This window comes from Bos grunniens, chromosome 1, assembly GCF_055505025.1.
Source record: "Bos grunniens cultivar Pamir isolate PY7600 chromosome 1, Bosgru_T2T1.0, whole genome shotgun sequence".
Classification (NCBI taxonomy): domain Eukaryota; kingdom Metazoa; phylum Chordata; class Mammalia; order Artiodactyla; family Bovidae; genus Bos; species Bos grunniens.
Genome location: NC_141165.1, coordinates 22311602 through 22549500, shown reverse-complemented (window position 1 = coordinate 22549500; position 237899 = coordinate 22311602). Strand labels below are relative to the sequence as shown.

Sequence of the window (237899 nt, the reverse complement as noted above, 5' to 3'; positions counted from 1 at the left end):
ACCAGTAGAAATATTTTTTCCTATAAGGATGGACTCAATGAACCAAGGAAAAAGGAGAGAGGGACTGCAGGTGAGGCCCGAAAAGGGCTGTGTGTACACGCTAAGTCACGTCAGTCATGTCCGACTCTTTGCAACCCCATGTACTGTAGCCGTCCAGGTTCCTCTGTCCATGGGATTCTCCAGGCAAAAAGACAACTGGAGTGAGTTGTCATGCCCTCCACCAGGGGATCTTCCCAACCCAGGGACTGAACCCGAGTCTTTTGTCTCCTGCATTGGCAGGTGGGTTCTTTACCACTAATGCCACCTGGGAAGCCCGAAGAGGGCTGGAGCTTTCATTTTTATACAGTACAGAACTGTTTTGCTTTTTGCAGGACATTTTATTGTGTTATGCTTTTTAAAAATGTTAACTGTGGACTTGCATGGTGGTCCAGTGGTTAAAAATCCACTTTCCAATACAGGGGATGTGGGTTTGCCCTGATCAAGAAATTAAGATCTCACATACCACAGGGCAACTAAGCTCACATGTGGCAACTACTGAGCCTGTGCACCTCAACAAAGACCTGCCAAGTCACTTCAGTCGTGTCCGACCCTGTGTAACCCCATGGACTAAAGCCCACCAGGCTTCTCCATCCATGGGCTTCTCCAGGCAAGAACACTGGAGTGGGTTGCCATTTCCTTCTCCAAACAAAGACCTAGTAAGGCCAAATTTTTTAAATAAATAAATAAATGTTAACTGGAATTATCTTCATGTTGCTATTATTGCCATCTTTGTTTTCCTCATAATATATTTTGGTATTAAACCAAATAAAATGTTTTCTTTTGGATTTGTGTTTTTTTTTTTAAGGGTCCCACTAAGGGCCAATGAAGATGAATAAAGAAATAACATGTTTAATTGCACTTGGGTAAAATTTCAGAACTTAAAGCGTAAAGAGAAAAATCATATACTCTTCCAGAAAGAAAAAAAAAACAGGTTACATATGAAGAAATGAGATTAAGTCTGACATCAGATTTTGCATCAGGTTTTGAAATAAAATTAATTTGAATCTGGAACTCTACAGCCAACCAAAAATACCACCAAAAGGGAAGATAAAAATAAAGACATTTTCTGAAATCCAAGGAGTCAGAAAAGGTAACGTTAAAGAACAGCCAGAGAAAAATATCGTTCAAGAAAATGTCCCACTAAAACAAAATAATTCAAAAAAACAGTGAGATTTTAAAAATAGAAGCTGCATGTTGGAAGAAATATAAACAAAGAAAAAAAATAAACAGATATTCGTTTTGGAATTGGATCTCTGGAACATTCTTCTTTGACCTACAGATGTTTAGAAGCTGAAGGTTATTTTCTTCTTTAGAGCTCCACTCATGCAACCTGACTCTCTGGCACATAATATTTACACAATTGTAACATCAGAATTACATGTTGTAATAATGGTATTTAATATCTTAGATTCACTCTCTAGACAAAACATGTAATGAAATGAACAGAACAGAAACCTTGACAAAGTAAAGGGGAAATTTTACTTCGCTGAAAGCCAGGGAGCTAAATTCCTTAAATTCCTTTAGCTGCAATTAGTATATCAAAGCCAGGCCTGGTTGATTAGGGTTTAGGGTTCTGTTAAAGAGCACAGGCCAGATGTAAAGGAAGTGGCTCCAGGGCTGTACTGAAGGTGTCTTAACTTCCTCAGAGCAGATTGTCTTCATCTCCTCCCAGCTGTCACTGGCATCATGTTGTTAGCTTGAATCAGCCATAGTGTGAATATTTACACCAAAGATATGGCTGATCCTATGCATTTTTACCTCCTAGAGAGGCCTATGGTTAAACATTTACCAGCATATCCCTGAGCAGATGGTGAAGGCCACAAGGGTAGATGAGTTGGGGGAATTAGTGGTGTTCTTAGTGAAATTTTTTAAGATAGGAGTTAGCAAACTTTTCCCTAAAGCTTCCAGTGAGTAGCTGTGCTGAGTCGCTCAGTCATGTCTCACTCCTTGTGACCCCATGGACTGGAACCTGCCAGGCTCCTCTGTCCATGGGGATTCTCCAGGCAAGAACATCGGAGTGGGTTGCCATGTCCTCCTCCAGGGGATCTTCCCAACCCAGGGATCGAATCCTGGTCTCCCACATTGCAGGTGTACTCTTTCTGAGCCACCAGGGAAGCCCATGAATACTGGAGTGGGTAGCATACCCCATCTCCAGGGGATCTTCCCAACCCAGGAATCGAACTGGGGTCTCCTGAATTGCAGGCAGACACTATACCAGCTGAGCTACCAGGGAAGCCCTCCAGTGAATAGAATATTCAGCTTGGCCGTCACAGCTCAAAAGCAGCCATCAGTCAGTTCAGTTCAGTTGCTCAGTCATGTCTGACTCTTTGCGACCCCATGAATCGCAGCATGCCAGGCCTCCCTGTCCATCACCAACTCCCGGAGTTCACTAAGACTCACATCCATCAAGTCAGTGATGCCATCCAGCCATCTCATCCTCTGTAATCCCCTTCTCCTCCTGCCCCCTATTCCTCCCAGCATCAGAGTCTTTTCCAATGAGTCAACTCTTCGCATGAGGTGGCCAAAGTACTGGAGTTTCAGCTTTAGCATCATTCCTTCCAAAGAAATCCCAGGGCTGATCTCCTTCAGAATGGACTGGTTGGATCTCCTTGCAGTCCAAGGGACCTTCAAGAGTCTTCTCCAACACCACAGTTTAAAAGTATCAATTCTTCGGTGCTCAGCCTTCTTCACAGTCCAACTCTCACATCCATACATGATCACAGGAAAAACCATAGCCTTGACTAGACGAACCTTTGTTGGCAAGGTAATGTCTCTGCTTTTCAATATGCTATCTAGGTTGGTCATAACTTGCCTTCCAAGGAGTAAGCGTCTTTTAATTTCATGACTGCAGTCACCATCTGCAGTGTTTTGGAGCCCAAAAAAATAAAGTCTGACACTGTTTCCACTGTTTTCCCATCTATTTCCCATGAAGTTACGGGACCAGATGCCATGATCTTAGTTTTCTGAATGTTGAGCTTTAAGCCAACTTTTTTACTCTCCTCCTTCACTTTCATCAAGAGGCTTTTTAGTTCCTCTTCACTTTCTGCCATAAGGGTGGTGTCATCTGCATATCTGAGGTGATTGATATTTCTCCCAGCAATCTTGATTCCAGCTTGTGCTTCTTCCAGCCCAGCGTTTCTCATGATGTACTCTGCATATAAGTTAAATAAGCAGAGTGACAATATACAGCCTTGATGTACTCCTTTTCCTATTTGGAACCAGTCTGCTGTTCCATGTCCAGTTCTCACTGTTGCTTCTTGACCTGCATACAAATTTCTCAAGAGGCAGGTCAGGTGGTCTGGTATTCCCATCTCCTTCAGAATTTTCCACAGTTTATTGTGATCCACACAGTCGAAGGCTTTGGCATAGTCAATAAAGCAGAAATAGATGTTTTTCTGGAACTCTCTTGCTTTTTCAATGATCCAGTGGATGTTGGCAATTTGATCTCTGGTTCCTCTGCCTTTTCCAAAACCAGCTTGAACATCAGGAAGTTCACGGTTCACGTATTGCTGAAGCCTGGTTTGGAGAATTTTGAGCATTACTTGACTAGCATGTGAGATGCGTGCAATTGTGTGGTAGTTTGAGCATTCTTTGGCATTGCCTTTCTTTGGGATTGGAATGAAAACTGCCCTTTTCCAGTCCTGTGGCCACTGCTGAGTTTTCCAAATTTGCTGGCATATTGAGTGCAGCACTTTCACAGCATCATCTTTCAGGGTTTGAAATAGCTCAACTGGAATTCCATCACCTCCACTAGCTTTGTTCATAGGGATGCTTTCTAAGGCCCACTTGACTTCACATTCCAGGATGTCTGGCTCTAGGTCAGTGATCACACCATCATGATTATCTGGGTCATGAAGATCTTTTTTGTACAGTTCTTCTGTGTATTCTTGCCACCTCTTCTGAATATCTTCTGCTTCTGTTAGGTCCATACCATTTCTGTCCTTTATCGAGCCCATCTTTGCATGAAATGTTCCCTTGGTATCTCTAATTTTCTTGAAGAGATCTCTAGTCTTTCCCATTCTGTTGTTTTCCTCTATTTCTTTGCACTGACCACTGAGGAAGGCTTTCTTATCTCTTCTTGCTATTCTTTGGAACTCTGCATTCAGATGCTTATATTTTTCCTTTTCTCCTTTGCTTTTCACTTCTCTTCTTTTCACAGCTATTTGTAAGGCCTCTCCAGGCAGCCATTTTGCTGTTTTGCATTTCTTTTCCATGGGGATGGTCTTGATTTCTGTCTCCTGTACAATGTCACGAACTTCATTCCATAGTTCATCAAGCACTCTATCTATCAGATCTAGGCCCTTAAATCTATTTCTCACTTCACTGTATAATCATAAGGGATTTGATTTAGGTCATACCTGAATGGTCTGGTGGTTTTACCTACTTTCTTCAATTTAAGTCTGAATTTGGTAATAAGCAGTTCATGATGTGAGCCACAGTCAGCTCCTGGTCTTGTTTTTGTTGACTGTATAGAGCTTCTCCATCTTTGGCTGCAAAGAATATAATCAATCTGATTTCAGTGTTGACCATCTGGTGATGTCCATGTGTAGAGTCTTCTCTTGTGTTGTTGGAAGAACAACACAAGATGGAGAATCTCTATACAGTCAGCAAAAACAAGACCAGGAGCTGACTGTGGCTCAGATCATGAACTCCTTATTACCAAATTCAGACTTAAACTGAAGAAAGTAGGGAAAACCACTAGACCATTCAGGTTATATTCTTTGCAGCCAAAAGCAGCCATAGACTACGTTAATGAGCATGGCTGTGTTGCCATAACACTTTTATTTACAAGTTAACTGGACAACCCCTGAGCCACACATTAATAGTTTGTCAAACCCTGGACTAAGATAAATACCCTAGAAGGGCAATTCAGATTGGCCCAGAAAGTGACACAGCACTCACAACTGTAGGGAGCAGGCTGCTGTCTATGGGGTCACACAGAGTCGGACACGACTGAGGTGACTTAGCAGCAGCAGCAGGTATTTGACCTAGAAGTTCTTTCTCTGGCTCCCCTTGGCCTCCAAGTGGCTTGAAGGATTCAGAAATTCCTGTATCCCAACAGGTGCAGGAACACAAGGGTGCTGTTTCAGATAGGATTAGGTTTGGTTTATAGCAGCTTAAACTGTGGAAAATTCTTAGAGATATGGGAATACCAGACCACCTGACCTGCCTCCTAAGAAACCTGTATGCAGGTCAAGAAGCAACAGTTAGAACCAGACATGGAACAACAGATTGATTCCAAATTGGGAAAGGAGTATGTCAAGGCTGTTTACAGTCACCATGCTTATTTAACTTATATGTCGAGTACATCATGTGAAATGCTGGGCTGGATGAAGCACAAGCTGGAATCAAGATTGCAGGTAGAAAAATCAATAACCTCAATATGCAGATAACATCACCCTAATGGCAGAAAGCAAAGAGGAACTAAAGAGCCTCTTGATGAAGGTTAAAGAACAAAGTGAAAAAGCTGGCTTAAAATTCAACATTCAAAAAACTAAGATCATGGCATCTGGTCCCATCACTTCATGGCAAATAGATGGGGAAAAAATGGAAACAGTGACAGATTTTATTTTCTTGGGCTCCAAAATCACTGCAGATGGTGACGGCAGCCATGAAATTAAAAGACACTTGCTCCTTGGAAGAAAAGCCTTGACTTTTAAACCTTGACTTTGTATTAAAAAGCAGAGACATTACTCTGCCAACAAAGGTCCATGTAGTCAAAGCTATGGCTTTTCCAGTAATCATGTATGGATGTGAGAGTTGGACCATAAGAAAGGGTGAGTGCCAAATAATTGATGTTTTCATACTGTGATGCTGGAGAGACTCTTGAGAGTCCCTTGGACAGCAAGGAGATCAAACCAGTCAATCCTAAAGGAAATCAACCCTGAATATTCATTGGAAGGATTGATGCTGAAGCTGAAGTTCCAATACTGTGGCACCTGATGCAAAGAGTTAACTCATTGGAAAAGACCCTGATGCTGAGAAAGACTGAGAGCAAGAGGAGAAGGGGATCACAGAGGATGAGATGGTTGAATGGGATCAATGGCTCAATGGACATGAGTTTGAGCAAGCTCCAGGAGTCGGTGATAGACAGAGAAGACTGGCCTGCTGCAGTACATGGGGTTGCAAAGAGTCAGACAGGACTGAGTGACTGAACTGAACTGAACTGAAGGAACCCTGGTGTTCGGCAGTCCATGGGGTTGCAAAGAGTCAGACAGGACTGAGTGACTGAACTGAACTGACCTGAACTGAAGGAACCCTGGTGTTCGGCAGTCCATGAGGTCACAAAGAGTCAGACATGAGTGAGCAACTGAACAATAACATAGTAGATTAAAAACACAATTTAACAGTATCTTAGAGCACTTGCAGATTTATTCTCTCATATAAAAGCATTGAGTTTGGCTATTTAGGCTGGTAAAGTGTGAAATACCAGATCCACCTTGATCTTTCCTCACCGCCAGTCCTAGGCACAGCTCTCATGGCCACGATGGCTGCTGAAGCCCTGCCATTATATCCCACATCCATCAGGCAGGAGGAGGAGAGCAGAAGGGGGCAGCCCTCCTCACACTCAGGGGACCCTGCACTCAGAAGGGCCCATACTCAGTTTAACAAGATGGTGGACTGTTACTGTTTTAAAATCTAACTCATGTTCTCTTTGAGCTTAGGTTTTGTAAATGCGATCCAATGGGACCAGGGAAAACGTCCATGAGCAGAGGAGACCGGTGTAATGTGCCATCACCCACTGCAGCCCTCGTTCTCACAAAACATAGATAATGCCTGCCATGTAGCTTCCACGACGCACTTACCTTGTATTCTGACACGCACTCAGAAGGACCTCCATGCAAGCATTAATTTAATGCTCTGTATTCCTATTTTGAATTTGTATTAATTCTACCTGTGAACATGTGCTTTGTGAGTGAAGTCCAGTAGGACAAAGGCTGATGTCTAGTGTGTGTGTGTCTTCCATCTGCACATGCGCCAGGACTCACAACATGTGGGCTTTTAGCAAGACTCAAAGTGAGTACAGGTAAGGGTGTTTCAATCTGTGAGTGAGCGAGTGGAGCCCAGAGCCCTGAGAGGCCATGCTTTCCGTTGGAATTAGAAGTTGCTTCAAATGCAGGAAGAAGGCCGTGGTGTTTTAGGAAACACAAGAAACCGAGGAACCCATCCATATCCTTTCTGACTTGTATTACTTCCCTATATCATTTAGTCACTCACTTTGAAAACGATGACAGATAAATGATAGGGTAACCCAGAGTTCATCTGATGTTCAGTCCTTTAATTATCAGTAAGGTGAAGGCAGAGAATGTTGGTGCCATGTGAGCATACCAAGATGTAAAATTAAAATGTTGTCTTTATGCAACATTTTCACTGTTTGTTATAAGTAAAATACAAGTGCATGCATGATCTATGAAATATAAGTTGCATAATTTCTGTGATTCTTGTATATGAGTTAAATGCTCTTAAATTTTTTATTTAAAACTGGCATTGTACAGTTGGAAGATGAATGGTAAAATTCATAGTAACAGTATAAAATTTTATTTTTTTTACATAAATATGACAGGAAATATTGAATAAAAAACACCATGATGAATCAAGAAAGAGATTGCAGAAAAAAGGAAAAATGATATTTTAGTACTCATGGTGGTACTTTGAAATTTTTTTTCTTTTACTTTTTTATTTTTGTTTGTGCTGGGTCTTTGTTGCTCTGTGCCGGCTTTCTCTTCATTGTGGAACACAGGCTCTAAGTGCTCGGGCTTAGTAACTGTAGTGCATGGGTTTAACTGCTCTGAGGCATGTGGAACCTTCCTGAACCAGGGATGGAACCCCTGCCCCCTGTTTCGGCGGATGGATTCTTATCCACGGCACCACCAGGGAAGTCCTGTAGTAGTACTTTTATTCTAGATTTTTGAACAAGGGGGCACTGGGTCCTGCAAATTCCAGAGCTGCCATGGAGCACATTAGCCCTGGTTGTTATATGGCTTGGTCTCAACTCCATGTCAACTGCCAAGAGCCGATGCCCCTCTCCTCAAAGAGAGTAGCAGAGGTCCAGAGGACCTGGTGTGTTGAGGGCCTCCCTAAACTCGTTATAATAAGGACCCTTAATTACCCAAATTCCCAGACAGCATCTTGAGGAGAGGAAGGGCAGGACAGTGAGTGTTCCAAAAGACTGGAAACCAGCCACACGAGGGATTTCAGCTCCAAATAGACGGAACACTCAGACTGAGAGGAGACTGTTCCATGTGCAGAGCTGATACAATGTTAGAGGAAGCCCAGGCTTCCCCCTGCACAGTCGGGTGGCACTGCCAAGGAAGACCCTCATCTTCTTTGCAGATCTGAAGGGCATGTGCACTTATGCAAGCCTGTTACCCTGGGTCCAAGACATTTTCTGTCTGAAATACACTCCTTCCTGCTCTTCTTCCCTCACTCCACCCCTCGTCCTGTAACCCTGGTCACCTGGCTAATTTCTCACCTTTCTATGCTCAGCTTAGTGTCTCCCCCTGGGAAGTCTTCCCTGACACCCCACCCTCACTGGCCCCTCCAGTGTTGTAACCTGCCCATCTGGGTATCAGAGGAGCAGATTGAATGACATCAGACATAGCACTCGTCTTGGAGCCTTCCTGCTGCTCCCTTATCCTCTTTGGGGCTTCCCTGGTGGCTCAGCTAGTAAAGAAGCCACCTGCAACGTGGGATTGATCCCTGGTTTGGGAAGATCCCCTGAAGAAGGGAACAGCTAACCAATCCAGTATTCTGGCCTGGAGAATTCCATGGACTGTATAGTCCATGGGGTGGCAAAGAGACACGACTCAACAACTTTCACTTTCACTTTACCCTCTTTGAGGCAGTTTCTCCATATGCAAGATGGGGTAATCATACCAGACCCACCCACCTTATTGAATTTTTTAAAATTTAGCTTGTGAATAGGTTCTGCATATGCCTAGAACACAATTCAGAAGGTGTATAAGGACACATAGTAAAAAATCACTCTCCTCCCCACTTCTCTCCTCTTGATTCCCACTTGTCTTCTCCAAAGACAATCCTTGTCACCAGTTTCTTTAGCCTCCTTCCATAGACATGTGTGTTAAGTGTGTTAAGTTGCTTCAGTCGTGTCCGACTCTTGCAACCCCATGGACTGTGGCCCACCAGGCTCCTCTGTCCATGGGTTCTCCAGGCAAGAATACTGGAGTGGGTTGCCATTCCCTTCTCTAGATTCCATAGACATACCATATGTTTTACAGCAAATATATTGTCCACCATCACCTACGTAGCACTCCAGGGTAGGAGAATGCGTAACCTGCCTCTAACTATGAGGAAGCATCAGACAAATGAGGAATATTTTGTCTTTTTAAGCGGCAGTCACAGAGCATCAAAATCACAAAACAAAGAAAGGCTGTGGACATGTTTAAGAATTAAGAGAATGGTAGATTAGATAAAAGCACTGTATTTGTGTTAAATTTACTGAAGTTGGTAAGTGTACATAAGAAGGGGAAGCAAGGCATACATGATAAAGAATATGGGGTAATCGTTAACAATAGGTGAATTCAGGAAAACATTGATGAATATTTTTATTGTATTTTTATTTTTGCAATTTATGTCTACATTTGAGATTATTTCTCCTAAACACTTCATATTCATATTTGTGGGTTCAAGTATTTGCAAATTCTTTTACTCGCTAAACTTTATTTGGAGCCCCAAATCAGCACTTCAGGCACTCGCACAGTCATATGCAGACGTGCAGAGCAGGGACAAATCTGTGTTGTCCAACATGCAAGTCCCCACCTAAGGTCAAACAAAGCAGTCCCCTGCCTCCCTGCTTCAGCTCTCAGCCTGTAAATAAGTGTCCTCTTTGCACTCTATTTAGTGCCATGTCTTGCAAAATTTTGTGTTTTTGGTTGACAATTTGTTGCATAAAACTGCCTCCAATCTTACTGCTGAAGAGCTGTCTAGCATTCCTGAGCACACAAGAGAACTTTGATGTTCCTTAGAGAAGATACAGGTGCTTTTAGATGAGCTTTCTTCAGGCATGAGTTCTAATGCTGTTGGCTATGAGCTCAATGAAAATGAATCAACATTACAAATTACATAAAATGTCTTTAAACAGAAACAGTAAAGTTATATATGTGTTCGTCAGTTGATGAAAATATTGTGAGCAGAGCTTGCAGGAACCTAACCCTGCATCTCCCCTGGGAACCATAGTTCGGTATCTGTTAATTCAGTGTTTGTGGCAACTTTATAGAACATAACTACTGTGAGTAACAAGAATCAGCTGTTTCTATGTCTTGTATTTCCTACACCAAAGATAGAATACAAGATGCACTGTTCTGTACTATGCGAATATATTTAACAATATCCATAGACATCTTGCTATTAGTTTGCATTTGTTCTTTTTTGGGGGACCACAAAAAATCTGTATTTTTATACTGGGGAGAGGGAGTAGAAAAGAAAGTAGCCCCTACACTGGGCCCTATTCAGTGGGAGCGTCTTGTTCCATAGGGCTAAGGAAGACTTTGAGGAAATAAAAGTTGTTTGGAAAAATCCAGGGGTAGTTGCTTTGTCGGAGAGGGCAATGGCACCCCACTCCAGTACTCTTGCCTGGAAAATCCCATGGATGGGGGAGCCTGGTGGGCTGCAGTCCATGGGGTCGCTGGGAGTCGGACACAACTGAGTGACTTCACTTTCACTTTTCACTTTCATGCACTGGAGAAGGAAATGGCAACCCACTCCAGTGTTCTTGCCTGGAGAATCCCAGGGATGGGGGAGCCTGGTGGGCTGCCGTCTATGGGGTCGTACAGAGGCAGACACGACTGAAGCGACTTAGCAGTAGCAGTTGCTTTGTATGTTGTGATGGGTAAAAGGGATGAAGTGTGAAGGCCCCTCACACCCTCCATCTTGCTTCAGACTATGTCCTGGAACCTGGGGGCAGAGAAAGTGCCACTTTCCTTCCTGCTTCTTGGGATTGTTGACGGCCGTGTAGTGATAGAGAACAACAAGCAGGAAGAGAGACACACCCAGCATGTTGGCAAAGATGGGGAGCTGCACATCCGTGAGCATGCATATCAGTGGGGTTCAGCTCCAGACATGGTCTGCACACTAACTGGAGGTAGGAAACCTGGACTGGAAGTTTGCAGTGCCCTGCATTCATTCTTTATCCATTCTTTTTTTTTTTTTCAATCAGGTGAACAAAACATGATCTATGGAGATCAGCCTCTTTTTTCAGCCACCCCAGTGCTCACGCAGTGGGCCCATATAACCAGCTGGCCACAGTAGGGGATTTTGTGGGCGTTTGGGGTTTTTTGGTTGCTTTTTTTTTTTTTTTTTGCTGTTGTTCATTCTTTTGAACAGATGCCTGGGATTCACCATATGAGTGTTTCCTAATTGGTCTGACTAATCTGATGCTGGGAGGGATTGGGGGCAGGAGGAGAAGGGGATGACAGAGGACGAGATGGCTGGATAGCATCAGTGACTCGATGGACGTGAGTCTGGGTGAACTCCGGGAGATGGTGATGGACAGGGAGGCCTGCTGTGCTGCGATTCATGGGGTCACAAAGAGTCGGACACAACTGAGCGACTGAACTGAACTCAATCCTCTAGTGACAAACGTTTGTGTTTCATCTTTTCAAAATGTCACAGTCTTGCATATAGTACTTCCGTGGCATCTCCTTCTTCCTGGGATAAAAATTTAAATCCTTACTTCTCAGTAGTTAAGACCAGGTGTTTCCAATGCAGGGGGCGAGGGTCTGATCCATGGTCAGAAAACTAAATCCCACATGCCACGTGGTGTGGCAAAAAAAAAAAAAAAAATTTAAAGTGCTTATCCATGACCTGCCAGACAGTCTCACACAGCGTGCTGGTATCAGCAGGTCTCCCCTCCAGCCTTCTTTCACCCCTGGTTTTATCCACACTGCCTGCTGCCACAGAGCATGTGCACAAACTTTCCTCATGGGACTATGTCCCTTGGCCTGATTAACTATCCTCTTCCTTGAAACCTCTGTCTCACAGTTTTTGTTCACCAATGTGTTACCATGGGGACCTGGCACAGAATCTGGCATGGAGAATATATTCAATACACTCAAGTTAAACAATGGAAAGAATGAGGTGGGAGGCAGGCCAGGAGGGAAGCCAGCTGGTGAGAATTATGTTTACGTGGCTCTCTTTTGACCAAACACTTGGTCTTAAATGCTTACTAGAATGAAAACTGCACAGCTGACTTATCTCCTGTCAGGCTCTCAGCTCATTAGTGCCGGAGTGATTTCTGTTGAACTAGACAATTAATGATGCTGGGAAGTCAGAAAGCCCTGCAGAGTGACCCTGAGGAGGTCACCATACCTTTCTGTGCCAGTTCCTCCCCATGAGAGGAGGTGATAATGTCTGGATCTGCCTTGTTGTAAGCGAAACACGTAGGCACATCCCAGGGGCTCTCTTCTCTCCCTCTAGCTCCTGCCATCTATTGGATTTTTCCATCATCTTAAGATATGGAAAAACTCCGACAAATTTTAGAGTTTTAGATGTGTTAACTAACGTGATAACGTTAACTGATGTTAATGTCCTAACAATCAGTTCAGTTCAGTCGCTCAGTCGTGTCCGACTCTTTGCAACCCCATGAATCACAGCACGCCAGGCCTCCCTGTCCATCACCAACTCCCGGAGTTCACTCAAACTCACGTCCATCGAGTCAGTGATGCCATCCAGCCATCTCATCCTCTGTCGTCCCCTTTTCCTCCTGCCCCCAATCCCTCCCAGCATCAGAGTCTTTTCCAATGAGTCAACTCTTCACATGAGGTGGCCCAAGTACTGGAGTTTCAGCTTTAGCATCATTCCTTCCAAAGAACACCCAGGGCTGATCTTTAGAATGGACTGGTTGGATTTCCTTGCAGTCCAAGGAACTCTCAAGAATCTTCTCCAACACCACAGTTCAAAAGCATCAATTCTTCAGCGCTCAGCTTTCTTCATAGTGCTAACATTAACTAATAACTAATATGTTAACAACTTTTTCCATAGCATCTTAAGATATTATGGAAAAACTAACAAACTTTTCCACCAACCCAATATAAAGCATTGCCCCTGTCCTTTAAGGACAGGTGGCTCAGATGGTAAAGAATCCACCTGTAATGCGGGAGACCTGGGTTCGATCCGTGGGTTGGGAAGATCCTGGAGGAGAGCATAGCAACCCATTCCAGTATTCTTGCCTGGAGAATCCCCATGGACAGAGGAGCCTGGTGGGCTACAGTCAATGGGGTCGCAAAGAGTCAGACACTGACTGAGCAACTAAGCAAAGCACACTATCTTCAAGGTATCCTCAACATATTGACTCAGAAGAAAAGATTTGAATACAAAGATCCAGTGACAAGTCACCATTCCCCCACAGGCTTTCTCCTACTCTCCCTCCAGCCAAGAGATGCCTGCTGGCATCAAGCAAAAGGGAGGGGTCCAAAGAGGAGGTGTCTTAGCCCAAGTGTTTTTCCACCTCCCCAGGGGCAGATTGCACATCCCTGAGCAGGGAGGGGCAGAGCATTGTCAAGGCCATCGCCAGGCTTTTGGCTCATTTCCACCTTTGAATGACTGATTCTATTCTCGTGGTTTCTCTAAAACTGTGTGAAACTTGTGGTTAAACCCACATCCTTCCCCTCTGCCAAAAGGCCCCCAGTCACATCCTCCCAATGACCACCACCACTTTTCTTGTTTTTGTTTGCAAAATGAATCCAACTAGCTCACTCAGAAGGTCTGAGAGAAAGAGGTAGTAAGTATACACAGGGATCTCACACACCCGGAATCTAACCAACTGCTTGTCCCTACCTACCAGCCCCCTCCCCAGTATGAAGCATTCTCATCTCACCTGGTTTCTTGCAATATCCCTAGCTGATATTCCTACCTTAACCTTTGTGCAGTAAATCTTTCTCCATGTATAGGATTGCCAGATAAAATTTAGGACACTGAGCTAAATTTGCACTTCAGATAAACAAAAAATAATTTTTTTAGTATAAATATGTCACAAATATTATATGTGACACATGAGAGATACACTGCTACTAAAAATATTCATTAATCTGAAACACAAATTTAACTGGACATCATGAAGTTTTATTTGCTAAATCTGGCAACCCTACCCATTTAGCAATTAGAGTCATCCTTTTAAGATGCAAATTAGCTCCTATTATCCCTCCACCCAAAATCCACCAAGAGCTTCCCATCTCTGAGCAAAGTCGTTGCCATGATCTGCCTTCCCCAATACTCCTTTTGTCTCATCCTCTACCACCCACCTCCTTGGCCACCCAACACAGCCACCCTGGCTTTCTTGTTGCTAGCTCCTTCTCCTTCTTAAAGTTTTGCTATCTCAGTGATGCCTTTTCTGACCATCCTTTAGATAAACACTGGAATCACCCTACCTTCTATCACCTCCCTGCTTTCTCTTTATCTTTATACATATATCTTTATACATATCTTTATACATACACAGTTCGCATATGTATTGGTTTGCTCTCTTTCCTCACCAAAAAGCATGGTCCATGAAGGCAGGCCCTGCAGTTTGTTCAAGCTAAGTATCCCACCTCAGTGGGCACTCAGTAAATATTTGTTGAGCCAATGATGAAACCCAAGAACAAGAAGCACGGCCAGGAAAGTCCCAAAACAAGAGGATTTGGTTTTGTTTCCCTTTCTTGGCAGCCTGCTCTAATCTTTTCTCCACTTACTCATCTTGCTCAAGGCCCCCTTTGGACACCTTCCGTGTTTCACCAGGACTTCTCAAGGGTGCCATCACAAGACTGGGGCAATCTGATTGGCTCAGCTCACCTCCCTTTCTCTCTCTCTCTTTTTCTTTCTTTATCCCTTTCCCCCTCTTCCCTATCTCTCTTTGCCACTTATGTTTTTAATATTTTTAATGAATGAGTAATATTTCTAAACATATACTTTATTTTCTTTATGTCAAGGGTGAAAAGGAGTGATTTAGGGGCTCTGTCAGTTGAGAGCAAATGCCACGAAACATCTTCCTTGTGTCCCTACCCAGGCTCAGGTTCCCCACAGAGAGTCACTGGTGCTCTGGTCTGTATTAGCCAGAAAAGGACAGCCTTTACTCTGGTAGCAAACAGCCTCAAAATCTCAGCCATAAAAAGGAGAAATTTACTCCTTACATATGATGTACGTCTACAATGAATTTGCAGGGATTCTGCAGTCCCAAGTCTAGGAACCCAGACTAATAGAGGCTCTTCTGAATTGCAGCAGGGAATTAGAGGTGGAGGAGTCCATACTGGCTCTTCAATGGGTCAGCCCAGAAGTGAGGGCCAGCACTTCAACTTGCAGCCCTTTGTCCAGAATTGGTCATATAATTGTGGAGGGGCTAGGAAATGTGGGCGAGCACAGATATTTGGTAAGAAGCAGATGTCTCTCCCTAGGCACCATTTTGGGAGGGGAAGAGAGGCAAAATAGGTGAGAAGCCTGTTCAGACATAGACGTTCTTCTACTCACCCACTGCAACTCCTGAAGCTCTGGAAACTCAAACGAACCCCAGCCAGTCAAAAGGAATAGACCAAATATGAGCCAACTCTAAGCACTTGAACCAGGCCAGATGGCAGTGAGAAAATAAGATGATTTTTCTGAGTAATGCAGGCTCCATTTTCTGATGCCGTATCTGCTACAAAAAATTATAGGATCATCTTCCATTTTCTCAGCACTGACACTTTTCAAAGAGCTTTCTCTTCCATGTGGGCATCACAAAAAGGTAGAAATTACTACCTTTTTACCAAAGAGAAATTAGAGGCTCAGAAAAAAGGTCAGGAGCTCATAGAGGCATAACTGCAACTTGAACAGTTATATTTGTCTCTGCCTGGTCCAGTGATCATCATCACATTGTACTTCCTTCGAAGGACCAGCATTGGGGAGGGAAGAACACAGCTGGTCCCACACAGGTCTCTGCAGCCACACCACATACATGGGAAACCATCACTACTGCCTCCCTCTCATTCATAAACAGGTTAAGACACAAAAATTAGGTAAAAGTTTAGCTGTGTTCAAGAGACTGAAAGTACGTTACCCTGTGGATGATGAGGAACAAAAGTGTGATGGATTTCCAAAGCAGAAAGATGAAGGAACTTTCCAAAAGCCACACTCTTTCCATGCATCCCAGAGAGTTAAACTTTAGAACTGAACAGGCTGGTTACAAGGAAGGCTGCCCTGGGTTTGAATCCTGGCGCTGCCACTAACCTGCTAAGTAAACTTGAACCAGTGAGAGTCTTCCTGAATCACAGTCTCCACAGCAGTACAGTGATCATCACAGCATCCCCTTTACAGACTCTTGTGTGGACATAATGTAAAGTGAACCTATATGGTTCTCAGCGCACAACTGGCATTTGGTAAAAGTTGTCTGTTTAGGGAACACATAGTTTTCCAGGGCAGGAGCCCATTGTGTCCCCCTTTATCTGGCAAAGCAATAAAGCTATCCTTTTCTACTTCCAAAAAAAACAGTTGTCTGTGTAGAGTTTTTGGGTGGGCTGAGAGGAAGCTCGTGGGGTCCTCATGCTCAGAGAGAACAGAAGGAGCTAGAGGGCAGGTGCATCCCAGTTTCTCTTCCTTTCACCCTCTCTTCTTCCTTATCTCACACTACTTTTAAAGTCAGTAGAGAACAATTTTTTTTTAAGTTTAAGAGTAAAGAAGAAAAAATGCAAAAAAACTCACAAAACCTCATGACAGTAATCCAAATGTCTTGCTTTGTTCATACTTAAGAGTAAGTTTACATTCTCTAAATACTGTGTTTTGAGATTTTTTCTATTTATGTTGTCCCATAGGTTTAGGATAGCTTGTGCTCCAGTATCAACCCCCAAATCTCAAAAGTTTAAAATAATAAATGCTTATTCCTTATTTTGCCATGTCCCCTGTGGACCTGAGTGACTCTTGTGCAACTATCTGCCATGGGGTGACTTAGGGATGGAGACTGTTTCAACCTTATGGCCCCTCCATCTGAACACATGGTCTTCTTCTTGACTGTTATGAAGAATCGTGGAATTTGCTGTATGGCTCAGGAAACTCAAACGGGCTCTGTATCAACCTAGGGGGTAGGATGGAGAGGGAGATGGGAGGGAGGTTCAAAAGCAGGGGATATATGTATACCTATGGCTGATTCATGTTGAGGTTTGACAGAAAACAACGAAGTTCGGTAAAGCAATTCAGTTCAGTTCAGTTCAGTCGCTCAGTCATGTTGGACTCTTTGCAACCCCATGAACTGCAGCACGCCAGGCCTCGCTGTCCATCACCAACTCCCGGAATCCACCCAAACCTATGTCCATTGTGTTGGTGATGGCATCCAACCATCTCATCCTCTGTCATCCCCTTCTCCTGCCCTCAATCTTTCCCAGCATCAGGGTCTTTTCAAATGAGTCAGCTCTCTGCATCAGGTGGCCAAAGTATTGGAGTTTCAACTTCAACATCAGTCCCTCCAATGAACACCAAGGACTGATCTCCTTTAGGATGAACTGGTTGGATCTCCTTGCTGTCCAAGGAACTCTCAAGAGTCTTCTCCAACACCACAGTTCAAAAGGATCAATTCTTTGGCACTCAGCTGTCTTTATAGTCCAACTCTCACATCCATGCATGACTACTGGAAAAACCATAGCCTTGACTAGACAGACCTTTGTTGGCAAAGTAATATCTCTGCTCTTTAATATGCTGTCTAGGTTGGAGAAGGCAACGGCAACCCACTCCAGTACTCTTGCCTGGAAAATCCCATGGACGGAGGAGCCTGGTAGGCTGCAGTCCACGGGGTCGCTAAGAGTCAGCACGACTGAGCGATTTCACTTTCACTTTTCACTTTCATGCATTGGAGAAGGAAATGGCAACCCACTCCAGTATTCTTGCCTGGAGAGTCCCAGGGACAGAGGAGCCTAGTGGGCTGCCATCTATGGGGTCGCACAGAGTTGGACACGACTGAAACGATTTAGCAGCAGCAGCAGCAGGTTGATCATAACTTTCCTTCCAAGGACTAAGCGTCTTTTAATTTCATGGCTGCAATCACCATCCACAGAGATTTTGGAGCCCCCAAAATAAAGTCTCCCACTGTTTCCACTGTTTCTCCATCTATTTGCCATGAAGTGATGGGACCAGATGCCATGATCTTAGTTTTCTGAATGTTGAGCTTTAAGTCAACTTTTTCACTCTCCTCTTTCACTTTCATCAAGAGGCTTTTTAGTTCCTCTTCACTTTCTGCCATAAGGATGGTGTCATTTGCATATCTGAGGTTATTGATATTTCTCTCAACAATCTTGATTCAGGCTTGTGCTTCCTCCAGCCCAGCATTTCTCATGATGTACTCTTATCTTTCAATAAAAAAAAAAAAATCATGTGTGGGATCTTAGATGCTTAAGCCCAGCAGAACACTATCACTTCTAGCCAAAAGACCATATCTTAAGGCAAGGCGGGGTGTGGAGAGGCCTGGGCAATGCAGTCTTCCTTGAGTCCAAGAAGGAAACTGAGGGTATTTGTGAGACATCTTTTCAACTTTGTGTTTGCTTGACTTTTCATTCATTGCACATTCTATCCTTTACAGTTGGACATTTAGATTGCTTGCAATTTTTCAATACTATAAATATAATCAGAGCTTCCCAGTTTCACTATGTTTATGGTTGGGACCACACTGGCACTGAGACTGCCTTTTTGCAGATGACGGCCACCACCCACCCACTCAGGCAGAGCCTCAGCTCTCATCCCCACTCATCTAGATTAGCCCCATGTCCCAAAGTCCGCAGGTGAGTGAAGACCACTCAAATTTGTCTACTCCTTCAGGAATATACACTGAGTGCCTGTTGGAGTTGAGGCACTGTGCCCGACACTCCTGGGTATACAGCAGAAAATCAGGTGAAGCCCCCGCCCTCATACACTCCATTCCTGAGTCCTCTGCGCACATCACCTCTGCTGCTGGGAACCTCGCGGAGCACTGCTGAGAGCTCTGTGCCTTGACAGAGTGGAGTGGGTAGGAGAATGTTTCTCTCTCTGTGGCCCATGGCACTTGACCATGTAGGCCCTGAAGCTGTGTTGTTTGGATGTTGTGAGCTTACATGGCCCTTTGTTAATGCTTCTCTTTCTGTTTCTTCCACAAAGAGTCAAAACCAGTGAGGCAGCCAGTCCCAGGGTGGCAGAGACTCAAACCCTCTTGTCCCTCACGGTCCTTATGTTTATCTCCCTCTTACTCATTCTTCAACCAAAATCCCAAAGCTGCCATATACATCAACTGATGCAAGCACACACTCTGGAGAGGAGGGTCCCCTGATGCCACCCACCATTATGGATTCTGGGACAGGCCATCCAGAACCTTCTGAGATGTCAGTAACACCCAGTGAACATCACCAATAACAGCTTTTTTCTTTGTTGGATTATTTCCCTAAGATAAATTCCCAGATGTGGGATAGCTAGGTCAAAGTATTAAAATATTTTTTGTGGTCTTGATTCAAGTTGACAAATTATTTTCTGAGATTTATGTGGTGATAAACACTGTCTGTGATAATATCAGTTCTTTGCACTATCACCAAGATTAGGAATTATTATTATTATAAAATATTGTTAGTGTGGTGGGAAAAAGCCATACTTTTTCCTTGTTTTAATTTGTATTTCTGTGAATACCCCAGGTTCTAATTTTTGCCACATTTATTTATAGCAGTGTTTATACTTATGTGATTTGTCACTGCAGATGTTGCTTTATTTATTTATTTAAGCCTTAATTTCTTAAACTGATTTTTATGAGTTCTTTATATAACAAAGATGTTATATCTTAGAGCCTCCACCCCATTGTCCTTCTTCTGGTCTTTTTGCTTTCTTATTCTGGTTATTTTATTTTCATTGTTTTTGTTGAAGTTCAGAAATTTTAAATTTTAATTTATTAAAATGTGTCAGTTTTTTCCATTGTGGTTTCTTCTTTTTTCTTTTCACTTCAAAGCTTACAAATATTTCCTATCCAGAAACTTGATCAATATCTGATTCTATTTTCTTCTAATTTGTTTTCTATGGTTTGGTTTTAATTAAATAATTTTTTTCCTGGGCATGTACTTAAAGAAAACAATTAAGAAGCAATAATACACATTTCTTTAATAAACATTAAAGAAAACAATTACGAAGCAATCCATGCTCAAACAATTGTTTTCTTTAACGTTTGTTCAATTTATTTAAACTTAAAAAAAAGTTCCCTCCTTTCTCTTACCCTCCACACCCCACCATATCTTGCAACCACCAGTCTGTTCTTTGACCTTGTTTTTGTTCTGTTTTGTTTTAGATTCTGCATACAGTATAAAAGAGATCATATGGTGTTTGTTTTCTTTTCTGACTTATTTTACTTAGCATAATGCCCTTCAGGGCCATTTCTGTTGCTGCAAATGGCAAAATTTCATTCTTTTTATGGCTGAATAATATGCCATTCTGTATATCCCACAGCTTCTTTATCCATTCAGTTAGGATGTTTCCATAACTTGACTGTTGCAATAAAGCTGCAATGAACTTAGGGTATGTATGCATTTTTGAATTATTGTTTTTATTTTCTTCTCCATTTATTTTTTAACTAGACTTAGAAGGGATAATAAGCCTCTCTGTGAGGTAAGGAAACTTATTTGGGTGTTTAATTCTAAACCCAATCACTGAGTCTTAGATTCTCATTGGTTTGAAGGATTAGCAGTAATTCTGTCCCTTGTTTTAAGCAAACTGAACTATAAAAATATTAATTCTTCCAATCCATAAACATGGAATATCTTTTCATTTATTTGTGTCTTCAACTTCTTTCATTAATGTCTTATAGTTTTCATATATGGATCTTTCAGCTCCTTGGTTAGATTTTATTGACAGGTGTTTTATCCTTTTCAATGCAGTTGTAATGGAATTGTTTTCTTTTTTTTTTTGGAATTGTTTTCTTAATTTCTCTTTCTGATAGTTTGTTGTTAGTGTTTGAAACACAACAAATTCTGTGTATTGATTTTGTATCCTGCAACAGTACTGAATTTGTTTATTATTTTTAACAGTTTTTTGATAGAGTAGTATTTTCTATACACAGTATCATGTAATCTGCAAATGACTTCCCTGGTGGCTCAGATGGTAAAGCATCTGTCCATAATGTGGGAAACCTGGGTTCAGTCCCTGGGTCAGGAAGATCCTCTGGAGAAGGAAATGGCAACCCACTCTAGTACTCTTGCCTGGAAAATTCTACGCATGGAGGAGCCTGGTGGGCTCCATGGGGTCGCAAAGAGTCCGACGTGACTGAGTGACTTCACTTTGACTTTCAGTCTGCAAATAGGGACAGCTTTCCTTTTTCTTTTCCAAGTTGGATGCCTCATCTCTTTTCCTTGCCTAATTGCTCTTCCTATGACTTCCAACACCCTCTTGAATAAAAGTGGTGAGAGTGAACACCCATTTCCTGTTCTTGATCTTGGAGGTAAATATTTCAGTGTTTACTGTTGAGTATGATATTAGGTGTGAGCTTGTCATTTAGAGCCTTTATTATGTCTCCTGGAGGGAAGCTTTACACATGTCTGGTTTATGCAGCTGATGCCCAGGGGACACTCCTTCATCCCCTAACTATGGAGGCTGGAGGAGCTTGTGTTCCTGGGTCCTATGGGAACATGGAAATTGATGGGATAGTCCTTAACAAACTATCATGTCTAGGACACAGTATAGACAGTGGACTGAGACACAGCCACCATTCTTTCTGTGAATGGAGACCATTTTGCTTATCCTAGAGCTTCAAACTGAGGAGAAGCCTTCAGGTTTGCCTCGCATTTAGTGGCCTACTGAGCTGCTCTCAAGGAACATAGGCTGGGGACACCATCTTGGTGCTCTCCCTCTGCTTTGTCTAGCTTTCTGGTATCTCCCAGAAAAGAGCTTAAACACTCATCTGGAGCCCACACAGTGGACACCTCTGAATCATGGCTCTGGTGGCCAATGGGACTTACCCTTGAAGCCCCACAAGACTATATATATTTGCATATTTTAAAAGCTGCTGCCTGAGGGTCCAGCTTCCAGTCAGCCTGAACCTAGGTGCTGAGATCCTCCACATTAGGACTGACAGGTTTTGGCACATCCTCAACTACTGGGAGAAGCAGCAGCAACTACTGGGAACTATTAAAAATATAATAGGCTGCCTGGACAAGCACAGAGGTTTGAGAGATAACCAGGAGCTGAGACAGGATTGAATAACAAGTTCATCTCCTACACAAGCCTACTGCTTTAATATGGGAAGAAGTGGTTGTTTCCTGTACAGAAACCAACAGAGAGTCAAGCAAAATGAAGAAACAGAGGAATATGTTCCAAATGAAAGAATACGATAATGATCATAAAGATACTCATTGAACTGGGGAAAAGAAAAGATGAACACAGTGAGAACTTCAACAAAGAAATGAAAAATATAAGAAAGTACCAAACAGAAGTCACATAGATGAAGAATACATTAAAGTGGTTTAAGCACAGACCAGATGGAGCAGAAGAAAAGATCAGTCAACTCAGGGACAAGGCAGTGGAACTTTCTCAATCAGAATAGCAAAAAAGAAAAAAGAATGAAAATATATGAAGATAGCTTCAGGAGTTTATGGGACAACATCAAACAGACTAACATTTACTTTATAGGATTTCCATAAAGAGAAGAGAGAAAGGGGCAGGCATCTTATTTGAAGAAATAGTGGCTGAAAACTTCTCTAATTTGGAGAAGAAAATAGACATCCAGATCCAGGAAGCCCTGAGAGTTCCCAAAAAAGATGCTACCAAAGAAACCCACACCAAGGCACCTTATGATTAAAAATGTCAAAGTCAAAGACAAGGAAGGAATTTAAAAGAAGCAAGAGAAAGACAGCTAGCTCTATACAAGGGAACCCCCATAAGGTAATCAGCAGATTTTTTTTTAGGATAAATTCTGCAGTCCAGAAAATGCAGAAGAAATCTTCCAACCAAGAGTACTCTTCCCAGCAAAGTTTTCATTCAGAATTGAAGGAGAGGTAGAGTTTTCCAGACAAGCAAAACTTAAAGGAGTTCGTCACCACTAAACTAGACTTATAAGAAAAGTCCCAAACAAACACTTAACTTCACACCATAAGGAAATAGAAAAATAACAAATGAAGCCCAAAGTTAGTGAAAGGAAGAAAAAAAAAGATTAGAGCAAAAACAATTTAAATGAGATTTAAAAGACAACAGAAAAAATTAATGAAACCAATAGCTCGTTCTTTGAAAAGATAAACAAAATGGACAAATCTTCAGGTAGATTCACTGAGAAAAATGAGAGGACTCAAATAAATAAAATCAGAAATGAAAGATATGCTGTTACAACTGATACCACAGAAATACAAAAGACCATAAGAAAATAGAACAATCATAGGCTGACAAATTGAATAACCTATAAAAATGGATAAATTCCTGAACACATACAACCTATCGAGACCAAGTCATAATGAAATGGAAAATTTGAACAGACCAGTTACTAGCAAGGAGTTGAATCAGTAATCAAAAACTTCCCATCAAACATAAATCCAGACCATATGACTTCACTCGTGAATTCTACCAAACATCCAAAGAAGAATTATTAATAATGCAAATCCTTCTCAAACTCTCCCCTCAAATAGAAGAGGGTGGAACTCTTCCACATTTTACGAGGCCAGCAGTACCAATTATCAAAACCAGACAAGTATGCCACAAAAAAGGAAAATTATAGGCCAATATCCCTGATAAGCATAGATGCAAAAGTCATCAACAAACTATTAGCAAATCAATGTCAACAACACATTAAAGGTATCATACACCATGGTCAAGTGGGATTTATTCCAGGGATGCAAGGATATTTCAACATCCACAAATCAATCATGTGACACACCACATTACCAGAATGAAGGATAAAAGCCATACAATCAGCACAGGAGAGGCAGAAAAATCATTTGACAACGTTCAACATCCATTTTTGATAAAATCTCTCAACAAAGTAATTATTGAGAAAATATTTAAATCTTTCATACAAATGAAACTTACTTTTAGTCATTTCTTCTTTCAACAGTAGGAGTTGTTAGACTTTCTACTATTCCTTAAGGCAAATAAATAAGAAGTCTGAACAAAAGTATCTCAGGGAATGTAAGGACTGGGGATGGGCCTGGGAATTGGAATCTTCTTTAGCTTTTCCAGCCATTCCTTTGCATTACTGGTGAATAAACAAGGGTTGGGAATGGCCCATCTGGTCAACCCCTTTTCTATCAGAGTCCCTTCAAAAGAATAGAATAAACACCAATTATTAAAATCCTTTTTTGTTGTTGTTGTTTTTGCATGTAACAACTACCAGACTGAGGGCCAGTGGAGGGAATGGAGGGTTAGAGTAGATGCTTTTATTTCAGGATTTGTGAGATTTTATTCTCAAGTTGTCTATACCAGTAATGGTTTGGGGGGTTTCTGTCACAGACCAATATTGTAATTTAAATCATCATTTACCAGGTCTCTATATTGAGAAGTCTGTGTAGCTGGAACCCCCAGCAAAATCTTTTAAAGTGGAGGTGGAGTAGTGATGAGCCCAAGAAGTTGAGAGAAGGAGGCAAAGATTTAGTTACAAAGAACAAAAACTCACTTTGATTTTTTGTTTCAATTGAAGGTGGAGAAGTGACTTACTGCTAATAGAGAACGCTAATATATCTTTCTAATCACCAATAAAATTTTATTGTAAAAGTCATTGGGATATATAAGGGTAAATAAAGTCCAGGTTGTATAAAGGAACTCACTCTCTTTGCACCTAAATTTCCGTAGTTGAAAAACAGATCAGTTTGGGATCCTATCACCCCTCCATTTCAAGAATAAATGGAAATGATTACATCACATAAAACCCTGGAGTTATATACATTCATTTGAATACTTAACCTTTGTTAAATTAATTAAACCTCTGATCATATTTTTCACATAATTTGTCCTTTGAAAATGCTGTTGCTGAAACAACCCAAATATCCCTCAATAGGGGACTGGGTATATCCCCACAAAGGAATACTATGGCATATGTAAAGCCTAATCATAAATACTGATATATTCTGCTACAAAATGATCTCTAAGATACATTGTTAAGTGGAAAAAGCAACATGTAAAACAGTGTGTAAAGGAATACTATGACACCGTTAATGCAAAAAAGCAAAATGGCTGTCTGGGGAGGCCTTACAAATAGCTGTGAAAAGAAGAGAAGTGAAAAGCAAAGGAGAAAAGGAAAGATATAAACATCTGAATGCAGAGTTCCAAAGAATAGCAAGAAGAGATAAGAAAGCCTTCTTCAGCGATCAATGCAAAGAAATAGAGGAAAACAACAGAATGGGAAAGACTAGAGATTCAATGGCAACCCACTCCAGTACTCTTGCCTGGAAAATCCCATGGACGGAGGAGCCTGGTAGGCTGCAGTCCATGGGGTTGCAATGAGTCGGACATGACTGAGCGACTTCACTTTCACTTTTCACTTTCATGCCTTGGAGAAGGCAATGGCAACCCACTCCAGTGTTCTTGCCTGGAGAATCCCAGGGACGGGGGACCCTGGTGGGCTGCCGTCTATGGGGTCGCACAGAGTCGGACACTACTGAAGCAACTTAGCAGCAACAGCAGCAGAGATCTCTTCAAGAAAATCAGAGATACCAAAGGAACATTTCATGCAAAGATGAGCTTGATAAAGGACAGAAATGGTATGGACCTAAAAGAAGCAGAAGATATTAAGAAAAGATGGCAAGAATACACAGAAGAACTGTACAAAAAAGATCTTCATGACCCAGATAACTACAAAGGAGTGATCACTGACCTAGAGCCAGACATCCTGGAATGTGAAGTCAAGTGGGCCTTAGAAAGCATCACTACGAACAAAGCTAGTGGAGGTGATGGAATTCCAGTTGAGCTATTCCAAACCCTGAAAGATGATGCTGTGAAAGTGCTGCACTCAATATGCCAGCAAATTTGGAAAACTCAGCAGTGGCCACAGGACTGGAAAAGGGCAGTTTTCATTCCAATCCCAAAGAAAGGCAATGCCAAAGAATGCTCAAACTAGCGCACAATTGCACTCATCTCATACGCTAGTGAAGAAATGCTCAAAATTCTCCAAGCCAGGCTTCAGCAGTATGTGAACCGTGAACTTCCTGATGTTCAAGCTGGTTTTAGAAAAGGCAGAGGAACCAGAGATCAAACTGCCAACATCCACTGGATCATAGAAAAAGCAAGAGAGTTCCAGAAAGACATCTATTTCTGCTTTATTGACTATGCCAAAGCCTTTGACTGTGTGGATCATGATAAACTGTGGAAAATTCTGAAACAGATGGGAATACCAGACCACCTGATCTGCCTCTTGAGAAATTTGTATGCAGGTCAGGAAGCAACAGTTAGAACTGGACATGGAACAACAGACTGGTTCCAAATAGGAAAAGGAGTTCGTCAAGGCTGTATATTGTCACTCTGCTTATTTAACTTATATGCAGAGTACATCATGAGAAACGCTGGACTGGAAGAAACACAAACTAGAATCAAGATTTCTGGGAGAAATATCAATAACCTCAGATATGCAGATGACACCACCCTTATGGCAGAAAGTGAAGAGGAACTAAAAAGCCTCTTGATGAAAGTGAAAGTGGAGAGTGGAAAAGTTGGCTTAAAGCTCAACATTCAGAAAACGAAGATCATGGCAACCGGTCCCATCACTTCATGGCAAATAGATGGGGAAACAGTGGAAACAGTGTCAGACTTTATTTTTCTGGGCTCCAAAATCACTGCAGATGGTGACTGCAGCCATGAAATTAAAAGATGCTTACTCCTTGGAAGGCAAGTTATGACCAACCTAGATAGCATGTTCAAAAGCAGAGACATTACTTTACCAACAAAGGTTCGTCTAGTCAAGGCTATGGTTTTTCCAGTGGTCATGTATGGATGTGAGAGTTGGACTGTGAAGAAGGCTGAGTGCCGAAGAACTGATGCTTTTGAACTGTGGTGTTGGAGAAGGCTCTTGAGAGTCCCTTGGACTGCAAGGAGACCCAACCAGTCCATTCTGAAGGAGATCAGCCCTGGGATTTCTTCGGAAGGAATGATGCTAAAGCTGAAACTCCAGTAGTTTGGCCACCACATGAGAAGAGTTGACTCATTGGAAAAGACTCTGATGCTGGGGGGAATTGGGAGCAAGAGGAGAAGGGGACAACAGAGGATGAGATGGCTGGATGGCATCACTGACTCGATGGACATGAGTCTGAGTGAACTCCGGGAGTTGATGATGGACAGGGAGGCCTGGCGTGCTGTGATTCATGGGGTGGCAAAGAGTCGGACATGACTGAGTGACTGATCTGATCTGTTACTTTAAGAAAGAGGCAAGAGAAGTATCAGTTCAGTTGTGTCCAACTCTTTGCGACCCCATGGACTGCAGCAGGCCAGGCCTCTCTGTCCATCACCAACTCCCTGAGCTTGCTCAGACTCAGACTCATGTCCATTGAGTCAGTGATGCCATCCAACCATCTCATCCTCTGTCATCCCCTTCTCCTCCCAAGAAATATGGCCTTGATACTTCTACATATTTGATTATATGTTTTTTTAAAAAGGAAAAAATAGAAGAGGAAACCAAAAAAAAAAAACCTAAAAAGAACCTGTGTTCTTTGGAGAAACTCCTAGGGCAGGAATGTGCAAGATGAGCCTGGAATGTCTTGTGATACCAGACAACGAGGAAGCTGTCAGAGAACCCTGGATTTGTGCCGAAAGGACACAACAGCTAACTGGAAGGACTTCACCACTAACCAAAGACAAAGCAATCTGGATGTAAAAATAAACAAAAAGGAAAAACAAAATATGTCTAAGGAAATAATGATGTGTATGCTTGATTGAAACACAATAAGCACTAATGAGTTCATTACAATATTAAAAATAATTTATTGGTCAGATAAGTGGATGCTAGGGAACCAACTCCTTATTTTGAAAAGTGGTAAAGAAAAGGAAAGAATAGAGAATTTATTTTGCCTTTTTCATACAAAACATCTTTTAGTGTCACAGAGTAGTAGATGAAGGAGAATTTTCCAGCATAAATTTCCAGCTAATATCTGCAAAGCAATGTGGTAACCAGCTTCCACAATGGACCCCAATGATCTGGTCTCAATCATTGTGCAGTCCCCTCCCATATTGCAGCAGGGTTGGTCTGTTTTACCAATAGCTGCTGCTGCTAAGTCGCTTCAGTCATGTCCGGCTCTGTGCGACCCCCTAGACCATAGCACATAGTAGAAATGATAGTGTCACTTCTGAGATTAGATCAGAAACAACTTTGGCTTCCATCTTGTTTCCTCAGTCTCCTTTCTCTCCCTCTCTCTCTCTCTCTCTCATTACTCACTCTGAGGCAGCTGCCATATTGTGAGACATTCAAATAGACTATGAAGAAAAATGCTCGCTAGGTGAGGAACTGAGTTATTCAGTCAAGAGCCAGTAGGAACTAAGCTCTGCCGACAACCATGTTATTGAGCTTGAAGGAGACCTTCCAGCCCCAATTAGTGCAACCCCAACCAGCAGATTGATTGCAATGACATGTTGTTGTTCAGTTGTTAAGTTGTGCTCAACTCTTTGTGACCCTGTGAACTGCAGCGCAGCAGGTTCCCCTGTCCTTCACTGTCTCCCAGAATTCACTCAGATTCCTGTCCATTGAGTCGGTGATTCTATCTAACAATCTCATTCTCTGCCACCCCTTTTTCCATTTGCCTTCTATCTTTCCCAGCGTTGGGATATTTTCCAGTGACATGAGAGACCCTGAACCAGAACCACCCAGCTAAGCCACTTTCAGATTGCTGCCCCATGGAAGCTGTAAAATAATACATGTGTGTTGTTTCAAGCTACTAAATTTGGGGATAATTTGTTATGCAGCAGTAGATAAGGAATCATATATCTGTACTGACTAATGATCAATAACTACTAAAATCACAGCTGCAAAGCTAAGGGGGAGCTTCATAATAGATGGATACGTAGGCAGACAGTATCTGAAGTTAGTAATCTATTTTTTTTAATAACTGGATCTTCTAAAATAAATCCCAAACATTATATCATTTCACCCACTGATCAGTCTTAATGTCACACAAAAAAAGATATGATGCAATTAGAAGTACCCAACACTACCTATGAAATATTATTGCTAAAAAAAGTTAAACCTGAATTTAATTAAGTCCCATCTACAAGTTTACAGGAAATACAGAGGAAATGTAGAAAACTCTACACATAAGTGACTTGATTTCTTAAAAAAAAAACACATCCCTAAAAGAGTGAAAAAAGAGAATCGAGATAACCCTGCAATGCGTAGACTCTATTCGTCAGGGTTCTCCAGAGACACAGAACCAGTAAGACACATATGGGAGGAAATTTATTCTATCATTTGGTTATGGAGGCTGCCAAGACCTGTGTCTGCAAGCTGGCGACCCAGGGAAGCTGGTGATATGGTTCAGTTTGAGTCTGAAGGCCTGAGAACTGGGTGGGGGCAGGCAGTGTGGGGCGGCGGTGTGGGGCAGCGGTGTAAACCCTGATCTGAGTCTGAAGGCCCTGAAGCCAGAGCGACATGTCTAAAGGTATCTCAGTCCAAACAGAGGGTGAATTTGCCCTTCCTCCGCATTTCTGTTCTGATCAGGCCCACGATGGATTGGATGATGTCCACCTGAAATTGGCAAGAGTGATCTTCTTTTCTCAATCTGCTGAATTAACTGCTAATCTCTTCCAGAGACATCTCACAGACACACCCAAAAATAATGCTTTACCAGCTCACCTGGGCACTATTTAACCCAATCAAGTTAACACAAAATTAACCTTCCCATGAACCCTATTTGGAAATCAACTCAAACAAACCATCGGTAAAAGACACTGGAAGACAACAAGGAAAATGGAACATGAACTAGATATACAGTCACGTTAAGGAATTATTCTTGATTCTGTCAGGTGTGATTATGGAACCGTATTTTGTTGTTGTTGTCCTTATCCATAGAGATGTATACTGAAGAATTTATGATAAAATTAAATTGTGTGATGCTGGAATGGGCTTTGTGCATCATGAATTTTTTTGCATTTTGATTTTTTAAGTGTTTCATAAAATATTACTTACTTTGATTGCTGAATTTTTCTGGCATGCCCGTAAGTGCCCAAAGTAGTTGCCTCACTCAGTGACTCTAGTCCTGGTTGCGTAGAGACTGAATGTAAACAAGGCAGTCAGCACGCAAATAACACAGCTGCAGAATGTGGTGGATGCTGTAAAGACAACTGTGTGGAGAGTCATTAGGGAGTGGGAACGAGAGATTGAGAGAGAGACAGTGTGTATGTGTGCATGTGTGTGTGGATGGTGTTGGGTAGTGGGGGCAGAGAGGGAGTCAGGGACAAGCTTTCCAAGGAGATGATAGAGGGAATTCAGGATATATTTTCAGGATGAAAAAGATGGGATTTGCCAATGGCTTAGGAAAAGGAAGGGAGTAATATGTAAGAAAAGGGATTTCAGCTTCAGGAATGTCAAACTGAGGTGAGTGATATTACAGAGGAACAGAACTTAGGGGAAACCAAGCTTGACTTAGAATCCCGTTAAGTGTGAGCTCCTTATAAAAGACAGAAATAGAGTGGGAAAAGGCATTGATAAAGGCAAATCCTGAACTCAAGTGGGAAGAGTAGAGCAAGAGATAGAAATCTGGCTGAGATCACTTGTGGAGATTATGTAAATAGAGGAATGGGAAGGGCACAGATCTGAACCCTCTTTACGCTCCTTACGCTTAAAGGTCAGGTAAGCAGAAAGAGACAGCATATGAGGCTGAGAAGTAGCATCAATGAAGCAGGAGGGAAATAAGGAAAGCCTGTCTCGAGGAAGAGCTGTATGAAATGCCACTGAGAAATGAAGTCAACAGATAAAAGAGAACCAGTCCTTGGCTGTGGAAACAGGTGATTTCTGGTGACCTGGCAGGGGCAGTTTCCGTTGAGTGCAGGGTTAGAAGCTGGACTGAAATGAATTGGCAAGGAAATGAAGGCAGTAAATTTGATAAAGTATTTGCGCAATCCTTCAGGGATGGAGAATAAGAAGTGGCTTGGAAGAATCACGTTGGGACATAACCCACAGCCCCCATGTCTGTTGCCTACCTCCAGTATTTTGCATTGAGTACAGTTCTGGTTCGGGAAGCTGTGGAGGTTTCATGAGTATGGATTCCTTTGTGTGAAGATTATAAAGAGAAAGGAAAAGAAATGTAAACTGTTTTACATTTTGTATATGATTTTTAATACATTATCTTTTAACCAGCCATGACAGTGGCAGAGGAAGATATTAGCTAAAAAATGGTAAGTCTAAATCAGGGCATGAGTATTTTTAAAGTAAGAATCCTCTTAAGGCAGGGGACCAAGTGAGAGGTGAGGGTAATGGAACCCCATACCTGGGCAGAGGTCTGACAGCAGAGCCTGGGGGTTTGCCTTGAAGCACCCAGATGTGGGGCCCTGGCTGAGTGAATATACCCTTGGAGCAGGCTAACCTGAGATGGAGCAGCCTTGGGAATAGTCTCCCCATCTTAATTTTGTGAGCAGTGCCCCATTGTCCTCTCGCCTTCCCACAAGAGCATAGCCAGGACTGTCCCCTGACATTCTAATCACACATGGTGGATGGAGGGCTCCTTCCCTCATCAACAGAATGGAAACTGAGAAGCGAAGTAGGTGGCATCTCTTCTCCCCACTGCATCCCCCCAGTTCTCCAGTAGAGATAGCAGAGAGAGGTGCAACAACAAACATCCATTTGAAAAGCCACCAGCCTCATTTTTCGTCTCTGTGTATTTCGAACTAGCCCTCAAGGGGGAAAATTGCTGCTCTGGGAGGTGAGAAAATGTATTTTGCATTTTAAACCCTAAACCCAAGGTACCAGGCATGACGTTCTTGATATTCTTCGGTTTGAAGTATTCTAAATAACTCTGCTCCTTATCTCAACCAAACTGACCTATAAACATGCCCACTTCTCTGAGCCCTGCTTGTTCTGCTCCTATGGCTTTTAAAACTCTCCCCTGGGACTTGGGCAAGACCTGCTCAGACAGGCCTAAGTTTCTGTCTTTAGACAAGGGAAAGAGACATTCATTTAATCAGCAACTTTGGCCACACTTTACCCAGAGGTATATCTAGAACACACACAAATCCATCTCCAAAAGCTTAATAAGACAGACAGCTTTACTGAATATTTTTCCAAAAAGGGCAATGAGGGGAGATCATGCCACTTACCACAGCAGTCTCTCCTGGTCCTCCTCTTGGAAGAGGGCAAGGCGTCTCTTTCACAAAATGCCCTGTACCCAGTCCACTGAGCCCGGCTCCTCATCCCCCCACCCCACCCCCAACCATGCACACTTTCTCAGTGGAAGGGCCTGGCCTGCTCTCAGCCTCTGTCACTTTCCTCTCCACCTCTCACCCCAGCAGTCCTGACCAGTCCTGACAAGATATTTCCTGCTCTTGAGTGTTTTTGCTCAAAAGGGATGTGTGGGCCCACTGTTTCCAGTGACAGGACTCCATTTTGACCACTGAGGTCCCTTGCATGCCTGGGTGTGAAATCGCTGCTGCCGTGTCTGACTCTGTGCAACCCCATGGACTGTAGCCCACCAGGCTCCTCTGTCCATGGATTGTCCAGGCAAGAATACTGGAGAGGATTGCTATGCCCTTGTCCAGGGAGATCTTCCTAACCCAGGGATCGAACCCTCATCTCTTATGTCTCCTGCATGGGCAGGTGGGTTCCTTACCTCTAGTGCCACCTGGGAAGCCCCATAATATTAGTTTCCTATTGCTGTTATAACAGCTTGCCCAGAACCAATGGCTTAAAACAATGTAGCTTTACTATCTTACAGTGCTCTAGTTCAGAAGTCATAAAAGGGTCTCAGTGGGCTTTAATCAAGGCGTCAGTTGGGCTGTGCCCCTTTCTGGAGGTTCTGAAGGGGAATCTCTATTTGCTTTTTTCAGCTTCTGGAAGCTCCCTCATTCATTGGTTTGTGGGCCCCTGCCATCTTCAAAGCCAACAATTGCATCACATCAACCTCTGCTTTCATCACCTATCTCCTTATCCGATTCTGGCTCTTCTTTTGCCTCCCTGTTCTTCATGTAGATCCTTTCGATTACACTGGGCCAGCTCAATTACCCAGGGCATTTTCCTTATCTTAAAGTCAGCTGACTAGCAACCTTTATGCCATCTGCAAACTGAATTTCCCTTTGCCAAGTAACATAACATAGTCACAGTTCCTGGGAGTTAGACCATGGGCAATTTCAGTCTACCACAGAGCTCACAGGTCGATGTGGCTGGGGGAAGGTTTTGGGAAAAAGTCCCCTCTTTCTTTAGCCAAAGACTTAGACTCAACTCCAGTGAGTGGCTAAGGGACTGAGACCCTCAGAATAAGATCCTCTGGAGAAGGGAATGGCAACCCACTCCAATATTCTTGCCTGGAGAATTCCACAGACATAGGAGCGTGACAGGCTGCAGTCCATGGGATCACAAAGAGTCAGACACGACTGAGTGACTAATATACACTTGGTACTTGAATGTCTCTCCCATCCCCAGCTTAGGGCTAGAATCACACTGAATTCTTCTCACTGACTCAGGGAGGAGGGGAAGCATCGTCTCCCTGGGGCTCTGATAGGCAAATGAGGAAATACTGGATAGTCACTTGTTTTGATATGGTAGTATCTATCACTCCAGATCTCACAATTACGTGGTATGAGATAGTCTCCAAAGATGGCTGTCTTTAATTCTTCATCTCCCTAATGCACATCAGATGTGGAGTCAAATTCCCCTGCTTGCACTGGGAATAGTGACTGGCTTAACCAATAGAATGTGGTGGAAGTGATGTGGTGGGTGTTTTGAGGCTAAGCCACAAGGCTTTTGCATGATCCTCTTGGGCATTGATTCTTGGAATCCAGCTGTAATTACGTGAGAGACCAAGTCATGTGGAGAGGCCAAGTGTAGACTCTCTGGTTACTAGGACCTGCTGAGCTCCCAGCCAACAGTAGCATCAATTACTAGCTACGTGAGTGAGCCCTTTGAACAAGATGCCCAGACAGGCCTTCAGCTGACTCCAGCCCTGGCTGCTATCTGAACACAAGGGTATGCAAGGTCCTAAGTGAGAACCATCCTGTTGACCTCAGTCGACCCCCAGAATTGTGAGCAATAAAAGCACACTGTTCTTTTAATCTGATAAATTTGAAGGTAGGACTGTTACAAATGCAATCGACATACAGGGTATCCTGATATCCCTGCAGAACCTAGACCAAGTCTGAGCAGTGTACCAGATGACAGGGAGGCTACTGAAGCTTGCCAGATATCGGTGAATAAGATATTAAATGTGTGATCAATACATAATAGGGACTAAGTGCCACAACAGATGGTCAAGAAAGGCTTCCCCAGAGAAAATGAGATTTAATCTGAGTCTTGAAGTCTGGGTAGACCTTAATAGATGAAAAGTAGGGATAAAAGAGAATATATCTGAAAGAAGTAAACTGGACAAAAATAGAAGGCGAAAAGAACAAAGGGTACATGAGAAATGTGAGTTTACTGAAAACACTCATCTTTCAAGATTTCAGTTTAAAAGTGCCTCTACCAGGCCCCCTCCTCCTCTTTCTTCTATTTCCCTCCTTCTGTGTGTGTATATTTAGTCGCTCCAGTTGTGTCCAACTCTTTGTAACCCTATGCACTGTAGCCCATCAGGCTCCTCTGTCCATGGGATTTTCCTGGCAAGAATACTGAAATGTGTTGCCATGCCCTCCTCCAGGGAATCCTGCATTGGCAGGTGGATTCTTTACCACCTGGGAAGTACCACTTGGGAAGCTCCTTCCCTCCTTCTACACAAATTGACCTGAGGTTTTCATTTTTATCATAGCACTAGGAATATTTTAAGCTACTCTTTTTTCTTTCAAACATTCCTGTTGTGGTTAGGGTAATTGTCTATATATATAAAAAAAAGTTCCCCAAATAGGGTGGCTTAAATTATGTAGATGTTTATTTTTCTCTGCTGTGTAACAGTTATGAGATGAGACCTGCTCTTCATGATGATTCAAGGACCCAGCTTGTTGCTCTGCTAACCCCGCAAGCAATGTCATTAACTGCACGCTAGAAACTTGGTCACCACCAGATCCAGCTCCAGTGAGTCTGGAAGAGGGAAAAGAGGTGTAGGAGGTGAGCCAGATGTACTGGACCTGGAAGAGGCAAACATCACTTCCCCAACATGCCCTTGTAAAGAACAGGTACATATGGCCTCACCCAAGCCCAAGGCAGGCTTCCCAAGTGGCTCAGTGGTAAAGAATCTGCCTGCCAATGCAGGAGATGCAAGTTTGATCCCTGGGAAGATACCCTGGGAAAGGAAATGGTAACCCACTCCAGTATTCTTGCCTGGAGAAGTCCATGGACAGAGGAGCCTAGCGGGCTACAGTCCACAGGGTTGCAAAAGAGTTGGACATAATGACTAAACAAGAACAAACAAGTCCAAGGCAGGTGGGGAAATGTGGCCTGGCTGGGAAGCCATATAGAGCTGTATAGAGCCGAAATTCTATTACTAGTGGAGAAGGGGATTTGAGGTGGGCAGTGGCAATCGTGCCCCAAGGGCTCATCTTCCCCTGAATCTGGGAGCTCCGTGAGGGCAGGAACCACATTGTCCTCATCTCTAGTCCTACCACTGAGATCACTGCCTGACCCAGAGCAGTGTGTTCTGTCCATGCCTGCTGAATGGATGAAGAGTTGCCATAGCCTAGGCTGGATGTGATGAAGGTGTAAGCCATTGCGGGGAGCCGAGAAAGAGGACAGATGTGGAAGAATGTAATAGGGAAATGCACAGGGCCTGATGAATCTTGCCAGAACAGAGAGCTGTTAATGTTATGATCTTTTGTCATCTAAGTTGACAGTTCTTTGGCCCGAGTTGAAAGGACATGAAGTAAATACCTCACTGAACAGAAATTTATTGAATGCCTTCCAAAGTTAAGAAATTCCTCAATCATTTCAAAATCACTTTAGGACAAAATATAACTCAAGCAGGGTTCTTATTCTACACTTGCCTCTGCTACTGTTCACAGAGTAGAGCAACAGACTGCACATCAGGGCTTTCACGTGGTTGCTCTTACACACCATCAACAACACCTTTCTTTGCTGACAGCGCTCCCCTCACCCCGCCCCTGACAAGCAGATGTGTGCCCACTCACTGATGTCCAGACACCAGCTGCTTTCTAGAAACCAGGCTTTGTGGCTATAGGCACAGTTTGGGTGTGTCATTCTTGAATGTCAGCGCAGGTTTGGATCAGCACAGACTGAGTCTGAATTCAACTCTGTCACTTACTACTGACTGGTCAAGTTCCACCACCTGTTTAAATCCCAGCTCCTTTACGTGTAAAATGGGATTGTAATGGAGCTTCATCACCGGGTGTATGAGGATGAGGTTCCAGGGGTAAAGCACTTGGCCCTTAGTGTACACTCAATGGATATCTCTTAAACTGTTAGGACAATAGGTTTTCAGGCCCCTGTGGCCTCTTGAGTCAGAAGATATTAACAGGATGATGAAAATAATAGCCAAGTGTGGCCATTGCAATAGAACCTTATGAACTTCTTGAACTGGCCTTATTTTCTGATCTGATGACTCTGTCCTGGCCTTTGAAGGATGAGTTAATCCTGACCCATGCAGTCCTAGCCCATGACTTCGAAGCTGCATTTGGGATGACTATCAGGTTGGAGCTCAGAGAGTCCTCTTCCCTTCCTCTGCCTGCTGCTTGTCCAGCAGAATCTGGGAACTTTGCTTATCAGCACAGTCACCATGCAAAGAGAGAGACGAATCCCTTTTTTGGTCTCCTAAGCTTCTTGGACCCAGGATGTTGTCAGCTTCTGATGTCCGATGACCTGTGTGCTTGCTCAGAGACGACATAGTGGCAGTTCTGGTCAGTGGCACATCCGTTCCATTCACAGAGCCCCGCCTCACCCTTCCCTCACTGCTAAGGATAAGGCCTGTCCCTCTCTTATCTCCTGGGAAAGGTTAAGCCCATCCTGGCCCCCAGGGGTAGATGTCTCTTTCTGAAAAGACCGGTTCTCCCCCGCTGTTAACCTGTGACTCAATACAATCTACTAGAAGCCTGCAAGTCACTCTTGGGCCTGCAAAATGTGGGGGCCCACTTATGACTCATTTGTGATGTCATCCTGCTCACTTATCTTTATTAGAAGGCAGAAGCTCCACCTGGGCAACTGCAATTCAGACACTGAGTCCACAAGCCTTCACTTCTTGGAGGTGCCCTGCCCTCCAGGGCAATGCTCCCCTTCCTCTTTCCCTCCCCACATCAGAATCCTGTTGGGAGGAAGACTGTTCCATCACTTATCACCCTTGCTCTCCCTCTATGACTCTGTCTCCCATCACTGTCCTCCTCCAGCACACAGCTCTTTTTGTGGAGGTGGAAGAAATATGTACACACACACACACACATCATGGAAACCAGTTCTCCAAGTCTGTGCAAACTTTCCAGACTGTTTTGTCTCCTGTCCACCAGAGAACAGAACCTCTTTGAAACAATAAGCTAGGGCATCTGCCATTCTTGTGGCTGGCTGGCTTCTGGTGGTGGTTGAGGGGAGTGAACCTGCTATTTGATGTCTGTGTACCACAGATTAAGACTTCATGTTTCATCCTGTCTCATGAGTTACACGGGTTTTTACTACGTAGCTGGAATGAGGTCTGCCGGGCTGCTCAATTCACAGGGTGAGCATAACTGGTTCATCATGTTCCAATTCACTTTTCTTTATCCCATTTCAATCTTTCACTTCAATTTTTTATCAAAAGCCTATATACATATAATTTTAGAAGTCAAGTAATTATCTAAAACTTTAGAAAAACAGCAGTCTTCTGGTCCCCTCTCTTGTCCTCTAGTCTCAGTCTCACTTCACAAAGAACTAATTTAAAAAAATATTTTCCTTCACATTGCTAAACAATCCAACTATATTGCTAATTCTTGACTTTTCAGCATTATTTACTAATTTTGAAGTATGGGAATTAAAAGAATCCTGCACATACTAACTTACCCTCCTTCCATCAATATTTAGGATTTACATGATTTTGACAATACTAGTCACAGGTGAGCCCTATAGTATGCTCTAATTGTTTTTCCTTTCTTTTCTTTCTAAAGTATTTACTTACTTATTGGCTGTGCTGGGTCTTCATTGCTGCGTGAGCTTTTCTCCAGTTGTGGGGAGCGGAGGCTGCTCTCTAGCTGTGGCGCTTGGGCTCCTCATTGCAGTGGCTTCTCTTGTCACAGAGCCAGGCCCTAGGGTGTGTGGGCTCGGTAGTTTTGGTTCCCTGGGCTCTGGGGCACCAGCTCAATGGTTGTTGCACACCAGCTTGGTTGCCCCACAGCATGTGGGATCTTCCTGGATCAGGGATTGAACCCGTGTCTCCTGCATTGGCAGGTGGATTCTTTACCACTGAGCCACGAGGAAAGCCCATCTTTCCTTTCTTGGCTAACATTTTGTCTTCCTTGGATTTAATAATTGCCCCTTTCTTCCTTTGTTTAGTTTTCTATGTACTTACCTCTAAGTCAATGTCCTCTTCTTGCAGACTTTGCTCTCAGACCCTCTATCTCATCTTCTACTGATGCTTGGTTGACAGACGTGTGGGGCACACCTCCGTTCTTGGCTTCCCTGGCAGCATCCAGCAAGCCTGACTCACAGTTTTTACTGGACTGTACTACTACTCTGCCAATTCGCCTCACTCTCTGGTCACTCCTCCTTGTCTGTGGTTTCTCTTCCTCTCCTGTCCCTTACATTAATGTGTCCAGCATTCATTTTACTTCTCTTTCCCCCTCACACTACATAAGCTTCCCAGACTCATCCCATACTAATTGCTCTCGCCTGTCCTGCCACAGTAGGAAAAACCACTAGACCATTCAGGTATGACCTAAATAAAATCCCTTATGATTATACAATGGAAGTGAGAAATAGATTTAAGGGACTAGATCTGATAGATAAGAGTGCCTGAAGAACTATGGACCGAGGTTCATGACATTGTACAGGAGACAGGGATCAAGACCATCTCCATGGAAAAGAAAGGCAAAACAGCAAAATGGCTGTCTGAGGAGACCTTACAAATAGCTGTGAAAAGAAGAGAAGCGAAAAGCAAAGGAGAAAAGGAAAGATATGAGCATCTGAATGCAGAGTTCCAAAGAATAGCAAGGAGAGATAAGAAAGCCTTCCTGAGCTATCAATGCAAAGATATAGAGGAAAACAACAGAATGGGAAAGACTAGAGATCTCTTCAAGAAAATTAGAGATACCAGGGGAACATTTCATGCAAAGATGGGCTCTATAAAGCACAGAAATGGTATGGACCTAACAGAAGATATTAAGAAGAGGTGGCAAGAATACACAGAAGAACTGTACAAAAAAGATCTTCATGACCCAGATAATCATGATGGTGTGATCACTGACCTAGAGCCAGATATCCTGGAATGTGAAGTCAAGTGGGCCTTAGAAAGCATCACTACGAACAAAGCTAGTGGAGGTGATGGAATTCCAGTTGAGCTATTTCAAACCCTGAAAGATGATGCTGTGAAAGTGCTGCACTCAATATGCCAGCCAATTTGGAAAACTCAGCAGTGGCCACAGGACTGGAAAGGGTCAGTTTTCATTCCAATCCCAAAGAAAGGCAATGCCAAAGAATGCTCAAACTACCGCACAATTGCACTCATCTCACATGCTAGTCAAGTAATGCTCAAAATTCTCCAAGCCAAGCTTCAGCAATACATGAACTATGAACTTCCAGATGTTCAAGCTGGTTTTAGAAAAGGCAGAGGAACCAGAGACCAAATCGCCAACATCCGCTGGATCATGGAAAAAGCAAGAGAGTTCCAGAAAAACATCTATTTTTGCTTTATTGACTATGCCAAAGCCTTTGACTGTGTGGATCACAATAAATTGTGGAAAATTCTTCAAGAGATGGGAATACCAGACCACCTGACCTGCCTCTTGAGAAACCTATATGCAGGTCAGGAAGCAACAGTGAGAACTGGACATGGAACAACAGACCGGTTCCAAATGGGAAAAGGAGTTCGTCAAGGCTGTACATTGTCACCCTGCTTATTTAACTTCTATGCGGAGTACATCAAAGAAACCCTGGGCTGGAAGAAGCACAAGCTGGAATCAAGATTGCCGGGAGAGATATCAATAACCTCAGATATGCAGATGACACCACCCTTATGGCAGAAAGTGAAGAGGAACTAAAAAGCCTCTTGATGAAAGTGAAAGAGGAGAGTGAAAAAGTTGGCTTAAAGCTCAACATTCAGAAAACGAAGATCATGGCATCTAGTCCCATTACTTCATGGCAAATAGATGGGGAAACAGTGGAAACAGTGTCAGACTTTATTTTTTTGGGCTCCAAAATCACTGCAGATGGTGACTGCAGCCATGAAATTAAAAGATGCTTACTCATTGGAAGAAAAGTTATGAGCAACCTAGATAGCATATTCAAAAGCAGACACATTACTTTGCCAACAAAAGTCTGTCTAGTCAAGGTTATGGTTTTTCCAGTGGTCATGTATGGATGTGAGAGTTGGACTGTGAAGAAAGCTGAGCACTGAAGAATTGATGCTTTTGAACTGTGGTGTTGGAGAAGACTCTTGAGAGTCCCTTGGACTGCAAGGAGACCCAACCAGTCCATTCTGAAGGAGATCAGCCCTGGGATTTCTTTGGAAGGAATGATGCTGAAGCTGAAACTCCAGTAGTTTGGCCACCTCATGCGAAGAGTTGACTCATTGGAAAAGACTCTGATGCTGGGAGGGATTGGGGGCAAGAGGAGAAGGGGATGACAGAGGATGAGATGGCTGGATGGCATCACTGACTCGATGGACATGAGTCTGAGTGAACTCCGGGAGTTGGTGATGGACAGGGAGGCCTGGCGTGCTGCGATTCATGGTGTTGCAAAGAGTTGGATACGACTGAGCAACTGAACTGAACTGTCCTGCCACCTCTGCATGGGTGGCTGATGGATGGATATGTCTCTTCCTCAGTTTTTCTGCTAAGCTCAGGCCCACATTTCCACTGGCTGATGGGATGTTTCTGCCAGGGTGTCCTGCAGAAACCTCAAACTCAGCATGTCCCAAAACAAAATCACTATTTCAGAACCTAAATGTATTCAAAGCCTATTTTTTATCTGTGAAACTGTGGGAAAGTGACTGCATTCTTACCTGGAAATGGATGATACTGCATTCCTTAGAGGATTAAATGGTCTCATGTATCATGATACATATCAAGCACTCTTCAGGGCATCTGACATGCTGCCCATGCTCAATAAATGGCCCTGATTATTAGTAGAAGCAGAATAAGGAGAGGATGGTGAGGAAGAAGAGTGTTAATATTGCTGTCATCCTCTATCTATCAAAATGGCCCCACCATCACCTGTTCCCAGTCCAAACACAGGATTCATCGTTGGCCTCTGCTTCCTTCCCATGACCTTACTTACTCTATCACAAAGCCAATTGATCATATCCCATAAATATGTCTCACATCAGGTCCCCTGCTCCCATTCTCACAGCCTGGCTCTGTTCAGGCCCAATCATCTCTCACCTGCTCTGCCAGGAAGACCCTGCCACCTGGCTCCCCAGCCTTTGAGCTTACATTTCACTTCTAATCCATCCTCTAAATTTCACCAGAATGATCCATCTGACACTCTAGTCTGATTGTCACGTCTCTCCTAGGCATATTTCAGTAATAATTATAATTATAGCAGAGAGGGCGGAAAGCTAATATTTAAAATCATAACAGGGTGCAGCTGTGTCTTCCCCCAGGCGTGCATTCCTCCTGCATACAAGGCTCTTCATTTGACTAAACACCTGGGTGGATGCAGAAGGTGAACAGTTGAGAATAGAAAACAGAGGCGTAGTTAAACCCCTCTGCAGAGGAAATACGCCAGAATCAGGAATTAAAAGGTATCTCGAGTGGGAAGGGAATTGAGGACAGCTTTTGAGTCAGGGGGAAGCACGATCTCACCAACTCATTGGGTGCCCGGACAAAACTGGACCTTGGTGGGACTGGGGCTGTCACGTAAAGACCAGCAGGGTCTCAGGATTTGGACCATTGTGTGATGGTCTAGAATTCCCATTCCTCCCTCAACCCCACTGCCCTGTACCTCACATCTCTAATAACATTACATAAACACCGTGCCCCAGAATCCTGCTAACGGAGGAAAGGATTGGTGCTGTCTGTATCTGCTTGGAACAGAGAACTGAGAGCAGGGTGGAGAGTGAACATGGAGCCTGCAGATCCTAGGGACACAAGGGCACTTTCTGTGGTGGGGTGTGAACCTGAGTGGAGGCAAAGGTGGGATTTCCAATCAGTGACAATGAATCCGAGACAGCGTCACAGCTGTCCTGTGTGGTATCCTCCCAGCCCTACCCTCTCTGGGCCAGGCAACCAGCTGGGAGCTTTGCATGAACAGCCTCCTTTCCTCTCCCCTGATGCAGAATTGCTGTTACTGATCTATTTGCAACCACAAATCTACCACGAATCTTGCCTGGGAGGTCACAGAGCTGGAGGGAGTCAGAGCCAGATCTGTCTCACCGTCACTCAGTGCTCTCTCCTTGATCTTCGATAAACTCTCCGCTCCTCCCATAGGTCCCAATTTTCTGTGACTCAATAAAAAGACAGGTTCAGTTTCAGGTCTGTATAAAGCAATCAAGTCTATCCATCTTATTTTGCACATTGGAAGAGGTCGTTCTGAGGAAGCATGGTGACCCTGTGAATCAGGACAAAGTTCCTTTTCATTTCAAGCCTGTGGTCCTTCCTCTATACCAGTTTCCCAAACATGGTCTGTAGAACTGATGACGCCAATAGGTGTACTGTGAGAAAGCATCTTGTGATTAAATTGTCTGGAAATTACTGAGTTCAGTAAAGCTCACCAGGACTTCTCACCATTTATTACATTAATGTACATTTTAAAGTTTATTTATTGAAGTATAGTTGATTTACAATGTGTTAATTTCTGCTGTACAATAAAGTGGTTCAGTTATACATATACATGCACATTCTTTTTAATAGCCTTTTCCATTATGATTTAAAGTTTGGTGGGACAACTATAAACCTCTTACCAAGCTGATGTATCATGGGACAGAATTCTGGCTTTCCTTGCAGAAAAGCATGTACATGTCGGAAATGCAGGCACTGCATTAATCAGGGCCTTTAGGTAGTGCTAACTGATCGCCCGGGGAAGGCAATGGCAGCCCACTCCAGTACTCTTGCCTGGAAAATCCCATGGATGGAGGAGCCTGGTGGGCTACAGTCCATCCGGTCGCTAAGAGTCGGACACGACTGAGCGACTTCACTTTCACTTTTCACTTTCATGCATTGGAGAAGGAAATGGCAACCCACTCCAGTGTTCTTGCCTGGAGAATCCTAGGGACCGGGGAGCCTGGTGGCCTGCCGTCTATGGGGTCTCACAGAGTCGGACTCGACTGAAGCGACTTAGCAGCAGCAGCAGCAACTGATCGCCCATTATATTTCCTATAGTAAGAATGAGGAACCTCCATAATCCTTCAGGGTCTTGTATATTTCCTGATAAAACTGGGGAGAGACAGATGCCAAAGAGAGAGGATCTTCTGAGTAAGAGAAGAAACTCCACGGGCTTTGGGAGAAATGCTGTTGCTGCTAAGTTGCTTCAGTCATGTCCAACTCTGTGCAACCCCATAGATGGCAGCCCACCAGGCTCCTCTGTCCCTGGGATTCTCTAGGCAAGAACACTGGAGTGGGTTGCCATTTCCTACTCCAAGGCATGCATGCATGCTAAGTTGCTTCAGTCGTGTCCAACTTTGTGCGACCCTATGGAGAGCAGCCCGCCAGGCTCCTCTGTCCATGGGATTCTCTAGGCAAGAAAGAGGAGTGGGTTGCCATTTCCTTCTCCAGGGAGAAAGGATAGAATCTAAGAAAAAAAATCTGAGTAGAATAAGGCCAGATCTAAAAACCCTATCAGATAAGGACTGCTCCACAGTACTCAAAGTGCAAAGATGAGATTGTATACTTTTATTTTTTTCAAACTTATAATGGTCAGCAAGAAGTCTTGTATTAGTCATGTTCAGCAACTCTGTCCTCTTCCCTCTGGTCATATGAGAAGCCCAGGCTTGTCTAGACCAGAACAATGGGGAGAGATGAGCCTCTGGTCATAGTAAATGCTTATGAGGGTCACTAGTGTTACTCCTGTGTGGTACAGAGTTGGACTTCAGCTTGGACTAGCCCTACAGCTCCAGGCAGGACTAAGATGGGCCTCCCAAGGCCTTCATCACAAACAGGACTCAGTTACAGGGCCCCTGTGGCAATCAGGGTCACCGCTCAGTGGCCAAGACATCCAGCCTCCTCACAAACCCTGAGACACTCCTCCTCCTCTGTTCCAGTGACGTTTCTTGGCAACCAATCCCTTCTTCCCTGGAAGCCCTAATCTAGCCCCCACCTCTACTCCTGATTCATCCAATTTAGCTTCTTTAACCAAGTTCCTGAGAAAATAGGTCTGGTAGCTCTTTGGGGTTCAGGAGAGCTAGGCAAGCCTTAAGCACACTGGAAGAGGTTGTTTAAAGCTATCATGAGCTAAAGATCCTCTTGAACATGGGGGGAAGAAATGCCTTTTCTTTCTTTGGCTGATTGAATCCATAGCAGATACCCCTGACAGCATCATTAAAAGAAGAAGGAGGAGGAGGAAGAGAAGAAGAAGGAAAAGGAGAAGAAGAATAAGACATTTTTCCAGAATAGGTCATGTCATAAATACACTGCTTATTTGTTATGATTACATTTGTGAAAGGGCTAGAGACAGCATCAGTAAATCAATGAAGACAGGGAAGGAAAGTTTACTTCAGTGAAATCTTAGCCCCAGTGGAGCTTCCCTCTAAGTGGAGCTTCCCTCTGCATGGAGCTGGGAGAACCATGGAGTGATTCTGATACTTGAGTGAAAATGACACCCTTCCATTTCTGTGGTGACATGGGTACCTGGAGACTGTCACATGGCAGAGCACAGGAGACAACATGCTGTGACATCAACAACAATGAGTAATCACAGAGGTCTTCGGGCAGAGAAGGGGATAAGAACAGGAAGACTGGCTGCAGTAGCTAATTTTATGTGTTAACCTGGCCCAGCAGTCGTGCCCAGCTCTTTGGTCAGACAGCAATCTAGATGCTGCTGTGAAAGTACTCTTTAGACGTGACTAACATTTGACTGTGTGAACTTGTAATAAAGCCGATGACCTTCCGTCATGTGGGTGGGCCTCAATCTAATCAGCTGAAGGCCTTACGACTTCAGTTCCATGAAGAGGGAATTTGACTGCCAGACGGCAACATAGAAATTCTGCCTGAGTTTCCAACCTGCAGATTTTGGACTCAGGGACTGGATAGCAATTCTTCTCTGAAATTTCAGAATGTGGGCCTGTCCTACAAATTTCAGAATTACCAGCTCCCACAATTACAGGACCAATTCTTTAAAACCAGTCTCTCTCTGTCTCAGTCATAATACACCGGCCTATGCTCTTTTGAACATACTCTACACTGCTGCTGCTGTTGCTGCTGCTGCTCAGTTGCTTCAGTCGTGTCCGACTCTGTGTGACCCCAGAGACTGCAGCCCACCAGGCTCCCCCGTCCCTGGGATTCTCAAGGGAAGAACACTGGAGTGGGTTGCCATTTCCTTCTCCAATGCATGAAAGTGAAAAGTGAAAGTGAAGTCGCTCAGTTGTGTCTGACTCCTAGCGACCCCATGGACTGCAGCCTTCCAGGCTCCTTCGTCCATGGGATTTGCCAGGCAAGAGTACTGGAGTGGGGTGCCATTGCCTTCTCCGATACTCTACACTAGAGAGTAATAATTAGAGATGAGAATGGAAAAAGGCAGTAACTTGGTGCACATATCTTCTGTCCCTTCACACATTCCCAAATCTCATAAAGTCATGGAACAAGATGTAGAGAAGAAGAAAGGGTGGGAAGGGGGGAAATCCATAATGGCACCAGAGAATAAGCATCTAATTATTGAATTACACTCTTTTTTGGGAAGAATTATACAAAATTATTAAGGCAAAGGAGAATATGTTTACCTGGTTTAAAATTCTAAAAATTACCAAAGGATGTACAATAAATTTTCCTTCCATCACTACTCCTGTTCTCCAGGCAATCAATATGGTGGTGTGTGGTGGTGGTGACGGTGGTGGCGGTATGTGTGTAACCTCCCAGATCTATATTATGCATACACAAGCATATAAATTATATTCCATTGCCCTTTTTTTGTACAAATAGTAGCATACTCCACATATTGCTCTGCATCTGGTCTTACTCATATACATAGATAAACAGCCTTCGCATTTTTCTTTATACCCACGTAACCATGGGGACCCACCATAGCCTATTGAACCACTGCCTTGTTAATGAACATGTTTCCTAATTGTTCGCCCTTATGAAATAATGCAGTGAACAACTTCGGCACATATTACTTCCTAAGTGTGCAAATATATCTTTAGGTATCAGATCAGATCAGACCAGTCGCTCAGTCGTGTCCGACTCTTTGTGATCCCATGAATCACAGCACACCAGGCCTCCCTGTCCATCACCAACTCCCAGAGTTCACTCAGACTCACATCCATTGAGTCAGTGATGCCATCCAGCCATCTCATCCTCTGTTGTCCCCTTCTCCTCTTGCCCCCAATCCCTCCCAGCATCAGAGTCTTTTCCAATGAGTCAACTCTTCGCATGAGGTGGCCAAAGTACTGGAGTTTCAGCTTTAGCATCATTCCTTCCAAAGAAATCCCAGGGCTGATCTCCTTCAGAATGGACTGGTTGGATCTCCTTGCAGTCCAAGGGACCTTCAAGAGTCTTCTCCAACACCACAGTTCAAAGCCTCTTTAGGTATAAGTAGTTCCAAAGAAAGAGAAGGCAATGGCACCCCATTCCAGTACTCTTTCCTGGAAAATCTCATGGACGGAAGAGCCTGGTAGGCTGCAGTCCATGGGGTCGCACAGAGTCAGACACGACTGAGCGACTTCACTTTCACTTTTCACTTTCATGCATTGGAGAAGGAAGTGGCAGCCAACTCCAGTGTTCTTGCCTGGAGAATCCCTGGGACAGAGGAGCCTGTTGGGCTGCCACCTATGGGGTCGCGCAGAGTCGGACATGACTGAAGCGACTTAGCAGCAGCAGCAGCAGTTCCAAGGAAAAGCAAACAGAGGTAAGAAAGCCTTCTTAAGTGAACAATGCAAAGAAATAGAGGAAAACAAAGAATGGGAAGGACTAGAGATCTCTTCAAGAAAATATGAGATATCAAGGGAATATTTCATGGAAAGATGGACACAATAAAGGATAGAAATGTTAGGGACCTAACAGATGCATAAGAGATTAAGAAGAGGTGGCAAAATACACAGAACTATACAAATAAGGTCTTAATGACCCAGATAACCACGATGGTGTGGTCACTCACCTAGATCCAGACATGCTGGAGTATGAAGCTGAGTGGGCCTTAGGAAGCATTACTACAGAAAAAGCTAAAAAAAAAAAAAAAAAAAACTAAAAAAAAAAAAGAAAAAGCTAGTGGAGATGATGGAATTCCAGCTGAGCTACTGAAAATCCTTAAGGATGCTGCTGCTAAAGTGCTGCACTCAATATGCCAGCAAATTTGGAAAACTCAGCAGTGGCCATGGGACTGGAAGGTCAGTTTTCATTCCAATCCCAAAGGAGCGTAATGCCAAAGAATGCTCTACTATACAATCATGCTCATTTCACAAGGTAGCAGGGTAATGCTCAGAATTCTTCAAGCTAGGCTTCAACAGCATGTGAAAGAAATTCCATATGTACAAGCTGGATTTAGAAAAGGCAGAGGAACCAGAGATCAAATTGCCAACAAATGCTGGATCATAGAAAAACTAAGAGAATTCCAAAAAGCATCTACTTTTGCTTCACTGACTACACTAAAGCTTTTGACTGTGTGGATCACAAGAAACTGTGGAAAATTCTTCAAGAGATGGGAATACCAGACCACCTTACCTGCCTCCTGAGAAACCTGTAGGCAGGTCAAGAAGCAACAGTTAGAACTGGACATGGCACAATGGACTGGTTCAAAATTGGGAAAGGAGTATGTCAAGTCTGTACATTGTCACTCTGCTTATTTAATTTATATGCATCATGTAAAATCCTGGGCTGGATGAATCACAAGCTGGAATCAAGATTGTCAGGAGAAATATCAACAACCTCAGATATGCAGATGATATCACCCTTATGGCAGAAAGTGAAGAAGAACTAAAAAGTCTTTTGATGAAAGTGAAAGAGGAGAGTAAAAAAGCTGGCTTAAAATTCAACATTCAAAAAACTAAGATCATGGCATCTAGTCCCATCACTTCATGGCAAATAGAAGGGGGAAAAGTGGAAACAGTGACAGACTTTATTTTCTTGGGCTCCATAATCACTGTAGATGGTGACTGCAGCCATGAAATTAAAAGATGCTTGCTCCTTAGAAGAAAAGCTGTGACAAACTTAGACAACATATTAAAAAGCAGAGACATCATTTGGCTGAAAAATTCCATATAATCAAAGCTATGATTTTTCCAGTAGTCATGTATGGATGTAAAAGTTGGACCATCAAGAAGGCTGGGTGCCAAACAACTGATGGTTTTGAACTGTGGTGCTGGAGAAGACTCTTGAGAGTCCCTTGTACTGCAAGGAGATCAAACCAGTGCATCCTAAAGGAAATCAACACTGAATATTAACTGGAAGGACTGATGCTGAAGCTGAAGCTCCAATACTTCGGCTACATAATACGAACAGCCAACTCATTGGAAAAGACCCTGGTGCTAGGAAAGATTGAGGGCAGCAGGGGAAGGGGATGACAGAGGATGAGATGGTTGGATGGCATCACCAACTTAATGGGCATGAGTGTGAGCAAACTCTGGGAGATAGTGAAGACAGAGGAGCCTGGCATGTTGCAGTTCATGGCATTATAAAGAGTCAGACAGAACTTAAGTGACCGAACAACAACAACTAGCTTGTCCAAGAATGTGTGCATTTGTAAACTTGATACACAGCAGTTAAAATGTCTGCCTTGGAGACTTGTGATTTTCTTTCCCATCAACCATGATGAGAGAGTCTGTTTCCCCACGCGGTGAACAGCAGAATGCTATCAAACTGGTAAAGACTAATTAATCTAACAAGTTAAAATATAGTATCTCAGTGTAGTTTTAACTGGCATTTTTCTTATTTATGATTGAGTTTAAGCATTTTAATATACTTCCAAACTATTTCTGTTTTTCTTTGAATTATCCATTTCTTTATCTGCTTTTGTTGAATTGTAGGTATATGTGTCAGTCCTTTACCTGGGATCAGAACTGTAAAGATTTTTCCTCAACTTGTTTTTCACTTTTAAGTTTCACTTATGGTAGTTCTGTTATCTGGAAATACTGATATCTTTTACATGGATCAGAAAAATTGAGAAATTTGAGCAAAGACAGAAAGCAGATGTTATCAGGCTTCCCTGATGGTCCTGTGGTTAAGAATCCACCTGCCAATGCAGGGACGTGAGTTTGATCTCTGCTCCTGGAAGATTTCACATGCTATGTGGCAAATACTGAGCCTGTGTGTAGCAACTACTGAAGCCTGCCTAGAGCCGCTGCCTGGCAAGAAAAGAAGCCACCACAATGAGAAGCCTGGGTACCACAACAAAGAGCGGCCCCCACTCTCTGCCTCTAGAGAAAGCCCACATGCAGCAACGAAGACTCAGCACAGTCAAAAATAAATAATTAAGTAAGTAAGAAAAAAGAAAGCAGATGGTACCAAATCAAGAGAAACAAGATTAGAGAAAACTACAGTGAAAAATCAGAAAAATCCTGTTTTGGGGGTGGGAATGGTTGGTCAACAGATCAAAGTTCAGGGTCAATGGACCCAAGGAATGGGAAACTCTTTGGGTCAGTATCCACAAGGATATTTCATCTGAAGCAACAGGGTTGGTGGAAAGTTCTGTCAGCTCCTCTTGTGCTGAGCAGGGGTTAACACTGGAGCCAAAGAGGCAGAGTGATGTCTAGGCAGCAGGTGACATTCATGGAGACCTCATAGCAAAAGATACTCTCGGCAGAGGCACGCTCTCCTCCCCAGAACCTGGGCCTCAAAAACACAGGTTTACAAGCCCAAGGAAGAGAAAGTTGTCAAGAGTCAGGAGTTATCTGAGGAAAGCCAGTACCCTAAAAGAAAGCAGAAAACTCAACAAGAAGAAAGACTGATGTCGGGGAGAGACTGGGAGCAAAGAGAAGAGCTTAAATGCAGATGAGCAGTTGCTTCAGAATGGCTAAGCACATGAGATCAGGAATCAAACTACCTGAAATCATTTCCTAGCTCTATCACTTTCTAGGTGTGTAGATAGCATTGGCCAAAGTACTTAATCTGTGCCTCAATCTCCTAATCTATGAAATACCAATGTCATAGGAGGGATTCCCAGGTGGCACATTGGTAAAGAATCCACCTGCCAATGCAGGAGACACAAGAGACATGGATTCCATTCCTGGGTTGGGAAGATACCCTGGAAAAGGAAATGGCACCCCACTCCAATATTCTTGCCTGAAAATCCCCATGGACAGAGGAACGTGGTTACAATCCATGGGGTTGCAAAGAGTCGGACACAACTGAGCTATTGAGCATGCATGCAATGTCATAGGATTATTGTGAAAATTAAATGAGATAATCCATGTCAAAACACTCACTTGGTTAAGCAGCTAATAATAAGAGCTCAATAGATGCTAGATGTTCTTTTATTATTGTTATATTATTATTAAACAAAAAAACAAGGACTGGCTGTAGTAGAAAAGCAATCATTTGAGAATTTGTAAATTAAAATCAAATTTATGGTAATTTTTAAATGAAAAAGATGAACTGAAACAGACACAGACACAGATAAAAAGGGAATTAGAGATACACATTCTGGCCAGTATACCCAAGAGGTAAGAGATGGCATATCATGGGCCCAGCCCATGACCTCCCCTCCTATCCCTTCATGGAGGCAGAGCCTTGGCTGGCATGTCTGGGGAGTGAGGAGTCAGGGTGGAGATTGGTGTTTCTGGGGCTAAGCTTTTAGCAAGCAGGGCCAAGAGTTTGCTTACCTGTGGAAGGACTGAACAAATAAACAGATACATTGCAGTTAATGGGAATCAGGATACTTACTGTCAGAGCAGCCTTAGTCGCTCTGTCATGTCCCTCTTTGAAACCCCATGGACTGTTGCCCACCAGGCTCCATGGAATTCTCCAGGCAAGAATACTGGAGTGGGTTGCCATGCCCTTCTCCAGGGGATCTTCCTGACCCAGGGATCGAACCCAGGTCTCCTGCATTTCGGGAAGATTCTTTATCATCTGAGCCACCAGGGAAGCCCAGTGTCAGAGAAGGGAATTACAAATAAAGGATGAGGAAGGAATTGTATAAGAATAGAATCAGAGGTATTGATACAAATTTGTAGATTTACAGATTTTTTGCATGCATACACACATACATAAACATGTTTATTTCCTTACTCTGCCTCCTCAGAGGGCCTAGAACCAATTATACCTCAGTAGCAATAAGCATACCTAGCTCCCCAATTTTGGTTTCTGAATATCATTCTCCACAAAAGGAACTGGGGCTCCTAAGCAAAATGGACTGACTTCAGGATGAGGACAGAAAAGTACAAGAGGAGATAAAAATATTTTGTTGTTCCAAAAAGTAAAAAAAAAAAAAAAAAGCTCAACTGATGCTGGAGACATGCCAAAAGACAAAGGCACCAACTGAATGGGCTTTCATTGGCCAAATCTCAAGTCTCATCAGATATATGAACCCACACTGATATAAATAAAATTTAAAAATAAATAAGAGACAAGGGAAAGGTCTCCATTAGGGCTGAATGCCAACTAAATAAGGAAGGTATAATAAAGTTAGAAAGTCATCAATCATTGGCAGGGTGATCAAACTAGTGAATAAATACTTGATGAAGAGCTAGAGGTTTACACAATCTCAAAGTGTCTCCTCCAAATTTCTTACTAATAACAAAGGAAAAAATAGTAACTTTACAAAAAAGGAAATGTATCAAACAATATATTAACCAAGTGATAAAAGTTAATATGTATATATATGTGTGTGTGTATATATATATACTGTTTATATGTTATATTTATTTCTCATTGGTTCTGTTTCTGACTAATACAATTGATTATAACAGGTTCTGTTTCCTAATAAAATTGGTTATAACAATTGAGAGTGGAACAGTTGGGCTTCCCTGGTGGTTTAGTGGTAAAGAATCCACCTGCCAATGCAGAAGACACTGGTTTGATCTCTGGTCAGGGAAAATGCCATGTGCCGTGGAGCAACTAAGCTCGTGCATCACAACTATTGAGCTTGTGCTCTAGATCCACGGAGCCTCAACTACTGATGGCAGAGAACCCTAGATCCAAGGCTCTGCAACAAGAGAAGCCACCACGATGAGAAGACCTCTCACTGCAACTAGAGACTAGCCCCTGCTCTCTGCAACCAGGTAAAAAAGCCTATCCAGCAATAAAGACCCAGAAGAGGCAAAAAGAATAGTGAAATAGTCAATAAACCAATATCATGTGCCTTCTGATATGATGTACAGAGAATATATTATTTCACTGATATTCCTGCCAAAAATGTGTAACCTGCATCTAATCATGAGGAAATAGCAGGCAACCCCAATTGAGGAACATTAAAATACAAGAAATTCAGGCAAAAGAAAAGTTGAGAAATATTTCAGATTAAGGATACCAAAAAGTTATGACAAGTGAATGCAACATGTGATTCTGGATTGGATCCTAGACCAGGAAAAACAGTTATAAAGATTTTGTTGAGACAGTTGACAAAGTTTAAATATGGACTGTGGATTAGAAAATAACACTGTACAAATGCTTAGTGTCTGTATTTTGAAAACTGTACTGCTACTGCTACTGCTGCTAAGTCACGTCAGTCATGTCCGACTCTGTACGACCCCATAGACGGCAGCCCACCAGGCTCCCCCGACCCTGGGATTCTCCAGGCAAGAACACTGGAGTGGGTTGCCATTTCCTTCTCCAATGCATGAAAGTGAAAAGGGAAAGTGAAGTCACTCAGTCGTGTCTGACTCTTCGAGACCCCATGGACTGTAGCCCACCAGGCTCCTCTGTCCATGGGACCCTCCAGGCAAGAATACTGGAGTGGGGTGCCATTGCCTTCTCCATGGCTATATAAGAGAATATTCTTGTTAGGAAATGCACAATGAAGGACTTAAGGGTAAAGGGGTATGATGTTTCCAACGTATTCTCAAATGATTCAGAAAAAATATATATTTATCTATTAATATCTATCCATCTAGGAATGACAAAGGAAATGGAGCTGAGGATTTCCTGGGATTTTTTAAGGACAGTAGATTCAACAATCACAATAAATTTCAAGCAAGATAAATGGAAAGATATCCACATATACATGTATCCTAGTGAAACTGTGGGCTTCCGAGGTGGCGTTAGTGGTAAAGACCCCACCTGCCAATACAGGAGACAAAAGAGATGTGGATTCGATCCCTGGGTCAGAAAGATCCCCTGGATGAGGGAATAGTAACCCACTCCAGTATTCTTGCCTGGAGAATCCCATGGACACAGGAGCCTGGTGGACTACAGTCCACAGGGTCATAAAGAGTCTGACACAACTGAAGTGACTTAGCAAGCACACACACCCTGAAACTGGAACACCACTTTAAAAAGCTCTTAAACGGCCATAAAGAAAAGACAGATAATGTGTTAAAGTGGCAGTGAGAGTTACAACTGACTTTTCAAAGCAATAACGGAAACAGAAGACAGGTAAGGAAGAATACCAGAATACAGTAGATCCCTGAGGGTCCCCTTAGCCTACTTTGCCCTGTGAACAGGGGCAATGGAAGACTGTGATGGCCCAATCCAACCCAACTGACAACTCAGGCTGGCTTAGTAATGGCCAGTCCTTGAGGAGTGAAGGTTTGGGTCCCCCTACCAGATAAAGAACCATGACCAGCTGAGGTGTTGGCAGAAGGCAAAAGGAACACAGAATGGGCAGTAGAAGAAGGTAGTTATAAATGCCCAGCTACAGTCATGGGACCAGCTATAGAAATGAGGGCTATAATTATCACAAATTTTGTTACATTTAATTTTTCCATATAGAAACCATTTATCCCAGATGCCTACTTTATTATGAAAAGATTTTATTTTGTTATGTATAATATACATATAATATATGTATATATGCATATATTACACAGATATCTTTGTTTTCTTTCCACTTGTATTCCCTTCATCATGTAACATAAGATATGCAATAAGTTCCCAACCTATGAATGAGTCCCATTCTAAGAGTGCATTTGTAAGTCCAATTTGTTCATAAGTCCAACAAAGCTAGCCAACAAATACCCAACTAACACAACCGGTTATATAGTACTGTACTGTAATAGGTTTGTAATACTTTTCACACAAATAATATATTTTAAAAAACACACAAAAAATAAAGAAAACAATTTTAATCTTACAGTACAGTACCTGGAAAAGTGCAACAGTACAGTACAACAATTGGCATCCAAGGACAGGCATCGAGTGAACAGGCAAGAAGAGTTACTGACGGGAGGAGGGAGAGGAGGTAGGAGATGGTAGAGCTGAACAGTCTTCAACCGTAGGAGCTGGACGGCAAGCTGCAATTTCACTCACACCTGACGTTGATGGCACAGCTTCTGGTTCCTTGCTGGCACCTGCACATTTGCATCTTTGAAAGTTCACAACTTGAAGGTTCATACGTAGAGGACTTACTGTATTAACTTTACATCAGTCAGTCAGTCAGTTCAGTCGCTCCCACTCTTTGTGACCCCATGAACCGCAGCACGCCAGGCCTCCCTGTCCATCACCAACTCCCGGAGTTTACTCAAACTCATCGCCATTGAGTCGATGATGCCATCCAATCATCTAATTCTCTGTCCCCTTCTCCTCCTGCCCTCAATCTTTCCCAGTATCAGGGTCTTTTCAAATGAGTCAGCGATTTGCATCAGGTGGCCAGTATTATTAATTTACATCACAGTATTTGAATCATAGGTTATCATGAGAAGAATAAACATCACTGAAGGATTTTATTTCCACTTCTGGGGAAGAAATGAGTGTGTTTTCAGTTGCACGTAGAATAGTTTTATCATGTTGGCAGATTTATGATCTCATTATTGTTTGTATTTAGAGATTAAATATAGTTTAAGGAGATGTATAGGGGTGTCAAGCTTACAAGGAGTGGACTTGTGATGGTCAATTTTATGTGTCAACTCTACTAGGATAAGGGATGCTCAGATAGCTGACCACATATTATTTCTGGATATGTCTGTGGGGGTGTCTCTGGAAGAGATTAGTATCTGAATCTGTAGATTGAGTAAAGAAGATCACCTTCATCAATGAGGGTTCCATCATCCAATTCAGTTAGGACTGGAAAGGAACAGAAAGGTGGAGGAAGGATGAATTCCCCATCTTCTTCTGCCTTTCTGACTGTTTTAGCTCTCCTGGTTCTCAGGCTTTAGCCTGGGATTTAAATTACACTATTGCCCCACTCCTTTCTTGGGCCTTTGGATTCAGAGTGAATTTCACTGAAGGCTTTCTTGGGTCACCAGCTTGCAGAGAGCAGATCCTGGTACTTCTGAGCCTCCATAATCATGTGAACCAATTCCCAAAATAAATCTCCTCTTATCTCTCCCCTCTCTCTTTCTCTCTCTCTCTCTCTATATATATATAATTTTGGGGGGCTCTAAAATCACTGCAGATGGTGATTGCAGCCATGAAATTAAAAGATGCTTACTCCTTGGAAGGAAACTTATGACCAACCTAGATAGCATATTCAAAAGCAGAGACATTACTTTGCCAACAAAGGTCTGTCTAGTCAAGGCTATGGTTTTTCCAGTGGTCATGTATGGATGTGAGAGTTGGACTGTGAAGAAGGCTGAGCGCTGAACAATTGATGCTTTTGAACTGTGGTGCTGGAGAAAACTCTTGAGTCCCTTGGACTGCAAGGAGATCCAACCAGTCCATCCTAAAGGAGATCAGTCCTGGGTGGTCATTGGAAGGACTGATGCTGAAGCTGAAACTCCAATACTTTGGCCACCTCATGCGAAGAGTTGACTCAATGAAAAAGACTCTGATGGTGGGAGGGATTGGGGGCAGGAGGAGAAGGGGATGACAGAGGATGAGACAGCTGGATGGCATCATCGACTTGATGGACATGAGTTTGGGTAAACTCCAGGAGTTGGTGATGGACAGGGAGGCCTGGCGTGCCACAATTCATGGGGTCACAAAGAATCAGACATGACTGAGTGACTGAACTGATTGAACTGAACTGATATATATATTTACTTATTTATTGCTATTTATATCCTATTGGTTCTGTTTCTCTGGAGAACCCTAATACAGATGGATTAAGGGTCTAACTCTTTTGCGGGTACAAAAGCATAAAAAAATACACAAAAATTATTCATTGTGGGGTTTTTCTTAAGCAAGACACAAAAGTAGAAGCCATAAAAGAATACATTGTGAGAGTTATCTAAAATTAAAAATAAAAAATTTAAATCAAGTAAAAGACATCATAAGCAAATTTAAATGACAAGGGATACAGTAAAAGAAAATATGTACAAGTCAACAAAAAAAAGGAAAATCACCCACTAGAAAAACAGGCCAAAGCTGTAAACTGAATGGTCAACAAATACCTATGAGATGATGCTCAGCCTCACTGGTAATGAGGGAAACCCAGAGTAAAGGAGTTATTTTTTCTTTCACCAGCCTGTCAAAAGCAAAACAGGACTTCCCTGATGGCACAGTGGATAAGAACTGGCCTGCCAGTGCAGGGGATACAGGTTTAATCCGTGATCGGGGGAGATTCCACGTGCCTCAGGGCAGCTCAGCCGGTGCACCACAAGTACTGAGCCTGCATGTTGCAACTACTGGGGCTCATGTGCCTTGAGACTGTGCTCCACAAGAGAAGCCACCGCAATGAGAAGCCCGCATGGCACAAGTAAGAGTGGCACCTGCTCCCCGCAACTACAGAAAGCCATTGCAAAGTGACAAAGACCCAGGAAGCCAAAAAGAAACAAACTAATAAATAAATTATAAAAATTCTTTGTTGATCTTGAATAAACTCATTTAAAAAAAAAACTGACATATTGTGTTTTCTCTTTCATTTATGCTACTGGTGGAAGTATACCCTGATAAAGCCTTTTGGAGGGCAATTCAGTGGAATCTATCAACAATAAAAGGTAACTCTCCTTTAACTCAGCACATCCACTTCTGAGACTCTTCCCTTCTGAATATGTGCACAGAGTTGCACATAAAAGGATATATGGTCCATCACCAGAGCTACGAAATCTAGCATGGTCCATCGCATGCTAGACTGCATTCATGGATGGCATCACCAATGCAATGGACATGAACTTGGGCAAACTCCTGCAGATGGTGAGGGACACAGAGGCCTGGCATGCTGCAGCCCACGGGGTCACAAAGAGTCAGACACAAATGGGCAACTGAACAACGACAACCACTGCAACTAAAATGCTTCTGTGTCCTGTCAAGCAAGCACCCTCAAGACCTCAGTCCATCTTGAGCAGGGAAAAAAGCAAATAGTGTCAACAATACTCCATTTCTGTAAAACTGAAAGAAATCACACACACATATAGTTGTGTGTCTAATATATGTAGCTAAGTGTCTAGAGAAAGCGCTCTAAGAACATACACCAAACTGGGAGGTGATGGAGAGAGGTGATGACTTTTGTGTCAAGGAGGATGTTCGTATTTCCTTCTGAGGACCTCAGTGCCACGTGACTTATTCACACCAAAATGGAGGGAGAAGGTTTAAGAAGCCAACTGCTCCACAGTAGGACAGAGCAGCGCTCCCAGCTGCTGATGAGATGTATATACCACTTCCTTCTGTGTTGCTACCCTCTGAAGTTGTTTCTTCAGTTAGTTTGGGGTGGGGCGGAGGGATGAGCACTTTCCCTAGGTCCCAAATGGAAACTACTGGTTTAGGAACCACACTTTGACAACCACTAGCTTTTTCTTCCTTGCGCTGATGAAAATGTGTAATAAATGTTTATCATATTAGGTTGGTGCAAAAGTAATTGGGGTTTTGCATTGTTGAATTTGCCATTTGATACTGGAACACATTCTTAAATAAATGTGGGCTATGTGATACAACATTTTAATGTGCATTTCTCATTTTATGTTTTTTGCTAATGACATCACTTGCTGTTTATTTAATATTTATTTTAGATTATAAAAATGATGTTAAACAAAAAGCAAACTTGACTGCTTTTTTTCATTCAAGTGCAAAATGTGTCATAAGGCAGTGGAGACAACTCACAACATCAACAATGCATTTGGCCTAGGAACTGTTAATGAACTTACAGTACAGTGGTTCAGGAAGTTTTGCAAAGGAGACGAGAGCCTTGAGATTGACCAGCCATCCAAAGTTGACAAAGACTAATTGAGAGCCATCATGGAAGCTGATACTCTTACAACTACAAAGAAGTTGCTGAAAACTCAATGTCGACCATTCTATGGTTATTTGGCATTAGAAGCAAATTGGAAAGCTGAAAAAGCTCCATAAGTGGGTACCTCAGGAGCTGACCCCCTGCCCCCCCAAAAAATCATTGTTTTGAAGTGTTGTTTTCTCTTATCCTATTCAACAACAATGAACCATTTCTCAGTTGGATTGTGATATGTGATGAAAAGTGGATTTTATATGACAACCAGTTATACCAGCTCAGTGGCTGGATTGAGACGAAGCTCCAGAGTACTTCCCAAAGCCTAATTTGCACTGAGAAAAGGTCATGGTCACTGTTTGGTGGTCTGCTGCCCATATCTGACCCACTACAGCTTTCTGAATCCTGGTGAAACCATTACATCTGAGAAATATGCCCAGCAAATCGATGTGATGTACCAAAAACTGCAATGCCTGCAACTGATATTGGTCAAAAGAAAGGGCCCAATTCTTTGCCAGGACAACACCCAACCACGTGTTGCACAGCCAACACTTCAAAAGTTGAACAAACTGGGCTGTGAAGTTTTGCCTCATCTGCCATATTCATCTGACCTCTTGTCATCTGACTACCACTTCTTAAAGAAACTCAGAAACTTTTTGCAGGAAAAATGCTTCCACAACCAGTATGAGGCAGAAAATGCTTTGCAAGAGTTCATCGAATCCTGAAGCACAGATTTTTTACACTGCTGCTGCTGCTGCTGCTAAATTGCTTCAGTCGTGTCCAACTCTGTGCGACCCCATAGACAGCAGCCCACCAGGCTCCCCCGTCCCTGGGATTCTCAAGGCAAGAACACTGGAGTGGGTTGCCATTTCAAGAGATCAAATTGCCAACATCCGATGGATCATCGAAAAAGCAAGAGAGTTTCAGAAAAACATCTATTTCTGCTTTATTGATTATGCCAAAGCCTTTGACTGTGTGGATCATAATAAACTGTGGAAAATTCTGAAAGCGATGGCCATACCAGACCACCTGACCTGCCTCTTGAGAAACCTGTATGCAGGTCAGGAAGCAACAGTTAGAACTGGACATGGTACAACAGAATGGTTCCAAATAGAAAAAGGAGTACATCAAGGTTGTATACTGTCACCCTACTTATTTAACTTATATGAAGAGTACATCATGAGAAACGCTGGGCTGGAGGAAGCACAAGCTGGAATCAAGATTGCCAGGAGAAATATCAATAACCTCAGATATGCAGATGACACCACCCTTATGGCAGAAAGTGAAGAAGAACTAAAGAGCCTCTTGATGAAAGTGAAAGAAGACAGTGAAAAAGTTGGCTTAAAGCTCAACATTCAGAAAATTAAGATCACGGCATCCAGTCCCATTACTTCATGGCACATAGATGGGGAAACAATGGAAACAGTGGCGGAATTTATTATTTTGGGCTCCAAAATCACTGCGGATGGTGATTGTAGTCATGAAGTTAAAAGATGCTTACTCCTTCGAAGGCAAGTTATGACCAACCTAGATAGCATATTGAAAAGCAGAGACATTACTTTGCCAACAAAGGTCCGTCTAGTCAAGGCTATGGTTTTTCCAGTGGTCATGTATGGATGTGAGAGTTGGACTATAAAGAAAGCTGAGTGCCAAAGAATTGATGCTTTTGAACTGTGGTGTTGGAGAAGACTCTTGAGAGTCCCTTGGACAGCAAGGAGATCCAACCAGTCCATCCTAAAGGAGATCAGTCCTGGGTGTTTGTTGGAAGGACTGATGCTGAAGCTGAAAGTCCACTACTTTGGCCACCTGATGGGAAGAGCTGACTCATTGGAAAAGACCCTGATGCTGAGAAAGATTGAGGGCAGGAGGAGAAGGGGACGACAGAGGATGAGATGGTTAGATGGCATCACTGACTAAATGGACATGGCTTTGAGTGAACTCTGGGAGTTGGTGATGGACAGGGAGGCCTGGCGTGCTTCGGTTCATGGGGTTGCAAAGAGTCGGACACAACTGACTGAACCGAACTGAACTGAGGAATAAAAAACTTATTTCTCATTGGCAATAATGTGTTGATTGTGATGGTTCCTGTTTTGATTAATAAAGCTATGCTTGAGTCTAGTAATAATGATTTATAATTCACCATCCAAAACCACAACTACTTTTGCATCAACCTAATACATCCTCAAGGAAGCTCCTTCTCACCCTGGTGTCCTAGGGCCAAGCGTGATGCCTGGCATTAATGTCTTGAACTTGGCTCTGGGGTAGGTGTGGTGTTACACTGAATGGTCTTGAGGATCCCTGGTTTGAATAGCTGAAGGTAACTGTTGATGAAACTTTCCAGGAAGTGGTCATTAGAGCAAAGAGATTAATTATAATAACACTAACAATGGATGTGACACCCACCGACTCCAGTGTCTGCTTAAGTGTTTTATTGACATCTTGGCCAATTAAATCGTGTAAAAGCCCTGTGAGTGTGGCATTATCACTTCTATTTTATGAATGAGGAAACCAGAGGCTCAGCGAATTTAAGTAATTTTCCCAAGGTCAAGTACCAGAATCCAACCAAGCCTGACTGCCAGAGAGTTCTGTGCTTTGTTTACATCACACCCCACCTCAAGAAGTCACTGATAAGAGGAGTCTGTTTTGAGAACTGGAGCTTCCTTACTTGGGGACTGTGAATCATTTTCAAAAATGCTGGGAAGACGCCATCCTTTAAGAAAACTTTGCCTATCTGATTTGAGAGCCTGTTCACACAAAACATTCCCAGCCCCAAACCATTCTTGACACAGCCCTGGTGCCTTAACAGGTAGCGGTGGCTGCCCCAAGAGAAGTATTTTTTCTGACCTTTGTGGCTTTATTGTTTCCTGGTGGAGCGCTCTTCCTCAACCCCCACCCTCTGCCCAGCCTCCTCGGGCACAGTATTCTGTGCTGGGGAGCTGAGGCTCGACAAATTGAGGCCACGCGTGTACGTGCGTGCTAAAGTCACTTGAGTGGTGCCCAACTCTGTGCGACTCCATGGACTGTAGCCTGCACAGCTCCTCTGTCCATGGGATTCTCCAGGAAAGAGTATTGGAGGGAGTTGCCATGCCCTCTTCCAGGGGACCTTCCCAACCCAGGAATTGAACCTATGTCTCTCCCATCTCCTGCATTGGTAGGTGGGTTCTTTACCACTAGGGCCATCTGGGAAACCCTTTATCAAGGCCAGTTTAATTGGAATCCATCCCTCTCCATAGAGAAGAATACCAAGTTCCAGGACTTCCCCCACCCTCCCCAGAGGATAAAAATAGCAGCTTCTCAGGGGTCACCACTGATGCAGCAACTGCTCATTGAAGCTGGGCCTGGCAGGGAGCAGCTGTTTGTTAGGGGCACAGGCCTGGTGGGAAGCATGAGGGGTCAAGGCAGAGACCTGCCTACAAGGACTAGGTGACCCAGACCGGCATGTATGCTTGGAAGCCTCCAGAAGAGAGGCAGCATGTGGAGCAGATTTCACTGCGACATGTCAGTACATCACAAGGTGCACCAGCTCGCTGGATCGCCTTTAAAAAGAGACCAGGTGTATCTGTGATTCTTAACCTCTTTGAGGGACAGGGACTCCCTACAACAATTGAGATGTCCCTATCACTTCTGTGTATGCTCAAGCCTACACGCAGAACACACTTTTGCACACAATTTCATACGGGGCGGTGTGGGCGGGGGGGTGGGGGGGAGGCGGGCGGAGAGCTGTCAAAGTCCAGCATGGACCATATATTAACGACCCCAAATGCACGTTGATTATAGAGATGCAGAACGATTATAAAAAATAAAAATTTGTCACATGTAGAAATAAGGTTAAAAAGTTTGCTGAACAAGATCTCGGAAAATAAAAGTATATAGTATATACCCATGAAGACAGACACAGAAATGTTAATGTTGACCTCTGTTGGTAGGATAAAAGGTGATTTCTATTTGTCTCCATCTTCTCTCCAAACGAAAAGCATGTTTCTCTTTTGCAATTCGCGGCTGCATCCACGCAATTTCCTGGATTTGGGAGCCCGGTCTGCTGCAGGAGCGGCCTGGGCCTGCCTGCCACGACCCTCCATCCTGGGCGGGTGTGTGTGTGTTACAGACAATAGGCAAGCAAACATCAGGCTGGTAACAACGTGGGACGACGGCTGGCTCCTTTAGAGGGTGACCGGAGAGTCCTAGGCCAGCAATGCTACTCGAAAAGCAAAGGGCTCCTCGCGAGGTTCGGGGTCCGTACAGAGGAGGCGGTGCGTGCGTGCGCGCTCTCAGGGCGGCGGCGGCGGCGCGCGCGCGCGCTACCGCGACCCGCTCCCCGCAGCGGACGATGCCGCCGAGGAGGAGGCGGCGGCGGCGGCGGCGCGCTCCGGCGGTCTGAAGCGGCGGCCGGCTGCCACGGGCCGGCGGCGCGATGAGCTGGGCGGCCGCCCCCGGCTCGGGGCTGTGAGGGGCTCGGGGCCGGGGGTGGGCGGCGGCGGCGCAGCGGGCGGCCCACGCTTCTCTTCAGCGGCGGCGGCGGTGGCCATGCGCGGGACGGCGGGACCGAGGCCGCCGGGCCAGGGCCGCCTCCCGGGGACCCGCGGCCTGAAGGCCCCGCCGCCGCCGCTGCTGCTCCTGCTCGCGCTATTGCCGCTGCTGCCCACGCCTGGCGCCGCTGCCGCCCCGGCCTCGCGGCCCCCGGCGCTGCCGCCCGCGGCGGCGGGGCCCAGCGTGAGCCTCTACCTGAGCGAGGATGAGGTGCGCCGGCTCATCGGTGAGTGGGGACGCCTGCGCCAGGGCGGGCAGGTCCGCCCGGGCCCGGGTGCTTCCGGCCCAGTCCGCGCGCGCTGGACCGCCGGCGGGTCGGTCCCAGCTCCAGGGTCGCCTCCGGGCCCCGGCGTTTGCTTGCTGTGTTGGCCGGGAGGTGTGGTCCCTGCCCGCCTCCCCCCAACGCCGGGCCAGCCTTCCGGCCTACTCCCCAAGCCGCCTAAAGACCCGGGGACCCCTCGGCCGCCGGCGAGCTTCTCCATTCCGGCTTGCTTACAGCCTCTTCGGCCTTTCGCCTTATTCCCTAGAGGCACTCTTCCCCGCCGCTCCAAGTTTCTTTGACCCTTCCTCTATACGTGTCGCTCTAGGGCCCTGGACTTCGGGTACTCGAAATCCACGTTTTATTTAGGAACTGCAGTGATTCTGATGCCCTGGTAGAGGCAACACTACTGTGCTGATACTTTGCTGCTATCATAGGTTTATATTTTCTTTAAATGAAAGAAGTTGGTTATAAGGGCGCTACTGTTCGAGGCAGTCTCCAGATCAGGGACGATAAGCGTATTTTATAATAGTGAATGAATCTCCAGGTACCAGACCTTTTAGCTTCTTCAGTACCTTGGTTTTTGTCTTGGATATGTTGGAGTTTGGACTGGTCCTGTATTTCAGGGCCCCTCTTCTACGTTGATACCTTCTAAGGAAAGGAGAACTTGGCTTTGGGTCAGCTGGTGGTTCTGTTCTACCTAATTAGTTTTGTTATTGGGGAATTAATTCGAAAAATAGGACTTTGTGGATTCTGGAAGTAACTCCTTAGAGGAAGGTCTAATAGAAATGGCCCCAAATAGGAAGTCTTTGGTACTTGCAGATACCTAGACATTCACTTTCTTTTGTGTATTATGGGCCAAAGAGCCACAGTTTGTTTTTCCGTCTTTATTTCATCTCAGATTTGTGGTACATCTGAGTGTTTGATGGGAAAAATTACTTTTATCTATCATTTTATCCTGTTCTTTAAAAGTCATAAGACTTTCTTGAAGCCTGTTGAAGTCGACTTAGTGTTAAAGTGGAATTGCTTTTAAGCAGACTATTTAGACATTGTTACATATATGGGCTTGTAGTTTTTAACCAAAGAAGAATGCTGTGTTTTTGTAATGTCCTGCCATTCTAAATCCTCTTTGCACTCTAGCAGAATTAGCGGAATTTAGTTTAGCTGAATGAAAATTGCAAATTGGATTAGTGCTTGAAACAAGACTAAAGTTTAGGAAAAATATTGTTTATAAATTAACCCATCACATTAATTAAAAAATAATATTTTAAAAATAGTAATTTACTCATTTTAAAAATACTATGTATTGTGCATGATTTTGTAAAGATTTTTTGGTTAAAAATGTGTATATAATTTGTGGCTTTGTTTATATGTAAGAAATCATCTCCAGGAGAAGGACAGGGAAGCTTGGCATGCTGCAGTCATGGGGACCCAAAGAGTTGGACTCGACTGAGCAACTGAACTGGATTGAGGGAAGGGACAGGGGACAACCAGAGGCTGACATGGAGTGCCTGCCATATACTTGCTCCTCCATGTTTTATACATGTTATTTTCTTTAATTTTCTTGTGACCCAGTGAGGTGAATATTATTATTCCCATTTTAAAGATGAAGAAAGTGAGACTTCTAAGTAACTTGTTCAAGGCTACACATGTAATAATCTTTTTTTAAAAAATCAAACGTAGTGTTGACATAGACCACAAAGTTTCATTGAATGAAATGAAGATATTTATAATAGAAGTTTGATCATGGTGTGGTGGAAAAGAATAATTGCTATTTAATACTTGAAATGTTGTATTTGTTACCTGATTGATAAACATCCAATTTATGCCCAGGAATGAGCCATTGGGAAGAAGGGAGAGAATTTCCTTGCTGATCAAAACCTCAGTCACCTCTGGGACAGGGGAGACCTGTAGTATTTTCTTTAATACAGAAAGAGTTGACCTGTTAGAGTGGGTCTCTTGACTCTCCATCCTGCTCAGATCCAGGCCCTCTTCTTCCTTTATCTATTCTTCTAACTTGAAAGTATTCCTTGGCTACTCCTGGCTGGGAAAGAGCAAGTGGGTGGGGCTGATGTGTACCAGGCGTACTGGGTTCTCAGAATGCAGTTTCCCATAGGAACTCTTATTAAGACTGCTTGTGTCGTGTTTTTGTATCTTTATGGTTTTTTAAGTGCCTTCTAAAAGCTAATTTGAGAAACTAACCATCACTATAATATTTCTAAGACAACGAATTTGCATTGCCAAGTGCAAAACTTATAAGTGAAGTTGGTAGTGACTTCATAAATTGAACTAATTGTTTTTGACATGAGAATAATTTTTTTTAATGCAGTTCATACATGCACATATTTTTTAAAAAATCAATAACGCTAAAAGACTTAAAAAGCAATAGTCTTCTGCTTTTGGCCTTTCATCTTCCAGGCCCTACTTTCCAGTGGAAGCTGCTTTCCCAAGCTAGCTCTTTTTTTCCTCCCTGTTTTTTTACTTTTCATATTTTGAAATCAGTGTAGATATCCTAGTATAATAACTGAGCAGTTGCCCTCTTCTCATGCCCAAACCCCCCTGTTTAGTTACATCATTTTTAGTAAAACCAGCAGTCTGTATTTACATTATTGTGCATATATTTATATTATAAATTTTTATTATACATTATTGTATGTATACATGTATGTATACAGACACACACATAAATATAAATTCACTTCTGAGTTAAATGGTGACCCATAAATGGTTATGTTTTCTTTTCCAAAACGCTTTTGTTTTTCCTGGAGCAAATAAGAGACTTAAACTTTTTGATAAGTCTATTCTGTATCTATGGCTACATTCTCTCATACACTCCAAGAAATATATTAAATGCCTTTTGATATTTTTTTTTCAAGTAACGCATCAAATCATCTATCAGTTCCACTTGTTTTCCTCTTAGAGCCTCCTTGTTTTGGAGGGAGAAAACGGTAGGCTTGTTTTCTCTGCAGATTCTGTACCCTTCTCTTCTGTCCCCTTTTCCTCTGATCCTGGATCTCCTGCCTTCTTTTTTTTGGTTTGCGTCATGTTACTGAAGTGTATCCTCAGTAGCCTCCTGAGAAGAGTTGCATGGGAGGTAAATTATTTCAGGCCTTGTATGTCTGGAGATGTCTATCCTATCCTCATGCTTTTAGGTGATTTGACAGAATTTACATATTAGAAAAAAATACATATATTTTTGCTACTTTTGGTGGCATTTTTCACAGTTACCTGGCTTTAAGGGTTTCTGATGAAAAATCCAAAGGCATTCTGATGCTTTTTTTCCTTGTTGTTTGAGCTTAAGGTCTTTAAGAAATCTGTAATTTTATAAGCTGCTCTGTGGCCCCTTCTCCTGTCTGTGGTTCCTCTTGTCTTAGTGAGGCCTTTCAATCTAGAGACTCATATCCTTCAGTTTTAAAGAATGCCTGTTACTTCTGATAATTTCCTGTCCATCACTTTTTGTTTGCTTCCGAAATGTCTATTGGTTTGGTTGTTGAATCTCCTGTAATTGATCTTCAGATACCCTTAACTTATGTTGCCTCTTATTTATATCTTCATATTTGGAGGTGGAAGGAGGGGGAAATTTTCTCAATTTTGTCTTCTAAGCTCTTGTATTTTTAAAATTTTAATGATTATTTTAAATTTTAGAACTCCTTCTGTTCCCTGTTTAAATTTCATTTTATTCTAATTTTATGGATATATTATCTTCATTTATCTTTCAGGCGTATGTTGTTTTTAATTTTTTCTGTATGTTTAATATTTTAAAAATACTTCTTCTGCTTCCTTCAATGTGCCTGTTTATTTCAGAGTTCTTTTTCTGTTCATTTAAATTATATCTGTTGATCCTCCCGTGTCTGTAATTAATTAAGAATGAGATTCTGAAAAGTTGATTAGGGGAGAGCAAGCCTGTGTGTATGTGTGTGAGAGGTCTCCTGGCCTCGCGTGGGGTGCGAGTGGACTTTTCATTGGGAGCCTCCTCCCATATATCAGCGCCTTCACCTCTTCTTTAGGACTGGTCAGCATCTGTGGAGAAGACACCTCCACTCTGCTGCCTCAGATGTGCTTGGTGATACATCAGCTGCCTGGGTTTGAATTATCTGGTTGGGGAGAGATGGAGGGTGCCGTTATTCAGGCTGTAGACTTTGACTTCTGTTTACAACTCTCTTGTTTTTGTGGTTCAGTTTCTTCAGAGAAAAACTTTGGGTTAACTGCCAGACCTGGGGGCCCAACAGCTCTGAATGCCCCTCACCAGTGGCTCCCCCTTTGGCAGGCTAGAGCCTCAGGCTGGTGGCTCTTGGTGCATCCAGGGCTGAGTCCCTCCAGGGGTCCTGAGAAGCACTGACCACTCCTTCAGCCGTGTCCCATCTTGCATATAGAGTCACAAAGAGTTGGACACGACTAAGCACACACGAGCACATCATGCAAAAATTTGTTGAAATATCTGATGTGGTGTTGTCTACTTTCCCTTTGTTTGTAGTTTAGTATCTTTGTGATTTCATTACTGTCATTTTAGAGGAGTCCTAGGAAGATGGGGTTAAAGGCTAGTGATCACTTCACAGTGTGTAAATGGCACACTGTGAAGTGGGTTGGGCTTTGACTGTTGAAGAGCTGGTGACGTGTAGTTTTTTGGTAATAACAATATTAGGAAGAGTAGTGGTGGTGGTCACAGTAATCGTTGACACTTTATAGAGTGCTGCTGACATGTTGCAATCTTTTCCCTATGTCAGGTACAAAATAATCCCTGTTTTGGGTGCATATTGTTATAGATTTGAAGGAAGTATGTAACCAGCTCCTTCCCTGGTAGTAGGGCATGCAGTCTTGATTTAAGTCTATCGGTATAGAGACTCCAAAAGCCTCAGAAGCTTTATGTGGAATCCCTTTGTTTACTCCAGGCCCTGCTTAGGCTGCAGTGTTGGCATTCGATTCCCCATTTTACTAATGAGGACTCTGATTTGGGGCCCTTTGGGCAGTGAGTAGAGGGCCAGGTCTTAACTCAGTCCAGAATCCATATTGCCTCTGTGTCAGCTCTGGGGGAGCTGTGATTAACTGAAATTCTTAAGGAGTAGAATTGACAAGCGTGCTGCCACATGTGTTCATCTGTCTTCACTATTATCCACGTTCTCTCCTGTTCACTGTCTAATTGGTAATTCTGATAGTTGAGTTCCCTGGAAGTCCAGAGCTGGTGAAAATTGTCTGTGGCTGGGGCAGAGCTAGGGTGTGGGGAAAAGTTGCTGATGGACGGTGGGTATGGTATGAACTGTTCATGATAGCAGAGTTGCTGGCGCTAGGGCATCTGTAGGAGTCTAGGGAACTTCCGAGAATAGACTCCGCCTTCCACCAATTAGGAATTCACTCTGGATAACCGCCTCTCCATTAAAACAAAGTACCCTCTGGAAGAGTTAAGCATTGTTAACATCTTATTTAAAATCAGTTTAACACTAGTTGAGATCATTGCTTCTCGAATGAGTCCAGTAAAAATTTTTGAAGCCCAACCAAGTACCACATACTGTGGTAGAAAATGGCAATTCAAAGTTACTAAAGTCCTTCTCTTAAGGAACTCAAAATTTCATAAGAGAGACTAACAGTTGTAGCTACAACTCTCACATTAAGATAAGAGTTATACTTCTGATTGATGTAAGTTATTGTGGGAATGATTGCTTTTGACTGTAGAAGGGTGGAGGGTCTTGGGTTTAGGGAAGGTTTTTCTAGGAAAGGGGACATTTGAGTCTCATCTCCAAAGGTGAGCTTGAAAGACAGTAAAGAGGAGCGTTTCATGTTAGGCAAAAAAAAAAAATAGTACAAAGCCATAGGCGTATGGAAGCAGGTATGTGTGAAATCAAGGAGTAGGAACAATGTAATGTGGCTAAGATGAGAAAATTTGGCAAAACCAGGGAGTGGCAGAATATAAAGCTGAGAGGTAGGTTGAAATTAGATTAGGAATTTGAATTTTATTTTATAGGTAATGCGAAACTGTTGAATTTAGGAAAGGAGAGTACACAGAGGGGTTATAGAGAAGACAGCTTCGGCTCCAGTGAAAGGGTGGCTTGCAGACTGGAAAGATGGATTGGGGAATGGAAGAGAGTTAGCCTTGTTGTGCTGTGCTTAGTCGCTCAGTCGTGTCTGACTCTGCCACCCCGTGGACTGTAGCCTGCCAGGCTCCTCTGTCCATGGGGATTCTCCAGGCAAGAATACTGGAGTGGGTTGCCATGCCCTCCTCCAGGGGATCTTCCCAACCTAGGGATTGAACCCAGGTTTCCTATGTTGGAGGCAAATTCTTTACCATCTCAGCCACTAGGGGATCAGCTAGGGCAGTTGAGGGTGTGGCATGGGTTTATGAGGAATTTGCAGGGAGTTTGGAGAAGACTTAGTGGGGAGAACCGAGGGCTAAAGAAAAGGGAGGAGGCAGAGAGGAATCAAAGTTTCAGATTTGAGCAGCTTTTTCTTATTGAAAATGGTTGAAGGAAAAGAAAAATGAGATGAGCCATTTTTCTCCCAGCACCTCTCTTCCTTTTCAACCTCAAGCCAAGTGTTTGGGGGTGGGGGAGCAGTGAGCGTGTTCTTTCTGCTGCTGCGGGGCCTGTCCTCCCGCTGCTCAGACTCTGAGGAGGTGGTGCTGGTGGAGGTGGGTTAGCACGCTGCAGCATGCTCCGAAGCCTGGATGTTTTGGGTGGGGTTGGTGGTATTGATACAATGTTAATTTGAATCCATGTGTTCTTCATTGGGACAGCTAGACTGAGACATTGTGCAGTTGTGGGTTTTGAATTTTTTTTTTTTTTTCCGGTCTTCATTCTACACACGTGGGAGAACTGTCCAGTTATGGCTAAACCTGTCTCCTGTGAGTCACATCCTGAGTGACTCGTCTGTTCTGAAGGTGCTGCCTGAAATACTGTTTGGACTTTAAGGGTCACTTTAGAAACAAATGAAATGTGGGTATTTTTTTTTTTTTTTTTTTAGCATCCTGAATTGAGAAATTCCACATGACTACTTTTGGGGTTTTAACACAATTATGCCAGTGTTCTGAAAAGACTTGCCAGCTATATATACTAAAACAAAACAAAAACTTGACATGAAATAGAGCCATTACCTACTCTGAAATTGTATTATGCTTAAAAGTATGTTTTTTCCTGTGTTATTGTTGATGTATACCAAGTATAATATTTTCTAATCAAGATGTTATTAAACAACTTTGATTTATGTAGGACCTCTAAAAATGTGATGTGCCAAAACAAATGTGTGTATTGCTGAATTACATAATAAACCATTTACTGAAAATTCTCAATTGTGTTCAGCAAGTAATAGTGCTGAGTGGCAGACTATTTTTGAAAAGAAATTTCAGACGTCCCATTCTTGTTCTTAAGACGAATATGTTGTATCTTGTTCATAAATAATGAACATGTTCTTTTATAAATATGTCTTGCTCTAGGTCATCAGTTTCACTTAATTTCTTTTATTTATCAACCGTTGGCAGTAGATGGCATTGGCATTTTTTAATAGATAAAGCTGAGACTCTGGGAAATTACACAGTTTGCTGGAGGTCACAGAGATGTCTGGGGCTGTATGACTCTAAAGTGCGTGCTTTCTCTACTGTGCTGCCTCTGAAAGTTAACAGTTTACATAGTCTTTATCTAACGAGAGTCATCTGAGGGGCTTAAACAAAATACAGATTCAAAGACCTACTCTGAGCAATTTGTTTAGGAGATCTGAGATGGGGTCCAGCCAATGGGGTTTTTGAACAGTATGTCTCATGAATTATCAGATGTACGGCTTTTTCACATTTGAACATCTCTGAAATTGGAATCATTTTACAATCAGTGGTGAGTCATCAGGTAATTGACAGCCTTTTTTCTTTCTTAATGGCACAAGAAATAACGGTGCATTTAGACTAAATGAAATACAGTATTTTAACAAGATGAAATTGTAAAGGAGACTTAGATATAATTTGCCACCTTTCTTGTTTTTTGGGTATCTGTCACAACTTTCTTTCAGAATTGTAAAATTCACTGGTGATAACATATTTGTGGTAATGGCTGTGTAGTAATGTCCTTGCAGGGAAGGCCAAAATGGCATTAGGTTTAAAAGCAATGGAAACGTGCTTTTCGGCTGGGAAGTTGCTGTCAAGAGAATTATCAGTGGTTCTCAACTTATTTTGTGAAAGCCTTAGAGCCTTTCCCTAGACAAGGGTATGGATCCCACATACACTAAGTTTTGTGTACTCTGATGGGGGTTCTTAGACTTTGAGGGTTTTGCAGGGCCTCTTGATGAAAGCTTATGGATACATCTGAACCCCTTGAAAGCTGCTTCTGGAAGGAAGCATCTATTACATTCCGTATATCATCAGGTCAGATTCTCTGACCTCCTACGTGATTTTTTTTCTTCCAGTTTTATTCAGATATAATTGACATACAGCACTGTGTAAGTTTAACATGGCCAGCATAATGATTTGACTTACATACATCATGAAATAACTACCATAGTAGGTTTAGTGAACACTATTATCTCATGTAGATGCAATATTAAAGAAATAGAAACAGAGTTTTTTTCCTTGTGGTGAGAATTCTTCGATTTACTCACTTAACAGCATTCATATAGAGCATATAGCAGTGTTAATTATCGTGTTATACATTATACCCCTAGTACTTATTTATCTTATAACTGCAAGTTTGTGCTTTTTGACTACCTTCATCAACTCCTCCTGCCCCCTGAATTTGTAAAAAGTTTGCAGACATTAAGGCTTATTCTGTTGTAATTACGTGGCTTTTGACAAATGCATCCCCTCTAGTATCACACAGAATAATTTTGCAGCCCTGAAAATTCCCCTGTGAAGGGGGCATTTATGTTTATTAATACCATTACTTATATTTTAAGTAAGTTTGCTTTTAAAAAATGTATTTATTATGGAGAATTTCAAACATTCAGGAGTAGACAGACTAGTATAGTGAAATTCTATGTATCCATTATCCAGTTTCAACAGTTATCATCTCAGAGCCAGTTTTCTTTGGTCTGTACTTCTCCACTCGCAATCCACTCCCTTGTTATCACTTCCCCCCGTCTTCTGCTTGGATTATTTTGAAGCAAACTCAGAAAATTGCATAAAATATTTTTTGGTGTGTGTGTCTAAAAGATAAGGACTCTTAAAAATTTATAATAACCAAGATCACACCTAAGAAATTAACAGTGATTCATAAATATCATATATCTGGGCTTCCGTCGTCCTGCTTTATAAATTAATGTTTATATGGAGACTCTTGCCTGCCACCTGTTTCTTCTCTTGTCGCTGCTCCCCACCACACCACGGTTTAGTTCCTTTGGTGCCAAGCTCTTCTCACCCTAGGGTCTGCAGTCAACTCTTGCTCTGCCTTATGTACTTATCGCAGATCTTTTTGGGGCTGGAGCCTTCTGTATCTCAGCTTAGTGTTCCTTCCTCAGAGAGCTTTGCCTCTCTAGGGCTGACCCTCAGTGCTACTCGGTTCTGTCACTTTGTTTTCTTTTAGGTGGGATTCTCTGGTGGCTCAGATGGTGAAGAGTCTGCTTGCAGTGCCAGAGACCTGGGTTGAATCCCTGGGTCAGGAAGATCCTCTAGAGAAGGGACTACCCATTCCAGTATTCTTGCCTGGAGAATTCCATGGACAGAGGAGCCTGCGAGCTACAGCCCAGGGGGTCCCAAAGACTCAGACACGACTGAGAGGCTAACACTTTGACTTTTGTTGTTTCTATCTCCCTCTGTAGGAAACTTAATTCTGTTTGAATAGCTGCTGCTGCCTCTGCTGAGTCGCTTCAGTCGTATCCGACTCTGTGCGACCCCATAGACGGCAGCCCACCAGGCGACCCTTTTATACTGTTTTACTCTATATCCCCAGCACCTGAAACAGTACCTGGCACATAGTCAGGTACTGTTCAGTTAAAATTCAGTGAATGAGTTAGTGAATGAATCATACTTTTTTTTTTTTACTTCACCATCTTGTGCCTTACTGGAGTTCTCATTCTTTTGATCATTTCCCTTTGCCCACTTAGTTATTATCCAAAAGGATATTGGAGTCAACTTGCAAATGGACGTTTAAATAAATTAGTTATAATGGCTTCCTTTGAAGTCGCCTAATTTTCCCAACTCTCTCTCCCCTGAACCCCGCTCCCTGGGTGAGATGTCCCCGCCTTGGCTTCCATAGCTCCATGCCATGTATAAACCATGTGGTCACTGTGCCCATCACATTCTCTAGTGCCCTGCTTCACTAAGGCTACCTTGTGGCTTGGCACGCAGCTGTCTTTCAGCAGACTGCTGGTCCACACTACAGCTGAAGGATATAAAATATTCAACAGAGATTCTGGCAAAATAATTAAAAGCTGGAAAACAGATTTCTAATCTTCTGAAATGCTAATCTGCTGTTAACCCTAGCCAGTGTATTTTTTCATCTCTAGAAATTTGATTTGGGTCTTTTCATGTCTTCCATGTCTCTTCTTGACTTTTTGTGGGGGCACAGTTACAGTCGTTTTCATGTCAGCTGATTCTAACATCTGTCAGTTCTGCATTGGTTTCAGTTGATCTATTTTGCTTTTTTGCATGCCTGATAGTTTATGAATAGACACAGGCATTATGAATTTTATCCTGTTGGGTCCTGGATATTTTTATATTTCTGTAAATATTTTTAGGTTTTATTCTGGTACTCAGTTAAGTTACTTGGAAACAGTTTGATCTTTTCAGGTCTAGGTATTTAGACTTGTTAGATAGGACAGGAGCAGGCTCAGTGTAGGTCCAAGTATTTCTGAGTCAAGACCTTTCTTTGTACTTGCTCCTGTGACTCTGGCAGATGTGAGTAGGTGATATTCCAGAACCTGTGAAGTGTTACCCTCTGTTAACCTTTTATTTTTGCTCTGTTCTGTGTAGCTTCTTTATGCATGCTCTGAGCAGTACTCAGCCAAAGGCTGGAGGGGCAGCCCTCTGCAGATCTTGGAAGTTCTCTCTCCATGCAGCTCTCTCTTCTCTGGAAATTTGTCCTACATACTCTAGCTGTCTTTGCCTTTCTGAACTCATGTATTTTGTCTGGTTTTGGTTATTTCAGACAAGAGAGTTTATCTGGTCCTGTTACTTGGTCTCGCCCAGAAGTGGAAATGTCCGAGGATTATCTTTTTGATTGTTTGCGTTTTTTCAAAAATTGTTTAACTCCTTAGATTATTTGTTAAGATAATTCAGTCCAATTTCAAGAAAAATTCTAAAGTTTGTGTATGTGTGCATGTATGCACATGTGCAAAAATGTGGGTTTATAGTAGATAATATGGTGTGGGATAATATTGGATTTGAAATCTGCATATTTGAGTTTTAAATCTATCTCCTCCTTCTGTTATATGTGGGCAGGCAAGTAATTAATGTTTCTGAGTGTTGGTTTCCTCATATATGAGATGCTTTTCAGTGTATAACAGGATGTCTGTTGCATAGTTGCTGTATATGAAAGTGCCATATAATCCTCAGAATAATTTATTTTGGTTATTGGTGGGGGATTTGTATGTTTTTGGATAAAAACTCAAATCATAGAATGTTAAAGGGGTTATTTAGATATCACCTGCTTGATTGATTGCCTTCGGTAGCAACATTTATCACTCATTGAATAATTACTGAGTTTACACTAGACGTTATTTTAGAAGCTTGACATGTTTTGGTGAGATAAAACAGCTAAAGATCCCTGTCCTCATACAACTAACTTTTAGCAGAGAGACGAGTGACTTGCCTGGGGCAAAAAAAATTCAGGCAACTTTGGGACAGGGCTCCAAATTTGCACTTGGAGTTGCTTGCAGGGAGGAATAATGTTTGTGAATTCTCTGTTGTGTCTTTGATTTCCTGGCTGTAACAGCCAACTCTGAGCTACTAATGGCTGCACAGCTGACTGAAAGAGTGTGTGTGCTCCTGTTAGGGATTGGCTTGAAAGAGAGTGAAAGGTGGTTATGTCAGACTGTGAGTGAATTACTTCACCTCTACTGTAGAGCTGTGCTCGCAATACATGCATGAGCTTGGTAAGATAATTTTCTTCTTTAAATAGTGCAGGAGTCAATGATAAATTGTTTTTCAGAGTATCATTTTACCAGATAGAACGTTCTGGCACTATGGCAGGGCATGCTTCGTATTTTATGTTACAGTGCTAGAGATTATGGGTTATGTTTTTGTTACTCACTATCCTTAGATAGGAGCTGAAGAAAAGATGCCCCTTTCCTACAGTGTAACATTTGTAAATTCTCTTCTTATGATGTAGTTAAATATTAGGCCTCAGCTAATTTTCTAGGTATAATTTGACTATAGCTAGATTTATGAGCTTCTGGTGGACAAATTATTACTTTATTGTATCCATTTCAGTTTGTTAGTTTCCATAAACTGGGAAAATTTGAAACAAGAGCTCTGTATTTATTTAATTTGAACATTGATTAAAATACAGACTATTTAGTGGCTTCAGACATAGTAAACGATTTAGCCTTTTTTTCCTCTGGCTCGCATACCATACTGTCCTCAGAACCTAGAAGGGTATCTTGACTAAATTTTCAACTTTAGTTTGACTAACATTTGGAAACCATGGATGATATCATAGAATAATAGAGTTTTGGCTGACTTTTTGAAACCATCATGATATCATAGAATAATAGAATTTTGTGGCTGAGGAGGGACTTTAACTTTGTCTGGTTTAACTCCCTTGTTTTATAGTTGAGGAAATTGATGCCTGGAGAAGGTGGTTAAGTAATGGATTGCCAAAGGTCACTCAGCTACTCATTAGCAAAAACTCCACTTTAGTTCTGTTCCTACATTACTTTTGCTTTTTGCCTTAACTGATTCCTCATGTTCGTCTTTGATGTAGTTGATTTCTATCAATAGCCAGCCATTCATGCATCTAACATTTGAGTGCCTACAAGCACACTAACACTCCGGCCTTGCTTGAGAGGTGTGCGAGGTAGCAGGGAAGACAGATGGTTTGGTCACTGGCACTAATGTTCGACCATTGTTGTGGTCTTAGGAAACCAATAGTTAACTTTTAAAATCATTTAGAATAATTTTTAAACTGTTATGTTATTTGAACTTAAGCTGCACAGGCCAGGTCATGTAGAACATAAGCCTTGAACTAAGCTTGAGCTTAAAATTGTTTAGGGGAAAGTGAATTTTCCTTGATGGATGTTGAGCGTTTTGCAGAAATAACTTTGGTTTTTCAGCTTGGAATTTGGGTTATCTAAAAATAACTTACGAATAAATGTCATATTTTCTAACAAGAGAGTAACATTCCTAGTGTGCTAGAATTGGCGGTGAGAAATTTAAGTCTGGTTATGATAGTTGAAGAACTGAAATGTTCTTCAGCTTAGAGGAGAACAGTCCTGTACATTTTAAGAATAGCATGCTCCCTGTTCAGTCCATGACTGTCCCCCCTTGTTCCTGTCAGCCTTCCGGCAGTCTCTTTCCACTTTCCATCTGCTTGTTGGCCTGCTCTGTCCTCTTTTCTGTTGGCCCTTTCATTTTTACCTTGTGGAACTCAAGTTTTGTTTTGAGGTCTCCTCTGACTCTTTCATAGTGCTGCTTTTTCTCTTCAGCCTAACTGAAACCTAATTGTGAGTGAAATTTTCCTCAGAATCCTTTCCAGTTGCTGGAAAACAGTTTTAGTACATTCCCTTTGCATTTATGGGGTAAGGGTCAGCTTTTTTTCTTTTCTTTTTTAAAAATAATAATTTATTGGGTGACGTTCACATGACATAAAATTCACCTTTGTAAAGTGAAGAAAGAATTCAGTGACATTTAGTTTATATGTCATATTGTGCAACCACCAACCTGTCTAGTTTCTAAACATTCCCATTGCTCCAGAGTAAAACTCCTTACCCATTAAGCAGTCTTTTCCCATCTTCCTCTCTCTTCAGCCTCTTGCAGCCACCAATTTGTGTTCCATTTATCTATGTGGATTTATCTATGCTGGGTGTTTCATATAAATGGACTAATAAAACACGAGGCATTTCTCTCTGGCTTCTTTTTGGCACTGTGTTTTGGGAGTTCATTCACATTGTAGCATGTGTGAGTCCTTCATTCGTTTCCACGACCAAATAGTATCCCATTCTGTGTCTATACCAAAATTTGTTTATTCATTCATATTTTGATGGACATTTGGGCTGTCGCCACATCTTTACTTTTGTGAACAGTGCTGCTATGAACGTGTGTGTTAAGTACTTGATTATCTGTTTTCAATTTTGGGTGTATACCTGAGAGTGGGTCATGTGGTAATTCTCTGTTTTAACTTTTGGAAGAACCACCAAACTTTTTTTTTTTTACAGTGACTGAGCCTTTTTGTGGTCCCATCACAGTGTACAAAAGTTCCAACTTCTCCATATCCTTGCTAACGCTTGCAGTTTTCTGTTTGTTTTGTAATTAAAGCTATCCTAGTGAGTGTAAAGGGATACCTCATTGTAGTTTTGATCTGTATTTCCCTCATGACAAATGATATTCATATGTTTGTTGGCTGTTTGTGTGTTTTCTCTGGAGAAATGTCTATTCAGGTCCTCTGCCCATTAAAAAAAAATATTTATTTATTTGGCTTCATGGAGTCTCAGTTGCAGCACACAGGATCTGTGTTGCGGGGCACGGGATCTTCGTTGTGGCATGCAGGCTTCTCTCTAGTTGTGGTGTGTGGGCTTAGTTGTCCCACCCCATGAATTGAAGTTGCTCAGTCGTGTCCGACTCTTTGCGACCCCGTGGACTGTAGCCTACCAGGCTTCTCAGTCTATGGGATTTTCCAGGCAAGAGTACTGGAGTGGGGTGCCATCTCCTTCTCCAGGGGATCTTCCCAACCCAGGGATCGAGCGCGGTTCTCCTGCATTGTAGGCAGACGCTTCACCCTCTGAGCCACCAGGGAAGCCTGTTCCACCCTATCTTAATTCACCGACTGGGAATCGACCCAGCGTCCTCTGGTTAGAAGGTGGATTCTCAACCACTGGACTACCAGGGAAGTCCCCCTTGCCCATTTTTAAATTGTCTTTTTGTTGTTGGGTTGTAAGAGTTCTTTATATATTGTGGACACTAGACCCTTATCAGATATATGATTTGCAACATTTTCCTCCATTTTCTAGGTTGTCTTCACCTTGATAATGGCTTTGGATGTACAGAGGGTTTTATGAAGTCCAATTTATCTATTTTTCTTCTGTTAATCTTGCTTTTAGTGCCATATTTAAGAATCCATTGCTAAATCCAAGGTCATAAAATTTTATCCCTATATTTTTTTCTAAGAGTTTTATAGTTTTCAGTTCAGTTCAGTTCAGTCACTCAGTCATGTCCAAGACTCTTTGCGACCCCATGAATCACAGCACACCAGGCCTCCCTATCCATCACCAATTCCTGGAATTCACTCAGACTCACATCCATTGAGTCCGTGGTGCCATCTAGCCATCTCATCCTCTGTCGTCCCCTTCTCCTCCTGCCCCCAATCCCTCCCAGCATCAGAGTCTTTTCCAGTGAGTCAACTCTTCGCATGAGGTGGCCAAAGTACTGGAGTTTCAGCTTTAGCATCATTCCTTCCAAAGAAATCCCAGGGCTGATCTCCTTCAGAATGGACTGGTTGGATCTCCTTGCAGTCCAAGGGACTCTCAAGAGTCTTCTCCAACACCACAGTTCAAAAGCATCAATTCTTCGGCGCTCAGCCTTCTTCACAGTCCAACTCACATCCATACATGACCACAGGAAAAACCATAGCCTTAACTAGACGGACCTTTGTTGGCAAAGTAATGTGTCTGCTTTTGAATATGCTATCTAGGTTGGTCATAACTTTCCTTCCAAGGAGTAAGTGTCTTTTAATTTCATGGCTGCAGTCACCATCTGCAGTGATTTTGGAGCCCAGAAAAATAAAGTCTGACACTGTTTCCACTGTTTCCCCATCTATTTCCCATGAAGTGATGGGACCGGATGCCATGATCTTCTTTTTCTGAATGTTGAGCTTTAAGCCAACTTGTTCACTCTCCACTTTCACTTTCATCAAGAGGCTTTTTAGTTCCTCTTCACTTTCTGCCATAAGGGTGGTGTCATCTGCATATCTGAGGTTATTGATATTTCTCCTGGCAATCTTGATTCCAGCTTGTGCTTCTTCCAGTCCAGCGTTTCTCATGATGTACTCTGTATATAAGTTAAATAAGCAGGGTGACAGTATACAGCCTTGACGTACTCCTTTTCCTATTTGGAACCAGTCTGTTGTTCCATGTCCAGTTCTAACTGTTGCTTCCTGACCTGCATACAGACCTCAAGAGGCAGGTCAGGTGGTCTGGTAGTCCCATCTCTTGAAGAATTTTCCACAATTTATTGTGATCCACACAGTCAAAGGCTTTGGCATAGTCAATAAAGCAGAAATAGATGTTTTTCTGGAACTCTCTTGCTTTTTCCATGATCCAGCGGTTAGGTGTTATATTTAGGTTGTTGATTTATTTTGAGTTAGTCTTTATATATGGATGAGGTAATTTCATTCTTTTTGCATATGGATATCCAGTTGTCGCAGCAGCATCTGTTAAAGAGGCTCTTCTTTCCCCATTAAGTGGTCTTGGCACACTTAACAATAATCAGTAGGCTAGATGTCTACTTGGACATCAGGTGGATGTTGAGGTCATGAACAGCCTTGGCCTCGCAAGGTTTCCCAGGTCTGCCCTTGTGCCCCACTCCCTCCTGTCTATTGTTTCTTTGCCATGCATCATAACACATCCTTTACCATATAGTTCCTGAGGAACTGAGTACCACTTTTGATGATGGTTAAAATAACTATGGGTTTTGTTCTGTTCTAGTACTAGCTAATGGAGCCAGTGTTTATACATGATTGAAACACTGCGCCAAGAAACCTAAATTTACCCTACAGAACACATTTTCCCTTTTAAAAGTTGCATAGAGAAACATTGCCAATTTCATTGGAAGATATTTTTGTAGTTTGTTTAAAATTAGTGTTTTACTGGTTCCTTAAATTCTACATTAATTGGCTAAGTCTTTTATGCTGATTGGGAAGAAGCAATAACTGCTAAGTGACTGATATCTCTGGTTGCACAATATTTTGTATCAAAGGCCTGATTATACCTGCATCAATTGTGTAAAACTTTAAAACTTTATTTATTTATTTATTTTTTCTCCAACTACAATTTTATTTTATTTTTAAACTTTACAAAATTGTATTAGTTTTGCCAAATATCAAAATGAATCCGCCACAGGTATATATGTGTTCCCCATCCTGAACCCTCTTCCCTCCTCCCTCCCCATACCATCCCTCTGGGTCGTCCCAGTGCACTAGCCCCAAGCATCCAGTATCGTGCATTGAACCTGGACTGGAAACTCGTTTCATACATGATATTTTACATGTTTCAATGCCATTCTCCCAAATCTTCCCACCCTCTCCCTCTCCCACAGAGTCCATAAGACTGTTCTATACATCAGTGTCTCTTTTGCTGTCTCGTACACAGGGTTATTGTTACCATCTTTCTAAATTCCATACATATGCGTTAGTATACTGTTGTGGTGTTTTTCTTTCTGGCTTACTTCACTCTGTATAATAGGCTCCAGTTTCATCCACCTCATTAGAACTGATTCAAATGTATTCTTTTTAATGGCTGAGTAATACTCCATTGTGTAAAACTTTAAACATTTTAACTATTGCACTTAAGCTGTGTAAAAATTAATCAAAAAGATAGATAAGCAACAAGGACCTACTGTATAGCACAGGGAATTCTACTCAATATTCTCAGATAATCTATATGAGAAAAGAATCTAAAAAAGAATGAATGTATAACTGAATTACTGCCATATACCTGAAACTAACAAAGCATTGTAAGTCAACTATAATCCATTAAAAAAAAAAAAAAAAACTAAGGAAAAAAGTCAATTGGCTAGAAATATATAGGCTTATTTCTGGACTCTCAGCTTTCTTCCATCAGTCTAGATATCTGTCATTACGTTATTACCACACTGTTTAGGTTTCTCTGGCTTTGTTGTAAGTTTTGCAGTTGGAAAACGTAACTCAACTGTGTTCTTTTTCAAGACTCTTTTGGCTGTTTGAGGCCACTTACATTTCCATATTAATTGAGAATCTGCTTTTCTGTTTTCTGCAAAAAGGGCAGTTACAACTTTGATAGGGATTGCACTGATATATCCCTTTGGGTAGTATTGCTACCTTAAAAATAGTAATAATAAGTCTTTCAGTGCATGAAGATGGGATGTCTTTCCATTTATTTAGGTCTTCTTTAATTTCAGTAGTTTTGTAGTTTTCAGTGTATAAAACTTTCATCTCCTAATTTAATTGATTGGAGTTGTTTTCTTAGTTTCCTTTCTGGGTTGTCCATTAGGGGACCAGCTTTTATCATGCATTATATCCTTCATTTGTTACTTTGATTTTTGATTGTTTTGCCCTAGGACAGTGACTCAGCATCCTCTTCTCTTTTTATATCAATGAGATTTACTTATAGGACCTTTGACCCGTTAGGGTTGTTGGAGTCACTGAGTTGTAAGATGATCCTCAGTGACTTATTTTCATTACTTCCCTCCCTTTATCCCAGAGGATATTAACATTACTATGATTTTTTTTTTCTCTCACTTGTTACTTGTGACTGTGCTGGTGCTTTTCTAAATAGGCACTCATTGAAATGGCCAATTTGGACTTGGTTCTTTTCTCAGCCCTTGGAGCATCCTTGCTGTGATCAGGGTGTTGAAGGGATTGCTGTAGTCAATCCCTTCTACTGGAACCAGGCTGTTTCCTGGTCTCTTAAAGTTGCCCTTTCCCTGGCTTGTGCACAGCTGGCTGAGTAAAGCATCACTGAATAAATGGTTTCCTTCACTGCCTCTCTAACCATTCTTCACTGCCCACTTCTCTGCAGAACCTACAGCACCACTCCCAGATAATGATAAATCCTGCCATCTGCTGGCCCTGCTTTGAGACTGCATTTAATTGTTATGTCATACTTGAAACACTAGCGATTAGCAGTAGCAATTAGAAAGGAGTAGATTATCTAGATCCTGTCTTCAATTGTCTATTACTTTTCTCTTTCTTAAAAATTGTTTTGAGCATGATGGGGAAGGAAGGAATAAAGATTACATTCAGGAATACATGTATGATAGTCTTTACAGATTTCATCTTTTTCTAAAAATCAGTTTGTTTAAAATTCTTTTTATTTTTCTAACCATTGCCTGATTATCTGAATAAAAACATACGCCATTTGGAAAGTATACAGAACTATAAAAAAGAAGAAAAGTACACATTATTTAACTATGCATTGGGAGTCTTTGGTAAATATCTTTCCAGCATTTTTCCATGTTCTCATTTTTCTTTATGCAGTTGAAATCTTAGAATATAGGTAACTCTTTGAGATAGATGGTACATCAGAATCTATAATGTTATATTTTCCCTTCCTCTCTGTGTCCTTGCCTGTAGTCAGGTTGTGGACTATATGTTTTCTACTTTACAAACTGTGCTTTTCCTTATAGCTGATCACTTTTTTCTAAATCTCCTATGGTTGCTTTGGAAGAATTGAATTTCCTTTAAAAGTATGGTCTTGATGTGTCTATGTGTCCACTCCCCCATATTAATTGTGGATGGAGATACACATATCTACATGCTAAGATCAGTCATAGGCTGATAGTTTCGTAACATGATTAAACATATATTGGATTCTCCTCATATTTCTGTTATTTTGGGGAAATTGATTACATTGGGTTCTTTTTGAATTTCTAATATTTAGGGATTTTTTGGATTCTACATTTTGATTTAGAGCTATATTCATAATTATTATACTAGAATTATTACTCATGATAAACCTTTTCTCAGTATAAAATGATTATCTTATGTTAAAAATAAAAGTGTTATTAACTTTTCAGTATGTTTTGGAGTGACTTTTATGGAGAAGGATACGTAATTGGTATTTTTTTGAGAATCTGTTGTCTTTGCACACGATGAGAATTTCTCTGGGAATATAATTCTTGGCGCATTTCTGATTCCCCTGAAACCTATCATCTTGGGATTTCCTGGGTTACCCTTATTCAGACAGTGAGCCTGGGTGGTTCAAGGATTTTCTTCTCATTTCAGGCTCATTGTCACTGTTGAATGGTGAAATTCTGAGCTTTGATATTTTTCAGTTTGTAATGCTTTTCCAAATTTTACCTTTTGGTTGGGGCTTCGCTGGTGGCTCAATGGTAAAGAATCTGCCTGCCAATGCAGGAGATGTGGGTTTGATCCCTGAGTTGGGAGATCCCTTGGAGAAGGAAATGGCAACCCACTTCAGTATTCTTGCCTGGGAAATCCCATGGACAGGGGAGCCTGGTGGGCTACAGTCTATGGGTCACAAAGAGTTAGACACGACTTAGTGACTAAACAACAACAATGACAACCTTTTGGTTGGGTATTTTAAGGGAAAGTTGACAGAAAGGTGTTTTAGTCATTAGTAATTTGTTATTGGAGAAGGCAATGGCAACCCACTCCAGTACTCTTGCCTGGAGAATCCCATGGATGGAGGAGCCTGGTGGGCTGCCGTCTCTGGGGTCGCACAGAGTCGGACACGACTGAAGTGACTTAGCAGCAGCAGCAGCAATTTGTTATTACTATGTTAATCTTAATATATCAAAGATATTATCTCTACGAATGTGATTTTTTAATTGAATTTTGTCGTTTGAGGGCTTTTTCCTCTAGCTTTTACTGGCCTTCATATATTATTTTAGACAGTAATTGGGTTTTTGTTTAGTGAATTGCTGCAGCTGAATGAATATTTCTTTAAACCTGATTTTGAAAACTAATTTTTAATTTTCCCAGTTTAACTCTTATGAAAAATAAAAGAAAAAGGATAAAAGCATAACCCATAATTTACCATTTAAAATCAATTACTGTTCATATTTTTTGGTATTTATTTTCTTTTTTGAGAAAATGGAACACACATAATGGAGACCCATTATAAATGACAGACATATTTAAAATTTACTATGTATAGTAAATCATAGTCCTGTCCTTATTTAATGTGATTATAAGCAAAACTCAATTTGTTAAAATTTATTTATATAGTCTTATTGATGGCTTCATAGTCCTTTCCAGTAATTTTTTTAGTCGTTAAAACCTGTCTTCAAAGGGGAATTTCAGTATGTCTCGTGGGTGAGCAGGGAGAGATTTGACTAAAGGGTACAGTGGCTTGGAACACCATCTCTCTCCTCCAAAGAAAGAGAAATTGTTGAAAACTGTTGTTCTCTGTTAGGGATGGATTATAGTTTATTGATCATTGCTCTGTTAGTGGTAATTTATATTGTTACTTTTCTTCAGTTTTAAATATAATTTTGATTAATATATGTGCATAAATGTTTGTGTCTATATTTGGCCTTCTAAGGATGAGTTTTTAGAATTGGATTTACTGGGTTAAAGTATAAACATTTATAAATCATTGATAAATGTTCACAAATTGCTTGCTTGCCACACCCTATCTAACATTCAGTATTGTATTGAAAGAATATAAGCATTTCTCTTCCAACATCAAATGCATTCCTAACAAACAAACAAAAACCTTTAAGATTTTGAAATCATTAAAAATAACAGGAATTATGGGAAAAATAAGGTTAAGGGTAAACCATTCAAGACCTCTGCAATTTTCAAACCAAGTACTAATAAAAGCATAATTGGTACCTTATGGGATAACTTGAACAGCTTGGTCAAACCACTTAGGGTGGCTGAGGCAGTTTCAGAAGAGAGTTAAAGATGATAAAAAATAATAGGATGGAAATCACTGGCTTGCATGGTTTTGAGGTAGTGCAGATGAGAGCTGCTTTCTAAGCTGGTGGTGCTGCCATCAAGTTGGGCCTAAGAGAGCGTGCAGCTTCTTGGGTCTAGGAACCACACAGAGACTGCTGGTGCTCCTCTGAGGAGAGAACCTTTTGTGCGGATGCTTATTTTTAGTTTCCTTTTTCACTGTTTTAGCTTTCTTAAAATAGGGCCGAGCGGGACTCCTGCCTGGCAGTAGCTGAACTGAGTGAGGGTCTTTTCCTTTTCCACTGAAAGTTATAGTTCTTTACCTGCTATTCTAGTTCCCCATGTCTGGGAAGATACAAATGTTAACTGACACAGTTTCTATTAATATGTTGTACTGGTATTTTAATTTCCTAACCACTGATATGCTAATTGATGTTTAGGAATATGTTTTATGACAGAATTAGATTTACTAATTTGATGGGTGAAAATTTGAACTTCATTTTAATGGCTTCTTTGAAGAAATTCAAATCCTTTCAAACTAGGAATAACTACCTTAGTAAAGAATGGCTATTTCAAAACAAATTGTCAAAATCGAATCAGGAAACAGCAACTCTGTTTGCAGTTGTATTACAGTTTTACAGTATTAGTGTATTACAGTTTCAGTACCTAAATCTAGGGTAGTGAATTTTAACATTTCAGTTTTTATTTTGATGGCCATTGTTTATAGATATGGATCACAGGGCTCCAAACTGTCAACAGCTTATAAATATTTATTTGTTGAACATAGAAGCATGGTTTTATAGTGACTCTCATTGGTGGGCATTCCTTCATCCAGGATTTTGCAGCATTCAGTTATAGCACCAGAGAAGACAAGGGACAGGGGAGTCAAAACAGTTCAGGATTGGGTGTTTGCAAGATGGGGTATGCATGTCTTAGCTGTGGGAGAAAGTTGAGGGTACTGGTAAGAAAGTAATGGCAGTAATTGGGGTTGAGGTCAGTAAGAAAAAAACAAGGAAATGATTGCTATAATCAAGTGGGAGAAACAAGAGGATTATGGACCCTGGAGGTATTATGAGCCCAGAGAACAGCTGTTGTAACAATAAAGGGAAGGAACTGAAGAGCTACTGAAGTATTGAGATAATTACAGTTCAAGATTTTGGAGGTAAAGCAATTTATGTATTTCCACTGTCCATAGAGATGGGTTACTTTGGTATGGATAAAGGTTATTGGAGTTGGGGAATAAAAGGAACATTGAAGAACACGTTGAGAGTGGGTTAGTCTCACGTACATTGGGAATCTGGCATTATAAGTCACAGGAGAAGGGTGTTTAGAAATTTCATTAACTGGTTCCAGTATCTCAGTGAATGAGGTAGCTAAGATACTGGGAAGGAGCTTTGTGTGGAGTTGAATTTACTAGATGCTCTTAACATTTTAAACTGTGTCTGGAAAACGCAAATATTTACGCATCATTGTTATTATTACCAGTAATTATAACTGTTATTTGTTAGGAACAGATTTCTTTATTTCCCTGTGAATGATGTTTGGAATTTAAATTTGGAAGTTGTTGATCACTTATGATTATTTTTTTCTAAAACTTTATGTTGGTGCTAGTAACTTTCTATGGTATGAAGACTTTTTGAGATTAGAAAAGAGAGGTAAAAACTATTGTTGAGTCTTTTTTTCTCCGTCTTTAAGAAAGTTTAGATGAACTTTATATATAATGAAACATGCAGATCTTAAATGTACCGTTGGTTGAGTTTTGAAAAATACATACACCTATGTAATCATAACCCTAGTTAGATACAGAACATTTCCATCACCCCAGGAAATTCCCTTAATAACACAGTGATTTGATTTCTATCATCACAAATTAGTTTTGCCTGCTCCTAAATGGCACCCCGCTCCAGTACTCTTGCCTGGAAAATCCCATGGACAGAGGAGCTTGGTAGGCTGCAGTCCATGGGGTCACTGAGGGTCGGACACAACTGAGCGACTTCACTTTCACTTTTCACTTACATGCGTTGGAGAAGGAAATGGCAACCCACTCCAGTGTTCTTGCCTGGAGAATCCCAGGGACGGAGGAGCCTGGTGGCCTGCCGTCTCTGGGGTCGCAAAGAGTCGGACACGACTGAAGCGATTTAGCAGCAGCAACAGAACGTTTTATAGTAATAATTAATATAGGATGTACAGCTTCTTTGATTCGTGGTCTGTTAGAGTCACCCCTTGTTACAAAGTCTCAACAGTTTGTTCTCATTGCTGAGTAGTATTCCATTGTGTGAATGAATATAACACAATTGGTTATTTATCTATCTGCCGAGGGATATTTCTGTTGTTTTCAGTTTTTGCTGTTCTGAATAAGAGTGCTCTCAATGTTAACATACGAGTTTTTTTGTGGAATCATATGTTTTAATTTCTTTTGGTTAATTATCTAGGAGTGGAATGACTGAATCTGAGTAGACGTACACTTTGCTTTATAAGAAAACTGCCAGTTTTCCAAAGTTGTCCCATTCTTAGCAGTGTGTGAGAGCTGCATTTGCTCCACATCCTTGCCAACATTTAGTCATTCTTCTGAGTGGAAATGATATCTCATTGTGGTTTTAATGTGTATTTCACTGATGACTAATAATGTTTAGCACCTTTTTATACGCATATAAAAAGGTACGCACCTTTTTATATGCGTATTGTCTATTTACATATCTTTTCTTACAAAATGTATGTTCACATCTTTTGCCCTTTTTATTTAATTGTGTTGTCTTTTAATTTTTGGTTCATAAGAGATCTTGACATATTCTAAAAATAAGTCCTTTTGGTAGATGTGTTGTGAATATTTTCTCCCAGTTTGTGACTTGAATTTTATTTTCTTAATATCTTTTGAGGAGCAAAGTTTTTAATTTTAATGATGACCACTTCATCAGTTTTTCTCTTTGGATTCATGGTTTGCGTGGCCAGTCCAAGAGATGTTTGTTTAACCTAGGTTGTGAAAAGTGAAAGTGTTAGTTGCTCAGTCATGTCAGACTCTTTGACCGCATGGACTGTAGCTGCCAGGCTTCTTTGTCCATGGGGTTTCCCAGGCAAGAATCCGGAGTGGGTATCTTAGGAGGTATGAGAGCCCCACCTGGACCTCTCTGCACACCACAAGGTGTTTTAAACTCATGGTATGAGGCCCAGTCAGTAGGGAACTTACATTCCGGTTGGCCTTCCCTGTAGGAGGCCGTGGGATTTTCCTCCCATGTGTGGGCTGTGTCGTCCGTTACTGGAGGGACACCTAGCCACAACTATAAATAATAGTAAATCAACTGAGAGCTCTGATTCCCTGCTTTTATTCTTTCAGTTCTTTTGGATTATATCGTGGAGAAAACCGCTAATATGTTGACCCCTCTCAAGCACGTGCTGTACCCTCTTCTTCCCTTTGTGTAAACAGTGAGCTGCGCTTAGGCTCCCTGCCTTGGTGTAGGCAACCGTGTTTAGCTAGCATCTAGTAGGTAGGTTTTTTCCCCTTTTAATTGATATTTGTTTTTGGTTACGTTGTATTTTGTTCTCAGTAATTACTGGGTTTCTACTTAAGATGGTGATTAAATCTTTATTTTAAATTTTTATTTAAAAGTTGAATTAATTTTAAAGAAAATATTTAATACAAGTAGGATGAAGGGGTTATCACAAAATTGAGTAATGTGATATATGTTAGAGGTTGGATGTAACCTTGGCCAAGAAAGTGGTGTGGAAATGATTGAAATTTGAAATCTCTAGCATTTCTTAGGCATCTTGATATTTTCTCCTTTTATCTATGGTGCTAACTTGTCTAACAGGAGTTTACCGAGCATCTGCTTTGTGTAGAGGACTGTCCTGAGAATATGAAAAGTGTAGTGTTTTCTGCTTTGCAGTTTAGATTTGGAAGAGGATGTGTGTCTCTGTGGCAGTGGGGTGAGTGTACCTTGGTAACATGCTGTTCAAGTGGCCAGCACGTCATACTGAAGGAAGCCAAGATCATCTCTGGCTAGGGTCTTGACTCACACTCATGTTTCCCCCCAGGTGCCTGTCTCTTTTCCTAAATCCTCATCAGTTTTGCAGGGTAAAGGGGCTTTTGTCTGTAGGCACTTATCTGAGAAGTCTTTGTCCAAAAGGAAATGTGTCGCATTGGTGGTTCTCAGAACCAGGGTTCTGGCTCCAGCACCCCTGTGCTTAATTGTCCCGAGTCTCAGTTTCTTCATCTTTGTTGGCAATGATAAATTCCAGTCTTCTTCCTGCTTCACAGCAGCAGGTGGGATGTGCTTTTACTCTGTTAGGATCAGTATTTCAAGTATTGATGGTTAATGCTTTTGAGGGTATTTGGGGCATTTAATTTTTTTCTCTTTTTTTTCCCCTAGGTCTTGATGCAGAACTTTATTATGTGAGAAATGACCTAATTAGTCACTACGCTCTATCCTTTAACCTGTTAGTACCCAGCGAGACAAATTTCCTGCACTTCACTTGGCATGCAAAGTCCAAGGTAAGAGAGCGGTCCACCAAAGAGGCCAAGACAGGACCACCCAGGCCCAGAGGCTGAGGCAGAGGCTGGATCTGAGGGGTGGGCTGCCAGCTGCACAAGAGGGTCAGTGGCGGGTGGGCTGTAGCAGTACTGGGTCTTTTCAGATTGTGTTTTAAATCTTGAGCCCATTCCTCTAGACTTTCAAATCCTTGAAAATGAAAGTAGCCTTTCATTTGAAAATGAAAAGAAAGCTAGTCATATATGTGACTAGCTTATGACCGAACACTTATTTTCAGGCTTTTCAAACAAGGATGTAGCTCTAGCTGGAAGAGGGGACAGGTGGACCTGCTGATGACTGTGCTGTTATGATGAAGAGATATGAGTGAGGGGTTGGGAATTGGTAAGATAGGTGGTTTAGACATGTTTGAGGTCTTGGATACAGTTCTCCCAGTTATGGAGAAGCAGTGAAAGTAAAGTGCAGGAGGTGTAAGCGCTCGTGTTGGCGCTGGCTAAGCTTCTTTAACTGTAACAAACTTCTTGCCTGGTTTACATGTTGCTGAATTCTTCAGATTTCCTCTGTTTGGGCTCCTCTATCATGGTAAGTTTTCTCTTAAGTCAAAGAGTGAGAGGCTGAGTGTAGAGTCCACCTTCCCCAGTCAACTTCAGTTTCTTTTGTCAGCCTCATGTATAAGCTTCTGAGTAGGATTTTATTTGGGAAAGAAAAATAGTTTTTGCTATACTAAAATAAGAATACCTATTGTAGAGTTTATTTTTTAAAAATTATTACAAAGTGGTGTTTGTTCTTAAGCAAGTCATTTAAATCTGACCCCTTTAATATAGATCTTTTTATCTTCTTAGAAAACAATAATGGTTATTGGGAAAATTCAACTATTACAGAGTTGTTTTAAGAACCGTTCAGACTTTGTACATCTGAACCAAGAAAAATAATTATTGTTTATAATTTGGTATACTTGAAACCGTACTTCTTTTTCCTTTTTAAACAAAAAGGGGATTATTTGATACATGTGTTGTACAGTATTTTTTCCCTACCTGATACTATGTCTTGGCAACTTTCCACTTCTCTAATTACAGATTTAACTCAGTCTCTTTAATGGCTTTATAATATGATATTGTATGGATGTATGATATATGGTTAAGTGCTTCATTGACGTATGGATTTTTAGTAACATTTCTCTTCCCTGTTACAAATAGTTTCATTCATTTGGCAGAAAAATTTTATGGTAAAGGGATGGTAAAAACAATTGGTAGTCATCTTTTGTTGCTGTTTCTAGCATTATTATTAATGAATATAGAATCATAGAAAAAATATGTGTGTGAATGTGTATGTATGTATATAGGTATATGTGTGTGTGTATATAAAGAATGTCTAAATTTGTTCAGAAATTTTTGTGTACTTTTGGCATTATTTCTGAATGGTACATTGTGATCAGAAAGTGAAATGACTGGGTCAGAGAATGTTCTTGATTAAAATTTTGACTGCTGTTGCCAAATTCTTTCTCCCATCCCTCTCCCAAGATGGTACCAATAAGCCAACACTCCTTACAAAGTGAATAAGGTGCTTATTTCAGTTCATTGCTTAATGCTAAATATTTTAAGTATATTTGTTTGTCAGTTAGGTAAGTAGAAATGATTATGTAAATATGCATATATCCACATTTTTATATATGCTCACACGTATATTAGAGAAACGTACACATATACGTGCATTAAAATACACCTGCAGGAATGTTTGGATTACAGTTAAATTAGCTTGGGTCCTGGGTGAAGTGTATGTGCCTTGCTGTCTAGAACACCTAAGTCCAACATTATTGCCTTGGGGTATCCAAAGAGGGGATGTTCTTTTAGGAGTGGTTAGATCTCTTTAGGATGAAATCTGCAAAAACAGAGGGAGAAGATTCATGTGATCTAACAACATTTAGTAGATGATAACTTGGATATGCTGAATGCCAGCATAAATGACATAGGTCACTCAGAAAAGGTTCACTTGAGACATTTTAATCTGAGGTCTTGTTAGTTTGAATGAGTAGGCACCTGGACTCTTCAAGGAGACAAACCTAATCCATTTTTCAGTAATGTGTGACTTTATTATTACTTGGGTGACCTTATCATTATTTGGGGGAGTAACCTTTAATTTTTATGTAATTTCAGACAGAAAATTACAAAAACAGTGCAAAGAATTTTCTCATTTATCCTTCACCTAGATTCACAAATTGTTACTGTTCTGCCCCATTTATTTTATGATTCATTCTCTCATTCTCCCTACTCTCATGCACACAGACTTTTTTCCTCTTGAACTGTGTGCAAGTGATGGCATGTTTCATGCCCTTTTACCTCTGAGTACATCGGTGTATATTTTCTAAGGATAGGAGTGTTCTTTACATAACCAAAGTACAGCGGTCAAAATCAGGAAACTTAACACTGACACAAGACTGTTATCTAATCTCCAGAACTCACACTTCACCAGTTAATCACAATCATGTCTTTTGTGGCCTTTTTTCCCCCTCCTGTGGCCTTTCTCTGTGTTTCTTGACTTTGACATTTAGGAACATATAGGCCGGTGGACTGCCGCCTCAGTTTGAGTCGCCTGAGGCTTCCTTGTGACTGGGCTCACGAGTGTCTCGGTGGTGGTAGCACCGAAGCAGAGCTGTCCTCCCCTCTGCACGTGATGTCAGCTTGTCCTTTTACTGTGGATGTTACTGTGATCGCTCAGTTCACCAGGTTTCTCCACTGTAAGGTTCTCTCCTTTATAATGAACAAGTAATTGTGGGGAAATAATTTGAAATTAGGGCTTCCTAGGTGGTGCCAGTGGTTAAAAAAAATACTCACCTGCTAATGCAGGAGACATAAGAGATGCAGATTTGATCCCTGGGTTGGGAAGATCCCCTGTAGGAGGGCATGGCAACCCACTCCAGTATTCTTGCCTGGAGAATCCCTGGGACAGAGGAGCCTGGTGGGCAATAGTCCATAGGGTTGCAAATAGTCAGACATGACTGAAGTGACTTAGCATGCACAATTTGAAGTTATATATTAAAATTCTGTAACTCAACAGCCTTTCAAACACTAGTTTTTGCACCTGTGTTTAAAACTCGGTTTCAGTTTTAGCCATTGTGATTGTTCCTCTCACTGAAAGAGGTCAGATCTGCACTGGGTAACCATTTGGTGGGCGTGTTGTAGAAGGAATTTAAACATTTGTGGAATGGTGGTCTTGAATTTTAGGTTCCCTTGCAACTCTGAGATCCATTGTTTCAAGTAGAGAAGCTTTTTATATTCTCCAAAAAATTGACAGTTAGTCCTTTGTTACTTTTCCCATCTGTAATGTTGATGAATATAAAAACAAATAATACATATATTTTAAAGTTGTGAAAAATCTAATGAAATAGTAGAGATTCTATTCTGAGTGAACTACTGACTTTGAACAGGATGTGATTGTTTTGGGGCCCACTTGGGAAAAAAGTTATATACATATATATATCCACCATGAGAATATTTTTCAGGCAAGAGTATGGATAGTGATTTAGGAATAAAAAGGCAATGTGGGATGTGGCCGTTAGAATTGAGCAGAATTAAACCTCTTATTCATTTGTTTTTAAAAATATACATACACTAATTTTTTTTTTTTTTTAGTGAGTTTCAGGGATCTGGCTGCTTATGGGTACCTGAGGAGTTTTAGAAACCTGTAGACAAGGAGGAAATTGGAGTGGGAGAGAATAGATAGAAGGGGCTCAGGTGAATGTATATGTTTGAATGGGAAGCAATGTTGGTCTGGGTACATGTTGGGTGAGGAGGAGCCTTGGTATAGCTCTGCTGTACTTCTGCATTCTTCACATTATCTTGTAGAGCATAATTTCTAAGATACTTCTGTGGCAGGTGTTAAACACCATCCTTAGTGTACATTTGGGCTGCCCTTACTGGTGTGATGGTCATTGTAAGTCAGAAGTTCCCTGACTTGCCGGAGGCCATCACCATTTATTTACTCGTCACGGGCAGAAGCCTAGGAAGGATCCTAGACGCCTCCTACACCTTCCAAGTCCAGATGATACAGATGATTCTCTCTTATAACTATACCTTAAATTCGTTTCTTATCTCTCTTGAGATCTAATGCCTCCTCCTTAACTTAGGCTTTCATGTTTCTTAACTCGATTATGGAAAAATAGCAGCCTTCTAACTGGTGGGCTGCCGTCTGTGGGTCGCACAGAGTCGGACACGACTGAAGCGACTTAGTAGTAGTAGTAGTAGTAACTGGTCTCCTGGCCTCTGGACTGACTTCTTGCTGCACCCCCTTCAAAACTGCTCTAAGGCTCTCGGTTGCCACCAGAATAAAATTCTGTTTCATAGGGAGCCTTCATAATCTCGTCCTCGTTTTCTGCCCGCCCTCCAGCTAATTGTTTAATGTCTTTTTTTATTTCTTGAATGCCCTGGACTCTGTTACTGTGCTGGCTGTGCTAGAAATACCCTTTCCCCATTCTTTACTTCATTAACTCTTGTTTAGCTAATGAAACTTAGACCTGGTGTCACCTCTTTTTCATCTGTGTCAGGTGCCCTTTCCTTTCACACCCTTATCATGCTCTTAAGGATATTTTTGTAGTTGATCTTCTTCTCTCTCCCTTTGAGGCGCTGAGCATGTCAAGGGTAGGGACCTCTTTTCATCTTTCTCTGGGTCCCTCATGCCTGGTATAGCACCTGCTACTTAGATACAGGTGTGCTCCTTAACTGACTATGGAAGAGAGGCACAAGGCGCAGCTCCGCAAAGGGGCAACTTCTGAGCAGTTGGAGCTTTTCAGAGTTCGGATGTGCTGCTTTAGAGGCAGTGGATTCCTGTATCTAGAAGTGTGAAAACATGGGTTGGCTATACTTGACAAACTGTTTGGCAAACTAGTTGCACACCTGGGATGTTGCAGATATTTTACTGTGAATAAAGTAAATTTGAAAAAATATAGTTTTAAATTTGAAAAAAATGAATGTAACTCATTCATTTTTGAATGAGTTGAATTCAGTTTGAACATATAGCTAAGCCTATTTCACAGTTCATCTGTAGAAGGTATAAGAGTTTAGAGGAAAGTGCTAGTCATGCTATGTCTTAAAATGTTTTATAGTAAAAAAGTGAAGGAATGTGTATATGTTAAATCTAATGTCAGGTTTGACCTCCATTGCAACTCCTAGTTCCAGTTTTAGGTCATAATTTCTTTTGTGATTTTAGCACAGTTGTTTAATTGAAGTTTGTCTATTTTAAAAGTTAATCTTTTGAGTATTTTGTTTATGCATATGGTACAAAATGCGAAAGGCATAGGGGTATAGTGAAAAATAAATCCCCTAGCCCTTTCTAGTTATCATCCCCAAGCAATCTAGCCACCTAACTCCCCTTCCATTGGCAACCACTGTTACCTGATTCTGATCTCCCCTTCTAAAGATAGTCTGTACATGGATAAGCATCTAGATATGTGAATGTGTGTGTGTGTGTGTATATATATGTGTATATATATATATATATATATATATTTGAAATGATAGTCATCAAGGGGGCAGGAGAGACATGATGAAGAGTTCTTCACCTGATCTTGTTAGCTCTGGGATGCAGTTAGGAACTTTCAGAAGGAGGGTCATGGCTCCTCGGCTCCAACACTTTGCAATTATTGCTTTTTAAGAATTACCAGAGGATGAGATACTTGCTTCCAAAGATCTTCAGTCTTCTTGGTATGTCACTTCATTGTAGATATTTTAACATTATCAAAGCTTCTGATAATAGTGTTCTGCAGTGACTGTTTTATCTTGCCAAATAGGTTTGTGGTCTTCTCAGAGACTGGAGCTGTGTCTTACTCTTGACATTGTATCACACTGCCTTAGACAGTGGTTGGTAAATATAATGGGTTAATTGCATTTCCAGATGGGGTAAGAACTCTGGTGTTGCTTTTCTTTCACAGTCCCCTTACTGGTGGTTTTAACAGATAATAAGTTTCTTCTGCATTCCAGAACATTCTCCAGTATCCAGGAAAAAACTTGCAGTTGCATCTGTTAAGTGTCAGATATTTTAGATAGCTGAAAGGCAAAAATATACCAAAAGGTAGCAGAATACTTACACTACTCAGTCCCATCCTATAAGCTGTTCTCTGGTTTCAGGAATTCATCATTGTCAGGAGGGTCTGCAGGGAACTTGTCCAGAGTTCCTACAGCAGCCCTGGGGGCCAGCCTGCTGTATCCCCTGCAGGGTGGGATTTCTGTGAGAAAGGCAGCACTTCTGATAATTTCAGAGAAATTGAAAGGCTGTTGGGCTTCAGGCAAAGTGCACTCACTTTAAATCTGTACTGGGTTCCAAGAGGAAGTGGCTTTACTCAGCAGCTGCCTATATGCAATTACCATTTGTTTCCAAGTAAGGGAAGATTACCAAAAATGTTTATTTCTTAGCTTATTCAAATATTTATATTTTTTTCTCATTTCTTTTCTGAAGTATTTTGGCTCATTCTTTGTTCTGATAAACAACTGATTTTCAGATTTTCTTTGTTCCAGTAGATTATAAATGTTAGCTTTAGAGCAGATCTGTTTCTTCAAAGGATTATTGGCTAGTGAGAGTCCATATAGATTGATGGCATGCCAAAATAGAAAAAACTGCCCTTTAATAATAAGCAGTTTCTAACCCCAGAAACTACAATTTAAAATTTTATATTCTGAAGATTCCTGAGGGAGAAGAGAACTGCTTTGGAATGCCTTTCATGTTTAGGCAGTCCCTCAAAAAGGGAGGCAGCAGAGGGCAGGCGTCGTGCCTTCACACTTTTTAGTGTTCCAGGCTGCTGCTGGCCAAAGGGTTGGGCTTCTCAGAAATCCTGCTCAACCCCTTCACCACATGCCTCTGATGCTACCCAGCTCCATTCACAAGCCCATTTCTCTACCTTCTGCCCTCACCCCCTGCCACACTGAGGCTCTCCAGTGCTGGTCTGGTCCCTGCCCTCAGACTACAATTAGGGCCTTTAACCTTGTTTGCAGTTCGCTCTGTCTACTGCCCCAGGGGTTCTGGTCCCTGGCTGGCTGTGCCTCTGCTTGCAATTATTGAGACCTAGAGTAAAGGAGACAGCAAGTGTGGGGAAGCATAGTAAATTTGGCTTTGAATCTACTATGTTTGAGAGCTGTAAGATTATTAGGCACATATGTCTAGTAAGTTATTGGGCATATGGGAGAGAATGAAGATGTAGGAGAGTGAGAGAGACGAGTTGATGATACAGGATCCCATTAGTGGTCTAGTGGGCTAAGGCTAGTATGCTGAGAGAAGGGTTTATCATTTGGAGAGGAGAATAAATCTCTCCTTGGGAGTGGAGTGCAAAGGAAGAGTGCTCTAACAGATCTGCCTGGAAAGTGAAAAGTGAAGTCGCTCAGTCGTGTCTGATGTTTTTCGACCCCATGGACTGTGGCCTACCAGGTTCCTCCGTCCATGGGATTTTCCAGGCAAGAATACTGGAGTGGGTTGCCAATGCCTTCTCCAGGAGATCTTCCTACATTGTAGGCAGACGCTTTACCATCTGAGCCACCAAATCTGCCTGGAGCTGAAAAGAAAGGGAGAAAGTTGGGGGGGGGTGCAGGTTCTTGTGTGCCAGGTGAAGGGGACAGGAGCATTGTCTGAGAGTAGGAAAGTAGGGTGGGCAGCAGGTGGTGAAGCTGTGAATCCCATGAGGTTTGGAGTGAGAAGACTAGGGAGAAGGGGCTGAGTAGGGAAGGGACTGCTGACCAGGATTAACGGCTTACCCTGAACATGGGGATCATCATTGTGTAAGAGCAGCTTTCTCTTCTGGTCTGTGGTTTCCCCCGGTTGTGCTGGGCAGCAGGGGTGGCGTGAGAGGTGGTCAGCGTTCTGATGGCAAAAAGACGGTGTTGGTAGCTAGTCTTCTCTGGGGCACAGTGTGGAAAGTGAAACCAGGTCCCTGGATGGATAGGCTGGAGAGAATGGAAATAACGTCACTGGCCATTACATCCCAGCTATGAGCACAGCCCTTGGTTTACAAATGTGCTTCATAAATGGTGGTTGAATCAAAGTGTTGGAAACAAAGAACTGGTTTTGTAGGAATCAGAGGTGGTAATGGGATCTTTGATAGAGTGGGATTTTTACATTTGTTTTGGTTATGAAGTAATTCTTCAGTACATAGGAATGCTGAATATTAATATCAAAGCCACCAGGAAGATGGCAGGAGACAAAGCGAGCCGAGTGCCACGGGCTCTGTAAAGTCCTTGTGTGACACTGATGATGATGGCGTGAGAAATAGCTCTTGTGAGTAGAAGCTGTGAGCTTCAGAGTACAGGGGCTTTTGCATGAGGAGGGGAAGAAGAGAAAGGACCTGAAGATCCTGAAGGAATGCTGACCCTGCTGTGCCCTGAGGGTTGAGGGTTACAGGGACCAAATGATAAAAAAGCCGGGCTGGAGGAAAAGGCAGGGAAGACACTTGGGAAGAGGCCGACAGTGTGAGAGTCTATTTAGTCTAGTGGGGTTCCCAATAGGGGACAATACAGAGGGCTGCAGGATTGTCTTGGCAGGGCACAGGAAGGCTTGTGTCAGAATCTTGGAGGTCAGGAGCAGGCTGGCCAATATGGGGAAGTGCAGTGGGGCATAGTGTGGCGACCCTGGAATGACTGCTGATGCTACTGGGGTCGGCGTTTATCAGAGGGGACCTGTACCCAACTGACAGTTAGGTGTGTCAGTTAATTATTTTACTTGATCCTCAGCAGTAGCAGCATTTTATAAAAACTGAAACTTGGGAAAAGTTAGTAAATTATCTGATGGTCACACAGTCTCATGGTTCCAGTCCAGTTCTTGCTGACTGTGCTGAATTTTTTTTTCAGGCAGTTGCCTTTCATGTATTGCTTTGTTTAGAGATAGCATGGATATAGGAATATAGTCAATGCATTTTCTTAATATTAGTAAGTATTGCTGGAAAGCCTGCTCATTCTTGGCCCACAGTTGCTGGGCTGTGGCTCTCTCACACCCCCTGGTGGCAGTGACTAAGTATTGCAGCATGCTAAGGTGAGAGGGAACACTTCTAGCCAAGGAACCACCAAGTCACTGATGTGCAGCAGCGAGAGCATTTCCTTTGTTATGAACATGGCACTTAACAAATACAACTTTTAACAATTGTTTGTATATCTATCTTAACTGTAAAGCAGTGCTTTAATACTTGCATATCCCTATAGCGTTCTGGGTACACCTGAATGGCCCAGTACCCTGATGCTGGGAAAGAAGGCAGGAGGAGAAGGGGACAGCAGAGGACAAGATGGTCGGATGGCATCACTAACTCAGTGGACATGAGTTTGAGCAAGCTCTGGGAGATGGTGAAGGATAGGGAAGCTTGGCATGCTGCAGTCCATGGGGTCACAAAGAGCTGGACACGACTGAGCAGCTGAACAACAGCAACAATAGTGTTCTGGAACTTTCAAGTAAAGTGTGAAAAGGGGAACCGAGAGAGGGAGCTATAGTCATTGGATTGATCCCTTCTCATCTGTGGGTTAAACACCTCCTGACTCAGTCAGTGCCCAGGTGTCCACCCTTTCTCTCACACTCTGGGATGCTCCTCTGTCCCTGTTTTCTTTCATCTTTGTTATGTCCTATTTGTTGGTTTTTTCCATTAGCATGTACCACATTTGAGTATCTCCCATTGAAAAAAGAAGAAAGATAGGCTTTGAAGTCTATTCTGCCATTACCTAGTTACATTCTTTCTAGTTAAGTTTCTTGAAGAATGGTTTCTTGAACCTCTTTCCCACTACTGTTTTCCTAACCCTCTGCCCTTTGGCTTCTGCCAATCCCAGCCTTCGCTGGAAGGCCTTGTGACCACTGAATGGGAGAGGGGTGCCCTTCTCATTGAGTCCCAAGGACAGGACAAAGAATACCGGGAAATATAAGGCCTTGTTGAGGGTCTTGAAGATGGCATCCATTCTGAATTTCAGATATTACTTTGCAGGTTGAGCTGTTTCTTTCATGAACATCTTGCTAGCAAAAGGGGTGTGTTTGATGTTTGATATTGATTGATGCTGATTGGTTCTATTAAGCCACCTATAGAGGCCAGGTGTTGATAGAGAATATTGGTGTTCCAGGGACATTTTTCTAGTCATCTTTCTTCCTTTCTGGATTCTGAATCACTTGAGATCCAGAGATTAGATGGACATCCAAACATTAACTCTGTTAGTGGTGAAAGCTGGACCAGAGAATGTAGCATAGATATTTTATGAGAAATTTGTACTTTGGAATCTACTTGTGAGGTGAGTGGATCTGATGTAGATCAGACCTTCATCTGCCAGCACATACAGGCCCTCAGAGCTTGGCTTTTATCAGCTAGAGAAGACATTGGTGACTAGTCATGGTCTGTAAATAATACATCTCAACTCCTTGGCTCTTCATATCTATCTGCCTCTCTAGGGCTTCTCTGTCAGTGACTGTGATCCTCAGCAGAATTCTGAATCCTAGATGGCAGGTTGTATAGGAGTGGTGGTACTGTTCTGGGCATGAAATAGAGGGTGGCTTACTGGACTGAATGTTTATTCAATTGAAAATTCCCAGGAACAAATGAACAAGCATAACAAAACAGAAACAGAGTCATAAATATAGAGAACAAGCAGGTGCGTACCAGAGGAGGGGATGGGGAAAGAGATAGGTGAGGGAAATTAAGAGGTGCAAACTTCAGTAGCAAAATTAAAGAGTCAAGGGTATGAAATTTACAGGGTGGAGGGTATAATCAATAACTAAATAATATGATCTTTGTGATGACATATCATAACTACTTATTGTGATCATTTTGAAATGTATAGAAAAAAAATCACTGTTGTATAACAGGAACTAACATAGTGTTGTAGGTCAGTTATACTTCAAAAACAAACAAACGTACAAACAAACTCATAGAAAAAGAGATGAGATCAGATTTGGTTACCAGAGGGGGAGGAGGGGAATTGGATGAAAATAATGAAAAGATACTACAGATTTCCAGTTATAAGGTAGGAATACAATGTACAAGCTGATAAATATAATCAACTGCTGTATGCTATGTATGAATGTTGTTAAGAGAGTAAATCCTGAGTTCTCATCACAAGGAAAAATTTTTTTCTATTTCTTTAATTTTGTATCTATATGAGATGATAGATGTTCACTAAACTTGAAGCATTTCATCATGTATGTAAGTCATTATGCTGAAACCATTTTATACAGTGATACATGTCAATTATATCTCAATAAAACTGGAATAAACAAATAAAACACATCCCCTCGGCAGTCATCTAATAAGTCATTTAAGAAGCAGCACAGTTTGGTGGGGAAAAGTCTTAGACCCAGCAGATCTGGATTCTCACTCTGGCTGCTTTGTGTATATTAGACTTCCCTGGCTTGGTGTCTTTGACTGTTAAAATAAAGGAACATTCCTAAGACTGTTTCTGACAACTTGGACTTTTAAAAATATAGCTAGATTATTTGTTAATGACCAAAATCAGTGTGGTCAAGCTATACTAAGCCCTGTCTGTTATCACAGGTCCAGTTTGTTTATTTCCCCATATTATAGGTTGAATATAAGCTGGGATTCCAAGTAGACAATTTTGTGGCTATGGACATGCCCCAGGTCAACATTTCTGCTCAGGGGGAAGTTCCACGCACTTTATCAGGTGAGTCTCAGTGACAGAGTTTAATATGCTGTTTTTAACTGTATCCCCTGTACCTGGAGAAGGGCGTGGCAATCCACTCCAGCATTCTTGCTTGGAGAATGTCATGAACAGAGGAGCCTAGCAGGCTACAGTCCATGGGGTCACACAAGAATTGGATACGACTGAAGCAACCTAGCACGAACGCACACACCCATACCTTTAAAGAACATAGGTATAAGATGCAGAAGTTCTTTAACAAGTGATTTTTGTAAATAAGGATTATTTGGACTTTTTAAACAGTTTCTTCTTTCCCATCCCCTCTAGAATGATGCGCACTCAGCTCTTTTGTCTCCTTTTATGCATTGTTGGCCCTGACTCGAGTCCCTTTGTCTGATCCTGTTTTTCTTCCATTAGTTCCCACACTGCAGCCTGGATGATCGCTTCCTCAGTGCCCCACCCTCATCTGTGGAGTACCTTCCGGATTCCCCAGCTGGTGTGCTGTGTTTAGCGTCTGCCCCTGCCTATCTGTCTAGCCTGTTGCTAGATCTGCCCCTGTGCTCCAGCAGTGCCAGGCTGCATGTGATTCTGAGCCAAGCCTTGCCCATGCTGATCTCTGTGTTTAAACCATCTTTTCATCTTTCCTGCATCTGAATTTCTGTTCATATTAAATATTCTGCAAGACTCAAAGTCTTTACTCTTTTTTTTCTGCCTCCTCTCCCTCCATGTGTTATCTCTTTCTATTCTTCCTGCCCTGTAAGATCTTTTATTTAACCGTTTAAAATTGATCACATTATTTTGTAATTCTTTGTCCTTGTCTGTACTGCTAGCCTGTGGCCACCTGAGGGCAGGAGCTGTCTGTTTCAGCTGTCTACCCTTGGTGCCTAGTAACGTCTGAATAGGTTGGGCTCTCAGGACACGTCTGAGTAAATGATATGTATCATGTTTATACCAGTTTGTTTTGAGCCAGTCTTTTGAGAAGGCCTCCTGAAGATGTGAGATATAAAGAAAGTGAAAAGTTTTAAAACTTGAAAGTATAAGCCCCAGTGTTATGAAACTTTCTTAACTCACTGTTACTAGTAGCATACGTTAATCTAAGCTTTAAGAAAATATGAGAAGGCTGATTACTTTTTATGGGCTAGTAAAGAAATTCAGAAATGCCCATATTGTTCATACGCTGATACCGATGGTAGAATGATGCATTCTAAATTTGTAGAAAGAGTCTTAAACTGAAAGATTGAAAAAAAAAATGCATGAAAGTCTGTTATCCCATTGCTGCAGTAATTAATTAAAACAGTTTTTGCTTGGAAAGGTTTTTTTTTTTTTTAATGCATAGGTGAGAATTTATCAGTTTCCTTTACAGCTTTATATTTAATCTCTTCCTTAACAACAATACACAATTGCTTTTTGATGGTGAAATTGTCTTTCGTTTTTATCAAGTAATTTTTGTTGTTACTGTTGGTGATTGTGCCTGGTAAGATAGTGGAGTTTGCCTTATGGTTTTGTATCTTTACTATATAGTAATAAGAGAATTTAGGAGACAGATTGGTGTATTAAAAATCATACATTAAAAATGTATTAAAAATTCATTTTGATATTTGGCAAAACTAATACAATTATGTAAAGTTTAAAAATAAAATAAAATTTAAAAAAATTAAAAAAAAAAATGAAACAAGAAAAAAAAATCATGAGCAAATTTGAAAATAATTCTCTTCCTTTGTCTTGATTTGTTCTTTAATGCTGACTTTTATAGTACTTTATATTTAAAGCTGTGTAGTCTAAAAATAAATTCTCTGAAAGTTTTTGCTTAGTATTTTATGTAAATGTATTATTTTTTAGTTTTATTGCAATAGAAATAAATTCTAAATTATGGGACATTAATGTTGATTTTTAGAACATTTACATATTTTTTCTTATTTATTTTTTTTTAACAGTGTTTCGGGTCGAGCTTTCCTGTACTGGCAAAGTAGATTCTGAGGTTATGATACTCATGCAGCTCAACTTGACAGTAAATTCTTCAAAAAACTTTACAGTCTTAAATTTTAAACGAAGGAAAATGTGCTATAAAAGTAAGAAATTTATTTACTAAAGTATGTATTTTATATAGATGTGAGAAGATCAAAAATAGATTTTGTCATCTTTTTACAGATTTGTGTTCCAATCTTGACTATAGTTGCAAGTATGAAAAGAGCACTAACTGATGAAATTCTGAAATAATCACCATGATAGCTTCTAGCTAGGAATCTTATTTAGGCCCCACTCAGTCCCTGCTTTCTCAAAATTTTTGTCAGAATTGGTAAGAATGTTTTCCCTTAGAATGTGAAATAGCACTGATGGCCGATCAGGCCGAAGAGGTAAAGAAATCACGGACTTTAGATAGGGGCCCCTGAGTAATGGGGTGTTAACTATGTTTCCTTTATGAATTACTTTTATATAGAAACATTGCCCTGGGCCCAGAAAAATGTGTTATAACTCTACCCTTGGTGGGGTATTGGAATAGGTTTCCTTTTATTAACCTAAGTTTCAGGTGTTTTTTTTTTTTTTTTTCATCTATAAAATGGTCTAATAACCTGTTTTAAGAGGTAGGTGGGTTGATTTTAGATTAATCTACTATCATGAAACTTAAAATACTATATGTGGATACTTACTAATATTTGGTAGTTTTGGCTTTGAATAATCTGTTACTCAAGAAATTGCAGCAGATGTGAAAGAGCTTCAGCACACGAGTTCATAGAGCAAGAATTTTAGAATTCTTCTTAAAGGTTATCTAATCCAACCCACTCACTTTAAGTTCCGTAGAGATTAAAGTGGCCGGAATTTACCCATCACAGTGGTGGAGCTGGTTAGTATGTAAGGTAGAAAAAAAAAATACTAAAGAAAACTTGCTGAGTTTGGGTTTTGCTGAGTGACAGCCATGTTCCAAGTGCTTTACAAACACATTTAAACCCATTTAATGCTTATAGCAGCCTGAGGCAGTAGCTTCTCTCATTATCTCCAGTTTCTAAGGAGGAAGCTGAGGCTCAGAGAGTTCAACCAACTTGCCAAGGCCGGATAACTAAGTGGTGGAGCTGGGTTGCAAACCTGTGCTTTTGCTTCATTGTCAAACTGTCTCTTAACACATTTCCTAGTCAGGGTTACTGCTGAGTGTTATGAGAACACCTGAGGCCAGCATTAAAATGGCTAATGTCCAGATATGTGCCAGCAAAAAAGTGGTACTGCATTAGAATGGGCATTTTTTTTAGCTCTCATTTAATCTTTTAATTCAGAGTAAACAATTGCTCTCTCTCTATATTTTCCCCAGTTTTATTGAGATATAAATGACACATATCACTGTATAAGTTTAAGGTGACAGTGTAATGGTTTGATTTTCATACATTGTGAAATGATTATCACAGTAAGTTTACTTAGCAGCCATCATTTCATGTGGGCTTCCCCAGTGGCTCAGATGGTAAAGAATCTGCCTGCAGTACAGGAGACCCAGGTTCGATCCCTGGGTCAGGAGGATCCTTGGAGAAGGAAATGGCAACCCACTCCAGTATCCTTGCTTGGAAAATCCCATGGACGGAGGAACCTGGCAGGCTATAGTCCATGGGGTTGCAAACACAACTGAGCGACTTTACTTCATCATTTCATGTAGTTAACAACAGATCGAGAAAGCAAAAAAAGAAATTTTTTCCATGAGATGAGAATTTAATAAATTAGGATTTACTCTCTCAACAACTCTCACATAATCATACAGTTAACATATAGTGTTGAATAACACATAATGTATGCCATGCATACATTATATCTGTAGTAATTATCTTGTAACTGGAAGTTTGTACCATTTGACTACCTCCTCTGGGTCCTCCTCTTTCCTCATACCCGGCCTCTGATAATATCAAATCTAATCTCTTCTCTTATGATTAAAAAAGAAATTAATTCTTGGATTCTGAAAACATAAGTGAGATCATGGAGTATCTCATAGTCTTTCTCTGTCTGACGTATTTCACTTAGCATAAGGCCCCAAAGTCTACCTGGTTGCTACAAATGGTAGGATTTTCTTATTTTTTTATTTTATTGTGTGTGTGTGTGTATTTTCACCACTTCTTTATCCAGAATAGACATTTTTGTAATGAAAAGTTAGCCCCATTTTAGCTTTAGTGTTTTGGTACATTTGTCAGTTCTTGCATATCCAGTTACACACTTACTTTCATGTAATTTTAAAGCCAAAGTGGACTTTAGATACAGAGTGCAGAGCAGGTGGCTCCTGGTCCCTAAGGAGGTGGCGCTGCCTGTACAATGGCGCTTCAACTGTTAGTGCTTAAAGGCGGAATGACGGCCAAGTGTGATGGAGTCTGCGGAGCACACCAGTGCTAGTGCCCACTGAGGTTTAATGCTCAGCTGATGTTCAGAATGATCTCATACCCTCTCCATTTGCTTTATTATGTACATGAAAACTGACCATTGATGTAGTTTTCTATTCTGTTTTAGACTTAATATTGAACCAGTCTCTTTTTTTGGTGGTTGTACTTCTGGCCACCCTAATCTTCCAGTTCACATTCATGATTCTTTAGTATGTGATCTTAATATATTTATTTATATGGTTTTCAAGCTTAGTACTGTTTGAAAAGTGTCTGCAACAGAAAACATGCATGTACTGTATTGAATATTAATTGGTGGTACGGGCAAGAAAAGTGTCCTTTATCATACGAGGATGGAAACTATTGGTTCAGTCAAGTTTCATCAGTCTGAAACTCCTCAGTGCCTTTATACTCTGCTAATGTGTACTGTTAGCCTCCACAGAGGTTATAGTATGTAGGTTTTCCTAGACTTCTTGACCACAGAAACCCTTTTTGAGTGAGTAACTGTAATTGGCTAATATAGGCATAGACTGTTGATTGATGAGTATAGTGATGATTATCAGAATAGTAATGTAGCATTTACCATTTTGCAACACATACCTTGTTACTTAGTTTAGGCAGTGTTCTTTTAGAATATAAAACTGTTAGAAAAAATTCAGAAAATTTAATTACAATATATAAGGATTTTCATGGAAAATAATTTTTAAAGCATCTTTTATCTCCTTTTAAATTCAGAACTTGAAGAAGTAAAAACTTCAGCCTTGGACAAAAACACTAGCAGAACTATTTGTAAGTGTTACTGTATTATCTTTTTCCATCATTAGGGATGAAAAATAATTGATTGCAAATAGACTTGATTTCATGAAGCTTAGAGGTTTTGTGGTTTCCAATTTTCCAAAAGATTAAGTGATGCCATGCTACTTAACTGATGTTTTGTAGAATGGTATATTTAGATGAAACTATTTGAATATTGAAAATTTTATAAAGTAAAATTCTAAAAAACTTTTATAAGCAAGAATTTATATTATCATTTCAAGTGGCCATAATTAAAGTATAAATGTGAAATATGTGTAAGATCTTCATCTGTTTAACAGAAAGTTAGAAAATCTAATTCATGGCCTGGATGCAGCTCTTGGCTAGTTTCATTCAGCTGAAAATACAAGCTGAAAGATCCACAGCTTTGTTGTTTTCTGTTGTTTAAACCTACAGAGCAGAAACTCAACATAGGTTTTTATTTTTTGGTAATGGTTCTGTAAGATTGTATAACTTAGACTTCTTTTTCCTTTTCTGATACGGATGCATCATTAAGTCTTACTCTTCCTGAAGCCGTTTTAATGGCAGCATCTTAAAATGTTATTAGATTCTCTTTATGGAAGTAAACTAAAAAAAAATTGGGGAAGAGAAATTCAGAAATAGAGAAATCAAGGGAATGTTTTGATCAACCCCCATGTGACCATCACCCTCCTTAGGAATCATCAACATTTACCAGTCCTGTACTGTTGATGCCTTCCTCTTTCAGACAGGTGGTAGGTAGGGAAGGGTAGAATTTTTTAAAGCACATCCTAGGCATCATGCCATTTCACCTATAAATGTTTCAGTGTAAAGAACTTTTTAGAAGTCATTAGTAAACAAGCCACAATCATCCAACACCTCTTTACTTGTATTTGATTTATCACATGTAACAAAACTAACTCCTTAATGTCTTCTAATAGCGAATCCATGTTCCCATTAACCTGATTGTCTCAAAGCTGTCTGTGTATAGTTTCTTCCCTGAATCAGGATCCAAATGAAGCAAACTTACACTGTATGTGGTTGGCATGTATTAATCAGAAACCACCCCTTTCCCTTCACTGTCATTTATTTGTTGAAGAAATTGACTCATTTGTCTCATAGAATTTTCCACATCTGCATTTTAATGGTGCCATTTAACATGTTTTTCTCTCTTCTAAACTGGTAGTTAGATTTTGTACTTGGTTAAATTGAATAGTTCTGGGTATTTCAAAGTATACCTTTTTTAAAGAGAAAATAATATGAGATTTATCTGCCTTTTAAAAATATTTCATTTGAATTTGTCTTTGAGAAGAAATTAAACTATTTTTTAAAATATCACTGCTCCCCAAGCTTACTTTTAAAATTCTGGTGATTTTATCCATTCCTTTTATGCTTAGGATTATTATTTCTGACAAGGAGAATAGAGTGTTGATTATCCTTGGTCTCTTCCTTGCTCCCTCTCTCCTCCCTTCCCTTTCTTTGTTTTCACCTACCTAACATTTACACTATGACACGCGAGGTGGTATGATTGAGGCAGAAGATTAAACCTTGAATGAAACAGACTTTGTAAGCCCCCTGGGGCTTCTAATGCACCAGAGGAAATGGATAGGCATAAGCAGTGATAACAATATCCTGTGGCAAGCTGTGGCATGGCAAGCACAGGTGCTTTGGGACCCTGAGGAGAAGGGTGTGTAACCTCCTGTGAGGAAATGCGGGCAGCTTCCTGAGGAAAAGTGGCATCTCATCTGAGACCGAAGGGTAACCAGGTGGTAGCAGATGACATGTCAATGAGGGAATGGGCACAGTGCATACACTAGTCTGGAATTAAAGGTAATCAGGCAGGGTGCATCTGGGCATGTGCCCAGCAGAGTGGTGTCCTCTCCTCTGCCCTGGAATGTGCTGAGATGGATGCTGCCAACATCAACCTTTGGGACCTTCCTTTCCCAGCCCTTGAAGTTGAATGACCCCTAGCATTCTTAAGGAAAGTCCTGCTTTCATTCAGGCTGCAGGTCAAGTATAGCTGTTCTAAAAGCCATTTGGTCTGTCTACATCAGTCTGTGCTGGTTCATTATTTGTTGATTCAAAGTTTAAATTTTAGAAAGCAATCTTAAAAAAAGTTTTTGAAAGCTGTCGCTTTTATATCTTTTGTCGTGATGTATTCCCATAACTCTGCATTTGCATATCTGTCAGTTTGACATCTCCACATAGACATGTACAGGTGCTCTTGGACAAAACAAAACTCTTAATTCTCTCTTTCCCCAACCTGCTTCTTTTTCCTCTTTATAAAGGTACCTTTTCCACCTAATTCTTTAAGCCAAAGCTTTGATTCCTCTTTTTCTTCCTATTCTGGCATAATCCCTTTAGCAAACTCTGTTGACTCTGCTTCCCAGTCCATGAACTTCTTACCTTCCCCATAACATCCTTGTCCAAGCCATGGCTGTTTCTTTCTTGGCGTGTTCTTACTTCTGCTCTTGCTCCTCCCCACAGTGTTCTTTATAGCATGCAGAGTCATCTTTGGTGTTTTTTTTTTGGAGTATCGTTATGTGTGCCATTCCTTTGCTTGAAGGCTTGCAGTGACTTCCCGTATCATTAGGATAAAACTCAGATTCTTCAGTAGAATGCTGATGTGAGTACTCATTAATCTTCAGTTACCCAGTTCCAGTTACATCGTTTGTATTTCTGTTTCTCTGTCTTCCATTCTGCTTGCTCTTATCGTGTGGATCTTTGGTTCTGTGTCTTTCTCTGTTGCTCCTGTGTGTATGTGTGCACATGTATCTCTGTGTCTTTAAATTATTTCTCTGTTGCTGAGGCTTTCTTTTTGAGTAACATTAAGATGAATATTATTTCATGAGTAGAGTCTTGTTTTCCTGCTTTTATTTTTAAAAACAGATAAGCAAAATGATTTCTTTTAACTCTCAAGAGAAAACGATGAAAAATGTTTGTTTTACCTCATGGGTTGCTCTGCTGTATATTCCTCCCCCTTTGGGGAGTGGTGATTGGCAAAATAGATGTCTTATCTCTCACACCAGAAGCCACTGTTGAGGAAGGGTCTGTAGAGCTTGCTGTCCAGTATGGTAATTACTAGCCATATGTGACTATTTAAATTAATGAAAATGAAATAGAATTAAAACTTCAGTTCTTTCATTGTACTAGCTACGTTTCAAGTGCTTAATAGCCACAGGTGGCCAGTGGCTACTGTACTGCATGGCATGCTGCAGAGCATTTCCCTGTTGGACAGCATGACTATAGATAGATGGTTTATTATGTGTATGCCACTTGTGAATTGTACTAATTAACCAAAAGTTCTATTTAAAGACACTTTTTTAAACTACACAAAAACCCTTCTTAAATTGTATGAATTTATAGCAACACACTACTGGTAACCGATCTTATCAAAAAAAGGACACGTGAAATGAAGATCTCTTTTACAAAGAACAGGATACTCATTGTGTATATTGGGTTACAAAACAATTGATGACATTTGTTTCAAAAGCTTAATGTGCTATTCATTTTTATTTCAGATGATCCTGTACATGCAGCTCCAACCACTTCTACGCGTGTGTTTTATATCAGCGTAGGGGTTTGCTGTGCAGTAATATTTCTTGTAGCAATAATATTAGCTGTTTTGCACCTTCATAGTATGAAAAGGATTGAACTGGATGACAGGTATCGTACATCTTTGGGGAAAGGAAAAAAATAAAAGCAGTTATTTGCATATACATGGGAGCCTACCCACACCCATGCTCAGCGGTGCACAGTGGTGCAGGGGAAGAAGGGGAGAGTGATTAAGCCCTGGCCAAATGAAAAATACCATCTTTGTGTTTCTCTGTAGTTTTTTTAAAAAAATTTGTGAAGTCATAAATTACAGTTTTATTATTTGGTGAAAAAGTAGAGATCAGTTTTTTTTCTATCCCCTTTGACATGACTGTCTTCTAGACTTCTAGTGCCTTTTTGAAATAGCCCTGCTTTTTCCTCCTCTCTTGTCCCTCCATCGTTATCGGTCCATTCATCCATTCATCAATCCAGTTTATTAACATTTATTGAGAACCTGCTATGATTTAAATAATTAGTTCTCAACCTGGTTGCCTATTAGAGTCATGGGTAAACTTTTAAAATATATCAATACCCCTTCCAAAAATTCTGATGTTATTGGTCTAGGGTGGTGTTTGGGCATTCAGTATTTTTTTTTATTAAAGCTTCCCTGGTGACTCTAATGTGTAGCGTTTGAGATACACTGGTAGATATTATGCTAAGTGCTAGGAATAAAAAAATAATGATGTACTATCATGGCTTCGTATTTAATCTTTGACATTAACCATATTTATAAAAGTTTATAAATTTGATGATATGTATTATAGTGTGGGAATATAGCAGCTTGTCCCAGCCTGGGTGAGTCAGGATGACTAGAAGTACATTGTAGACAGGATAGGGTGAGAGGTAGAGATGAAATGATAGATGAGTTTGTTTTCCTAGCCCACAGTTCTCGTTTCCCTCCTTAGTGATTCCCGCTTGCTGACTGAAGACAGTCTCAGCTTCGTGACTTGGCTTTCAAGGTGTCTTCCTTTCAAGTGTAGAGATAAGCACCCCTTCCTCTTTGAACTTGCCTCTTATGCTCCAGTCAAATAATTACTTGTTCCTCACCTTTGCTCTACTCTTTGCCCTCCAGGACTTTTGTTCATGCCTTCTTTTGTTCCCTATATTTGCCATGGATTCAAACCCTCTCCATTCTTCACATCTCAACTCCGTTGCCATCTCTTTCATGAAGTCTTTTTTAAGCCCCCCAGCCATCAGTTTCTCCCTCCTCTTTTTGTCTCTCTTTCCTTCCCTGTTTCTCATTTCTCTCTGTTTGGTAGCAATTACTGTACCTTTTCTTATGTACTTGTCTTTCCTGCTCGAATGTAAGCTTTTTCCAGTTGGGAAGCATTGCATTTTACTGCTGACTGCCCAGTCCTATGTGGTGTCACACATATAGTGGGTAAGCATATGTCCGGCAGAAACAGCACAAGGGAATGGGGGAGGCTGGTTGGATTAATTCCTGCCCCTAAGTATTCTCTGTCCCCTCTGTTACACTTTTTTTATCTGAGCAGAGAAAGAAGAGAAAGGAGGTCAGAGTAAGAAAAGAAACACATGGGTGAGGTGTTTCAGAATATGTTTTGTGTGTATGATTGTGTTCATTAGATTTGGGTTTTGTAGAGAAGAGCTAAGGAGGTCGTGAGGTAACAGGAACATTTTGATGGAACTCTCTCGAGAGGATATGGCAGAGTTAAAGGTGACTGGGAGGCATAGCATTTCAGAGTTAGTCTTGACAAACACATTGTTTTTGAGGGTTTGCTTGTGTGTGAGGGCTCTGAACCATGTACAATCAGGTCAGAGTTGTACAAAAACTTAAGAATTTGTGGGGCGTATACCTTTGCTGCTGAAATAATTCATTACCACCCATTAATTGGTGTTCCAGTTCTCTCTAGTTTTTTGACAAAGATTTCCAAACGATGCCTGATGAGAAGCATCTTTCATCATCACTTGTTTTCAGGGGATAGCCTAGTGGTTAAGAGCACGGACTGGAGCTAGCGCACCTCTGAATTCTGGTTGTGCTGCTTGCTAACTTTGTGGCCCAGAGGAGGTTTTGTAGCCTCTTTATGTCTTGGTTCTCCTTATCTCTAAAGCAGAGATGATCATGGCACATACTTAGTAAGCATGTTGTTAAGTTCTAGTGAAATAAAACTGTAGGCTCTTAGAACAAGCCCTGCATTATGGTAAGTGCCATTATTAGGCTTTTTCTTTTCAGAAAGTTGCAGTGCTGGTAGTAATGGATTGATTTCTTCTTCAACTCTTGCCTGTTCTACTGCTGCTGCTAAGTTGCTTCAGTCGTGTCCGACTCTGTGCGACCCCATAGACGGCAGCCCACCAGGCTCCCCCATCCCTGGGATTCTCCAGGCAAGAATACTGGAGTGGGTTGCCATTTCCTTCTCCAATGCATGAAAGTGAAGTTGCTCAGTCGTGTCCAACTCCTAGCGACCCCATGGACTGCGGCCTACCAGGCTCCTCCATCCATGGGATTTTCCAGGCAAGAGTACTGGAGTGGGGTGCCATTGCCTTCTCTGCCTTTTCTACTAGCTTTTACTTACTACTTGACAGCAAGCTAATAGTGGGGACTAGAAAGTTCCCATGTAATAATCTAATAGTGTTTGAGGCGCTTGCTTCTTCTCTTTGCACTGGGGCCTGTGAGATAACAGTGACTACCGCTTCATCAGGGGCTGTCTGCTAGTACTGCACCAGGCTCTGTATGTGTAGTATTTTATTTGATGCTCACAGCCACTTAATGGATATGATGCTGTCCTTGTTTTAAAGATGAAGAAACAGACTTGAAGAGATTAAATAACTTCTTCAGGGTTGTGCTGCTAGAACCAGAGCAGAGCAACAGGAAGGACTCGTTGTCGTAATGAAAGTGAAAGTGTTAGTCGCTCAGCCGTGTCTGAGTCTTTGCGACCCCATGGCTGCAGCCCTCCAGGCTCCTCTGTCCATGGAATTCTCCAGGCAAGAATACTGGAGTGAGTTGCCATTTCCTCCTCCAGGGGATCTTCCCAACCTGGGGATCAAACTCTGGTCTCCTGCATTGCAGGCAGATTCTTCACTGTCTGAGCCATAAGGGAAGGCCAATTGTTGTAATAGATGTATTGTAATAACTCAGTATTGTAATTGTATAAAGCACTTATATTTGGTTTCCCTGATGGCTCAGATGGTAAAGAAACTGCCTGCAATGCAGGAGATCTGGGTTCAATCCCCGGGTTGGGAAGATTCCCTGGAGAAGGGAATGGCTACCCACTCCAGTATTCTTGCCTGGAGAACTGCATGAACAGAGGAGCCTGGCAGACTACAGTCTGTGGGATCACAAAGGGTCAGACACAACTGAGCAATTAACACTTTCACTTCTTTTTTCACTTGCTACATGCCAGGCACTGTTCCACGTGCTTTATATCCATTAATTCCCTTAGTCTTGACAACAGCCTTGTGAGGTTTGATGGAACCCATGGCTCCACAGAATTCCTTGCACAGAGATGATAGGGAGTTCTTCCATACCTGACACTCAGGAGCCAGAGTCCTGTTCTACACAGCTTATTTAGAGGCAGCGACCAAAACTGCCTAAGGGGGTGCTCATGCCAGGGGCAGTTGGAGCCCACGTGTGTGACTTGCCCTGTCGTGACAGTACAAGCTCATCTTTTCCGTCTCTGCTGTGCTGGGGGAGTGTGTTCTGGAAAATCAGAGCTTCTGTGAAGTCTTTGCACAGAGGGACTGGCCTCTGCCCTGTCTGCCCCATAGTCTGTCTCTGTTGGCTCTTGAATATAGGAGAACTCATTCCTTTGTGGGGTGCTTGAACTTGTTTGACAATATCTTCATTTTCCATTGTCTCATTACTGGCGACAAGGCCGTTTTATTTCCCTGTATTCATTTCTGTGTCTGGTGTCTAATAGCTATCGTTGAATGAATATTGCATGAAGAATTTCTTGAAGAAAGAATGACTGGAGAGAGGCAGGAAGCCATTCTGTTAGAGCGATAGTAGTTCTTTGCCTCTTTTGATACATATCAATAGCTCATATCAGAAGCAACCATTCTGTGTGCTTTATATAGCCTTCTATATGAAGAAAGTGTGTTTTTCTCTGTTTATTTATTGATTGATCCAATAAGTGTTAATTGAGCTCTCACTGAGGCTCAGTTGGGCCCACTTGAGGCCTCTTGGGCCAGGCCCTGGCTTTAGTGTTGGGGAGGAAGGAGTGGTGGGAGGCTCTCATAAAAAATATATAAAAAAACATGTATTTTTCCTGCTTTCGTGGAGTTTATAGTCTGCTGTAACAGATATTAAACCAAATATTAAACCAGAAACCCCTGCTAGAATGTAGGCTTCATGAAAGTAGGGACCTTTGTTTATTGTGTTCACTGCTGTATCGCTAGCACTTGGCACAGTATCTGGCATTTAATATACGCTTAGTAAATAGTGTTGAATGAATAAATGAATTAGATATATAAATATAAATTATAACAAGCGCTCTGAAGGAAAATGATGATCTTTGCCCTAAATTCTAACTTTAACTCTATAGCAGAGTTAATATCTGCTAATCTTACTGGCTTATGAAAGTTAAATGAGATAATTAATTTAGACTGGTATTAAACTATTAAGTGTAAGCAAGTGTACAATTTTTATCTCACTTTTTACCTCATGTGCTATAGCTATGTAAATATTGATTTTAATAGGTAACAAGGGTTGATCCTCAAATGCTCTATCTTTCTCTCATAAATCTGGGATTTCAAAGGTTTGTTCTGACCCCTTGACATAGTGCTTTGCTCATTATTCAGTTCAGTTCAGTCGCTCAGTCGTGTCCGACTCTTTGCGACCCCGTGAATCGCAGCACGCCAGGCCTCCCTGTCCATCACCATCTCCCAGAGTTCACTCAAACTCATGTGCATCGAGTCAGTGATGCCATCCAGCCATCTCAGCCTCTGTCGTCCCCTTCTCCTCCTGCCCCCAATCCCTCCCACCATCAGGGTCTTTACAATGAGTCAGCTCTTCGCATGAGGTGGTCAAAGTACTGGAGTTTCAGCTTTAGCATCATTCCTTCCAAAAAACACCCAGGACTGATCTCCTTCAGAATGGACTGGTTGGATCTCCTTGTAGTCCAAGGGACTCTCAAGAGTCTTCTCCAACACCACAGTTCAAAAGCATCAATTCTTCGGTGCTTAGCTTTCTTTACAGTCCAACTCTCACATCCATACGTGACCACTGGAAAAACCATAGCCTTGACTAGACCGACCTTTGTGGGCAAAGTAATGTCTCTGCTTTTGAATATGCTATCTAGGTTGGTCATAACTTTCAGCCACTAAATACGTACATGCTCATAATGTTGCATGCCCAGGCTTTTCAAGAATTCTGAGGTGGTACAAGAGTGCCACCTACTGTTGAATTGCTGAAGAGAAACACAGTAACTGGGATCTGTGCATATTTATTCAGTCATCGGTGCTGATTGCAGGGAATATTTAAATTGTACTTTCCACATATATTATGTAACTTGAGCCTCCCCTAGATCCTGGGATGTGGGTTTTCTTAATCCCATTTTATGGGTAAGTATTTGTATTCTATTATTTTCTCCATCTTTGAGAATGATAATGCTTCTTTTCCCTCCCCATTATTGAATCCTGGACTTCTACAGTTTTAATTTCTGATGTGATCTTTGAGTTGTGCTCAGAACTCCAAAAACGGGTGCTCTGTGGTACTAAGGATTAGGGATGGTAATATTAGTAATAATGAACATAAATAGTAATAATAATTTATAAATGTATATTTGAGGAGAGGGCACTGACCTAAAAGGATTATATTTTTCATGTAATTATTTTAGCAACCTTTTCAGGAGGTAGTATTATAGTCATTTTATCCATCAGGAATTTGAGGCTCCAAAAGCACTATTTTGCCTAAGGTCGTGCAGCTAGTTAATAAATGGTGGTGCTGGCAGTTTGGATTCAGGGTTATACTTTCCATCTCTTCACTGTGCTATCCTGTACCTACTATACATGTAGACCTATATAGATCAATGTTTGAGTAGCAGCTTTTTGTCATGTGTACTTTTAATCACTGGGTTTTGAAAATACAGAACTATTGTGTGGGGTGTGGTCATTCAAAAGATTTTCATATTTAGGAAAGTTTGGAGTCTCTGATTGGACTCTGCTGATTCTGCAGCTAAGGGAGACATGGAAGGTAGCCCTTTCTTCTTGAGGGTATGACATCTTGCCTTTGATTTCACACTTCATGCTGAATTTCTATGCTTTACTTTTCCACTGCTTCAGAATTACTAGACTTGAGGCAGTGTAATTAGAATGTGGTCGAGGGTGACCTGGGATAAGGTGGTTGTGCACTGACAAAATGAAAGGACATTGACTTGTAGTTATCTTGAGTATGAAGTTATTTGAGCCTAGCATCTTCTGGGTCTCTTGATTACTTAAAAAATGTGGGATAATAAAATGCTTCAAGTGCTAACAATTTCTAATAAATTCTATAAATTCCCAAAAGGTGGGATTAGGGATGTAGAAGAAGCAAAATGTATTCGATTAAACAGACTTGAACCAGGTAGGATATCCCTTCCCAAGCTTTGAGCATGTTTGATTTGCTTTCATATGCCGTCATCTGTAGGCCATGTGGTTATGGACCATCATTAAAAGAATCCTGTCTTTATACTCCTTTTCTTAAAAGCAATCTAAATTGAGTGGCATGAGTTCTTGACTAAATGTTGGTCCACAGTTCCCTAACATATTGTATGAGGTTCAAGACTGCTATCTATGGTATTTGAAGAATGCTACATTTTGTGAGTGACTTTGATATGATGAATCACCTGATAATTGTGGAGATAGGAAAGAAAAAGAATAGAGCTCTGCATTATGAGATAGAGTAAAATTTCGGTATGAAACATTTGTGATGGAGATCCATGCATTATTGTGATCTCTGTTAAGGTTTTAAGCTGGTTATAATGGCTCCATGCATTTTGTAGGTATTGAAAAAGGAAATTTCTCATTGAAGCTGACTTGCCAAGTATTTCTCTTTTAAAAATTATTTGCAGCATCAGTGCCAGCAGTAGTTCCCAAGGGCTGTCTCAGCCATCTACCCAGACGACTCAGTATCTGAGAGCCGACACACCCAACAATGCAACTCCTATTACCAGTAAGAGTTAATTTAATTCTAAAAGTTAAAATGATTTACTAAAATTGTTTATGGTCTGTCTGTCCTTGGTCCTGTCTGTCTTGTCCTTGGTTAATTACGTATGGGACATATGCCATGCTATATTCATAGAATCTAACATGTATGAATTAGGCTTAAACTTTTATTTTCTAGAACATTGAATGAAACATTCCAAAATTAAAGTATTAAAATTTTAGGTTTAGTTGTTAGAATTAGTTTTAGGGAGGTTTCTATAGATTATGTTAAAAGGGCTACTGAATCACTTCTGTACAAATTCAAAAGGAGGATTTTCAAGTAGTTAGAATAAGCTCCTGAGCTGTATGAAGACAGAGACTTGGATTTTAATGAATTATTTGATGGTCTCATGGGCTGTGGTAAGGACTTTACATTGTTTTCTGATCATGATGGTAAACTAGCTGCCATTGGAGATCTAATTTCCTTTATTTTGAACAGGATTTTAATTAAAGTTTTTATACTGTAGCTGTTCAGGGGAAAATAAACATTCTTGGAGTATAATTTAGACATAATGAGGATTGAGAAACGTCATTCACCAAACAAGAAACAACACAATCATCAGGATACACAGTGGGCCACAAGTCAGGACTCAACTCATTGGTGCCATTGATTAATTAGGTTCTTGTAGGCAAGATACCTTTATCTCCCTTGGACTGACATTTACTTTCTAGTAAACTAAAATTAAGAATATCTGTTTTTGGACTTCCCTTGTGGTCCAGTGGTTAAGAATCTGCCTGCCAGTACAGGGGACACAGGTTAGATCCCTGGACTGGGAAGATCCTACAGGCTACAAAGCGACTAAGCCGGTGGACCACAGCTACTGAATCTGCATGCTGCAAAATACTGAAGCCTGAGTGCCTTAGAGCCTGTGCTCCGCAACCAGAGAAGCCCCCACAGTGAGAAGCCATGCACTGCATCTAGAGAGCAGCTCCCACACACCACAACTAGAGACAAGGCCAGGCACAGCAATCAAGACCCAGCACAGCCCCCAAATAAACACATGATCCTAGGAGGGAATGCAAAATGTACAGTCAATTTAAAAAAATGATAAACAACATTATTTAAAAAATAAGAATATCTGTTCTTCACCCAGTGCCCTCCTATGGTCTTTCAGTATTGTTTCTCATTAAGAAGAATGAGGATTCTTTGGAGAAATGGATGATATCAGGACTGGGTCAGGAATAAGTAAGATAACCTGGGACATTTGTTGAGCCAAAAATCAAGGAAACTACTAAAGACAAGAGCTTTCCAAATTGGAACCATTGAGCATCAAAAAGAATAATGACTGCAATAGATTGAAGTGATATAAAAGTGAAATGTAGAAATGTGTAAAAATCCACAAATTTGTAGTGATACTTTTTTTAAAAAAAGTTTATTATGGGAGTTAACTGAGGCACCAATAATACCTTACTGTGACAGCTGAGCATGAACTATTTTGCAGTAACCAGATAGTGCTGGCTTACGAAGGGAACATTTTTTTTTTTTTAACAGAAAAATCCCAGCTAATAAATGCAGAAGGAATAGTAGAATCAGAATATCATACTTGTATCCCCTAATAAAATACTTGATTCAGGAAAGGATTGTCCATGTTTTAAACTATACGAACAAAGAGAGGTAGGGAGCTTTACCATTTGAGGGATCATAGTGTTACTGCCTGAATCCACTCCTGGAACTTAGCATCATTAAAAGTAGGATAGCTAGGTAGTTTGTATTCCCAGGTGGAATATTCTTGTCTTCTTCCCCCACAGAGAGTTAACCTGGATCTAATTGAGGCTATAAGGCTGACTCAGTTTACAGGGATAGAGGAATGAGTTAGATGACACTGGAAGAGTCAGATGCTGGACTTTCTCCAGGATAGTTGATCTAGTGTCTTTAGTAAGATGTGGCAAGAAAAACGAAAGGGGAAAGAAGTGGGCATTGTAGCTTAATCTGAGAGAAATCTGAGAGAAATCATAGCAGCAGTTAACATCTCCACCAAGGAAAGAAAGATGTATGTCCCTCAGGATATAAAATGATAGATGTGAGGGTAGTTCAGACTATTCCTAAGAAACACATCATTGCTTTAAATGTTTAGCTTTGCTCATTAGAGTCATTCTTGATTGTGGATATAACCTTAAAGAGGTAGATAAGCAAATTATGATATATGCTAAAAGCAAAATGCATTTTAAAAAGTCAGTGGAAGTACAATTATTTTTTGACAGATTTATAAGTTTACCACCAATAAGTTTACTTGTTTTTGTAGACATTACCTTAAGGAGATAGATACTTCGTATGATACAAAATAAATAGTGTTTTTTAAAAAAACCAACAGAAATGTATTTGCCTGTAAATAAAAAAAAGTGAAAGGAGCAGAAAAAAACACTTGAAGATAAAGGAGTCAAGAGTTTTCAAAAATAACAAACCACAGCAGTATACAAATGGAAGAAACTCAGAGAGCTCCAGGAAGGATGAAACCCTCATGTATACTAGGCACACACACCCAGACGTATCGTGGTCAAGCTGCTCATCAGTGCGGTCGGGTTTTGTCATCCTAGTGCATCCTTTTATAATCAAGTTTTTCAAAGCTTTTCATGTAGTTCTTCCAGCAGCCACCAATAATCATTGTCTGAGTCCACCCTTTCTTTCGGGATTTTTCTCCCCTAAAATAACCATTCCAATTTCTGCTTGCTAATAACACTAGATCTTCCTTTTATTCTAACTTTTTTTTGTTGCAATGAGAATTTTAATTTATGGCCAGAAATTTTGTTTTGCTATCATCATATTAAGAATGAATATGAATCAAGGGAACTGAAAAACGAATATGAATCTCACAAAGGTATGACTGGCTGTATGGATGCTAGAATGATTAAACCAATTATATATATATATATATATATTTTTTTTTTTTTTTTAAGAAAAGCTATTTTTACAAACATCTCTTCATTTGAAGTTTTTTTGTTAGGAGACTATATTAGAAAATCTTTGGAGAAAAAAGCAGTTCATTCAAGGGATTAGATTAATTCCATGAGTCAAAGCTTGTTTCATTTGGCAGAAAAGCAATTGAAGTGGTATTAATAAAATAATATTTTTAGTATTTCTTGTTTTAATTCTGCATTTAAAGGTTTTGGGGTAGGTGGGAAAGTGTTTCTTTAAAATTTAGTATGGCCTTCATAAATAATTCTCCCTGTATGTGCCTTTTTCCTTTTTGATTCTTACCTTCATTTGTTCCTATGACTTGACTCCTGGGGTTCTAACTGAACTAGTTGATCCTGATGCCATAAGAAGGTATTTATATTTCTTGGTTTGGCTTTGTTGGCTCCTCAGGTTATCCTACCTTGCGGATAGAGAAGAATGACCTGAGAAGTGTCACTCTTTTGGAGGCGAAAGCTAAGGTGAAGGATATCGCAATATCCAGGGAGAGGATAACTCTAAAAGATGTACTCCAAGAAGGTACCTATTCTCTCAAAATCAGGTTTTCAAGGAAGATTTACTGTTAGTATAAATATTTTTTTGTTTCACATTTTAAGAATTTCATCTCATTTCATCCCTAAGGATAGAAAGCAGTTCAGTTCAGTTCAGTTCAGTTCAGTCGCTTAGTCATGTCCGACTCTTAGAGACCCCATGAACTTCAGCATTCCAGGCCTCCCTGTCCATCACCAACTCCCGGAGTCTACCCAAACCCATGTCCATCGAGTCAGTGATGCTATCCAACCATTTCATCCTCTGTCATCCCCTTCTCTTCCTGCCCTCAATCTTTCCCAGCATCAGGGTCTTTTCAAATGAGTCAGCTCTTCACATCAGATGGCCAAAGTATTGGAGTTTCAGCTTCAACATCAGACCCTCCGATGAACACCCAGGACTGATCTCCTTTAGGATGGACTGGTTGGATCTCCTTGCAGTCCAAGGGACTCTCCAGAGTCTTCTACAACACCACAGTTCAAAAGTATCAATTCTTTGGCACTCAGCTTTCTTTATAGTCCAACTCTCACATCCATACATGACCACTGGAAAAACCATAGCCTTGACGAGACGGACCTTTGTTGGCAAAGTAATGTCTCTGCTTTTTAATATGCTGTCTAGGTTGGTCATAACTTTCCTTCCAAGGAGAAAGTGTCTTTTAATTTCATGGCTGCAGTCACCATCTGCAGGGATTTTGGAGCCCCCCAAAATAAAGTCAGCCACTATTTCCCCATCTATTTCCCATGAAGTGATGGGACCAGATGCCATGATCTTAGTTTTCTGAATGTTGAGTTGTAAGCCAGCTTTTTCACTCTCCTTTCACTTTCATCAAGAAGCTCTTTAGTCCTTCTTTACTTTCTGCCATAAGGATGGTGTCATCTGCATATCTTAGGTTATTGATATTTCTCCCGGCAATCTTGATTCCAGCTTGTGCTTCTTCCAGCCCAGCGTTTCTTAGGATGTACTCTGCATATAAGTTAAATAAGCAGCCTTGACGTACTCCTTTTCCTATTTGGAACCAGTCTGTTGTTCCATGTCCAGTTCTAACTGTTGCTTCCTGACCTGCATACAGGTTTCGCAAGGGACAGGTCAGGTAGAAAGCAGTGCACAATTTATTTCCTGTATAAAACTGATCTTTATTTTCCCTTTCTTTAGATTTTTAACTTGCCTTATTAAGCTTTGAAACGATTTTGATATTCAAGTATATTAAAGCATGATTATTAGTGTTTATCACCTTTAAAAGGATATTTCCTGTTTAGTTCTTGTCCAAAGATGATCACTTGCTCACAGGCCTTTTTGAAACAGTCTAAGTAATTTTCTCTGTGATGGAAAGTACAGGGGTTCCAGCAGAAGGAGATGCATCGGTATTGGAGTTATGCCCAAATTCCAGTCTCAGTCCCACAGTTTATTACCTAGATGACCTTAGAGAAATCATTTCCTGTCTTCCATAGCCAGTTTCCTTGTCTGTAAATATGGGCTTATGTTTTCTACTTTAGACACGAAGATTAGATGAACTGATGTACATTACATGAAGTAACACATGATAAGTGTTTGAGAGATAAGACCCTGCCCTTCCCTGTTCGCTGGTCCTTGCTTTCTTTTTTGAGTTTCAGGGTATTGACTGGGGACAATGCTGAAAGAAGAGGACAGAAATTAATAATAAAATGCTTTACTGAACTCTTCAAGTTGTTCAATAGACAGTAACTTTCCCCTTCCATAACTCAGTTTGAAGTGTTTTAGATGCCTGTGAGTCATTCTGAATTCATCTGTCAGTTAGAGATGCTTGTTTGTCAGTCACAGCTAAGGGAGGGGCTTGAACTGTCCCAGAGGCAAATAGTCATTAACGGAAGCAGGTTTTTATTGTGTGTTTTTGAATGTATAAGGAGAGTCCATTTTTCTCCTTTGTCATTGCTCTGAGGCTCAAAACTCATAAATGTCTCTGTGGATAGCCCATTACTGAGCTCCAGTGCTCCTAGCTGTATCGTTAGTTTGTTTAGGCTATTTCAGAATGAATTCTCATAGACAGTTTAAATACATCTTTTCTAAAAGCAAGTTAAGATGTTTTGTAGTTTAAAAAGAAGAAAAATAAAGATTTGAGTCTTTCTATGCTAGGGCTGGAGTAATGTTGATCACATTTGGCCTTGTTATATTTAAGTTGTATTGTGCCAGAAAATTTTGTACTTATAATTTTATAAGCATTATCATATGATCTCAGTAATTATTGTTTTTCCTTCTAGGTACTTTTGGGCGTATTTTCCATGGGATTTTAGTAGATGAAAAAGATCCAAATAAAGAAAAACAAGCATTTGTGAAAACAGTTAAAGGTAGGATTTGTTCCCATCCTGTCTCCATAATACTTTTCTGTCTAAGGTGGCTTTTATGCCAGTGAAATTGTTTCAGATTTTCAAAGTGTGACATACCTTTCAATCAGTCCATGTTAATTTAGCTCATACAGGCTAACTTTTAGGAGATTTGTGTTGTTCTTATTAAGGTATAGAAAATAGAAGCTAATAGTTGAGACATTATGCATTTGTTAGATGGTACTCAGAAGTAAAAGTCATTCAGTCATGTCCGACTCTTTGAGACCCCATGGACTATAGAGTCCATGGAATTCTCCAGGCCAGAATACTGGAGTGGGTAGCCTTTCCCTTCTCCAGGGGATCTTCCCAATCCCGGGATCTAACCCAGGTCTCCCGCATTGCAGGCGGATTCTTTACCAGCTGAATCACAAGGGGAACCCCAGATAGTACTCAGGCTTCCAGTTAAACTGCATCCAATTAACTTCTTTTTTCCTATATCTAATATTATGTTTTTCCTAGGTTCCAATTATTTGGTTTTTCCTTCTTAAAAAACATCTCAGCACCCCCTATCCTCAGTACTGAGGAATTGTAAAGAAAAAGATGAACCACTGTACCTTATGTGAAGAGCTGTTATTTGCCTTCCTCTCACTCCTGGTACCCCCTTTTTTTGCTATTACATATAATTTGCAGAAAGTATACATTTGTGTGTGTTCTTTCTTGGTAGAGTTTTACAGATACAGCCATAGTTAGAATTGCTGCCCCATGAGGTATTTACATTGAAAATTTTGATAGTTGCCAGATTGTTTTCTAAAAGGTAGTGCTTAGTTTATATTTTCATAAACAGAATACCTATTTTCATATGTTCACCTTTTGGAGAAATATATTGCTTAGATTTTCACTTACTGATTTATATAAAATTTTCAGTTAGAGATTCCCTATAAAAATGTACTAGAATATTTTTAATATGGTTTATTGCCTAATACTGGTAAATTAGCAAACCTTTTTATGATATTAAAATTTTAATGTTTTATGATTGGTATTTATAAAAGCTTAAAAGTCCCTTGGACTGCAAGGAGATCCAACCAGTCCATCCTAAAGGAGATCAGTCCTGGATGTTCATTGGAAGGACTGATGTTGAAGCTGAAACTCCAATACTTTGGCCACCTGATGCAAAGAGCTGACTCATTTGAAAAGACCCTGATGCTGGGAAAGATTGAGGGCAGGAGAAGAAGGGGACGGCAGAGGATGAGATGGTTAGATGGCATCACCGACTTGCTGGACATGAGTTTGGGTAAACTCGAGTTGGTGATGGACAGGGCGGCCTGGCGTGCTGCAGTCCATGTGGTCTCAAAGAGTCAGACACGACTGAGCAACTGAACTGAACTAATAATGCTTAATTGAGTCTATTTGTTAATTTTAAGAGAAGGAAAAAATGTGGTAATTTAAAGAGTGCTTAATGCCTGACAGTGTCTGATCTAAGGTGAGATAACTAGAATATTTTAGAAAAACAAATTTAGCATTTCAAATGCATAAATTGAAGGTAAAACTAAATTCAGTTTCATGAGTAGGAAGTGACAATTTTATGAAGTTGACAACGTTAACTTATAAGAACTTATGTTTAATGTTAATTTATAAGAATTTATGTTTCTAAATTTACTTAAAGGAATTCTTGGAAAGTATGAAGGGCTTATTATGTTTATCATTTCTAAAAAGTTGGATTGTACTAATCTAACCAAAAAAATCTTAGGAATTTACTTTCTTTTAATTTAGCAAAATTGTTTAAGGATGCTACAAGCACAAACATACGCTTTTCTTTTCTAAATAAATGATTTAACTTACTGCGTTCGATATTTATTCATTCACTTCTCCTAACCGAAAAACACTTTTAAAAATGGGTATTTAAATTTGGTCCCACTAGGTTTTCTGACTAGTGTTGAAGGATACTTTACATATTACTCTTTGTAAATGTAAAATTTGAGCCCTAATTTTAATAACATCTGTCTTTTGTTACACTTTCTCCACTTTTTAAAGGAAACATTTCCCCTTAATTCTAATATTTCTTCTGAGGTTTGTAAATATTCTATGGATAATTTAGAACTGAGCTAATATTAATTTGTTCTGAATAAATGTAGAATTAACTAAAGAGGTTTCTATATAGAATTGGGTTGATTTAGGATTGGAATAGGGGAGAGAAGGAAATAATAGTGATAAGAAAACACAATGCAGATACTGGGACTGTTTCACAAGATAAGATTTCTCTGTCTGTATACATTTGCATTGTAGTCACTTGCTTGTTTCTGTATCTTACCACTGTAATTATAATGTTCTCTCTGAGTTATACGGAAACCAGAGAAAGCACAGTGAGTCCTTAGCCAAGATATGGTCATGGTTTGTGTGGGAAACACAGAGGAAGTGTACTGACCACAGTATTTGCTTTAAAATTGTTTTATAGCTCCACATGATTGTCTCTGAGATTTATTCTTTTGGAATGTTATTTTTATTTTTTAATTGAAGCCGCATAGAGCTGACAAAGTTCTCTCACAAATCTGTGTGCTTTATTACATGCTGTATAATTAGAAGTACAGCTAAAAATACAAAAATAAGTTTTTAAAAGATCAGTGACCTTTCCTTTAGGCATAAGCACAAAATTGGAGTTTGGCTTCTTAAAAAGTTCATAGTTTTTCACAGAAACTTAATGGATATGCTAATATAAATTTCCAGAGATTGAAATTAGGAATCTGAATTTCACACATTGAATATTGTGAAATTGAATTCCATAAAATAAATTAATTAATTTGAGGTTAATTAAGTTCTTATTTTCTTTTGTAACTTCTTAGAAATAAGTAGGCTTTTTAAAAATCATTTTGTTCTTTCTTGAAACTTTTAGAATGTAAATTATTGTGTAGTCTTCTTTTCAAATACATTCATTTTGAGTTAGACCTTTCAGTATTTAAAGTTAAAAGGCTAGGGCCAAACTAGGTAAAGAATCCAGGAAAGTGGTTTTTCCTTACTAAATGTATAAAATTATTTTCCCTCAAAGTTTTCTTAGCTCATTATCCAGCTCAAGTGTCCCTTGCTTAATAGAATGCTTATCAAAGTTAAGAACTTGAAAAATTATGCAAAACATGACACTGTGAAATTTACTTCTTATTTTACTTGGATCTCTGTACTAGCTGGCAGGAAGATAAACTCTTACCAATTCGGTGCAGACCTCCAACTATTACTAGTTTTAAATTCTAAAAAATCCTTCCAGCCCCTAAATACTGATAGTTCTGACCATAATTTCATTAAAAATTATTTATATTACAAAAAGAGTAAAAAAGACATATCCTGCCATTTACTGAATGATCCTAAATTTTAAACAGTTTCTAAACAACTAAAATTTATTTCAACAGACATTGGGGTAAAGTGATTTTTCCAAAGTAGCAAGTGTTTCAGGTCCTTGGGTTTGTGTCTACCCATTTTGTATACCTACAAAAGTTTTAAGTGAAGCCATCTGGAGTGATTCCATGGATTAGTCTTGGAAGTAAGTGAAATTAATAATTTCTCAGCTTTGCCAGCTCCACTTTAAGGAATGTGTATGTAATCACGGTGCTTGTGTTTAGTGGTCTGGATTTTACTGATGGTTCAACATTTTCCTAGGTAGGACTGGGAGCTGGATGTTGGCTTTTCCAGTCTTTGTATCTTCTTCTCCCTCGTACTGGATTGATCATAAGATGTGTAAATTATTTTTTTTTTTTTACTGTTGACATACATTATTGGTTTCTTTGAAATTATTTTTAAAGATATACTCTTGACTTTGTTTTTAGTATCTAAAAACCATTTTAAAAAATTAAAATTCATTTTCAGTTACATAATGAAAATATACTATTCACTTAATGGAAATGTTCTTTTCAAACAGGAAAGAACATCCTCTATTCTATTAAGATAGAGGAATCCTTATAGATTTTTACAAATATTTGATGGCTTTGGATTCTTTTGAAGGTGAAAGGTATTAATAAATTGCATTATTGTGTTTTATTTCTAAAACATTGAACTAAAAGCCAATTTTAGTTCTTTTTGTTACCTGGAGAGAAAACCATGAGTTCAGAAGCTAAAAATAAAATGGAATAATCCTACTAATTTTGACTAGTATATGAAAATTAAATCTTTTTCTACTAATGTAGTGGTAGTTCTTTTTGTTTGTCTAGCTACATAGAGGTAAGAAGGAAACAATAAAATGCACCACAGTCTCTTGTGGGCATTCTTTTCTAGTTTGTTTGTAAAGTTAGAAAATTTAAACGGCACAGAAAAGTACAAAATATAGCTCTCCTACCTCTAAAAGTAGCCACCCTAAAGAATTTCTTATGACTCTTTACCAGTAAGAAGAAAAACATCCAAATATATCTAATTTTCAAAAACCATTTTTTACAATAATTTTTATTGGAGTATAGATGATTCACAGTGTTGTGTTAGTTTCTGCTGTGTAGCAGAGTGAGTTAGTTATACATACACATACGTCCACCGTTTTCGCTTCTTTTCCCATATATGTAGGTCATTACACAGTACTGATTTGAGTTCCCTGTGCTATACAGTAAGTTTCTGTTAGTTATTTTATATATAATAGTGTGTGTAAGTCAATGGTTTATCCCTCTTTCCCTTCCCCCCTTAGTAACCATAAGTTTGTTTTCTACGTCTGTGACTCTATTTCTGTTTTGTAAAGAGGTTTATTTGTATGATTTTTTTTAGATTCCACCTTAGCATGTGATATTAGCCTTTCTCTGTCTGACTTAATTCACTCTGTATGACTGTCTCTAGGTCCGTCTTCATTGCTGCAAATGGTGTTATTTCATACTTTTTTATGGCTGAGTAATATTCCATGTATATATGTACCACATCTTTATCCATTCCTCTGTTGATGGACATCCAGATAAATTTGATTTTGTAATATAGCTGATCCCATAAACATAGTTTTTTACCTTGCTTTTAAAATTTAATGTATCTTGTAAATATTCCTGTGTCAGTGCATGTAAGTCTGATTTTTAAAATTAAGATATCTGCCTAATGTTCTTGCATGCTAACATTTAACTAGGTCTCTGTTGATGGGCACTTTGGTTTTTGGTTGTTTTGAGTTTTTTGCTGTTACAACTGAACAGTATTCTTGTTAAGTTATGTATAGATGAGTTTTTGTGAGTAGACTTTTAGCAGTGGGATTGATGATGGTACATAGTATATGTATTTAAAAATTTTGTTAGATGTTGCTTCCTCTACCTAACCAAGATGCTGTTCATCTTGAGCCTGTTTCCTTACACTCTTGCCCAAACTGGCAGGTAGCTGACTTTTTTGTCTCTTCCAATCTTAAGAGGAAAATGGCATCTCCTAGTTTAATTTGCTGATGACTCAGACAGTAAAGAATCCCCCTGCAATACAGGAGACCCGGGTTCAATCCCTAGGTTGGGCAGATCCCCTGGAGAAGGGAATGGCTACCCACTCCCTTGAGAATTCTTGCCTTGAGAATTTCCATGGACAGAGGAGCCTGGCGGGCTACAGTCTGTGGGATCGCAAAGAGTCACACAACTGAGCGACTTTCACAGTTTAATTTGCATTTCTTTATTTAGGAATGAGGCACAAAATCCTTTTTTAATTTTGCTGATTCTTTATGTTTCTTTTTTAAGTAAACTGTTTATATCCTTTGCCTATTTTTCAATTTTTTTTTTCCTGTTGTATGAACTCTAAGGGGAGGAAATTGGCACAGAGTCAGACACGACTGGAGTGATTTAGCAGCAGCAGCAGCAGCATGCCTTATGTGTTACAGATATTTATCCAGCCTATTACTTTCTCTACTTTGTTTGTGAAACCTTATTTAATTTCAGCTTTATGTAGTCAAGCTTATCCTTACTGGCGTTTGTAAATATTAACCTTGTCAGTGAGATTCTATGTACTACAATAGAATTTTAGGCTAGACCTGTTTAGATTTACCTAAAACTTTTAATGGAAATTTACCATATAGTCTGTTATTCAGTCACTAAGTCACGTCTGACTTTTTGTGACCCCATGGACTATAGCGCTCCAGGCTCCTCTGTGTACCACTCTCTCCTGGAGTTGGCTCAAATTCATCTTGATCAAAATTCCAGCAGGTTTTTCTCATAGAAATAGAAAAACTGATGCTAAAATTAATGTGGAAATGTTAAAGATAAAAAAACAGCCAGAATAATCTTGAAAGAAAACAAATTTGGAGAATTTACACTATACTTGATTTTCAGATATAGTAGAAAGCTACAGTAATCAAGAGAAGTGTTATATAGACAAGATCAATGGAACAGATTCAGTTCAGTTCAGTTGCTCTGTTGTGTCTGACACTCTGCAACACCATGAAATGCAGCATGACAGGCTTCCCTGTCCTTCATTATCTCCCAGAGTTTGCTCAAATTCATGTCCATTGGGTCAGTGATGCCATCCAACCGTCTCATCTTCTGCAGCCCCCTTCTTCTCTTGCCTTTAATCTTTCCCAGCATCAAGATCTTTTCCAGTCAGTCAGCTCTTCATATCAGGTGGCCAAAGTATTGGAGCTTCAGCTTCAGCAACAGTCCTTCCAGTGATTATTCAGAGTTAATTTCCTTTAGGATTGACTGGTTTGATCTCCTTGAAGTCCAAGGGACTCTCAAGAGTCCTCTTTAGCACCACAATTCAAAAGCATCAGTTCTTTGGCTCTCAGCCTTCTTTGAGATAGTTCCTTATTAATATCAGAAAATATTGGTGTCATAAGTGTAATATTATCATACCATATATGACAATATTTTTTTCTTTATATACAGATCAAGCTTCTGAAATTCAGGTGACAATGATGCTCACCGAAAGTTGTAAGCTCCGAGGTCTTCATCACAGGTGAGAGGAGAAACCACTCAGCATTTAAGTATTAAATACACTTAATATATTATAACATAGTATGCTGCGTTTTTAAAAAATGTTGTAATGTTTTCTTAATTGAAAGCCTTTTTGGAATAGCTTAATTTTATTCCTAAATATAAAAATGAAATGCATGCTCATTGCACAAAATTTAAAAACATAATAAAATGTAAAGAAAAGTATATAAGCCCACATCTAGATAATTATAGCTGAGCTTTCAGGAAAAGGCTTATATTTATGTGTATATCTACCTTTAAAAAGTAGGATAATGATATACGTATGCTAAAAAAATATTTGTTAGGAAATTTTGCGCATATAGAGCAGGGGTCCCCAGGCCTGTTAGGAACTGGGCTGCACAGCAGGAAGTGAATGGTGGGTGATCTAGCAAAGCTTCATCTCCCGCTCCCCGTTGCTCGGTTTACCACCTGAATCCCCCCGCCCCTGCCGCATCTGTGGATAAATTGTCTTTTACAAATCCAGTCCCTGGTACCAAACAGGTTGGGGACCTCCAATGTAGAGTACCAAAGACCAGAATATAAACACCAGTAAGCCCGCAGCTTACATTCATTGATAGTTTACATTTTGCCGTTTGTGCTGTGCATGTGTATGTATCATTCATTTATTTAGACACATATAGCTAGATAGGTAGTTGTGATTGTGGAAATATTTTAAACTAAATTGGATATCTCAGCACTTCTAATGCATTTCCAGCATGCATTTTTCCAAAATGTTGAGAATATTTTCCTACAAAATCACAATACTATTATCTTTAATAAGGTTAGCATCCTTCTTTATAGCAAAACAATGTGTCTAACTTTTCATGTAAGTAACTATAGGTTCATATCCATATTTAAAAAGACTACTTAAAGTTCATTAAATGGTGCATCAAATTTTATTTAACCAGACTCTTATCATTAGTTTTCAGTATGATTTTTTTAAAAGATACATATAGTTCTATTATATGAAGAACTTTTTTTAAAAGCTTGATAGCAGTCCTTTTCAAGAGCTATAACAAGATATTCTAACTTCTGAGCCAAAAAGGACATAATTATAGTATCACATTATGTAGCGGTATCAGTGTTTGGGCAAGGTGTTTGTTGTTTTAAAGCACTGTACAGAGTCAGTTTAATTTGTGTGCCTACTGGAAGTTTGGTCACATATGTTTGAAAAATGGGAGGGTGACCATCCTTATTGGAAGATATTTATAGACTTCTAGGAAAAAATAAAGTAATATATGCAAAAGGCATTATACAGTGTAATTTTTGTGTACTTTGAGCAGTTACTTGAGTTCTGCAAAAAAAATGACTGTGCAGTTTTATTTTTGAATTTTATTTATACTTCAGTTCATATTCAAAAGAATTTGAGGACCTAAAAAGGCAGCTATAGTAAGATCAAAAAAATGGTAATGAAAACGAAACTGAGGTTTTTGGCATTGTGATGCTGGAAAAGCCAACAATAAGGAGACAAAGCAACTCTTAGCTTCTGGGCAAGCAAGGCTGAAGGAAGTATTAAAATTTGTTAAATCTCAGTATTAGAAGAGAAGGAAATGTATATGTTTCCTAGTGGAGAAAAGATTTTCTGGCTTCATACTCTGAGACAAATGTCTCATTAGGTTTATCATATATGTTGGATATTGATTAAGTTAATGAACATTGAAAATAAAGCAGCCAGAGACTTTTGAAAAAAATTGACCACACAGTAATGGAGGGCTAAAAATGTCCTTTTGAAGGATTAAAAGTCGTGTACTTTTAAGAATATTAACTTCCATTGGCCTGATTCACTGATTTAGTCTAAGTATAGAACTCATTTGAAGAGGAATGGATAGATAACTCATTCCTTAGATTATATTTTCTGAAAAAAGCTACATTTTATTTCCTCTGAGTAACAAGATAAGAACTGGGTAATGATGACCTGGGAAATGTTCTTGTTGACAGTGTTGGGAGTACTTGATTTATCATGCTGACCCTCGGAGGAAGAAGCAAAATGTTAAATACTAGTGTATAATATTAACCTAATACTTAGGTGCTTAGCTAGTATTCTTACCCTGATGAAAGATCTACACCACATCAGCACAAAAGTGGGTGGCAGGGATAAAAATAGACAAAGCTAGAATTTTCTCATGAAGCAGTTTTATATCCATGGTAGCCCAAAGATGCTTTGGCTGAAAAATGTTCAGAGCAAGCATTTGTAGCATTTTCTCAGGCAGCTTTATGCTACAGGATTTTCCAGCATCCAACTAGGATGAATTAGTAGCCACAAGATACCCTCTGGAGAAGGAAGTGGCACCCCATTCCAGTATTCTTGCCTGGAGAATCCTGTGGACAGAGGAGCCTGGTGGGCTGCTGTTCATGGGGTCACACAGAGTCGGACACAATTGAAGTGACTTAGCAAGATACCCTTAGATGGTGGAATGGGATGACTTACTGAATTAGTGATATTTGTTACTGAACATTCAGTGATTAGGAACAGTCTTCTAAAGATAGGTTATGGTTTGATCCTGATTAATTTTTCTTTCCAGTCATAAAGTGATACCAGGACTCCTAGGTTTTAAATTAGCAAAACTCATTGTTAATATGTAGAATGTATATGGTTCTTTCTACTCATTGTAGGAATTTATTTCATTTATAAGGGGACTAGGGTCTACATTTCTTTTTGACCCCTAAATTAGAGGTACCAAGGGAACATTTCATGCAAAGATGGGCACAATAAAGGACAGAAATGTCATGGACCTAACAGAAGCAGAAGATATTAAGAGGTGGCAAGAATACATAGAAGAACTATACAAAAAAGATCTTCATGACTCAGATAACCACAAAGGTGTGATCACTCACCTAGAGCCAGACATCTTGGAATGTGAAGTCAAATGCTGAGAATGCTGAGAAAACTCAGCAGTGGCCACAGGACTGGGTAAGGTCAGTTTTCATTCTGGTCACAAAGAACGGCAATGCCAAAGAATGTTCAAACTACTGCACGATTGCACTCATCTCACATGCTAGCAAAGTAATGCTCAAAATTCTCCAAGCCAGTCATCAACAGTACATGAACCGTAAACTTCCAGATGTTCAGGCTGGATTTAGAAAAGTCAGAGGAACTAGAGATCAAATTGCCAAGATCCATTGGATCATCGAAAAAGCAAGAGGGTTCCAGAAAAACATCTACTTTTGCTTCATTGATTAAACCAAAGCCTTTGACTGTGTAGATCACAACAAGCTTGGGAGAATTCTTCAAGAGATGGGAATACCAGACCACCTGACCTGCCTCCTGAGAAATCTGTATGCAGGTAAAGAAGCAACAGTTAGAACCAGACATGGAACAATAGACTGGTTCCAAATAGGAAAAGGAGTACGTCAAGGCTGTATATTGTCACCCTGCTTATTTAACTTATACGCAGAGTACATCATGCGAAATGCTGGGCTGAATGAAGCACAAGCTGGAATCAAGATTGCTGGGAGAAATATCAATAACCTCAGATATAGAAATGACACCACCCTTATGGCAGAAAGTGAAGAAGAACTAAAGAGCCTCTTGATGAAAGTGAAAGAGGAGAGTGGAAAAGCTGGCTTGAAACTCAACATTCAGAAAACGAAGATCATGGCATCTGGTCCCATCACTTCATGGCAAATAGATGGAGAAACAATGGAAACAGCGGCAGACTTTATTTTCTTGGGCTCCAATATCATTGCAGATGGTGACTGCAGCCATGAAATTAAAAGACTTGCTCCTTGGGAGAAGCTATCACCAACCTAGACAGCATATTAAAAAGCAGAGACATTACCTTGCTGACAAAGGTCTGTCTAGCAAAGCTATGGTTTTTCTAGCAGTCATGTATGGATGTGAGAGTTGGACTATAAAGAAAGCTGAGCACCGAAGAATTGTTGCTTTTAAACTATGGTGTTGTAGAAGACTCTTGAGAGTCCCTTGGACTGCAAGAAGATCAAACCAGTCCATCCTGAAGGAGATCAGTCCTGTCCATCCTGAAGAAGATCAGTCCTGGTTGTTCATTGGAAGGACTGATGCTGAGGCTGAAGCTCCAATACTTTGGCCACCTGATGTGAAGGACTGACTCATTGGAAAAGACCCTGATGCTGGGAAAGGTTGAAGGCAGGAGGAGAAGGGGATGACAGAGGATGAGATGGTTGGATGGCATCACCAACTTGATGGACATGAGTTTGAGCACTCCAGGAGTTGGTGATGGACAGGGAATCTTGGTGTGCTGCAGTCCATAGCGTTGCAAAGAGTCAGACACAACTGAGCGACTGAACTGAACTGTCTAGACTGCTCGTGGCTATGTGTGTGCATTTGTTTATTCATTGTTTTGTTCTCCTTTATTAAGTGCCCATTTTGCACTTGGAACACTGCCAGGCATGAGGGTTAAAAATGAGATAATGATCTTCAGTAATCAGATTATAGAATTTATCAAGCAAATTCAATATACTCAGCAACAAATGACGCCTGGTTTCTGATTTTACCTTTTTTAAAAAACTAGATGTGTAATTCATCATATTTACTTCATTATTTACCTTCTATGATTAAGAGTTGTAAAGGACTGAAATATTTTAAAGCATTTTGAAATTCTGTTCACTCCTTTTTCCAGTGGAATTTTTGAGAATAATTTTTATTGTAAGTTAAAATAGCTGTATAAATAAAAGATAGCTATCAGTTTACTTAAATTCCATTAGGACTGCTTCATAAAAAGTACTTGAGCTATTTTTCTTGTGGTTTGACCCTCCATTGGCCCAAGAGTGCCTGATGGTAGGCACTTTGCTGAATGCCTCTCAAATCACGCTGCAGGCCCACTCGGCAAGACGGAGAATTGTACTAGTTCTTGTCTCTACTCTCCCCGGAACCTACCTTTCCGTTATACACCTGCTTCTGCTCCCATCCACTCTTTTTATAGATCCCAGACCTTCCTCTTTATCATCCTTCCCTTTATAAACTGGGAAAAATGAAGAGCAGCCATCTGTTCTTTGAAAGAATTTTGTGCAGCGTGTTATTTCTCCTGGAGGGCTTTTAAATAAAGAATAAATGCTTTGATCTCATCCAGCAAACTTACTGTGCTTGAGTCAGATTCCTTTAACTCTGCTTAGTGAATTTCAGTCATGAGGAAAGGAGCAGAAAAATAATTTTGAAAGTTAAAGAGATTGAACAGCTCTTCACATACCTCTGAAGTCATAGTAGGTTCACTTAAACCTGAGTGCACACCTGTTCATCATTTTTTCCACTTTTATTGATAAATAATTGACATATCACTGTATAAGTTTCAAACATAAAGCATGATAGTTTGATTTATATATATTGTGAAATGATTACTGCAGTACATTCAGCTAACATTATCTTCTTATATAGATACAATAAAAGGGAAAGTAAGAATAAAGGAAAAAAGTTTCCTCCTTGTGATGAGAGCTCTTAGGTTTACTCTCTTAACCACTTTCCTGTACATTTCTACAGCAGTGTTAGCTGTAGTCATCAGGTTGGCTCAGAGGGTAAAGTGTCTGCCTGCAATGCAGGAGACCCGAGTTCGATCCCTGGGTTGGGAAGATCCCCTGGAGAAGGAAATGGTAACCCACTCCAGTATTCTTGCCTGGAGAATCCCATGGACAGAGGAGCCTAGTGGGATACAGTCCACGGGGTCGCAAAGAGTCGGACACGACTGAGTGACTTCACTTCAGTACTTATAATGAGAAGTCCTTGCCTTTGGATCACCTCTCTCCAATCCTCCTGCTGCAGTTATTTTAGGATGTATGGGACTTGGTGTGAAAAGAATCTCTGCCTTGCTTCCCTGGTAGGGAATATCCAGTGATCCAGGGGAAAACAGGGTTTTAGAATCAGATGAAGACTTGACTTTTTCCTTCATGTGCTTGCAGTTGTTCTTGGCAGATAACCTTATCACTTACCCCTGCATGGATTACCTCCTCTGTGAAGTGGAACTAATCATCGCTGCCACTCCCAGGCTGTAATACAAGCAAGAAGCCTTACAGAGAGGTTACCACATACAAGTTTACTGATCTAGTCTTCATTTTCCTGGTTCCTCAGGATCAGTGCTTTCTGTCTTAGTAGCTCCTGCACAGCAGAAGGGGGGCCCATAGCTTTCACTTGTGCACTGTTAGGCCAAAATTGTGTGACTGCGGTTTTAATAAATATATACTCAATTGAAACAACTTAGGAAATACAGAAAAGCAAGGTAGGAATAATCTAAAGTCCCACAACTCAGACAACAACTCTTGGCACATTTTTGTGCAGAGTTTTGTTATTTCTCTACTATATTTGTAATTATCCTGCAAACGTGTGAATTTTGTATCTTGCTTTCCTATAATGTAAGCTTTTACTCATATTCTCGTAGCATCTCTTTGTGACTACTTGTTTTGTATACTAGCCTATTATTTGGCTGTACTTTCTTACTTTCGGACAGTCATGTTGTTTGCAACTTTTTAGTAATAATCCTGCATTAACAATCCTTGTTCATATAGCTTTATGTTAAATAATGTTTCCTTATTTATATGCTTAGAGACAATTTTCTAAGTTAAGGAGGAGAAGTGTTTTTAAGGTTGTCGTTTGGTGTTATTTTTTAGATATTTATTAAATGCTTATTTCTGTGACACAGAATACAAAGCATTGGGTATTTTAAAAAATTCACTTTAGTTTTTGCCATCTAGGAATTTTCAGCTTAGTGGGGGAAATGAAGTATTAATAATTATGTAAAAAGTTATGTAACTTTGGGAAAAATTATTTCCAGTACCAGTGGAAGAGATGTCACTAGGCATAGGATGTATGTATTTATGTCTGCCCTGGAGATTTTAAAAGGAACAAGTTTTTTGTTTTTTTTTTAAATTACATGCTTGGCTTTTTGCATATCACAGCAACTTTGTATGGTTGGGGGTGTCCCTATGTTAGAGATGTGGAAACTAAGGCCAAGAAAGATGGTCACACAGACAGTAAATGGTAAATTTAGGATTTAGAAATCTCATGTGAACTGCTAAGAACTCTTTGGCTTTGTGAGATAGTTTTAGGCTCTTGATTATCATATTCTTTTCTGTAGACTGCATTGGGGCCCTTTTTTTTTTAAGTGTTGCTAATGAACCAAGTAAGCTATTATCATATGCTCATGATCAAGTCATTTTTTGGGTCTCTCTCTGATTACCCTTTAGAGTAACGATTTAGTCTGGCTAGAGTAGTATCTTAGAAGAATCTAGTCCACAGGAAATAGCTTTTGAGTTTTTTCCCTATCAAGAAAGTGGATACATGGGAAGCATTAAAGTCTATTCCAAAAGAGCTTTATAATTTTACAATTTAAATGGTTATATATTTTTAAATAAGTTTGAGATTTTCTTGTTTTCTTTTAGGTTATCTTTATTTTACTACTTTTAATTAAAAATAGCCCCCTGAAGTTTCAGATTTCACTTGTGTTCTCCTGATTTCTTATTATTTTATAGAAATCTTCTTCCTATTACCAATGTGTGTATAGAAGAAGGAGAAAAGCCCATGGTGATATTGCCTTACATGAATTGGGGGAATCTTAAATTGTTTTTACGGCAGTGCAAATTAGTAGAGGCCAATAATCCGCAGGTGAGAAAAATTTGCCCAAATACCAATTATTTGCCAGTAGCTTCTAAATAATATCTTTGAAAGTAGATGTTAACATACAAACTGTTTAGAAGACTGCAAAAAGAAACTCACACTGAACCAGAAGGTGTTGCTAACCTGTTGATTTAGAGGAAGATGGTTTGTGATTCTTGTCTTGAGGCTGGTGCTGAAGGTTTCCCATTGTGTGTTATTCATAACCACCTCAGACCCTCTGTAACACCATCTCAGTCATTTTCCTGATAATTCTTTGAAGGTACTTGCACTAGATCTTCCTTCTAGAAATGAAAATAGACCTTACAGAGGTCGTACTCCCCCCAAAATCTGGTGATAGCCAGAGGTATACATTGTGGGGAATAAGGTGATAACCAGGATTTCCAACAAGTTGTTGGAGGCTGTGTCCCTCAGCATCATCTGGGGAAAAATTTCATTCCTTAACCTACAATTCAGGCACACTGGCTTCAGAGAGCACATCAGAGTTAGCTGTAAACTTGCGTTAGTTTGAAAATGGTCTCTAGGGGATAACCTCCTATAAAATAACAAGTTATTGAATTATAAACATTAGAAATATGGAGAATTCAGCATTCATTGATCAGTTGTTTATTGAGCCACTACTGTATATTCTGGATTTTGGGGTGATATGCCTAACAAATGAGAGATAGTAAACTAAATGGTCAACTATAAGGACTATAGTAGATATAAGAAGCTATGGGAACATATTCTTAGTCAAGAAGTAGCTTTTTAAAACTCAGTGTGCAGGTATAAAGAAAGTATTTGGGGATGGAGTAAGATGTGGGATAAAATAAACAACTACCATTAATGTTTTTGTGCTAACCACAAGCATTGTCATTTTCTGTTACCTCAGGCAATTTCTCAACAAGACCTGGTCCACATGGCTATTCAGATTGCCTGTGGAATGAGCTATCTGGCCAGAAGGGAAGTCATCCACAAAGACCTGGCTGCTAGGAACTGCGTGTAGGTGCCATGACTTGTCACTGTGGTTTGATGTTCAGCGCTCCCTGGATTTGGGGTTCTCTCGAGGAGTCACAGTGGGGATTGTGTTGTATTTAAGAGTGACTGTGCTCCTTATTTTTTTTCAGTATGCTGATTGTATTTGATGTTCATGTCTTTCTTTTCAGCATTGATGACACACTTCAAGTTAAGATCACAGACAATGCCCTCTCTAGAGACTTGTTCCCCATGGACTATCATTGTTTGGGAGACAATGAAAACAGGCCGGTTAGGTGGATGGCTCTTGAAAGTCTGGTTAATAATGAGTTCTCCAGCGCTAGTGATGTGGTAAGTGCTGAGACGCCCATATAGCAACAAAATGTAGAATAGGCTCCGAACACTTTGAGTGTTTTCCACTTTTTTTAATCTAGTATCTGTTCCCCCAAATTTTTTACTCAGAAACAAGTGTAGTTAGCTCCCTGTCAGCTAATTTGTGGAGACGAGCTGCAGCCCAAACCATGGACCATCACTGTGTGTAATCTCATTCCATCCTCACAATAACCAGTGAGAGAGAGGTAGACACCATCCCAGTTTTAAAGGTAATGATATTGAAGATAGGCTATTTAAGTCTCAGAGTGAGCAAGTGGCTGTCAGATAGTAAAGATTTATTGTTTTCTTTTTTTTTCAAATGACCTCTTCCAGGTTTTATGGCCTGTATAATTTATAATTCCCCAGATGCCACTCTCTTCCCCCTTGTCAGTGTCTAGGTGGTTCTGTTTATTCAAGGAGATCATATAGTGGGATCCTTTAAACTTAGCAATGTATAGTTTCAGAAGCCACATTTATTGGTGTGTATTTTGCAGATATTTTAATTGTTTTTAATTTCTGTCACATTTTAGTTTGATTTAGAAAATTATTTTTCTGTCTCTCGCTTACTGTGCTTTATTATTATAGCTGAATATTTAGAGATTAGGTAAAACTTCTGCTTCCAAGTCCCCTGTATCAACCAGGATCTGTTAGTGTTGCATGTAAAATTTTGTAGGGTAACTTGCTTCAAAGTTTCAGCTGTACAAATCGGACTTACCATATCATTGTATCCTGGGTCTCAGCGATTTATTTATAATATAGGGTTACCCTTTTACTAAGTTTGTGTTGTTTAAGGACTTCTCATTTAATACACACTTTTTTTCAGTGTATTAGTATCCTGTGATTGCTGTTGTTTACACCCTTGGTGGTAAAACAGCAGAGATTTATTCTCTCACAATTGAATTCTGGAAGTCACAGGTTTGAAATCAGGGTGTAGGCAGGACCATGCTCCCTCCAGAGCTCCTAAGGGAGAAACTTTCCTTGCCTCTTCCAGCTTCTGGTGGCTGTTGGCATTCCTTGGCTTGTGGTTACATCTCTCTGCTCCATGTTCATATCATCTTATCCTCCATGTGCTTATCTCTCAAAACTCCCTCTACCTCTCTTACAGTGATACGTATGATTGCATTTAGGACTCACCTCAAAATCCAGAAGTTACTACTCTCAAGGTCCTTAATTTAATCACAGCTTTTGTCATATAAGGTGATATTTATATATTTCAGGGATTAGAATGTGGACATATCTTTGTTGCCACCATTCAATCCACCCCTCAGTAATTGAAGTTATTTAATATTTCCTTGTTGAAAGCAGGTATTCCAGTTTAAACCCTTTGAAATGAGAATAATTTATTTGGGGAGAAACCCTCTCTTGTTATTATAATCTTTTACTTAAAATTTGTTTTTTCTTTGTCAGAAGTTAGGTTGGCTATTTGATACATTGTGCCTTTCTGCAAACCAGGTGTCTTGATAAAATGTACTCACTCGATGTGAATGAACAATTTACATATGTACTTTTTAAAGGTTTTTTTTTTTTTCCTGTAAATGAAAATTTACATATGAATGAAAATTATGCATATCTACAAAATTCTGTTTTAATTTAATTTAAAGTCAGCTACTCTCTGTAAAAATAAAGTAAAACAGCTTATCTGACACTTGTCAGATGGGCAGAGTAAATATTGATGATGGGGACTTCCCTGGTTGTCCAGTGGCTAAGACTCTGTGCTCCCAATGCAGGGGCCCAGTTTCGATCCCTGGTTAGGGAGCTAGATCCCACATGGCGAAACTAACAGTTCGCAGGCTACAACTCAAGATCCCACATGATGCAACTAAGACCCAGTACAGCCAAATAAAAATAAATATTAAAAAAATATATGGATGATGATAAGAAGGATGTTTTCTGCTTCTTGGAGCAGCTGCTAAGGTTAATAGTGGATAGAAACTAGCTTCATGTTGCGACAGTCTTTGCCAGCCAGAGGCGTGGGTTCTGCTGGAGAATGGGTGGAAGTGGGAGAAATAAATGTTGATTCTTAGATACAGAGCCCTGAGGGTTCAGCTTGTATGCAGCGGGGAACTAGGTCTAGTCTGTTCTTCCAGAGCTGTGATAATAAAACTTCTCTAACATTAATGTCACAAAGTTAAAATTCCAAGTAAAGCAGTACAGATACACAAAGCAGCTTACATAATTCCATAGTTACGTAAAGAGAACCTGGACTTCTTTGCAGGGAAGGAGGGGTGGCTTTTTTGTTTTTTATGTTTATGTTTCTCAAATGATATTTTTAAAAAGGAAGGCAGAATTTAGGCCAGCACACAGCTGCTACCTTGAATGACAGTAAAGACCGGTTATATTCAAGTGCTTGTTTTTCAGGTTGCCAAACCCATGTTCAGAAGTTCTGAATAGTAGATGAAATACCAGTTTCTACACCAAGCAAAACTGTTCTCATGGGGGCGAAAATTGAGTTTAACTTTGGTATTAGAATATAATTCTAAAACATAATATCGGTTGAATTAGAGCTGTATGGTTTTCAAATTCACCCCTGTAGTAGGAAAGCCTACATATGAACACTTTGAATGTAGAAAAGTAAAAGAAACTTTCCTTAAATTTTCTTTGAAAATATCATTCCATAGTTAATTTAAAAGATTAATTTATTCATCTCTTCGGATGTTAATATTCTTTTCAGTGGTTGATGTTAAAATTTTATGATTTTATTACTCATTGAAATATAGCATAGTTGCCTTAGCAGACATGAGGTGGCAGTCATGGTGAACTCAAAACTAGTCTAACAGGCAGGAAACCTGGACGTATTTCTGAGATTACAGTCTTCAGGAATGCCAGATAACTTCAAGGGATTGGGGATTGTTTGATTATTCTCTTAGAAAAATTTTCAGAGGGTATGCATGATGGTACTGTTTGGTTGCACAATGAAAATCCCCAAATATGCATGCTTAACTTAATGCATCTGCTTATTTCTGTGTAAGTATTCCATTGTATATTTAAGCCGTATTAAGAAATTTTTTAAGGAGATATTTTTAGTAACATTTATCACATATTTCACAGGAACTCCAGAGCAAAAATTAGATGATACACTTCAACTAATGAGGTTTCAGTTAATAATATATTTCTAAGCAATATGATCTACATCTTTTTTTTTTTTTTAATTTTATTTTTAAACTTTACATAATTGTATTAGTTTTGCCAAATATCAAAATGAATCCATCACAGGTATACATGTGCTCCCCATCCTGAACCCTCCTCCCTCCTCCCTCCCCATGATCTACATCTCTTCAGCTTGGTAGACTGTGCTGTATTAGCTGGCAGGGTCCATGTAGAGCATACATTGCTTAGTTAAGCAAATATTTCAAAATCATAGTTCAGTTAAGTTCAGTTCAATTCAGTCACTCAGTCGTGTCCAATTCTTTGCGACCCCGTGAATCGCAGCACACTAGGCCTCCCTGTCCATCACCAACTCTCAGAGTTCACTCAGACTCACGTCCATCGAGTCATTGATGCCATCCAGCCATCTCATCCTCTGTTGTCCCCTTCTCCTCCTGCCCCCAATCCCTCCCAGCATCAGAGTCTTTTCCAATGAGTCAGCTCTTTGCATGAGGTAGCCAAAGTACTGGAGTTTCAGCTTCAGCATCATTCCCTCCAAAGAAATCCCAGGGCTGATCTCCTTCAGAATGGACTGGTTGGATCTCCTTGCAGTCATAGTTAGGATCAGTTATTCTTACTGTTACTATATTTTACAAATTTTACAAGAGTTCATATATAAGAACTTGCCTTCCGTCAGGATATAGTCATACCAAATACCCTGTTACTTGATCACTTGATGGCTTTATTTTTAAAAATCACCACAGTCTTACTGGTAAGAAGCTTAACAGGAAGATTACTTTAAAATCATCTCTACTTTTAGTGTGTCAGCATAAACTTGAAATATCTGTGTGACCCAAGTTCTTCGGAGCAGTATTTAGAACATGATAGTGAACATACCTGTCGATTTACATTTAACATGGTCAGATCCTAAAAGGTTCAGATTTGTCTTCTTTAGGTTCTTATAATGTCATTTCTTTTAAGATAGATATATTTTTCCCTTAAGTATCTTTTGTCTTGGATAATTGAGATTGAAAGGAATGAAAATACCTTTCCGTTTCCTGTGACTCTGATGGGACTTATTTAGTGTAAAAATCCAGCCTTTCAGTTTGGTGAGATTGAATATTTTTTGAATTCTTATATTAAAGCACACGTATTAAATTGCCTTTTAACTTTGGTATTGAAAATGTATAATCATGTATTCTGATCCCACTTTTCCTTTAAGGACGGAGTTGGTTGTTTTTTTTTTTTTTTTTAATTTTGAAATTTTTTATTTTATATTGGCATATGGCCATTTAATAATGTTGTGATAATTTCAGGTGGACAGCAAAAGGACTCAGCCATACATATACATGTGTCCATTTTCCTGGAGTTGGGATTTTAAAAAACTACATTTAACAGTCTACTTTTGGGCTGTAAAACTTCATTCAGAGTCAAATGCAAAATAAGTAGTGTAACCTCCATTCCCACCAGAATATCTATGCGTGTAAAATACCTGTTTTAGCTATTAATGTAACATCAAACAAATGATATTACTGCCTTGGAAGGGACATTTTCTCTGCCCTTTGAAAGACCCTTAATATTTTTGCGTTCCTTTATATTTAAAAGTTCTCCTTGTAAATACATTAATGTTTTCCATCTTAAAAATAATACATTGCATTTCTGGCTTGTGTTTTAACAGTTTTTACTGGAAGGATTCAATATTTCACTATGTCGACATTCTTAGAATGTTAATATAAGCTTTTAACTGTTGAATGTAGGAAATATGCACAATTAGATTTGACTAGTTATAAATCTCTAATATTATTCTAAGATATGATGTCATCCTAACCATTCTTAAGAATTTCTGGATATTGTTTTTATTCTGTTTTCATCAGATGTGGTACTGCCATAGATTTTTTTTTTTTTTGGTGACTTTCTTTTCCTTTATTTGAAAACAGATTTCTTGATTTATATCTTCTTTGAATTATTTAGCTAATTATAGTAGCTAACATAATTCTTCTAAGAGGCTACCTTCTATTAAGAGACAAATGCAATTAGAAATGCACAATTAAGAGTTTTTCATGGTAGTTTTCTTGTCTTTGTGGTATTACATAGTGTTTAAAAAGCATTTTCTTGGAAAAAAACAAATCAAGGAAATGATTTCCTTGCTAGTCTTAGCAATGTAGTTTGTGGCAATGAGGAGATCCTTTAAGGTATTTGAACAGTTTTTAGGGTGCAGGGCATATGAAAAGTGGGCTTCCCTGGTGGCTCAGATGGTAAATAATCTGCCTGTAGTATGAGACCTGACTTTGATCCCTGGGTTGGGAAGATCCTCTGGAGAAGGGAACAGTATTCTTGCCAGGAAAATCCCATGGCCAGAGGAGCCTGGCAGACTACAGTCCATGGGGTTGCAAAGAGCTGGACACGACTGAGTGACTAACACTTTCACTTTTTACACATGAAAATGTATTCATTGACATAATTTTTTTTGTGAACGTTAGAGATTATTTCTAGAAGAAGAAGAGAAATCTGTTAAGTTATCCAGATATTCTGTTTGGTGCAGAGTGCTTCTTATTACTCCTATTTGCCCAGTGCCATGGAAAGTCACTGCCACAATCCTGAACAGACTCAAGCAGGAGAAACTCATGTTTGTAATATGCCCAGGAAGAGTGGTCTTCTGAACTGCTGTGATACTGTGGTATCAGAGAGAGAGCTGTAGTTTTCAGAGAAGGCTTATTATTTTTAAAACAACAGAAAATGTTCCATTTTATGCTATTCCTTCATTATTAATTTTCAAATAATACTTAAGAGTCCCATTACTTATTTTGTTTCCATTATGGTTGACATTTTATACATCAGCAATCTTACAGACGTGTTTTTCATTTATTTTTGGTTGCACTGGATCTTCATTGCTCTGCACAGGTTTTCTTTAGTTGCAGTGAGTGGGGGCTGTTCTCTAGTCACACCATGTAAGCTTCTCATGGAGGTGGCTTTTCTTGTTGCAGACAACAGGCTCTAGGATGCATGGTCTTCAGCAGTTGCAGCACACGGGCTCAGTAGTTGTGGCGCACGAGTTTAGTTGCTCTGTGGCACGTGAAATCTTTCCAGACCAGGGATGGCAGCTGTGTCCTCTGCATTGGCAGGTGGATTCTTAACCACTGTACCACCAGGGAAATCCTGGACTTATTATTTAAATATTAAATTTATATTAAGATGAATTGGTTAAAAGATGTTAGGAAAAAGCTGGAGAAATGAAAAGATCTTTGAGACAGTAGGAAATAAGGATTTAAAGTTTAATATTAACATTAAGAAAAATATTGTTTAGTTTTATGAAATAGTTCTAATATTTCCTGAGAAAGAGGAATAAGTGGATTTACTTTTGGAACAGTTAATATAGTTTTAAAGTGACCAGTTCTTGTCTTGTGATCAAGTAGTTACCCTCGATACATTTTTTGTATTTGGTTCTCCTTGAGACTAGATTTGATTTAGGTCATACCTGAATGGTTTAGTGGTTTTCCCCACTTTCTTCAATTTAAGGCTGAATTTGGCAATAAGGAGTTCATGATCTGATCCACAGTCAGCTCCTGGTCTTGTTTTTGCTGACTGTATAGAGCTTCTCCATCTTTGGCTGAAAAGAATACAATCAATCTGATTTCGATGTTGGCCATCTGGTGATGTCCATGTGTAGAGTCTTCTCTTGTGTTGTTGGAGGAGGGTGTTTGCTATGATAAGTGCATTCTTTTGGCAAAACTCTATTAGCCTTTGCCCTGCTTCATTCTGTACTCCAAGGCCGAATTTGCCTGTTACTCCAGTTGTTTCCTGACTTCCTACTTTGGCATTCCAGTCCCCTATAATGAAAAGGACATCTTTTTGGGGTGTTAGTTCTAAAAGGTTTTGTAGGTCTTCATAGAACCATTCAACTTCAGCTTCTTCAGCGTTACTGGTCAGGGCATAGACTTGGATTACTGTGATATTGAATGGTTTGCCTTGGAAACGAACAGAGATCATTCTGTCATTTTTGAGATTGCATCCAAGTACTGCATTTCAGACTCTTTTGTTGACTATAATGGCTACTCTATTTCTTCTAAGGGATTCCTGCCCACAATAGTAGATAAAATGGTCATCTGAGTTAAATTCACCCATTCCAGTCCATTTCAGTTTGCTGATTCCTAGAATGTCCACTTTCACTCTTGCCATTACCTGTTTGACCACTTCCAATTTGCCTTGATTCATGGACCTAACATTCCAGGTTCCTATGCAATATTGCTCTTTACAGCATCAGACCTTGCTTCTATCACCAGTCACATCCACAATCGGGTGTTGTTTTTGCTTTGGCACCATCCCTTCATTCTTTCTTAAGTTATTTCTCCACTGATCCATTCAGGTATGACCTAAATCAAATCCCTTATGATTATACAGTGAAAGTGACAAATAGACTTAAAGGACTAGATCTGATAGACGGAGTGCCTGATGAACTATGAACAGAGGTTCGTGACATTGTACAGGAGACAGGGATCAAAACCATCCCCAGGAAAAAGAAATACAAAAAAGCAAAATGGCTGTCTGAGGAGGCCTTACAAATAGCTGTGAAAAGAAGAGAAGTGAAAAGCAAAGGAGAAAAGGAAAGATATAAGCATCTGAATGCAGAGTTCCAAAGAATAGCAAGGAGAGATAAGAAAGCCTATCTCAGCGATCAATGCAAAGAAATCAAGGAAAAGAATAGAATGGAAAAGACTAGATCTGTCTTCAAGAAAATTAGAGATACCAAGGGAACATTTCATGCAAAGATGGGCTTAATAAAGGACAGAAATGATATGGACCTAACAGAAGCAGAAGATATTAAGAAGAGGTGGCAAGAAAACACAAAAGAACTATACAAAAAAGATCTTCACGACCCAGTTAATCACGATGGTGTGATCATCACCTAGAGCCAGACATCCTGGAATGTGAAGTCAAGTGGGCCTTAGGAAGCATCTCTACGAACAAAGCTAGTGGAGGTGATGGAATTCCAGTTGAGCTATTTCAAATCCTGAAAGATGATGCTGTGAAAGTGCTGCACTCAATATGCCAGCAAATTTGGAAAACTCAGCAGTGGCCACAGGACTGGAAAAGGTCAGTTTTCATTCCAATCCCAAAGAAAGGCAATGCCAAAGAATGCTCAAACTACCACACAATTGCACTCATCTCACATGCTAGTCAAGTAGTGCTCAAAATTCTCCAAGCCAGGCTTCAGCAATATGTGAACCATGAGCTCCAGATGTTCAAGCTGGTTTTAGAAAAGGCAGAGGATCCAGAGATCAAATTGCCAACATCCGCTGGATCATTGAAAAAGCAGGAGAGTTCCAGAAAAGCATCTATTTCTGCTTTATTGACTATGCCAAAGCCTTTGACTGTGTGGATCACAATAAACTGTGGAAAATTCTGAAAGAGATGGGAATACCAGACCACCTGACCTGCCTCTTGAGAAACCTATATGCAGGTCTGGAAGCAACAGTTAGAACTGGACATGGAACAACAGCCTCGTTCCAAATAGGAAAAGGAGTACATCAGGGCTGTATATTGTCACCCTGTTTATTTAACTTATTTGCAGAGTACATCATGAGAAACTCTGGGCTGGAGGAAGCACAAGCTGGAATCAAAATTGCTGGGAGAAATATCAATAAGCTCAGATATGTAGATGACACCACCCTCATGGCAGAAAGTGAAGAGGAACTAAAGAGCCTCTTGATGAAAGTGAAAGAAGAGAGTGAAAAAGTTGGCTTAAAGCTCAATATTCAGTAAACTAAGATCATGGCATCTGGTCCCATCACCTCATGGCAAATAGATGGGGAAACAGTGGAAACAGTGAGAGACTTTATTTTTCTGGGCTCCAAAATCACTGCAGATGGTGATTGCAGCCATGAAATTAAAAGATGCTTACTCCTTGGAAGGAAAGTTATGACCAACCTAGACAGCATATTAAAAAGCAGAGACATTACTTTGCCAACAAAGGTCAATCTAGTCAATGCTATGGTTTTTCCAGTGGTTATATATGAATGTGAGAGTTGGACTGTGAAGAAAGCTGAGCACCGAAGAATTAATGCTTTTGAACTGTGGTATTGGAGAAGACTCTTGAGAGTCCCTTGGACTGCAAGGAGATCCAACCAGTCCATCCTAAAGGAGATCAGTCCTGGGTGTTCATTGGAGGGTCTGATGTTGAAGCTGAAACTCCAGTACTTTGGCCACCTGATGCGAAGAGCTGACTCATTGGAAAAGACTCTGATGCTGGGAAAGATTGACGGCAGGAGGAGAAGGGGACGACGGAGGATGAGATGGTTGGATGGCATCACCGACTTGATGGACATGAGTTTGGGTAGGCTCTGGGAGTAGGTGTTGGGCAGGGCGGCCTGGCGTGCTGCAGCTCATGGTGTCACAAAGAGTCAGACATGACTGAACGACTGAACTGAGCTGAGAATAGATATTTTCCTTAAGAGATCTTGTGAACGTCTGTTTCCTCTCCTGCCTTATCCTTATTGTTCTATTTAATATTCCCTTCAAATGGCCCCATTGTTCTGATGGAGCAATGTCAAAGCATCTGATTCCATGGAGGAAAGTACTGTCTATAGCAGATATATGTGATGGCTTGGTAGGCATCCAATATTAGATCTGAGGACAGATTTATGGTAGACTTGGTCTCTTTTCAGTCATGTTGACACTGTGTGCCCAAAGATTGCTGACTTTTGAAGCTGAGTTAACGACATGTACTAAATGTGATTTGTTGCAGTCAGTGTGTATTTTTTGTCAGTGCATTATATATACGGTCATTGTACACTTGGGGACATTTTTTTTTAACTGTGGTAGAATAATATTGCCATAATATAAAATATCGTGGCATTAATATAAAGATTATTAAAATTTTTAGGTGATAGTTTACACTGAAGAGTTATTAAAAAGACCCCTTTAAAGCTCACTTGTATAAATTTATTAATCAGATCCCTGCCTCTGTCCTTTGCCTCTCTCTCTCTGTTCAACATACCACCACTGTGCATCCAGTAAAGCTTTTTTATTTTATTTTTTGTTTTAACAGTGATGGATATGATTTATTGATAAACTGATCACTAATAAAAGTAAGTTTTATACTAACTTCCTTACAATTCAAGTAGGTCACAGAATGAAGAAAGCAAAGCAAAGCAAAGCAAATCCCCAGTCCTTAACCTCTAAATGTTACATTTCCTTCCAGCTTACCTGAATATACAAATATACGAATGACTGTGTATGGAGCTATACCATTAAATTTACTTGAGTAGTTTTATTTTTTTCTTACTTAAATGTTTACTTATCTAATTAGAAAAAATTAAAGAACCATCAGTTTGAATTAGAGCAGTTAACACAAAGGGGCAACAAACTAAAAAAAAAATCAAATGGCTAAAAATAACTCAGTTATAAAAGTACAATTTACAGTATCATTTATCTCAGTACAAGAAACAAAACCACTAAATGTCTTCTAGATAAGACTGTTTTCTCTGCAGAAAGGAAAAAAAAAAAGCAACTAATGATTTGCAACTATAATCCAATATAACTATTATTTACCCCAGCAGCATCTAAAAATACATGAACCACACAGCACAAAAATCTCCCTTTAGAAAATTATTGTATTAGTTAAGCTGTTTATTCTTGCTGTGAAGTTAGTTTCATTTGTATAGGCCACAAAAGTTTAATTGGCACATTTTACATAAGAATAAGACAAAGTAAGTCATTCTTCTTTTTAAAAATTATGGGATATTCCATTTTCAAAGAACAATCCCAGATACTTTGTTCATTGTATCAGTGTTCTACCATAAGCAGTCAGGCTTTTTAAATGATCACTAAGTATTCAAATACCTGAAGTTTATCAATGCTGTGTAAGCTGTTAACTTCTTTTGAAGATTTGTGTACATTTTTAATATGATACAATTTTGTACTGAAGAATTTTTTTAAAAAAGATAACCTACAGTACATATAGTTAATTTGCCTCACAGAATTTAGAGATACAGTATAAACATTTAAGAACCACAGCAGAGTCCACTGTGGTTCAAACTTGAATGGAGATTTTCTTGAACCTAGTAGAGAGGTTACTGGTTCAAGACCAGATTCCAGAGTGACATCAGCACAAGATTCTGTTGTAAGACTCTACTTCTTTAAAAAAGAGCACACTTGGTTATGTTGTTACTCAGTTGCTAACTCATGTCCAACTCTTCTGCGACCCTTTGGACTGTTGCCCACCAGGCTTCTCTGTCCATGGGATTTCCCAGGCAAGAATACTGGAGTGGGTTATCGTTTCCTTCTCCAACAGATCTGCCCAACCTGGGAATTGAAAGTGCATCTCTTGCAATGGCAGGTGGATTCCTTACCACTGAGCCACCAGGGAAGCCCTACACTTGGTTATACATGGCTTTTAGCCTTGAGCTACAGTTATGCTACAAATCCTTCCTACCCTCCCAATCGAAGCTAGTCATGTGGAGATGTGTACCTTCTCTGAGCACTGTTCCCCAATCAGAGTTAGTCATGTGGAGATGTGTACATTCTCTGAGCACTGTTCCCCAATCAGAGTTAGTCATGTGGAGATGTGTACATTCTCTGAGCACTGTTCCCCAGTCAAAGTGAATCATGTAGAGATGTGTACCTTCTCTGAGCACTGTTCCCCAGAGTTAGTCATGTGGAGATGTGTACATTCTCTGAGAACTGTTTCCCAGTCAAAGTTAGTCATGTGGAGATGTGTACATTCTCTGAGCACTGTTCCCCAAACAGAGTTAGTCATGTGGAGATGTGTACATTCTCTGAGCACTGTTCCCCAGAGTTAGTCATGTGGAGATGTGTACATTCTCTGAGAACTGTTTCCCAGTCAAAGTTAGTCATGTGGAGATGTGTACATTCTCTGAGCACTGTTCCCCAAACAGAGTTAGTCATGTGGAGATGTGTACATTCTCTGAGAACTGTTTCCCAAAGTTAGTCATGTGGAGATGTGTACATTCTCTGAGCACTGTTTCCCAATCAGAGTTAGTCATGTGGAGATGTGTACATTCTCTGAGCACTGTTCCCCAGAGTTAGTCATGTGGAGATGTGTACATTCTCTGAGAACTGTTTCCCAGTCAAAGTTAGTCATGTGGAGATGTGTACATTCTCTGAGCACTGTTCCCCAAACAGAGTTAGTCATGTGGAGATGTGTACATTCTCTGAGAACTGTTTCCCAGTCAAAGTTAGTCATGTGGAGATGTGTACATTCTCTGAGCACTGTTCCCCAAACAGAGTTAGTCATGTGGAGATGTGTACATTCTCTGAGAACTGTTTCCCAAAGTTAGTCATGTGGAGATGTGTACATTCTCTGAGCACTGTTTCCCAATCAGAGTTAATCATGTGGAGATGTGTACATTCTCTGAGCACTGTTCCCCAAACAGAGTTAGTCATGTGGAGATGTGTACATTCTCTGAGAACTGTTTCCCAATCAAAGTTAGTCATGTGGAGATGTGTACATTGTCTGAGCGCTGTTCCCCAATCAGAGTTAATCATGTGGAGGTGTGTACATTCTCTGAGCACTGTTTCACAAAGTTAGTCATGTGGAAATGTGTACATTCTCTGAGCAGTTTCCCAATCAAAGTTAGTCATGTGGAGATGTGTACATTCTCTGAGCAATTTCCCAATCAAAGTTAGTCAAGTGGAGATGTGTACATTCTCTGAGCACTGTTCAGACAGTCCTTGGTTTTCTAGCTCTGATGGAGATCTCAAAGGCGCTCAGAAGTCCGTGTGCTTACATTCAGACCAGGATGAACTTTATGAATGCCACTTTCCTCCATTAGTGACAGGCCACAGATTCCAAAGTGTACATGCAAAGCATCTAAATGATTATCTGGCCACTTGACAAATCCCCCTATGAGTCAATCTTGAGTTGATGAGATGTAATTTTTGTTTACCTCAAAGTTAGAATACTGGAAATTTAGAGTTGAGTTGCTCCCACTCAAAAAAAAAAAAAGGTATCTTTTGGCTTATTAGGTCTTTCATGATAACCATTTTGTTGTCTCATTATACACCACCTCTTCATGCTGTTCAGTGCTATTTCTGGAAAAGCTTCTAGTTTACCCATCAGGCACAGTGATGCAGTGCCACAAAAAGTTGACCCTCCATGAGATTTAAGTCCGGCTCCCTGTGCAAGCTCATTGCATAGGACATACTTTCAGTATAGTTGATGGCTTTTTTCATATCCATGCCAGACCAGTTGTTGAGTATATGGCAAATACAAGAAGCACAGTTAAGTTCAGTTACTCAGTTGTGTCTGACACTTTGTGACCTCATGGACTACAGCACACCAGGCCTCCCTGTCCGTCACCATCTCCTGGAGTTTGCTCAAACTCATGTCCATCGAGTCAGTGATGCCATCCAACCATGTCATCCTCTGTTGTCTCCTTCTCCTCCTGCCTTCAGTCTTTCCCAGCATCAGAGTCTTTTCCAGTGAGTCAGTTCTTCATATCAGGTAGCCAAAGTAATGGAGCTTCAGCTTCAGCATCAGTTCTTCCAATGAATATTAAGGTTTGATTTCTTTTAGAATTGACTGATTTGATCTCCTTACAGTCCAAGAAACTTGCAAGAGCCTTCTCCAACAGTCCAAAAGCATCAATGCTTTGGTACTCAGCTTTCTTTATAGTCCAACTCTCATATCTGTACATAACTACTGGAAAAACCATACCTTTGACTTATACAGACCTTTGTCAGCAAAGAAATGTCTCTGCTTTTCAATATACTGTCTAGGCTTGTCATACCTTTTCTTCCAAAGAGCAAGTGTCTTTTAATTTCATGGCTGTAGTCACCATCTGCAGTGATTTTGGAGCCCAAGAAAATAAAGTCTCTCACTGTTTCCATTGTTTCCCCATGTATTTGCCATGAAGTGATAGGACCAGAAACCATGATTTTAGTTTTTTGAATGTTGAGTTTTAAGCCAGCTTTTTCACTCTTCTCTTTCACTTTCATCAAGAGGCTTTTTAGTTCCTCTTCACTTTCTGCCATTAGGGTGGCATCATCTGCGTATCTGAGGTTATTGATATTTCTTCCTGCAATCTTGATTCCACCTTCTGCTTCATCCAGCCTGGCATTTCGCATGGTATACTCTGCATATAAGTTAAATAAGCAGGATGACAATATTCAGCCTTGATGTACTCCTTTCACAATTTTGAACCAGCGCATTGTTCCATGTCTGGTTCTAACTGTTGCTTCTTGACCTGCATACAGATTTCTCAGGAGGCAGGTAAGGTGGTCTGGTATTCCCTTCTCTTTAATAATTTTCCACAGTTTGTGGTGGTCCACACAGTCGAAGGCTTTGGTGTAGTCAGTGAAGCAGATATAGATGTTTTTCTGGAACTCTCTTGCTTTTTCTATGATTCAACAGATGTTGACAATTTGATCTCTGGTTTCTCTGCCTTTTCTAAATCCAGCTTGAACACCTGGAAGTTTTCGGTTCACGTATTGTTGAAGCCTGGGTATACAAATTACATGTCATTTTTACTGCCTTCAGGTAAAAACTTTCATCTTTTAGCTGAAGTTCTCTAACCTGCTAAGCAAGCATCTTTATTTACTTGGCTTAAGTCAATCTCCAAGAGTAACTAGGAATGAAAGATCAATGTAGGTCATTGCTATGTGGCTACTATCGTGAGGGTGAACTGTTCAAGGATTCTTTGATGGATTGAATGAATACCCAGATACGAAGAGCCTCAGAAACCACAGTGATTTAGATTTGATGTGTCTTCTGTGGGAAAGACCTGCAGGGAGTAAATCCGGTCAATTATATCATCCCTGTTCACCACATGCAAGGAGTCCAACGTTTCAAGCATGGAGAGCAAAAATGCAATATTTTTGCATTTTTGCAACAACAAAATGCAAACTATTGAAAAAATGCAATAGTCAGTTGCTCACCTCAGCCCCTGCACCTTACCTCATAGGAACGTGGATGACCACAGGCTGGCAGGGAGTAGAGACAGTGCCAGGTGGGTGGCTGTGCAGCCCCCCTGAGGGTGCTGCCTGGCTCCACAGCACCTTTCCACAGGACCAGCCTATGTTGCACACTCACTGTGGCCACCAGTTACCTCCTGCAGGCAACGCTGGAAGAACTGCACGTGTTGGTCCCATAGGAGATGCAGCCGCTCATCCTCCATGGCTGCCATGCTGCTGCCAGTAAAGCTTTTTTAAAGTAACACAATGCTATAGATACATATTTCAGCTGTGGTTAGTTGGAAAGGGGTTAAAAATATGTCTGAAAAATTAAACTTGGTAGAATATTATAACTTCAAAAATTGGATATTCAAAAAGGTATATATTAATAAAACCTATACCTTGAAAACAGCATAGTGTTAGTTTTGGAAATTTGTGAAAATTGTTTAGTTAATGTCTATGAAAATTGAGTTAACTCAAGCCTCCACTTCCAGGAATGTTACTTCATGTTATTTTGATCTTCAGAGTGAACTCTTAAAAGAACTGGTAAAGAGAGATCCAAACTCCTTTCCTGTGGTTTTCAGAACTTCCTGTCCCTTATCTTCTTGTTTTATCTGTTGTTGTTGTTCAGTCCCCCAGTTGTGTCCCACTCTTTGTAACCCCATGAATTGCAGCATGCCAGGCTTCCCTGTCCTCTGCCTCCCAGAGTTTGCTCAAACTTGTGTCCATTGAGTCGATGAGGCCATCCAGTCATCTCATTTTCTGTCAGCCCTTCTCCTTCTGCCCTCAGTCTTCCCCAGCATCAAGGTCTTTGCCTGTGAGTCCGCTCTTTGCATCAGGTAGCCATAGTATTGAAGGTTTAGCTTCAGCATCAGTCCTTCCAATGAATGTTCAGGGTTGACCTTTTTTAGGATTGACCGGTTTGATCTTGTTGCTGTCCAAGGGACTCTCAAGAGTCTTCTCCAGCACCACAGTTTGAAAGCATCAATTCTTTGGCACTCAGCCTTCTTTATGGTCCAACTCTCACATCTGTACATGACTACTAGAAAAACCATAGGTTTGACTATATGCACCTTTGTTGGCAAAATGATATCTCTCTTTTTAAATATGCTGTTTAGGTTTGTTGTACTTTTTCTTCCCAGGAGCAAGTGTCTTTTAATTTCTTGGCTGTAGTCACCATCCACAGTGATTTGGACCCCAAGAAAGTAAAGTCTGTCACTGTTTCTATTTTTTCCCCATCTATTTGCTATGAAATGATGGGACCAGAGGCCATGATCTTCATTTTTTGAATGTTGACTTTTAAGCCAGCTTTTACACTCTGCTCTTTCACCCTTATCCAGAGGCTCTTTAGTTCCTCTTCACTTTCTGCCATTAGGGTGATGTCATCTGCATATCTGAAGGTGAAGGTGAAAGCTGCTCAGTCATGTGTGACCCCATGGACTGTAGCCTGCATATCTCCTCTGTCCATGGAATTCTCCAGGCCAGAATACTGGAGGTGGTAGTCATTCCCTTCTCCAGGGGATCTTCCCAACCCAGGGATGGAACCCAGGTCTCCCACATCACAGGTGAACTCTTTCCTCTTTACCATCTGAGCCACCAGGGAAGCCCAGCATATCTGAGGTTATTGATATTTCTTCTGGCAGTCTTGATTCCAGCTTGTGATTCATCTAACCTGGCATTTCTCATGATGTATTCTGCATATAAGTTAAATAAGCAGGGTGACAGTATATAGCCTTGACGTACTCCTTTCCCAACTTGGAAGCAGTCTGTTATTCCATGTCTGGTTCTAACTGTTGCTTCTTGACTTGCATACGGGTTTCTCAGGAGGCAGGTAAGGTGGTCTGGTATTCCCATCTGTTTAGAATTTTCCACAGTTTTTTGTGATCCACACAAAGTTGTTAGTCAATGAAACACAAGTAGATAGTTTTCTGGAATTCCCTTGTTTTTCCTATGATCCACCAGATGTTGGCAATTTGATTTCTGGTTCCTCTACCTTTTCTAAATCCAGCTTATACATCTGGAAGGTCTCAGTTCATATACTGATGAAGCTTGGCTTGAATGATTTTGAGCATTACCTTGCTAGCCTGTGAAATGAGCCCTATAATGTGGAAGTTTGAACATTCTTTGACATTGTCCTTCGTTGGGATTGTAGTGAAAACTGAACTTTTCCAGGTTGTCACTGCTGAGTTTTCCAAATCTGCTGGCATATTGATCTTTGAACAGTACTTCTGTGTATTCTTTCCATCTCTTCTTGATCTCTTCTACTTCTATTAGGTCTTTACTGTTGCTGTCCTTTATTGTGCCCATCTTTGGATGAAATGTTCCTGTGATATTTCCAATTTTCTTGAAGAGATCCGTTGTTTTCCTCTATTTCTTTGCATTGTTCACTGAAGAAGGCCTTCTTGTCTTTCCTTGCTGTTTTCTGGAACTCTGCATTTAGTTGTGTATACCTTACCCTTTCTCCCTTGCTTTCAATTCTCTCCTTTCTTCAGCTATTTGTAAAGCCTCCTTTGAAAGGCTTTCCAAATTTGGAAAACCCAGTAGTGGCCACAGAACTGAAAAGGTCCATCCTCATCCCAGTTCCCAAGAAGGGCAGTACTAAAGAATGTTTAAACCTCTGGATGGTTTCACTCATCTCCCATGCCAGTAAGGTTATGCTCAGAATGCTGCATGCTAGGCTTCAGCATTATGTGAACTGAGAACTTCCAGATGTCTAAGTTGGGTTTAGATAAGGCAGAGGGACCAGGTGTCAAGATTGCCTACATTGGCTGAATCATAGAGAAAGCAAGGGAATTCCTGAATAACATCTACTTCTTGTTTCATCAACTACGCTAAAAGCCTTTGACTGTGTGGATCATAGCAAACTGTAGAAAACTCTTAAAGAGATAGGAATACCAGATCATCTTACCTTTCTCCTGAGAAACCTGTATGCCAGACAAGAAGCAACAGTTAGAGAACCTTGTATGGGACAACTGGTTGAGGATTGAGAAAGGAGTACAAGACTGTTTATTGTTACCCTGTTTATTTAACTTGTACACAGAGCACATTCTGAGAAATGCCAAACTGGATGAGTTACAAACTGGAATCAAGTTTGCCAGGAGAAATACCAACAACCTCAGATATACCGATTCTAATGGTTAGAAAGCAAAGAGGATCTGAAGAGCCTCTTGGTGAAAGTGAAAGAGGAGAGTGAAAGAGCTGGCTTAAACCTCAGTATTAAAAAGCTAAGATCACGGCATCCAGTCCCATCACTCATGGCAAATAGAAGGGGGAAAAGGCAGAATTGGTGACAGATTTCCTCTTCTTGGGCTTTAAAATCACTGCATATGGTGAGTGAAGTGAAGTTCAGTTGTTCAGTCGTGTCTGACTCTTGGCAACCCCGTGGACTGTCGCCTGCTAGGTTCCTCCGTCCATGGAATTTTCCAGGCAAGAATACTGGAGTGGGCTGCCATTTCCTTCTCCGGGGGATCTTCTCAACCCAGGGATCAAACCTGGGTCTCCCGCGTGTGGTGAACGCAGTCATGAAATTAGATGATGACTGCTTCTTGGCAGGAAAGCTATGACAAGCCTAGACAGCATGTTAAAAAGCAAAGACATCACTTTGCCGAAAACATCCATATAGTCAAGGCTCTGGTCTTTCTAGTAGTCACGTACAGTTGTGAGAGCTGGACCATAAAGAAGGCTCAGCACCGAAGAATTGATGCTTTCAAACTGTGGTGCGGTAGAAGACTCTTGAGAGTCCCTTGAACTGCAAGGAGATCAAACCAGTCAATCCTAAAGGAAATCAGCCCTGAATGTTCATTAGAAGGACTGATGCTGAAGCTGAAGCTCCAATACTTTGGCCACCTGATGCGAAGAGCTGACTCATTGGAAAAGACCCTGATGCTGGGAAAGATTGAAGGCAGAAGGACAAGAGGGCGACAGTGGATGAGATGGCTGGATGGCATCACCAATGCAATGGACATGAACTGGGGCAAACTCCAGAAGATGGTGAGGGATAAGGAAGCCTGGCATGCTGCAGTCTTTGGGGACATGACTTGACAGCTGAATAACATTCGGATTATCTACTTCTTGACTGAGCTTTGAGAATTCTTATCTTCCAAAGAATTTGTCCATTTCATCCAAGTGTCTAAACTTACTGAGAAAAAGTTCATAATATTCTCTTACTGCTTAACACCTGTAAGAACCTTTAATGATATCACCTTTCTCATTCATTATATTGTTAATTTATAACATTTATTTCCTTTAATCTGGCAAAAGATTTATCATTAATGATATTCTCAGAGTTAAGAATTGTTTTCACTAATTTTTCTGTTTCATGTTTCATTGACTTCCATCTAATCTTCATTATTTCCTTTCACCAACTTACTTGGAGTTTAATTTTTTCTTTTTCTAGTTTTTTAAGGTGAAAATGAAAGTCACTAATTTAAGACTTTTCTTCTTTTCTAATATTTATGTTTAATAGTATACATGCAGCATCCCACAAATTTTGAAATGTGTTTTTATTTTCATTCAGTTCTAAGTACTTTGTAATTTTCCTTTTGATTACTTCTTTGACATGTGAGCTATTTGGATGACATGTATTTTTTAGTTTCTAAATATTTGAAGATTTTCTAGATTTCTGTTTTTGATTTCTAAATTTAATTCTGTTGTGTTCACAAAACCCTACTTTGCATGAATTAAATCCTTTAAATTTATTGACTTCATCATGGTCAAGAAAATGGTCCACCTTAGTAGTAAATATTCCATGTGGACCTGAAAATACACATTCTTTTGTTGTTGGATGGAATGTTCTATAATTGTTAGTTAGATCGAGATGGTCGATACTGTCTTTCAAATCTATACTGATTTTCTGTTTTATCAATTACTGCAAAAAGGGCATGGGGATATGTTCAATGATCCTTTTAAAGGATTTAAGCAATGAAAAAAAAAGTTGCACATATTTACCCATGCAGTTACCATGTCTGGTACTCTTTGTTCCTCTGTTAGAGCCATATTTCCATTTGACATTATTGGTTCCTATCGGACTTCCTTTACCATTTCTTACAGTGTGTATCTGCTTGTGATAAATTCTTTCAGCTTTTTTATTTCTGGAAAAGTCTTTATTTCTCCATTTTTTGAAAGATATTTTAGCTGGGTATTTTTCATACAGTAGATGTTGAAGATTTTTAAAGATGTTGCTTCACTGTCTTCCCCCTTGAATGACTTCCTTTGAGAAAGTATCTTGGTTCCTCTGTATATTAGCATTGTGTTTTCTGGCAGCTTTTAAGATTTTCTGTTTATCAGTAGTTTTGAACAATTTGATATATTCCGTAAATTTATTCATGCTTGTAGTGTTTGAGGTTTGTTGAGCTCTTAGATCTGTTGCTTTATAATTTTAATCAAATTTGGAAACATTTCAGTTGCTATTTCTTCATCATTCTTTCTGTCCACTGTCCCCTGCCCCATATCTCCACTGCATGCTTTTAAGGACCCCACTTACAAATATATTCAGCAACCTAAAGTTGTCCCACAGGTCAATGAGAGATCCTTCTTTAAGAATTTTCCGTATCTTCTCTGTCCTATCTCTTGCTCTAATCCCATCTCAGACGAGGTATACCTCCTCCTATGCCAAACTATACCTTTATCTGGACTTCTGGGCCCATTCACCTATCATTGCTTGGACCTCTCTTCAAGTAATCATATGTCCAGTTTCTTTGTCTCTATTGCTTCCTTGCCTAAAACCAGAACAAAGTCAATAAAAGAAAACACAATAAAACCTCTCTTTCTCTTACCAGCCCATTAAGGTACAATCCTTCCACCCTTCCTCATAACTGAACTTCTTCAAAGTGTAATCTGCTTATTGTCTCCACTTTCTCATCCCCACAGGGCCATGACAATCGTATCTATCTTTATTGATTTACTAAACCTGCTTGTTTAAAAGCCCCCAATGATTTCTTCATCCTTTCTGACCATTGCAGGTATGTTTAGAGACTAGAATCTCCTTGAAATTATTTCCCTCCTTGGTTTCTGAGACACAGCATTCTCTGGATTCTCTTCTTAATTTTCTGCTTTATTTCACTGTTCATCTTTCCTTTCTCACTAACTAAAAGTCAACATTCCCTATGTTCTTCTCTTGGCTTTCTTTTCTTTGTATTTGCTTCTTTATACCTCTGAGAACCATAAGCTCTCTGTTTATTCAATCACCACTTTCATGAAGCTGATGTCCAATTTATAATATCCTGCTTCTGTGTCTTTCTAGAAGTCCAGACCTACACTCCACCCATCAGTATCTTGAACTCAACATGCCCCATAGCAAATCAATCATGTTTTCTCCCAAAACCAGACAGTCTACTTGTTGTCCTCAATTGAGTTGCATCTTCACAATACAAATATTATACTGACATTTTCAGAAACATGGGCCCTGGGTACAAAAGCACAGTAGATATCTATGCAATGTATCTAATAGTTAAGAGGGACACCTTAGGCCACAGAGGTCAATTAATAAATCATTTACTCATAAATAACAACTGTAGTCGAGGGAGTAGATGGAATCTCTGAAGGGAAGTCTGACAAAGGGAGTGATACAAAGAGAAAGAGGAAGATTCAACATGGAAATAGAGGGTAGAAGAGGACAGTGTGAGGCCCTCTGAGATCCTTTTATAGAGTCAACTATGCGGCTCTCCAAGGATAAGACTAACACTGCTGGGTGTGAGTGATCTTAAAATAAATGCCCCAAAAGGCACATGCCCATGTGTGTGCACAAACACATGTTATCAACTTCAATCCTGTAAATATGGAATACCTGCTAAAGGAGAATAATTAAAACAGAGTTCCCCCACTGCCAGTGTAGGTGATGGAATTCCAGCAGAGCTATTTAAAATCCTAAAAGATGATAATCTGAATACCCCATATCTATTTAAAAGTTGATTTTTTTTTTTTTTTTAGGCCACGCCGTGTGGCTTGCACTGTCTTGAACCTAGGCCCTCAACAGTGAAAGCTCAAGAGTCCTACCCACTAGATTGCTAGGGAATTTCCCCAAAATTTAATTTTTAGCTAAAAGCCTGCCCCAAAAGAAAACTTTAGGTTTGTATTAAACTGCGGCAGTGGTGAATGCCTTGAAATGTTTAAGGAAGAAATAATACAAATTCTATACAATTTCCTTCAGAAAGTTGAGAGAATACTTTCTATTCATGCTGGGGCTTCCCTTGTCACTCAGCTGGTAAAGAATCCACCTGCACTGCGGGAGACCTGGGTTTGATCCTTGGGTTGGGAACATCCCCTGGAGAAGGGAAAGGGTACCCACTCCAGTATTCTGGCCTGGAGAATTCCATGGACTGTATAGTCCATGAGGTCACAAAGAGTTGGACACGACTGAGCAACACTAATAACTCATTCTCTGACTTCAGCAATACCTTGAAACATCACCGAAGAAGACTACATATCATTATCATGGTCACAAATGTAAAAAATTGAAAGTTTAGACTCCATAAGTATATTTTAAAATAATATTATGACCACATAGACTTTATCCCAAGAATACAAGCTTTTTTATCGTTTGAAAAGCAGTGCAATATACCATATTAACATACTAAAAAAGAAAAACACATGATCATCTCAGTAGATGCAGAAAAAGTATTAGAAAAAAAATCCAAAATTCATTTCTAATAAAAATTTCTAGCCGTCTAGGAATAGACACAGAAATTCCTCAGTCTGGTAAAGGGCATCTACGCAAAACAAAACACTATAGCTATTACTGTACTTAATGCTTAAAGGCTGAATTCGTTTTACCTAATACCAGGAACAAGACAAGGACACCTACTCTCATCAGTATTGTTCTCAAGGTTCTAGCCGGTGTACTGAGGCAAGAAAAGGAAACGAAAGGCAAGAAAAAACTGGATAGAAAAAGTAACTTTATTTGTGGACAACTTAATTGTCTATGAAGAAAATTGAGTAAATGAGTTTAGAAAAATTTAGAAAAATGAGTTTAGAAAAATACAAGATCAGTGTTCAAAAATCAGTTGTATTTCTATATACTAATAAAAATCAGATATTAGGGTTTTTTGGGAAAAAAATAGCATAATGTATGAAATTCTTAGAAATATGACAAAAATTGGGAAAGATTTTTATGATGAACACTAGGAAACATTGTTGAGAGAAATTAACACCCTACATAAATGGAATGCTGTACCTTGTTTTTTGGCCAGAAAACTCAATATTGAGATGTTCTCCAAGTTGATCTATAGATTCAACACATTTTCAAAGAAAATATTTGCAGACTTTAAATGTTTTCTGTAGAAGTTGATAAGATTGATATGAAAAGATAACTTCACTTCATAAAACACTTTGAAAAAAGGACATTATGGGTTTGATTTCAAATTACAGTAATCAGAACAGTTGTATTGGCACTGATAGGTAGTTCAGTGGAGTAGAATAGAGTGTCTAAAACTTGACCTACATATGTATGGACAGTTAATTTGCAACAGAAGTGCTAAGGCAAGTCAGTGAAGAAAGGATTATCTTTTAAGTAAATGGTCCTAGAGCAACTGGATATCCAGCTACTAGGAAAAAAAAAATGAACCTCAATTAATAACTTATTCCATGTTCGAAAGTTACCCCAAAGTAAATCACAGACCTAAGTGCATGACCTAAAACTATAAAACTCCTAGAAGAGAACAGTAGAAGAAAATCTTTGGGGCTTTACATTAAGCAAAGATTTCTTAGGTAAGACACCAAGTAAAGATCTGTAAAAGAACAAATTAGACTTTATAAAAATTTGAAACTTGTTCTCTTTGAAATTGTGTTGAGAGAATGAGAAGACAAGTCACACTTAGAATATGTTTGCAAATCGTATATCTATGGTAAAGGACAAATTTGCAGAATATATAAAGAACTCTAGAAATTCAGTACAGGCATTCCCTACTTTTCAGAAGTTTGCTTTATGTGACTTTGCTTTTACAAAAGACCTTTGTTAGTATACTGATTTTCACAAACCAAGAGAAATCCAAAGAGGATTTTGGTTTTACAAAAAAAGGTAAAAATCAAAGTAGCTTTCAAGTGTTTTGCAGCAGTGATTATAGAGGCATCTCTCACCCTAACTACCGTAACCAAGAGTGGCCTTGCCAAGCTTCTTACCCAGGCACTACACTTAGCATATCAGCATCTAGCCACCATAGCTTTTAACTGTGTTTGTGAACATCTGTGATTTATCTTGATTTATATTGTGTATGTGCCAGTGGTTAAGATTCTGTGCTTCCAGTGCAGGGGTTTTGGGTTTGATCCCTGATTGGGGAACTAAGATCTCACATGCTGGCTGGAGGACCAAATAAGTAAATATAAAAGGAAAAAAAAGCAACTCAATGTAAAAAAAAAAAGGAGGGGAGCAAAATATCTAAACAGATGCTTCACCGGTGAAGATACATAGATGACAAATAAGCATACGAAAATATGATTAACATCATTAGTCATTAGGAAAATGCAAACTAAAACTACAATGAAATACTATTATACACCCGTTAACTGTGGCTAGCATTGAAGACCAAAGTGTTTGCAAAGATATGGAAAAATGGTAGCTCTCTTACACTGCTGATGGGAATGTAATATGGTCCATTCACTTTGGAAGGCAGTTTGGCAGTTACTTAAAAAATTAAACATAAACATACCACATCTAGTCATTTTGCTCCTAGGTAAATGAAAGCATGTGTCCTTGCCAATACTTGTACATAGATGTCCATAGCAGCTTTGTTTTTGTAGCTAAACCAGGAAATAATCCAAATGTCTATCAACAGGTAAAAACAGCTATATTCATATCCTATTCAACAATGAAAAGTTGATACATGCAACATCATGAATGAATCTCAGAATTGTTATTCTGAGTGAAAGAAGCTAGGAAAGGTGTACAGTTTGAATAATTCCATTTATGTAAAATTCTGTAGTCCTTGGGTCAAGAAGATCACCTGGAGGAGGGCATGACAACCGACTCCAGTATTCTTGCCTGAAGAATCCCATGGACAGAGGAGCCTGGCAGGCTACAGTCCATAGGGTTGCAAAGAGTTGGACACTACTAAAGTGACTTAGCATGCACGCAGTAGAAAATGCAAACAAATATTAATGACAGGAAGCAGATTAATTGTTATTTGGAAATAGTAGGGGTGGTGGTAGAGAGGACTAGGGGAAAAGGATTAGAGCTGTAAGAATCTTTTGGAAGTGATGGATTTGTTTATTGTCTTGATTATGGGACTTGTTTCAGAGGTATATACATGTGGGAGACTATAGCAAATCAGTTTATTATATGTTGGCCATACTACAGTAAAAATAAAAACTGTCATCTGTCTTTGCTGTCTGACCATCACTGCTACCTCATCTGAGACTATTTCCTAAATTTGCAGGATCTTTAGACCCAGCTAGGTCTAAAGATAGATGGGTCTAAATATCTGTTAAAAATGTTGACTTCTAGGCCTCCAAACTATTAAGATGGGGCTGGGGAATCTGTATTTTTAACAAACACTCCAGGTGACTCTTCTTAGTACTCAAGCTTGGAAAGCACTTGTCCCAGATTAAATTAATGCTACTTTGGTCATCTGAACCTATTTCCATATATGAAAAAAGGATGTTAAGTTTCTAGTGTTAACAGATTTTTTAGCCATAGAACACTTGATGATGCTCTACTGTGGTCAGATGAGATCATTCAGAATTGGACAAATTTTTTTTCTCATCATATATAATATATTGAGATCAGCCTTGCATTATAAATACCTGAAGTAACAAAGTGAAAATCTCTGAATAGTCCCAGCATTAGTAAACATTCCATCAAAGAGTAAAAAAGAATTTTATTTATATACCTGTTGACAAGTCACATCAGTGTGTTAGTGAACATCACATGTTATTAGTGAAAAAAGGTATTTTATATCTTTTGTGTATTAAGCTATAAAATAACACAAGTTGGAGAAGAGGATTAAGAGAAATAGAAGAACATTGTTACTCTCTACATGTTCCTTAAATGGACATAGCAATACATTTTACATAAAACTCTGGGAAAAACAGCCTGACCTTCTTACTGTGCCCTTTCCAACAACATCAAACAAGTGAAAATTATAGAATGTCTGTCTAAATTTAAAATAGTTCAGTTGTCAGAAGACTTGAGAGAACAAGTTTTCCACAAATCGTCCTTGTGCTATTTGGTCTTGATTTTTTTTAAAAAGAGGGTTGGTGAGCCAACATGTAATTAATCAGTTTTTGTGTTGTTGTTAGCTTCTAAGGAAATGAAACTGCAACTTTCCATTTGGCTTTATTGTTCTTTTTTGGTGTTTATTAGTGCTGCAATTTGTAATACAGGAACCGTAGATGGTGCTTAGTGATAATGTGGACAAAACAATGTGACAAAAGTACTTTTTAAAAGTCAGCTTATACATGTTATACTGTTATGATACTTGTGTACACTCCAGGTCACAGATACCACCAGCATTACTGTTTTAGAGTCAGAAGTTGTTAGAACTTCTTTTGTCAGTGGATGGGGTTACTGAAGTGGCAGCATCCACTTCTTACCAATTCTCATTGTTTCTTCCTCCAAGATTGTTTGGATTGATTATTCCTTCCCCACAGCTGCTGCCCCAATGAGTGAATAACAGATCCGTCTCATCTTGTAAAGGCTCTGCTCCATCTGTGTAGTGAACTACTTGCCCTGTGGAAATAGGACACTACTTTAAAAATTAATCATTGCATTGACTAATTACTGTCATTATTAAGAGTTTATATAAAGTTTCAGTTCAGTTCAGTTCAGTTGCTCAGTCGTGTCTGACTCTTTGCGACCCCATGAACCACAGCACACAGGCCTCCCTGTCCATCACCAACTCCCGGAGTTCACTCAAACTCATGTCCATCGAGTCGGTGATGCCATCCAACCATCTCATCCTCCGTCGTCCCCTTCTCCTCCTGCCGTCAATCTTTCCCAGCATCAGAGTCTTTTCCAATGAGTCAGCTCTTCGCATCAGGTGGCCAAAGTACTGGAGTTTCAGCTTCAACGTCAGTCCTTCCAATGAACACCCAGGACTGATCTCCTTTAAGATGGACTGGTTGGATCTCCTTGCAGTGCAAGGGACTCTCAAGAGTCTTCTCCAACACCACAGTTCAAAAGCATCAATTCTTTGGCGCTCAGCTTTCTTCACAGTCCAACTTTCACATCCATACATGACCACTGGAAAAACCATAGTGTTGACTAGATGGACCTTTGTTGGCAAAGTAATGTCTCTGCTTTTTAATATGCTGTCTAGGTTGGTCATAACTTGCCTTCCAAGGAGTAAGCATCTTTTAATTTCATGGCTGCAATCACCATCTGCAGTGATTTTGGAGCCCAGAAAAATAAAGTCAGACATTGTTTCCACTGTTTCCCCATGTATTTGCCATATAAAGTTTAAAGGTAGAAAATACCTGTGTGTAAGCAGGTACTTTCTTTTAACTTTATTAATTTGAAATCATTTTTCCATTTTTAAGCAGAATAGAATATTACTCTTAAACTGGTAAGTTTATGGAAATTTCAATAGACTCTGTCTCTGTGGAGATTTTAAAAATACAGACCCATCTGCATCTGATCCTGTTCTTTTCCCTCCTCCCAAAGTATAGACCTCAAGGATGGCCATGCTCTACCTAGTGGTAATAATTAATGAAAAAGATATTAAGTTCCGAAAAGTTTAACACTTTGGTTTGGTTATTTAGGATAACTCTGGTCTAAAAAAGAATTGAGAAGTGTTTCATCCTCCCCTGTTTTCTGAAAGAGTTTGTATATGATGGTGCTGTGGTTTCTGTTGTGTTCCCCCAAAAGATACATGGAAGCTCTTAACCCCTTTATCTCAAAAAGTGACTTTTTGGAATTGTTAGAGATAAAATGTTGAAATGAAGTCATAATTAAGGTAAACCTTAATCCAGTATGACTGATGTTATTATAAGAAGAGACACTGGCCTGCAAAGGGAGAATGATATGTGAAATAGAGGTAGAAATTGAAGTACTACAGCAGCAAACTGAGGAACACTTAAGGATTGCTGGCAAACCACCAGATGCGAGGAAGAGGCAAGGAAGGATTCACCCCTATAGGCTTCAGAGGGAGAATAGCCCTGCTAACACCCTGATTTTGGACTTCTAGCCTCCAGAGCTGTGAGATAAATACCATTGTTCAAGTTACCTGGTTTGTGGTGCTTTTTATGGCATCCCTAGCAAACGACTTCACTTTCACTTCTCACTTTCATGCATTGGAGAAGGAAATGACAACCCACTCTGGTGTTCTTGCCTGGAGAATCCCAGGGATGGGGGAGCCTGTTGGGCTGCCGTCTATGGGGTCGCACAGAGTCAGACACGACTGAAGCGACTTAGCAGCAGTAGCAGCAGCAGCAAACGAATAATAGGCTTGTATTATTCTTTTCTTTCAAGCTTAATAGAACTCACCCAGTGAAATTGTTTGGATATAGAGTTTTCTTTGTGGAAACATTTTAAATTGTGAATTCAGTTTCTCTAAAAAACATTACTGAGCTATATATATTTTCTTTTTTGGTGTCTGTTTTGGTAATTTGTGTTTATCAAGGAATTTGTTCATTTAATCTAAGTTGTTGACTTTATTGGCATAAAGTTGAGCTACTTGTAATATTTTTTAATGTCTGTAGGGTCTGTAATGATGTTTCCTTTTTTATTCCTGATTTTGGTTGTCTTTTTGTTTTCTTTGGTCAGTCTAGCTTAGGGTTTCCTCACTTGGGGGCAATTTTGTACCCTCTGTCCTGGGGGTTTGGGCATTTGGCAGTCTCTGGAGGCATTTTCAGTTATCACTACTTGGGGCATCTAGTGGCTGAAGGCCAGGGATGCTGCTGAACTAAACATCCTGCCATGCACAAGGCAGCCTCTAGCAACAGAAATTCAGTCACTCCATGACGTCAGTAGTGCTGAGGTTAAGAAACCTGTTCTAGGATTTACAGTGTACACATCCTGCTTTCAAATATTATGCCACTTCATATTTAATATAAGCAGCTTACAATACATTGTTTACACTCATCGCTACCCATCCTTTATGCTGTTCTCGACATACATTTTATTAGGTTGATGCAAACATAATTGTGGTTTTGGACCATGAATTTTAAATCATTATAACTAGACTCAAACACATCTTTATTAATCAAAATAGGAAGCATTACAATCAACACATTTTTGCCAGTGAGAAATAAGTTTGTTTATTCCTGTAATGTAAAAATCCATTCTTTGGGATTCAGCAAACTCTCAGGAAAGCATTTTCTGCCTCCTCCTGGTTATGGAAGCATTTTCCCTGCAAAAAGTTGTAGAGATGCTTGAAGAAGTGGTAGTTGGTTGGTGAGAGGTCAGGTGAATATGGCAAATGAGGCAAAACTTTGTAGCCTAATTCGTTCAACTTTTGAAGCATTGATGGTGTGACGTGAGGTCTGGCGTTGTCATGGAGAAGAATTGGGCCCTTTATGTTGACCAATGCCAGCAGCAGGCATTGCAGTTTTTGGTGCATCTCATTGATTTGCTGAGCATGCTTCTCAGATGTAATGGTTTTGCTGGGATTCAGAAAGCTGTAGTGGATCAAACAGGCAGCAGACCAGCAAACAATGTCTGTGACCTTTTGGTGCAAGTTTGGCTTTGAGAAGTGCTTTGGAGCTTCTTAGTCCAACCACTGAGTTGATCGTCGCTGGTTCTTGTCTAAAATCCACTTTATATTGCATGTCACAATCTAATCGAGAAATAGTTCATTGTTGCATAGAGGAAGAGAAGATGACACCTCAAAATGACAATTATTTTGATTTTTGGTCAGCTCACAAGGTACCCACTTAACAAGTTTTCCACCTTTCCAATTTACTTCAAATACCAAATAACTGTAGAATGGTCCATGTTGAGTTCTTCAGCAGCTTCTCATGTAGTTGTCAACTGACGATGACCAGCCACTACACTTCTCATTTTCAAGCCTCTCGTCTCCTTTGCAAAACTTCTTGAACCACTTCTTCACTGCACATTTGTTAGCAGTTCCTGGGCCAATTGTGGTGTTGATGTTGCGAGTTATCTCTACCGCTCTACCGCTTTACAACCCATTTTGAACTTGGATAAGAAAACTACTCGAATTTGCTTTTTATCTAACATCATTTCCCTAGTCTAAAATAAATATGAAACAGCAAGTAATAAGTCATTAGCAAAAAAAATAAATGTACATTAAAATGATGTATAACGTAACGACATTTATTTAACAGTGTATTCCAGTATCAAATGGTAAATTTCAACAATGCAAAAACCGCAGTTACTTTTGCATCAACCTAAAACTTCCATTTATATTATAAACCCCACAGTACATGGGATTTTGCTTTAAACAGTCTATTAAGGAAATTTTTAAATGAGGAAAAAATACCTAGTTCATATGTTTTCGGCATTCTTCATGCTTTGACTAGATCCAAATTCCCATTGGTGTTTTTTCTTTCCACATGAAGAACTATTCTCATGTGTCTCACAGTGTAGTTCTGCCAGTGACATATTCTCTCAGCTTTTTTTTGAAAACCTGTATTCTGTCTTCATGTTTCAAGTATATTTTTGCTTAGTATAGAATTCTTCGACAATTTAAAAATAATCTAAAAGATACCATTCTACTGTTTTCTTGTTTGTCTAGATTATAATAAAAAATAAAGCTATTGTTCACTAATACATCTTTAAAAAGTCTGTATACTTTAGAATATTTCTAGATTTTATTATTTTTTTAAAAATAGCTTAAAATTTAATGCATTGTGCTTAAATGTTTTAAACAGATCAGTTCTTGTGTTTTCCTCTCCTCTTTTTTCCTTTCCTTTTTTCCCCCCATCACTTATAAAAAGTGTATTTTGTGGCAAGTTATTTCTTTGAGCCTGTTTCCTCATCTGTAATGTCAGGCTACCAATGATGCTTATAGGTTTGTTGTGAAGGAAAAATGAAAAAATGAGAAAAAATGAAAAAAAGAAAGTCTAGAACTTGAAGGGATTCATAAACATGATAGCATGGTACACAGATATCATCCTCCTTATGCAGCTTCAGCTCCCCTGACCTCAAGGCTCACGCATAGTAGCAGATGAGTGGGTATCCCAGTCTGAGTCCTTCCCTGCCTCATGGCAGCAGCTGCATGTAGACATATTCCTGCCAGCACTCCCCACATTCCTGCCATCCTCCCCAGAAGCTGCAGCTGAACTGAGGAGCCCGGTTGGACCATGACTAAGCACTGTTGCCACTGCTTATGATTTCTGCTCCTACCAATAGTTTACGTGTTGATTTTAAATGAATCTGGTCTTTTACGCAAGCAAGGTTGAAAGATATTCTTTCCGGATACTAAAATTTCCTGAATTTCTGTTAATTTAAATTATTTGAATATAGTAAAAATCCATGACATTGTATTTTACACGATTTACATTTCCACTTATCAACTATGCAGGCTAGCCATGGTATTTAAAGTAACACATTTAAATATTAGGAAAATTTTAGAAATAATTAATGATTTTGAGTGGTGGGGCTTGTAATCAACAATAATTCTTTCCAGTGGTTCTAATTACTTTAGAATATACAATAATAATATATTCATATTAAAGGATGCATTCATTGAAGTGTTCTTTTCTGTTCAACAAGAGAATCTAACTGGATGTGTCAAGAGTTGATTGGTATTTTTTATCCGTACCTGGCCACAAGTAGCAGCATTCTGACAACTGTGTTAAATACCCCCTCATGGTGTTGCTGCCCTTCTTCTCAGTGGGCCTTTGGAGTGACGCTGTGGGAACTCATGACTCTGGGCCAGACACCCTACGTGGACATCGACCCGTTTGAGATGGCCGCATACTTGAAAGATGGTTACCGGATAGCCCAGCCAATCAACTGTCCTGATGAACTGTAAGTTTCTTTCTGGGCTTGAAGACATGGGTTAGATTCCATTTACAATGATTGGATGAAAGCAATAAGAACAGGTATCCATACTAATACAGAGACTACTCTTTTGAGAATCATGCCTATTTGGACTTGAATTATACTCCTGTAGAGAAACCGTAAGCTTTCCTGATGGCTCAGTGGTAAAGAATCCATCTGCAATGCAGGAGATGCGGGTTCAATCCTTCAGTGAGGAAGAGGAGGACATGATAACCCACTCCAGTATTCTTGCCTGAAAAATCCCGTAGACAGAGGAGCCTGGTGGGCTCCAGTCCAAAGGGTCAGAAAGAGTTGGACACAACTGAGTGAGCATACACACAGAGAAACCACAAAGTCAGCCAGACTCATTCACTCTTGAGTGCGTTTGACATTAGGACTTTTTTGTCTCATATTTGTAGTGATTAATCCAAGATACTCATTTGCATAGTGAGAAAACACTGAACATGCTGTTAGTTATTCAGACGCCCGGTCATGTCCAACTCTTTGCAACCCCATGGACTGCAGCGTGCCAGAACTCTTTGTCCTTCACCATCTCCTGAAGTTTGCCCAAGTTCACGTCCTTTGCATTGGTGATGCTGTCCCACCATCTCATCATCTGACGCCCTCTTCTGCTTCTATATAGAGCCTTTCCCTTTGCCATCTGGCCTTGCCAGCTGGTGTGAATTGATATACGTGTAAGGAAGAAATTCTGGTCTAGTGAGTGAAATACCTCCTGTCTCCCGCTTTTACCACATAGCTAGTCTTCCCATATAATGGGATCAGAGTGGGCAGGAGGCTCTTCAGGGGTGATGCAGTGCACACTGATTAAGTCTCAGTTCCAGAATCCCCTGAGGTTTTTATACTGTGGTGAGGGGGCAGCTTTGTACAGATTTTACTATAGATCCAGGATTCTTACAGCTTAGTTACAGCTTCCTCTTCCTCCAAGTTTTTTCTCTCACAACTTACATACAGTTGACCCTTGAACAGTGTGGGTTTGAGCTCTGCAGGTCCACTTCCATGTAGATCTTTTTTTCAGTGATAAATGTTGCAGTGTCACACAGCCTGTGGCTGGTTGAGTCTGTGGATGTGGAGGAACTGGGGATATGAATGGCTGACTATAAGTTATATGCAGATTTTTGACTTGTGCAGAGGGTCAGCTCCCCTCACCCCTGTGTTCTTCAAGAATCAACTGTGCAGGATAAAGCAGATTATTTTTTGACTGTGTTTTAAATAGTTACATAAAATCTCTACTTGCTAGTATATTTTGACATGTTTCAGAATTGAAATCCACATGTAATGTCCAGATAACTCATTTTTGCTCTGCGAAGAGATTGATTTTTAATATGTCTTCCTCTCCACACCCACATTTAGACTGAAAACGTAGCTGGTATCATATTGATCAAAAGGTTAAGAGTAACACCTTGTGGAAAAACCCAAACTTTTTGGCCAACCCAGTATATCGTCAATAGGCAAATTTTCTGGTTTTGTCACTGCAGGTTTGCCGTGATGGCTTGTTGCTGGGCCTTAGATCCGGAGGAGAGGCCCAAGTTCCAGCAGCTGGTCCAGTGTCTCACAGAGTTCCATGCAGCCCTGGGGGCCTATGTCTGACTCTGCTGTCACAGTCTCACAGCGTCAGGAGGAAGGTGCCTGCCGGGCCTGCTTGGAGCCAATCTTGGATGCCACATATGTCACGCAGCGCCACAGAAGCACATTTGTCTTCCAGAACACCGTGCCTTAGGAATGCTTTAGAATTTGAACTTTATACAGACTTAATGATACGGAATATTTTCTAGATATCACTTTTATTAGATTGAACTGAAAATGTGTAAATTTTTTGGCCAAATTTTTTTTGAAACATAGTTAACTTTGGACTAGGGTACATTGTTACAAAATAAATAAACAGTTTTTAAAATTGTTTAAACATGGATATTTGGAATAGCTATCTTAGTGCCAACTGCTTTTTATTTTTTTACTTCATCAATGTAGGTGATTCACCTTTAAAGTTTTTTGTTTGTTTGTTTTAATATCACCAGTCTTGGGAATGGTTTGTCTTCAAGATGCAGTACTTTTTCTTAGGAAAAGAAAAACACAAAAAGATGTTGGTTTGCCTTGTACAGGAAAAGCTAATGTTGGAGGAAGAAGACTTAAAGAAAAGCTAGAGAGGAAAAAAGAACAATACTTACTAGAAATAGAAACTGGCCTTTCATGGAAAATTGTTTCTTTTTTAATTTTTTTTTTAATGAAAAAGGGTTCTGCTTTCTTATTTTGGGGGAAGTAGGAACTGAGTTCATTGAAACATCTTAAATTTGGCAGAACCTAGCATTTCTGAGAACCAAGAGTGGGCTTGGGGGCAGGTCAACAGTAAACAATGGTGATTTTATTTATTTTTACTCTTTGGAAAAGGAGATAACAAAATTCCAGAAAGTGAAATCCTGTTTTTATAGTTAAGACTCCCTTTTCTTGCACCTAGAATAGTGCTATGCACAGAATGGGTGCTTGAGTTGTTGTGAGTTAAAAAATGTAAACAGGTAGATTTTGTGCTTATTTTCAAGGCTGACTTAAGTATAAAATGTTTTTTGTTTTTTTTTTAAAGAAAACACTTGAAAAATTAAAATATTTGTTTTATATTATGACAGTATTGAAAATGTTCTTCATAATGAATGATTGTTTGTGTCTGATAAGTCTCTGAACACACAACAGCTGGATACCCTGTTTCGTTTCATGCATGTCTCATTCAGGCTCCCAACACAAGTGCAGTTGACTGTACTCAGCCACCAGGTTCTAATAAAAAGTTGAGATTATTATTACAGGACAGTATTAAAATGCTAAAGCTTTTCTCCAGAGCCATTAAATTCAGGGTATATGTGTTTATGCTTGGCTATAGTTGACCTAAGGCAGAGGTGAATGGGCCTCTTCAGTGTTAATAGCTAGGCCTGCAGGTGCCTGCCTCTGCTCCCATCCTCACGAGAGAGAGTAGAGAGAGTACGTAGCAGGTGAAGGCTTTTGCTGTTGTTAAAAGGAGCTTTATGAATCAGCAGTTCATTTGGGAAAATAGCTCACATGATTTGTGCTCTGCTATAAGCAGCCAAAATCATGGTCTCTCCGTGTGCTTCTTTTTAATACTGGTTCTTCGGTTTTATGAAATACTCAGTCCCTTAAAGGGCCAGCTCTTTTAAAGCTCTTTGAACTTTGTAAGTCATAGAAGTTTGGGTTCACAACCTGCAATCTTAGAAGGCAGTCAGTCAATAAATATTTACAGCATTTACTGTATATTATTATGCACATGAAGTGAGTGGTTAAGCTCTGGCATCACTTCTAACATTCAGTGCCTGTTTTTAAGTGTTCGGGATAGTATGTTGTTTAGATATCACAGTTCGGTACACAAGATCAGTTCAGAGAAAAAAGTGCTGTCATTGACTTCTACCCTAAGTTGGCATGTAGTAAGAGGTGCTCTCAGTTTGCTTGGATGTGCAGTGCCTTTAACCGTATCTCTGTTTATAGGTTATTTTATGTATGTATATTTGTTTTAGAGGTGGTTTAAGACTTAGATAGGTTTTTCTTGCTGAACTGCTTGGAGTCATTGGCTTCAACGCAAACAGCAGTTATAAGATTTCCATGGCTGGTCTCGTTCCAGTGGTTTGTGGATATTACTGAATAGATTTTGTAGAAAATGTAATTTTTATAGGAAAGAAGCAAATTGGCAAAGCGCTGATGTGGTATAAGCTGACTCTAGTGACCAAGAGCGCTGTTACATTCTCTCCTTTCTTATAACAACCCCATTGTAAGAAAATTTTCTTTCTAAAAGTAAGGAAGTTTGGGTTATTCATTCAGTTTATATTTATTGAGAGCCCACTATACATCTGGCCTTCAAGATATGCAGGGAATAAGACTTTGATGTCCCTCCCATTTTAGGTATCACATACTGTTTAGAAGACTCAGATAATGAACATAAGCAAGTGCTGGGGTCCAGCCCCGGTGGATCCAGGGAATTCGAAGCGGGGACGGCATCGGCGAGGATCAGGAAACAATTGCTTAATTAAATGTTAATTAAGGATATAAAGAGTGGTTAAATAAGGATAGCTCAGCAGGAAAATTCAGTGGAGAAAAGAGGCCGAATAATTCAGCCAGAAGGTGAGGGAAAGAACGACATGGGGAGAGCAAGCTTTGGTGAATAAGGCCCGCACTTTATTTTTCAAAGTAGTTTTTATACCTTAAGTTATGCATAGAGGATAATTGGCGAAGGGGTAGAGTCATGCAGTAAACCAGGCTTTCTTCCTGCAAACTTATCATATGCAAAAGTTTAGGTGATTTGCATCATCTTCTGGCCCAGAGGCCTGTTAACATTTTAAGACCCTTTCTTCAGAAAACTTATTTTTCTCTAAAGGTGATTATTCAGGGGCCACCCTCCAAAAGCATTAGATAAATTTGCATTCCTATAGGGCAAAGGTGTGGTGGGCTATAACAAGAAAAAGAATTAACTCAAGGGTCCAAGGTTACAAACATTAAAGCTACTACTTACACCAATTATATTAATACACTGCCAGGGACACAGCAGGTAAGGGATATGGAAACTTAGCAGCAAACGTTGGCCCAACAAGTGAAAAACCCTTCACCAATACAATTTCTAATCTATCTTTTAACTGCTCAAAGGAATCTGTATTTAGACAGTTTAGAACATCTCATCCCTCTCATGGTTGAGAGGCTCTGAACAATCACATGTGGCTGGAAGAACCTATTCAGGAGAGAGATGGTGGTGGGGGACAGCCCCACGTAAAGTCAGAGGTGTAGGTGAGAGCACAAAGCAGAAAATAGGCAGACTCTGGTTTTGGGGGTAGGTGCTCGAGAATTTCCAGGGGGACTCCTGAGGCTCGATCCCGCCTTTGCATATGCTGGACCTCCTTCCTCATGAGCTTTGCCACGGGCGGAGTTCCTCACGCTGGCTTCCGGCATCTCCCCCTTTTTTATTTCTTAAAACAGCCAGAGGCAGCTCAGTTGTGAGCTTCTGAATGTTCTGTCGAAGAATCCTGACAATACAAGGAAGAATGATTATGAGAAGATTAGACAGAATGTTTTTTCCAGAAATAAAGTTAGAGAAGGTGTGAAAAAAGTCATTAGCTGCTCCAGCTGCGGTAAAATCCAGTCGAGAGTGTTCCAAGGTCTGTATTTGATTATGAAGTTTCCCTAAGTCCAGGCCAATGTCAGAGCTGTTCCAAACACCTGAGATATGATTTTTTATTTTTTTCCCATTCATAATCTGTCTCATTTACCTTTAAAGATGTCACGCATATCCACCGGTAATCAGCGTGGCATGACAGAGCCATTTTCACTTTTAAAGCCTGTAACTCAGTCCCAATATGCATTATTGCCTCTTCTAAGGCATCTACTCTCATCTCCAATTTTCTATCTAAAACTTCCTGTGTTGCTAGAGTTAAAGAAATATTTTTAGACATGGTATCAACATATTGGGCAGTATGCACTTGTTGACTCAATGATATTGCTGCCACAGTAACAGAAGCAATTGCTGCTATTAAAGCTGCTATTCCCAGGATAAGCAAGCCCACAAACCATCACGATCACATTAAATCCTGTAGTTGTCAATAAGTGGTTACATCATAAGATAAGGTGGACATTGTAACACTACAAAGGAGCAAACATTATATTGAGGGTTTAAACAAGATGAGAGCATACATTGTTCACAAGTCACTACATTGGGTCCACCAGTGAAAGTCATATGTATACTAAGTTTTTCAGAATCGTTGGTAAAGAGGAAAACATAAGGAGAGGGTAGAGAAGCCAAAACAGAATAAGTAGAATTATTTTCTGGTTGGAGTTCGCGCTGCAGCAGCCCCGTCAGTCTCGCCAGGATCTCGATGTTTATCTTGCCTACCCTTCCGGTGGGCTCCTCTTTTGTGATCGAAGTAATGGGGGAACCGTATGTCTGGGGGACTGCAATATGGTGAATCAGCCTGTCGGGGATCTAAATTGGAGAATCTGCGTCCTGTGGAAAAGTACAAGCACATCCTCGACCGCTAGTTAATAATGGATCAGGACCCTTCCATTGTCCGGAAAGGAGGTCCTTCCATTTGACTAATGGTTTTGCATTCAATTGCTCCGGGCACCAGTGGCGAAGCATTGCAGTAGTTCCGGCTGAATCAGTATTTAAAATATTTATTACGAAAAGAGCATGTTCCAAAATTTGATGGGGAAAACTATACTTAAATTCCCCTTCCTTTAATTTTTTGAATTTGGATTTTTAATGTTTGATGTGCTCTTTCCACAATGGCTTGTCCCTGGGGATTATAAGGGATGCCTGTATTATGTTTAATTTGAAACTTTATACAAAATTCCTGAAAAGACTTAGAAATGTAAGCAGAAGCATTGTCAGTTTTCAGAACTTTTGGCAGGTCCAAATATGAAAAACAAGTAAAGAGATGTTGTATCACATCTTTAACTGCCTCTCCAGTATGAGCAGTTGCAATAATAAGGTGAGAAAAGGTATCTACAGTTACATGAACAAAGGACGGTTTTCCAAATGAGACATGAGTTACATCCATTTGCCAGAGTACGTTAGGTTTGAGACCGCAAGGATTAACTCCCATAGGTAGACTATTATAAACAGTGGGGCAGTGAAAGCAAGAATGCACAATCTCTCAAGCAGTCTCTCTGGGAACTCTGGGTGAACCCCGCGCAGGTTCACCGAAAAAAAGAAAAAAAAAGTGAAAAAGAAAAAGGAAAAAGAAAAAAGGAAAGAAAAATCGTAATAGAAAAGGATTCTACAAAAAGAAAATGTTTCTCTTATGACCAAGCAGAACAGTAAGGGGATTTAGCAACACTATTAACCCCTGACTCCACCGGGGCTGGACCCTGGCAAGTGGCGCCTGAACAGGCTTTTCAAAGGTAGGTCCCTCAGAGCAATTAGGGTCGTCAGCCCTATTGCTCCCCCCTCAGAGCAATTAGGGTCATCAGCCCTATTGCTCCCTGCTCGGAACAATTAGGGTCATCAGCCCTAGTGTTCCCCCAGTGTTGAGTTTTCGGGACGGCTAGGACCCCACTCAGGGTGCCGCGGACCCCCCTGTAGGATAGACAGGGCGAGTAGGAGTGGAAAGTATTGAAAGTGTTAACGGGTTAGAGAGAAAACCCGGTTTCTAGAGTTAAAAGGTTGAAGGAAAACCTGATCTTTGAAAACTAAAACTATATCTTCTGCTATACTTAATTTTCTGACATGGGTAACACTGAATCAAATGAAAGACAGCTCTTTATAGGAGTAATTTTGCAGTTATTAAGTAAGAGAGGAATCAAAGTTAAAAAATCTACCATTCAATCATTTTTTTCATTTGTACAAGAATAGTGTCCTTGGTTTCCAGAAGAGGGTACTGTTAATTTAGATACTTGGGTGAAGGTGAGAAAAAAAAAAAAAAAAACAACTAAAAACTTATCCTACAAATATGATTAAAAATGTTCTGGACCCCTGTCATGAGGCTGTTGGATAGCCTATGGGAGAGGCTATAGCGGTTAATGGTAGTGGGTCTCCACTTTGTGCACAGATCATATTTTCTGCCATTGATGAAGGAAAGGAGGGAGACTGTGCTCTACCTCCCGAGGAAGGAGAGGGCTTACAGGACGCTGCGCCCGGGCGCCCTGGCGAGCCCCCTCCCCCTCTACACAAACCTTTAAAAATTTATCCAACAATTTCTGATTTAAGGCGACTACCCCACCTCCACTTGCACCTCCCAGGGCCTAGGAATTCCCCAGTTTACATCCAGAGCCTCCCAGAGCATTGCCTAAGGCTAAAAAAGATAAAGTTTTCTTTTAAAGTAGCTTTGAAAGAATACACAATATACAGAGCCTGCTCCTTGCAGAAAACCCCCTGGGGGGAGGGTGGGGCTCACCCAAGCAAAAAAAAAAGAGAGAGAAAAAGACAAAAAAGAAAAAAAAAGTGAAAAAAAGGAAAAAGAAAAAAGGAAAGAAAAATAATGGTAATAGAAAATGATTCTACAAATAAAAAATGTTTCTCTTATGTCCAAGCAGAATGGTAAGGGGATTTAGCAACAATATTAACCCCTGACTCCACCAGGGCTGGACCTCAGCAAGCAAGATTTTGTTAAGTGTTATAAAAGAAAAAAATACAGGGTGGTATCAGAGAGAGTAACTTTAAATGTCTTTAGTCAGGCCTCTCTGGGCAGCTGGCATTTGAGTTGAGATCTGAATGACAAAAAGCCAGCTATGAGACAATCCAGACAGAAGGGACATCCTTAGAAGCCTTAAAGCAGGAACGAGCTGACCACCAGTGTCAGCCATCCCTGTTCATTCTCCAGCTGCTGCCACTGGAAGAAGAGAGTAAAGGCCAGTGTGGCCAGAATGTTGTTAGGGAAGAGGGCTGCAGAGGAGATGCAGAGACAGACCTGTGTGGGGAGGGTAGATTGTAAGCCAGGCGACACATTTATATTCTAATACAATGGAATTTCATTCAAGGAGTGTTTAAATAAGGATGTGACATGGTCTGCTTGGCTTTTACAGAATATTATGCCAACTTTTTGTGAAGATTAGACTGTAGGGAGGCAAGGGTGAAGGTAATGAGACTGTAAGAAACTTGCATAGTTTAGGAGAGACGAGAGAGTGGTTTGGGACTAATCTGAGTAGTGCAGGAAATCAGGAGGGAAAGACTGGACCTGATTTGTTGGATGTTGGAGGGTGGGGTGAAGAAAGAAAGAGCATAATCAGGAATGATAATTTGACACTTGAATGTATAGTTGAATCTGTATGGCCAAACTATACACTGAGATGGAGAAAAACACCAAAACCTCAGAACAGGATTGTGCTTTGGCAGGGGAAATCAGTAACTTTGTGTAAACCATGTTTGAGATGCCGATTGGTAATCTAAGTGGAGATTGTTAAGGAGTTAGAGAACCTGCAGCTCAGGGAGGAGGTCTTAGCGAACATGTAAATGTAGCAGTGTAACATGTGGATCATATTTAAAGCCACGGCATTGGATGAACTTGCTTTGGGAGCAGTTACAGATGGAGAGAAGATCCTGGGACTGAGTCCTGAGCACTCCAACTTGTAATGGTCTAGAAGAAAAAATAACAAAAGACTGAGAAGAAACCACTTTACTTGGAAAAAGCAACAACAACAACAAAAGGAAAAAGGAAAGAAAGTGTTTCAAAATGGAGGAAGAAACCTGTGTGGGATTTGGCATTATGGAATTACTGGCAGAAGCAGTAGGGCTTGGAGCAAGTTGAAGTGTAAATACTAGGAGGGAAAGTGGAGACCTTACTTGAATGTTTTGCTGTGAAGGGAAATGGCGCTGTAATTAGAGGAGATCAGAGGAGTATTGGGGTAAGGGGATGCAGGGAGTGGCACGGGCATGTTTGTTTTCCAGGTGAACATACAGTATCAGGAAACGTTTCCCTGTTCATGGGAATGACTAAGCAGAGGGAGGAAAAATCCCTTGGGTGTGGAGTCCTCTTCATTCTTATTGTTTGATCTGCAAGCATGAAAACCTCTCTAGCCACCATCTCTTTCCTTATGGTAAAGGTTATGTTTTTACTGGGGGGCAGGGGGGCAGCAAGAATGTGAGGGTGAAGGGAAGTGGTGCACAGAACTTTTAACATTTCCATCATGTGAAAACCTGAGCCCACATGCCCTAGAGCCTGTGTTCTGCAACAAGAGGAGCCACTGCATTGAGAAGCCTGCACACAACAGCTGGAGAGAAGCCCCGCTCACTGCAACTGGAGAAAAGTCCTTGCAACAATGAAGACCCAGTACAGCCAAAATAATAAGTAAAATTATTTTTTTTAAAAGATGGAAATTGATTACATTTGAAATTATTCCTCTGAGCAAATAGTAGTATGCCATTTGTTCATATTTGGTTTATCAATTATATTTCAAAACTAAAACATTTTTTAGCAATTTGTTTTTGGAGAGGGATAAGCACCTAACCCTAACCCTAACCCTTTTCTTTATGGGGATATATAAAACTGGGAAAAACACATATAGTTTGAAAATAAAATAGCTATTTACCCTTTTAAAAAAAATTAAGGCCCACTGCATGGCATCTGAATGTTCCATTTGGAATCCACTTTTTTGTGTCTTTCTGAACTTTTTTTTTTTTCTTGCCTTCTTGGCTCCACGAATCAGTCCTGCTGATGTTAGCTAGCATGCATCATTAGGAATAGTATTTGGCTGCAAGTGATCGAAACACGATTATAATCACTTAACGAAATACAGGCTTATTTCTCTCACATGGGTGCAGGGATCCCAGGATATCACCCGTTACCCACTACCTCCGTTTTGGCTACTCTGTCAGCTTCAACATGTTTTTGTTGTGAGAGACCCCCGAGGCCTAGATTTGTAGTAGGCAGAAAGATGAGAGAAGGATGAAAGGCAAAAGGCATGAGTTAGTTGAGTCTTTTTCTTGAGGAGACAACTTACCCGTAGTATACTTTGACCAGCATCTTACTGGCCAGAACTGTAGCACATGGGCACCCCAGCAGTCCACCATCTTGGGAAATAAAGTTTTGTTGGATTTTTTTCAAAGATTCGTTGAGATTTAATTCACATATCACCCTTCCAGTGTACAACCCTGATTTTCAGTATATTCATAGACTTGTGTGATCACCACAATTGAATTCATTTTTACCAATGTGAAAAGAAAGAAACCACATACCCATCAGCAGTTACTCCTAATTTCATTCCTACCCTGCCCTCGGCAACCACAAGTGTGTTTTCCGTCTCTTTAGATTTGCCTGTCCTAGACCTCTGATGGAAATGGTATCATATAACATTTAACTTTTTATGTCTAACTTCTTTCATGTAGCATAACATTTTGGGGTTCATGCATATGTTAGCATATTCACTTTCTTTTTATGCAAAGTTTTATGCAAAATTTTTCATTGTAATGAATATATATGTATGTATATGTGTGTATGTATGCATGCATGTATGTAAACATATACTATTCATCAATTTATGCACATTTGAGCACATATATTGAACAAGATTTACCTTCCATTGGTAAGAAAGTAGGGATGGCTGTTGGTGGGCAGCTAGCAATGTCTGTCCCTGTGCAGAAATGGGGTAAGGGGCTGGTCCCTGGGCTCCTTTAGCAGCAGTATCACTGCTTCAGAGTTCTGTCAGTATGAGAGGAAGTACAGTGGTTGTAAAGCCTTGCCCAGTGTAAGGACGACCCAGTCAGCTTGTTTTTGGGTTGGTGAGTACTGCTGTTATTTGAGAAAGCCAGATCCAGACAACTGCCTAACATTTGAGCCTCTATATACAGAAAACCCTACTATGCCATCATGACTGCTGTTCCTTTGGCCTCAGCCCTACTATTTTCCACCAGTCCATAATTCTGCCGCCACTTTATAGGTTTGGCCTTGCAGGGATATTTTTGTTCTCAGTGTTTGGCCTGCAGTATTTCCCACCAGGTGCCTTTCCTCTAGCTTCAGTCTCACTACCTAGAGCCTTTGGGATTAGCTGTCTGTCCATAAAAATTCTTAGTAAAAGAGCTTAAACATTTGTTTATTCATTTAATGAAATATCATGTGAATTTATTGGACTATATTTTATATGCTTTTTTAAGACTATTTGCATTCATGTAAGGTTTGTTAATTTTGAATTGAGAGTATTTGGTGACAGTGTTACTTAATATACATCTAAAGAACATCTTAGATGTTGTCTGCATAACTCAGAGAACAGGACATTCTGGACACTGGTGGACTCGAGGAGGAATTGGTCATAGGCCCTGGCCCCAGAAAAGTGCTGGACTTCATATTCTGAATGAAGCTCATCTAACTCTTACCTGCTCAGGCCAAAATAGGTTTGACTTGACTGTAATCTCTTCATCAGCAAGTGCAGTGTCTTGATAAATCTGTGTTTTAAGTTTTGTGTTGGAATCTCTAGGCAGTGTCCCTCTGGCCTTTGATCTTTCCCCCCCTCTTAGATACCCACAAGATGACCTGACTGAAAGGAGGGCAGCTTTATTTGACCTGCCAGGCATTCTTGGTCAGTTCATCAGACTCTTGTCTCGGGATAAGTACTCCCTAGGGGGTCCTTCCAGCCTCTTCTGGGAAGGCAGGAAGAGGAAGAGACAGAACGCTGCAGCCAGGCACCGCTGGGCTTTGTGGAAACCTGGGGCTGGCTCTGCCCTGAGGGCCTGCCCCGTCCCCACAGCACTTGCTGGCCACCTTGGCCATCTTACTGCCAGCCTCAACATCAGATGCATGTGTCATGTCCCTCTGAAAGGAACATCCTTCCCTTTCCACAGGAGGCAACATTTCAAATGTATGTAAACAATAGAATAAGATTTAAAAGTAGATGGAAAGATTGCTTCCCCTCCCCAAGTCATCTTAGCGTAGAGCTGATGATATCATCACACTTTAGAGCTGAAAAATGAATATCCTAACTTCTATTTTAGGAAACTGAATTCAGTATCACTTCCCAGACACAGGATAAAAAATAGGCTTTTTCTCATGGTGATTTTTAGGGATTGGGTGTTTTTTTTTTTTCCAGCAAGGGGAGTAGACACTAATATTGGAGTAGTCACTAATATTCCAAAAGTGGGCATTTTAATATCTGTCTGTCTAGTTAGTGAATGTTTTATTTTTTTAGATCTGTGGGCAGTTTTGGTATTTTTGGAACATAACATTCAAGGAAAAATGGCAAGAAAGATTTCTGGGGTAAATGGCCAATGTGTCATGAAGGACTTCATTTATTGCAAGGTTTAGACTGAGTTTTGTAGGTGATGGAGATTCAGTGAAAGGCCTCCATCAAAGGTGGTGTGGTCACATTTGTTTTAGTGGCTGGTGGCCATTGCTGACTAACACCGGGCATTATCTCAGTTATCTCCTATTAAGTAGTACCGTCATCTCCATTTTGCAGTGGAGGAAAGGAATGCTGAGGTGGGTTGCACAGGTAGTATGTGGTGGAGCTGTGAATTCCATCCAGGGAGTCTGATCGGAGCTCAGGGAAAAGGACTCCACCCACTGGGATAGAGGAGAGTATTGCGTGGGTGCGTGGGACATGGTGGACCCTGCTTGCTCATCTCCACATTTGTCGTGCATAAGGGACAGGATTGTTGAGAGTGAAAGTCAGATGGGGGCCTGATAAACATGAGAGCTGGAAGCTTTTACTACGGGAAATTCACAAGGGAGCTGATCAGAATCAAGTGAAGGTGGATCTTAGCTGAGGCCTGGAGACAGGACTGCCCTGATCGGTTACAGCATTGTTCTGCACACTTTTGACTGTACTTGAATCTGTATAACAAGGAGTGGGTTAAATACGATAAACATTGATTTTCTCTCATGTTGCAATCCAAAGGGAGGAGAGTGGAGGGACTCATTTTCCAGAACCTCTCAGGGTCCTCAGTCCTTCTGTCTTGTTCCACCATTCCATCGACTGCTAATGTAGCCACAGCCAGGTCTCGGCCACATCAGTGTTCCAGCTCCTGAGAGCACAAGTGGAAAGCAAATAGTTTCCTTTCAGGTAAGAGAGAGGGAAGTTGTGCACATCACTTCTGTTTACATTCCGTTGGTGGGACCTTAGACACCCGGCTGCAAGGAATTCTGGGAAATGGGTCTAGTTAAACTCAACTCCACCATTCCCAAATGAAACTCCACTATTGTGGGAGAAGAGAATAGATTTGGGGGCCAGCTCGGAGCCCACCACAGGAATGAAGGCTGAATGTGGGGTTGATGAAGGATTGTAGTTTTTCTGGACAGGCGTAAGGGCAGCAGTGTGAGAAAGCTTCAGGTGTTGGTGAGATCTATTTCACATGGTCAGCTGAGTCCCAGCTGGGCAAAGTAGTTAGGCCACGATATTAAGGGCCTGGAGGCTTGCATCAAAGAGGCTGCAGAGTAGATGTGAGATTAAGTAGTAAGTGGTTGGAATAGGAGTTGGTGTTTTGTGGGTTGAGTAGGCTTGATGTTGGGTCTAGAAGTGGCTTAGTTCTGGGGGATGGGGGAGCCATGGCTTTGGGAGGGGGACATGGTGACATGGTGGTGCCCAGAGGTGAGGCCACCCAGAGCATATTCAACCCTGCACAGCAACCAGCACAAAGGACCCTCCACCATCTGGGCTTGCCCTCTGCTCACATGCACCTTCTTCCCTTCCCTTGCTTTCTACCCACCACACGAAGCCAGTTGTTCTGACACATACACCCTTTATGTGACTTCTCCCATTCTCTCCCTTCCTGTAAATGTGCACTGCACCATACTTCCCTTCCATCTAGGTAAAGCCTCACCTGCAGAAACCACCACACATTTCATCTCTCCCAAGAGACTGTCCTTTTAAAATTTAATTTTTAAAACTTTTTTTAGTTTTGTTGACAAAAGTTGTATATGATTAAGGTATACATGTGATGGTGTCATATAAATATACATTTTGAAATGATCACCACAGTCAAGCGGCTTAACATGCATTATTTCAGTCACCTTTTTTTTTTCACCACTCCCACTGCCCACCCCTCTGGCAACCATCTGTTTGTCCTCTGTATCTGTAGTTTGTTTCTCTTGTTCGTTTGTTTGTTTTTCAGGTTCCACATGTAAGTGAATTCACATAGTATTTATCTTTTTCTGACTTTTTTCACATAGTATAATCCATGTTGCTGCAATGGCAAGATATTCTTTTTTATGTCTGGACAATATTCGTGTGTGTGTGTATGCACCACATCTTTATTCATCTATGGATGGACATTTCAGTTGCGTCCATATCTTGGCTATTGTGAATAATGCTGCAGTGAACACAGGGATGCATATATGTTTTCAAATTAGTGTTTCTGTTTCCTTTGGAAAAATACCAGAAGTAGAATGGCTGGGTTGTATGGTAGTTCAATTTTAATTTTTTGAGGAACCTCTGTACTCTTTTCCGTAGTAGCTGCTGCACCAATTTACATTCCCACCAGCAGTGCATGAAGGGTCCCTTTTTTCTGCATCCTTGCCGACACTTGTTATTTGTGATCTTTTTTATTATAGCCATTCTGACAGATGTGAGGTACTATCTCATTGTAGTTTTGGTTTGCATCTCCCTGACAGTTAATGATGCTGAGCATCTTTTCTTGTCTCCGTTGACCATTTCTATGTCTTTGGAAAAATGTCTATTCAGGTTCTCTGCCCATTTTGTAATTGGGTTGTTTTTTGGATGTTGACTTGTATGAGTTCTTTTTATATTTTGGATATTAACTCCTTATCATACTTATGGTTTACAAATATCCTCTCCCATTCACAGGCTGCCTTTTTGTTTTGTTAATCATAATCTTTGCTGTGCAAAAGCTTTTAGTTCGACGTAGTCCAATTTCTTTATTTTTGCTTTTGTTTCCCTTATCCAAGAGGCTATTCTTGAACCCTAGAATTTTAAAGCCTCCTCTTGGCTTCTGTCTGGGTACTAGCTAGCTTCCTCCTCTCTTATTTATAGTTTATAACTGAAGCTTGCATATGGCCAGTTTGGCCATTCCAGCCCTCTGTGTACACACCGCACATCTGTAACTAACTGGCAGTTTCTTTGCTTATGTTCATGTCAAATTTCGAAGACAGGCCATCTGCTTGGCCCTGCCCATCTCATCTTTGCATGCCACAGCATAGCTAACTTGTGTGCTACCTGCCATCAGCCAACCAGTCATGTGCAGGAGAACAGAAGGAGACCCACAGCTAGCCCGGCTGCTTCTCGTGCTGGGCTCAGTGCTGTGGCCGTGGCCATGGGCACAGTAATGGGAAGAAAGGCAAGCTCCTCATTGCCTTGTTGTCCTGCCAGGCCTTGGGTGTAGGAGGGGCTTTTAGGGAGATACAAGTTGTTTGTCCTCACCTTAGGAATAAAGTTTTTATTGTACCAAAGGGATGGGATGAGCTGGCTGAGTATTGGGTTGTTGGTCTGTTCCTTCCACAAGAACACTGAGGAGCTCTGCCAGTCCCTGGGAATGGAGAAGGCTAGGAAGACATCTTGTTCTCACAGTCTGGTGTGGGTGGCAGGGGAGGACAGAAAAGGGGGTGCAGAGCAGATAACCAGCCAGTTATGGTACAGTGTATATGAGAGGAAAGGCTCTGAAGCTGAGGCACCCCCAGGTTTCCAGCCCCACAGAGCCTTACCCCAGGGCTCAGTAAAACCAGTAAAGCCTGAACTCTAGGGGAGGGCATCGCCAGCATCTCCAGAGTTGTGGGGTAATCCCTGGAGGGGCAGTGGCTCCTGTTCTAAGAGAGAACTGCTCAAGCCACTCCTGTGGGATTGGAATGCTGCTAAGGGCTAGTGTGTGGGTTACATGGACATGCATGGCCCTTGTCTGTCTGAGTGGCCATCAGTTCTGTCCTGGAGTTTGGTTTTCCGACTGGTGTGAGGAGAGCCTATATTCTAAACCCAGTAGCTCAGACCACTGAGGTCCCAGAGTCTGACTGCAGTTTTGCACACACACCCTGAGGCTGAGCCTCATCCTCACGGTAAGGAGATCATTTATGGCATCAGCTAGAAATGGTCTGGCTGACCTCCTCCCCCACTCCCCCCATTTTTATTAAAACTTTTATTTGCAAATCCAGTTCTTTCTATACAAAAATCTGTTTGTTGAGAAACAAATGTTCCATTTCCCAGAGATAAAAACCAAAAATGTCCATCTTGTAGAAAGCTGTATCACGTTAGGTCAGTTCTCTTCCTAGGATGGTGAGCAGAGTCTAGCCTGGCCTCCCAGCCCACACAGCATGTTTGCACCCAGGGCAGGAACTGGGAGAAGTTGAGGGCACAGGCCTGAGGTGGTCCCATGAGGCTGGACCTCCCCCAGCCTCCCCAGAGTTGGCTCAGAAACTTTGATCCTGAACCTTTCAGGGAAGTCCCTGCATGACTGTGCAGGAGAAGTGGCCCCTCTCAAGCCCTCAGCGATGGGCCCTGCCCACCCTCTGGCCCTCTCAGGAAAACAGACCCCTGCTGTTTTGTGGAAAACCCTCTGGGCTGCCATGCAGTCGTTAGTACCTTTCTTGCTAGGAAGTCTGCTGGTCAGATGACAACATTCAGTGCCACTTAGTTTGAGAGACCAGCCTTGGTTCCTCTCTTTTTCTCACCCCCGTATTCAATCTACTCCTTCTAAAATGTGCCCCTGCACCCTCCATGCCCACCCCCCACCCCCGACTCTGCCGCCACCACTTCTCCACTCCTTCACCAACCTTGTTGTCTGGGCCTCCATTACTCCTGCTGGAACACTTCAACCCCTTCCTAACGAAGCTGCCCTCCAGCCTCCCTTACTTCAGGCCATAGTCCTCCCAGCTGTCTGAGCTGAAGGCCCATTGGATCATCCCAGTGGGCAAGTATGGCACAACTTGATTCTCCAGAACATCTGTGGGCCCCAAAAGCCTGGGTTGGATTTCCAGAAGGAATAGCACAGGAAGTATCACCTCCTTCCCCTGGAAGCTGTGAGTGAAGGGAGGAAACCACAGAAACACAGCAAGGCCAGGTTATACTAGACAGAGGACCTTTGGGCTGGAGTGCTCCCAGAAAAGAAGCCACCACTGTCTGGGTGGTCACCTGGAAGCCTTGAGTTCCCTGGGGCTCAGGAAAAAGGAAGACTGACCATGGCATGACTTTGGGCTCCTTTTCAAAGCTGCAGGCTAGGCCAGGGCACCTCTCAGAAGTCTAGCTCTCCCTCACTTGTCTGGACCCACTTTGTGTATGGTCTGTCCAGCTGGTGTCCCACGACTGTCCTCTCCTTCCCCCTGGCCCTGCTTGTCTTCCCATCTCATCTTACCTTCTCCCTCCTGCTGACCCTTCCCGGCAGCTCCCTGACTTAGCCCTAGGAGAAAATCCTTCTCGTGTTCCTCGGATGCCCCTCCCCTTTCTCAGAAGAGCTTTCTCATCTCTCGCTCTTCCCAACACTATTTTCCCCTCCCGCCCTGGGTCCTCTCTCAGGGTGGTCTTCATCCCCTGTGATTCTTCCGTCTCTAATGGCCCCTCCTCTGTCCAGACTTCCCTCTGCTCTCCATTCAGTGCCCCCTGCTGGGTAGCATCACAGGAAGAGGCGGCTCAAGCACCCCTGGGCCATCTCTTGGCTTGCTCAGGTGTCAGCACCCCAACCTGTGACCAGTGTCTATTCTCTGGGATGCCTCCCTCAGCAGGTTCCAATGCTCCTGAAGCAGCAAGACTCAGTGTCCTCCTCCTGACCCCTCAGCCACATCACCCTGCTCAAAACACTGTTCCCTCAGTGTTTCTCTCTTGGGCCCTTTCTTCCTCTTTCTCTAGCCTTCTACTCAGGCTCCTTTCTCTCCCATTCACTTAAATGTGGAACTTCCTGAGGCTCCTAGCCCAGCCTTCTCTCTCCATTGTCTTACTCTGTGGTTCCATCTATCCTCAGATAACTGTTCCATGCCAAGCCACCCCCTGCCCCCACCTGGAGCTCTGGTCCAGGCCTTTTTGAATATCTCTTCCTGGGCATTCCCACCTGGATGTTACTCAACTACCTCAAACCAACACAGACAACACAAAACTCATCCTCATTTTCGGTCCTCCATCAGGGCATGACCAGGGAGCCACTTTCACTCCTTCTCTTGTGGTTCTTACTGAGTCAACCAGGGGCAGAATTTTGGATCTCTCTGACCAAGCCTGCTCCAGCCCCCATCCTCCTAAGAATGTCTTGTCTGTAGGCCAACCTCTCCTGTACCTTCTGCTCCCTCCCCCTCCATTTCCTTCCCACTGTTACCTTGGCTGCCAGAGTTAACCTTCTTTTTCTTTTTTTTGAAAATCACTCAAGCATTTATTTCAAGCATTCTGAAAAACTGGTATGAGAAATGTTTTCCGATAACAAATATGGATGCATAGCAAAGATATATATTTTGGAGTCTGTTACATTGTAAGCTTCCTAAGTGATGAAGGATCACTCCACCCTCTTGTCTGCAACTTCTTCTAGCACTTAGGGCTTATGAAATATAATGATTTATTGGAGCAAAGAGTAAATTTTACTGACCAAATAAAGGTAATCTTCCCACTGAGAAATATGCACATATGGAATTCATTATTCTAAGAGTTCCTACTGGCAGAAAAAAATCTAAATGTATTCAAAAGCCTTGGAGGAAGGTATGTGAGAGACAAGGTTGTTTTCTAAGACACACCCTCCTGAAAGAAACAGAAGAACGGAATGCACTTAGTGCAATCTACTGGGCGAGATGGTCATGTGTACGAAGTTTTTGCATGAGACCCACTGATGGGGTCCCTTTTCCACTGCATAGCATCGTGCTGGCTCATATGTTTATGCATTCACTCAACCTATATTTAAGCATGTGCGTAGTCCAGGTAGAGTCCCTGGAGCTGCTTTTCTAGTAGTGATAGCAACCTCGGCCCAATGGCCCTGACTTCTGGACCCAGACTTGAGACCACAAGGCGCCTACTGGGGTTGGGCTGCTGCCTGTGGTAGTGAGCCACTAAGGAAATGACCCATGACCTAGACATCGTCACTCTCTGCTCTAATTCACCAGCACAAACATCACTTAGAATGTCATCCTGAAGAGTTGACATGGTTGGCTGACCTACCATGGAAGAGAGGCACCAGCAATCACCATGGTGACTTCATGACAAATGCCTTCCCTCACTCCTTCATACCCAGGAATTAGATTCCTTGATCTATTTTTTTATTTTTTAAAAATTTATGCAGCAAAATTAGAAAGCACACAGTACCTTTGTTACAAATATACTTTCTCATCTAGGCACAGGATACCAGGAAGCAGCCTTGAAATTGTTTTAGAAGATCTAAGGAAAATATGTTTGTGTGTAAATGCACTTGCTACAGTAAGCATTTGATTAACTTCCTGTTATCTGGGAGGAAATGCCAAGTTTTAATTTTCTGCACTGCATTCTGGGTAGATTTTTGTAACCTAGCTTCTGATTTACCAGTTTTTTTTCAATTATAGTTGTTCTGCTCTCTAATGGAATTTGAGTTTTAAAGTTCAGTGTCTCTTTTTTTTCATTTCCCAAAGTTATCCTTTTTTTTTTTTTTGAAAAAAAAAAATCTCTTTTTACGTAAGTAGTTGCTTATGTTTTTCACTACACCTTTTGTTTCTTTAATCATTTTACACATTCCTTTTTAATAATCTGGATCTATTAATTCCATTTCTTACATTTCTTAGTCTCAAGCTGCTCATGTTTTTGCTGACTTTCATTTGTGGTGGTTTCTTTTCTCATGTGGTCCATAAATTTGGATTGTGACTTCATGTTCTTCCAGGCCTTATTTGTCAAAACCTCATGATACAGTAAGACATGAATAAGAAATAATATAGGAAGGCAGGTGGTGGTGCAGGAAGGGTGACAAAATCATCACCAGGTTTTTTCATCAAGTAGCTAGAAAATGCAGGAGACTCAGCTGACAATTATAACTAATAAAGCTATTAGACAAACTATTAGAAGTAAAGAAAAAAAGCAAAAACAACCAAAAAAAAAAAAAAAAAAGGCCTAGTAAAGAATAGCTTACTAAAACCATTAACATTTCAAGAAGCCAACAATACCTAAACAGGGTACTTGACTTTTTAAAAAGAGTTTTATAAAAATAGCTTTATAAACAATTATACAAAATAGGAACAAGCAAGTCTTAAAATGTGCAAGACTTATATAAAAATCTATCAAGAATTATAGAAGTTACTGAACTTTTTAAAAAGCAACCCTGAATAAAAGGAGATGTTAAACATGTTCCTGGGTACAGAGATGCAGAATTATAGACATGTCAATTCTTCCCAAATTAACTAATAGGTTCAATGCAGTTATAAACAAGGGCTTTTTAAATGAACTGGGCGGCGGGGGGGGGCACTTCTAGTGGGACAGAATGGGTAGAGGGGGCTGGAGTTGGGAATTTCCCTTCTCCCTTGTGGAAGACTAGAGCTGACCAGAGTTGGATATTTCAAGAGAAACATTACAAGGTATACCAAAAGACAAAAAACAGCTTGAAATGACAGAACAAACATCAGAACTGGACATGGAGTGGGGAGGGTATTAGAATTATGAGACCATAAATTCAGAGCAACTAATATGCTAAGGAAACTAATGGATAGAGTATCAACATGCAAAAACAGATGAGCAATGTAAGCAGAGGAACCAATTCTAGAGATAAGAAGCATGACAGAAATAAAGAATTCCTTTGATGTACTTATTAGTAGACTGGAGCAACTGAGGAAAGAATCTGAGCTAGAGAATATCTCAATAGAAACCTCCAAAACTGAAAAGCAAAGAGAACGAAGACTAAAAGAGAAAGCAAACAATCAAAAATGAGCAGAATATTCAAGATCTGTGAGACAACAATAATGTGTAGTATACATGTAATGGGAGGACCAGCGGAGGAGAAAGTAAGGAACAGAAGAAATACTTGAAGCAATAATTACTGAAAAATTTTGTTTGTGTTACAAAAATTTTTGTTTGTAAGTTACTGTCAGACACCAAACCACAGAACTGGGAAGAAGCTCAGAGAACATCAAGCAGGATAAATGCTAAAAAAAGAAAGAAGGAAAGGAAGGAAGGAAAAACAAAAGAAAGACTAGGCATATCATTCCAAAAGTACTGAAAATCAAAAATAAAAAAATTCTGAAAGAAGACAGAAGAAACACCTTACCTACGGAGGAACAAAGGTAAAAATTAACATCGGACTTCAACAAAAAGTCAGTGGAGTGAAATTAAGGTGTCAAGAGGGAAAAAAAAAAAAAAAAAAACTCACCAACCTAGAATTCCCTACTTTGCAAAATTTCCTTCAAAAGTGAAAGAGAAATAGAGACTTTTTCTGACAAAAATTCAGGAAATTTGTTGCCAGTAGACCTTTTTAAACAAGAAATATTTGAGGAAGTTCTTCTAGAGGGAAGGAAAATAATATAGGTCCCAAACTTGGATCTACACAAAGGGAGAATGTTGAAAAAGTAGTAAGTGAGTGTAAAATAAAATGAACTTGGCATGCTTATTCTAAAATTTGGGAGAAAAATGTTTAAGAATAGATAAGAATATTTTGGAAAAGATACAGAATAATGGTGATTGGTAGTAGTGATGGTGGTTAGGGTGGGGAAGATTACTAAGGATTAAAAAATGTATCGCTGAAACAGAATAGAGAGCCCTGAAATGGGCATATTTACATGTGAAAACAGGGGAATGATTTAAACAACATTTTCTCAGGATAAGAAAACTATTCAAATGCTAGTTTTCAAAAATTATCTATATGAAAAAAAATAAAAGAAAGTTATCACCTCAAAAATTAATATTAACCTTGTGCTGTAAATTTAAATATGTTACATGAAGTGAAAGTAAAAGTCACTCAGTTGTGTCCAACTCTTTGCAACCCCATGGAATATACAGTCCATGGAATCTCCAGGCCAGAATACTGGAATGGGTAGCTTTTCCCTTCTCCAGGGAGTCTTCCCAAACCAGGGATCAAACCCGGGTCTCCCGCATTGCAGGTGGATTCTTTATCAGCTGAGCCTCAAGGGAAGCCCAAGAATACTGAAGTGGGTAGCCTATCCCTTCTCCAGCAGATCTTCCCAACCCAGGAATTGAACCAGGGTCTCCTGCATTGCAGGCGGATTCTTTACCAACTGAGAAGAAAAAGTTAATTTTCCTACTATATGAAACAATAAATAAAAGAATTTGATATAAAAAAAAACTAGATGAATAATATGAACATAAAGTTTATAGAAGAGAAAACATAAATGTTCAACAAACACAAGAAAGAGGTCACCCCCTCTGAAGTCAAGGAGATGCAGTGAAATGCAGCAGGAGGATCTTTTCTTTTTAATAACATGTATCAAGAATTAAACTCATTTTTAATATCAGGTGTTGATGAAGGAAATTGGTACCTTCACTGAAAGACCTGAAACTTAGTACAGCATTATTTATAACTGTAAAAAAGTAGACATAAACTTATCAACAAGAGGCAGGTGGAGTGTGGATACTGCCTAGTCATTGAAGTAAATCTGGAGGAGCTGACCTTGGAGAACATCTTGTTTGTTAAATACAATTTGTATGCAGGTCAGGAAGCAACAGTTAGAACTGGACATGGAACAACAGACTGGTTCCAAATAGGAAAAGGACTACATCAAGGCTGTATATTGTCACCCTGCTTATTTAACTTTTATGCAGAGTACATCATGAGAAACGCTGGGCTGGAAGAAGCACAAGCTGGAATCAAGATTGCCGGGAGAAATGTCAATAACCTCAGATATGCAGATGACACCACCCTTATGGCAGAAAGTGAAGAGGAACTCAAAAGCCTCTTGATGAAAGTGAAAGTGGAGAGTGAAAAAGTTGGCTTAAAGCTCAACATTCAGAAAACGAAGATCATGGCATCCGGTCCTACCACTTCATGGGAAATAGATGGGGAAACAGTGGAAACAGTGTCAGACTTTATTTTTCTGGGCTCCAAAATCACTACAGATGGTGACTGCAGCCATGAAATTAAAAGATGCTTACTACTTGGAAGGAAAGTTATGACCAACCTAGATAGCATATTCAAAAGCAGAGACATTACTTTGCCAACAAAGGTTCGTCTAGTCAAGGCTATGGTTTTTCCTGTGGTCATGTATGGATGTGAGAGTTGGACTGTGAAGAAGGCTGAGCGCCGAAGAATTGATGCTTTTGAACTGTGGTGTTGGAGAAGACTCTTGAGAGTCCCTTGGACTGCAAGGAGATCCAACCAGTCCATTCTGAAGGAGATCAGTCCTGGGATTTCTTTGGAAGGAATAATGCTAAAGCTGAAACTCCAGTACTTTGGCCACCTCATGGGAAGAGTTGACTCATTGGAAAAGACTCTGATGCTGGGAGGGATTGGGGGCAAGAGGAGAAGGGGACGACAGAGGATGAGATGGCTGGATGGCATCACTGACTCAATGGACGTGAGTTTGAGTGAACTCTGGGAGTTGTTGATGGACAGGGAGGCCTGGTGTGCTGCGATTCATGGGGTCGCAAAGAGTCGGACACGACTGAGTGACTGATCTGATCTGATCTGATCTGATCTGATGTACAGTAAGATGAACCTATGAAAAAAATAAACTACAAGCAAGACTCTATAAAAGTGTAGAGAGAGGTCTGGAAGAGCACATAGCAAGTAACCAAGGAACAAGAAGGGAATAATAGCTACTGAGTGCTTGCTTTGTGCTATGAGATGTTACACATTCTTTACATGTACTAGCTCTAATCTTCCCAGCAATTCTGAGAAGATACAACTCTGAAGACTCTCAAATTTAAAGTTCTACATCTTTATTCGGTTTAAGGACATTCTCTGAAATTATGTATTTGATTGTGTACTCCCCAGAAATCTGTTTTCTTTTTCGATGACTCTTCCTCCATTCATTCTCTAGATCTTTTAATTTTTCTCTTATGTTTCTCACCTCTCTGTTTTTTTTCCTATGTTTTATGTCACAGTGATTATCAAACTTGAGGTGTACCCCAATCTTCTGGAAGGCTTGTGAAAACACACAGATTGCTGGGCCCCACCCCTAGTTTCTGATTTAGTAAGTCTGGACTGGAACTCAGAAACTTTCATGTTAAAAAATTTCCCAGTAATACTGATGCTGCTAGTCGGGTTTCACATTTTGAGACCTACCATTCGCAGGTATTTCTTCTACTTCTTTGCATTTCTTAAGTTTGAAAATTCCAGTTTTAATTTCCAAGAACATTTTCATTGTTTTCTATTTTCTGGTGACTTTTTTTCTTTGTCTATAAAAGAAAAACCTCCTAAAAATCTCCCTGAGGATACCAAGTAGATTTTTTTAATTTTCTATTCCCTACACTATCTCTGTTTCTTCTGGGTTCATGGTTCTGTTTGTTTATCTCAGCTCTTTTTTTTATGGGTTGTTGGTTTTACTCAAAGATCTGGGGGTCCTTGGCTACACATTTATACCTGCAAATGAAGGATTTGTGTTTTAATATAGGTGGCTGGTATTTATCTTCTCTACCATCATAGAATCTATTTCTTCAACAGCCCTCTCCTCCAAGTTGGAACCTTTGGCATATCAACTGGGAAGATTCCATTTAAGGGTCATGGCCAGGGCCACTTCTCTCCCAGTCCTCAAGAAAATGGGGAAGCCTTTTCCTGGGATGGTAGCACTGGCTGCAGGAGCTCCCAGCCTTCTCCCAAAATTCTAATTTGTTCTATAAGGCACCCTCTGGTTTGGCCTGGGGTGGGTACCATCTTGGCCTACTGTTCTTCCTTCAATACAGAGGGCAAGCATACAGTGGATGTTCTCTTGGACACAACTCTTTCCAGGTGGGCAAAGGACTCACCCTGATTTCTCCTCACTGCTGTCTCCTGACCTCTGTACCTGTACTTCTGACCACTGACTTTTCCCAGGTCCCCATGAGCAGCGGTTCTCACCTCCCAGGCATCTACATCTCTGGCTGCCTCTCTGCTCTGCCCATCAGGATGGTCCCATATGATTTTCTTCAAACTCTTCTGGTGGCCCCTCTCCCATTCTTAGTGCTGTAATTTATATTTCCTTTTGCCATTTTTTGAACTAGTGTAATCAGTGTTAAAACGGGACTCTTCCGTTCATCTGAGTCACCAACGTGATAGACAATCAGATTCCACCAAGTCCGAGACAGATCATCACACACAAAACTTGAAAGAAAATGTCCAAGGAATGTTCTGTTTCAAGAAAACAAAGGAAGAGCAAGGAAGATGGGAGAATTTCTTTGGAGATCATCTTATTCTAAATCCTACCCCCTCCCCCTGCCTACAGGCCACCTGTAGAAGGGCTGGGCTAGAGTGGGGAGCAGGGAAAGGGAAGCAGCCAGCTAATGCTGTTACCTTCTCCTTCCTCCAGCAGCTCAGTAGGAGATGGGGATGAGCTGGCCCCACCCCCTGGCCCCCTGAACTACCACAGGAAGCCTGTGAGTTGGTAGCTGCTCTGTCTCTGGTCCTCACTCTCCTTTCTCTCCCACCCTGCCTCTTTCTTCTTCCTGCTTTCATCCCTTACCTCTCCTGTCTCTCATTTATTGCTGATTGTGGTGTTGGAGAAGACTCTTGAGAGTCCCTTGGACTGCAAGGAGATCCAACCAGTCCATTCTAAAGGAGATCAGCCCTGGGATTTCTTTGGAAGGAATGATACTAAAGCTGAAACTCCAGTACTTTGGCCACCTCATGTGAAGAGTTGACTCATTGGAAAAGACTCTGATGCTGGGAGGGATTGGGGGCAAGAGGAGAAGGGGACGACAGAGGATGAGATGGCTGGATGGCATCACTGACTTGATGGACGTGAGTCTGGGTGAACTCTGGGAGTTGTTGATGGACAGGGAGGCCTGGCGTGCTGCGATTCATGGGGTTGCAAAGAGTCAGACACGACTGAGTGACTGATCTGATCTGATACCAGCCTCACACTGCTAAGTTCTCATCACCATTAATCAGGGATTTTACACTCCTCTCTTCCCCTCTCTTTCTGTGTATTCAGCAAACACCACTGCATACTGTGGTGGTGGATCTAAGAGGAGATAAGAAAACACAAGCACAAACAGTGTGATCAAGCTCCAAGAGAGGGCAACATGAAGGAGGAACCCCAAATTCAGCCTGGGTTATCCCAGGATCTAAGGCTTCTCAGGAGCTAAGTCAGGAGGAAGAGTAGAGCTGGCCAGGAAGGGGGATTTAGGAGGAGTCTTCCCAGCCAGAGAGAGCATGGTATGCAGAGTTCTAGAGACACCACGGGGTCACTTTATTCTGCTATTGTACACCTCAGCTCTACAAGGTAAGCAGCACAGTGTGAAATATCTCTCACAGATCAGGAAACTGGGGCTCAGAGAATCTATTCCACAAGCACTTACAGACCAGCACTGTTTTCCATGCACTGACAGAGAAGCTGACAGTAAAGAGAAGGATTTGATTATTGCACTGGAGTGGTCATATTTATTATAGGATTCTTGAGACTACAAGCTTTTTATTATTCAAGAGTGATCAGAAAGCCATGGGACCTGCTGAAGATTTTACTAGAGGCAGGAATAAAGGTGTTTTCGGCTTCTATTCTCTTTAGTCTCACTTGTTCAAGGTAAGAGGTAAATTCATTATAATACTTAATAAATACCACTGAAAATATGCAATTTTCTGAGGACAAAAACCAAAATGACTCCATCTATGTCAGTACCAAAATGTCTAGGGGTTAAGCTTCCTGGGAAGGCATAACTAGACCTTAAGGGAGGCTGCTGATTGCCTTCTGCCCACCCAGAATTTCCAGCCTCCCCAGAGCCAATGCACCTCACCACCCTGGACCTGAGCCATAGGAGAACCTGGCAATCCCAGTTCCTGATGATAAGAATGTTATCACATCCGCCAGCCATTGAGCCCTGGGACTGAACTTGCTGTTCCTTTCAGCTGCAGCTACATGCTCTGAAGGCAGGCTGGCTCTGTGTGGCCCAGAGAGGTTCATGGGAGCCACATAGGAGCCAATTTCAGTTAATATGAAGGTGTGCTTGCTCAGAGGCCACTGGCCTTGTGGGGCAGGCCCAGTCAAACCCTAGAATCTCCAGGCTTCGGCTCAGATCCTTTGGGCTATGAGGTTTGTAACTCATGGAGAGACCCAGAATAGGCACCAGGTACTATTTCTCCCCCAGCAAGTGCCTTATGACCCCCACACAAGGAGCCCCTTTCCCTCTCTAGATATTTCTGCAAGCCTCTGGACTTAAAGAGTTGGGTTTCTGGCTGTGGAAAGCCACAGACTGGAAGACTATAGACTGTGAAGCAGAGGGAATTGGGTGTCATTATGAGCAAGATGGGGCCTGAAGTGAGACGGAGTCATTGGGAAGGCTGGAGGAGGGAGCATCTTCAGGACGTGGGGTTGATTGGACGAAGGAAGAGAGACAGTGTGCCTTGGAATAGCCTCTCTTCTTCATCTATTTTTGTCCAGAGAGTTTTCTGAGTAATCCTGAGGATGCTGCGCCTCAATCCACTTCACCAGAATAACTAACTTTACAGTGCACAGCTTGCCCTTTACTTGGAATAAAGCTTCTCATCGTGGATTTGGCTCCCCAGCCCTAGCAGGGTAGTATAAGTCTAACCTGGCTTCTTTGTCCCAGCTGTGTGGCCTTGATGGCCCAGTCACATTCTTCTATGAGGGATCAAAGATTTTCCATCACTATCAAGCCTATTGCACCACCATCATCACCAACCATGCATCCTCGCCAGCCTCCACTGCCTCAACTTGCCCTTCCCCACCATCTTTGTTGTCCTCCACTATCACTATTAACCATCACCAATATCAATTCCACCACCACCACCACCCCCTGCCATCCTCAGAATGATCCACACCATCCCAACACCACCACCACTGCTCCCTGAGTGCCCATCACATCCTATGCTGTGGGAAGTCCTCTCCAACCTCAGTTGGCCTTTCTCTGCTCTCTTACCCAAGCTATTAATAGAATTCTTTGCCTCCTATTGGTCCAGGTCCTGTCAGGAAGTCCGCATTTATCCCTTGTTTCCAAAAGTAGGAAACCTCCAGCAGAGTTTTAAAACTCCAGCAGAGTTTTAAAACCTCACTTTTAGGAAGAGATAAGAATATACCAGATACATTGCAAGTTGCATATTTGATTGGATTGAAGTGCAAATCAAGTGGTTCCTTTGGTTTCTTTACAAATTGCCTCAGCCTGCCTAAAGGAATGAAAGCCAGCCCTTCTCTTATTATGCTTCAGTTAACAACAATCATTAACTCATCACACATTTTGAGGAGGAGTATTGCTTAGAGAATAAATTGATTTTGATCAGTTGATAAAAGACTTGCATGTGTGTGCTCGGTCGTGTCTGACTCTGTGTGACCCCATGGACTGCAGCCTGTCAGGCTCTTCTGTTCATGAGATTTCCCAGGCAAGAATACTGGAGTGGATCGCCATTTCCTTCTCCAGGGAATCTTCCCAGGGATTGAACCTGCATGTCCTGGGTCGGCAGGCAGATTCTTTAACATTAGCACCAGCTGGGAAGCCCAGTAAACGCTCACCTTGTCCTGGTTGTGCCCCCTCCACCGTGAAAGGCTCATCTCAGTGCCTGGGGCGAAGACCAAAGGGGCCTCCCCTGGTGCCCACGTCAGGGGAACTTCCACACTCTTCATGGGACTGAATCAGGGGCTCTGGGAGAATTCATGGGAAGGAATTTCAGACTCTCCACCTTAGCCTTCAGATGTTGCTTCCAAGACCTGGGCCAATTTCTTGAAGTGCTGTTTTCATTAGAATTTGCACTCACATGCATAATGGCTCTGCAGTTAGGCAGACTAGCTGTAAGCCAATAAATTATACCAGCATGGCCTTGATATTTCCCATCACAGGTTATCATATTTCTTTAGTATGTCTCCTGTTCTGCAACTTGATCTTTTCATATTCCACTTTGCATTGGTGGTCTATATCATTCTGGTTTTGTGAAATTTTTGCATTCCAACCAGTCACATGGGGTATAGTGTCTCACTGTGGTGATTACTAATGAGGATGAACACTTTTCTGTCTCTTTTTGGGTCACTTGGATATTCTCTTTTAAATATCTCTTCAACCCTTTAGCTCATGTTTCTATTTGTCTGACTTTTTAATTAGATAAATAAATGATAGGAATCCTTTGTTTCTCAGATATAAAGCCCTTTGTCAGAAAATATTACAAATATTTTCTCCTATTCTGTACTTTCCTTTTCACTGCCTTAAGGGCATCTTTTGATAACCAAATTCTTTTCGTTAATGTAGTCAAATTTTGTCAGTCTTTGCTTTTGTGGTAGTGCTTTCTGTGCCTTATTCTAAAATAAAGTTTTCATCCGACAGTTAGAAACAATTCCTCAGTGCATGCATGCTAAGTCATTTCAGTTGTGTCCAACTCTTTGTGACCCTGTGGACTGTAGCCCACCAGGCTCCTCTGTCCATGGGATTCTCCTGGCAAGAATACTGGAGTGGGTTGCCATTTTCTCCTCCAGGGGATCTTCTCGACCCAGGGATCCAACCCTATCTCTTATGGCTCCTGCACTGTAAGGTAGGTATTTTTTTTTAACCACTAGCACCACCTATTATTTCCTAAAAACCTTATTGTTTTCATTTTACATCTAGGTTTATAGTCCACCTGAAATTGACTTTTTGCATGGTTTGATATAGGAGTTGAGCTTCATTTGTGTTCCATATGAGGATTTTATAGATAAATCCAGAATAATTTATCAAAGAGGCCATTCTCCATTGTTCTGTAGTGCTAACTTTGTCTTGAAACTAGCCTATTGATCTGTGTTTCAGTTCAGTTCACTCAGTCGTGTCTGACTTTTTGCGACCCAATGAATCACAGCACGCCAGGCCTCCCTGTCCATCACCAACTCCCAGAGTTCACCGAAACTCATGTGCATTGAGTTGGTGATGCCATCCTGCCATCTCATCCTCTGTCGTCCCCTTCTCCTCCTGCCTCCAATCCCTCCCAGCATCAGGGTCTTTTCCAATGAGTCAACTCTTCGCGTGAGGTGGCCAAAGTATTGGAGTTTCAGCCTCAGCATCAGTCCTTCCAATGGACACCCAGGACTGGTCTCCTTTAGGATGGACTGGTTGGATCTCCTTGCAGTCCAAGGGACTCTCAAGAGTCTTCTCCAACACCACAGTTCAAAAACATCAATTCTTCAGTGCTCAGCCTTCTTCACAGTCCAACTCTCACATCCATACATGACCACTGGAAAAACCATAGCCTTGACTAGATAGACCTTTGTTGGCAAAGTAATGTCTCTGCTTTTTAATATGCTGTCTAGGTTGGTCATAACTTTTCTTCCAAGGAGTAAGTGTCTTTTAATTTCCTGGCTGCAATCATGGCATCTGGTCCCATCACTTCAGGGGAAATAGATGGGGAATAGATGGTGATTTATCTGCAGTGATTTTGGATTTGGAGCCCAGAAAAATAAAGTCTGACACTGTTTCCACTGTTTCCCCATCTATTTCCCATGAAATGATGGGACCAGATGCCATGATCTTAATTTTCTAAATGTTGAGCTTTAAGCCAACCTTTTCACTCTCCTCTTTCACTGTCATCAAGAAGCTTTTTAGTTCCTCTTCACTTTCTACCATAAGGGTGATGTCATCTGCATATCTGAGGTTATTGATATTTCTCCTGGCAATCTTGATTCCAGCTTGTGCTTCTTCCAGCCCAGCGTTTCTCATGATGTACTCTGCATGTAAGTTAAATAAGCAGGGTGACAGTACACAGCCTTGACGTCCTCCTTTTCCTATGAGCACTGTATTCACACTGTCTGTACTACTATCTCTTTGTAGTGTCTTAAATATCTGATAGGGCAAGATTTTCCATTTTGTTTTCCTTTAGATTCTTTGGCTCTTAGCCCCGTGTATTTTAGAATCAACCTGTCAGTTTCACTAAAAGAAAGACAAACAAACAAAGAAAACCAGCCTATTGAACATTTTGATTGGGAATTCATGAATCTAGAAATCAAAGTAAGGAGACTGGACATCCTTTTACTTCAAATACTTCTATTCCTTTCTTTCTTCTCCTTCTGTTATTGCTATTACATCAACCCTCTGTAATTGTCCCACAATTCTTGGATATTCTTCCTTCCTTCCTTTCCTCCTTGCTTTTCAATTTAGGAAGTTTTTATTCAAATATTTTCGAGCTCACTAGTTCTTTCCTCAGTCATGTGCAATCTACTGATGAGCCCATCAAAGGCATTTTTTCATTTCTGTTAATAGTGCTTTTCATCTCTGGCATTTCCTTTAGGTTCTATCTTAGAGTTTCCAGCTCTCTGCTTACACTACCCATCTGTTCCTACATGTCCATTTTTTTCCCCATTAAAGCCCCCAGTGTATTAATCACAGTTATTTTAAATTCCTAGCCTGATAATTCCAAAATCTCTGCCATATTTGAGTCTGATTCTGATACTTTGTCTCTTCAGTCCTTTTTTTTTTTTTTTTGCCTTTTAGCAAGGCTTGCAATTTTTTGTTGAAAGCTGAATGTGAAATACAGTGTAAAAGGAACAAATAGAGTATTAGTGGAATCTTTTACATTTGTCTGGCTAGGAATTAGGCTGTGTTCACTGCTAGCTGGAGCTATGGTCAGAGGCTAAATTTTCTTCTAGTGTTCTTGTTTTTGTCTGCCCTGGTGTCACTGAGTTTCCCAAGAGACCCCTTCTTAAATAGGATCTGAGGTTTGCAATCTTTTAGCTGTTATCCCTGTTGTACAGGATGTGGATGGAGGTAGGGGAGGGGACACACTCTATCATTGGATTTCAGTCTTTTAATAGGCCCGTGTTCCTGGGCATCACAAGTGCTCCTTAGCTCCCTCACCCTTTAAGTGAGACAGCAAGGTCAGACGAGACTGGAGTTGAACAGTGTCCTTTCCTCAGGTTGGTTAGACTTGGGCAAAACTCAAGTCAGTCAGGCTTTGATAAAATAGTTTCCCTTGAGGGTAGGCCATGTCAAGGAGAAGAGAGGACTCTGGGCATATTTTAAAATGTTTACTTTTCCCCTCCTCTGCCAGAAGCACAAGGGGAAACTTCTCAAATCTTTACATGAGAGGTTGAGAGGCTCCTGAAAGTGATAAAAGTGTTGGGAATCCCCATGACTGCCCCCTTCAGAGTTTTTAGCTCTCAAGCTTGTCTATGCTGAGCTTCCAGCAATCTGTCAATTGTAATTTATATTTTTATCGTACTGACTTCTGCTCCTGGGATTCTCCTGGTGAGATATGGGTCTCTGTATCCATCTGTTTCTCTAGTTTTCAGGGAAACAGTTTGCCCTATGACTTCAATTTTCTGTGGCTCTAAGAAGAGTTGTTGATTTTCCATTTGTTTAGCTTTTTTTCTTATGTAGGGATGAGGGTGATGACTTCTAAATTCTCTACATTATATCTGGAAGTGCAAATAACCAAAATGTCTATCAAATGATGACTAGATAAACAAAACATGGTATATTCATAGAACAAAATATTATTCAGCTGTAAAAAAGAATGCAATACTGATATATGCTGCAACATGGACGAACCATGAAAACAGTGTGTTAAATGATGACTCCAGTCACCGAAGACCACATGTTAAATGATTTCATTTATATGAAATGTTCAGAATAGGCGAACATGTAGAGACTATAACTGTTAGGGTTAATTTCTGGACTCTCAATTCTGTTCCATTAATCCATATGCCTATCCTTATGCCAGCACCATACTGTCTTGGTTACTATAGCTTTGTAGTAAGTTTTGAAACTAGAAAGTTTAAGTCTTCCAACTTTATACTTTTCTCAAGATTATTTTGGATATTCTATATCCCTTGTATTTCCACATGACTTTTAAGATGAGTTTGTCATTTCTGAAAAAGAAAAGAAACCCCCAGCTAGGAGTTAAGATTAGGTTTACATTGAATCTACCGGTCAATTTGGGGGATATTTTCATCTGAGCAATATGAAGTCTTCCAATCCAGGAACATGGGATCACTTTCCATTTATTGAAAACTTCTTTAATTTCTTTCAACAATGTTTTGTAGTTTTCTATATACAAGTCTTGCATTTATTTTGTCAGATTTATTCTGAAGTATTTTATTCTTTCTGATGATAGAGTAAATTGGATTGTTTTCTTAATTTCATTTTCAGACTTTATTGCAAGTTTATAGAAATACAATTGATTTTTGTATGTTGATACTGTATCCAGCAACCTTGCTGAAGGAATGTTGATTTTTTATATTGAATTTATACCCAGCAAGCTAACTAAACTTTCTTATTAATGCTAATACCTTATATTGTTCTACAGCCATCACAGCAATACAATACATAATGTATTGATGGACCTCATACTCTTCAATCTCTTATGTGGCAAATTAATTGATTGATTTTCTGTAGTAATAATATACCAATTTTGTATACCTTGAGTGAATACAACTTGATGCTGTATTCTTTTTATATATTATTGTATTCAATATAACATTTTAAAAATAATTCTAAAATATATTCATGAGTGATGATAGTTTCTAAGTTTTTGTTCTTATACTTTCTTTGTTAGATTATGGCATTAAGGTTTTGATGTGAGCCCCCCACAAGGAAAAATGTATTGGAGAGATTCCTTCTTTTCTATTCTCTAGAAGAGTTCATGTATGATTGAAAGTATTTAATTAATTACTAATTGAATAGTTATTACTAATTGAAAAATTATTCAATTAATTACTAATTGAAAAATTATTCAATTAATTACTAATTGAATAATTGTAAACAGTGTTGAAGTGACTTGTATCTAGATTTTTCTTTGTGATAAGATCTTTGATTACTGATTCAATTTCTTTTGAAGTCGATGATATTTAGCTTTCTATCATTCTTTAGTTGTGTTTTCCCTAGCAACTTCTCTATAACATGTTTCAAATGTATACAAAATATTTATAATATTATTTTCTTTTATTTGTAATATCTATAGCATTGGTAATTATTTCACTTTTTTATTCATGATATTGTCGCTCCATCATGTCTGACTCTTTGTGACCCTGTGGATTGTAGCCTGCCAGGGTCTTCTGTCCATGGAGATTCTCCAGGCAAGAATACTGAAGTGGGTTGCCATGCCCTCCTTCAGGGGATCTTCCCAACCCAGGGAAGATCTCTCCCTTGCAGGTTGACTCTTTACCATCTGAGCCACCAGGGAAGCCTAAGAATACTGGAGTGGATAGCCTATCCCTTCTCCAGGGGATCTTCCCAACCCAGGAATTGAACGGGGCTCTCCTCCATTGTAGGCAGAGTCTTTACCAGCTGAGGTACCAGGGAAGCCCTATTTATAATATTATTTTCTTATATTTTTAATGTCTGTAGCATTGGTAATTGTTTCACTTTTTTATTCATGATATTGGGTGCGTGTGTTCTTTTAATGACAGGATTTATCAGAGTTCAATTTTCAAAATCTTTTCAGATAGTAAATTTCTGGCTTTGCTGATCCTCACTATTGCATCTCTGTTTCATAAATTCCTTTATTCCTTTACATTTATTTAGATTTGCTTTGTACTTTTTCTACATTTAAAAGTTTATTTTAGGTGTTTTTTTCTTTTTTAATATATGTATTGTAGTCATTACCTTTTCTTCTAAATACTTCTTCAGCTGGATCCCATGAGTTTTATTTACCATTTTCATTATTAGTAAATTCAAAATACCTTCTAATTTCCATTATGATTCCTTAAACCATCAGTTTTTTAGGAATGTATTCATTAATATCAAAATAAAATTTTCTAGTTATCTTCTATTGTTGTCAACTTCTAGAATAATTGCAGAGTGGTCACAGAACATGCTCTATGTGTTTTCATTCCGTTCAAATTTGTTTTATAGCTTTATGGTAAAATTTGTCTAAATGTTACACTTTATGGTAACATTTGTCTAAATGTTGCACTACTAAGCCTGTAACAAGGCAGGCACAGGGGCTTAGTTGCCCTGTGGCATGTGGGATCGTCCTGGACCAGGGATTGAACCCATGTCCCCTGCATTAGCAGGTGGATTCTTAACCACTAGACCACAAGAGAAGTCCTTCACAGCATCCTTGACTGAATGGCATACATTATTGGGCTTTCCTTGTGGCTCAGCTGGTAAAGGAGCTGCCTGCAATGTGGGAGACCTGGGTTTGATCCCTGGGTTGGGAAGATCCCCTGGAGAAGGGAAAGGCTACCCACTCCAGTGTTCTGGCCTGGAGAAGTCCATGGGGTCTCAAAGAGTTGGACACGACCTAGCGACTTTCACTTTTACTTTACACATGTAAAGAATGTGTACTCATAAGTTATCAGGCACAACAAATGTGTCCTTTGGTCAAGTTTCTTGATAGCATTGCTCAAAGGAGCTCAACAATATTGCTGACTTTAGTGTACTTGTTCTATCAGTTACAGAGAGAGAAATGTTAAAATTGGCTAAGTCAGCTTTCTTTTAGTTAATATTTACATGATAAATCTCCTTCTTCCTTTTCACTGTGAATCTTGCTGCTTCTTTATAACATATAGCTTAGAAATAACATCACTTGTGTTTTGTTTTGATTTTATGTAGTTTGACTATTAATTACTAATATATTTCAATTTAATTCAAATCCATGTGCTATCTCATGGGTCTCATAGTTTTCTGTCCTTTCTTTTCTTATTTTTGAATAGATTTATATTTTAATAATTTCATTTCCCCTCAACTAGTTTCTAAGTACACTAAATATGTGCTCTACCTTTCATTCTTTTGGTATTTACCCAGGAAAATATAACAATTTATTTTTGATTTACAAAAGTTAATATTAATCAATGCCTTTATGTACCTCTTGGATAATGAGATGACCTTAGAAAACTTTAACTTCATGTAATTTTTTTCCTCATTATTATCAAATACACTCTATTTCACTATAATGTGTTTCTCTAATAATTAGCTCATACATGATTGATAAACAATGATATCAGCATAACTCAGAAACTCTGCTATTTTGTTTGTAATTTTCTCCAGGACATTAGTGTTTTGAAGCCATGAGAGGTAAACTTTCTTATAATTAAAGACAAAGCCTTAGTGTGATGCAAAGACCTTAAAAAAGAAAAAAAGCTGAAAATTCTGCAGACATGCCTAACTTTAGTGCAAGCAGAGGCTGTTTTACTGGCTTTGAGAATGTCTAGGGGCTTCCCTGGTGGCTCAGTGGTAAAGAATTCACCTCTTAGTGCAGGAGACGTGGGTTCAATCCCTGATCCAGGATGATCCCACATGCCGTGGAGCAACTAAGCCCATTCATGACAACTATTGAGTCTGTGTTCTGGAGCATGCCGCAACTACTGAAGCCCGTATGACCTACAGCCTGTGCTCCCAACAAGAGAAACCCGAGCAGCCAGAGAGCAGACCCTGGTCTCTGCAGCCAGACCCAGCACAGCCAAAAATAATAAATAATAATTTAAAAGAACCTCTAACACATTTGGTAACTTTGGCCATCTGGGTAACTAAGAGTGCATGTGAAGAAGCTGCGAATAAATTTCTTCTGTGTAGAAGTAAGGTCTAGTTGATGAGATCTACCCACAAACGATTTTTTTGCAACTTGTTTCATTGTTTAACTACCATATGACTTGTATTGTGTATAGTGCCATGAGTTTTGGCCCAGGTATATATTTTTATAACCACTACCATAATCAAAACAGCTCTTTTTTTTTTCCAGCACTTTCAAACTGTTGTTCCACTTCCTTCTGGCCTCTTTGGTTTCTGATAAGAAATCCATAGTCATCTGACTCTTTGTTCTTCTAAAAGAAATGCTGCATCATTGTTTTCTTATTCTTCCAGATCTCAAGATTCTTCCCCTTGTCTTTATTTTTCAGCAATTTGATTATGAAATGTCTAGCATGAACTTCTCTGAGTTTATTATCTTTGGATTATTTTAGCTTCTTGACCCTGTAAGCTTATTTTCCCCCCCAAATTTGAGTTTTTTAACCTTTTTACTTCATGTATGTTTCCTACACTACACTTTTTCTCTTCTTCTTCTGCAACACAATTTTTGTGTTGACAAAATTATTTGACAGTTTTGATATTGTCCCACAGGCTTCTTAGGCTCTGTTCATTCCCGCCCCCCACCTCTCCATCTTTTTCTCTTTGGTGTTTAGATTGGATAATTTCTTCTCCTCTATCTTCAAGTTCACAGCTTTTCCCCCTGTCACTCCATTAAGTCCATCCAATGAGATTTTTGTTTCAGTTATTGTATTAGTTCTAAAATTTCCCTGTGGCTCTTTATGGTTTCTATTTCTCTGCCGAAATTTTCTATCTTTCCATTCATTTTAACAGTTTCATTCTTATTTTATAATAGCTGCTTTAAAGTCTTTATTGGATAGTCCCAATATTTATGTCACATTTATTGTCTTTTCCCCTGAGAGTTGACGTTTTCCTAGTTTTTTTTGTATGCCAAGTAGTTTTGGATTGTGTCCTGGCCATTGTAACTTTGTTATGAGATTCTGGGTCTTGTTTAAATCCTATATAAACTATTGAAATTTTGTTGTGAAGAGGCAGTCAGCTCACTTGGATTCTGGCTGCAAGTTCCAATGAGCCTTCTGCCATGTGTGGTTTTAATACTAAGTTCCATTTTCCAACCTTTGCGGTGCTATTCCAATCTATCCTGCATGTATGCCACCTAGTGGTCAGTTTGGTTCCCAGAACACAGTCTGTCTCAGTTTAGTTCTCAACTCCTTTGGTATGCTCTTTAGAATTAGATCTATGCATGCACACAATTCAAAGGTGAACCCAGGATTTCACAAGCAAGTTCATAGGATTGTTCTCTTAAGCTCCCCCTTCTCTGCAACCTCCTACATACTTTTTATTTCTCTGTGGCTCCATTTTGGTCTTCTGGCTAGGAAACTAATGTTGGACCTCTAGTTACCCCACTTCCCACGTTGCATTCATGTCTTGGGACAAGTGACAGAAGGGAAAAAACAGCAATGCAGGTTTATCTCACTCTCTTGGGATGCTCTTTTCAGTACCAATAACCCTGATGAAAGAGTAAGGTTCCCTTCCATTAAAGTTTTAGTTCCATCTGGAAATTGTCTGGAATTGTTCCTGGAAATTGTCAGTTTGTAGTCTGTCCATTTTTTTTTTTTTTTTTAGGCAGATGGCTTATCTCTTTTGTCTCTTCTTTTCTCTGTAGTTCATTATATATTCTGGATATTATTTACTAGGTGATATATTATATGTAAACACTTTCCCTATTATCACTAATTTTTTCTTCTTTGTTTTGATATAATAAAATTCATTACTTTTTTCCATTGTTGTCTTAAGAACACCTTCTTATCTAATAATTATAAACATATTAGCCTAAATTTTCTCCTAGAACTTTTATAGATGAGTGCATATTTGTCAAGGGATAAGACAACTTTGTTTCCCCTTCCACATGATAGAGTTAATTGTTCCTAAATCATTGATTGAATATTCTGTCCTTTCAAGAATTTTTTTGCAATGCAACCTTTGATATATTTCATTCCTATACATTCATTGATTTCATTCTGTATTCTTATTTCTGTTTAATTATCTACTTGTTTATACCTGAATCAATACCATGCTGTGATGATTACTATAGCTTTTTAGTATGCTTTGTTATATTAAAGGACACGTTTCTTTCTTATTTTTTTTTCTTGTCTTTTCCAGTCATCTTCTGTATTCTTTGGGTTTCCTTTATGGCTCAGCTGGTAAAGAACCTGCCTGCCATGTGGGAGACCTGGGTTTAATCCCTGGGTTGGGAAGATCCCCAGGAAAAGGGAAAGGTGACCCATTCCAGTTTTCTGGCTTGGAGAATTCCATGGAGTGTATAGTCCATAGAGTCGCAAAGAGAAGAATATAGAAAAAGTGAAAGTGAAAGTCACTCAGTTGCGTCTGACTCTTTGCAATCCCATGGACTACAGTCCATCAAATTTTCCAGGCCACAATACTGGAGTGGCTAGCCTTTCCCTTTTCCAGGGGATCTTCCCAACCCAGGGATTGAATCCAGGTCTCCCACATGGCAGATGGATTCTTTACCAGCTGAGCGTTGTAAAGGCTCTGTATTCTTGTAATTTTCTCTTTCAGATGGATTTTGGAATCTCTCATAAAATCTCTTTAAGCATTTCTATTGTAACTGCAGCTAATAATTACATTTCAGTGAACTGACATGTTAATAAAGAGAATAATCCCATCCACCATTACACTATATTTTCTATTGTAATCTATTATTTTTATGTCTTTTAAAATTTTATAAATTGCTTCATATAGGTTTTTCACATTTCGAAATGTATTATGCATTATGAACTTGCAAATAGAAATTTTATCAGTTCAGTTCAGTTCAGTTGCTCAGTCATGCCTGACTCTTCGCGACCCCATGAATCGCAGCACGCCAGGCCTCCCTGTCCATCACCAACTCCCAGAGTTCACCCAGACTCACGTCCATCAAGTCAGTGATGCCATCCAGCCATCTCATCCTCTGTTGTCCCCTTCTCCTCCTGCCCCCGATCCCTCCCAGCATCAGAGTCTTTTCCAATGAGTCAACTCTTCGCATGAGGTGGCCAAAGTACTGGAATTTCAGCTTTAGCATCATTCTTTCCAAAGAAATCCCAGGGCTGATCTCCTTCAGAATGGACTGGTTGGATCTCCTTGCAGTCCAAGGGACGCTCAAGAGTCTTCTCCAACACCACAGTTCAAAAGCATCAATTATCCGGCACTCAGCCTTTTTCACAGTCCAACTCTCACATCCATACATGACCACAGGAAAAACCATAGCCTTGACTAGACGGACCTTTGTTGGCAAAGTAATGTCTCTGCTTTTGAATATGCTATCTAGGTTGGTCACAACTTTCCTTCCAAGGAGTAAGCGTCTTTTCATTTCATGGCTGCAGTCACCATCTGCAGTGATTTTGAAGCCCCCCAAAATAAAGTCTGACACTGTTTCCACTGTTTCCCCATCTATTTCCCATGAAGTGATGGGACCGGATGCCATGATCTTCATTTTCTGAATGTTGAGCTTTAAGCCAACTTTTTCACTTTTTTCAACTTTTTTCAACCTTCACTTTCATCAAGAGGCTTTTTAGTTCCTCTTCACTTTCTGCCATAAGGGTGGTGTCATCTGCATATCTGAGATTATTGATATTTCTCCCGGCAATCTTGATTCCAGCTTGTGTTTCTTCCAGTCCAGCGTTCCTCATGATGTACTCTGCATATAAGTTAAATAAGCAGGGTGACAATATACAGCCTTGACGTACTCCTTTTCCTATTTGGAACCAGTCTGTTCCATGTCCAGTTCTAACTGTTGCTTCGTGACCTGCATACAGATTTTTCAAGAGGCAGGTCAGGTGATCTGGTATCCCCATCTCTTTCAGAATTTTCCACAGTTTATTGTGATCCATATAGTCAAAGGCTTTGGCATAGTCAATAAAGCAGAAATAGATATTTTTCTGGAACTCTCTTGCTTTTTCCATGATCCAGTGGATGTTGGCAATTTGATCTCTGGTTCCTCTGCCTTTTCTAAAACCAGCTTGAATGTCAGAAGTTCACGATTCACGTATTGCTGAAGCCTGGCTTGGAGAATTTTGAGCATTACTTTACTAGCATGTGAGATGAGTGCAATTGTGTGGTAGTTTGAGCATTCTTTGGCATTGCCTTTCTTTGGGATTGGAATGAAAACAGACCTTTTCCAGTCCTGTGGCCACTGCTGAGTTTCCCAAATTTGCTGGCATATTGAGTGCAGCACTTTCATAGCCTCATCTTTCAGGATTTGAAACAGCTCAACTGTTATTCCATCACCTCCACTAGCTTTGTTCGTAGTGATGCTTTCTAAGGTCCACTTGACTTCACATTCCAGGATGTCTGGCTCTAGGTCAGTGATCACACCATCATGATTATCTGGGTCGTGAAGATCTTTTTTGTACAGTTCTTTTGTGTATTCTTGCCACGTCTTCTTAATATCTTCTGCTTCTGTTAGGTCCATACCATTTCTGTCCTTTATCAAGCCCATCTTTGCATGAAATATTCCCTTGGTATCTCTAATTTTCTTGAAAAGATCTCTAGTCTTTCCCATTCTGTTGTTTTCCTCTATTTCTTTGCATTGATTGCTGAGGAAGGCTTTCTTATCTCTTCTTGCTATTTTATAGATTTTTTGAAAAAATAAATGGGAATTTTTCTATTATAGTTTTAAAATGGTTTTATTGGTATAAAAAAGAAAGTTACTTGCTGTACCCTCTAACTAGTTCTAGAAATTTATCCATTGGTATGTTATGAAATTTTCTATGTATATGATTATATTACCAATAACTAGATAATTTTGTCTCTTTTTATTTTTTCTGGGTTTATACGTTAATCTTTTTCTCCCTTTGAAAAAGCCTTTAGGACAGTCTTTAGTATTTGTAGTTGCCTTGTATCTTGTTCTTTTATATTAATGAAAATACTTCCAGTGTTTCTCCACTTTCTCTGATGTCTTCTGTAGCTTTTTGAGAGGCACAATCAGTTCACTTCAGTTTAGTCGCTTAGTCATGTCTGACTCTTTGCAACCCCATGGACTGCAGCACACCAGGCCTCCCTGTCCATCACCAACTCCCAGAGTTTACTCAAACTCATGTCCATTGGGTAGGTGATGCCATCCAACCATCTCATCCTCTGTCCTCCCCTTCTCCTCCTGCCTTCAATCTTTCCCAGCATCAGGGTCTTTTCCAAGGAGTCAGTTCTTTGCATCAGGTGGCCAAAGTATTGGAGCTTCAGCTTCAACATCAGTCCTTCCAATGAATATTCAGGACTGATTTCCTTTAGGATGGACTGATTGGATCTCCTTGTAGTCCAAGGGACTCTCAAGAGTCTTCTTCAACACCACAGTTCAAAAGCATCAATTCTTCAGCGCTCAGCTTTCTTTATAGTCCAACTCTCACTCACATCCATACATGACTACCAGAAAAATCATAGCTTTGACTGTATGGACCTTTGTCGGCAAAGTAATGTTTTAATATGCTGTCTAGGTTGGTCATAACTTTTCTTCCAAGGAGTAAGCGTCTTTTAATTTCATGGCTGCAGTCACCATGTGCAGTAATTTTGTAGCCCCCCAAAATAAAGTCTGTCAATATTTCTACTGTTTCTCCATCTATTTGCCATGAAGTGATGGGACCGGATGCCATGATCTTTGTTTTCTGAATGTTGAGTTTTAAGCCAACTTTTTAACTCTCCTCTTCCACTTTCATCAAGAGGCTCTTTAGTTCTTCTTCACTTTCTGCCATAAGCTTTATCTGCATATCTGAGGTTATTGATATTTCTCCCAACAGAATGCTTTTACAGCATCAATTAAGACAATCATTTTCCCTTTCTTCTTAGCCTGTTAATATAGTAAATTTATTTTAAAATTATCTAATGTTGAACTGGGCTTCCCTAGTTGCTCAGATGATAAAGAATCTGCCTGCAATGCAGGAGACCTGGATTCGATCCCTGGATTCTATCTTCCCTGGGAAGATCTCCTGGACTAGGAAATGGCAACCCACTCCAGTATTCTTGCCTGGAAAATTCCATGGACAGAGAAGACTGTAGAGGCTATAGAAGCAAGCTACAGTCTATGGGATCGCCAAGAGCCAGACAGGACTGAGCACCTAACACTTAACACTTAATATCGAACTACCCATCAATTTCTGAGGTATCTCTATTTGGTAATAACATATTGTTCTTTTGATTCTTTAGATATAACTGAGGTTTGATTTTCTAACTATACAGTTAAATGTAAGTTTATAAACACAGCTACTCTATATTCTCATTTTACTTTACTACATTTGTTATTTTTTGGTTTTAGTGTTATATCCAGAAATTGTTTACAAGTTTTTAGGCTCATAGTTATTAGCATCTGTTCTTTGAAGGTTTGATAGATTTTTCTATACATAATATATAATCCTACTGCTTTATGTAGAGGGAAAACATTGAAAGGTAGTAAATTTTTATTTTTGTTTTAAAATTGTTATAATTAATATGCAACAAAGTGCACAAGTCTTGAATCTTTAGTTTAATGAATTTTGATCATTAAATATACTGTGTAATCATCACTCATATATTTACCAAGAAACTCATCCATAAAGTCAGGTATCCCTCAGAAATAAACCTATGCACCTATGGCAATTAATCTGTGACAAAAGAGGCAAAAATATACAGTGGAGAAAAGACAGTCTTCAATAAATAATGCTGGGAAAACTGAACAGCTATACGTAAAAGAATGAAATTAAGACATTCTCTAACACCATGCACAAAAATAAACTCAAAAGGATTGAGGAACTGAATGTAAGGCCAGATACTTTACAACTCCTAGAGGAACACATAGGCAGAACACATTTTGACATAAATCACAATAATATCTTTTGGATTCATCTTTACAGTAATGAAAAAAAATTTTTAATGGACAAATGGGACCTCGTTAGACTTAAAAGCTTTTGCACATCAAAATAAACCATAAACAAAATGAAAAGACAGCCTAAAAAATGGGAGAAATATTTGCAAATGATATGACTAACAATGAATTAATCTCCAAAGCATATAAAGAGCTCATATACCTCAATATAAAAAAAATCCAATGAAAAAGGCAGAAGATCTAAATATACATTTCTCCAAAAAAAGACATACAGGTGGCCAAATGGCATGTGAAAATATACTTCACATTGCTAATTATTATAGAAATACAAATCAAAACTACAATGTGGTAACAGCTTACACTGGTCAAGATGGCCATCATCAAAAAGTCTACAAATAAAAAATATTGGAGAGGATGTGAAGAAAAAGGAACTTCCTACACTACTGGTGGGAATGTAAATTGGTGCTAGTCACTCTGGAGAGCAGTATGGAGGTTCCTTAAAAAACCAAAAATAGAGCTACCATATGATTCTGCAGGGATCCTGGTAAAGAATCTGCCTGAAGTGCAGGAGACATAGGAGACAGGAGATCCCCTGGAGGAGGGCATGGCAACCTATTCCAGTATTCTTGCCTGAAGAATCCCATGGACAGAGGAGCCTGATGGGCCACAGTCCATAGGGCCACAAAGAATAGGACACTACTGAAGCGACTGAGCACAGCACATGATCCTGCAATCCCATTCCTGGGCACATATCTGGAGAAAACCACAATTTAAAAGGATACATGCACCCCAGTGTTCACTGCAGCACTATTTAGAATAGCCAAGACATGGAAGCAACCTAAATGTCCATCGACAGATGAATGGATAAAGAAGATGGGGTATAAAATGGAATATTACTCAGCCACAAAGAAATGAAATATTACCATTTGTAGCAACACAGACAAATCTAGAGATTATCATACTAAGTGAATTAAGCAAACAGAGAAAAACAAATATCATATGATATTACTTATATGTGGAATCTTGCTTTGCTAAAAATTCTACTTTTATTTCCAGTTCGAAGGATTTCTTTACAAAATAAACCACTCATTACACATAAGTAAACAATTTCAGTGTTTAATAGAGGATTATTTAACTTGATTTCAACATGCAGTCATTAAAAGAAAAGGGAAATACATCACCAAATTAGGCTTCCCAACATCCAGACTTAAACAGAGTGCTGAGAAGTATCCCAGGCAGTGTGTCCACTCCATGGGTGAGACTTCAAATTACAGTTTCAGGGGCTCCTGCTTATGATCCCAGGCCACAAACTGATATTAATAGTTTGTGCGCAAAAATGCAGCTCTGGTTTTAGTGTAATCGTCTTACAGTGCTGTTTGTTTCACATCGTGAGTCATAGGATTTCATTAAACCCCAAATGGTTGGCCAGACCTCCAGGTGCTCAAGAATTCCAAGACCCACTGCCTTTTCTATCTAAAGTGCTGCCTGATTTGCTGTGCTTGCAGGCAGGGATGCAATTCAGGCAGTATCCAGGCCGGTCAGAAGCAAGATCAGAGGCCTGCTCTCCTGCTTCTGAAGCCTTTATTTTAATTGCCTTAACAGTCGGCCTCAAGATTGTTTAGGCTGAAGAATATAGGAATAAGGCAAGTCTTCTTAATTCTGTAAGTTAAGTAACAATTGCAGATAGTTAATAAAGAAACAAGTAATGGATTAAACAATGCAGAAAGCAATTTTTGAGCAGTAGGGAATTTAGGCAAGAAAAAGTCCCCCATGAATGAGAAGTATGTTTTTGAACATCAACTCCTACATCCATTAACTTATTGGTGGTGATAGTAATAACAGTGGAATGTTCTATCAAGTACAATTATGTTTATCCATGAAATTTTATAACTCTTTGGTTCCTTGCAAAATTTTACTTAACAGTTCTGCTGCTGCTGCTGCAAAGTCACGTCAGTCGTGTCCGACTCTGTGCGACCCCATAGACGGCAGCCCACCAGGTCTAAGGAAAAGCTAATATTAGGAACAAGATAGGAAATAATATCTGAGTCCATAATAAAAATTTCTCATGGGGGAAAAGTAATAGGTGACCCCCTTTCAATATATATGATTAACATGTGCTAGACTTCCAGAAAAAGAGGTTTCTCACTGATACATAGTAGTTTCTACATCATTGTTACAATACACATAAATTGAGGGGCTACTTAAAAAAAAACATATTAAAGGACTTAGGGACTTAGTCTATTCACAATAGTTAGTGGAGTTCTCCAATAAGCTGCTGCTGCTGCTAAGTCGCTTCAGTCGTGTCTGACTCTGTGCGACCCCATGGATAGCAGCCCACCAGGCTCCTCTGCCCACAGGGTTTTCTAGGCAAGAATATTAGAGTGGATTGCCATTTCTTTCTCCAATAAGCATGGCTCCCCAAATGCAAGAAGATGGTCCACATAACAGTCCTTTGATAATCTTGTCACAGTCTATCAGTAAGTGGGTGCAATTATTAAAGTAACACGTGAAATTGGCACACAAAACTTCTGTTCATGACTTGAGCTATATCTTTACCAGGGCTGTATAATCTAGCAAAGAGATAAATTTTGTCCATAGAAAGTCAAAGTTAAGAAAGAACAGGGCTTGTTTGCAGTACAGTGATGTTAACCTGAGTTCAGGTCTGGCTCATGTTTCTCCTGCTGAAGACACCCCAATAACTTTCTTCATATTTTTCTTTTAATTGTAGCATATCCTTGAAGGTTGAAGCATGAATGACAACCTACATTATAATCAGGCTTTCAAGAGTAGTCTATTCATGAGAATAACAATGTGTTAACGGCACATATTTCAGTTTTTCCTGTCCAGGCATCATCACTAATACAGTATTATCCTTTCCCTGCGAAATCACATCAGCAGTTATGGGAGGACTATTGGGTTCCTTCACCCAAACTTTAGCTCTGATTGCATGTATTTCATTTGTGGATTCAAACCCTCCATCATCTCTAACTGTTAATAAAGTAGGAAGTTCACCTTTTTGAACTTTGTCAATTACATATGGAAAATTCAGCAATTGGGCAATTTGATTATGTTTATTAATAACAAGATCATGCTTTCCTTCATTTTTAAAAATTACTTTAATTTCTTCTTGCTAGTCTGAGTCTATAACTCCTCCACAGACATAGAGCCCTTTCAATGTTAACCTGGAGCATTCTTAGATTAATCCAAAGTGCTCAGGAGGTATTTTGATTCCAATACCAGTTGAAATAGCACATGCCAATCTTTGAGTAAGTCTACATTCAGATATAGAGTAAAAATCCAGTCTAGTGACCTCAGGAGTAGCTTGGAAAGGAGCTAATGCTACTGGGCTAATTTCCCAATACTCAGTTATTTCAGAATGCAAGTCTATTTTATGAATCTATAAGTTTGGAATAGTCATTCTTATCAAAGCAGTTTCTGATTCTCCTATTTGTTGTTCAGCCACTCAGTCATGTCCGACTCTTTGTGACCCCATGTACTGCAGCATGCCAGTCTTCCCTGTTTTTCACCATCTCCTGGAACTTGCTCAAACTCATGTCCATTGAGTCCATGATGCCATCCAACCATTTCATCCTCTGTCATCCCCTTCTCCTGCCCTCAATCCTCCCATCATCAGGGTCTTTTCTAATGAGTCAGCTTTTCACATTAGGTAGCCAAAATATTGGAGCTTCAGCTTCAGCATCAGTCCTTTCAAATAATATTTAGGATTGATTCCTTTAGAATTGACTGGTTGGATCTCCTTGCAGTCCAAGGGGCTCTTAAGAGTATTCTCCAACACCACAGCTCAAAACCATCAGTTCTTCGACACTCAGCCTTCTTTATGGTCCATACACGAGTACTGAAAAAACTATAGCTTTGACTGGACGGACCTTTGTTGGCAAATTAATGTCTCTACTTTTTAATGTGCTCTCTAGGTTGGTCATAGCGTTTCTTCTAAGAAGCAAGCGTCTTTTAATTTCATGGCTGCAGTCACCATCTGCAGTGATTTTGGAGCCCAAGAAAATAGTCTGTCACTGTTTCCACTGTTTCCCTATTTTGCCATGAAGTGATGGAATGGGATGCCATGATCTTCATTTTTTGAATGTTGAGTTTTAAGCCAGGTTTTCACTCTCCTCTTTCACTTTCATCAAGAGGTTTTCTAGTTCCTCTTTGCTTTCTGAGTCTCCTATAGGTCTATTATTTAAAAATTGAAAGCAGCATTCAAGTTAGTCCTCCAATTTTTATGAGAGCTCTCTCCAAGTTTAATTAATTGCTGTTTAAACAAACTATTCTTTCAATCAAACCAGCAGCTTGAAGATAATAAGGAATATGAAATATTCATTGTATATTATGTTCTTGGGCAAACTCTTGTATTAACTTACTTTAAAATGTGACCCATTTTTACCCTGAATTTGGAAATGAAGCACCATAATACAAATTAATTATTTCCAATGTTTTAGTAATATCAGTATGATTGACTTTCCCAAAGGGGATACTAAATATCCAGAATAGGTATCCACTGCAGTACTTAGATCAGATCAGATCAGATCAGTTGCTTAGTCATGTCCAACTCTTTGCGACCCCATGAATCGCAGCACACCAGGCCTCCCTGTCCATCACCAACTCCCGGAGTTCACTCAGACTCACGTCCATCGAGTCCATGATGCCATCCAGCCATCTCATCCTCTGTCGTCCCCTTCTCCTCCTGCCCTCAATCCCTCCCAGCATCAGAGTCTTTTCTAATGAGTCAACTCTTCGCATGAGGTGGCCAAAGTACTGGAGTTTCAGCTTTAGCATCAGTCCTTCCAATGAACACCCAAGACTCATCTCCTTTAGGATGGATTGGTTGGATCTCCTTGCAGTCCAAGGGACTCTCAAGAGTCTTCTCCAACACCACAGTTCAAAAGCATCAATTCTTTGGTGTTCAGCTTTCTTCACAGTCCAACTCTCATAGCCATACATGACCACAGGAAAAACCATAGCCTTGACTAGATGGACCTTTGTTGGCAAAGTAATGTCTCTGCTTTTGAATATGCTATCTAGGTTGGTCATAACTTTCCTTCCAAGGAGTAAGCGTCTTTTAATTTCATGGCTGCAGTCACCATCTGCAGTGATTTCCTTTTATCTAGAGTTAATGGACCAATGTAGTCAGTTTTCCGTATCTGCCCAGGCAGTTTGCCACATGCCAATTGTCCTTTAACTAGACATGGTAAGCTTCTGTGCTTAATATATTGACAAATTGGACATTGAATAATAACATATTTAACGAGATCCATAGTTAAGGAAATACCTCAATCTTGAGCCCTCTATGTTGCTTTTTATCCCAGATGGCCACATTTTTGGTGTGCCCACAGAATCAAACCTTTTAAGTCACTGGAGTCTGAATCAACTTTTATGCCTGGATTTGGGTTTATTCATCTGTAATAGAGTTATGCCATCATTCCATAGAATTTGGAGCACCGTGTACATCTACATGAAAGACTTAAACATTAGTAGTTTGAACAATTTCCCAAATGTCAAACCATAATTCCTTTCCCCATAGCTCTTAGAAGTGACTTTGCCAATTATTCTTTACACAAAGGGGAAGCCAATTGGCCAACCCATTGGCTACTGACCAAGAATCTATGTATATATGGCATTCAGTTAGATTTTCTTACTTTAATACCTGATAAACAGAATATAGCTCAGCAAATTGATGACTTTTATCTTCCCCAATCATTGTCAGCAATTCAGTAGTGATCAGATTAAATGCCACTGCTTTCCAATAGCGAGTGACCCTATATGAGTAAAGCATGCATGCTGTTTTTCTTGTGCAGTTAGAGTCAAAGGGCTTTCCCCACTTTACAAACAACTCAATTATTTCAGGCTTAATTACAGCCTCTTGCTTGAGGCCTTCTATAGAATTTCAGAAATCCTTTCAAGTAAGGCAGCAACCCCAAGTGACCCAGGTTTGGCTTGCTCCTGAATATACCATTTCCATTTCATTATGCTGGACTCCTGGGCTTGCCCATTTCTGTAGGTTTGGGGTGAACTTTGTACCCATTGCATGACTGGCACTTGAGGTTTTAATATTAAATTATGATCTGTAGTCAATTGCTCCATATCAATCAAAGCCTAATAATAAGCCAATAATTCTTTTTCAAGATAGTGCAATTTCTTCCAGCCTCTGGAAATTTCCTACTCCAGAAGCCCAAAGGCACTCTTTTGCCTTGCTGTTTTTGCCATAAACTCCAATTAGCATGCAATACACTTAGAGACCACATGCAATTTTATGTCCCTTGGTTTAGCTCACGGGGTATGTGATCTCCATCCAAAGATAGATTATTGGGATACGCTTTAGAATAATTCAGTTAAGCTTTTTAGCAATAAAACATAATAGTAAGGCACTATCCCCATTCATGGATCATAGCCTTGTCATGGTGAAGGAACTTGCATAACTCAATGAAGCTACAACCATGCTGTGCAGGGCCACCCAAGATGGATGAGTCACGTAAAGAGTTCTGACAGAATGTGGTCCACTAGAGGATGCAGTGGCAACCCGTTCTAGTGTTCTTACCACAAGAACCCTATGAACAGTATGAAAAAACAAAAAGATGAGCACCCAGGCTGGAAGGTGTCCAATATGCTCCTGAGGAAGAGTGGAGGGCAATTACTAATAGCTCCAGAAAGAATGAAGCCATTGGCACAAAGTGGAAATGATGCTAAATTGTGGATGTGTCTGGTGGTGAAAATAAAGTCCAATGCTCTAGAGAACAATACTGCATAAGAACCCGGATGTTAGGTCCAAGAATCATGGTATTGGATGTGGTCAAGCAGGAGATAGCAAGAGTGAATGTTAACATCTTAGAAATCAGTGAACTAAAATCGATGGGAATGGGTGAACTTAATTCAGATAGCCATTATATCTACTACTGTGGGCAAGAATTCCTTAGAAGTGGAGAACCCTCATAGTCAACAAGAGAGTCTGAAATGCAGTACTTGGGTGCTGTCTCAAAAATGACAGAATGATTTTGGTTTATTTCCAAGGCAAAACATTCAGAATCACAATAATCCAAGTATATGCCCCACTGATGCTAAAGAAGCTGAAGTTAACTAGTTCTATTAAGAACTACAAGACATTCTAGAATTAACACCAAAAAAGATGTCTTTTTTACCATAGGGGATTAGAATACAAAAGTAGGAAGTCAAGAGATACCTGGAATAATAGGCAAGTTTGGCTTTGAAATACAAAATAAAGCAGAGCAAAGACTAACAGAGTTTTGTGAAGAGAACATACTGATCATAGCAAATATCCTTTTCCAAGAACACAAAAGATGACTCTACACATGGATATGACCAGATGGTCAATACCAAAATCAGATTGATTATATTCTTTGCAGCCAAAGATAGAGAAGCTCTATACAGTCAGCAAAAGCAAGATCTGGAGATGACTGTGGCTCAGATTATGAGGCTGTTATTGCAAATTTCAGGCTTATATTGAAGAAAGTAGAGAAAGCCACTAGGCCATTCAGGTATGACCTAAATCAAATCCCTTATACAGTAGAGGTGACAAATAGATTCAAGGGATTAGATCTGGAAGACAGAGTGCCTGAAGAATTATGGATGGAGGTTCATAACATTGTATAAGAGACAATGACCAAAATCATCCCAAGGAAAAAGAAATGCAAAAAGGCAATCTAATCTGAGGAGGCTTTACAAATAGCTGAGGAAAAAAGAGAAGTGAAAGGTAGAGGAAAAAAGGAAAGATAAACCCTACTCAGTGCAGAGTTCCAGAGAACAGCAAGGAGAGATAAGAGGTCTTCTTAAATGAAAAATGCAAAGAAATAGAGGAAAATAATAGAATGGGAAAGACTAGAGATCTCTTCAATAAAATTGGAGATATCAAGGGAACATTTCATGCAAGGATGGATACAATAAAGGACAGAAATGGCAAGGACCTAACAGTAGCAGAAGAGATTAAGAAGAGGTGGCAAGAATACACAGAAGAACTATTCAAAAAAAGGTCTTAATGACCCAGATAATCACGATGGTGTGGAAATTTACTGAGAACCAGACATCCTGGAGTATGAAGTCAAGTAGAAAATATTATTGCAAACAAAGCTAGTGCAGGTGACAGAGTTCCAGCTGTGTACTTTCAAATCCTAAAAGATGATGCTGTGAAAGTGCTACACTCTATACGTCAGCAAATTTGGAAAACTTGGCAGTGGCTACAGGACTGGAAAATGTAAGTTTTCATTCCAGTCCCAAAGAAGGGCAATGCCAAAGATATTCCAACAACCATACAGTTGCCTTTATTTCACATGCCAGCACAGTTATGCTCAAAATCCTTCAAGCTAGCCTTCAGCGGTGTGTGAGCCCAGAACTTCCAAATGTACAAACTGGATTTAGAAAAGGCAGAGGAACCAGAGATCAAATTGCCAACATTCAATGGATCGTAGAGAAAGTAAGGGAATTCCAGACAAACATCTACTTCTGTTTCATTGACTACACTAAAGCCTTTGACTGTGTGAAAAGTGAAAGTGAAAGTTACTCAGCCATGTCTGACTCTTTGTCAGTCCTGTCTGACTCTTTCTGTACAGTCCGTGGAATTCTCCAGGCCAGCACACTGGAGTGGGTAGCCTTTCCCTTCTCCAAAGGATCTTCCCAATTCAGGGGTTGAACCCTGCATTGCAGGCAGATTCTTTACCAGCTGAGCTACCAGGGAAGCCCCCAGTAGTTGTGTGGCTCACAACAAACTGTGGAAAATTCTTAAAGACTACTTGACCTGCCTCCTAAGAAACCTGTATTCAGGTCAAGAAGCACCAATTAGAACTGGATATGGAACAGCAGACTGGTTCAAAACTGGAAAAGGACTACGTCAAGGCTGTATATGGTCACTCTGCTTATTTAACTTATGTGCAGAGTACCTCATGCAGATGCCATGCTGGATCAATCATAAGCTGGAATCAAGATTGTTGGGAGAAATATCAACATCTTCAGATGTGCAAATGATACCACTGTAATGGAAAAAAGTGAAGAGGAACTAAAGAGCCTCTTGATGAATGTGAAAGAGGAGAATGAAAAAGGTGGCTTTGACACTCAACATTAAAAAAGCTAAGCTCATGGCATCCAGTCCCTTCACTTCGTGGCAAAGAGAAAAGGGGAAAGTGGAAGTAGTGACAGATTTTATTTTCTTGAGCTCCAAAAATCAGTGTGGACAGTGACTGCAGCCGTGAAATTAAAAGATGCTTGCTCCTTGGAAGGAAAGCTATGACATACCTAGACAGCATATTAAAAATCAGAAACATCACTTTACTGACAAAGGTGTGTATAGTCAAAGTTATGGTTTTCCCAGTAGTCATGTATGGATGTGAGTTGGACCATAAAGAAGACTGAGCACCAAATTGAGGCTTTCAAAATGTGTTGCTGGAGAAGACTCTGGAGAGTCCCTTCACTATTAGGAGATCAAATGAGTCAATCCTAAAATAAATAAACCCAGAATATTAATTTCAAGGACTGTTGTTGAAGCTCCAATACTTTGGCAGCCTGATGTAAAGTGTCAATTCATTGGAAAGACCCTGAGGCTAGGAATGATTGAAGGCAAAAAGAGAAGGGGGCAACAGAAGATGAGATGATTAGACAGCATCACCGACTCAATGGACATGAATTTGAGCAACTCTGGGAGATAATGGAACACAGAGGAGCTTAGTGTTCTACAGTCCATGGAGTCACAGAGAGTAGAACACACTGAACAATAACAACAGTGTGTGCCCACGACCTTCATAGATCATGTGAAATAATATTTATTTACCAAAGTAACAAAAGATTTTAAGAACAAATGTAAATCACTTAAACGCAAACAAATTTACATAGTCTGTTATCAAAATCCACATTCCAAGAAAATCTTGTTCTCTTAACAGAGAGAAAAACCAAATTCTAGTCTGACACAAACTTACTGTAAATAACAAATTTATTTATCTAGTTGATTGTAATTTAATCTTAAAAAGTCCTCTCTTGAAGAGGTAGTACTTTTGCAAAGGCATCAGAGTGAAACCATAGGTTTCTATAATGACAGAAAGGCTTAAAAAGGCATATTTAAAATCTCATTACAGTGCAATTGATAAAGTAACTTGATTACTGCTGTGACACATAACACTTTAAGATAGTAACTAGAATTATGACTGACAACATTTTATCATGACATATCAGATCTTTATGAATTATGTATAATTTCTAAAATAGCTATATTAGTAAAATTTACCATACAATATAATCCGAGGAGATTTATTCTTGTAATAAATCTTTAACATACCAAGTAACATTAGTTTAATATCTTTCTTTGGGATGCCTCAGAGGCCCTCTGAATTACCTCAAAATTAGCTAGAGGTCAAAAGAACTTAATTAGAATCTGATTTTAGGAAGTTCTTCAAAAGTATCAAAAGGTTTAGAATATTCAGTGAGATAAAATCATAGGTCATTATGAAACAATAGTTATTCATTCAGCCAAATTAACAATAAAGGATTTCAAAGGTAAGTATAGAACAGATCACTTAAAAAGTAAAGAAACATAAAATCTGTTATTAAAGGCAGTTCAACATCTCAAGAAAACCTGTACCATGTATGAAACTCTTTTCTCAGAGTCCATCTTCCACAAACCTTTCTTCTCATTTTTGTATCACAAAACTTTATTTTCCCATTCAGAAATGGATACCTGTATGTCAGACCTACTTCCTTTTCCCTTAACAAAATGCAATTCCATTCCTCATAACTTCTTTATTAAAAACACACATTCCACTTTCCTTAGGCAACCAGGAACTGTCCTTTTATTAGCATTCTCTATGTTGGTGAACATAAGTACCAGTGATAAGTTCTGCAAATATTTACTTTCTTACAGAGAACATCTCAGGATAGCACCAAACATATTCATTAATAGTCCAAAATATCTTTAGTTTCTCTGTAAGAGGAAGCCTGTGTTTAGTTTTAGCATCTTATTTTATTTTGTTGTTGTTCATTCACTCAGTTGTGTCCGACTCTTTGCTACCCCATGCATGGCAGCATGCCAGGCTTCCTTGTCCTTCTTTATCTACTGGAGTTTGCTCAAACTCATGTCCATTGAGTAGATGATGCCATTCAACTATCTCATCCTCTGTTGACCCCTTCTCCTGCCCTCAATCTTTCTCAGCATTAGGATCTTTTCCAATGAGTTGGCTCTTTGCATCAGGTGGCCAAAGTACCGGAGTTTCAGCTTCAGCATCAGTCCTTCCAATGAATATTCAGGGTTGATTTCCTTTAGGATTGACTGTTTTGATCTCCTTGCTGTCCACTTAGAAGTGGCTTAGTTATTTAATAAAGTTCCATCATTTAACTTAATTTAGCACAACCCTAGAAATTCAAGTTACCAAAATCTGGAGAAACTGTTTTAGATAGGCATTACTCAAGCGTAATAATTCTTAATAGTGTTTATCTTAAAACTCTTATCTCATTTACATTTTCTCTCCTTAAAAGTTTCTTCACATCAAGTTACTTTGTCAAGTGGACTCAGTATCTGGCCCAAATGTGAAATATGTTGTCACCAGAAACCAGATAGCCTTATATATTTTTGAGCCTCCTTTTTGTCTGGGGAGTTTCAAAATTATATTATCTTTTGTTTAACCTTAGGTTGAAATCTCTCTATGGGCTTCCCAGGTGGCACTAGTGGTAAAGAACCCATCTGCCAGTGCAGGAGACACAAGAGCCATGAGCTCAATCCATCAGGAAGATTCTGTGGAGGAGGGCATGGCAACACCCCGAAGTATTCTTGTCTGGCGAATCCAAGGACATAGGAGCCTGGCAGGCTATAGTACATAGGGTCACAAAGAGTCAGACACTGAGGCAACTTCGCACGTGTGTGCACACTTGTGGTAGGCGGAGAGGAGGATCTAGCCTCTCTGACCCAGCTTGGTACATTCTTCTACTTTCCCAATTCACGTGAGCCACAAACATTAACTTCTAAAGGTTTGACCCCTTTAATTTGAGGTTCCATTTCTCACACAATTCAGTGGATATGCCCCATTTAGTAGCTAATGAGCAGTAAGGCTAATCTCCCAGTTCAAGAATAAAAGTTGCATTCATCCTAACCTCTTTTTTTCTTAAAGAGTGGTGTTTTGTTTCATGAATCCTGCTCACAACACTAATTTATGTTTTACTGAAACTTTTACTTTCAGTCCAGGATCAAAGGATTTGTTAACAAAAGAAACCACTTGTCACACACAAATAAACAATTTCAATATTTAATTGAGGATTATTTAATTTACCCCTTCATGGATCACAGCTCTGTTGTGGCTAAGGGGCTTGAATAACTCAAAGAAGCTATGAGCCATGCCATGCTGGGCCATCCAATACAGACAAATCATAGTGAAAAGTTGTGACAAAACATCGTCCACTGGAGGAGGAAATGGCAACCCTCTTCAGTATAACAAGAACCTCATGAACAGTATGAAAAGATAAGAAGATATGACTGTATCTCAGTATTTTAAAAAAAAACTAAGATAATGGCATCTGGGTCTTATCACTTCATGGTAGATAAAAGGGGAAAAAGTGGAAGCAGTGACAGATTTTATTTTCTTGGGCTCCAAAATCACCGCAGATGGTGACTGCAGCCATGAAATTAAAAGGCACTTGCTCCTTGGAAGGAAAGCTATGACAAACATAGACAATATATTGAAAAACATAGACATCACTTTGCCAACAAATGTCCATGTAGTCAAAGCTATGGTTTTTCTAGTAGTCATGTATGGATGTGAGAGCTGAACCATAAAGAAGGCTGAGTGCTGAAGAATTGACACTTTCAAATGGTGTTGGAGAAGACTCCTGAGAGTCTCTTGGACTATAAGGAAATCAAAGCAGTCAATCCTAAAGGACATCAACCCTGAATATTCATTGGAAGGACTGTTGCTGAAACTGAAGCTCCAGTACTTTGGCCACCTGATGCAAAGAGCCAACTCATTGGAAAAGACCCTGATGGTGGGAAAGATTGAAGGCAAAAGAAGAAGGGAGTGGCAGAGGATGAGATGGTTAGACAGCATCACCAACTCAATGCACAAGAATCTGAGGAAACTCCGGGGGATAGTGAAGGACAGGGGAGCCTGGTCTGCTGCAGTCCATGGGGTCATAAAGATTCAGACATGACAGTGACTGAACAACAAAATTTAACTTAATGTCAATATACTACCATTAAAAGAAAAGAGAAACAATAGAGAAGAGTAATAGCACATACATCACCAAATTGAGCTCACTGACGTCCAAACTTAAACAGGGTGCTTGGAATTCCTGAGTAACAACAGTCTGGAGTCCCAGTTGGGAAAAGATCCCAGTCAGTGTGTCCACTCCACCAGTGAGACTTCAAGTTGCAATTTCAAGGGCTCCTGCATATAAACCCAGGCCACAAACTGATATTAGTCTGCACACAAAAATGCAGCTCTGGTTTTATATTAATCTTTGTACAGTTCTGTTTGTTTCACTTTGTGAGTCATAGGATTTCCTTAAACTCTGAGCAGTTGGCCAGACCTTCAGGGGTTCAAGAATTCCAAAATCCACTCCCTTTCTTATCTAAGTTGCTACCTGATATGCTGTGCTTGGAAGAGGGTGTTTGCTATGACCAGTGCGTTCTCTTGGCAAAATTCTATTAGCCTTTGCCCTGCTTAATTCTGTATTCCAAGGCCATATTTGCCTGTTACTCCAGGTGTTTCTTGACTTCCTACTTTTGCATTCCAGTCCCCTATAATGAAAAGGATATCTTTTTTGGGTGTTAATTCTAAAAGGTCTTGTAGGTCTTCATAGAACCGTTCAACCTCAGCTTCTTCAGTGTTACTGGTTGGGGCATAGGCTTGGATTACTGTGATATTGAATGGTTTGCCTTGGAAACGAACAGAGATCATTCTGTCTTTTTTGAGATTGCGTCCAAGTACTGCATTTCGGACTCATTTGTTGACCATGATGGCTACTCCATTTCTTCTAAGGGATTTCTGCCCACAGTAGATATAATGGTCATCTAGTTATATTCACCCATTCCAGTCCATTTTAGTTTGCTGATTCCTAGAATGTCAACGTTCACTCTTGCCATCTCCTGTTTGACCACTTCCAATTTGCCTTGATTCATGGACCTGACATTCCAGGTTCCTACGCAATATTGCTCTTTACAGCATTGGACCTTGCTTCTATCACCAGTCACATCCACAGCTGGGTATTGTTTTTGCTTTGGCTCCATCCCTTCATTCTTTCTGGAGTTATTTCTCCACTGATCTCCAGTAGCATATTGGGCACCTACTGACCTGGGGAGTTTGTCTTTCAGTATCTTACCATTTTGCCTTTTCATACTGTTCATGGGGTTCTCAAGGCAAGAATACTGAAGTGGTTTGCCATTCCCTTCTCCAGTGGACCACATTCTGTCAGACTTCTCCACCATGACCCTCCCGTCTTGGGTGGCCCCACACGGCATGGCTTAGTTTCATTGAGTTAGACAAGGTTCTGGTCCTAGTGTGATTAGATTGACTAGTTTTCTGTGCTAATGGTTTCAGTGTGTCTGCCTGCTGATGCCCTCTTGCAACACCTACTGTCTTACTTGGGTTTCTCTTACCTTGGATGTGGTGTATCTCTTCACGGATGCTCCAGCAAAGCGCAGCTGCTGCTCCTTACCTTGGATGAGGGGTATCTCCTCACCGCCGCCCCTCCTGACCTTGAACGTGGAGTAGCTCCTCTAGGTCCTCCTGCGCCCGCACAGCCACCGCTCCTTGTACATGGGGTTGCTCCTCTCGGGCACTGCCCCTGACCTCGGACATGGGATAGGTCCTCTCTCCCACGCTTGTGCACGGTCGCAGCCACACTATGAACATCAACTACTGGAGGTGATGGAATTCCAGGTGAGCTATTTCAAATCCTGAAAGATGATGCTGTGAAAGTGATGCACTCAATATGCCAGCAAATTTGGAAAACTCAGTAGTGGCCACAGGACTGGAAAAGGTCAGTTTTCATTCCAATCCCAAAGAAAGGCAATGCCAAAGAATGCTCAAACTACCACACAATTGCACTCATTTCACATGCTAGTAAAGTAATGCTCAAAATTCTCCAAGCCAGGCTTCAGCAACACGTGAATCAGGAACTTCTAGATGTTCAAGCTGGTTTTAGAAAAGGCAGAGGAACCAGAGATCAAATTGCCAACATCCTCTGGATCATGGAAAAAGCAAGAGAGTTCCAGAAAAACATCTATTTCTGCTTTATTGACTATGCCAAAGCCTTTGACTGTGTGGATCACAATAAACTGTGGAAAATTCTGCAAGAGATGGGAATACCAGGCCACCTGACCTGCCTCTTGAGAAACCTATGTGCAGGTCAGGAAGCAACAGTTAGAACTGGACATGGAACAACAGACTGGTTCCAAATAGGAAAAGGACTACGTCAAGGCTGTATATTGTCACCCTGCTTATTTAACTTCTATGCAGAGTACATCATGAGAAACACTGGGCTGGAAGAAACACAAACTGGAATCAAGATTGCTGGGAGAAATATCAATATCCTCAGATATGCAGATGACACCACCCTTATGGCAGAAAGTGAAGAGGAACTAAAAAGCCTCTTGATGAGAGTGAAAGAGTTGGCTTAAAGCTCAACATTCAGAAAACTAAGATCATGGCATCTGGTCCCATCATTTCACGGCAAATAGATGGGGAAACAGTGGAAACAGTGTCAGACTTTATTTTGGGGGGCTCCAAAATCATTGTAGATGGTGACTGGAGCCTTGAAATTAAAATATGCTTACTCCCTGGAAGGAAAGTTATGACCAACCTAGATAGCATATTAAAAAGCAGAGACATTACTTTGCCAACAAAGGTCTGTCTAGTCAAGGCTATGGTTTTTCCAGTGGTCATGTATGGATGTGAGAGTTGGACTGTGAAGAAGGCTGAGCGTCAAAGAATTGATGCTTTTGAACTGTGGTGTTGGAGAAGACTCTTGAGAGTCCCTTGGACTGCAAGGAGATCCAACCAGTCCATTCTGAAGGAGATCAGCCCTGGGATTTCTTTGGAAGGACTGATGCTAAAGCTGAAACTCCAGTACTTTGGCCACCTCATGTTAAGAGTTGACTTGTTGGAAAAGACTCTGATGCTGGGAGGGATTAGGGGCAAGAGGAGAAGGGGACGACAGAGGATGAGATTGCTGGATGGCATCACTGACTCGATGGAAGTGAGTCTGAGTGAACTCCGGGAATTTGTGATGGACAGGGAGGCCTGGCGTGCTGCGATTCATGGGGTCGCAAAGAGTCGGACACGACTGAGCGACTGATCTGATCTGATGATTTTGACTAATTTAGATACCTAAGTGGAATCATACAGTATTTGTCTTTTTCTGATAACTTATTTTATTTAGCATAATGTGCTCAAGGTCCTGTCACATGCTGCACATGTGACAGCACTTTCTTCCTTTTTAAGGCTGAATAGCATCATATGTGGAGAAGGCAATGGCACCCCACTCCAGTACTCTTGCCTGGAAAATCCCATGGACAGAGAAGCCTGGTAGACTGCAGTCCATGGGGTCGCTGAGAGTCGGACACGACTGAGCCGACTTCACTTTCACTTTTCACTTTCATGTATTGGAGAAGGAAATGGCAACCCACTCCAGTGTTCTTTCCTGGAGAATCCCAGGGACGGGGGAGCCTGGTGGGCTGCTGTCTATGGGGTCACACAGAGTCGGACACAAATGAAGTGACTTAGCATAGCATCATATGTATGCACCACATTTTGCTTTTGCATTTATCCATTAATGAACATGTGAATTGCTTTTACCTCTTGACTTCTGTGAATAGTGCTTCTCCATACACGGGTGTGAAAAAAATCTCTTCGGCACCCTGGTTTCAATTCTTCTGAATACCTATCTAGAAGTGGGATTGCTAGATTGCATATCAGTTCTATTTTGAGGAATCTCTATATTGTTTTCCACAGTGATTATACCACTTTACAATTCCACTAAGAGTGCACAGGAGTGTCAGCTTCTATGCATGCTTGCTAATACGTGTTATTTTCTCTTTCTTTTTTCTAGTAATTGTCATCCTAATGGCTCTGAGGTGGTATTTCACTGTGGTTTTGTTTTGCACTTCTATGATGGTTAATGATGTTGAGAATATTTTCATATGCTTGTTGGCCATTGTATATCATCTTTGAAAAAAATGTCTATCCAAATTCTTTGCCCATTTTTAATTGGATTATTAAGATTTTTTTCTTGTTGAGTTATAGGAGTTCTTTTTATATTCTGAGCACTAGACTCTCATCACAAATATGACTTACAAATGTCTTCTTCCATTCTTTATGTTTTTTTTAAACTCTGTTGATTTTGTCTTTTGATGCACAAAAATTTTAAACCTTGAGGTAATCCCTTATGTCTATTTTTGCTTTTGTTGCCTGTGCTTTCAATGTCATATCTAAGAAATCATTGAGCCTAATGTCATAAAGCTTTTCACTAATGTTTTCTTTCTAGAGTTCTATAGTTTTAAGTCTTACACTTAGGTATTTAATCCATTTGAGTTAATTTTTGTATACAATGTAAAGTAAGGGTTCAACCTCATTCTTTTGCATGGGGATATTCCATTTTCCTTCTATTATTTGTTGAAAAGAGTATACTTTCCTCACTTACTGGACTTGACACTCTTGTTGAAGATCACTTGACCATACATGTGAAGAGTTATTTCTACAGTTCCTCTTCTATTCATTGATTTATGTATCTGTCTTTTTGCCAATATCACACTGTTGTTTTTGATTACTGTGCCTTTGTAGTATGTTTTGAAATCAGGAAGTATTAGACTTTGAACTTTGTTTCTTTTTTTCAAAATTGTTTGGCTATTCCATGTCTCTTGAGATAGCATGAATTTTAGGATTTATTTTTCTAAATCTACAAAGAATGTCATTGAAATTTTGAGACTGATCACATTGAATCTGTGAATTACCTTAAGTAGTACAAACAGCTTAACAATATTAAGTTTTTCAACCCATGAGCATGGGATGCCTTTCCGTTTATTTGTGTTTCCTTTCATTTTTTTCACAGTGTTTTGTAGCTTATGGTGTACCAAGTTTTCATCTCTCTGGTTAGGTTATTTACTAGATATGTTATTCTTTTTTAATGCCATTGTAAATAGATTTGTTTTCTTAATTTTCTTTTTATAATTGAAGCTTAATTGATTTACAATGCTATATTATTTTTCAGGTGTATAGCATAGTGGTTCAATATTTGTATAGATTAAACTCCATTTTAAAGTATTATAAAATATTGCCTATATTCCCTGTATTATACAGTATAACCTTGTAGCTTATTTATTTTATACGTAGTAGTTTATACCTCACATTTCCCCATGGCTATCCTGTCTCTTTTCTCTCTCACTGGTAGCCACTAGTTTGTTCACTATATCTGTGAGTCTATTTCTGTTTCATTATATTTATTCATTTGTTTATTTTTTATATTACCTATGTAAGTGAATTCATATTTGTGTTTCTCCACCTGACCTATTTCACTAGGTATAACGGCCTCCAGGTCCTTGTTGTTGCAAAAAGGAAACATCTTTCTTTATTATGGATGAGTAACACACGTATATAAACATATGGAATACATATGCATGTATATATTGAAATTATCTTCTATATCCATTCATCTGTTGATGGACACTTAGGTTGCTTCTGTATCTTGGCTCCTGTAAATATTGCTGTTATAAACATTGGGGTGCATGTATCTTTTTGAATTAGTGTTTTCATTTTCTTTGGATATGTGTCCCAGGATGGAATTTCTCAGTCACATAGCAGTTGATTTTTCATTTTTTGAGGAATTTTCATGCTGGTTTCCATAGTGGCTATACCAATTAACATTCCCACCAACAGTATACTAGAGTTCCTTTTCCTTCGCATCCTTGCTAACATTTGTTGTCTGTGATCTTTTTGATGACAATCATCAAATAGGCAGATGTGTGGTGATATCACATTGTGGTTTTGATTTGCATTTCTATGGTAATTAGCAATCTTGAGCATCTTTTCATGTACCTGTTGGCCATCTGTACGTCTTCTCTGGAAAAAAGTGTCTATTCAGGTCTACTGCTCAATTTTTAAGTGGGTTGTTGGGGGGTTTTCTTGATATACAGTTACATGAGCTGTTTATATATTGTATCAGCCAAAAGGTTTGTTCAGGTTTTCCCATAAAATGGTTCTAGTGGCACTTAGTTGTCATTAATGTCATTTGAAACAATTTTGTTAGAGTTTATTATGACAGCTGTCATATCAGCATTCATGAAAAACTTTTCAAAATTGGTGAATTTTGGGGTAACCATTTTAACACTGAAGATGAAAGAAAAAAGCAACATTTTAGCGTATTATGTTTTATTATTTCAAGAAAGGTAAAAACACAACCGAAACACACAAAAAAGACTTGTGTAATGAATGGATAATGTGCTGTGACTCATCAAATATGTCAAAAGTAGTTTGTGAAGTTTAATGCTATTGATGTCTTGCTGGATGGTAGGATAGACCAGTTGAATTTGATAGCAATCAAATAAAGAAATTAATTGAGAATAATCAATGTTATACCACATGGGAGATAGCCAATATACTCAAAATATGCAGGTCAAGTGTTGAAAATTATTTGCACCAGTTTGGTTATGTTAATTACTTTGACGTTTGGGTTCCATATAAGTTAAGCAAAAAAAAAAAAAAAAAAAAACTCTTCCTGACCATATTTCTGGTTGCAAATCTCTACTTAAACATAATGATGATGTTATGATTATCATTTATCACCATTTTAAAAACAAATTGTGCCAGGCAATGGAAAGTAGATACTGTATAGTAATACAGAATGGAAGAGATCATAGAGAAAAGTGAAATGAACCATCACCAACTACACCAAAAGTAGGTCTTCAGCCAAAGAAGGTGATGTGTATATGCTGAAATTGGAAAGGAATCCTCTATTATGAACTCCTTCCAGAAAATCAAATGATTGATTCCAGCAAGTACTGCTCCAAATTAGACCAACTGAAAGCAGCACTCACAAAAAGCATCCAGAACTAGTCCACAGAAAATGCAGAATCTTCCATCAGTAACACAAGACTGCAAATTTCTTTGATGTGCTTAATCGCTTCAGTCATGTCTGACTCTTTGCGATCCTATAGACTATAGCCAGCCAGGCCCCTCTGTTCATGGAATTCTCCATGGCAGAAAACTGGAATGGGTAGCAATTCCTTTCTCCAGGGGATCTTCCCAACCCAAAAATTGAACCGGGGTTTCCTGCATTGCTGGCGGATTCTTTACCAGCTGAGCTATCAGGGAAGCCCATTTCTTTGATGACCAGCTAAAAACCATTACAGCTTGGCTGGAAAGTTCTGATTCATCTACTATATTCATCACACATTGCAACTTTGGAAATCAATTTATTTTGGTCTTTACAAAATTCTCTTAATGGAAAAAATTTCAATTCCCTGGACAACTGTAAAAGACACTTGGAACAACTCATTGCTCAGTAAGATAAAAATTTGGGGAAGATGGAATTATAAAGTTGCCTGAAAAGTGGTAGACAAAATGATGAATATATTGTTCAATAAAGTTCTTGGTGAAAATTTAAAAATGTGTCTTTTATTTTTACTTAAAGGCTGAAGGAAATTTTTGGCCAACCCGATATTTTAGATTAACCCCGTATCAGACATATCATTGTCAAATATTTCCTCCCATTCAGCAGATTGTTTTTTCATTTGTTGATGGTTTCCTTTGCTGTACAATAGCTTTTAAGTTTAATTTGGTCTCATTTATTCATCCTTGCTTTTGTTTTCTTTCCCTGAAGAGACAGATCCAAAAACATGTTGCTACTAGCTATGTCAAAGGGCATTCTGCTTATGTTTTCTTATAGAAGTTTTATGGCTTCTGGTCTTACATTTAGATCTTTAATCCACATTGAGTTTATTTTGTATGTGGTATGAGAAAATGTTCTAATTTTATTCTTTTACATGTAGCTGTTCAATTCTCCCAGCACCACTTATTGCAGAGACTGTCTTTTCTCTATTGTATAGTTCTGTCTCCTTTGCATAGGTTAATTGACGTAAGTGCTTGAGCTTATCTCTGGGCTCTTTATTCTGTTCCATTGATCTACTGTTTTGTAGTTTTGTTAGAGTCTGAAGTCAAAGAGTGTGGTGGTGTGAGACGGTGCTGGAGATGTGGGGGCTGGAGGCAGAGTCAGGTATGAATCTGTCTAGTTCTCCTATTCTCAGTGTCTGTCACTGCACTATTGGTGGCAGAGTCGGGTCCCAAGGTGCTAGAGGAGGAGCCCTGAGGGTCATGTCTGAGCTGGTTCCACTTCCTATAGGTATGCCCTCTCCCCACTCTCAGCAATGGCATACTTTTTTTTTTTTTTTTTTAGTTGTTTTATTTATTTTTGGTTGTGCTGGGTCTTTGTTGCTGTGCTTGGGCTTTCTCTAGTTGTGGCAAGTGGGGACTACTCTCAAGTTACAGTGTGAGGGCTTCTCATTGCAATGGCTTCTCTTATTGCAAAGCGCAGGAGCTAGGCATGCAGGCTTCATTGGTTGTGGCTTGCAGGCTCTAGAGCACAGGCTCTAGAGCCTAGGCAAATGGGCTTAGTTACCCCATGACATGTGGACTCTTTCCAGACCAGGGATTGAACTCCCATCCCCTGCATTGGCAGGCGGATTCTTAACCACTGGACCACCAGGAAAGTCCAATGGCACCTTTTTGATTCCTTATTCAACCTCCTAACTCATTATTAATCTGCTCAAATTTTCTATTTCTTCATGATTCAGATTTGATATGTGTTTTTAGGAATTATCCATTTCTTCTAGGTTTAATTTATATAAATAATTGTTCATAATATTCTTTTTATCAAAAAAGAATATTTTTATTTCTGTAGCATCATTTGTAATATCTCCTCTTTCATTTCTGATTTTAGTTATTTGAGTATTTCCCTGCACATGGAATCTTTGATCTTTGTTGTGGCATGCAAACTATTGGTTGTGGCATGTGGAATCTAGTTCCCTGACCAGGGATCAAACCCCAGCCCCCTGCATTGAGAGCACAGTTTTAGCCACTGGACCCCCAAGGAAGTCCCTTGAATATTCTTTTTTATTCTTAGTTAATCTAGCTAAGAGTTTATCAATTTTGTTAATCTTTCAAAAGCTTAACTCAATTTTGTTGATTTTTTCTATTCTCTATTTCATTCATCTCTTCTCTCATCTTTGTATTTCCTTGCTTCTGCTAGCTTTGGTTATTTTTCAATTATTAATTTACTTATTTTTGGCTGTACTGGGTCTTTGCTGCTGCACTGAGTTTCTCTAGTCATGGCGAGCAGGGTCTACTCTAGTTACGGTGCACTGATTTCTCATTGGCGTGGCTTCTTTTATAGCAGAGCATGAGCTCTATAGTATGTGGGCTTCAGGAATTGAGGTGTGTAGACCCTGTAGTTGTAGGAGTCTAAAGCCTGGGCTTAGTAATTGTGGCACATGGGCTCAGTTGCTCCACAGCATGTAGAATCTTTGCAGACCAAGGATTGAAACTCTCCCCTGCATTGCAAGGCAGACTCTTAACCACTGGATCATCAGGCAAGTCGTAGCTTTGGGTTTAGTTTCTTTCCCCAAAGTTTTTGTAGGTATAAATTTAAGTTATTAAATTAACTTCTTTTTTAACATACACACTTACAGCTATAACATTTCCTCTGCACTGAAAGCAGTGCTAACTGCTTTTCAGTGCACAACACAAGTTTTGGTACACTGTATTTTAATTTTCATTTATCTCAAGATGTTTTCTAATTTCTCCTGTGGTTTGTTCTTTGGTCCATTTGTAGCTTAAGAATGTGTTATTTAATTTTCACATATATATGAATTATTCTGCTTCCCATGTGCTTTTGATTTCTAGTTTTGTTCCATTTGTAATCAGAAAAGATACTTTGTATAATGTTGGTCTTGAATGTGTTAAGATTTGTTTTATGGCCTAATATGTAATCTTTCATAGAGAATGTTCCAAGTGTACTTGAGAAGAATATATATTCTTTGGGGGAAAATGAATACATGTATATATATGACTGAGTCCCTTCACTGTTCACTTGAATCTGTCACAACATTGTTAATAGGCTATACTCCAATACAAAATAAAAAGTTTAAAAAAACACAAAAATATATATTCTGTTGTTATTGAGTGGAGTGCTGTATTAGATCCAATTGCTATATTGTTCGAGTTCTCTGTTTTCTTATTTTCTGTCTGTTTGTTCTATTTATTATTGAAAGTGGGAGTATTGAAGTCTCCTACTATTATTGTATTGCTGTCTATTTCTCCCTTCAACTCTGTAATTTGCTTCATATATTTAGGAGTTTTGAGGTTGGGTATTCATAATTTTTATATCTTCTAGGTGGATTATCTCTTGTAACAGTTTTTGATTTAGATCTTTGATATTAGTACTCCTCTCTTTTGGTACCATTTGTAGAATATCTTTTCATCCTTTTGCCTTCAGCTTATATGTGTTCTGAGATCTAAAATAAGTCACTCGTAGACAGCCTTTTGTTGGATTTTGTTTTTTAAATCCGTTCAGCCAATCTATGTCTTTTGACTGAGGAATTTATCTATCTACATTTAAAGTAATTAATAAGAGGGAAAGTCTTACAGTTGCCATTTTGTTAGCTGTTTTCTGTTTGTCTCATAGCTTTTGCATGTCCCTCCTTTCCTTTCTCAATCTCTTTTTTTTTTTGTTTTTTTTTACAGACATTATTTTATTCTTTTTTTTTTAATTTTATTTTATTTAACTTTACAATATTGTATTGGTTTTGCCATATATCAAAATGAATCTGCCACAGATATACATGTGTTCCCCATCCTGAACCCTCCTCCCTCCTCCCTCCCTATACCATCCCTCTGGGTCGTCCCAGTGTACCAGCCCCAAGCATCCAGTATCGTGCATCGAACCTGAACTGGCAACTTGTTTCATATATGATATTATACATATTTCAATGCCATTCTCCCAAATCATCCCACCCTCTCCCTCTCCCATAGAGTGCAAAAGACTGTTCTACACATCAG

General features: G+C 40.2%; 1 protein-coding gene, 1 long non-coding RNA gene and 1 pseudogene across 7 annotated transcripts; 1 reads left to right on the top strand and 2 right to left on the bottom strand.

Annotated features, from left to right (window-relative positions):
- Window positions 1-62323: 62323 nt before the first annotated feature.
- On the top strand, window positions 62324-172113 carry RYK (receptor like tyrosine kinase). Of its 6 annotated transcripts, none has more exons than XM_086316136.1 (15): window positions 62324-62652; window positions 89245-89366; window positions 100880-100979; window positions 102890-103024; window positions 106034-106087; window positions 109591-109735; window positions 116668-116769; window positions 120097-120234; window positions 122481-122563; window positions 129334-129403; window positions 136855-136987; window positions 137868-137977; window positions 138142-138301; window positions 170044-170180; window positions 171689-172113. In XM_086316136.1, exons 1-15 carry the CDS (start codon window positions 62613-62615, stop codon window positions 171798-171800), a joined length of 1641 nt encoding a protein of 546 aa, XP_086172262.1. In that variant the 5' UTR covers window positions 62324-62612; the 3' UTR covers window positions 171801-172113. The 6 variants fall into 6 exon arrangements, 5 of the variants coding, with proteins under 5 accessions (XP_086172262.1, XP_086172263.1, XP_086172258.1 ...); XM_086316137.1 differs by lacking the exon at window positions 62324-62652 and adding an exon at window positions 62737-63173; XM_086316132.1 differs by lacking the exon at window positions 62324-62652 and adding an exon at window positions 62768-63173 and having other exon boundaries at window positions 116668-116768; window positions 120105-120234.
- LOC147379118 (geranylgeranyl transferase type-1 subunit beta pseudogene) lies at window positions 151034-153549 on the bottom strand (annotated as a pseudogene).
- Window positions 172114-172439: 326 nt separating the features above from the next.
- LOC147379116 (uncharacterized) lies at window positions 172440-227256 on the bottom strand. Its single transcript, XR_015132252.1, has 2 exons — window positions 227090-227256; window positions 172440-175216 (listed from the first exon to the last, which is right to left on the bottom strand). It is a non-coding gene; the product is annotated as an uncharacterized LOC147379116 (long non-coding RNA).
- Between the last annotated feature and the right edge of the window lie 10643 nt (window positions 227257-237899).

Bases quoted from the DNA above. Each gene is read 5' to 3' on its own strand.
- RYK (XM_086316137.1), top strand. From the start codon at position 62,945: ATGCGCGGGACGGCGGGACCGAGGCCGCCGGGCCAGGGCCGCCTCCCG. The intron at 129,404-136,854 runs GTGAGAGGAGAA...ATTATTTTATAG, and splicing joins CTCCGAGGTCTTCATCACAG to AAATCTTCTTCCTATTACCA. The intron at 138,302-170,043 runs GTAAGTGCTGAG...CCTTCTTCTCAG, and splicing joins TCTCCAGCGCTAGTGATGTG to TGGGCCTTTGGAGTGACGCT.